Source organism: Megalops cyprinoides, chromosome 9 (assembly GCF_013368585.1).
Source record: "Megalops cyprinoides isolate fMegCyp1 chromosome 9, fMegCyp1.pri, whole genome shotgun sequence".
Taxonomy (NCBI): Eukaryota; Metazoa; Chordata; class Actinopteri; order Elopiformes; family Megalopidae; genus Megalops; species Megalops cyprinoides.
In genome coordinates this window covers 1,745,706-2,031,974 of record NC_050591.1, presented here as the reverse complement: position 1 = coordinate 2,031,974, position 286,269 = coordinate 1,745,706, and the positions used below count along the sequence as shown (strand labels likewise).

The 286,269-nt window shown below is 43.1% G+C and overlaps 8 protein-coding genes across 13 annotated transcripts; 2 read left to right on the top strand and 6 right to left on the bottom strand.

Annotated features, from left to right (window-relative positions):
- Window positions 1-2,099: 2,099 nt before the first annotated feature.
- Window positions 2,100-6,408, bottom strand: LOC118783498 (toll-interleukin 1 receptor (TIR) domain containing adaptor protein). 2 transcript variants are annotated; one of them, XM_036537394.1, is made up of 4 exons: window positions 6,314-6,408; window positions 5,943-5,987; window positions 3,164-3,703; window positions 2,100-2,829 (listed from the first exon to the last, which is right to left on the bottom strand). In XM_036537394.1, exons 1-4 carry the CDS (start codon window positions 6,378-6,380, stop codon window positions 2,540-2,542), a joined length of 942 nt encoding a protein of 313 aa, XP_036393287.1. In that variant the 5' UTR covers window positions 6,381-6,408; the 3' UTR covers window positions 2,100-2,539. The 2 variants fall into 2 exon arrangements, with proteins under 2 accessions (XP_036393287.1, XP_036393288.1); XM_036537395.1 differs by lacking the exon at window positions 5,943-5,987.
- A 1,487-nt stretch (window positions 6,409-7,895) lies between these two features.
- srpra (SRP receptor subunit alpha) lies at window positions 7,896-21,357 on the top strand. 2 transcript variants are annotated; one of them, XM_036537004.1, is made up of 15 exons: window positions 7,896-8,005; window positions 8,105-8,234; window positions 11,642-11,725; window positions 11,931-12,094; window positions 12,496-12,656; window positions 14,421-14,577; window positions 15,981-16,113; window positions 16,600-16,718; window positions 17,025-17,143; window positions 17,665-17,751; window positions 18,203-18,375; window positions 19,161-19,374; window positions 19,630-19,793; window positions 20,109-20,207; window positions 20,463-21,357. In XM_036537004.1, the coding sequence occupies exons 2-15, from the start codon at window positions 8,112-8,114 to the stop codon at window positions 20,589-20,591; spliced, it is 1,926 nt and encodes a 641-aa protein (XP_036392897.1). In that variant the 5' UTR covers window positions 7,896-8,005; window positions 8,105-8,111; the 3' UTR covers window positions 20,592-21,357. The 2 variants fall into 2 exon arrangements, with proteins under 2 accessions (XP_036392897.1, XP_036392898.1); XM_036537005.1 differs by lacking the exon at window positions 7,896-8,005 and having other exon boundaries at window positions 8,012-8,234.
- A 3,842-nt stretch (window positions 21,358-25,199) lies between these two features.
- LOC118783513 (protein FAM118B-like) lies at window positions 25,200-54,489 on the bottom strand. The gene is made up of 7 exons (XM_036537422.1): window positions 54,156-54,489; window positions 50,737-50,826; window positions 50,213-50,465; window positions 28,793-29,020; window positions 27,684-27,812; window positions 26,915-27,212; window positions 25,200-26,334 (listed from the first exon to the last, which is right to left on the bottom strand). The coding sequence occupies exons 2-7, from the start codon at window positions 50,817-50,819 to the stop codon at window positions 26,261-26,263; spliced, it is 1,065 nt and encodes a 354-aa protein (XP_036393315.1). The 5' UTR covers window positions 50,820-50,826; window positions 54,156-54,489; the 3' UTR covers window positions 25,200-26,260.
- Window positions 54,490-57,817: 3,328 nt separating this feature from the next.
- On the bottom strand, window positions 57,818-74,065 carry LOC118782883 (dolichyl-diphosphooligosaccharide--protein glycosyltransferase subunit STT3A-like). Its single transcript, XM_036536497.1, has 15 exons — window positions 74,008-74,065; window positions 72,286-72,407; window positions 71,528-71,673; window positions 70,522-70,612; window positions 70,333-70,439; window positions 67,726-67,890; window positions 64,344-64,524; window positions 63,738-63,893; window positions 63,161-63,252; window positions 61,299-61,454; window positions 60,527-60,715; window positions 60,044-60,155; window positions 59,441-59,629; window positions 58,587-58,702; window positions 57,818-57,930 (listed from the first exon to the last, which is right to left on the bottom strand). The coding sequence occupies exons 3-15, from the start codon at window positions 71,666-71,668 to the stop codon at window positions 57,892-57,894; spliced, it is 1,734 nt and encodes a 577-aa protein (XP_036392390.1). The 5' UTR covers window positions 71,669-71,673; window positions 72,286-72,407; window positions 74,008-74,065; the 3' UTR covers window positions 57,818-57,891.
- A 665-nt stretch (window positions 74,066-74,730) lies between these two features.
- Window positions 74,731-83,682, bottom strand: LOC118783441 (etoposide-induced protein 2.4 homolog). 2 transcript variants are annotated; one of them, XM_036537315.1, is made up of 11 exons: window positions 83,550-83,681; window positions 82,266-82,387; window positions 81,189-81,334; window positions 80,742-80,802; window positions 80,117-80,183; window positions 79,710-79,834; window positions 78,682-78,801; window positions 78,370-78,481; window positions 77,646-77,757; window positions 77,380-77,454; window positions 74,733-76,857 (listed from the first exon to the last, which is right to left on the bottom strand). In XM_036537315.1, exons 2-11 carry the CDS (start codon window positions 82,320-82,322, stop codon window positions 76,716-76,718), a joined length of 1,017 nt encoding a protein of 338 aa, XP_036393208.1. In that variant the 5' UTR covers window positions 82,323-82,387; window positions 83,550-83,681; the 3' UTR covers window positions 74,733-76,715. The 2 variants fall into 2 exon arrangements, with proteins under 2 accessions (XP_036393209.1, XP_036393208.1); XM_036537316.1 differs by lacking the exon at window positions 77,380-77,454 and having other exon boundaries at window positions 74,731-76,857; window positions 83,550-83,682.
- Window positions 83,683-108,642: 24,960 nt separating this feature from the next.
- glb1l2 (galactosidase beta 1 like 2) lies at window positions 108,643-136,450 on the bottom strand. Its single transcript, XM_036536493.1, has 18 exons — window positions 136,266-136,450; window positions 136,106-136,174; window positions 131,718-131,813; window positions 130,874-130,982; window positions 130,147-130,239; window positions 129,559-129,640; window positions 128,565-128,629; window positions 127,598-127,682; window positions 127,377-127,514; window positions 126,982-127,062; window positions 116,746-116,852; window positions 116,257-116,403; window positions 115,901-115,972; window positions 115,431-115,509; window positions 114,599-114,686; window positions 111,161-111,272; window positions 109,130-109,246; window positions 108,643-108,759 (listed from the first exon to the last, which is right to left on the bottom strand). Exons 1-18 carry the CDS (start codon window positions 136,448-136,450, stop codon window positions 108,649-108,651), a joined length of 1,836 nt encoding a protein of 611 aa, XP_036392386.1. The 3' UTR covers window positions 108,643-108,648.
- Window positions 136,451-147,738: 11,288 nt separating this feature from the next.
- Window positions 147,739-181,625, top strand: LOC118782876 (beta-galactosidase-1-like protein 2). The gene is made up of 18 exons (XM_036536484.1): window positions 147,739-147,923; window positions 148,015-148,083; window positions 156,399-156,494; window positions 159,625-159,733; window positions 159,955-160,047; window positions 160,298-160,379; window positions 160,834-160,898; window positions 161,367-161,451; window positions 162,540-162,677; window positions 164,841-164,921; window positions 170,632-170,738; window positions 171,084-171,237; window positions 173,815-173,876; window positions 174,292-174,370; window positions 175,189-175,276; window positions 176,776-176,887; window positions 177,041-177,157; window positions 181,602-181,625. Exons 1-18 carry the CDS (start codon window positions 147,739-147,741, stop codon window positions 181,623-181,625), a joined length of 1,746 nt encoding a protein of 581 aa, XP_036392377.1.
- A 3,428-nt stretch (window positions 181,626-185,053) lies between these two features.
- On the bottom strand, window positions 185,054-275,491 carry LOC118783387 (galactosylgalactosylxylosylprotein 3-beta-glucuronosyltransferase 1-like). 3 transcript variants are annotated; one of them, XM_036537238.1, is made up of 9 exons: window positions 275,011-275,491; window positions 219,545-219,717; window positions 197,187-197,332; window positions 196,320-196,462; window positions 193,806-193,877; window positions 193,211-193,719; window positions 187,591-187,887; window positions 185,734-185,837; window positions 185,054-185,201 (listed from the first exon to the last, which is right to left on the bottom strand). In XM_036537238.1, the coding sequence occupies exons 4-8, from the start codon at window positions 196,429-196,431 to the stop codon at window positions 185,751-185,753; spliced, it is 1,077 nt and encodes a 358-aa protein (XP_036393131.1). In that variant the 5' UTR covers window positions 196,432-196,462; window positions 197,187-197,332; window positions 219,545-219,717; window positions 275,011-275,491; the 3' UTR covers window positions 185,054-185,201; window positions 185,734-185,750. The 3 variants fall into 3 exon arrangements, with proteins under 3 accessions (XP_036393131.1, XP_036393132.1, XP_036393133.1); XM_036537239.1 differs by lacking the exon at window positions 193,806-193,877; XM_036537240.1 differs by lacking the exons at window positions 185,054-185,201; window positions 185,734-185,837 and adding an exon at window positions 193,007-193,056 and having other exon boundaries at window positions 187,610-187,887.
- Between the last annotated feature and the right edge of the window lie 10,778 nt (window positions 275,492-286,269).

The window sequence follows — 286,269 nt, the reverse complement described above, 5'->3', positions numbered from 1 at the left end:
GGAATATTAGCTGTTGATAACAGTCTCGAATATACAAAGAACTATTAGCATGATGTCCACTAATTCACTGTTGCTATGGACTTTGTTAGAAAAGTCAATGAAAGCGAGAGCTCTTAAATCCTAGAAGATTCCATTGTAATCTGGACAATTGTCAAACCACCACTGCTTTAATCAGGGAAATATCCTGGCTGGTTTGCTTCACCTCAGCTTGCTTACCTAGCTTTTCCTCATCCATTCAGAAACATCGATCAAAAATAAACTACACATAATCCATCTACTGTATAACCATTGAATAAAAACATAATGGAACCATGGAGCGGTCAGATGGCCATTATTGATGTGGATCAAGTCAGTCTGTAAGGCCCCACACACATAGACACACACTCACACATACCTCCCTCTCAAAAATATCATGGATTACTGCCTCTCACCTCTGCTGCTTACCTCTCACTCTCTTGCCATATCTTAACAGAAGTGTCGTCTGACATGGTGACGTAGTTTAATCTCTTGTAGAGCCTCATTACAGAAGGATAGTGGACCATCAGCGTTAAACTCATGCCTGTCTCAGAACAAGATAAGCATTCAGGTCTCCCTGTGTAATGTCATCCTAATGGAAGAAGCACAGCTCCATCCCTGAAATGTCACTGCAGCAACAAAAGCCTCTTAGAGCATCTGTGCCTCTCCAAGATTAGTTCTACTTTCAATGGTGCCACAAAGCTGGCCTGCTACAACTTACACAAAGAGGGCCTTTGTGAAACGCCACAGAGAGAGCTTAATTTAAAATGCCCACTAATCTTTTTAGTCCATAGCAGGGATCACATTATTAAAATAGGTTTTGGAGTGTGATAAATATTTTTTAAGGTTCACACAGTCTTCTGAGACATGTGACCTCAAACTTGCTGTGTGGCACTCTTATCCATGTAACTTCCTGTTATGGCAAAACTGGCAGGATTGTCAGTGCACACCAAAACATATTGCACTATACAGCAATATATATATATATATATATATATGTATATATATATATATATGCAAACTATACAGCCTGCATTTCAAAACAAACTACTACATGTATTCTTTAAATCAATCCTTTCAAAAAGATATGGCGACTGACAGTCCACGTCAGCTTGCTTTGGTGGGAGGTCAACGAATGTGCACCATCTGCAAGTGGGAATCATGACTTCCTGAATGCCACCTCTGAGGCACACAACCTCAAAATCCTGGCGGAAGGGTTTAGCGGTTGAGACCTTTCCACTTCCTGAGCTGAAGTATCCAAGAGCAGGTAACTTCTTTGTGACCCATGGCAGAGATTGGAGCTAGTTATTCAAGCAGGTGATATGATGTAGCCGATTCAAAGCCTTCGGCCTGAGGTTGTTTTCATGTGGAGACAAACTGTTTAATATAATAACAAATACCATAACCATATAGCTACCATGACAAAGAAAAAATGACCAGAAGGTAGACCCTTCCTTCAAGCATGCAGTGAAACACACACCTGCGCTTGTATACTTATACCTCTGGACTTGCCCTTGCAAAATGCATGCTTGCTCTTGCATACTTGCACTTCTGTACTTGCACTTGGAAAATGCACACTTGCCCTTGCATACTTTCACTTCTTTGCTTGCACTCACAAAATTCTCACTTGAATTTGCACTTTTTGCATACTTGCTGTATTCACATTTTTACAAAACTGAAGATGAAAGAGGGTGTGACATGGTACTATGGAGCATTTTTACGTAACACAGATGCACAGCAGACAGATGTATCATTTCCTGGATTTTGAAACTTGCTGCCACACCCTGTGCAGTGGTAAAACTAACAGTTAATCTGCCTTGCATCTGCTGTGTCTATCTCAATAAATTGTGAAAAAAAGTTTGTTACAGCGTGAACCTGCATGTTATTAAAGGCTCTCACTGCCATTTTAATTTGACAAGAAAACCTGTCCATATTGAAGAAAAAGTAGAAGACATTCAGCTGAAATAATTGTTGTGCATGTTTTCAATTATTTATTTGAAATCCTAAATAACAAATAAATATATGTGAATGTAATGAAACATTATACTTTGAAATGAAAACAAGGACAAATGATATTCCCATAACAATTGCTCTATGTGCAGTCATAAAAACAAGCAAGAACAGACACTTAACTGGTCATGACTGTTTCTGGCAGTCTGATTAAGGCCTTTTCTCAACCTAGTGGTATAGGGCATTAAAACCTACCCTTACTTTGAGGGAGCCAACCAGCTAGTCAACAACAAGTCAGTCATTATGATTACTATGATCCTTTACTGAGATTATGCGGGATACTCTGGTTTCTGTGTATACAGGAATATTTTCAGTGGTCGTACTTCATGGTGCATGTAAACAGCTTATTTGGAATATAGTATAATTACCAGGGTGAGGAGCATTATTAGAAATAATGGGTGTGCTGACTTAGAGACACAACTGTTCAAGTGTTGCTCCTTCCTAGTCAACAGTCATTGGCTACAAGCAAAGCAAATGAAATAACAAAAGCAAATGACACACTCTGTTTCTTTCGCTATACAGTTGAGTCCATTAGCATGCTAATGCTTAGGCTCTCATTAGTGCCCCCTGCTGGTTGTTTGGTGTGACTCTGCTCCAGCCCATGAAGTTCAGGGTGAGGAAAATGCTCAGGCCCTGTGATTAGCTGTGCATGCGTTGAGTTATAGTCCCCTCTGCCTGAAGGCAGAGACTCTAAAATCTCAGGGGCTGGTGGCATCTGTCCAGAGGAATCGAGGATCCCATCTGAGTCCACATGATCTGGGCCACTTTCAACTGCACTGACACTCCTACACATATCCTCCAAGTCTGCAAAAAGGGGAGAGCAAGAAAGGCAATTACCCTCAGGTCATGCTGGCTACTACATATACATGGAGATGAGTGTTCAGACATGTAAGTATTTGAGTTAAGTCTCTACAGTACATCAATTGCTTAGTAGACAACACCACTCAGAGCGACTCAAACAGCATTCATATTGATGTTACCTATTCATGCAGCTGGACATTTTGCTGAAGCAATATTTTTTAAGGACCTTGATCAAGGGTAGAACAACAGTGGCCTGTCTGGGAATTAAACTGGCAACCTTTAGGTTATGATCTCCTGCTAGTGATTACTATGGTGCCCTGCGGTGGCCTCTACTCACAGTTCAGCACTGTCTTGTAGACAAGCTCATAGCCACGCTCAGGGTCGCCTGTGAGGTTGATGTAGTAGTAGAAGCGCAGCTCCGCTGGGTACTCGGACTGTGACACATGCAGCACGAGGGGAATGATCCGGTTGGACATGGGTGCCTCGGCAAGGGCCTGGTGCATCTGGTACCGGCACCAAGGGTCCAGCAGGAAGTGCGGAGTGATAAGCAGGGCCCAGCAGTGGCTGCTCCGCACTGCCTCACACAGCTCCGTGGGCACGGCGCCCCCTGGAGCTGAATCACGGAGCTGCAGAAAGCAGCGCAGCCCGTGGGGGCGGGCCTCAAGGTGGGACACCAGGAGCTGGGCAACCGCGGCATCCTCAGTGCTGTGGCACACGCACACATCAAAGGCACGGCACCAGCGAGCCGCAGCACTCAGGAGTGGCTGTGGAGGTGGGGAGTGGGAGGAGGTGGAGGAGGCAGAGACAGCTCGGTTCTCCAATGAGCTGGAATTCAAAGGGTCTCTTTTCCGCCTCTCACGTAGGCGACGGAGCCACCCTGAAAGGGAAGGGAAACAAGTGTTAGCAAAGAGCCGCCTTAGTAACACTACCATCCAATCTGATTTTCCTTCAGACAAAAGTCTTATTTTACCACCGTCTTCAGTTGGTAAATGTATCATGCATCATGTACTATCACACAATGCACCAGTCGGAACAACTGCTAAGTACTAATACTACTGTTATTAAACTAATTTTGTAATTATTGTAATTATTGTATTGTAAATTTGTAATTATTGGCATGGTTTTCTACTGTGTGTAGTTTGCCTAGAGAACCAGACTACTGTTTTCATATTAAAGGATCTGAAATCTATTGACGAGATTGAGCTAAATAGCCTTGCTTTTTAGTTTTTACATCATAATAAATAAATTGAAAAGTTCAAACAGATAACAAACACACGGGTCATTTAATTAAAGCAGGAATTAGCTATTAATGGATAACCCACTCATACATTCTTATTTAAAGGGAAAAAGCAATTACAATCAGGTTCAAAGCAGTTATTATTAAACAAAGGTAACTTCTCTGTCTCCCCTATTTGTAATTCACCAGCTAGCACTAACCTAATGCAAATACACCCAAATAAAAAGTGTAAGTAATGTTGATAGCTAGTACAATATAAGGTTTGATTTAATACAAAATTCAGATTAATGCAGGCAGGTTATACTATATTTTGGAAGATGAAACATTGAGTTAACTGCAGCTAAGCACTTACAATCAAAATGGTACTTGAGTGACTACCATTTCAAGGGATGCTTGGTCTTAGTCAATGAACACTGAAAACTATTGGGCTTATGCATTCAATCTAGGTATGTGTTAGTCACTCAAAGGTAAGGGACAGTTGATTATTGTTCTTTGCTCAACTGTGAACTGTTTAATTAAGAAGTTATTATTAATGGAAACCATGCCACCTGCTGGTGATTGAGGTGTAAGTCAATAAAGTGAACTCTGGAGAACAAATAGCAGCATTTGTTCTAATTGGCTGAATTTTCACTGCACTCTAGTAGTGGGGGGTGCGGCTGCATGACCCTTAAAATGGGTGGAACAACTGTCATCAGTAACCAACTGATTTGAACCAATCTTCAAAAAGAGAAAAGTCTTTTCTTTGGTTACGATACACCAGTGATTGACAGCAAACGGTTCACAAATCACACTAATTAAATTATATTTTTCGAAACCAAACAAAATATCCATATATTTATTTTTACAGTGCCTATTTTGTGTAAGAAGCTAGTCTGCTGTCTTTCCAATAAACTATTGTCCATGTCTAGAATTCCTCTTATCCAATGCAGAATCACAGTATAATTGGTTCACTGCATTTTATTATCTTCTATAGTATATATTGTGGATTGGAATATGAACTGATTGATTAGCGAGGTTAAAATGTATTATTTTAAGGCCTTTTCTGACTTTCTGCAACCTTGTTTGAAATCAACAATTGCGCATTAGGCTCATCTGACCACAACAACCTGTGAACTCATGCAGGAGTGCTGAAGTGAGATGAATGCACTCCTCTGAGAACACTCACATGCAGCCAATGACTGCTTTTCACGCTACAGGCTCCCACACCACTGTGGTGGCCTGTGTAACTGGTAGTGTGAAAAGCAGCCATTGGCTGCTTACTCAAATTTTGTTTGCCTAAAGCACCATTTTTTTCAGTAAAGCTATATGGCAATACATTTGGCTCCATGTATGCGATTTTACCAGTATATCATGATGCCTTGTACTGTATACAGACATCTGACTATTTTTTTTAATTGAAAAAAAAAAAAAAAATTGCTGTTGTTTTATAGACGACGGCAGTTGGAATGGTGTGAATGATTCTGATCAGGTTTTAGCAGAGGATTACACAATTGTATAGCTTCTTTTGACAAATCACTCTTTAATAAAATATATTAATCACACTACATTTTCAGGGCTCAATAGAGACTCCTGTGGGCAGAAACGGAAAATGTTAGTATTGTCGTATAATTTAATTTTTACATCGGCTTTATTCCAAATGAACTGATTTAACTGAACTTAAATCCGAGATCCATAATTTTCACATCGAGATACTAAAATGTTTATGTTAAATCCAGCAACAAATACATGAAAGCATGGCACTGCAGACATAAACTTCCTCTAGTCTTCCTCTAGAGAAAGTCTTCAGTTTACAGGAAACTAGTCTGCTAGCTACGCATTAAAGCGATATTTTTTATGAACGCAGACTGCGATTAAACATCACATGAAATGAACAACATACCATACATATTGCGTACGTCATTCCTCCACGTATTGTGTTTTGCCCCTAGAAAACAAAGTAAACGGCAACTCATCCAACCGCGGCTTAAAGTAGAAGTCGTGTTCGATAGATAAAAAGGATAGTCTGTCTTCTATACTTTTATCTATCGATTTACTGGTACATGGTACAATTCGAAATAGAAAAACAATCCGCATGTGACTGCAGCTGTGCGATACACGTCACAGAACTGATTTTCTCGGCAGTGCTTTCTTTACTTCAGATTTAATCATCATTTCTTTAAATATCACGTGAACCGGTGTGATTTCAACCTGTTACCGCGTATGCATGTAGAATACTTTAAATACTTTAGAAAGACAAAGAGGTGCACTCACGTATGAGACAGCTACTGCAATCAATGAGATGAAAATAGTTTGGGGAACTCGATTTGTTACAGTACATTGCACCAGGAAGGAAGTACCCTATTATTATGCATCCCAACAGCTCTTGTGTGCTTCTGCGTCAAAGGTATATTTTTAAAACTTTGCCAACAATTTAATCAGCATTAAACATTATTCAAAAACATATTTAAACCGCATAATGAACAAGTTTAACTCTGGTACAGTCTTTAAAAATCTTTATTACATTGCGTTCAAGTTATTTGAAGTGACTATGCTTCTTCCATGTAACAATCTATGGAGGGCTGTCGTAAAATGCAAATGAGAGACGAAAAAAGGGAACAGGAAGCTGACTAATTCTACCACGTGGCAATTGGTAACGAAAGCCCTGCAACGAAATATTAGTTTCTACAAAGAAAAAACAAATTTTTCTATGTACACTTTACGCAAAGATATTTTACATAACATTCTACAATGTGCTCGTCCCATGGAAAGGTTGGCTCAATAGAGAACCATTCCCCATTCATTTTAGTCATAGAGATTTTTTAAAACGCACTTTTAAAGTACTTCTAGTGATTTATGGCTTACCATCGATATCTGGATTGTATGTTGTGATCCCAACTTGCGAGTTATATTGTTTATTTTAATTGTTTCGCGCTAAATTTTACATATTTTTTTAAATCTCATATGCTAGTACAACCACGGGCTAAAAACTACACGCCCCATGAAACCACAAAGCTTTCTCATTCCCGCTCTTCGGCCTTGATAGCTAGAATGTGGCTAATCATCGCTATAGCAGCTAACTTGCAAGCTCGTCTTTAGAAGTCATCGCTATCAGCAATAGCAAGCTCATCGTTAGCAGCAATGGTGTTGCTTAGCCATATTCTCCTCTTCTTTAAGTCTGAGACCCGAACCATTATAAATCAGGGTATGTGGAGAAATTCCGTTGTTTTGAGGGCCATGTCACCGGTTTGGTCAGGGAGAGCATGAGAGATAAGACCTACAGGGTATCAGTGAGTGTAGACCAGTGTAACGTTAGGTAGCATAGCTAACCAGCTAGCAAGCAATGTCAGGTTACCACATCATCAGCCATCGAGCTTGCTAAATGGACTGATTGTTAGCCCACGATTTTGAGTGATGAAAAACGCCCGAAGCCTGAGACATATCTACAGAGTCAGAAACACCTTGAGCAAAAAGATAATTCTGCTTACACGTGTAGATTCGGGCACTCGACTTGAGCGAAAATGCACATTCAATTAGCTACATTTGATAGACGTCTCTCTGATTGTGTGCTTACAGAGATAACCTTGACGGTTTACATAATGTAAAGCTATGCCATGGGGCATTTTGGAAACCTGAAAAATTTGCAGTCGTTCACATTTGTACGGTGGCTGCAGTCCGGAACAAAGCATTGAACCATTTTATAACGATCACGGTTGTTTGTCAGCTAGCTAACTACCAACTGTCGTCGTCTTTGCTACTGTGTCTCTCTGCATGGCTCTGTGCCCGCTGACTGGTTTCTCTCATGTCATGTGACTGGGGTGTTTACTCTGCGGAAGGAAACGTCATTTCCCAGCCCTGCAACCGACGTGTCCTAGCGTTGCTGTACATGATTGGGGGGAGTATTGGCATTCTCGATCTAATTCGGTTTGATGTAACGTCCCTCTGGAACTGATAGCAACTTTGAAGGTTCGTTAGTTTATTTATTTATTGTTTATATTTTACCATATTACATTTTTATTGTTTTTTTTGTTCCAAAGTATTAACAATATAAAGTCGACTCCGTAGTGGCAAAATGCTGGATTTCTTCGCCATCTTCAGCAAGGGGGGCATCGTACTGTGGTGCTTCCAGGGAGCCGGAGTGACTGAGTCCTTCACCGGGCCCGTCAATGCTCTTATCCGCTCCGTGATCCTGCAGGTAAGAGCTCGCTAGGGTCACACATGCGTCACATAAATGCGTGGCAACGGCCCCCTGTTTGTGGCTGTTTTAAGGGCACCTAGTAGCTAGCTCGCTAGATTATAACCCCGTTTCGATCTCGATAAAAGCATGCCGATATAAATATTATCTAGGTATCTAAGGTACCTAGGTAGGTAAATATTGTTTTATTGTCTATAGCTAACATACAGTTAACGCTGGTATAGCTAGCTGCCTTACGACCTAATTGTTTTAAGCAACCAATGCTATTGCGAAGTTCAGAAATGGATAACTAGCTAACGAGTAGGCTACAGGTAGTGTCATACTGTTGTCAGCAAGAAGCGAATGACTCATCTAATTAGCTATAGCCACGTCCCTGATATTTTATAATGTTTTAGTTGCAACGGTTAGGATTTGCGTAATCAGCTGAGTCTTTGGAGGTATAGGACGCCAGCTGCTTAACTGTCTTTGACTTCAGGTGGTTGCAACAAGGTAACAATCATATCATCAGCTAACCACGTGCTCAGCTGTGATTAATTTTTTTTGGCAGATACTATTTGCACCCAGTTGTCCATAGTCAACAACGCTATTTACACCCGGGTACACCTAGCCAATATGGCTATTTACACCCATTTTTCGTTTTACCAAAATAAATCTCTGTAAAACATGCTGGTTTATGGTTTGAACTAGTAAGTTGATATAACCAGCTAAATAATCAAAAATCAAATGAAAGCACACCTTAAACTAGCCAAACTAGCTGGTAATGTTAATCCGCTTTAAGATGGTAGTGTTAACTGTCTACATGTTTTTACAGTAAGGAATAGAACTACATGGCAAACAGTAGAGTATTTCTACAAACTGTAGGATATGTAAAAAATATGACATATCCAAGCCCATTTGTCCAAATAATGCTAACATTTATCATGATTACAATGTGGCTATCTTTCTAGTCTAAATGGTGTGTTCAACTGAGCTGGTGTTTTTACCGGTTAAGTATTATTTGCATGTAACGTTAAACTGCGTTGTGTCTACCGCGCAGTTCAGCCCTGCATCCTGCCCAGGCTCGAACCCACAACTCACAGCAGCTCGGATTGGGAGGCGAGTGTAACAGCAACTGAGCTCCAGGCTGCTAGCTTTCTTGCTAGCACGTCTCTTGAATCAATTTCAATTATACAGACATTGGGAAAATAGCCTGGAAAAGTGTATGTTTTTTGTTTACTGTAACCTACCTTGTATTGTTCGCACGTCCCTCAAAGTTTGACACAGGTCCGCAAAAGTATTGGAGCCACATACCAGCATCTACATAATGAAGTGATGTGAAACCAGGCATGCAATGTTAGGCTTTTCTGGAGCTGGGTGTAAATAGAATAGCCTTCATTCCGCTATTAATACTGTTTTTTTTTTCTCAATTGCGTTAACGCATTTACTGAAACACTGTCTCCATTCTCAAACAGTGACTATAAACTCCACAACATTATAATTGTCTTAATAAAATATACATTTTACCTGCAAAGGCCTTTGCATTTAGCATATGTTTCAAAAGCAAATAAATCAGTCAATACAACAGTGTCACACAATGGAAGGCTCTCTGTACAAGTGTGTCAAACTTGAGTGAATGTTCCTTTACCTCATAACTTGTGATAAAGTGGTGATCAAAGAGTTGGTGTGGTAATATTCTGTAAACATAAAGTGTTGCTGTCTGTAATGATGATGCAACACACACAATTCCCATCACAAATGTTTTATTTATTGGAATAACAACTTTCCCATGTGTGTTTAAGGCAAATACATAAAGCAAATAATGTAACTATATATTACAGTCAATAATGCTACACTGTACAAAGTAAATGGGGAAAAAGGCAACTGTTCCAAACTGTAGCAGGATAAAAGAAAAAAACAAAAAAGACAATTTCACTAAAAGGTGAAGTAACACTGGCTATCCAGTGTGTCCTCTCTGTTTGTCACATATTTTCATCCACATCTGATATTGTCTCTTGGAATACAAACTACCACATCATTTTGACCTCATCAGCTCTATTCCCTCAACAGACTTACCATTAAGCCAAAAATTATTCATACGCATGCCAAATATTGATTTAGAGTGAATTTTTATATGACCAATAGGTTTCATCTGGCTGGAAATGACATAAACAAGTGACAAAAGACGGTAAAACATTGTGTTAGAGATGTTAATGATACATTTTAACTATTTCTATGTTTTTTTACGTTTTTACTAAAAATACCATGTTCAAAATTGAATTTATCACAAAACTTTGAGAGAATGGGGTGTGGTAGGAAGCCAAAAGTGACCCCTGCGCTGGCAAGAATGCCAGTGCAAGAGGCCAGGAAGAATCCAAGGATCGCCACCAAGGCCATCCTGATGAATCCGAGCAATCCTGGTACCAACATCTCAAGGCAGATACTCCAGTGGACACTGCACAAGGCTGGTCTCCATGGACACCGACCAAGGAGGACTCCCCTTCTCCAAGACAGGCACACAAAGCTCGCCTAGCCTTTGCAAAAGCTGGACAAAGAAGAAAGCTTTTTGTCATCAATTCTGTGGTTGGATGAGATGAAAATGGAGTTGTTTGGATGTGGAGACATGCAAAAAGCTTGTTAGCAATTACAAGAACCGTTTGATTGCTGTTGTCACTGATTACTGAGAAAGGGTATGAATAATTTTGGACACGGCATTTTTCATAAAAAAGTAAAAAAAAAAAAAAAAAAAAAAACATAGAAATAGTTACATTTTTTTTGTTTATATCTTTAGCACAATGTCTTACCGTCTTTTGTCTCATGCCTATGTCATTTCCAGCCAGAAGAAAACTATTGGTCAAATAAAAATTCCCTATAAATCAAAATTTGGCATGGGTATGAATACTTTTTGGCTTAACTCTAAATATTATGTAGCACCTCCAAAAATGCCAAAATGAGGCATATATTTTCAAATTTTCAACAACATGCAACTCCTGCAACCCCAAAGTGTTGACGTTTTGATTGTTGATTTAACCATTTTGTAAGAAAGACATTAAACAAGGGATGTATGGATAAATGAGCATGGGAATGATAGCATTCAAGTAAAAAAAAAACAATATAATCTGTTGTAGTTAATAAGGCTTACTTGATTGAGGTTTTGCCTGTTTCAGAGATGTGTGCTTACGGTTTTGTGAAAATGTGCTTTGCATTTTATATGCAAGCAATGAGAAATGATACATTGTTTTTAGGGAATGCATTACTGTTGAAGGACTTCCACTCATTGTTTTGAGAATGTATGTGGTGTTTCAGGAATTTGTTTAAGCAAATAAGAAAAACTAATACTTGATGATAGGATTTAATATATGGAAGTGAATGGATCTGAAATACAGTACAATGTGTTTGTTTTTTTTTTTTCTTTCATTTTGTGTTTCTAGGAACGTAGTGGAATTAACTCCTACACCCATAATGCCCTCAGCCTGAAATACAAACTGGACAACGAGTTTGAGCTGGTGTTTGTGGTAAGTCAAGGCACATGTGAGATATTTATGAATGATTGAGAGTAACGTTTCTGGAATGATAAATCGGATACTGATTTTGTCTTTAGATAACCGGTCGTTACCTTGTTAGAAAAACATCCAGAATAAAACCAATGGCTAGTCTCCTCAGTGTGTATAGACTGTGTTATGTTTAAAACTGGTCATTTGTTTTGGTTACTTGGTGCAGGTGGGCTTTCAAAAGATCCTAACGCTGAAGTACATTGACAAATTTATAGACGACGTGCAGCTGCATTTCAGGGATCGCTACAAGAATGAACTGGAACAGCGGGGCGCCTTAAAACTCCTCAACAGCACATTTGAGTTTGAGGATGACTTCCGCCAGCTCCTTCGGTATGCCCATCTGCTTGCCTTCCTAGCTGGGTGCCATTGAGGTCATGCACAACTGGCTCATGACATTCACTCAAAGTTAACAACAACACAAACCCTCCCTAAAGATTTCATGGAGTTTGTTGTATTGGGTCTCTAACTGCTGCCACAGATCCTGGTTCCACTTTCATATGGCTGCAGTTATCATCCTAGTCTTTCTTTGTACCCTAAAGTCTCTTATATTAAAATGCTAAAAGATTAAAACATTAAGCCAAATCTGCCTGCTATCATAACCCAGATACTATCAGCAGTTGTGTCTGTAAAGCAGTGAAGTTCTGAATAAGGAGTATGTGTATGACGGTGAGGTCACGCAGCCTGTATGTAGGTCTCATTCATAACAATGATGATATTCTCCCCTTTGGCAGCAAGGCGGAGGAGAGCAGCCGTGCCCGTGGACCCGTCTCCATGAAGACCTTCGAGGAGTCCCAGAAGTCCCAGAAAACGGTGAAGTCCATGATCGAGACTAGGGGCGGAGACAAGAGCAAGGAGCACAGTGGCAAGAAGAACAAGAATGCCAAAAAAGAGGGTGAGTCAGCCCATTAAGAGCACATCAGTGAGAAGAGTAACGATACACTTCCACTGCAGCGAATTTCGCTTCACTCTCATTCAGGGGGTGAAATTTGCTCTGACTGGGTGAAATCGGAGCGAATTCCCCGAAGCAAGCGAGATTTATGCAAATGAGAACCATGTAAGAACCAATCAGTTCAGCATGTGATGTCTTTGGTATGTGACGTTCTCTAGAGAGGCGGGAGTAACAAAAAACAGTCTGACCAAGATGGCAGAGGCTAAAGGCTACGTGTAGCCTGATAACATGTATATGATTAAAAGATGTATGGGCAACCATTTGTGTCTACATCAACACGAGTTGTTGTTTATATGTTACATTAACTTAGCTGAGACAAACCTACAGACCCCTGTAGATCTTCATTTAAACACTCTAAGCTAGGTGACAGGCTAATCGCTAACGTTTTCAGACACCATGTATACACTGTGCAAGAAAATTAATTAATGTTAATTAATGTTTAAGAAAATTTATGTTTTAAAGCTGGAGGTAGGCTATAGCAAAAGCACATACGTGAATTTAATTCACGGTGTTGTTGTACAAAATACCGATGTGCACAACATAATTTAATTGGCTTCCCAACAGGTCCAGATATTTAACCTGCTAGATATTTTTCGGACGTCTGAGGCATCGGTGAGTCGTTCGGATGGTGTCTTTGAACAATTCACATATAGCGATCGAGAGCTGATTTGCGAGCCCCGAGCAAACGCCAATTTGCCTTGTTGGCTTTTCTCGGTGATCTCCAAAAACTGTTGGCGAGTGGAAAATCAGGGCTAAAATAGTGTAGTGTGAACGTGGTCTTAAAATTTATGTTTTAAAGCGGGAGTTAGGCTATAGCGGGTGGTAGCAAAAGCACATACGTGAATTTTTTTTACGGTGTTGTACAAACATAATTTAATTGGCTTAATAAAATCATTGTATTCAGAACATGAACGGCAAAAAAAACGGGAGGTAATGAAATTGGTGGAGAGCATACATGCGCAATGTCTATGCCATTTCATCACAGTTGACTTCACAAGCTAGCTGAATCGCTTGCTACAGTAAGTAGTAAGCTGACTTGCTGGCTACAATAGCTTGCTAGCTACAGTAGCTAGCTTGCCAGCCAGCTATGTCACCACACCACAACTATACTTGCTACTAACAGGATAGCCAAAACGCTTGCTGTTTTTGCGACCACGCCCCCAGAGTGAAAAATAGTTAGGCGAAATTCGCAAGGTTTTTCTCTGTGTGGAAGCCTAGCATAAGCCTGTCAGCCATAATGGGGACCAGCTGACATTTACTGTTTGAAGGGAAGCTCCAGAATGGTTGAAAGTTGAACAGGATGAAGGGGTACATAAAAGTCACATCAAAGCACCTCACAGTGCCCTGTTTTCAGGCCTTGATCTCATCAGTCTGCCCTTTCAAGGTATTGTGGTTTGCGTGGTTTGGTCGCCATTGAAACCGCAACTGACCAGGTCAGTTTTCTTGAAATTTGCTTCTTAAATGAGGTCGGTTATAGAAATTCGGGTTACGCAGGTGTAGAGCAAGTGAAAAGCTGTACAGATCAACGTCATCTCTGTCAGTCACTCTTTCTCCCTTTCATTTAGTTATTTATTTTTTGGTCCTCCTTTGTTCATTGTTTGGGGTTTCTTGTATTGTTTATTTGTGATAATGTTCATGGAGTGTTGTGGTTTACTATTTTAAATAAAGGAGGCTTAAAAGTCTCTCTTGCTCTCTCTCTCTCTCTAGCTCTGCCCGCAGAATTGGCCGGGGATGTGCCCAAGGCAGGCACCTCAGCTGTCATGACAAACTCAGCAGAGAATGGTGTGCAGGGCCTGACGGAGGAGGAGATCCAGAAAAATCGTGAGAAGTTCTTCCGCAAGCACTTTGGTGCTGATAAACCCAGGTATGCAGAGGGGAGAGAGGTGTACATTGGCACTTTATCTTGTTATTTATTTTGGAGTTTAGTGTATATAATATATACACACATACAGGTAACTGCCAAAATAAAGGAAACTCCAAAATAAATTGTCTTAACAGGGTGCTGGGCCACCATGAGTCGTCAGAACAGCTTCAGTGCACCTTGGCATAGATTATGCAAGTGTCTGGAACAGTATAGGAGAGATGCGACACCATACTTCGATAAGAAATTCCATCATTTGGTGTTTTGTTGATGGTGGTGCAAAGCAGTGCTTCAGAATATCCCTTAAGTGTTCAGTTGGGTTAAGATGACTGTAACATGTGGTTATTGCTTTCATGCTTGTTAAACCATTCAGTGACCACTTGTGTCCTGTGGATGGAGTATTGATATCCCATCAGGATAAAAATGCTTCACCATAGGATGCAGCATTTCACTCAGAATGGCTTAGTTTTAATTAGCTGTAATGGGTTGAGTAGACCTAAACCTTGTGAGCAGAATGCAGTCCATACAATAATGGAGCCACCAGAAGCCATCACCATGAGAAACAGGCACCTGGGTCTGTACGTTTTTTTGCGGTTTGCCACACATGATCTTGTCCGTTTGTTGAGAACAGTGATGGATGTCTCATCCGAGCATTTTTTTTCACTGCTAAGCAGACCACATCCAAAGTTAGACCACTTTACTTGGAAACATGCATTTTTAGGTGTAATCAGGGGCTTATGCACTCCAACCCCACCATAATATCCCTCTCTGTGAAGTTCTCAACAGATAGTTCTTGATGAAGTTGCCTGCTCACTCCTTAGATTGATATTTGCAGTCAACTGCTTCAGAGTTGCTCACTTGTTTTGCCTTGCATCTTGAACACAGCACACAGACATCACAGTTGAGGAGCATGTGCTTTTCACCACAGTTGCCCCTAGTTGATGATGTCTTTCCATCAGACTTCCATGCCAACATCACCTTAGTCACTGTTCCTTGTGAAACATCAGCAGACATTGAGCAGTCTTCATCACTGAAGCTTCTGCCAGACATGCCCCAGCGATCATCCCTCTTTCAAAGTCACTGATATCTCTCCTTCTAGCCATGGTAGCCCAAATAATGGGAGGTCCTCCCAGCGTTTTCATACATGACACTGAGCAAGATGGGATGTTAATTGCTCAATTAACTGAGGAACCACATCTGTGTGGAAGGTGTTTCCTTTAGTTTTGCAGTTACCTGTTCGTATGTATGTACGCATGCACGCAGGTACGTGCACACAGACAAATCATTTATCCTCCTCTGAGGTTCATGTGACTAAGCAGTAAAAGTCATCCAGATGTGAATATTAAACTCCATATTCTGTGGTTCTGTGGTTGTGCCTTTGATACCCTTTTGACCACTCCTTACAGTAAATCCCCCAAGCCCCAGAAACCACGGGAGAAGAAGAAGTCAGAGAAGGGAAACAATTTTGTGAAGTTGGACTACAGTGATGGGTCTAAAGAGTCTAAAGAGACTGTGGCTTCAGACAATCTGCCAGAACCGGTATGCACAAACGTGTGTGTGTGCTGTGATGTGTGTGTGTGTGTGTGTGTATGTGTATGTGTATGTGTACGTGTATGTGTATATGTGTGTGTGTGTGTATGGGGGTGGAGGGATGGATGTGCATGTGTATATACAGTATGTGGGTGCATTCTTTCATCTAATGCACAACAAAAGGTGGAGGGTGGTGAAGCGGTTTCTACTTGAGAGCAGCTTGTCATATTTTCAACAGCACCACAAGCTCTGCAAATTGCTGCTTCTGCCCGTGCTCTCCTAAACCCACTGCACAGCTGCACTCCACTCAAACGTGTGCCATTTTCTGATTCACAAGCCTTTCTCTCCCAACTTTTTTAAGAAGGGTTTGCTGAGTCTTAAGTCTTGTGTTCTGGGAGTGTCCTGCTGGAGTGCGGCAGCTCTTGGTCAGTACTCTGATGGCTCAAAGGTCAAAGGTCAGGGGTCAGGACCTCACTTTTCTCTCTGGCCCGTCAGAGTTTGCAGCTTGACTCGATGAAGGGTGACCTGCGCAGTGTGGACTGTGAGTCGAGCACAGAGGAAGAGGAAGACGAGGGAGAGGAGAGGGCGGTTGTGGCCAACCCTAGCAAAGAGAGGTAATAATCTGCTCCATGCCCCACACTTACAGCTGCAAGGTTTTCTTGTTAGCTTAGCTGATACTAGACTTGGCAGACTGGTTAGCTTAGCTGTTACCTTTATTCAGGATGAATCATTAGAATTGCAGTTGACATAGTACCCATTTATACAGTTGGATATCCACTGTAGTGATTCACTTTCCCCAGCTGGGAATTGGGCCCATCACTTCCTGGTCACAACTCTGCTTTCTGTGCACTGAACAAAAGTACTCTTTCTACCAGAGCGTAATGGTGCCCCCTTGTGTCCTTGTTATCCTGTGCTCACAGCTCCAAGAAGGGAGCGTTAGGGGGCATGTTTGGGATGCTGAGGGGACTGGTGGGCTCCAAGAGCCTGTCTAAGGACGACATGGCGCCAGTATTGGACAAGATGAAGGAACACCTCATCGGTATGGCCACGTCCTTCCCATTGCCCCACCCCAGCCATGTACTGTGCAGTACTGCGCTGCACCTCCCAGCCTTTAATGCCTTTTGCAGCAGCAGCCTTTTAATCACACAGCTCCACAGCACTGAGTGGTTTGAACTGAAACCTGCATAATGACAGCGTATTAAATTAACATTAACAAAAATAGCAACAGTATTTTGTTTCACGCATGCATAATGGATCTGCCGTTTGTCATAACTGAAGGGCAGAAAGTCCTTACTTTATCTATTTTGCTCATAGCTAATTCAGCTGTTAAATGAATGTAAAGTTTACTTGAAAAAGTCGGTGTGCCCCAGGCATTGTATACCAGGAAGAGTATCAAGTTGGAGGTACCAGCAGCACCTTGTAAAACTGTCTTATATATCTTTGTGGCAGCCAACAAAATGCTTTCCCTGAGTGTCATTAACTCAAAGAGCACCGTGATTGTGGTGTTTTACAAAGGTAACGGTCTGAAGTCCTTTGTCATGTGTCGGGTTGTCTCCTCAGCTAAGAATGTAGCGGCCGACATTGCCTCCCAGCTCTGCGACTCTGTGGCCAAAAAACTGGAGGGCAGAGTCATGGGAACCTTCACCAGTGAGTAACACACATATGCACACAGACACACACGCAAACAGGCAACAGCCAACTCCACAAATTAGCAAAGGGAGAGTGAGGCTTCATGAGTCCTGATGTGGGTGGAGCTAACATTTACACATTGTGGTAGTAGGCTTTGTTTGAATCCTGTAACAAAGCTGTGACAGTAGTAGGCCTCATTTAAATACTGTTACAATGCCATGGTGGGGGATGTCCTCATTTAAAATCCTCTATGGTGCCATAGTTGTACTAGGCCTCGTTTGAATCCTGTCATGAAGCCGTGGTGCACATGGGCCTCGTTTGAAGCTTGTAATGAAGCCATGGTGCTGATGAGCCTTGGTTGAAGCTGGTTTTGAAGCCGTGATGCTGGTGGGCCTCGGCTGAAGCTGGTTATGAAGCCATGATGGTGGTGGACCTCATTTGAAGCTGTTCCTGTGCATCCCTCCCCTAGCTGTGGCCTCCACTGTGAAGCAAGCTCTGCAGGAGTCTCTGGTGCAGATCCTGCAGCCCAAGAGGCGTGTGGACATCCTCCGGGATGTCCTGGAGGCGCGCAGCCAGTGCCGGCCTTTTGTCATCACCTTCTGTGGGGTCAACGGCGTCGGCAAATCCACCAACCTGGCCAAGGTAGGCTCACGGTTTCGGTCACAGTCATCTCACTGGGGTCCCACTCCAGTTTTCTGTTGCATCAGCTTTTCCTTTACAAGGGTCAGGGTGCCTTTTACATGTTGTGCATTTGTAGAACTAGATGTCTCACACTTTTTTACCATTTGTGATAAATGTTAAATACCTTTCTAAGCAATATCATCTCAAACAGTGTCATTAGTTTTTCAAACCGGCAACTGTCCACTTTTAATATATGCCAGTCTATAGGATGAAAATAAAAGGGCCATAATGAGATATTACAAACATAATAATTACTACAGCTTTCATAGATTTAAATAGATACATATGTAGTAGATTATACATAATTTCACTTGACGATATGTGTGCTTCATGAAAATGATATTCAAGCATATTTGGGGAATTTTTGTGCATAAAACTTATATAAAAAAAATTCTCTTGTTTTCCATTTGTTGATATTTCCAATGGATGGAAATATCAACAAATTTCACTGAATACAAAGAAATGGCAAATATGTGCTTTAATGAATATTGAGTAAACAGGTGTAGAAAATGAGGTGATATCAGTCAGGTTCATCTGTGTAAAGAAATGCATCACTTGCATTTTCTATCCATACTTTAACATGGATTTCTTTGCCTAAAGGGGTTACTGTTTTTGACAAATGCAGTAATGAGGAGCAGAAAATGGATGGGGCGTACGTGTTCAGAGGGCGAGGGTTGTTTGGCATGGGCATTGTCAGAGGGATCCCTGCAGGTGCGAGTGCTCAGGTCCACTCTCTCTGCCGGCAGATCTCCTTCTGGCTGATGGAGAATGGCTTCTCAGTGCTGATTGCTGCCTGCGATACCTTCCGGGCCGGCGCAGTGGAGCAGCTGCGGACCCATGAGCGCCGCCTCAGCTCGCTGCACCCCCCCGAGAAGCATGGCGGCCACCTCTCCATCCAGCTTTATGAGAAGGGCTATGGCAAGGACGCTGCCGGCATTGCAATGGAGGCCATTGCCTATGGTAACCCATCCTACCGTGCAGTGGTTCAGTAATTGCGCTGCTGTCATCACAGCAAGTTGCAGAGGCTTAAAGACACACTGTGAATTTAGCAGAAGCTCTCTCAGGAAGAGAGCGCCCCACCAAGTGCTCCCAGTACTTTCCAGAAGGACTCACAAGTTTCTGGTTGGCAGTCCAATACCCAGTAGTCATTTTGCCAGTGGGCATTACTCCATAGGGTCAATGGAATGACTCCTTTTCTGCCCCCCCCCCCCCCAGCTCGTAACCAGGGCTTTGATGTGGTGTTGGTGGACACTGCTGGACGCATGCAGGACAACGCTCCCCTGATGACAGCGTTGGCCAAACTGATTGCAGTCAACCAGCCTGACCTGGTCCTGTTTGTGGGGGAAGCCCTGGTCGGGAATGAGGCAGTCGACCAGTTGGTGAGCATTTTTCAAGATCGTCCTACAGAGCGTACTTTTGACATGTCATTGCATGAAGGATGAATTTAAATTATATTTAATAATTTATATATAATTTATATTTTATAATTAAAAAGTTTTGATCACTACATGCGGTTGATTCTTCTTTCTTATAAGCGGAGGGCAATGTTACAGTGTGCATAACGACTCCCATCAGATGAAGGTGCCACCCAGGCAGTTACAGGCACGCCATTTTTAGGTAGCTTTATTGTACAGCTGCATAGTTTACAAAGTCTCTTGATTTGAGTGAACCCCGAGGTATTCCATTGTCTGCAGGTGAAATTTAACCAGGCCCTGGCCGACCACTCCATTTCTGACAAGCCTCGCCTCATTGATGGCATCGTCCTCACAAAGTTCGACACCATTGACGACAAGGTACATGCAACATCCCAGACATGTCCTTGGCATGCTCTGATGCCAAAATTAGAAATGCTTCATTTTGTGTGGAGAGTGGGGCTTAATTGTAAAGGAATCTCTTGGACATGTATTGTTGGTCAAAATGTTGCTAGCTGCAGTATGGATTTCAGAAGTCAGTTATGACCCAGTGACATAGGCAGAAAAGTTGTGCCATGTGCTCAGTTTTGTGTGAGAGTGACCACTACCCGCTTCCCTTGTGCCCCCCTCCCTCAGGTTGGCGCTGCCATCTCCATGACCTACATCACAGGGCAGCCCATTGTCTTTGTGGGCACCGGGCAGACATACAACGACCTGCGCAGCCTGAACGCCCGAGCTGTGGTGAGTGCGCTTATGAAGGCCTGAGGTGCCACCGACCCACCAGCGCCAGCGCTTCTCCAGTTCCAGCCCCGTTACAAGCGGCTGCTGCCCCCAGCACGCCTCATTGCACCAACCAAACATTCACAGGCTTTTCCCAGAAGTATCACCTGTGGCCAGCAGGGGGAGGGGAGCCCGAACTTCCAGCAGGTGAAAAACAGTGGTTTGCTTTCTACACCTTCGATAAAACCCCAGTGCCAACCCTCACTTACCTCATTATTGCTTCACCAACATATGAGAGGCACAGAGGAGATATTTTGTCAAATCTTCCCATTTTTTAAAATCAGGGATGCAGACATTTTCAACTCTCTCTAAACCAGGTTGCCCCCCACATATCCCCCCTTACTGTTCTGGCTTTTACAGCCCCCAGGAATTAATGTGACAAACCCACCACTTGCACCACAACTTCCAGCGTTCGTTCTTTTTAACCCTTCTCATCCAAGATTTACAAGGCAGAGCCTCCATGCTATAGCACTTAGTCTTACTGCTCTTGCTAGAAGAGAAAAGAGAAACTGAGCCCCCCCGAAAGCCTGCTGACCACAGTGCCTATCCATGTACAGTCTCCTAGAGCAGTGATGCATACAGTCAATCATCTCGGACAAGCTCGTCTTTCACTACTCAGCAGTGTTCTCTCGCATGTTGGAAGCCCTGCCGTGAGAATAATACGACCCTTGACCTTTCCACCACAGAGACTCAAGCCTTAGCCCCAGCAGTTCCTGTTTCATATGGGGAGGTTTGGGGATGGCTTATTGTTTTTATTTTTAACATCCTTTTTTCCAGCTCTGAGTTTTAGGATGCCCCATGCTGTCAGTCTAGGCAGCACAATTTGATTTCCCTTTTTTCTTTTTATTCCTGTTGTTCTTTTTTTTCTTCTGCCCCCCAAAGGTATAATTTGGAAAAGCTAATTAAAGGTCCTCAACTCCTTTTAATTCTGCAGTAGTGCAAGAAGAGTGCTGAGAGGTATATAGAGTACAGACATGTCATAATTTGAGAATGTAATACATTTCTTAAATAAAGCTGCTATGATATCCTGCTGGAGGTTCTTGGTTCGTTTTATTCTGTTCACCCTAATGTTGCAGTGACTTCACTGTATCAAGATGCGGTGCTTTGGATTCAACTTTCTCTTAAGAAAAAGCATACTTTCTCCACAACCGTCCAACAGGGCAAAACTGTCAGGCACAATATTAATATCAAACATGTTAATAATGTTTGAAGTATGACTTTAATATGAATAATGTAAGCAGAGACCTAAAAGGCATCCCTTTCAGATGCCTCATTTGTGCTGAGTATTGAGTGTACTTGAGTATAATGTTGCAGACATCACACTATCTGCTATTCATGACCTGCTTTGAGAAGACGCTTTCCAGTTAAGACAGTGATTCAAAACATGTAATAATTGGTCTTACAAGTGAGTGTAAACAGGATTCAGTGCGGTATGATTCTGTACATGGCGTATTAAAAAGGGGCACATCCCTTTGTCTATCCCCTTGTTCATCTCATTTTCTACACACCACCCCCACCTCTCACAGACCTTTGTTTACAGACCAGTTCAAACCTGCTACTCCCCCTTATCAGCAACACCCTGCAAGGACAGCCCCCAGGTCACCATTTGCTCTCTGATCTGTCCCTATCCATTGGCCACCAGTGGGAAGAAGTTTAGACAATATAAAAGTTGTGGGGACCTTCCCCACTTCAGTGCTGTACCAATTTGGGGATAACCAAACTCCTGGGGACAGGTTGTGTTGTTGTGTGTGTCTGTGTCAATGTAAGTGTCTTGCCTGTTGTAAAACTGGCTATAGTACAATTGTCTGCTGAGAAAGGGGGTTGATATGCTTCCTTGTTGAATGTATATTACATGTGCACTCTAATTACCATTGTATTCGTCTGTTATTTGTACCGAAACAAAGTGTTTATTTTTAGAAGACAACGCGTTAGCATCGCTCATTGTTTTTAAAATAGACTACACTGTTGCAGAGCAAATGGCAGACGAAATGGTTATTCTACCATCAGCCCAGCTAGCTGGTGTCATGGATTCCTTTACATGCATGCGGTGCAATGTAATAATGGTACACATATGGGACCTCATGCGGTCACAGACAGAACCGTGTCCCACTGTTAGCCTTGTCGAATTAATTACATCAGTGATTGTATTTATCTAATTATTTTTCCTGCTCATTTCCCATTTCCTTGCAGGACACCACACACACACACACGTCCCTTAAATAAAGCTCTGAACTGGAACCCTGACTCCTGTGTTCTGACCAACACACCACTGCAACAGCTCTCCTGAACCTAGTGCACGGGTGAATCTGCCCCTCAGTTTCTTTCTTTTTTTTTTTTTTAACATATTTTATTGTAATTTGCAAAACATAAAACAAACAAATGACAGCACATAGCACTACAGTATATCATGAGTTTTTTGGGAAGGAAAAAAAACATTTGGCAATTTACAAAGTATAAATTCAAATTATACAAGTGCTGTGACAATTATACACTTTTCGGCCAATGGGTGTTACAAAAGGGAGAGAAACGAATACATAGAGAAAATTACAAAAAAATCTATAGGTTACTGAGCCTGCACTACAACACTACCTCACCCATCCTGGGGGGCAAATGGAGGTTGCCAAACAAACTTTGGATGCCCACTACATACAAGGTCAGCAATGTTATCTGGGAGGTAGTTGAGAAACGGCTGCCATAGTCTGTCAAAAGTTGCCTCATTCCCTTTCAGAGTTGAGCTCAATTGTTCCATAGGTATAACTTTGAATATCTCTCCAAGCTACTGGTTTATAGTAGGAGGTCTGGGCTTACTCCACTGGAATAGTATGCATCTCCTTGCCAGTAAAAGAAGCTTGTTCAAAAGTCTATGCTGTGTCGTTGTCACAGGGAAACCTTTGTCTAAAGCATTCAACAGAAACATTCTTGGTTCTATTTTTATATCCTCTTTGAAAATTTTACTGAGTTCCCTTGACATATTTTCCCAGTATGAAGATACTGTATTAGAGGACACTGCCAAAAACAATGAAAGTAGGATCCCACCTCCTTTCTACATTTAACACAAAGAGGAGGGATCTTTGGATCGACAGTGTTAAGAAACTGAGGTGTGCACTGTAACCTATGAAGGATCCTATACTGACTCTCTGTTAGCCTATTGCACAAGAGGGTTTTCCCTATGGACTTAACAGCATCAGACCATGATCATCCCCCAGCTCAGATTCCAGGTCTCTCTCTCATATACCTTTAATTTTATCTGTACTGAATGAATTACGGGACTGTAATTTTATCATAGACATGAGATAAGAGGTTCTTATTGCTCTGATGCTGTAACAACAATGTATCTATGGTGTCAGCCTCAATCAGGTCACCCCCCCCCCGGTAATGATACAATAGTCTCAAGAACTTCCTCTTCTGTAACAGGGTGGCATAGGATACCTCTGCTCTCATCAGTCAGGGTGGGTAGGTTTGAACGGTCCAGAGATCTTAGTGTATCCTCAATGGTATTATGGCATTCTGAAGAATATAAATTCTGGTAAAAATCTTTCATAAATTCTGACCATATGTTTAGTTTAAATTGTTTCACCCCCTGCTGAGAAGGAATTAGAGATGCACCGATCCACTTTTTTTTCAGTTCCGATGTGATTCTGATACCTGAATCTGGATATCTGCCGATACCAATACTGATACCAGAGCTCTTTTTTCTTGAATATTATTATCATTATTATTATTATTATTGTTGTTGTTGTTGGTGGTATTAAGGTTACATAAGGCTGTAGTACACCACACAGCATTTCTTATTAAAAGAGCAAAAAATATACAAAAATGCATTAAATTTAAATGTGTTCCAAAGCAATTTATTTGAACTCTAGTTTAAGTAGGCTTCACATACAAACAGGTGTAGGAGTGCAAATTGCTATGGGAACTCCTTTAATGTTTTGAAAAACTTGAACAAATCAAGAGCACAGCAATGCAATATCAACTACTAGTAGGCTATGCACGAACCATTTGGAGTTGCCAAACTGGCAACTCCAAGGCAATCCACTGCTTTTATTACATTACTGGCATTGTCTCTTAAAATGACATGGACTTTCCTCTTCTCAATTTTCCATGCATTTAACATCTCCCCCGTTGCTGTAGTGATGGACTCTCCTGTGTGTGAGCCATGAAACTGCTTAGCCTGCAGCACTGCTTTTTGCAAAGTAAAACTTGAGTCTATCCACTGTGCTGTCAGACTTAGACAACACAGAAACTGCCACCTGAAGGTAGTGCAGTCATTCATTTGCACAGTAGGAAAATGTTGTGGAAAAGATGGCAAATAGGAAATTGATAAATAGAAAGACTGAATATGAAAGTCATGCACTGATTGTGATGTATCATGAAAAACCAAATGATTAATCAATCGCATTACTGCATTACAGAACCCCCAGTTCAGACCTTCACTTTCAGGACTAAATGACACATCATACATGGAATATCAAACATTTTATTTTCAAATATAAATACCTAGACAAAGACACAAAATGACAGCTGCAGTAATTAAAGTACAAAAAGCTTACAAATACTTTGTACAAGTATGTTTTCAGCACATGACTGGCCATTAGGCTGCAACAGATTATACTTTGTTTTCCTATGTTGAAAACCACTTTGTTAAGCTGTTCAGATGTCAATGCCCTGACATTTGAGCGGGAAAACACCAGATTGAGTGCTTTAAATATCAGTTGTGTATCTGTTTCTAAGCATTTCAAGTGTGGCTCTGCTCCCCTGAATGTGAATGCCAGAGAGGTTATTCCTGCTTTCAAGTGAGAAATGAGCATTTTGCAAGAAGGTCTTACTGGTAAGTGAAATAGGTTTTTTTGCATTTCACAGTGAATGTGGAGTTGAAGAAAATCTCAAGAACAGTCCATTATTGACCATCGTTGTCACTGGAGACATCCTGCTTTTCTCCATTTGTTGCCCCCTTGGATGCAGGTTCGAAGAGGGAGGGGTAGAATGCTGACCTCTCACACCTGATCATTTCCTTAATCTGTGGGGTGGGGTGCGGGGGGCAGAGGCCTTTGAGCTCCTGGCCATCGCTGTTGTGTCTGGCATTAACCCCTGATCCCCCAGCCCACATTCCAGACTGCCGCTTCCAGGCATAGCGAGGCTGTCCCTCTTTTCTAGAGGAGACTGTCCCATGTTAACATTCAGCTTGGTGCACCTTTCCCTTTGGCCACAGGCCCAATACAGACCAAATAGAAGCACAGACTAACAATTTACAGACAATTTACAGAGTTCAGAGTTAGGAGCTGGGATCCTGGTGGATCTCTCCTGGCTTGGTATCTGAGATTCTACGTGACCAGACCTGAGTAAGGGGGGGATGAACTCTACAGCGGAGACCCTCAGGTTAGCAAACTGCTGCAGGGCAAAGACAGACTGCTTTTTTGTGTCTGTGAAGAGTATCAGTCTGATAGAGAGAGACAACTACATCAGCACATATGAAACAAAGACTGATAGCTCTATCTGGACACAACACTGCGCCACGGAGCAGTGAGGAGCGAGTCTGCACATACAGTGCCTGTACTTTTCTGAAGTAAGGGGTACTACCTTCTAAAGTCATGCAAGGACACAGAAGGGGATGTATGTGGAGCCAGGACTGACTGAGGGCAAAGGGGAGCACACCCCTATCCTTGGAGGAGGCTTTTCTGCGAGTTAAAACCATTCTGGCTGGTATCCTCCTCGTCCTGCACAGGTGACCCTGGAAGAATGGAGAGGTTTCCATTACTTTGCGACCGCATCCTTTTTTCCTGCGTTCACAATGGAGCCGAGCCAAGTTGAAGATGCACAAATGAAAAGTGCACTACATTTTAAAGGGAAATCCTTTCCTGAAGCCTCCTGTCACATGGTTTTTGCCATCTGTCAGCAATCCAAGAATATCTGTGAAGGGAACCCAGGCCCTACAGCACTGGCTAAAGCTGGGCTGAATCAGCAGAGCCAACCCTACAGTAACAAGAGCTGACCCTATGTACCAAAGGAGCCAGCTCCAGTTGCCCTGGCAATGGGGCACAGCTGTCTGCTCCATAGCCACAGCAAGAGCCTCCCGTATCTCACTCAGTCACACTGGCCTGTTCACACACCAGTGTCTGTTGATGTGTATCGGCATATGTGTCTGTGCATGAATGTGGGGGTGTTAGTATGTGTGGACATGTGTGTCAGTGTGTGTGACTTTGAGGGTGTGTGTGAGGGTATATGTGAATGTAAGTGTGAGAGTGTGAGAGTATGAGTGTGAGAGTATTAGTGTGTGTGCAGCATGTGAGGCGAGCGGCTCTCTCCCTTACCATAGCCGTTGGTGACCACATCGCGGGTACAGATCTCGTTGGCCAGCCGCTCAAAGTACTCGGGTAGGTCGGCGTACTCATTGCCATAGGAGATAACCTTGATGCCCTTGTCCAGCATGTTGTCACGCAGCTTCTTGAACTCGCCCACGTCCTCGCGCCGCACCAGCATGAAGTGCTCCAGGTCCGACTTGTGCTTGACCGCCTCCAGGAACAGTGCCTGGAAGGTAGTGTCATCCACCGTGCGTCCACAGCCCAGGAACACAAATGACTTGGTCTCATACAGTTTCTGGATCTCCCTCTGCAGAACAGGCACACACACACACACACACACACACACACACGTGCACACACGCGCACACACATACACATACACATACACACACACACACACAGGTGCAGGCACGCGCACACATGCGCGTGTACATGCGTCAGGTGTCGTCTTTACTCACATTACTGTAACAAGGACCAAGGGCTATAGCTTAGCAAATACTTCAAGCTTAAAATCAATTTTAACCATTTCTGGACAAAAAAAGTTATTGTTGAAAACAGAACCCCAGTTTGGCACATCCAACCAATCACTTTCCTCGAGTTTGATTTCCTTATTGCACCACCCTGGGAGCTTTTCTAATTACACACTTTCAGCAGGTACTTTATTTTGTATGTTTGTGAAAGGTTTCAAAGTAGCATTATGGGTAAGTTCTTCAGCACCGGTCAAAGGACAGTGAGATGAAGTTGCGAAGACCAAAGGTGGCCACCTGGCTGAACGCACCATGACCTCAGTGTTCCTCAGAACGTTCTGGTAGCCTGCAGGGTGCAGCACGATGCCGCTGGGGTTGGTGTAGACGCCGTGGATGTGTAACACACTCAGCCGTCTCTTCTCCTGGGCCCACTCCAGCACCTGCACACATACACACACAAGCCCACATACAGATGTACGAAAGCAAACAGCAACACACACACACACACACACAGAGGGACATGTTTCACAGGCCATCACTCCTGGTCTGGTTCACACCAGTTGGGGACAACCTCCTGCTGGATTAGGCTGTTTTTATAGCCACAGATGGGCCAGGTGTGTAAATACTACCTCTTAGGGCTGTTTGGGAGCTGTTTACAGAAGATCCCGATGCTCAATGATGAGGGGAAAAACAGTCTGCTTCAGGCCAAATGGCATGGCTGTTACATCACACCTGAAGCTTCATTTCAAAAAACACTGAAGTGCTGATCCAAAGTGCAGAACATGCCTCTTGTGTGTGAGGAGCAGGAAAGCTGTCAGCGCTATAACTGCTGATCCAAGGTTCTTTTAACAACCAAGTAAAGAACCGCCTTTTACCCTGAATGCTGAAGGCAACTGAGAACTAACACTATTAGTAATGGACCAAATAAGCATACCACAGGCGGAATGAAATCAAGTCTTGGATCCAACCGCAAACCATGTGTTACAGTACACCCCTGGGATGAACTAACAGCTGCTTCAACAGGGCGGATCTCACCTGCACCTTTATATGATCCAGATACACTTCTGCATCTACCCCTTCAGCTCTTAAAACGAGCACAATCACCTCCGTAATCATTTCATAAGACTTTATCCTCTTATCACAAGAAGCTCTTCTTGCTTGTGCACTTTTCAAAGTATTGTTTTTTCATCTTCTAAATAAATAAATAACAGAAATTAAACACACACACACACATATTATATATATAACATAATCTTATGTTATATATTATGTTATATAATCATATTATATATATAACATTACAATGTAATTATTATCATCAATAAGTGTAATAATAATGCCAGTAAGCACTGCAGAGGCAGGCATCTATGCTAAGAGTAACAGCAATAATAAGGCACAGTTGGGAGGCGGTGTTCAGCACCTTCTTTTCGTCGGTCAGGTCGAGCGACTCCAGCTTGGTGCCCTGGTGGGCAGCATAGATCTCCAGCAGGTTGTCAAAGTTGGTGGTGAGGACCAAGGCACCGCTCTCCATCAGCTGCAGGACAGAGCGCAGCAGGTGCTTGCCTGCATGCTCCATCTTGCACTCCAGGTCGTCAAACACTTCGTACAGGCAGTCCTTGAAGAAGGTGGAGCGGACATTGCCCGTGCGCTGGGGGGGGCAGAAACACATCATTTTAACAAGAATCGCAGGCTTCCATCCCCATCTAAAATCCCACCTTTTCACAACATGCCTGACACCTCCCTCCTATCACTGATGTGTACCAGTTGCCGTAAAACTGACTGCGATTTAAATGTAAAAGATAAAAGCCTGGTGGCACCTCAAGCTTTTGCAGTGACATTAGTTAAGTTCTTTGACAGCACTTAATCCCATTGTGGCAATGATTCCCACAATGCTGCCACATTTCAAGGACAGCACTAATGTTAGTACCTGTGCAGCTAATTGCCTAACCCTACTGAATGGACTTTTGTATGTCACTCTGGATAAGAGATTCTGCCAAATGACCAAATGTAAATGTTTACAGTGTGTGCTTGGGACAGACAACCAAGCACATCCTCTACAGTTCATTATCAATTCCTTAATGATTTTTTCAAGAATAAGGAGGACTACTGAGGGCAGTGTGACAAAAAGCTTTCAACTGTCCCCAAAAAGTCTAAAGTGGTTCAGAAATGTTTGTTAATTGTATGAAATTTTTTTAAGATGTGAAACAAATCTTAATGGCGTTTCCAATTATATATATATATATATATTCATTTTCATTGTCCAGTTGTGAATCTGATTGTTGTAGGCCAGCCATTAACCCTTTCACGCATATGGTCACGGTGTGATCTGCAGTTTACCGCATACAGTGTGATTAGAACACTAGATTGAAAAAATTCTAGCAAATCTTAGCTTTGAGGAAACAGCGATTTAATGTTAAAAAGTATATCAAATGCGGTGGTGAAAACCATGAGAAGCATAATAACGCTGATGAAAATTAGCGGTCTACCGATTTTCTGGTCGTTAGATAATCAGGGCCGATATTTGCAAATTTTTGATTATCGGCCATCGGTATATTTTTATCTAAAGTCCGGATATATATATATATATATATATATATATATATATATATATTTCTTTTCACACCGGAAAAAAACATGCTAAAAGCATTCAAATATCGGCCTCAAATATTGGTTGTCATCCTCTGTCATCCTCGGCCTTGAAAAAACCATATCGGTCGACCCCTAATGAAAATATAACAAACCATGTAACGTAACACACGCGCTACATAGCACAAAATAAGTTATGTGCGAAAGGGTTAATTAGTGAGCCACACCTGCCGGGGTGCAGCATGGGGCTCATTTCAGTAGTTTGGCTGTGGCTTGGTAGAAATACGTGACTCTGATTCAGAATGTGCCAGAGGAGGCTCGTCCATTGAGGAAAGGGAGGACCATCCTCCCTAAAATTTAAGAGAAAATAAAATTCCAAGAGAAAAATAAATACAAATACAGATTAATCTGTTAAAATACTGATAATATTACTATTTTAACATTTCAAGGTCACAAAAATCGTTGCCCTGTGTCAAAATACCACAATTGCAAATTACTGTACGGAGGTCTGACCTCCCCAAGCCTCACATTGATGTCCATTATAAATGGTTGTTACCCCAGCGGCTTGTGAGTCCTGGCTTTTAACGTGAGGGTGAATGGCAGTAAAGCCCGATTTATGCTTCTGCATCGAATTGACGGCGTACCCCCACAGAGCCCTCTGCGTCGCCGCATACCCCTCTGCCGTTGCCTGACGTGCAAAAAATTGTAACTTCGTGTCGAGGCGATGCAGACCGTAAGGGCTGTGATTGGTCCACTCAGTACATCATTTCCGGCATTTAGCTTTTCCGGTTTCTCCCTCTCGCTATACTGCCATTTTTAAAGTGCTCGTATCGGAGTTGTTTTCTGCGCGATAACCATGGATCAAGTTGAGGAGAGTACAACAATCAATGAGTTTCGTGATTGACCCTTCAGAAACCACACATCCCCTAGCGTTATGGCGGTGAATTGCACAGCGATGCAGAGCAACGCATTCAACCCCAAAGCAGAACTTCGAAGGGTTCACGACGGCGTCGAAGCAACGGCAGGGGTACGACGAAGCATAAACCAAGCATAAGGGAGGACGAACCTTCCTTTGGGCAGGTCTAGCCAGAGGCTCTGGATTTAGTGCCTAACATCAATGAACCAATCAGCGGAGCTGACTGCGCTGGTGAATACCCAATCAGAGTTTTGAGGGAGGGGGTTATCAATGATATCATGCAAGAATCTTGTCTTGTGTCATTAGTCATACTGCAAGGATAAGAATTGTCATGTTTAGTTGAGAAGTTTTTTCTGGTGGAAGCTAGCTTTGTTGGTTTCTAATAAAACCACAATGGAAACAGCAGACGTTGTCCATGTTTCATTAAATACACTATTTCACTTGTTGGACTACAGTGAGAAGGTTAGGGTCAAAGCAGCAGGGAGACCAGTTCCAAAAAGGGAGATTAAGGTCAGTTTGTTCAATACCACATGGTATGCGAAATACCCATGGCTCACTGGCAGCCTAACAAAAAGCTGTCTGTATTGCTGGCTTTGCCTGCTAATGGGGAAATCTCAAACATGGTATGTTCAGGGATTTAGTGTTATAAAGAATTTGGATAGGGCAACAAAACGCCACGATAAATGTAAAGACCACATTGGTACTGCAGTTAAATTGAAATTGCTGGGCAGGATGCCAAATGATCAAGTTGTGGATGAGCATGTACGGTTGCAAACAGCGCAGCACAGTGCAAAAGTGCATCATAATATAGATACTCTGAAGTGCCTGGATGATGCCACTGCTTATCTGGTAATGCAAGAGTTGGCATTCAGGGGGCATATCGAGGGGGCCAGTTCAGACAACAAGGGAAACTATAGAGAGCTAGCAGAGGTGATTGAACGATATGACGATTTACTTGCAGAGCATTTGCAGTCTTCATTGGTGTTTACCGGCACGTCTAAAACCATCCAAAACGATTTGATTTCTGCAATAGCCACCTCAATTAAAAGCAAAATCGAGCAGGAATTAGACGCGGCTCCATTGTTCTCTTGGCAGATTGATGAAACCACAGACATAAGCTGTCATTCACAGCTCTCAGTCATCGTCAGATATGTAGACCATCAGGGAAATATTCAGGGACGTTTTCTGTGTTTTTTTGATGTGTCAAGTGGGCAAGATGCGCAGTCGTTATTCAAGTTTGTATGTTCTTTTTCAAATGAATGCCCATGTACCCTCAGTAATTAAATAAAAGCTTAAACCTGGCACGTCCCGTTCACTCAAAGACTACAATTTATCAGTTTCAATCAGTATAACAATCAGTTATTAAATTCTAGCAATTTGGCTTTAGGTATATTTTTATTGGCAACTAGTTTTCGTGTCATCTTCAAATTCATTTTTATAGTATATGGTCATGTGAAGGACAGAACACAACTGCAGTCGTGTTAGGTAAAGTACACAATTGTCCTGTTGAGCAAATATGCATTTCTATGAAGCCCATTGCCATGGCAGCTGAAGTACAGGGAAAGCCAGTTATAGAGCTGCCTGGTCTTCAGTGCTGGCCCTTTTGTGTCTGTGCATGGTTAACCGCGTTACTCTGAGCTGAGAGCTCCACCACATCCTGGCAGCCACTCATGGAAAGCAGTGGAGGAGGGCCACTATGAATAGCTTGGAAAGCGCACCCAGGGCGAGCTTAGTGCCACCGATTGCCTGTGTCACACTGGAGATTATGTCTAATTGGTTAACAGAAGGTCCATTTCCACAGGAAGGAAGTTATCTCCCAAAACACTCGCCCCTTTATTTCCCTCCATCCATGCAAGCAACGGTGTGATCCTTTTGGCTGAGTGGGGGTGTAAACCCGAACTGAACGTGGGTAACATTCCCCAAGTCTAAATCATGGATCTGACCCACAGCAACCAGCCGCCAGAGAAGTGCCTGGCTACACCCGCCTCTATGATGAGGCATGGCTTTCTTCCTGTTCTTCCTGTCTGGTATCAAGAAGATGTTTTGGATTATGTCTGGATGTTGCAGGAAGATTTGTCATTACAACCGGGATTAAAAGGGGTGTGACCTTACAGGGTGACAAGAAGACACACTAAAGTTAGAGTCCAAAGGAAGAATGTGATGTGAGTGTGTGTGTGTGAATGTGATGCTCAAGATGGCGGCGCGTACGGACGCAGCGGCTCAAGGCTCTCTACTACAGCGCACTCTTTTGTGTTTTTACTCGTTGCTTGTCTTGTTTTGTCACGGAAACTTAACCTACAGTCGTCAGGAATTGATAGGCATTGGACTTCAGCTTAACACTGAAGTCACAAGTGCCTTCACACGGACTCATAACATCCCACTGGAGTTAGCGAGACCGCCGGGAGCTCCGTGGATCGTTGCTGGGCCCAGCAGGCAACGGAGGCAGCGCAGAGAGAGGAAGCAAAAGCGGGGATGCAGAGCCGGACTGCTAGCTCAACTAAGGAAGCAACCGCACAATCCTCCGCTACCATCTATTTTCCTCACAAACGCCAGATCCCTCGCAAGCAAAATGGATGAGTTACAGTCACAGATAGCCTACAACTGCCTCATCCGTGAGTATTGTCTGTTGATTGTGATGGAATCCTGGCTGCACTCGCAAATCCCAGACGCTACGGTGGAGCTAGGTAAACGCTCCATGCCCCACGCCCCACGACCGGAACAAAGCCTCCGGTAAGAGCAAAGGGGGGGGACTCTGTGTTTACGTGCTTGAGGGCTGGTGTTCTAACAGCAAAATAATAGACAGCCACTGCTCACCGGACCTAGAGGCCATGTCTGTCCAGTGCAGACCGTTCTATCTGCCACGGGAGCTAACTGTAGTCATCGTTACCGCTGTCTATATCCCGCCGGATGCTAACGTTAGCACGGCGCTCGGACATCTTCAACACATCGTTAACAAACAACAGAGGACTCATCCCGACGGCGTCCACATAATGGCCAGGGATTTCAACCAAGCATGCTTAAAGACTGTGCTCCCCAAACTCCACCAGCATGTCAAGTGTTCTACTAGGGGAGAAAATACACTTGATCGTGTCTATACTAACATTAAGCATGCTTACAGAGCGACGCCCCTCCCCCACCTAGGACAATCCGACCATCTCTCTCTGCTCCTCATTCCGGCCTACACCCCCCTCCGAAAACAAACAAAACCGAGCACACAAACCATCAGAACCTGGCCTGAAAATGCTCTCTCTCAGCTACAGGACTGTTTTGCTTGTACAGAATGAGGCATCTTTGAACAGCAGGACCTAGAGGCATACACAGAGACTGTGCTTTTCTACATAAAGAGCTGCGTAGAAAATGTCACAGTGGACAAACGCATCCGGGTTTTTCCAAACAGGAAACTCTGGATGACGAATGAAGTCCAGACTCTGATCAGAGCTCGTAACTCTGCCTTCAGAACAGGAGACAGGTCACTGTACAGCATTACCAGAAACAACCTGAGAAGAGGCATCCAACATGCCAAGGAGGTCTACAGGAGGAAGATGGAGGGCTACCTCATGGACAACAACCCTCGGCAGATGTGGAGGGGCATCCAGGCCATAACCAACTACAAAGGCCAGAGCCCAACGACCACCGGCAGAAGCAGCACGCTGGCAGAGGAGCTGAACAGCTTCTTTGCCCGCTTTGAGACCACCACACACCTGCACTCACTGCAACCCCACAACTCCAGCACCCCCCCTCTCTCTCTCCAGGAGCATGAGGTGAGGACACTGAGAGCAGTGAACCCCAGGAAAGCTGCTGGACCTGACGGCATCCCGGGGACTGTGGTCAAGGCATGCGCAGACCAGCTGGCAGGGATCCTCACCAAGCTGTTCAACCTCTCCCTGACGCATGCCACTGTCCCTTCATGTCTGAAGGCCGCCACCATCATCCTCATTCCTAAAAAACCTGCCATAGACAGTCTCAGTGACTACAGACCCATAGCCCTCACGTCTGTAGTCATGAAGTGTTTTGAGCGGCTAGTCTCTCAGCACATCAGAGACTGCCTCCCTCCCTCCTTCGACCCCCACCAGTTCGCTTATAGAGCGAACCAATCTACAGAGGATGCCATCGCCATAACACTTCACAGAGCGCTGAGTCATCTGGAGAACCGGAAGAGCTATGTGAGGATGCTCTTCGTGGATTACAGCTCAGCGTTTAACACAATCATCCCGGACATATTAGTTACCAAACTGTTCAAACTGCAGGTCCCCCTCCCCACCTGCACCTGGATCAAACATTTTCTCACAAACCGCCCACACCGCCCACCTCTGTCAGACTTGGCCCCCACCTCTCCTCCACGCTCATACTCAGCACTGGTTCTCCTCAGGGCTGCGTGCTGAGCCCCCTACTGTACGCCCTGTACACTTACGACTGCGCTCCGTCCCACCCAACCAACGCCATCATTAAGTTTGCGGACGACACCACCGTGGTTGGGCTCATCTCCGATGGGGATGAGATGGCATACAGGGCTGAGATAGGGAAACTGTCTGTGTGGTGCTCAGAAAATAACCTGTCACTGAATGTCCTTAAAACAAAAGAACTTATCATGGACTTCAGGAAACACAGACAAGTCCACGCCCCTCTCCTCATAAATGGAGAACGTGTGGAAACTGTCACCACCTTCAGGTTTCTGCAGGTCTCTGCAGATCTCTCCTGGACATCCAACACCAAGGCCTTAGCGAAGAAGGCTCAGCAGCGGCTGCACTTCCTGCGTGTCCTCAGGAAGAACAACCTGGAGAAGAAGCTGCTGCTGGCCTTCTATCACTCCTCTGTGGAGAGCATATTAACATACTCTCTGGGGATGTGGTACGCAGGCTCCACAGCTGAGGACAGGAAGGCTGTGCGGAGGGTTAACACCGCCCAAAAAATTATCGGCTGCCCTCTGCCCTCCCTGGATGACATATCCAGATCCCGCTGCCTCAGTAAAATTAAGGCCATCACAGGAGACCCCTCACATCCCGCCTATCACCTGTTTGACCTGTTGCCCTCCGGACGGCGCTTCAGGTCAATCAAGTCCCACACCACCAGACTAACAAATAGCTTCTTCCCCTGGGCCATACGGACTGCTAACAAACACTGACACCCCCCCCAACCCTCTACCTCAATACAACTGTGCAATTCCACTGTGCACTTTAAGTAGTTTTTAAAAAGGCCATATTAATGCACAAGTTTTTCTTTATATTTCTTTTCATTTACAACGTGTCTTCTTTTTAAATTTGTAAATTTGTATTTTACTGTATTTATTGTATTTTATTGTATATTTTGTATATATATATATATATATTTTTTTTTTTTCCTATGTCGTGTGCCTTATTTGTATTGTGTTTACATAAATGTTCCTCAGTGCGCTGCTGTTGCAGACCACCCACAATTTCGTTGCACCCCCACCGTGCAATGACAATAAAGTCTATTCTGATTCTGATTCTGAAGAAGCATACCATGAAAAAAACACACATTGGAAGGATTAATAATAATAATAATAGTTTGACTTTATTGTCCACAAATGTGGAAATTTGTCTTTGGCTCCACAGGTAGTTGTTAAAAATACAGACACAATAAATACAATAAAACACAGTTAATAAAGAGTACACATACACGAAACAGACAGCAGTATAAATAAATATGGATTCCATATGAGTAGCCTATTGTGAGTTAAGCAGTGTTACTGCACTTGGTATGAATGCTCTATTTCATTCAAATGTTTTTTTTTTGGTTTTGTTTTGTGGGGTAACTTTACCATGAAAGAAAAATTCAGTAGGTTGTTAAAATCCTTTCCTTAACTGCTGTAAATATCTGCCTGGAAAAAAGCTCTCATCTCCCTATGAATAAGACCACAAACCAAGATAAACCTACTCCAGACTGTCCAACTGTCATGCAATGCCCAGAATCCATTGCTTTACCTCTCCACAATTGTGTCAAATGGCATTATGCAAATTTCTCTTTTGTTGCTGCTGCTCAAAATCATTTCTTTAGTTATAAATCAAGCGTCTATTCATAACAGATGGGGGAATATCAGTGTCAGAACCTAAGAAAACATGCTATTTGATTTTTTTTCCAGTTTCACTGGTTTTAAAGCTAACCAATCCACCCAACTGCCTTTAAAAAACTGCAGAGAATGTTAGATTCCTTATAAAGAAATAGGACGAAGAGATGCCTCATTCGATATTTAAAATCTTTGTTATCATGTATAAGTGCCATTACTTTACAGTGCAATAGGTACATACAGCAAATGAACATGCTGGAACATTTCAGGGAAGGTCTATAAATTAGGAGTGCCTGTTCAGGATGACAGCCTGGAACGCATCCCTGCCCTTCACCTGGGTATATTCTGAATGTGTCTGCAGGGCTAAGGGAACACACCCTCGTTTTCTGCAGATCATCCTTGGCATGAATAGATTTAGGTCACAAACATTCCTCCCAGCTCTGTTTTCCTGTGGTGAGGCTTAACTCCACAGAGTGGTGTGGAATTCGGTGGAGATTAGCCTCGTTATTTCACATTACTTTGTCTAGAAAAGGATTGGGACAGCCAGCTTGTAGAGGACATTGCAACTTTGAGATCTGCTTTTGGCCAAGTCAGGGGAAAAAAGCAACCTTTAGAACAGTTTAAGCCTTTGTAAACTTACTGCAACACACCACCATGTCCCTTCAAACAGCAAATCAAGATTTTGACTGTCTATTTCTATATGGATGGTAATATTGTGCAAAGCACAAAAGTTCACTCTGAGTTCATGTCCCTTTCTACCACAATCACAGAGTCACAGAGGAATTATGAGGAAACCGCATGAGCAAAAAGTCTACAGAATGACAAATTCTCTGCATGTTGCTTCATATTTTGCTCCTGCTGCAAGCTCTTCACAGCAAAACATCCTGCCATATTACATGAAGCTCTGAGTTAGTCTGTGAAGCTGTTGCAAGTTTCTGATAAAAACAAGGGTTGTGTAGTGTAAGCAATGACAATGAAAATGGAACATGAAGAGATAAAGATTATGTCTTTAAATGTTAATGGGTTAGGAAACCCAGTCAAGAGGGCTAAAGTAATGACCAAAGTAAAAAAGGAAAGAGCACAAATCAGTTTCTTACAAGAAACTCACCTATCACAAAATGAGCATGAGAAATTGATCCAAAAAAGATCCAAAAAGATTTGGATTCAGAAATACATATTACAGCTCACATACTAATACGCGCCACAGAGGAACAGCAATTCTAATATCTAACTCAACCAAATTCAAATGCCATAAGGAAATAAAAGATAAAGAGGGTCAATATGTTATAGTAAAAGGGACAATTGACCAGAATATGGTTACACTGGTGAATGTTTATGCACCTCCTGACAGTGATCGACTACTTCAAATCCCTGTTTGATATTATTGCCTTAGAAACTGAGGGCATATGCATATGTGGTGGAGATCTTAATGTGATATTGGACTATGATCTCGATACAACTAGTAATAACAGAAATAAGAAACATATGATAAAATTGGTGAACAATGCATGGGAGGATGGGCTTTTTTGATGTTTGGAGGGATCTTCATCCTCTAGAAAAAGACTATAGTCACTACTCAGCCATGCACTCTGTCTACTCAAGAATAGATTATTTTTTTATGCAGACAGAGTTCAGGGATAGAATTCTAGGTTGTCAAATCGGTGTGGCTGATGTGTCTGACCAAAGTCCTACATACTGAACTGTTTATCTAAAAGGCAGAAAGAGAGATTCACTGTGGAGAATGAATGTGGGAATGTTAAATAACGAGTCCATAGTTGAACAAATTAAAACTGATATTCAAAGCTATCAAGAGGAAAATAATAATGGTGAAATTGATCCACCCATACTGTGGGACGCTTTAAAGGCCGTCATACGAGGCAAATTAATAGCAATCACAAGTAACCTTAAAAAAGCTAAAACAGTACAATATCAGACTCTTCTCTCTGAATTAAGGATAATGGAACAAAAGCACAAAGAAAAGATGGATCAAAAAACACAACAACAATTAAAAGAGGTAAGCAATAAAATAAATGTATTACTACAGCAAGAAGAGGAGAAAAAAGCAAAATACCTAAAACAATCTTATTATGAATCAGGTCCAAAAGCAGCTAAATTATCGGCACGAAAATTGCGTAAGCAACAAGCAGAAAGAGCTGTCTATAAACTACATGACCCAAAATCAAATCAGCTTACAACCAAAAGAAATTGAAAATATTTTCAGGAATTACTATAAAGAACTCTATACCCAAACATCTGTTACAAAGAGGACACTAAAACATTTCTAGACTCATTGGATTTACCCTCTAATTGGTACAATGCAAAATGAGCATATAACAACAGTGATAACTACAGAAGAAATCCAGAAAGCAGATGGAAAATTAAAAACAAACAAGGCACCTGGTAGTGATGGACTTCCATCTGAGTGGTATAAGAAATTTGGAAAAGAACTGTCCCCGCTTCTCCTCACTACCTTCAATTGGATTTTGATAGAAGGTATTATTCCCCCATCATGGAAAGAATCAATAATTACAGTAATTCCCAAAGCACAAAAGGATAAGAAATATTGTGAAAATCTTAGGCCAATCTCAATTCTAAATGTTGATTATATGCTCTACACCTCTATTTTATCCAATAGACTACAAACACTGGAGGAATTTGGCTTTACAAAGACACTGGAGAAATTTGGCTTTACAAAGAAAACAGTACAGTGTATTAAGTCTATTTACAACAAACCTACAGCTAGGTTAAAAGTTAATGGCTCCTTATCAGAGAGATTCACATTAAAGAAAGGAACCAGACAGGGATGCTGCTTAAGTCCCATCCTATTTGCCATATATATTGAACCCTTGGCTCAAATGATCAGACAAGATTGTTCATTAACTGGAATAGAAATTAATGACCAAAAACATATAATAAGCCTCTTTGCAGATGATCTACTGATCATGATCTACTTACATGACCCAGTGAATTCCTTTATGAAACTAATGCAAACTCTGGAAGAATTCAATCACTATTCTGGTTATAAACTGAATATATCAAAAACGCAATCTCTCATATTTTACAGTACGCCAACACAGAAACTTAAAGAATTCAAACTGGACTAGGAAGCAAAATCTCTTAAATACCTGGGGGTAAACATGATGAAAAACCTGTCAAAATTATATCACAACAATTACAAAAATATGGACAATAATATAAGGAAGGATATTGAAAGATGAAGAAGGGGCCTCAGTGATAGGATAAATGCAGTGAAAATGAATATCTTGCATAGATTGTTGTATTTATTCCAGTGGAAATACCGCAAACCCAGCTTATTAAATGCTCATATAAAGCTCATATCAAGATTTATATGGGAGGGTAAAAGACCTATAGTACGTTTTACCACTCGCCAACTAACTAAAGATAAAGGGGGTATGGCACTTCCGAGTCTAAAGGAATACTTTTATGCAGCACAGATACGTCCACTTTTGTGCTGGTGTAATGCTGGCTATGTAGCCCGATGGAAAGATATAGAAATAAATACCTATAGCTTCCCAATTCAAACATACATCGAACATAGACCCAGTAACATTTTTCACCCTAGATATATGGCACTCTGTTGTTAGACAGCTGAGCTTGGGCTTTTAAAATGGATTGCTTTAGATGGAGGATTTACTCCGGGAAAGAATAACATAACAATAACATGACAACATAACAAACATACACATCTTTTGGAGTAGTAAGAAGCTACAGCCTTTCTGGGAAGGTGTACATTCAGTTTTATGTCAGGTTTTGGGTTACGGAATCCCACAATCGTGTACTGTCCTATACCTTGGAAACATGGAAGGAATTGTGTCTAAAGAAGATCAATATTTGGGCAAGACACTTCTTGCAGCTAGTAAAGACTATCACTAAGAATTGGCTTAAAACAGATACACCAGACTGTAAGCAATGGCCGTCTATTATTAAAGAGATCCAAGGGATGGAAAGGCTTACATATAGGTTAAAAATGAAAGAAGGACTCTTTGAAAGAGACTGGGGAAAGTGGCTGCAATACAAAATAAATAAAGGAGACCTAAGAAGAAATTAAGGAGAAATTAAGGAGACCTACATAGAATACTGAAGTTCTCCCCTTTACAGGCTCTGTTTAAATTTTCTTATATTGTTCCATTTTTTATTACATTTTTTTTTATTATATGTAATTTCAATTGCATTTGTTTTTTCTTCTTTTTTTTTAAACAATATGTTTATTGATTTTTCTTCTTTAACAAGACATGTATAAGCAGAAATATTACACGAAAGACATGAAACGATAGCAACAAACAGCAACAGAGCAAACATAAGTCAAACAAACAACAATAACCACATCAAAAGTAAACAACAAAAAATAAATTAATTAATTAAGAAACATCTAAGACAAAACAGGAGTATTACAAAAGCGTAGAAGAGACAAAATGACATTTTACAATGCACTGATCCAGTATGATAGCGCGCCTTTGGGACATAGTTCAGATAAAACACAGCGCCCTAAGCCATTCAAGTATCGCTCACCACCACCCCATGTGCTCACAAGGCGTAGAACACTACCCAGAGTTCTCTTCATGTGTCAATATTTCACCCACATCACTCTGCTCAACAAAATCCAAAAATGGACCCCAAACTTTTCAAAAGCGTCTTGTTTACCCTTAACCATATATGTTATTTTTTTCCATTGTTAGGCAAGATGACATTTCCCTTAGCCATTGGGCAATATTAGGTCTGTTCACACTTTTCCAGGAAAGAGCTATCAAGCATTTTGCTTGCAACAAGCTCATAAGTGTTTGTACTTTGTTCTTTAGATAAGGATTAATTGGGTACAGCCCCAGGATAAACACTTTGGGATGGAGAGGCAAATTTACTGATATAATTTGGGATATCATCTGTGAAACCTCCTTCCAAAAATCTTTAATTTTTTCACAGTCCCACAGACAATGAAACAGAGTCCCTTTAGCATGATTGCACTTGTAGCATAAATCTGAATTTGTACTATTAAATGTATTTAACTTAGCAGGGGTTACATATATTCGCATCAACCAATTATATTGCAAAAGTTTGAGCCAGTGTATTCACAGTTTGTGTCTGAGCCTTACTACAGATAGTACTCCATTTGTCCAAAGGTATGTCCTCCCAAATATCTTCCTTCCAAGACTTCAGTTTGTACACAGAGGATTCGGTTGAGCCAGACTCTAGCATATTGTATAGAGCTAAAATTCTACCCTTAGCATTGCAATGGGTTGAGATCATCTTTTCTAAAGTGGACAGAGGGGGTTCTGTTGGGTTTTGTTTCTGGGCAGCTGTGAGGAAGCTCCTTAGCTGTAAATATTAAAAAAAAAAGATTCCTGGGAATATCATATTTTGCTATAAATTCTTCGAATGACATAAAACTACCTAAGTCTCAAACTTTCCTTAGACCCTTGCAGGCCCATAGTTGGAAACCCAGATCATCTCTCCCAGGAGTGAAACTTTGGTTTCCCCAGATAGGGCTAAAACATGACAAAAAATGCATTTCACCAAGGAATTCCCGTACCTTATACAAAACGTTGATTGTATTTAAAACAAAGGGATTATCTGTATGTTTTTTTTTAGTTTCTTGATATCAGCTGAGTAAATGTAGAGGTTGAGGGGTAATTTGGGTACAACTGAAGACATTTCAATCTCCATACACGAAGGGAAAGATTCGGAGGTGAAATAGTACATAGCAGTACGAAGCTGAGCTGCCCAGTAGTACCACTGGATATTACGCAAATGAAGCCCCCCTCTGTCATACGGTAGGTACAGTAAGGACAAGCGAACTCTGGGACGTCTGTTATTCCAGATAAAAGTTGTGAACAACTTTTCAAGATTTATAAAGAAGGATGGTGGCAGCAGCAGGGGAATGTCTTGAAATAGATGCAACAGTTTTGGGAGGACATTCATTTTCAGAATGTTAATCTGGCCAATTAAAGATATAGGTAAAGATGACCATCTGTATATCGAATGGGTTATTGAATCTACGACTGGGTCATAGTTAGTTGAGACTATGCGGTCAATCTCTGGTACAATGCGAATGCCGAGATATATAAAGCATTCCATTGCATTAAAAATAGAAATCAAAGGCGTAGGTCTATGTCTTACCTCCTCCCTTAGCATCATAATTGATGATTTTGCATTATTTATTTTGTATCCCCAAAATCTTTAATTAGGGCCAGGAGTGCGGGTATCGACTTGCACAAATCTGTAAGAAATAAAATTACATCGTCTGCATAGAGGGCAATTCGACGGTCCATTTGACCTATTCTGATACCTGAAATATTGGGGGTGTGACCTAACAGCTATAGCTAGAGGCTCAATGCCAAGGATAAACAGGAGCGGAGAAAGAGGGCAGCCCCCAGCCTGGACTCAATCGCCTGATTACTCGCCTGCCTGGTTCCTGACCCTGTCTGCTCCAATTCCCCGACTTTGGATTTGCCCCCGGACTGCTTCTTTGGTTTTGAACCCTGCCTGTCTTTGGTCTTACCTTACCTTACGTTTTCAATAAATGCCCGGGACCTGAAAATCGTGTGGTCCGCGTTTGTGTCCCAGTCACCCCCGTGACAGAAAGAACTAGTCAGACAGCCCGCCGGGCATCCCGGAGCCGATGCAAGTCGACTGCACTCGACTGTCCCCCGCGGAGCGTCAGCGGAGGATCAGCACCCAGTCCTGCTTGTACTGCGGGCAGCCGGGCCATTTTGTGGCAACCTGCCTGGCAAAAGCCAGTACTCACCCATAGCGAGGGGAGTACAAGTGAGCATCACCCCCTTAAGCCATTCCCCTCAGACCCGCCCTTTGTTTTCAGCCACCCTGCTTGTCGGAGGTCAGGCCCACGCAGTCTCCGTCCTGATCAATTCGGGGTCCGATGGCAGTTTCATCGACGCCGACCTGGCAGCCTGGCTACACCTGCCCTGCATCCCACTGCACTCGCTGTTGGAGGCCTACACTATCACCGGGGCCCCTCTGATCCACGTTACCCACGCCACTCCCCCGGTGAACTTCCTCGTCTCGGGCAACCACCATGAGGAGATCGTGCTGAACGTCATCGGCTCCCCGCAAGCCGCCATGGTCCTGGGTCACCCCTGGCTAGCTCGGCACAACCCCCACATCGATTGGGAGGGTAACCGGATCCTGGGCTGGAGCCCTTTTTGCCATTCCCACTTCCTCCGGGAAGCTGTGGCCCCTGTATCGCCGGTTGCCCCTGCTCCAGAGGATTTCCCAGACCTGTCGGCTCTGCTGCCAGAATACATGGACCTGAAGCTGGTTTTTAGCAATTCCCGCACCACCTCGTTACCTCCACATCGCCCTTATGACTGCGCCATCGACCTCCTGCCTGGCCTGTCCCCGCCGAGGGGGTGCCTGTTTTCCCTGTCTCCGCCAGAGACGGAGGCCATGAATAAATACACCCGGGAATCCCTCGCGGCCGGTATCATTCGCTCTTCCTCCTCGCCTGCAGGAGCCGGATTTTTGTTCGTGGGGAAGAAGGACGGCTCCCTCCGTCCCTGCATAGATTATTGGGGCCTCAATGCCATCACGGTAAAGAACCGCTACCCCCTGCCGCTTCTGTCTTCTGCCTTTGAGTCGCTACAGGGGACCACCATCTTCACGAGACTCGATCTCCGTAACGCCTACCACCTGGTCAGGATTCGTGAAGGGGAGGAGTGGAAGACGGCGTTCAACACCCCATCTGGTCACTATAAGCACCTGGTCATGCCGTTCGGGTTAACGAATTCACCAGCCGTGTTTCAGTCCCTGGTCAATGACGTCCTTTGGGACATGCTGAACTGGTTCGTGTTCGTCTACCTGGACGACATCTTGATCTACTCCCGCTCCCTGCCTGAACACGTACAGCACGTCCGCGGCATCCTCCAGCGTCTGCACGAGAACCACCTGTATGTGAAGGCACAGAAGTGCGCCTTCCATCAGAGCACCACTTCCTTCCTGGGCTTCGTCATCACGGCGGGAAGCATCTGGATGGACCGGCAGAAGGTTCGAGCAGTGGAGGAGTGGCCTCGCCCCACCTCCCGCAGGGAGCTGCAGCGATTCCTTGGATTCGCTAATTTCTACCACCGCTTCATCCGCAACTACGGCACGGTAGTGGCTCCCCTCACCGCTCTTACGTCCATCAACCGGGTGTTCACCTGGTCTCCGGCCGCCGAGGAGGCGTTCCACGACCTGAAAGCTCGGTTCACCTCGGCGCCTGTCCTGACCCAGCCGTGGGGGCTGTCCTGTCCCAGCTCTTGCCTGCTGACAACAAGCTCCACCCCTGCGCCTATTTCTCCCACCGCCTCACACCCACCGAGTGTAACTACGACATCGGCGACCGGGAGCTACTGGCCATCAAACTGGCACTCGAGGAGTGGAGGCACTGGCTGGAGGGGGCGAGTGTTCTGTTCCTGGTATGGACTGACCACAAAAACCTTGAGTACGTCAGGTCGGCTAAGCGCCTGAATCCCCAACAAGCCCGCTGGTCCCTGTTTTTCTTCCGCTTCAATTTCACTCTGTCCTACCATCTGCGCTCTAAAAATGGTAAGCCTGACACCTTCTCACGCCAGTATGCTCTGGCCGAGGAGACCCAGAAGCCCAGCACCTTCCTGCCAGCGCGGTGCGTCATCACAGCAGCACTTTAGGATGTCGAGACCGCCGTCCGCTCTCCAGACCCCAGCAGGTCCCAGCTCTTGTCCCCCTAATCGCCTCTTTGTTCCCCAGTTCGTTCGTTCCCAGGTCCTGCAGTGGGGGCATTGGCTGGCGGTTTTGGTGGCCCAACATGACGGAGGACGTCCGGAGCTTCACCGCCACCTGCTCGGTCTGCGCCCAGAACAAAGCCTCCACCCGACCTCCCGCCGGTCTGCTGCAACCCCGGCCTGTTCCCAGACAGCCCTGGCCCCACATCGCCCTGGACTTCGTTACCGGCCTGCCCCCATCCGACGGTAACACCACCATCCTCACCATTGTAGACCAGTTTTCCAAAGCCGTGCACTTCATCCCCTTACCCAAACTGCCTTCTGCTAGGGAGACCGCTCAGCTGCTCGTTATCCATGTGTGCCGGCTGCACGGTCTCCCCTCCAATGTGGTGTCCGGTCGAGGGCCCAAATTCACCTCTAACTTTTGGAGGGCTTTTTGCAGGTTACTGGGCGCCACTGTCAGTCTGTCCTCCAGTTTTCACCCCCAGTCCAACGGCCAGACAGAGCGGGCAAACCAACAGCTGGAGATGGGGCTACGATGCCTGATGTCTCGGGAGCCGTCGGCGTGGAGCCAGCACCTTCCCTGGGTGGAATACGCCATCACCTCCCTTCCCTCTGCGTCCACGGGGCTATCGCCCTTCCACTGCAGTCTTGGTTACCAACCTCCCCTGTTCCCGGCCCAAGAGGAGGAGGTCGGTGTCCCCTCGGTAGCGGCGTTTGTCCGATGCTGCTGCCGCACCTGGAAACACGCCCGACTCGCGCTGCTCCGCTCCTCGGCTCGGGCTAAGCGGTTTGCCGACCGCCACCGCTCCAGAGCCCCTTGCTACCGCCAGGGCCAGCGAGTGTGGCTCTCCACCCAGGACATTCCTCTCAAAGTGGACTCCCGCAAGCAGGCTCCCCGATTCATCGGTCCCTTTCCCATTGCCAAGGTTATCAGTCCTGTGGCAGTCCGAATTAAGCTCCCACTCTCTCTTTGCCGCGTTCACCCCACCTTTCACGTCTCCAAGATCAAGCCTGTCGTCCGCAGCCCTCTCTGCCCTGCTCCACGTGCTCCTCCGCCGCCCCGCCTGATCGACAGATCGGAGGCACACACTGTGCGCCGCCTGCTTAAAGTTCGGCGTCGGGGGTGCAGCCTCCAATATCTGGTGGACTGGGAGGGCTACGGTCCCGAGGAGAGGCGCTGGGTCCCTGCCAGGGACATCCTGGATCCTGCCCTCATCCGGGACTTCCACTGCCGGCACCCTGGCGAACCCGTTGTGACGCCTGGGGGTGTCCGTCGGGGGGGGGGGTTACTGTCAGGGCTCTGCCCCCTTAGCTGTGGTGTTTTGTTTTTCCCTGTCCATGTGCTTTTTGTTTTCCTTGTGTTCCAGCCCCTCCCCGCTCCCCGCCTGGTCTCCGCCCGCCAGATTGCCCCATTACCTTCACCTGCCTACCTGCCCACCTGCATCCCATCTCCTTGTCACCCCAGCCCTACATCTTCCCTGTGTGTCTCTGCCTTGTTGCTAGTTCATTTCAGTGTTTCGACTTGTTTTGTCCCTGCCGTAGTTTGTTCCTGTGTTTTGCCGTTTTCATTTTCCTGCCTGCATCCCGACCAATCCCTGCCTGCCGCCCTGACTCAATCGCCTGATTACTCGCCTGCCTGGTTCCTGACCCTGTCTGCTCCAATTCCCCGACTTTGGATTTGCCCCCGGACTGCTTCTCTGTGTTTTGAACCCTGCCTGTCTTTGGTCTTACGAACTGCCTGCCGTTTTCAATAAACGCCCGGGACCTGAAAATCACGCAGTCCGCGTTTGTGTCCCAGTCACCCCCTTGACACCCTGCCGAGAACCTCTGCAGATGTCAAAAGGTTTATATACCATATTAGTAGTAAGAATCTCTGCAGTGGGATTTGAATATAATATCTTTATCCATTTACAAAATCCAAGTATTTTTTGACTTGGTGAAATTTATGAAAATTTATGAAGGCTTCCCATCTAGTACCAGCTGAAGTCCAATGTATTCTGTAAAACTTGGATCTTGCAGCCATTTAGGTTGAAAACGCCATTTAGGTGGATCACCTACTAATTTAGTGTTGGAATATGTAAGAGATGCTGGAACATGGTCAGAGATGACAATGCTATCATAGACGCAATCTACAATTTTAGAGTGTAATGCTGCTGAGATCAAAAAATAGTCGATTCGGGAATAGGTCCCGTGAGTGCTAGAATAACAGCAGATATATATATATATATATATATATATATATATATATATATATATATATATATATAGGAGAGATATTCGAACCTGAGGTGTGATCTTTAACAGGATGTAAAGTGCAATTAAAGTCTTCTGCAACAATATAACTACCTGGAAGTGAGGAAAGGTTTAAGAACAGATTGTTGAAGAATTTAGAGTCATCTTCGTTGGGACCATACACATTAATTAGATTTAACTGCTCAGACAGCAGGGTACCCCGTATATATATATATATCTGCCGGCAGGGTCACAAAATGTTTGCGATAAATGATAATTCACAATTAATAAATAACTATATATATTGAAATTGATAAAGACAGAATGTTTCATGCTTCAAATCCCTGTTTAGAGAAAACCAAAAGCAACTGTTCGGATTTACTGTCCAAAAAATAAGACAAAGATTAACTTTACATTGTTATTGCCGCTTCTTCAGCACTGCTCCGCTTCCACACCTCTGCCTAGCTTCTCCAGAAATTGCTCCACCTCGGCTGGAGTTTCAAAAATGTAGGATCGATCGCCGTGGGAGACCCTCAGACGTGCTGGGAAGATGGTTCCATACTGAATAGTCTTAGCCCGTAGCCACTGCTTGACACTGTCGAAGCGTTTCTGCTGCTTATGGATTTCCACGGGGAGGTCTGGGAAGAACATAACTTGCCAATTCTTTTAAAATACTCTCCCTTTCTCCCTGGCTGTGTTCATCACACGCAACTTGTCTTGATAGTTTAAGGACTTCATTATCAAAGCCCTCGGGGGTGCGTTAGGATTGGATCTTGGGCCAGAAATGATCCGATGAGCTCTCTCAATGATCAGGGGAGAGCGGAGTGGCTCCATCTCCGGAGCCTCAGGAAGCCACCGCTCTAAGAATGAGCAAGCATCGCTCATTTGGATCATCGGATCATTTGAATCATTTTGGAGAATTTTGGATCATCATTTGAAAGTCACGCCCTGGCCTGTGCATGCACACTCAGTCCACTGTGGCTGCAGACTGCAGACTGCAAAGGGACATGCCTGCTCTGCCAGGCACCCATGTTTTCTGCTCCACGCGGTGACCTCACTCTGCTAAGTGTGGCTTTCCCTTCTCAAGCCTGGGAAGACCGGAGGAATCCTGTCACCTTGGAGCGCAGTCGGTGGAGACATGAGGCCACAGGCGGCCCACAGTTGGGTGTTTGTTGTCATAGAGGGAACAGGCCGATCTGCAGAGACAAAGCGTGCCAGACCACCGTGACGCCGCGGCGACACATGGCTAAAGCGGAGAGCGTATGAAGCGGAGGTCACACAGATGCAGCCCAAACTGTGGGATGCTCGTGTGGGAAAACATTTCCAGGACTTTTTTCCCACTCCATCAACACTTGTTCCTTGTTTGCATGTTCATGCCTGAACAACTTGGAAAAATATCTGTATGCGCTAGAATAAAACATTCAAAACAGGTCAGGTGGGTCATACTGACGAATTAGTGAAATCTAGTGCATACACAAGTGACACAAAGAGAAAAGACCATTCGAATTGCAAAGAGTGAATGTTTATCGACCACACCTGAGGATGACATGTGGCTCTGTTCTGTACAGCATGGACTTCAGCAGCAACATGATGTTGTGCTAGTTGTAAACTGAAAAAATTCAGCATTCTCCCTCTGCAGTACACAGGTCATTCCTTTCACTTCTCAATCTTACTGTTGGCCTTCTAATAACCTCCTGTTTTTCCCCACCACCCACGATTTTCCTGCACAGAAAATTGTATCTGTAGGCTTTCGATTCTTTGTGGTTTTTGTAATTGTATTTTATTTTTTCACATCTTTCATGCTTGTGTGGATTTTCCTTTTTTGGTTGGCACAGGCTGGCAAACCTGCAATTAAGACTAGCGTAGCACAGGCTGGGATTAGCCTGATGCACTTAAGGACCCGGTACATGCTGGGTAAAACAAAGAATGCTAACACTGACAGGTATACCCATGGTGGAGGGACCACCCAACGACCATGGTGCACTCTCTGACAGCCTAATGAGTGTGTACTGTTGTGCTGAGCGATATTTCCATCAGGGCATGTGGAGATTAATTGAGAGTTTTGTTCACATGGAGCATCAGGTCTGCCTTCTGCACTGCTCCATCTGAACAGCATAACTGCAGCTGCACTCCCTCAGAATGGCCTGCTTTAGTGCAGCTACCCTGACTGTTTGGCTTAAAAACATCAACCCCAAGGATGAGAGCACAACCCCCCCCCCACCACCACCACCACCACCCCCCCCACCCCATCCCACCCTTGTGATACACTGATTAAACGGATTTAATATTAAAAGAGAAGTCTGAAAGGTTATGATTACAATTTTAGGTAGTGAAGGGAAACTAGGGTCAGGGACTAAGGCTGCTCACCGGAGACAGCTTCTGGATGAGGTCATGGGCCACATGCACCAGATTCTTGTCCTCCTGCAGGCTCTTCTGGAAACGCCTGCTCTCCTCCTCCTCCAGGAGGTCGAAGTCATTTGCAGCATCCAGTAGGGCCTGAATCAGGCCCTTCCAGGACCTGAGGGCAGGGACCTGAGGTGCCACGGCTGAGCTCACTCCTGTTCCAATCACCAGAACCAGCTCTGGGGCCCGCTTGGTCTTCAGGCTTGGGAGCAGCTTCCTGTCGGCCAGATGGCAAGTCAGAGACTCACCGCTCTACCCACTCACAACGACCTCTGAAATTCTGAAAGGCTTTGTTTAATAATAAACAACTGCTTCTGAAGGCAATGAGTGAGAAATATGCAACAATACCACAAACTAGAACTAATAATTAGCTTTTAGCCAGGTTTCACAAACTGAACATTAACAGAAGTCCCATGCAAGCATGGATTAATGTAATGAGACTCGGGTGGATGAAAAAACCAGCAAAAAAAAAAATGTAAATAGTCTACCTGGGTTTTTTGGCATTTGAGTCGACATTGTCGGTATTAGGGGCGGGCCTCTTCTCCGTCTTGACGGTCACCACTGAGGCCATCCGACTCCTGAAACGTGGCCACAGTCAGCCATCCCTGTCCCACACCGCCATGCATCATGACTATTAGTATTTTGCAGTACAAGTGATTGCAGTGAGAAACCACGTTAACATACACGGCCCCGCATGTAAAACACCGGTACCCAATTAACTAGTACAGTGGATCCGGGCAGATTAGGGTTGTATATTTTCTTCATACATGGAGTCTGGGTGATCTGCAGGTCCCCATTCGCTGAACTACCCTTTTCTCATTAACGAGTCCATTGAGATGAATACAATTTGAGACATCAGTTTCAGGAGTTACACGGTAAGACTTCGGTTGAACATGTTAATCTTAATTAGTGTTTTGGCTACAAACGGTCTCTATTTGAGATAGACACACACGTTTGTTGGGCCACTGACAGGCTTGGGGAGTAATGGAATACGTGTAACGGCGTTACGTAATTAGGATACAAAAAAAGGTAACTGTGTTCCGTTACAGTTACAGAAAAAAAGATGTAATCAGATTAAAGATATATTTAGTAAAAATGGGGATTATTAGCAGGATTACAATTTTAAAATACATTTCAAAATAAAGAACGATATACTACCATGCACATGTGCACACATTACAACACTTGATTACAACACCACTCTGGTCTCCAGTGAAACCATATAGCCAATCTTACAGTTGCCAATTCATTATCATAGCCTCTAGTGAAAAAAATGCTCTCACTGGGTGGAAATTTCGCCATTAGTTTGTCTTTAAAGCAGAAAAGGGGAACAACATCACAGTACAGTGCAAGTTATGCCTTACAGCCAGGGACGTTTCTAACTATTGAAAAGATCCGGGGCTAAGTCAAGTTTGCCTGGGGCTTGCCTTTTTTTTTTTGAAGGGAGATCGGCATCGGTAGGTTGGAGAGGATATGATCGGACCTAACGACGCCACTGCTTACAGCTGTGAAAATGCTGTCATCATCCAAGGACTCGACATCTAATTTAAAGAAACATATATAGGTAAGACCAACCGCTAACGTTAACTACACAGAAATCCAGTTAGCTAAAAGTTAACATTAGTTAGCTAGCTAACCTGTCAATACTACTACTACTACTGAAAAATATTTTGGGACTGTAGGTGGTGATGCTGGTGACGGGATGGTGTGTGGGTAAAAACACAAAGCCCAGACTGGAAAAAGCTTAACGTTAAGTTGCTAGCAAGCTAGCAAACGGTACTTAAGATTAGAAGTCAATATCTTGGCTTTCAGTACGAATGTTAAAATCAACTATTTGTTCAGAAGAGACATGATGAAGCTGTATTGGTTTGATAGTTAGTAAAGTGCGTGAAAGCCAAATTAGCTAGCAGGCTACTTGCACATTCAACTAAAAAATAGGCCTACAAATACCACCTTACAAAGACAAATCTAGATAGCTAGCTACAAGACAAACAAAACAACAATAAGCATAACTAGCTAGCTACTATCACATTCACACATAACACACAACAAACACATAGCTAGCTAGCTACAATAAAAAAACAATGTAGAAAGCTAGATCGCTTGCTAGCTAATTTGGCTTTCACGCACTTTCCTTAACTGTCATATTACTAATAGCTATCAAACTAATACAGCCTCATCACGTCTCTTCTGACCAAATAGTTCATTTTACCTCAGACACTGCAAGCAACCTGTTCTGACAACTTTAGTACTGTTAGCTAGCTACCAACCAAATTAACATAGTTAGTAAAAGCGCATAGTTACCGCTATTAATCTAAACACACATTCGCGCATAACAAAGAAAGGAATACCTGGACAAACAATTAATAAACCTAGAAACGAATATAAAACATTATATTAGGCTAAACAATTTCACCAGCACACCCAATCCAATCCTAAAGTAACGGAAAGTAATCAAGTTACGTTACTTTAATATTGTGATACTTGGATTAGGTTACTGATTAAAATTTTAACAGGTAATTAGTAATTGTATACATTTTCAAAGTAACCCTCCCAACCCTGGCCACTGACACATCTCTGTATGGTTACGGAACCGGTCCTGAGTCGCTTCCTCTTGATCGGTAAGGTAGCTAAAGTTTGTAGTGTATTACTGCATATAATATTGTGTAATATTGAATTTAATTTCATCATCAAAGAGACAATTCATGAGATGAGGGGGCTGTAGTATTCAGTTTGGAAATATATATTTTTTATTTTACCTTTATTTTACTAGGAAATCCCACTGAGATCAAAAATCTCTTTTACAAGAGAGACTAAATAAATAATTTAATTAAGTCTACTCTGCCTACAGTCTAGTTGCTGTGCTGCAGACGACAATTTACAATTCAGTTTTGGCCTATTAGACAAGGCTGAAGTTTACTAGCGTTCTACCAGATTAAGTGAATGGAAAATGCAGCCGTCGCTGGTTCACCTAGCTAGGAGACAAACCTTTAAAGGCAAATGTTGATTCTGTTGTGCGATTCTTCGTTTATGGTGGCAATTCTGCCAAGGGAAGTCCACATAGTTCCCGCAGATCCTAGTTGCTATAGATGTTTGAGTCCTCGAAAACTGCCCGACCGCCTGTAAATATCTGTTTATTGAAGAACCTATTTTATGCAGGTAGGAGTAGCGAGCAAACACTTACCAGTCGCCAATATCTGAATAACATTAGAATACACAATACAGTTAGGCTATCTATCGATTGCCGTAGGCTATATAAAGGTACTAAATGAAACAACAAATACCGTTACCACTAGCCACTTATTTCGCGGAATTTCGAAAATCTGAATTGCATTTACATTTCCACACAAACTTTGCTGGGCTTTTCTTACATAAAAACGCGACGGCAATCTGTGTACAATTGCGATGCAGTAAACATGATATCAGATGGCCAGCTAGCTTTGTCAGTTCCGATCTGAAAAGAGCGCAGTTTGTAAGTTACGAACTGATAAAAATGACCGCGCTATAGCTACAACATGGATTCTATTAATTTACAGATAACAAGATAGCAAACAGGCTGCGTTGGCCAACGAACTTAACTACCACTTGTTAGCTACACCAGAAAAACGCAAAACAGTCCATACAAATAAAAAACAAACAAACAAAAAGATACAGAATATATATTAGTCTAGCTATCTCGTCTACCTAGATGCCGTAAGGTAACCTGTCCATGTAAAGTAACTAGGCATCATAGTTAGACTAGCTAGCTAGATAACTATTGGCCATTTCAAACCACAATAATATTTGCTAGCTAGCCAGATATCTAGAATATAATATTAATTATACTAACCAAATTTAGCTGTCTACTTGCTGTAAATTTCCGGGCTGCGGATTTGTTGTCACTAGGCAGCTAGCAACGTTTACTTACCCCGACTGTATTTCCAATAATAGTTAACGTACAGCGAGATGTTCTATCCGTTGAAACTTCTCTGTCCCCCTTGCAGAACCCTTTGTTTATAGCTCGCTAATGATTATAAATATTTACGCGCTTCGCCTGTCATTATGAAGTTTTCAAAAAGTGCAAAACTTTCCTGTAACGATAGCTAAGTAGCTACATTCAGACTGCATCTGAGATTACAGAGCCCGTTATCCAGCGAGAGTGCGTACTCTGCGCACTGTCCTAGCGCGGTACAGCAAAGGTCCGCCCTTTATCTCTTAGTGGAGGAGTTCACAGGCTCTGATGATTTAATATTTAATAACATAAGGAGAATCTTAAATTTGAAGCAATTTGGGTTCAGGCTGTTGCTACTGTACATAGACCTCGATTCGCTGGCAGCAACAGTGGCTTCTGTATTGGAAACACCGCCTGCTGCTATTCTTGCTTAACCCCCTCGCTCACCAAGTGTATTCTGCGAGAGTGGATATGAATGGGAAATAGCGTGATAGGAAGCAATGCAGCAAGCTAACATTAGTTTACAACGTGCTTTTAAACTCTCATCTTTATAAATATGGGTCAAATTGGCCAGTCCTGTGCTGTTACCGGTCACACACAAAAAACGTAATGTCTTGTCCATAGTCATATGAACAGTATGCGTCAGTGATAGGATGTCTACTGCTAGCTATCTTACCAGGTTTTTTCATCGAGAAAATGTCGTTTAATTATTTGTGGTAAATCGAGATGACATGTTCGTTTCACTTTATGATTTGTTTCGGCAGATTTTAAATGTATGTGCTTGCTATATCGTCATACCACTGATCGTACGTATTGTTTGGACAAGTTGATGGTGTAGTCAGGCTGGCTTTCGTATGGGAAAGGGAATGGCTTGCATAATCCATCTTTATTTTTAGTCTTCCTGTCAGATCGAATGTCAGCTCACATGTTTTAGAGCAGTATTTCTCAGTCCTGGTCCTGGAGGGCCATAGTGTCTGCAGGGCTACTTTACCTGGTCCTACAGGGCTGCAGTGTCTACAGGGTAACTCAAACTGTGGATTCATTTACTCTGTCTAGGCCCTTAACTGCCTGTTTCAACTAATCAGTTGAACAACTGATTCTGAGTCCTGACCCAGTTCTTAGTATTGGTTCTTTATCATACAAAACTGAGGAATTATATCCAAAGGTACTCATTTTCAGGTATGTAATCACAGAGGGAAATAAGACTGTATTTACCATAGACATCTGCTCTGGTTTGCTTTGATGAGGAAGCCATTACCCTGACCAAAAGAAATTGACAACACGGATTGGCTTCAGTTAAATTTTTCTTAGTGACTCTAGGCATTGCAAAGCCAGTGCCACATCAAATGCGTTTAAATGGGGCAGAATTATGAATTTGTAGTTTAGCATTTTTAGCCACATTCAGAATTATAAATACATTTTAAAGGAATAAAAAGAAACCAAGAAAGTTTACACATTTTCCACGGTAACCTCTTCTTATGAGCTTCAGCTTGTTGCAACAGAAAGTATGGCATTTTGAGCATTGATTGGGTTTGAGGCTTCAAAAGCCCCATAATGGACGGGGCTGTCATGTTATTAGAAATTCTTTAACTTGAATCAATCATGTTGTTTTGGTGGCAGCAAGGACTCTTGATTGGTTAACACAAGTTAATCAAAGCACATAGTAGCCGCACCCACTGAAGGATTCACAACGCATATGGGTTGAGCAATTATTCTGATGAGTCACCCAAGAGGATGTTGACCCCAGACATAAGGAGAGAGTACACCCTCACATGTAGTAAAGGGTCTGTGTTTAAGGTAAAAATGGCAGGTGTTTTTACCAATGGTCTTCCTGCAAGGGAATAATTCAAATTAACACCAAGATCACCTGAGTATCAAGAAAAGACCAGCAGAATGACTTGACAATAGGTAGTGCTGCACCTCATGTTTAAAACCATAGAAATACTTAAGAAGTGACTAAGGTCTTCTATGCTTTTAAAATCATTTGATTAGTTACAGGCAGTTCCATCTCAGCAAACAAGTCATTTTCATCATGCAACTGAATAGCCATTTGTTGTGCCTACCATTAACTTTCTGGTAAGATGCCTTTTTATATTTGGTTGTATGGATCTGCATGTGTTAAATTGAGCATGTCTAAATCATTTATTGGCCCTACCATGGAGACTCTGGTGCTCCACTGATGTTTTGTCATAGTAGCTTTTTTTCTAAAGAACAAATGGCACAAACTGGGATTCAGCTGTGATGGATGGGATTTATTGGCTTGGAGCTGTTTAGATATGTACTTTGAATGAGCACCACTTAGTGAAAAGGAAAGAGAGGGGAAAACATTTTTGTGCAAAGATTGTGCAAAGCATGAAACCAGTAACACAGTATCATGTCTGAAAGAACTATGCAGTAATAGCATATAACCCTTAAAATTGAAGTGTCAATTTGGCTTGTCTGTACGTGGTTACTAGGATCCCCTTTGTATAAACCTATATGCCACTTTGCTACTTTATACTTACCTTCTAAGTTGCTCTGGATAGGAGCGTCTGCTAAACGATGATAATACAATGTAATGTAATGATAAATTTCTACAGCAGTGTTCTCAATTTCAAAATACTTCACAAAGAGTAAACAGAAGTGCTGAATATGAGTGAGGGAAATAACCATTACAGCTGTTAAATAAATGGCAGTACTTGCTGTCTGAACTTATAAGCACCCTCTGATGGGTAGCAGTAAGAGTGTCATTGTAGAATTGTAGAAAATATACCCAGACATGAATGTGCCACAGCAACAGATATGCATCAGCAGTGGAATCAGCCATATAGATCCATTATGCTCCACTCTCGCCTCACAATAAACATGGAAATTCCCTAAGGGAAGTTCCTGAGTCCGAGAATGTCAATCAGGGGCAAGCAAACCTGATCCTGGAGTGGCCAGAGACATTTCTGGTTTTCATTCTGTCCTGGCTCTTAATTGCATGCTACAACTGCTACATTTATCATTACATTTATCATTCTGCTACATGAATACAAGTGACTGAGTGCTGGAAGTACACACCATTCCACCATTCACACCATTCAGACCGAACTACCTGCGTTAACACAAATGATTCAAATGAAGTAAGCAAGAGCTCAACTGGAGCATAAATCAGAAACATCTCTGGTAATCTGGGACCAAGGTTCCTTTAGATGTCCAAAGTAGATGACAATTAAGAACTTCCTTGTTTTTCCGTAACCTGTTGAACTGACATATATGTGAGGTAGCAAATTGTAAGTGGAGTTACACAGGAGAGGCAAAGCTCATTCCAAGTATTGACAAACTCAACACATTTCTCAGCCTTATATATCTGAAATACACAAAGAAAAACCTCAAACCACAAAAACTTAATCATATACCCCATTTTTTCCCTTTGTTTATTTGATCGCTTAGCCAAAACTCAGAGCCCACGGCTGACAAGTTAGTCACCCAGACACCAATTGCAGGCATCACTCATTGACACTGGTTTAGACGTTTTGGACACTTTACATTCCAGATGAGATGCCACACGTAAATAATTTTCTTTTTCCTTAAAAAAAACAAAACAAATCTCTTTCTACAAATTCCAAAAGTAATGGAAAAAAATATTTGCATTCATTATTATCACGAGTGTCGTCATCTCTGGATCACAGGGGAGGGCTTTCAGTGCTGTGTTGTGAAAAGGTGTGTAGAGGTGGCAGAGGAGGCAGGCCTACGTCCTGGAAAGGCCACGGTTATCCAGGTCTTTCACCTGTGGAGAAGTGGACAGCCAATGAGAGAAACACAAAGACCTGGAATGACCTGACAGCAGGAATGGCTCCACCTGCTAGGTTGCAGGTTCAATTCTAAGTAGGGGAATTGCTGTTCATGTTTTTAACTTGAATTGCTTAAGAAATTATCCAGCCATACAAATGAAAAAATGTTAAGTCACCCTGGAGAAGGGTGTATGCCAAATGAATAATGTAATAAATCTCAGGGTCATTTAAAACTATTACAAAACGGATGAATGTACTGATGTTTTGTCTTTGGTGCCAGATACCTGCTATGACATGGCCTTGTGATGTCACCTTGCTCTTTAAATGGCCCTGGATTAGAGTGTCTGTCAGATAAAGAGTAATCTGATACTATATATGGGTTTACAGACGGGCAGCTGGGACCGTGCTGCGTGGCCACAGATATTCTATATATTGACCAGACATCAACTAAGTGTGCTCCATGTTGGAAGTTCTGTCTCTGCCATCGTTGAAGCTATAAGTGTTCTGATTTCCTGGATTGTTATGGTTATTGTTGAAGGGGCCTGATCCGAAATGAAACATCTACAGCTTGCACTGGAACCTCCAAGACAGGGTACATCCTGTGTTCTGACTGTCTTCTGTATCTGTTGTGCGGCTTTCTTGGGCTCCTCACCTTATATATCCTGACCAGCCAGTGCTCCGTGGTGTAGGCCTCCTTGAGGACATCCAGCTCAAAGTCCTTGTTCCCGATTTCAGCGTTCCTCACCCTGTCGTACCCAGGGGGGCGCTCTATGGGGGGGGGTGTAATCATACTCAGTTCCAAAGAGTGCTATCCAGTCACACCTATGTCTGGTGATGGGAGAGTGAGGCCTCATGGGCCTCAAAATAGGTGGAGCTATCATGTTCGCATCCATGACACAATGATAGTTTTCTTATGAAAAGTAAAGTTTTTTGATTGGTTCATGAGTCTGTGACTAGCAGCATGTGTCAGCTCCACCCATTATGGGGTTTGTGAAGCCTCACTCTCCCACTACTACATGCTTTTAGCAGACACTCTTATCCAGAGCAACTTCCAGCACAACAGAACGTAAGGGTATCCATTAAAGTTGAAAAGACCAGAGGGGAGTAACTTGACTATGTTTAAGGAGATTGTAGACAAGTCATGCCGCTGCATTCTGGATTAGTTGCAGGGGTCTGACTGCACAGGCAGGTAGGTAAGCAAGTGCTACCAATGCTACATGCAGTGCTGTATTGTAGATTTTTTTCCACCATTTCCACCGACTTAAGCCATTCAAAATGTTTCTCTATGAAGCTTAATCTCTTTTGATTGTTTCAGTCAATGATCAACAGCACATGGCATCTAAACCCATTAAACCCCAGCTCTCTCATTACAGACTATATAACCTCAGGCCAGACTTCAATATATGCTGCATGTCTCCGTGGTAACACTGAGAGGTCACATGATGCCATAAGCCACTGAGATCCTTCGTTCAGGGACGAGCTTGAGAGGCGGGCAGAGTCACTCACTGGCCTCAGTGTAGACCTGGCCAAAGCGGTAGTAGCACATCTTGTACATGAGGCAGTTGAGCAGGACTGGTGAGCCCTCGTGGTCCACGCGGAACTCCCCGGTGGGGGTGTAGTAGTCGTGCTCCTTGATGTGCCTCCCGGTGTCCGTGCTGCCCCCAATACGCACCATCCACAGGAACTTGTTGATGTCTAAGCGAAAAAGTGCATGTTAGCAGACCATACAAGGCCACTCATACGATACATGACATATTATAAACAACATTTTCCAAAGGCGGCCTTGCAAATGTTCAAAGACGACATAAAAGATTAATGCATGTGATATAGGGACAAGGAACAAACTTTGTAATCCAAAAGTTATTTGTTCGATTCCCCAGTGGGGCACAACTGTTGTACCCTTGGACAAGGTATTTAACCCAAATTACCTCAATAAATATCCAGCTGGATAGATGGATTACATGTAAAAACTTTAAGATATGCAAATCGCTCTAGATAAGAATGTCTGCTTAGAAACTGCGGTGGAATATAATACAATTAATGTTCAAAGACATTCACACAAAAGATCACTGGAGGTCCACTGCAAGCATAAATGGCTGCTTACCTGGCCCACTCTGGATATGTGCGTGTTGTTCCACGTGTTGTTGTCCACCAATATGGTTCGGTTGGCCATGGCTGTTATCTGGTACCCGTAATCCCACCACGACATCACCTTGGCATCCTGTGAAGCCATGGGAAGCAAGTTACAGGTCATGGCTAATCACCGAGCGCACGCACACATGCACACAATAACAATTCACTTGAAACTTCTTAAAGTTTCTTAAATACAGGACAACTCTACTAAGCTCTGCTTAAATCCTAGTACAACTGTCCTAAGCATTGCTTTTATTTACTGATTGACTAAATGCCACAAGAACTGCCTGAGAAAAAAAAAAAACTCCTCATGAGGTAAATAAGTCATATCAAGTACTTAAAGTGACTCCTAAAGACTATCACAGAGGAAACAGTTATGCTTTTTGGACAGGAAGTGATACATCTGCTGACAGGAAGTACCCTGTCTACTACCAGGAAGCGAACCCTCCCCTGACTGACCTCTGGGGTGTTGTGCTGCAGCCAGTAGTAGGCCTCTCGGAAGTCGTCGAAGATGATGCGGCTGCCATCACCACCCCGGGCAGAGAGCACAATGGAAGGGGAGGAGTAGGCTTCACTTGTCACCCAGGTGGAGTTGAAGGTGTAAGTGATGAGGAAGAAAGCCATGACCAGGATCATCCCACTGACCACCTGAATGCAGGGAGGGCATTGGTCAGAGTGAATGACTGACATCACAACAAATGCTTGTTAATGGTGCAGAAAAAACAGGTAGCCAACCTGGCTGGATCAGGAAACAGACTGTCATTGTAAAAGAGCCACAGTACATGTACCTGTACATGTGATTACAACAACATAACACAAATTTAATAACATATTTATTTATTAAGCTAAGAACAGACAAATGTTTATTATCCATTTTTTCCACACTAGGTAGGTAACAGAATGGCTATTGCAGTATTTGCTAGCTTTATGTTTCTGATGAGTTGAGAGGGTTAACCTGAACATTCCTTGGTCACACAGGTTTAATAGCATTTCACATATTTCATGGAACCCATAACATTTTAAATAATAACATTAACATTATGAATCCAAAAGTATGTTTTTGTTTTGTTTTTACTTCCCCCTCACATCAGAGGCCCAAAATTAGGTGTTTGAAGCCTGCAAAATGGCACTCTAGCTGCAGTATAATACAAGCGGAGCCACCTGGTGGCCTCACAAAATATGGACTCGTAAATAAGCTTTTGCCATCTTGTTTGCCATCTGGCTTTTTTACCTCGTTCTTGATGGGGTAGGTGGAGCCCTCCTGCTTCTTGGATTTCTTATCAGTCTGGCTGACATCCAGATTTTTCATGTAGGTGGTGAGCACATGGGACACCCCAATTCCTGACAGGATGCACATAACTGGGGCCAGGACCAGCATGAGACGAACCTGCAGAGGCCAACTGCAAGGTTACTAACAGAGCCATGGCAGTAAACTGATACCAACTTAACCACAAACTACAGGACTTTGAGGCAGTACTCACTCCAGCTCAACCATTACCAGGGCTTAAAGCAACAAATTTTTCTGAGCCTGAATTTTTTGGGGGGGGGGGGGTCAAAATGGGACACACATACATTTAGCATTACCACAACAGCTTTAGTTCAAAACTGTAAAAAAAAAGCATCAATATAATTTTGTATTACCTTGCTCAAATTAAAAGTGCTTTCTTTTTTTCTTAAATGCTATTAAAAATGAAAAGTGCAACTTCAGTAAAAGTTGGTCGAGTAGCAAGATGCTTGTGTTACAACTTTGTCCAAGTCATCATCATAGAATAGGATCAATACATTGAAAATTCTGTACATGTTGCGGTTTGTGGACTCATCAACTTTTGTGAAACATCTGTTTTGACAGCTTGTGCGCTAAGCATTGCCTAATGTGACAGGCAACGTCGTGAGTGGATAGGTAGCTGGCCTGTGTATTTGACACGCTAAGTTTGGAGAGCGCAGTTCTGTCCTGTGATGTTTTGCACAGGTCATCCAGTGCTGGCGCAATCCTGAAAGACAGGTCATGGTCCTCAATAAATGCGGACTTTATGATTGCACACGCAGTTGGATGGATGAAGTGGCAGCAGCTACAGTGGCCACAGCTCCCGGCAACGCTGACGTACAACAGCTGCTTTGTGTGAGGGAGTTATCTGTATCATGCTGAGACAATACCTTTTGCCGCTTGTCCCATACTGTATTTTTTTCCAACACACGGTGCAAAGCAGCTCCAGGGCTCGTTTAATTTGTGACAACATACGCCGAATGTTTGTCCGTCATTACCGTTTTCATCTAACCAATCCTATCGCCATTTATTTTTCACCCCCTGTTCTACTGTGCTTGTGTTCACCTCACAGACAGTTGAAACTAGTTGTCGATTGGATAAGAACAGCGTTCTCGTGTCAGTAACAGGCCTAGCCTAAACAGGTTACCATTGGTTAAAACTAATCTGAAAAAACACCACATCAGTGATTGTTTTTAATAAAATTGCGTTCCGGTTTGGTAATATCAGAGCCCGTATACGCTAGTCATAATTTATTGCCTGATCTAAAATCTCTGAGATCTTTAACCCATGCATTACTGAGATGAGAACTGAGAATTACTCTACGTTCTGCCTATGTGGCCATATGGTGGTAAGGAATGCCCTATAGAAATGTAATGGCACAGCTGCTCACTTTGAAAATCTAGGCATCATGACCAAGAGTCAAGGCAAGTGTCAGGCTAGTCTCTGTGGATGGAAAAATGGGTGGAGCTGTCCATGTGCCATCCTCTATTGAGAGGAGTCTTCATTGGTTTACAAAAGTCAGTGATGTAAAGCATATGGTAGCTCTGTCTATTATGGGGCTGATGAAGCCTCACCCTCCCATGACCACAGGAAATGGAATTTTGCTTCCTTTTTACCATGATAGGAGAGGAGTTGAATGTTTCTGCCAACTGTCAATATATCATATGAATCTCGCTTCAAAATGCTCCAGAGAAACTCCACCCAAAAATGTGTGATTATGTGATGTTTTCTTCGCATGATCACAGAACCGCCAAATTTTGATAAATAGCACATGCACTTGCACAGCAAGAGTGCACAAGGGCATGGTGTGAAAGCAGCAGTGAGCTTACCATGACAGCCGAGAAGTACATGCTGGTAACACCATACATGATAATGAATATCCGAGCATCAGACAGGTTGTTGAAGCAGTAGTACAGCCCCACTGTTATGACACAGAAACGAGGACACTTCAGTCTGTGTGAAGCATCAGTGGATCTCAACCCTGGATCTGCTGAATCACTGGCTATGCAAGCTTACATTAGAACCAATTAGTTCAGTTTTATTACCTTTTAGGAACATCATACAATACTAATTCAGATTTGACATTTACTGACAGTCTATATGAATGTATAAAACATGTATTGTTGGAGATGTTTGTACTACTACAATTGTTATTCTTGTAACCATTTTGATCAGAATCTTCTGTTTACATTTAGAGACAATTATTAAGTGAGTTGTCACCCTTGCAATGTAGCTTTTGCCACATCCTTGTGCTTTCTGTGACTTGGCAGAGTGAGCCAATCAGTGTTCAGCATTCGAGGACAATGTGACTTAATTGGTTAAGTTTGTGAATGACTGACAGATGGCACCTCCACACTTTAAGCCCTCCTCCCTCACTGGTGTACCGTGGTAATGGGCGCTCTTCACCTGGGAACATGAAGACCAGGAGCTGCAGGTCGAAGTAGTAGGAGGACCAGGTGGTGGGCTGGTGCTCTGACACAGAGGCGATGATTGGGATGTTGTTCTTGGCGTAGGAGGGGTCCAGCAGGGAGTAGAATCGACCCGTCCAGGGAGAGATTTTTCCTGCAAAACACACATACTCACTCTTACCATTCCAGGTAATTAAATACAGCTGGTAAAACAGAAGGATTCACATTTGAAACATGTCTCTTTCTCTGCTCTGGTAAAATCAAGTCAAAAGTCCAAGTTCATTCTAATTTTAGCATCATGAAACAGTGTAATGTTTCAAGCCCTTTTGCCCTGGACAGGACATCAGTGTTACAGACTGTCATTAAGCCCTCAATTTATACCTGCACAATGTAGGGACTTGACATTGTGCATCAGTTTTAAAGTCTGGCATGACAAGGAGCAAAGCCAACAACCCTCTGGTTTCAGGCTCGATAACCAGACTACAGTGCACAGTGCAGACTACTAAAACTGAGCATGTGTTCAGGCAGGCTCTCAGGATGGCAACCCCAGAAAACCAGGCAGCCATCATCGCTGTTTCTGTGTCAGTGAAAGTGTACTACCTACCAGTCAGCATGAGCACTGCGCCCACGGACAGCAGGGCGAAGCCCACCAGGGAGATGACGCTCTTGAAGAGGACCTCAAACTGCTGGGCATTGAGCTTGCTGCGCAGGTAGTCCACAAAGGCGTGGATCTGGCACAGGCCAAACACGCCGAAGGCTGCCATATGCTCGGAGGACTGGACGGGCTGCCAGGCACAGGAAGGGGGGTGGTTAAATGGACTGCAGAGCTGGGTCTTGTCAAACAGGCAATAGTGAGTGGGGCTGTGGTTTCATGGCTCAACCAAAAATGGGTGGTCATCATAACCAAAGGCAGTTGGGCACATTTATGTCTCAATCTTACTGAACTGTGGCCAGTGGTTAGGAATTGTTTATGACTGCATTTCATCAATGGTTTACCGATAACCCCATTATCTTGTTAATTGATGTGATCAATTAATTAACTAATTTAATTAAATAAATATATTGCTGTGTAGCAGGAGATGTCTGCTGTAGTGTTGGTAGTTTATGCTATTACAGCAAGCATGCATTAAAGTTGAGCTGGATCACTGTAAAGATCCTGGCATTCTGTTTCTTGTACTTTTTTCTACTGTGTGGTGGAAAAGCTCATAAAATAAACAGATAAATAAGGAAAAAAAAAACACATAGGTGTTGGTACACTACTTGTGTTGAACATCTCTGCCTCACAGTAAAGCTCACAGGCTTTGTGGGGGTGTCATTTTCCTTATCTACAATCACCAGTCTTTTTCTCTTCACCCTGTTCAACCAGGGTGAGTCAGCTGAGCAAAAACAATGAGGGGATTTGCTACAGAAGTCATCAGAGTTGGCCTTTGGACTTACAGTGCCCTCCAAAAGTATGTTAATAGTAGAGTTGAATTTGATATTTTTGCTACTTTGGGCATTTGCATTTGAGAAAAAATGACTATGAGACCCAAGTAGAGACTAGCTTTTAACTTTTATTTCATGCTATTTACATGCACATATGCTTTTATCATTTTATACAAAATGTCATTTATATGTTTAGTAATGTTTTTCAGATGTGCAAAAGTAAGTTAACAGATGAATTTCAAAACAAATCAAAGTGATAAGGTCTAATATTTGGTTGCACAGCCCTTTGATGCAATGACTGCATCAAGTCTACAACCCATTGACATTACTAAACATGTGGTAGTTTCTTTGGAAATGCTTTTCCAGGCCTTCACTGCAGCTTCTTTCAGTTGATATTTGTTACGGGGGCTCTCTGTCTTCGATCTCCTCTTCAGCAAGTAAAATTCATGCTCAATTGGATTTAGATCTAGTTACTGACTTGGCCAGTGTAAAACCTTCCATTTTTTGTCCCTGATAAAAGCTTTGGTTGCACGGGCAGTGTGTTTGGGGTCATTGTCTTGTTGCAGATAAAGCGCCCGCCAATGAGATTGGAGGAATTGCTTTGTATATAGCCAGACAAAATCTGTCTGTACACTGCTGCCATCATCTGTTACATCATCAATAAAGATGAGTGAGCCAGTTCCAGAAGTAGCCATGCATGCCCAGGTCATGACATTGCCTCCTCCATTTTACAGATGAGGTGGAATGGTTTGGATCACGGGTAGTTCCTTTCTTTCTCCACACTTTTGGCTTTCCATCACTTTGGTGAAGGTTTATTTTTTATCTCATCTGTCCTTAAAACTTTGCTCCAGAACTCTTCTGAGTCATCTCTATTTTTTGGCAAATTCTAATCTAGCCATACGATTCTTGCCGCTAATAAGAGGCTTGCATCTTGCACTATACCCTCTATAATTCTGCTGTTGATGTCTTCTGTGAACAGTGGATTGGGATTCTTTCACACCTGCACTCTGTAGACTGGCGGTGATGTCACTGACTGTTTTAGGGTTTTTCTTCACTGTTCTTAGGATTTTTCTGTCATCAGCTGTAGTTTTCTTTCGGCGACCTACTCTGTTTATTTTGAAGTCCACCAGTGGTTTCTTTTCTCCCAGAATTTTCCAAACTGCTGTACTTGATATAGCCACTGCCTGTGCTATGGTTCTTAATGACTTTTTTGTTCTCTCTTCTTACAGATTAGCTGTTTTTCTGCCATAGTCAGTTCTCTGGTTTTCATGTTGGTTTATGCCTTCTTGCTCCAAATGCAATCTCCACAGATGAAAAGATGAAATCAAGGCTAGACACCCACTACCCTTTTATGTGTGAACAATCCATACAAAACGAAACACCTGAGCTTATCTTACTTTTGCACACCTGAAAATGGGGGCACTCAACACAAAAACAGCCATTCCTCTAAAATGGTAAAATGTATGTGCATGTGAAGACCATTAAATAAAAGTTGATAGTTTCTACTTTTATTTCACATTCATCTTTTCATTTCAAATCTGAACACCTTAAGTTAATGGCAGAAATCACACATTCCATTCTAGCATTAACATTCTTTTGGAGGGCACTGTAAGTCATTATACTGACACTCATTTCCCTGCTCTAGTGAAATGAGTCATTACACTGACTCATTTCCCTGCTCTAGTGAACTCCCCAATGCCCTCAAATGATTACAATTGATTTTTTACATTAGTAAAAGGAACAGGCAGTTTATGTTCTCCATAACAGGACCACCCACTCTCAGAACCCTGTTCAACCTATGTTCAGAACCCTGATGTAAAACACCACCATAAAAACAAAGAGGTTTTGACCCCAAAAGAAGAGAGATTGATGCATCTCCTCTCAGAACTTTCACAACAGGAAACAATACATACATACACACATGTACATACCTCCTCTGTACTGCCATTAAAAAGGTCATGACTTGTCAGCACTGAACACAAAGACGCTTCTTTGCTTTGGGTTGTGCAATAAGGAGCCTGTCTACCATTGGACGCAAGTGCTAGACTGCCCCGCCTTAAACCACTCCCACCACCGCTTCTCTGCCCTGCACTTGAAGGCTTGTGCTGTTTCTAGGCTGTTGTCTTATGCAGGCACTTGACCAGTGGACTCAAACAATTCTTAATTCACCAACGGTTAATTTTAACTGACTTCAACTTCCCTTCCCAGTTCAAGCAGTGTTATTGCTGTTAGAAATACCCATAATTGTTAAAAAATTAGACGTAGTTTACTTCCAATTGTGTAATGTGTATTAAATGAATGTGAACTTTCCTAGAATAGAGCAGGGCTTTGAAAAGAGCCCCATGATTGTATTTAGCTGGATGTACAAAGGACATACAGAGCAAGCAGACCTTACAGGGTTAATGTATAAGAGCCCAGTGGGTCCAACCAAATGCACTCCCTGAGTTTTCATTCTCTCATACAGCAAAACAGGGAAGGGGGGAGGCAGGTTGGGCCACTTTAGGCGGGGGGTTTTGTCCAGGGATGAAGCAGGTATGGTGTAGGTAGAGGGAGGTGCTCACCTGGAAGCCCACAAAGGAGATCTGCATGGACAAGATGGTGCCTAGGCAGTAGACGGTGCAGTAGGCCACGTAAATGCGGTGCGAGAAGCGGCCAGTATGCATGAGCACCAGCACATGTAACGGGATCAGGTTGATCAGGAATACGTAGCCACCCCATGATGACACCTGCCGGACAGCATACAGCCTACATCAGACCCCCAACCAATGGCAGCACACCCCACCAGCCAATCACCTAAGCCCCTGCAACAACACCTTGCAGGCTATGTGGGGTAGCACTCAGGGGGGTGGTCAGGTAACCAGAGGGCATTGGGTTCTATTCCCAAGTGAGCCATGCTGCACTGTTACATTAAATCAGTTGTGTAGCAGATGCTCTTTTCCAGAGTACCTTGCACAGCTTACAATTTCAGATGTTGTCTATGTTTACATAGCTGGATATTTACTGAGGAAACAGGCTGAGTACCTCTCCCAGGGGTGCTACAGCAACAGGAATTGAACTGGCCATCAAACTGGCAACTTTTGGGTTAGACTCCCTGTTCTTCATCACTATAGCATACTGATGCGTAGTTGATTGACATTTGTAAACTGAGCCGAGTCAGACATCATACAGCTGTGTACATGAATAATATAATCCACTTGATTTGCACTAAATAAGTTAGGGTCGACCAATGTGGTTTTTTCAAGGCCGATATGATAATGATTATCCGTGACAAAAAGGACGATAACTGATATTTCAGGCCGATATTTGAAAGCTTTTAACATGTTTTTTTTCTGGTGTGAAAAGAAATAGGCTGTGGCAACATGGACTTAATTACAAACCCTCTTTACTTAGTCATATGTTTTCAGGCATAAAGTTAAATAAAGAGCAAAAAGACCAAATGAAAATTATTTCTCAAAGATAAAAATAAACTGAAAATTGCAATAACTAAAATGACCACATTTGGCATTACAGATTATCTGTGAGGGTCACATTTGAGCTGCAGTGTGTATGCGAGGGTGTGCATGTTCGAATGAGACGGTGTACGAGAGAGAGACAGGGCCTACTAAAAAGGAGCTAATATTGACATTGTGGGTAAATTTCTCGGTGGTTATCTTATTTTGGGTATGCAGCAGATGCCTATCGCTATTTCAAAAGCATTCAATTATCGGACGAACGATGGCAATCATTAATATATTACACCTTAAAACTCGCCTGTGCATCCACGCTTTTCCTGAAGCTGCAGGGAGATTCTAGGAGCCCATTTGCTCATAAGTCATTGATGTGAAAAATGGACAGCTCATACAAAAGTAGCATACCGTGTGGAAGGACTGTGACAAAGTTAGCGAAAATACTGTGAAGTGCAAACTGTGTGCTGCAAATTTTTATTTTAATAACTCGACTTCCATGATGATGATGATGAGGCCAAATGAACAAAACAAAGCGGCAAACGGGTATTTTCAGCTTTGACGTGACATTCCGACATACAGTGCAACCGCAAGTGAGCTAAAGTTGAATTTTCGTGAACGGTTGCTTAAATGACGACTGTAATTCAGCAGGGCTGTGCTTTAGGGTAAATTTCTTTGAATATTTCATTTGAAAGAATAAATATACATTACTATTTGTTAAAAGTGCAGTGTCAAACTGTTGCAACTTATAGCATAAGTGCACCAATTAGTCCTTATTACAAGTCCTTATTTCTTTTATATTCCAAGCTTGTTTTTTAGCTTAAGCTTAGACTACTTATACAGCTTCAAAAAGGTCCAATTAGCCTAGTGCAATTTGGAGGGAATTTCGTGGAATGTTAGCCATACCAGTAGCAGTTTTTCTGACAGAGGAGATGCATCGGGATAGTACATGCATTGCTTTTAAAAGTTTTTTTTTTATATATATATATATATATATATATATATATATATTAGGAAATTACACCGATGACCAATCAAAAATTTGCAAATATCGGCCCCGATTATCTAACGACCAGATAATTGGTCGACCCCTATAAATAAGGCCATCTGCTACAGGGGGACAAAGGCCATGGCAGACGCGCAACACAATCAGCTAGGTCTCAACAAAGCCAGGTAGATGTTAGTGGCAATGTGGAGACCATACTGTTCATGCGCATTTACTCTGTTCTTCACTGCTACAGCAGCACAGGGATTGCACATATAGCTGAGAGGGGCAACTGCTTGGTACTCAGGAATGACCACTGTACAGAGCTTCTGGACCCTCCTCCCACAGTTGCACTCAATACCAATCACAATTCTGCATCTCTGATCATGCAGCTGTTAATTATTTTCAATAGAAAGAAGCTGTTTACAGTTGTGCCTTATATAGCCTACATATAAGTCAACTTAAGTACACTTTGTGTACATTTACTGGTATTGGCCCCATGAACAAATTCTGAGCAGCTGCTTGGGTTACCTCTACCTCTTAACAAAACAATTAACCGCAGGTACATAATGAATGACATCAAGTCATGACTAACAGCATCGTTAATTTGCTGGGGAAACTGAGTGTCTCACTCTAGTCAGATGTTGAGCCACAAACCTGAAAAACTGGGATCCTCTTTATAATTCTACTCTGTGCCTGGTGTTGTGATTTTCAGAGCCCTGCCCACAAACACCACTCACCATGTAGAAGTACGCAAGGGCGCACATGGACGACCAGTAGATGGAGCCTGTCATCACCGCCTTGATCCACATATAGTAGGTGAGCAGCATGCAGAAGATGGCAATGCCTGCATGGAGAGGGTTGGGGTGGTCAGGAGCGGTGGGTGCTGCCGCATAGCCACACAGGGGCAGGATGCTTCGTTACCATACCTTCGTTGTCGTAAGAACCTGCAACGGAGCGCGATATGTACCCGGGGACCACTGCGATTATAGCTGCAGCAAGAAGGCCTGCACCAGCGTCCTGTGACAGACACACAGAGAGGCCTCAGATACGCTGAATTACTGACTCATATGGGCTTACAAGACACTACAATACAGCAGTACATTCTTCAGCACTTTCACAATTCTAAAAGTGTACTTTCATATTTTTTTTACATCACACACAACATACATTTTCATATAGTAAAACCCATTACAGATCACAGATATAATGCGTTCTGACATTACATTAAATTACATTACATAACATGCATTTAGCAGACGCTCTTATAGAGAGCGACTTTCATCACAATAGAACATAAGGGTATCCATTCAATTTAAACAAGCAACAGTGTCAGACCAGGCTCATAATACTCCCAGACCAGTGAGCGTGAACATAAGACTATTCAAGCCTTACCACAAGTAAACTTGTGCACTCTGACAACAGCCAAGAATACTAGGGTACAACAGGTCCTAGAACACAAATTCATGATACATCATAATGCAAGAAGTAGCAGGTATTAGGGGGTAGGGATAGAAGTGAAACAGATGCAGTCTGAAGAGGTGGGTCTTCAGTCTGTGTTGCAAGATGGCTAGTGATTCCAATGTCCTAACCCCATCGGGAGTTCATTCCACCACTGAGGGACCAGTACAGACAGGGATCGCAACTGAGAAGAGCGACCCTATTGGGTTGTGAGAGTCAGCTGCCCTATGGATGCAGAGCACAGTGATCTTGAAGAAACATAGGGTTTGAAGTCATAGACATGAGGGGGCTGTCCCATTCACTGTCCTGTATACCAGCATCGAGGTTCTGAACTGGATACGAGTAACAACAGGAAGCCAATGAAGTGAGGTGAGGAGGGGAGTAACTTGACTACGTTTAGGGAGATTGTAGACAAGTTGTGCAGCTGCATTTTCGATTGCACAAGAATGGAATGACTCAAGGTGCTAGCCTCACCTTGAGCTCCTTGGTGAGGTGGTAGGTGACAATGGCAGTGAAGGAGGAGAAGAGGGGTGCCAGGAAGACACACACATTGCGAATGTCTATGGTGATGTGGAAGAAGTGCAGCACATGGTAGAGCGCCGCCGAGGTGATCATCAGGCCTGGAGGGTGAGGGGGGAGATAGGCATGACCTCTTAATCACACTTCCTTCATTCCAAACCACAGATGTCAATACTCATGTGAGAGAGTCATCCCTATACTATAAGTTCCACCTTAGATACCCATTATCAGGTAAAGCCAGATCTATACAACATTCCATAACAGTACAGATATCCATATTTTTGTAGAACAGGTGGCAGTCAGCTCCTACACTATGCTCCTTAACATGCATAGCATTCACACATGGCAGGAAACAAATATCAACTGGATACATTTCACAGCCCCACTTTCGCTCTTGTTCCCTGGCTTGCTCACTCACACTCTCTCACACACACGCACACATCTATCACCGCCCCTCAGAAAACATCTAGGAATCTCTAAATAAAAATAATTTCTCTGAATGAAAAAGCTACGGAGCATGGGAGCATACACCTTGGTGTATTTATTTCAGTCACTGAGCTGATATGCTAGGCTACAGACACCAGTTATGTGAATCTGTCCATTTAAAGAAGTGTATCAACACTGGTGAGATTCCCTTTAAGAAGCCCTTGTCTTAAGGCGTGGAAGGAGCTGTGAAACCCCGTGGTAACCCTGGGTGATACCTGGGTTCATACCTGGGTATATCGTGCCACCAATGATCCTACCCAGTGGGTACCATGTCCGGTCGTCGAACCAGTTGTGGAACTTGTAGAAACCTTCCTCGGCCAAGAAACGGGTGGTGCGGTAGTTGAAGTACCTTGAAACAAACAAACATCTAGCTCAGCCACAAAAACACCATTCCTTGGCTCAATTTTACCTCCGCATGAGACTTCACAAACATCACCTCCACCATGACACCAAATCAGGCTGCAAACCAGAAGAGCAAGGTGGAGAACATAAGAATAACCCTGGTCTAACCCTGGGCACCTGGAAGAGAAAAACACCGCTTGTTTGCTGAATATAGCTGACACAAGCTTCCAGGTAATACAGGGTAATACCTTGACTCAATATTTCATGAGAAGGTGTGCTTCAAACCAGGTGAGTTAAATCATAAACTAGAGGGAGTCTGTGACAATCCTGAGCAGCTATGAGACATCCATGTTGTGCCTTCTGACAAGTTGCAGAACATCTCCCTCAGGCTCTGCAGAAAAGTGCTGCCGTGCAGGATTACTTCACCTTTGTTAGCGCTGCTGGGCATGGAGGTTGCCTAGGAAAAGTGTTTGTGAATTGGAAGCGATCGCTTTATGAAGACCAAGTTTCAGCGGACCATGGTAAGACACTCGGTCGCTTTGAATGTCCCATTTTTCTGGAGTGGGTAGAATTCATTAGGAGTTTTGCGATTCCCGCCTCAATAAGTCGCAATATATACCACCGGTGTAATTTACGAGATCCTTCTGGGTTATTCAGTTCGTTGTTAAAATATTGTTGGGAGTCCAATCAAGATACTGCCGACATTTATACATTTTCGCTGATATACCACGTATTAAAATATATTTTTCATTTGAGCCCGTTTAGTAGCTAGTTAGGTGTATGCATGTCTCTGAATCCCAAAAACCAGAGACTGACAAACGGACCTTAAAAATGGGTTTGTGCATCGGGGTCTCACGTAGGCGTAATGGCCAGTCAATCACTATAGTCACGACGGTCGGAAACTGTCCTGATTCCCAAACAGCGAAGCATCAGCAGTAAGCAACAGACTTTAGCTTTAGCAATAAGACCGGTCACGGGGAATTTAAAACTTTACCTACTTTAGCTACCAACACAAAGCAACACGTATAGCCTACTTTACTTGTTCCAGCAAACTAGCTAAATGAATAGCTAACATCAGCTAGGAGGCTAGCAATCAGGACCGAAAACTTTTCAGTTAAAGCAGGGGTGTCCAAACCTCTCCTGGAGGGCCACTTGTCCTGCATGATTTAGATCTCTCCCTGCTCCAACACAGCTGATTCAAATGATCAGTTTGTTATTCAGCAGCTTCAGGAGTTCATAACGAGTTGATCATTTGAATTAGCTGTGTTGGAGCAGGGAGAGATCTAAAACATGCAGGACAAGTGGCCCTCCAGGAGAGGTTTGGACACCCCTGAGTTAAAGGATGCGATGGCCAAATAAAAATAAATCCTAAAACAGAATTCAGAATTACAGTTAAATGAATTAATTTCTTAGATGTCTGATGAGGAAGTTTTCCAGCTGACGTGAATACACCGTTAGCCTAGTTAGTTAGCTAGCAAGCTTCTCATAACAGGATGTCGTGACAAGTTTTTTCACGTCTAACTGGAGTTGTGTTTGGGTCGGTACGAATGCTGTACCAGTATCGTGATGATTGCTGTTGCATGAAACGAATATATCAGGCACTGTACCTTCTTTCTGCAGCCAAACTCGCACTCCAAGATCCGGCTTCATGCACACACTTTTCCCTCACAATACCCTGGACGCAGCTAGAGCCCGCCCAATCAGACTGGAACAAACACCGATTGGCCATTTCCAGGTTCTCAGGACGCTAGTCATTTTATTATTGGTCAGAGAGCCCGCCAATCTAAACCAATGTAGCCGAGAAATTGAAGACATTAAAGTTTCTTGCGGCGTTTCAAGAGTGACGTGTCGTAGCTTTTCAACGAGGAGCATAAGGCCAACAGCGACCTCACTACTTTGGAGGAGAAATATTCTTATATCTAAATTCCTACCAACAATTACATATATGAAAAATATAAGTCTGGGCATCATTGGAAACAGCTTCAAACAAGCAAGGGCGTAGTTTTGGTCTCAACATTGGTAGGGACACAACAACCGAGGGGACATTGGAATTATGTAATATGACTTCACTCCAAAGATAATGCGAACGAGTTTGCTATTGGTAGGCATCCATATGCAAAATTACACCCTTGTAAACAAGACATTATTTTTACTCATCTACAGTGAAATGCTTCATAAGACCTGGCATAAATATATTTTCAGAAAACATGGTTAGCACACAACCCTCAAAACATCCCTATGGTGTAGCACTCTATCCAAGCTACATCTGAGTCAAAGTGATGTTAATTACATAAAGCCAGCACACTGTATGACATAATTTTATTTAAAGAAAGCAGAATGCTTTTACAAACCTCACAATAATTAAGTTGCATACCATATGCTTTCCTTACATCATTAAATTCTTGTTATTAAGATCCGATATCAAGGGTGATTCAGTCAGGACTTAAGAGAAATGTTCACAAACCACGTGTGGCTTATGAGCAACACGCAAACACATTTCCTGTAAGCATTTAAAATGGGGCTAATACAGAGATGTCCAGTTATGTACCATCTTTGAATGAAGAATGCAGTACTTGCAAGTCTGTCAGTCATGGCCTTGAAACAAGTCTAATTATGATAGACTGGAGCCTGGAGGAATCTGTCATGATGGTAGTTCCAATATTCTACGGTGCATTTCAGTGTATGGTCGATCCATACAGGAAGCTGAGCAAGCAATCTGCAAGTGTCTAGACTTTTCTTCTTCTTTTCTTCCAGTACCAAGAAACAACTGACTTCATCTACAACCTAATTGTTCTTCACTACTCTAGTGATCGCCCTTCAGATTATGCTAAAAAAGGCTTCAGAACTTTGGTAATATCCAGTATATACACACAGTAATGCAGCTAAGGATGAATATGGGATGTTGGGTCACCAACATGGCGACATGTAAAGCCATCAGGGCATACACAGGGCCAGAAGGCAACTGATGCATGCCTTCATACGGAAGTATGATGATTGAATTGCAAAAAAATAAAAATATAATACACATTCATCTCCTTCCTGGGTGGAATACATTCTAATGAGACATATACATACACATATGCATATACATACAGCTTAAATGCTGAACTGTATTGCCTGTTAAAAGGAAAGCTGTAAACATGTGAGGGTGTTGCCTTTCTCTTTCCATGGCAACCTCCTCTGATAAAGGAGGCCTCATATGACATGCCTGGGCCAATAAACACAGTGGGACAGTCTCTGTGAAGAGAATAGCAACAGGCCATCAACAAGACACGATTCTGTTGACATATTTTTTCAGGTACATACAGATCAGACCACCGGGGCTAAACATACAAAAACACATCTCTCCCAAAACTCAGTTCAAAAAACTTCTTCCTTTTGTTTTCTTACACAAAGTCAAGTTCACCCTCTAAAATTGTAGGTCCACTTCAGTGGATTATTCCCTATATTCATAAAGAAGCTTGCAGGTTAAAAAAAAAGTGCCATTTGACTTTGGAAATTTACAGAGGGGGCAAAATGTCTGCCTAGTTCATAGAATCAGACTTGGTTAGAGACATTTCTTGAAACACAAACAGTAATGTTTTTGCTGTGATATGAGATTTATAGAGCTGGGCTGTAAGAGGTAGGGAACAGGTGGTGCCCATGTAAGAGACACTGGCCATGAAGTGAAGTGCGGCTTTGGAAAACAGGTTCAGAAACACTGGCTTGGATGCACCTCTCCGTGAAGGAAACCTGCCGATCTGGTGACCATGCCCATCTTATGGAAACAGTCCTATGGAACAGCCATGGCAGGCATGAAAGGATATTGTGACGCCAGCCAGACTGTATAACATCTGATCGTTGCCTTGGTTTGAGTTCATTCTGTTTGTTCATTCAGTGTTCTTATTCTTATATTTTGCACCTGATGCTTACTTTGCATGAGCACTGACTATGGACCAAAAAGGTCTTAATGCATATGTGTGTCTGTGATTGAAAATGACATCCAAACCGCAGAAAAAAATGGCACATAATCAGCATGAAAACTTCACACAAATATCCGAGAAGCCAAAAAAAGTAAAAGTAAAAACATCTAGGTCTGAGGCACATGGCAATCCAATCCAACACTTTCACATCATTCACATTAAAAATAAGACTCATCAGTTCATTTAACAGTACTGAAAAGGGCATCATGAAACCGTCATGTAATAAACCCCTCCCCACCCAAACCCCTAAAGGATCCACATGGCAATTAAGATTCCAGTTCCAGGACCCTGGCCCCGATTCCCTGCTGATGTGTGCACTGATGTGGTGAAGCTCACTGCACAGGCAGGGGGTGCTAGTGAGCTGGGGAGGCATGGGGGGAGGGCAGTCTCTCAGACGAGGTGGAGGACGTTAGGGAGGACTGCAGGTGCACTGTCTTGTGGAACAGCTGGTTACTGAGGAGAACCACCAGCGAGAAGAGACGCAGCTGGAAATGGCTGTGGCATAGAAGGAGACAGAATTGAAGGGAGGGAGAGAGGAAGAGAGTACAGGAGGGAGAAACAGTGGAGGAGGGAGGGAGAGCATGGGGGAGAGAGAGAGGGAAAGGGAAAGAGTAGGGGAGAGGGAGGGAAAGGGAAAAGGGAGAGAGAGGGAAGGGAAAGAGTGGAGGACAGAGGGAGAAAGGAGTGAAGGAGAGAGGGAGGGAGAGAGAGAGTAGAAGAAACAGGGAGGGAGAGGGAAAGAGTAGAGGACAGAGGTAGTGAAGGAGAGAGAAGGGCAAAGTTGGGAGGGAGAGAGAGAGAGAGGTAAGGGGATGAAGAGGGAGAGAACAGAAAAAAGACCCAGATAATATTACACTCCTGTCTCTGAGGATCCACAGTCATAATAAACCCAGAATTAGAAGCAAAACTTCTCAAGGGTTGTTTTTTAAGATCAGATTACCAAAGTCATTTGCGCATTTAAAAAATCCAAAAAGCATGACAATGACATGAAGCAATTCATAAGAAAGCAACACTCACTAAGGTTTTACTGGAGTCTTGGCCTCGTTGGCACTGATGATGAAGAGTGGGAACAGAATGGAGAAGAGGCAGCCACTAGAGAATAAATCACACACACACACACACACACACACACACACATATATATATATATGCAGGCACGCACATGCACACACACGCACACACATACATAGGTTAAAACAGGACAAGTGCGGTTTGATGCAGCTTTGCCATACAGCACCATGCTCTGATGAGATGATGCAGATGGGTCATGTGACCTGTCCTACCTGATGATGTAGGACGATGGAAGCGAGGTCAGCAGGGCCATGGGAAGGCCGAAACCAAAGTAGTAGGGCCAGTTCCTCTCGATGTTGGACAGGCGCTGGTGCATCTCTATGCCTGTGGGGAGGTGGGGTGTGTGGGATTGTGGGCCAGAGGAAATTGTGACAAGTATGAAATGAACATGGAGGGCTTCATGTACATCCCTTACTGACAGTCACAGCCACTTAGGTTTATATTCCATTTCCTGTTTACAGCAGGTGCCCTCATCCTGTGACATCCTGTGGAGTGACTCACGTTACTCCACTCAAGACCTAAACAGAAGTGGTCGGGTTTGTACATACAACTTTGTACAACCACAGATACTGTATTATGACTACATATTCAGCTACATATTCAGCATTCCTTCCGTACTTTGTCTAGAAGGTTTCAGTTGGTAACAGGAGGTTCCCCTGCTGTCTGTGTTCCTATGCAGACAATGAATGTCCTGTTTTAGTGCACGCCCCTTAAAGAACATTCATAATAATAACCCAGCAAATCAGAACACTTGTAGCCATAACAATGGTGGAGACAGAATTTTCAATGTGACATGCACCAAGATGACGATATCGTTTATGTATAAAGAATCTGTGGTACAAGCCCGTTGTAATACTACTGAATGATGTTACAATACAGGAAGGTGCCTCTGGGTAAATGGAGCGCCATGGAACGATGGTTCTTCAGCGTGCTCACCGTGGTTAAACCAGCGGTACTCAAAGCAGTAAAGGGAGTAGAGCAGGGACATGTGCAGGAGGCTGACAAGCTGCCCGATGGCATCGATGGGAAAGAGACTGACAACCAAACCCTACAAAAAGAAACCATGAGTTAATTTGGACTGACTCTGAATGCCTCTCAGAACGCAGCTGTAGATGAACGCGTCTTCTGAAAAAACATCACAATTACGGTGTCATCACTGAAGGTTGCAGGAATGAACCAATGAAAAAATAAAGCAGTAAACTAAAAACAGCCAGGTTCAGCTACCAATGAGGCAGGAGCCAAGTTTACCTGAATGAGGAAGAGAGCCTGCAGCAGCAGGTTGAAGAGCATGTCCGCAATGATCTTGCTGACGCTGGGGAAGGGCTGGGCCTTGCACCCCGACACCTCAAATGCCAGGTCAGCGATATCCTGCAGTAGACAGGGGGGACCCCATCACTCACCCATATCCCGCTCTATGGCACACCAGCTCACTTTGCTGCTTGGGTTGGCTTTGCTCTCTGGGGTAACAAGCATAAGTTCAAATGTGCCTAGGATACATCTGTGGGAAAAGCAAACCTGCTGAAAGTCTTTGGCTGGACGTACCGAGCATGTGTGAATCTGTGTGGCCTGCTCAACCGGTGTGCAAAGTATGGTCATCCAAACACACTCCCCTAGGTTCATTTTTAAATATTTCTCAACCTTCCTCCAGTCCATTCAACATGTATTTTAATGCGCCAGGTCAACTACATGTGATTGTTCAGTCCCATGCCCTTTAAAGTTGCTGCTAACTACACATGTGAAACAAGCGTGTGCTGACTTGACCATAACGTGCATTGTCTTCTGAGAGATAGCGTAGTACATGCACTGATCTATTTAAGAGTTTGCCACAGGAAGTACCCACAGGAGGCATAAGAAGTAGTTCAGTCTCAGTACGGTGTAACCCCAACGATAACTGTTGCTATGGTCACTGTACTTCCCATATACATTGCAAATAGCAAATTCCTTTTTCTTTTGTATTGGTATCTCCCAAAAGGGTGTTATGGTATACACCGAAAATGCTGGGAACTTGCTTTGTGTGTGGCAGTGCGATCACTGGTTACTGCACACGTAACCAGTAATACTGAAGAGATAAGAAACTATTTTGAGCAAAAGAAGAAAAATATATACTTTTACAATTCTCAGACAGAAAGGTGTACACAACTGTCAATGTATACCTTGTATTATGAGACAATGTCACAACATGAAGCATGGCTAATTCAGGACATGCACTGATCTGAATACCAGAGCAAACCTCCTAATATGCAAGCATCCTAACAGTTCTGTTCTGAATGACTGACCTGGAACCAGATGGCATTGACGATCTTACTGAGCACAAAGAGTGGCAGCACCCAGAGTGCTCCGAACACAGATGTCAAAATGAACTCCAGCCACGCCCACACATCGCCATGGAGGGAAGGATCACCTGACAGGAAACAGCGTTTGAATGACAGGTCCAGCTCAGCTTGTTTAGTGAAAAAGGATGCTGGCAATGGAGGAGGGGCTTTGTGAGACCTGGACTGGGTGCAGCTACCACATGTCAGCAGTGACTTGATGACATGAGCCAATCATACCATTTTGCTTTTGACAGAAAAGTCTTTTGACTGGTTTGAACAGCACAAGATACCTCCACCCAGTGTTCAAGTAGTCCCACTCACCATCACAAATATCCGCCCCCTCCCATAGACCACCCACTGGGCACACCTACCAATAACCCTCGCCGTTAGGGTCTGGAGCAGTGGAATAAACACCCGGTAGAACAGAAAGAGACTGAGCTGCAAAGCACAAAAAAAAACACAGAGCCAGGAAATCATAGATATGCTGTCCATGTTTTGTTTGAGTTTGTGAATTCCCAGACATGTTTTTGAGGGAAGAATTCTGTACCAAAGGCATAATTATTAATTATGCATCAATTCAGCAAGCTAAAACACACGTAGGGTGGATCTGTTGGAAAATGAAACCTGCTTTAAGTCTTCAGTTGGATGTGCTGAGCATCTGTAAATCTGCAAGGGATGCTCAACTTGTGTGTTCAACTCAGCCTTTGGCTGGATAGTGTGTATTTTGTTTATAGCGTTTTCAAAATCTCAGAAACAGGAACATGCTATCTGAATAAGTGGAGTGCATTCTGTGCCACGGACTGCAAATTCCCAGTCTGTTCCCACAAGGTTTGATAAACTGACTGCATACAGGCAAGCTGGCAGGCCCTGGGTGCAGTCTGAAATGTAAAACAATCCTGTGTGTGTATTTCCACTTTTAGAATCTGAAGCGCTGGTATTCATATCAAAGATGGGCCAGTAAAGGTCACCCGTGCTTTCGTTAGAGGAATGCCTCACCCAGAACACACCGCCGTTCCATGCACAGCACTGGAAGATCCTGCTTACCAGCCTGGACTCGCTGGAAGAGAGGGAGAAAGAAAGACACATCAGAACAGCAGCACTTTTACGCTACAAGAGGAAGAGGCCAGACAAGCCCACAGGCTCAGTACACTGGCCTCTCTTTAAATGGCTTGGGTGATGGACACTTTGCACATGCACTCTTTTTGGTTTTGTTCCTTTGATTTGACACACACAGCTGACATCACTACGCAGCAAGAGATAGCCCCCCCCCCCCCTTTCCAGTAAGCATAACACTATACTTAACCACATTCTGCAAGGGAATGGCTCTGATAGATTGCATATGAATTTGAGGCCTGGGCAAAACCAGCTGTTAACTCTGGCAGGAAGAGGCATGATGTTTTTGGAAGCATGCGGTGCTGTCCACTGGGACAGCATACCCTGTACCTCTCCACTTTGCGCTCCTCACTCTGCGCCCGCCTCTGTGCCAGCACCCCCCCGGCCCGCCTCCGCCTCTGCTCCTCCCTCTTCTGTTGGATGCGGGCGTCCAGTTTGGAGACGGTCCTGATTCCCAAAATGGAGTCCTTAATCCCCTGTTGAAGTGCAGGCACAAACAGAACCATACTGAACCGGACCATGCATCATCAACCCAACGCTGGGCAGTTTCAGTGGCATTACAGATCATAGAATTTCCTGTGCATAAGTGAGTGCACAATCACAGCTGCCTGCCTATTACAGCATACATCCCTAGCTTAGCTGCATTAGTGACAGGGGTACATGCAAACACAAATCAGTGCTGTGTGCCTGTGGCCGTTCTCATTTGAGACTATTCCAGAGCCGACTTGTCTAGAAACAAGGAGCGATAAAGCTCAAGGCAAAAACGCAAGATAAGCACTGAGTTTGACCAGTAGTATGTGGTTCAATGCCAGTCAATGATTATAGCCTATTGACAGTGAATCATTTAAAAGATAGCCATTAGATTCCATTAACGTTCCACATATTCAAATCAGTGAAACTCTGAAACTCAGCCATAACTGCAAACTTCATTGTCTAGCTTTGTTTTCAAAGCTACAATGAAGTAGCCTTTCCCACTGCATGCAGGGAAAAATGTGTTATACAACAGCACCAAGGGCCACTCTGTGTAAAGTTACCAGCAGTTTACCTTCCGATTATCATTTAACCTGAGCCTAGCAGGTGTTTGGATATCAGAATATCAAAGGATTCCCCTGGAACAGTGCTTATTTGTCAAAGTCAATGGTCTCTCTCAGGGTGACCCACCCATTCTTCTTTGGGCTGTAGTTGGGGGGCGGGGAGATGGTGTTGCTGTTGAACCCTTAAATTAGGTATTTAACCTGAATTACTTGAGTAAATCAAAAAGTACATGAATATATATCCATTTTCTGGATAAGGGCATCTGCTATGCAGTAACACATAATCAATTCTTGGTACGCCTCATAAATTTTCCATCTGTATACAACCACCCCTGAAAGCAGATTACAGAGGAGCAAGGAGGACTGCACTCACCATCGCAGCATCATGGAGGAAGGTTCTGACACTGTCCGTCATTTCCCACCCATTCATCAGGTTATCAACTGCTGAAGGAGGGGGGTTTCAGGTCTTGGAAAATGCTCATTGTGGCCGGCAACCTAGAAGAATACAATAATACCTCAGGGGTGGTGCAAAATCATAAACAGATAATTCAGGGTGTGCCACATGGTTAGCAAGGTCCTAATGTGTATAGTTCGTCCCAGATACATGCCATGATCACTTACAGCTCAGCAATTGTAAATATGCTTTGTGCAATAAACTGTTTCAAGCTATGCATAGTGATGTTGAGTAGTGATGAATATTTATCAGAAATGAGAATGAGAAATGAGGCTAGTGACGCAAAGACACCGAGACAATGTCGTTAATTAAAACACTGTGGTGTCTACAGCGTGAGTGCGACTCATAACTCTCAATATATGGGTGTCACGACTGTTTATTTCACAAAGACTGTCTACCTAACTTAGAGGAGAAAATGGAGGAGAAGCTGTCAGCTTCTCTATTGTATGACTAACGTCGTATTATGTTTAAATTAAAATAAACCAAAACTTGTCCGCAAAAATCGCCCACAATTATCCAGACAAATTCAGAAAAATCGATTATAGCCAGCTATCTAAATTAATCTGTCATGGTTCAAAAGTGTGAAAGGGCACCCTCGCCATCTAGACACCCATATCGTTCTGTTATTTATCTAACCTCATTTGGACACAAGCAGTAGCTACCTCTGTTATGTACAAAACACGTCAGATACTAAACATCTCAAACAAAATATGTACTGTTGCCGCTGCACTGCTGTCAGGGAAGTTGTCAATCACAGACATCTGATTTAACACCTTAGGAACCCAGCAAGGAAGCTGGTTAGCTAGTTAACTGGATACCTAGCTAACTCAGTTATCCCACGCTGACAGTGACTGCTGGCTTACACAGTTAGCAAGTTAACTATATTTACTCTGCGTATGAGATCTTTCATTGACAATTTACTGTATGTCTACTAAGGGCGGTTCGGTACTATTATGTAGTTAGTTGTTTAATTCGGGATGAAGCCCGCTGCATTAGCAAGATGGCTATGTAGTCTCATAAGCTAGCTAAAGTAGATAGCTACCTAGCTACCGTTACCTAATACAGTTTGCTAACAAGGTCGCTATCCAAATAAACAATCTAGCTAATTAACTGGTAGCAGCTCCCTTCTCTCTGAGCTAAACAGCATCATTTTCAAACAGATTTATTTCGCAAAGTTGTTCACTGTCCCACCGCCCGTCTTACCTTGGGTAACTTCTTCCCTTAAGCCTGTTATCGTCTTTTAGGCTCTTTTTAATCACTCCTTTATACACATACAGCCATTATTACCCAGGCAGCTCCCTGACCCTTTTCAGTAAGGTTATATCATTACGCACGCTCCTCCTAGCGTGAAGGATTGTGGGAGATGTAGTGATGTTGGCTGCATCCTAATACTCAGTATGCACTAACGTCGGTTAAGAACGTACTACCCGACCGTTACTGTAGTAAGTACTATTGAGTATGCGAGCGAGTAGTAAGGACAGAAGGGTCTGGCCAGAGCCGTACATGGCTCTGGGTCTGGCTGCAGACCATGGGGCGAGTGGAGCGCCACTTTCGAACAGGAAGTACGTCACCTCCACTTGAGATAATAATAAGGAAGTAGTTGAATCGAAACGGTAGACGAAGCTTTTACTGTATGAGACCAAGGTATCGAAAGTATTTTTGTATTTTTCCCCAGCAATTTGCACTACTTACATTAAAACATCACAATACGTTTAACGTACGTATTTTGACTTTGTTCATGTTTCTTCCCGCATACAGTTCAGCTACCCAACGTAACATTCCATACATTTTAGAGAGTAAACATATTAACAACACACTTGTTCATTCATTCGTTCATTCATTAATTTATTCATATGTTTATTCCTTTCTTATCTTTAGAAATATAAACACCACTGAAGTAATAGAACAACAACAATAGAACAATTGAAAAGGACAAGAAAACAGAACGGGTTTGAGGGATGAAAGGGAGTCAGTTATTGTTCAAGGCCTCCTTCGTCTAAATAGCAGTCCCAGCTGCAGTATCCAGGGTGGTCATCTGAAGAGTAAAACCCCCATAGGACTCCCCGCTGACCGTTTCCCCGGTAGCCAGCCCCACAGTCTTTGTAAAGCCTGCTACACTGTAGGCGACTGCACCTGGAAATGGTGTAGGGCTTCCTGTAGGTCTCTTTGTGCTTCACTGAAAGAGTGTTCCACTTCACTACACCTGTTCAGTTTAGTGTCAAAACACAATTATGACAGAGCATGAATTCACAAAATTCAGACAATAACTGAACAAATCTCTAACTAGGCTTATCTTCCTCTGTCAAAAGTCAGTTTTTTGCACAACTACACTTACAATAGTCCAAGGAGTAGTGAAACTTTTCATGTTAGAGAGGGGAAAGGAGGAGAGTGAGAAACGTAGCCTAATTGTTGTACCCACAAAAACAAGTACCTAATATTGTAATTAAAAGACCTACTGCGTACCACTTCTACATTTACCGGGAAGTGGAGGTGACGTACTTCCTGTTCGAGAGTGGAGCTCCACTCGCCCCATGGTCTGTGTCATTACCCGATCCGTTCCTGCTGCCCGATCCGTTCTGCACATGCGCGGACATGCGTACTCGGAAACAAAACGTATTCCGATCAGTGCTTGCGGACTCGGAAACAACGTATTTCTGCCCGATTTGTACCACGCATGTGTGAACATTTTACGGTGTTGAAGCACTTGACGGCCGTGTCGCTGCCCGATCCGTACCTGCTCCTCGATCTGTATTGCACATGTGCAAAATCAGCGCATGCGCAGATTTTAACCTCTTTTACGACACTGCCCGATCCGTTTCACGCAAGCAGGATTTTTTGACGTTGCTTTAATTTTAAGCGGGAGTAGTTGGTATCGGTTGGTCAAATTGGCTTATGTGTCTCAGCAGGAGTGGGTGTCGATTGGTCAAATTGGCTGTATGTGTATGCTGTACAAATATGTCTAATAGTGAGTTCTGCGCAGCCCTCCTGGCGATATCTAGAGAACCGGAAAATACCAACATCACTATTAGACAAGGTTCGGCGAAAGAAAGTCACCCGGGTGGCTGCTAACTACGTCCTAAAAGGTAGGCTAACTAACGTTAGCCAGTTATCGCTAGCTAAGTTAGCTAATGTTAGTCAAAACAGGATTTGAAGTTAATGTTCCGGCCCCCCAGCTACTGTGGCTAAGTTATCAATAGTTGATTTCTAAAGTTATCATTTGCACCAGCCAGTCTTTCGGCCCAAAGTGTAACCGCACCACCACCATTTTTTTCTAGTTGGCTAGTGTTAATGTAAAGCCATGGAAGCAAGTCAGTGAAACATCTTTTTTTCTCTCTCCCAACAGACAATCAGTTATTCTATACTGGCCCCAGCAGACAGTACATGAGGCTGGTTGTTCTGTCTGATGAACAAAAGCGGGCAGTACTGGAAGAGTGCCACAACAATCCTGGCACAGGCAATCACAATGGTGTGAGGGGCACCAGAGACAGACCAAATCGTTCTACAATTTACTCTTTATTCAACTTCAGATTTCACATCTTATCAGTCTTGCCTTTTCAATATGCATGACATTTCATTTCTGTTTTAAACAATGAATCTCTACATCAGGTCAAATGTTGTCATCACTGTCAACTGAACGACCCAATTAAGACAGTGGCACCAGTTTTGCATCCAATCAAGGTAGGGCCTACTGGCTAATACACAATTGCTATGAAAAGACTTATGCAAGGTAATGTGCTAATAGCACATATGTCCACAGGTGAAAGAGGCATGGGAAGTGGTGGGAATGGACCTTATTGGCCCTGTAAGGGAGACCGCCAAAAAGAACCAATATGTTCTCACTATGACCGACCTGTACACAAAATGGGTCGTTACAGAGGCTTTGCAAACCAAGTCTGCAAGTGAGGTGTCGACGACATTGATATCCAAACTGTATTTGTTTGGAATGGTCTGTAAAATAATTTCGGACCAAGGGAAAGAATTCGTGAATAAGATATGTGTTCAGAGTACGACTTTGAGACAGTATATTTCACTTCCTACACTACCCCCTGCATGTAGGTATATTATGGCCTTGCAAATTAAATGCACTCTGTAAAAATTATGACATGTCAGTTTTAGGTTGCTTATCTTGCCTCATTTCTGAGACTGACTGATATAGGGTATGATGCAATGTTATGTCTTAATTACTGACAGCTTAATAGCAGAATCTTCAAGGCGCTGAATATTAAATATGCAGTGTCCAGTGCATACCATCCCCAAACCAATGGCCAAGTAAGTATGTTATCACATACATCCATTTGTTTCAGCGTGCTAGGACACCAACAGACTAAAAATATTACTGAGGAAGGCAGAGTTTTGGGAGTCTGCCTGGACCCAGTGAGTGAAGAACTTACACCAGTAAAACAGGAGTATGATCTGATATTGGTGAAAGAAACAGCAGGTGTTAAATAGGCAAACAAATCAAGAGAAAACAGAAAACAGCTGGTGCTAGAAAAGTAATCAGGAAAGGGGTGGCCGATCAGCAGATAGTCAGGGACGTGAGGCGGTGAAAAACAGAAGCACATGGCCACAAAAACAAAACCCATGTGCAGCCACCCGTGTAAACAAAACCAGTTCATCATGCAGCAAATCAGTCCATAGTCCTGGCACTGTACCACACAGCAGCACGGTCAGAGTAGCTTTCTTATTATTTTAGAGTAGAGTAGCTTAGAGTAGCTTTCTTATTATTTTTATTCTTTAATATATATTTTTTTAACTTCATTACAATTGCATCACAATCAATAATGGATCTTTTATGTATAGGCTACTCGTGTGCTTTGTATGTATGTACCCAGTTGTCACAGAAATCTCTACAACACAAAAAGGGATAGGTCATCGTTGTTCATACAGTCAGTCTTTTCTGTGCTTGGAATGTGTGTTTAGTCATTTCATTATGTATTTTTATGGTGGAGGTCGAGCGCACCAACCAAAATGTAAAGCGTGCCCTCAGGAAGTATGTCAACGAGGAACACGATGATTGGGACATGCATCTGCAGGCCATTGTACATGGGGTCAACACTGCAAAGTAGGTGGTTTTTTTTTAATGGAAACCATTAATTGATAACACATTTTAGTGGGATAGCTTTTAGTTGGTGGCGTGTAGCATTTCATTTTCAGAAACTGAAATTTTCTAACATTACCTTAACTTGTTGTATAGTGAGTGAAATGTTTATGTATTTTAAAAGTCAAATCTTCATGCATTTCAAAAACTTTCCTAATAATTAGACATCTACAAAGTACAGTCCGTACTATCTTCTCTTCCACAGACATCCCCGTCTCCCAGAGGTGATGAATGCGTGTCCCACGGGAGAAACGTTCGAAGTACAGGACCCGGAGGATGAGCTGGATAGGAGACTGACTCACATTAAAGCTCTAAATGGGACTGTTGTAGAAGACACCAGCAATTGCATGCGTTGTAGTATACTAAGTTCTATGTACTGATCTTTTAGGTTCTCAGCAACATCAAGAGGGCACAGAGTCAGCAGAAAAAATGCTACTCAGAAAGGAAACAAAAGCAGGTGAGACAGTGTTCCTTGGAGGCTGGTGATGAGGTGCTGATTGGTGAGGACCCCAAGAAACGCAGAGTGGGAGACACTCTCCAGAACAGGCATCGCGGACCGTTTATCCTTACCGCAGTGTCAACTAAAGGTGTGGCAACTGTGAGGAAGGGTGATGGCAAACTCCAGACACTGAATGTGTCACGACTGAGGCCATGCTATTGGTGCAAAGGTTAGATTAATCACATTTATGTCAATGTGTTCTGTGGAGGTATATGTAGTATTTAAGCAAGTAACAAAATAAAACCGCTTTATGTTGTCTAAGGTCATGGCAAAACACAAGCGGGGAACCCTGGGGACCATGGTTATGCATCAAGTGACTGGTTGACAGAACACCAGTATGCTAGCCGTGGTCCACTGTGGTCCAACAATTTGGGGCTTCTCCAGAATGAACTGGTGAGTGCCAGTTCCATACAGTGACTTGTCATGTACAGTATGTTGGCCTGCTTTAAGGACACAATGCATGATTACTCAAGTGTTGTCATCATCACAGGTATACTTTATTTCATTCTTAGCTGAACTATGTGCTGGATACAAAACGTCCAGCACAAGAACTGATTGTGCGGGATGGCCCCATCTGCCTCACAAGGGAGGACTTCTGGAGCTTAGGCTTAAATCAGAACATGGAAAGCAATGTAAGTTGATATTTGCTACAGCTTGGAGGGATTTTTTTTGTTTGGTTTTTTTTTTTGTTGGTATTTTGTATTTTCATTGGGTGGCTTCATAGCTTATCGAATTTTGTAATCCTTTGCATTCTGTATTTGTAGATTGGGAATGCTTGTTTCAAGATTATAGAGGAAGCTGCCCAGAGACATGTATGTCAGTAATACTTTCCCATACAATATTAATTTTTGAATTTCATATACTTTTGGATTCAGACATTTTAAAACACTGACTTAAAATAGCAATTAGGGAATGGATGTTCACATCATGAATCTGTACACGGTTCCCACTTGGAAGATGGGTGAGATCTGGTTGCCGGTGAGTTTCTTGAGTACAGTACCTTAATATGTTACATAGATACAGCAAACTCAATAACACACTATTAAAAATGCAAAGTGGTAGGAATTTATGGATGTCCAAACCGTTTCCAGGAACACATGGGCTTCCCTGGCTACTGGTGTTGTAATCTATCATCTGCAACACAAATGTAAACAATGTGTATTGTGTTTTTCGGACTAGTTGCAGAAGGCATTTTTCCTGGGGCTTGGATTGAGAAGACTGGCACAGACTTCAATGTAACTGTATTTAAAATGTTATAATTTCGCATCTAAATTTAATGCACAGCCTCATAGAATACTGTATCTATCATCACATTGTCCTAGATGTGACATTCAGTTGTCAGCACCATATTTGAATAACTGTGACTTTCTCTCCAGTCATTTCCCCTACAGGCAGCAGATAGCAATTGCTGCAGGATCTTCATGCTCATGGTAAACTTATGCAATTTCCACACAATGTTTTCCTGTTGTCTAAAGTCACTGTAATCATTACCTTTCTCTCTATTTCACAGTACGCCCTCTGCATCTGCACTGGCGCTCCATTTGACTTCTCAGAAGTTGAATTGAAATTCACGCAACCTAGTTAAACACAAAAATTGCATTGCAGTTCACCTACATTACATGTGTATTACAGAGTGACATTCCATCCATTCGCAAGTGGTGGTGTGTTCAGCTCATGGAGAGATTCTCCATTGAAGGGTAGGATAACTTTTAAACAGGAAAACATTGGTCCGCTTCATGATGACACTATATTGAAAGTACCATACTAGACCCAGACCTGCGTGAAGTTGGCACCCCAAGTATTTAAAAAGTTTGAAATGGTATCACTGTTCGTTTGTGCTATGTTTGTACCGGTTTGTGCCGTAAATATTTTCATTTGTGCTGCTATAGATTTTTATATATAAATATATATTTAGTATATATATTTATATAAATAGATATTTAGATATAACAAATTATATTGTATGTGCTGTGACGTCACCCAGCACCCCAAGCTTCTCCGAATTGCTCCAAAATGGTCTCGTTTGTTTGTGCTACGTTTGTGCCGTAAAAATTTTCGTTTGTGCTGCTATGGTTTTTTAGATATAAACATAGCCGCTGCTATGTTTTCATTTTTTAAAGACATAGGCTAAACATTTTACTTTATGGACTGTGATATTGGAATATTTCCAAATAGCGCTGCAACGTAAGTTTACTGGGATCCCATGCAATGTTATTGCTCTTGGCATTGAAGCGCTCTGTGTAGGCCTATCAGGAAATTAATGTAATGCCAAAGTTTTAGGAGTTTTTAGGAGCACCAGCATAACATTTAGGCGCACCACTTAAATCGACATGCAACACAACAGATTCATATTTTTTTTTTCATCTTAACTGTATTACTGATAAATTGTTTGGTAATAAATAGACAATTTACAGAAATACCAATGTGTTGTTTTATTTTAAAGGAAAAAGTCACAAAGTGAAGTAGTGATTTAAGAGAAAAAGTTAAATTGTGCTTTTTTAAACATAAACACCAAATGATAAATTCACAAATGTAAACACAGGGCTCCAGACTAACTTTCACTTTCTCAGTTGGTCGCACCAGCACATGATTTGGTCGCACCTTTTTTTTGGTGCAGCATGGTATTAATCAATGACCTTGCACTGTGGTGGAGAATGTGAGGCCTTATGTGAGGCCTAAAGCACTAGTATGCACTAAAGCACTGTTATTAATGAAAGGCATTATATTAAGTACTACAATAATAAGCATTACATGATATTGTTGATTTACTACATAAGCACTACAATTAATAAGCATTTAATGATAGTATTGATTAAAGTGCCGCTATTGGAAAAGCATTACCGTTATTAATATGCTGTGATTCTGTGTGATTATGGGTTTGGGAAAGGCCAGGGGCTATTCTAGGTTATAAGTATTTGAAAGCTATTACAGGACAGTTGATGTCAGGATATGCAACCTTGAAGAAGGAACACTGCCTTCAGCATTGTCCCTCCTTGGACGTCACCCCAGAACCTTTGTGCGCTATGTTGTTGTTTCATAGTCATGCCATCCTCTCCTATTGGTTCATAGTCTACGCTTATTGTATCTTCTCTCCCTTCACTTCTCCTATTGGTTCATAGTCTACGCTTATTGTATCTTCTCTCCCTTCACTTCTATTGGTTCATAGTCTATGCTTATTGTATCTTCTCTCCCTTCACTTCTCCTATTGGTTCATGGTCTACGCTTATTGTATCTTCTCTCCCTTCACTTCTCCTATTGGTTTACGGTCTACGCTTATTGTATCTTTTTCCTCTGACTCATAGTCATGCCACCTTCGCTTATTGTATCTCCTCCCCTTGACATGCCCCTACAGCGTGTCAGCCTGTTTTTGCCCCTTTTAACATACGCATCCCATTTTAGTTTTATATTGTCTTTTATGAGTCATACAGCTAGAAAATAACAGCTGATTGCCTGCATTGGCCTAGCTGACATCTACTGACAAATGCTTGCAAACTGTATGTGGATTTACTGCAGTTTGTCATAGTTGCCCGTCATAGTAGTGCTGAGCTAACGGCCCCCTTTTGCAGGGTTTAGTTCTTCTTTGTCTTGTTCCCGTGGCCCATCTCCTGGGCCGTGTCCAGACGGGGCCTAGTTCTTACATTAACCCTTTCTTTTAAGGCCTAACCTTGTAGCTTATGGCACGTAGATATCTGTTTGCCTTCTTACAGTTTGCAGCACCGCTGTCTGGCTAACTGAGTTAACCCTTTTTATTATTTAAACGAGGGCCTGGAAATAATGGTGATATTCCAGGCATATATGCTTAAAAATAAAATGAACTCTGTATTATTTAATTATGTTTAAAAATCATATAGGCGTGGAGTGGAATTAATGGGAAATTTCAGAGGTGTTATGTTTAAGAATAATATACAATTGATGACTATGGTGTTTATGGGATTTTCTAGGCGGGGTAAATGTAACAGTTTAAAAAATTAAATAATGGTGTATCAAATGGAAGATGGGGTGATCTTGAAGGAGGAGCCTGGGAGGAGTTGGAAGTTGGGGTCTGAGATAGGAGGAGTGAGAAAATGCATAAAGGATGGATGCAGGTTGAGGGAAGGGCAGAATGCTTGGGGATATGCTTGCGAATGCATTGTAACCTGTTGCTCCGCGGACCAACCCGGTTTGCTGTATATGACTGATCACCATATGCAATAAACCAAAACCTTAATTACATCAGACTCTGTAAGAACTCTTATTTATTTCCAGAAGGCACCGAAGTGTGGAGGAAGGCCCTTGGTCCCTCTGGCCCAAACCCGGAGGATAGGCACCACAGCGCGCTGATGAATAGTTGTCTTAATTTGCATACCCTAGTTTTGCATTGATGTTAAGATTGACAGTGACTCGAGACTTGATATTTGCAAAATATTTTATTCTGAACATTGTTTCCCTCGTACCGCAACCACGGGTACTGCGTTAGCCATTGTGGTTGAAAGCAGTACTTTTTCTCCTTCACTGGCTCAGTCGGTCTCTACCTGCCTGCACCTGCACTCTCATCATCAGTTGTGTCTGAGTCGGGACCTATCGCTGGCTCTGTCTCTCCACCAGTCTCCTCCTCTAGCCCCTCATTTTTTTTAACCCCTTCGCACTTACGGTCACACCGGTGTGATTAGCCGTTTAGCACGTATGCTAAAACCGGTGCGATTAGAACACTGGACGGGAAAAATTCTAGCTAATTCTAGCTTTGAGGAAACAGCGATTTAACATTGAAAAATAATAGCAAATGCGGCGGTGAAAACTATGAGAAGCTTAATAACGCTAATGAAAACATAATGAACCATGCAAGGTTACACGTGCTGCATGGCATAAAATAAGTTACGTGCGAAAGGATTAAAATAATCATCTTTAGACCTCTTCATCTTTGCAATAGGATAACAGCTAAATGGATCGTTTCGCACGTTTCATCATCAGTGCGTGTGTACAGGCAGGGAGAGTGCAGGTAGGGAGACACCGACTAAGCCAGTGAAGAAGAAGTAGTACTTTCAACCACAATGGCTAACGCAGTTACCGTGCGGGAAGGGTACCAAAATGATCATCATGCACTCGCACGAATGCGACCACGTGAAATTTTAACTTGCACACTCTCAAAAAATGTTCGCATATGCGGGCATATTTGCAAGTCGCACTGGTGCGCCTAGTTATAAAATTTAGTCACACTGTCTCCAAAAATGGTCGCGGTCTGGAGCCCTGTAATGTTTATATCTAAAAAACCATAGCAGCACAAACGAAAATTTTTACGGCACAAACGTAGCACAAACGAACAGTAATACCATTTCGAACTTAAATACTTGGGGTGCCAACTTCACGCAGGTTAGAACCTGTGATGTTTTGTGTTGTATGTTATGTTTGTATGTTTATCAATAATTTTGTGTTACATATGTTTATCTGTCAATAAATTTTTTAAAAAAGTACCATACTTTGATTATTCAAAAGGCATGGACAGCGCTTTGCCTTTTGGACAGAGGAGGCAAAGGCACTGATGGCTGGGACACTAGAGCCTCTTCTTAGGCTCCCCCACAGACATACCTGCAGCAACCCACTGAAGGTATGGCCAACACTCACCTGACAGCCATCTTCAGTTTTCCTTCCAGCATTTTGTTGCTGCATGTATTGATTAGCTTGTCTGTCTGTTGTTGTTGTTACTCATGTATGGTAATAGCATACCAACGGCTGATGCTATATGTTATAGGGTAATCCCAATCTCAGGTATTTTTCTTTGTCGAAGGAGGAGCCCAAAATCATAAAGGACCTCCACCTGGCTGTACAGTGGGTCCGCAGCAACACGGGGGTGTTCACAGGAGAGGTAAAAGAGCCAGCTTTCCTGAAAATGGATCAAGGGGACCAGCAGAAGGCCTTGAGGGTGGTGCTGGAGGGAGAGGACTTTGAAGCTAAGGACCTCTTCATGTTTGTATTTGAAAACATGGAGGACATGGAGGTTTTCCTCACAGCATGTCATGATCAGCAAGGCCTGAATGTCAACTGTATATGTGAAGTGTAGGCTGGACGCTGGAAAGGTGCCCCACACACTCTCACACCCTCACCTTCCCTTTTGGCTGGACGCTGGAAAGGTGCCCCAGAGGATGATGACGACTTCTTCATCTTCACAGAGGATGCGGATGTTTTCCAGAGGCCAACTCAGAGCATGGCAGAGCTGGAGTCATTACATTACTTTGAGGTTCAAAGGAGGGACTTGGCATCTTTGGAGCAATATCCCCTTGTAGCAAAGGGTGAGAGTAGTCACCCCAACCAGTCTTGAACCTGGGTCTACGGGGTACCAAACATGCAACTTTGACCGCGACGTGGTCAAATCTGACATATGCAACCAGTCAAGAGATCAGATATTCTGACCTGCCTGTTACATCCCAGATCCCCACATATCCCTGTGATCACCCAGATGAATGTTAGTTTTACAGTAACCAACAGTTTAATGTTTAACTAACAGTTTGTTAATGACTCATAATTGTATCATAATTTAGTTACTTGGTGTTTGGTAATGAAGGGCTTACTTTGCATCAGCAACACTGACTCAATGACAAACAAGTCCTTCCTAAGCAGACAACTGATAGAAACTACCTGCTATGGATAAAGGTGCTAAGTAATTAATCATTCGATTGTTAATCATAAATAAAATAATAAATTATGTTTCAGGCAGTCATTCATGCAATGGTAGGCAAATGCATGAATGATCCTACTAAACAGCTACTTCAATTAGGATACAATCATTTAATAATCAATTATTTAGTTATCAACCATTGGACACCCATTTGGAAGTTGAAAACAAACATTTTAGCAATTAGTCAACTCAGTAACGGTCACTTTCATCTAGTTCGTTCGAAACATCGGTTTTTGGCCCACATTCAACATTGGCCCACATTCAAGCTTGATACGAGCATCGTTGGTATGTCTTACATCTATTAGATATTTTACCTAAATATATTTTCGGTTATTTTATGTATAACATAATATTCGAGTTAAGTTACAGTTCGTTTGTATTACTGAAAGTCAGGCACAGACGCAGTGGTTGCTAATGTTATTTACTGAAGTGTGTTAATAATCATTACGACTGTCTTAGTGTGTTTAGTTTCACCCTATCTGCGATAGGTAGAGGGAGTTACACTCCCCGTCAATTTACATAAAGGGTTGTAGAGAGGACTGAACAAGCTCGTATCAATGTTTCAAACGAACTAGATGAAAGTGACCGTTACTGAGTTTTCTTGAATTGTTACCAATGGCAACAATTGTAGCTCTTTGCCGCGGGGAAAAAGAACTATAACATGGATAACTTAATACATACAGAGAACAACACAATAAGCATTATGACAAATCTTAACACTGTGCTAATTGGGTAGCTAATTAGTACGACAAATGATAACGCTGTGAACATTTCATTTTGTCAGATAATGAAGAAATCTATATTATAACGCTGCTTTAAGGTAAGGTTTATTCCCGTTTTGACTATATACAGGCATTTCTCATCAGTTTGGTAAAAGCTAGCTATGTTTGAGTTAGCTAGCTAGCTGATTTAACGTACGTAACGTTAGCTAACTCACTATTGGGCTGTGTTCCAAGGTGATGGCTCTTCGTAACATGTTGGTTTATGCGAGTGTTAAACAGTTACATAACTTGGTTAATATCTTGTAATGTAAAGGTATAGCCAGCGTGTAGTGCAGTGCAATGGGTAACTCAAGTGAGTATGATATTTTTGAATACTTCTCTTGTATCTTTTGTAACAGAAATTTCATGAGACAGAGGGCTGAGACTGGGGAGAAGCTGGGTGGCTTGACGAGCGGCAGCATCTCAACAGCAACTCAGGAAGATGGCTCAAGCTGTGGTGTATTTACCATGATGGCAAGTATCATTTATTAAAGGCATATCAGACTGTATATTCAAGACAGACTCATCGCAGCAGGGAAGTAATTTCTTGTTTGTTTGTTATACTCAACTCCTGTTAAATTTATTTCTTGTTAAAGACAGTCGTCTGTGCTTTCTTTGAAATTGCTAGATGAACTGGTGGTTTACAATATGTAGTAAGGGTGCAGGCTTCACTTATATATAGTGTTTGGTGCATAAATACTTAATAAATGCAAATTAGGGCACACACTACTTGGCCTGTTACCCTGAACTCATGTCTAATTCATATTCAGTGTTTAGCAGCACATAATGGTTATTTGTTGTTATGTCAGAGAGGGACAAGTGAGGTGAGGTCTTTTGAAAAGAAAGCTTCTACCTCATTTCCTTATGGGTCAAGCTCAGACACATGTCTTTTGAAACTTCCATCAGCCCTTTTTCTAGCTGCATTAGTGTTGAACCCATTGATTTACCTCTGTTGACTAAGTTGTTGTTTTCGTTAGTGTAAAGCCTTGGAATAACATCGCTTGTGAGTATTATTGTTCATCTACATAATTTAGCTGTGTGTTTGTGCGTGCATACATACACTCAGTGTTTTCATTAATTTTACAATGCTGTGTAATATAAGCAGCATGTCACACCATGCTTTTATGAAAACGCAAGCAGGGTTCATTGAAGCTTTGCCCAAACTATTCAGAGTGTAGCATGCCTTTGCTGTGCAATGTTCTATAGCCTACATTAAGATGCATAACATATCTGACATTAACAAAAATACATCTTACACTAGAGATAATAATGTATCCCTAATCCTTGGGTGCAAATAGCATCTATCTTGTTTTTACCTGTCTTATGTGATACTACAAATAGTCTTACTGTGAGCCAGTACTATTTACACCAGGGTGCAAACAGACACTATTGCTGTGTACACCTGGGTGCAAATAGCATATAATTCTACTTACACCGGATACGTGTAAATAGCACACATTCCTACCTACACCAGGGTGTAAATAGCACACATTGCTATATACACTAGGGTGTAAATAGTATATCATTGCTACTTACAACTGGGTAGAAATAGCATCTGCCTATTTGTATTTGTCAGCGGAATGTGATAGTAGCTAGCCAGTTATATTTATTGTTTTGTTTGTATTGTAGCTAGCTAGCTAGATTTGTCTTTGTAAGGTAGTATTTGTACTTTCCAGTTGAATGTGCAAGTAGCTAGCTAGCTAATTTAGCTTTCAAGCACTTTGCTAACTATCAAACGTTAATGTTAACTTTAGCTAACTGGATTTCTGTGTAGTTAACACCGGTGGTTGGTCTTACCTATATTTGTTTCTTAAAATTATATGTCGAGTCCTTGGATGATGACAGCATTTTCACAGCTGTAAGGCATAACTTGCACTGTACTGTGATGTTGTTCCCCTTTTCTGCTTTAAAGACAAACTAATGGCGAAATTTCCACCCACTGAGAGCATTCTTTTCACTAGAGGCCATGGTAATGAATTGGCAACTGTAAGAATGCCTATGGTTTCACTGGAGACCAGAGTGGTGTTGTGAGACTTGTGAAGTGTTGTAATGTGTGCGCATGTGCATGGTAGTATATCGTTCTTTATTTTAAGATGTATTTTAAAATTGTAATCCTGCTAATAATCCCCATTTTTACTAAATGTATCGGTAATCTGATTGTCTTTTTTTCTGTAACTGTAATGGAATACAGTTACCTTTTTTGTATCCTAATTGCGTAACACCATTACATGTATTCCGTTACTCCCCAAGCCTGTCTAGGAGTAGAGGGGTGGGAATATTAATCAATAAAAGGATACCTTTTAAGTTAGTCTCACAGCATGTAGATAAATATGGCAGGTTTCTAATAGTAAAATGTGCATTATTTGGGGAGCTTTATACCCTCATAAATATTTACAAACCTCCAAATCTGATATTATCTTTTTTGAGTAAAATACAGATTGTACTAGACAACCCACCAATAGGAGTGATTATACTAGGGGAAGACCTGAACAATATATTTAGTTCAAATGACAGCTCAACAAAAACTAGGAAACTAAATCCTCCTATAAAGCTCCTGAATTTTCTTACTGTAAATGACTTGCAGGATATATGGAGAAGCTTACACCCTAACACAATAGATTATACATATTTTTCACACTCTCAAAACCGCTACAGCCAAATAGATTTCCTATTCATATCAAAGAAAGATCTTGAAAGGGTACTATCAAGTAAAATTAATGATATTATAATATCAGATCATGCTATAGTCACATGCATTATGTCCCCAAAAGAAAATACAACATCCTATAGGATGTGGAGAATGAATAGGAAATATTTAATGGATACCGATTTTCTGAAGCATATAAATAATCACATTGATTTATTTATAGAAACTAATGGAAATGTTGGGGAACCTCAAGACAGACCTGGCATCGATATAATTTGGGACACTTTTAAGGCAAATATAAGAGGAATTACGTTAGGATTCGCAGCAAAAAGGAAAATGGAACTTGATACTGAAATTAATAAAGTGAAGAATGAAATAAATATATTACAGAAAGCACATAAAACAGAAGTAAATAGTTAAACTTTTAGGGAATTACAAGAAGCAAAATTAAAATTGCACTGTCTGTTACTTAGAAAGGCAGATGACCTCAAGTACAACTCTAATAAAATAAATTATATAGTTGCAAATAAATCAGGTAAACATTTGACCTCTCTAATCAAAAAAGTCCTAAAAAGAAAACCCATAACTCTGAAAAATGCAACGTTAGATAAAACTTTTAGCAACTCAGACCATCAAAGAATTCAGACTGTTTTATGAGAACCTGTTCATCAGAAATCAAAGGTCAAGACCCCCTCCCCTTTTTAAACTCAGTTAAACTGAAACCCTTGTCACCAGAGCAAAAAGAGGAATTAAATAAGGATATTACTAGTACAGAAATTCAGCAAGCAATTAAAAACTTCCCTTTAAAGAAAGCTCCTGGAATGGACGGCCTTCCATTTGAATTTTATACAACATTCTGGACAAAAATAAACCCTCTCTTTACAGAAGTGGTAAACTTGGCTCAAAAAACCCACAGCCTCCCTCAAAATATGTACCAAGCAATTATTTCTGTTATACCAAAACCAGGTGAAAATTGTGAAAGACCTTCTGATTACAGGCCAATTAGTTTAATCAGCTGTGATTAAAAAAATTACTAAAATTATGAATAATAGACTGTTACAAATTTTACCAAGTATAATTCATCATGATCAAGCTGGAATTATATATCATAGAGATTCAAGAACTAACACTAGAACTTGTATTTCCCTGATACAGTATGCAAAGAAGAGTAATAAAGATTTGACACTAATGGCAGTTGATGCAGAAAAGGCCTTTGACAGATTTGAGTGGTCTTATTTATTTAAAGTTCTAGAGGTTTATGATTTTCCAGTAAACTTTATAAATTTGGTTAAAACAGTCTACAAGTCTCCAAAAGCTTATGTTTATACAAACAGACTACTGTCTGAACCTTTCCCCTTTAGGTAGAGGTACAGCACAGGGTTGCCCCTTATCACCCTCCTTATTTGCATTAGCAATTGAACCCTTGGCTCAAAAAATTAGGCAAACAGAAATATGTGGTATCAAGATAGGTAAGAAACAGTATAAGTTAAGCTTGTTTGCAGACAATCTTTTACTTTATCTAAGTAAGGGCGGACATCTCTATCCCCCATGTAATGGCAGTTATAACTGAATTTTCAAAGGTTTCAGGTTATAAAATGAATATAGGGAAAACAGAGGTGAAGACAATAAATAAGGGTAAAAATAACTTAGAAAGTTTGAAACAATTTAAGTTACAGAAAAGAAATATTAAGTTTCTTGGTTATATCAGTGTTGACAAGACTCAGCTGTATAAAGATAACTTTCTTCCATTATTGAAAGAACACAAAAATGATATTGAAAAATGGCGTGATCTGAGGATTAATATAATAGGAAGAATAAACCTTTTTAAGATGATGTGGCTACCAAAATTTCTGTTCAAATTTCAGACTATACCTATTACACCACCAAGATCTTTTTTTAAAGTGGTGAGTTCACTTCTTTCTTCATTTATTTGGTCAAATAAAGCACACAGATTGAAGAGAAAACATCTACATTATCCACGAGAGGAAGGAGGCCTTAACCTTCCAAATTTAGAAATCTATTACGTAGCTGCACAGTTGTTTTACATAGATCGGATAATCAATAATACCAATGAAGAACCATGGATTGATATTGAAAATAACCAGTTACATTGCAATAGTTTATTACTAGCCCTTTTTTCCAGGGGAAAAATTAAATCTACAAGCTTTATTATCAATAGCACACTAAATGCTTGGGGAAAAAAATTAAGAAAGTTTTAGGTCAAGAAATAGGCATTCCTAGACATATACAAATTTGGAATAACCCATCAATAAAAATTCAAAAATCTCAATTGCACTGGGATATGTGGATACAATGTGGAATTCAGAAATTATCAGACATCACAAGCCACAATTCAGTACTCTCATTTCAGGAATTAAAGAGTAAACACAAGTTAAAAGACACAGAATTATTTAGGTATATGCAACTGAAAAACTGGATTACACAAAACTTTTAGTCAAAGGGACAAAAAGAGGCAACTGACAGGCTCTACATATAATATTCTGATAAAAACTGAAAAGCAGTGATAATTTATTACAAAATATATACAACAAGTGGAACAAAGATTTAGGAGTATACGTTAAACAAAAGTGGAAGGAATGCTTGCTGTTTACATATAAAATTATTACCAATAAAAATTTATGTTTAATTCAGTTTAAATTAATGACAAGAATATATTATAGTAGAGACAAAATTCACAAATTTGATACTAGCTTATCTGATTGATGTTTAAAATGTAATCTATATAGTGATTCACTCCTACATGCCTTTTGGTACTGTGAAAAGATTAAAAAGACATGGAAAAATATTGAGAGGTGGTTATCAAGGACTACTAATAGAAAAATTACATTTTCACCAAAGGTATGGGGGGGGGGGTGGGGGGGGGGGGACTAGGAAAGATGGGATTGTTGGGGAGGGATATGGAGGTTAATGCAATTTGCAGGTGTGTGTGTCGGAGGGTGTGGGGAGAATTGCCCTGCCCGGGGGCAAAGATGCCACCACTGTGGGAAAATAAATCACTTTGCTTGAGTCTATCGCTCTGCCCCAGCTGCCCCTTCAGTGCTGCCAGGGCCCTCTCCTGCTACACCAGCGCCCGTCACCATACACTCAGTAAGCTCTACCTCTCCGGCATTTAAAACCTGCACAGTGGAGCTGGGAAATATGTGCATTCCATTGCTGCTGGACATAGGGGCTGCAGTGTCTCTACTGAATCTCCCTACTGTCAAACAGTTTTTTCCACACTTGCCCCTCAATCCACCCTCCACCGCCCTGTGTGGATGCAGTTCCAAAATTGAGCTTGTGGGCTCTATCTGCCTAACAGTCCACTACAGCGCCAAAACCTTGCCCACTTCACCTTCCAAGTGGCGCACCATGGCACCAACCTCCTGGGGCTGGATCTGTTTACCAGCCTTGGTTTCACACTCCCGGACACCACCGGGTCAGCCATCCTCACAGTTGGCTCACCGTGGCAGCAAACCTGGCCTGCCTTGTTTGATGGACTAGGCTGCCTCTCAGCTTTCAACCATCAGCCCCTCCTTGACCTCTCGATGCGCCCAGTGTTCAGCCACTCCACCATATTCCCCTGGCGCTCTGTGAGGACCTCACCACTAAACTGCAGAGCCTGCTGGAGGTGGGCATCATACAGCCTGTCAATGCGGCCCCATAGATGTCCAATTTGGTGATTGCCAGGAAGAAGTCGAGGGGCCTACGTGTGTGTGTTGACCTCACGGCAGTGAACAGAGCAATAATCCCAGACAAATACCACCTACCCAAGGCAGAGGAACTCACCACCCAGTTCCACGGGCCCACGATGTTCACAAAGCTGGACCTCCATCAGGGGTATCTGCAGGTTTCTCTCCATCCTGATAGCCAGGACCTCACAGCATTCGTCACCCACACGGGGGTGTTCTGTTACACTACAGTCCCTTTCGGACTCAGTTCTGCCCCTAGTTGCTTCCAGAAGATCATGTCTTCCATCTTTGCTGGGATGCCTGGGGTGGTGATTTACCTGGACGATATTGTCTTGCATGGCCTCACAGCCGCCAGCCACGATGACCGTCTCCGCAGGGTGTGCGATGCACTCACCAGCCATCACCTCACACTTGCAGAGAAATGTCTTTTCCGCACCCATCATCGAATTTGTGGGGTTTCGCTTGACTGCAGAGGGCCTCACCCGTCTCGAGTCAAACGTAGAGGCCATACAGCGCATCCCTGAGCCTACCACTGCAGCTCAGGCGGCCTCGTTCTTGGGAATGACGGCCTATTACCTTTGCTTTCTGCCCCAATACCCACTTTTCGCCAGCTGCTGAAGAAGGATGCACTTTGGGCCTGGACGCGGTCTTGTTCAGAGGATTTCCAGCTCCTGAAGTTCCAACTCACCTCACCACCAGTGCTGGCCCATTTCAACATCTCTAGCCCCACATACAGTATGTCACCTGCAACGCCTCCAGCACAGCACTGGAAGCAGTGCTGTCTCAGCTGCATGACGGCACAGAACGAGCCATTACGTTTGCCTCCCAAGCCCTCAGCCCAGCGGAGCAAAGATACTCTCTGAGTGAACGGGACGCCCTTGCCTGTATCTGGGCTTGTGAGAGATGGCACATATACCTGTACGGGTGGGCGTTCACACTGCGGACAGACCACCAGGCCCTCATAGCCCTTCTCGCAACTTCGGGCACAGGGTACAGGCGACTTCGGATTCACCGCTGGTCGGAGTGGCTCCAACAGTACAATTTCACACTGCAGTTCACTCCAGGACGTGAAAATGTGGTGGCAGACCTGATCTCCTGTGCCAGTCTGCGCCTGCCTGCAGACCCTTGCTCCGATAGCTGCGAACCAGACCTCATCCAAATGCTACATTCCCAGCTGCAGGCCACAGTCTCCCTCCAGGAGCTTCAGCTTGCCTTGGAGCAGGCCCCGGTGTTGTCTCAGCTCCGCACCTTCATTCGCACAGGTTGGCCCTTGCAGGTTCCCAGCGCACTAGCCCCTTTCCACCATGTTAAAGACGAGCTCACATGCTGGAATGATGTCTGTGTGGCCCGCAGACCCTGCACTGTTGTCCCCAGGTGTCTCCAGGCACATGTCCTGGGACTGGCACACGACAGGCACTTAGGCATTGTACGTGTCAAAGAGAGGTGCCGTGATCTGGTGTGGTGGCCAGGAATAGACAGACATCAAAGCCCTAGTCAGAGAGTGCACAGCCTATCTGGTTAGCGGGAAGACGGGGGCCCCTGCCCCCCCATACCACTGCAGCCCCTGGACTGACCAGCTAAGCCCTGCAGTTGGACATCTGTGGGGAGCTCCACGGTGCTTCCTCATTGTTGTCTACGACTTGCATTCCAAATGGTGGCCACCGGCTCCGTCACAACCTGAACTGTCACAGACTTTCTGGAGTCTCTTTTCGCCCACTGGGGCCTGCCCGCAGCCATCACCACAGATAATGGGCCACAGTTTCTGTCTGCCGAGTTCTTGGCCTTCCTTGGCGTGCGGGGCATCTGCCATATCCGCACAGCAGAGCTGGCACCAGCAGAAAACGAATCAGGGGGTAATTGAAATGCAGTGAGGGGGCGGTGACTTAACCCAAAAAATTACGCACGCTGCACACAGCCATACGATCGTTTAACAAGTGCATTATTACACCACACACACACACACACACACACACACACACACACACACACTCACAGATCAACAAACCTCAGGAAACACGTACCATCCACACACCATCGCATGATAGCGACTCAGGTTGATTTCAATAGAGCCAACAATGTTTACCGTTTAAAGCAAGTGAGCACTTCAGGCAACAACCACCAGGTCAAGTCACCCATACAACACTCTGGAGAAGCCTCTGCTAATAAACACATTCAACTAGAAATTGAGAATCAGTTTCTACTGAAGAACAGAATCTAACACAGGCAGTGCAACGTAGTAGGCACATATTGTCCTGTAGGCTGGCTATTATGAAACTGACAGAACTATTAGTGACATAAACAATAGGCTAACACAATAGGCCTACCCAACAAATATAAGTATCCCTCGACCAACCTAGCACTCCAAAACATGAAAAGAATATTCAATCCTACCTTATTTCAGTACAGTTGAAGCCATGGGGCATTTCTAACTATTGAAAAAATCAGGGGCAAAGTCCCCTTACGCCCCCCCTGTGGCGCCGAGCCTGCCGCACAGCCCTTTACCACCCCCAGGCAAACGAGGAGTGGAGAGACTGAACCAAACTCTGAAAAATGGCATCCGGGCACACTTGGCTGAGGGGTGTTCATTCTCATCCGCACTCCTTAGCACTCTCTTACACAACAGGGCCTCACAGCACTCTGCGACCTGTAGCTCCCCAGCATTTCTTATGACAGGATGAGAGCTGCAGCTTCCCCTGGACAGACTGCGAGCCCCAGTAACACCACACCCTCCAACACGTGAGCATGGCAAAGTCTCGGAGCGCCAACACACCGAAGGTGAAGGCTCCTGGAATCTCCGTAGGGGACTGGGTCCGGATCTCCCGGCCCCATTGTGAGCATAAACTCCTCTCCTTCTGGCCCTCACCCATGTAGGTCGCAGACCGGCTGAGCCCAGCCACATTCTGCCTCTCACATGGGTCACAGTGGCATGCCAGCCGCCAAAGAAAAGTGACACCACAGTCCACCACCTCCAGCACTGACCTGTGCACTGACCTCTCACCTCTCACTGACCTGCAGAGGACTGGAACCTTCCAGACATGCCACCAGCACCCCAGGCTGAGCAACCACGGGAAGTTCAGGGAGTTCCACCTCCATGGCCTGTTCAAGTTCGGTCCTGGCTGGGCTACCTCGGGGACAACGTCGCTTACTTTTAGCGTATAACCAGCTACTGTTGTTCTGCAACCTTGAAGGACTGCAATGTTATAATTACTAGTTACTAATACTAGTAGTAACTAATTACTAATTAGTTCTCTTTTTTTTTCCTTTTCTTCGGGGTTGGGGGTGGGGGGTGTTACGTCCACTGTCACAATTGACAGTGCTGCCATTATTCTACTGTTTTACAACAGTGTCAATGTACCTGTCACGTTTTGCTTTACGTTGCCTTTAACAGTTTATGGCATGCAGCCTGATGGCCACAGTCGGCTATTGTGAAGTAAAGAGAGCAGTCGCATGTTAAGCCAGTTTGTAGCCTCCGTCATTCCCATACACAACAGTGTAAAGGGCCAAGCTCCAACACAGTTTTTCCCATTTTGAAAAAAGGGCGTTGAGGCAGTAAATGCAATTTGGTGGACTCGCCCCCATTGGTAGTTCCCATTTAGTTGTAAAGGTTCATAACATGTTTTTGTGAAAACCCATAATTTGCATTAAAATGCACGCTTGAACAGAAGGGTATAAATATACAGTGGAATATATTCCTAAATTAAATGACTAAGAAGTTGAAAATTTAAAACTTTAACGTGTACCACTTGCTTATACACGTCCAGGTACTTTTTCAGTCGTGAAAGTAGTCATACTTTTATGAAAAAAGGTCGGAGGCAAGGGAGGTCAAAAAGTTAGTTTAATGTTTCACTATTTTCTTATGTAAATGTTTTTTGTTCATAATTAAAATACGTAAATATGCAGCATAATTGCGTGGGTTTATGTTGATATGGCATAATAGCGCCAACTACCAAAAAACTTAATATCCCAGTTTGTTCTTGTCGGCCCATGCAAGCTTCTATTTTTATCCTGTCACTCAGCAGGCAGGACAACGTATAAGATGTGAGTACATGTAACATTACAGTTACATCATTGTCATCCAACAGAAAGAGACGAGACTGGGCCCTGCAGAATTCAGAGGTTGGACTGCTGCCAGTTTTTATTCTGAACTATTCCATGATTTCTGTAATTCCAGTTTTGCAGAAGCCCATATAATCTGAGATGAAGACCGAGAGGCAGAGGTAGAGCCAGGCGCTCTACACTCTAATATTACTGGACTTCAGACTGACGGCTTAGTGAGTTTGGTTCTGCCAGTTCACACAGATCTTAGTGATACCAGGAAAGTGACTACAGGGCCCTGCATACCATATATTGCAACTCAAAACTGGAGACTCCTTGAAAGCACATTTCTGTTAGTCATATGTACATGCAGCATTTGTCTCTGGAAGAAATATTTATGTACTGGACTGTTCTCCCCAGTTACAGAGGCTCAGACCACTAGATTTGCATTCTTCTCACTGATGACTGTATGATTGTTCTCATGTCTTCTTCCTCCTCCTCCTCCCTCTCCCTTACTGTGGTTTGGGTCTTTATACTTCTGTCCCCCTCGTCATTAAATCTTTTGCTTTCCATGATTTGTTCAGCTCTGTGTAATTTGGTGTAAAGATGTAAAGGAGAGTGACTCTGCTGTCCTTAATATTCAGACCAGCCCATATGAACAATGAAAAGAATTCTGAAGAGGACAGCTTTATGACCCCAACTACAGTGGCACTGCTCTTGGTAAGAATGATCTTTTTACTCTGTTTTTTCAGGCTTCTCCTCCCTGTCCATGGCCAATTATTGTATCCAGTTTTCTTGGAACATATTTAATGAAAATTACTTTATTTCAGGATAGAACTGGGATGAGACCACTCAGTCCCCGCTCACTGTCCCAACAATCGCAGTCTCAACAGCAGTAACCACTTGTGCAATTATTGTGGTAATTATTGGTAATACATTGGCTGTGTCCCAATACTAAGTCAGCTGCCTGCTGCCTGCACCCTTAGAAGTGAGCTCCCTTATAAGGTAGCGTCCTAATGGTAAAGGAACCTCAAAAGTCAACAGAATTGGGACACACTTTGAAGGCAAGATGACGTCATAATTCGTTTGCGTCCCTTCAGAAAAAATTAGTTCAACGTTTGTGTAACTAAATAACTAGCCACTAGATCAGTTACTTTTTTTTCAATTGAATCAGATTATCATGTTGAGCATTTCAGTAGCTGTAAAAGACTTCACCCTTGTGTCGATGGACAACCAAACTACCGCTACGTTAGCTAGATAGCTAGCTTGTTCTATTGGAAAGTAATGCGATTACTAGAAAGCTAGCTAGCTAGTTCACAGAAAGCTCACAGAGGCTTAAAAACATTACTACATTATTCCAGTGTATTACGTAATTACAATATATTTTTTTAGACATAACCACAACAAATTATTGAGTTCACTGTATACAGCATTTATAATGAGTTCCTCTGCTACCACCGCATCTACCGCTGTGGTGTTTTCAGCCGCCATTAATTTAATGGAAGTTGAGAAGCTTGAGGTAACCACAAAGACTTATGGGATACCATACCTGGCAAAGGATACATCGGACGCTGCCTTCAAATTTAACTGAAATAAGGCACTTTAGAAGGTTGCATTTTATGATGACTTAGGTTTGGGACATGCCTACAAGGGGCAAGTGTGCAAAATTGTGAAAATAGTGAAAATACTCCCTTCAAATGCTGCATTCTAAGGCAGCTGACTTCGTACTGGGACACAGCCACTATCTCACACATACACACTCTTGTTCTGGTCCTCTCTCCATGTGTCTATTTCTTTGTCTCTATCCTTCTGCTCTCAAAAAAGTTACATTTAAGATTGTGTTCACTCAATCGGCTCACCACACTGTGACATCTTGTACATGAGCACAGAGGCATTGAAGCATGATGAATCCTCCAACACACTCGCATGAAGTGCACAACAGTGGAGCAAATGCACAGAGGATATGCAGATGTCAACTGAAGTCATCTGAGTAACTTGCAGGTGTCTGACGAGTTGCTAGAGGATACCGATGAGCGGTAGGAGGAGGACCGATGTAACCCACCACACCTTTTGTTAGTGGTTTCTTGTCCACCAACAACACAGGCCAACTTCAGTCTTTGCCCGTAGGTTAATTCAATCATTCAATCAATCAATCAAGTTTTACTTGTTATAGTACATTTTTACAATCAAAATAACCAAAAAGTGCATCAGTTCATCTCAGCACTTCATCGGAATAGTTCTATTTTATGGCCAGTGATGTGGACAGGGGATGGATTAAAAGGAAGAGTCATTTACCACAGGAATGTATTGGTTAGGGTAAACCGGGGAAAACTTGTATGCAGCATGCACCTAGTAAATGACTATAGAATAACGATTTGTAAATGGCAGGGATGGTCATGATAACAACATTAACTCTGGGATGGGGTTCCAGAGTAGACCAGTGGCCAAGGCATTCACTTTGGGTGCAGGCTTAGCTGTACTGTCAAGGTTCAACCCCAGCTGTGCAATCAGCCCCCAGTGGCGGAGCCCACAGTGAAAGAACAAACTGGCTTCATTCCACTGGGGAGGGGTGGGTATGTTGACAAGAGGTACCCGTCTCACTACTTTCTGGCACTCTGAGACTCGCCAGGCACCTGCAAGTTTCATAGAAGATGTCAGTGGAGCCATGCCTATCCTCCAGTTGGCACTTAGCACACTGTAGTGTGCTATGCAATTTGCAGTGTGCAAAGCCACATCAGCATCTTGAACATTTGCATTATAAATTATCTGTATTCTTGCAGGAAGTTGTACAGAAACAAAGCAACAACAGAGACAGAGTGTTTCTTTGTAATGACTTAATTGAACTGCTTTACACCAGATAGAAATAAGATCAGAGCCATGAAGATGGATATCCTTCATTCAGTTCTCTGAGGGTTTAATTTAATTTACAGTAGATTACAGAGAGGACGTCTATACACATTGATGGTCTTTCCCAGCTCAGGAGAGTCAGAGAATTGGATTCTGCCACCAGCTTCCTGTTCCTCAAATATAGTGACCTGCAAAGATTATGCAGATTTATGCAGATTAAATTAGACATTGTATTGGCAAATACCCTTATCCAATTAAATTTACATATCAGCAGTTTTCACACATTATCTGTTTATACAACTGGACACTTACTGGAGAAATTTAGCTTAGGTTACCTTGCATAAGAGCAGGAACCTTATGGGATTCAAACATTGCTTTTGCAAGCTGAGATACCTAAGGCACCGTGCCACGGTGCACCATGTCTTTTTAAGGGTTAATGTTACACTTTTAGTTATTTCACGTCCACTGATAGTATAAAAGGACCACAGGAGGCCAATTTCTGTAATGAGTGTATGTTCTCTCTGTGTGAATTGGGGGCAGAACGAGCCCAGGGAATACCTGATTAATTCCCTGGTGGAGCCAGGGCCCTGGGAGGTAGAGGGTCTGCTGGGGTCCAATGGACCAGTGGCGTCCGAGATTCTGTCCATTTATAAAGACCACTCCTTTACCCCAGCCCTGCACATGCAACAAATGACACACTGTCGTTATGGCGACAGCTGGTTGCATTGTGAGTCACAGTCTCCTGTCATTATCAACTAGAGTTTGTTAAAAGGCTAAAGGTTCCATGTACTGTCTTTCCTTCTTCTTGCTACTGAGCAAGGGCACTGGCAGCAAGTGTCAACACCTTCCTTACATTATGACTCTGAAGATGATTAGTGTTGTCCACAGGTTTAATAATGTTAGAAGTTGTGAAACTACAAATAAAAACATAAATCTCAAATTACTGGAATGTACTCATTCATAGTCCTTTACATGAATAAGTTGTTTGCTGCAGCACTAAATAACATGAAAGCTAGCTACTAGCAGTGCATAGTAACAGTTAACCTGCCATTACAGAGCACATGTGTCATTCCTCCTGATGTTCTAATTAACTAGGGTGACCATACGTCCTCTTTTTTCCGGACATGTCCTCTTTTTGGGACCTAAAAAATGCATCCCAAAAAGAGGGCATGTCCAGGAAAAAGCGGAATTTGGTCACCCTAAATTAACTGAACAATATGGTGACTAAACGGCATAAACTTAACAAATATCTAAATATAAGTATAGATAAGTATCAAACTAAGAATATATATACAGAGTACAGATGATGCCAAGAAAGACAAAAGATGAAAGCAGATGTAAATGAATTGTGGAGAAGTCCATCAACATGTCATCTCAATGTAAATAAACATACTTCCTGGACCGTGTTTCAGAAAGCAGGTTGGATGTTTTATCATTCCCTGATGATTATCTGTTTGAGTGTTTCCATTTTTCTGCACAATCGATCTTTTATCTGAACAATATTCTCAGCCCTCATATCGTTCATATGACACATCGTTTACATGCTCTCAGTTCGGAACAAATTCTTTGTGTTGCACTTCGTTTTTTTGCCAACAGGGGTTTTCTGTATAACATTGGTGACGCTGAGCATATTTGCTGTTTAATATGCTGTTTAATTAGGCTAAACAACATCACAATTGCTTGTAATGAAATTATACCTCAACGGTTTGAACTATATTTTTATATTTCATCTTCAGTTGCTGCCAAGTAGGTTTTGTGCCTGTTGGGTTGCAAATGCATAAACATTAAACATTCACATATTAAACACAACGCACACACACGCATACATATATATATACACACACACACACATTATAATATATGAATAAGTGGAACACTCAAGATAAAACATTCACTTGGTCAGCAATTTTCTGCTGCTAGTATACTATATACTATACTATATATACTCATATTCTGTATACGCATTCATTAATGCTTTTTATCTCCTCATGCACGTACTTTACTCAGGGTTAACTTCACTCAGAGTTGACTGAACTACTTGTTATCGCCTGTTCTGAAACCGAAACTCAGAGTTTGTTAAACCTGCTTTTTGAAACAGGCCCCTGGTTGCTTAACTTCTTGGGTCATGACACCTGAAACTGTAAACAGACTGTATTACTAGAATCCACCATTAGGTAGCAGAAAAGTACTAAATGTTATGACTGTAACAGCACAGTCCAGGTTTATTTTCTGTACAAGCATTCAAAACACTGTACTGAGCCAGTTAATCTCTTCATTTAGACTATTTAAGCACTTCTGCCAGTTCAGAGAGTGTAATTTGTTCAGAGATCTGGAAAACCCAGACATATGGAAAAAGGTCACTGGATAGCTGAAATTAAACAACAAAATGGTTAATTTCACATTCTCTAAGGACATTTTCATCTCTAGAATAAGACTGAGATCCACTAAGCAAAGGTATTGATTATGCTGACTATTAAATCTTGGTTCCCTGAAAATTACAGAGCATCATGGGACACGTATGCACTCCACTGCTCTGTACTTGGATATGTAAAACTTGTCTACCCCTGCTTCTCAGTGCAGGTCTCTCACCGGCAGCTTGAGGAAGGTGTCTTTAGGATAGCCGTCCACCACCAGCTGGCCCTGAAAGAACCCTGGGAAGGTGGGTGCGTGGGGGAGGGACTTCCAGCGCTCTCTAGCAAGTCTGAAACATGGAGACAGTCACTCAGAATACCACTAGGGGACAGAATTGTACTTTCATTCCTTAATATCACAAAGAAAATTTGTTAAATAATACATTCTCAGCCTCTTGATCAATCTAAACAATCAGTCAATCAGATTTAATTTGAAATAATGTTTTCAACAAAACTCCATAGAATGTATTTCATAGAACTGATGTAAGCTGTAGCACATAAGACACAACAAGAAAGCCAATACTGCTTTGGCAACAGCAGGCATCACTTAGAGTGACAGGAGTAGAAGCACTAAGATATCATCGAACTATGCTTAATCTAACACAGAGAGACATCCCGATATAATGCTTGTTCTTATATGAGATGAGGAACTGCATAAACAGTTTCTCTTTGAATGGATGCTGAGCTGGATGGAGGGAAACCCTGAAGTACAGCAGTTCTGTCTCCTCTCAAACACACTTAAGCCTGTTTCAGACATGCACTGGACACCGGAACGTATCCGGCCCTTACCCGGAGGAGCTATATGCGAGAACGCAAATGTCCGAATCAGTCGGACCGGACATTTGACGGACTTTGTTCTGCCAGCTCCCTAGTACAAAGTCCATCTCACGTCGGAGTGAGCCCATGTGTGAATAGAGCAGGCAACGTCCTGGAGAATCCACCGCGAGCAAGTGGGCATGTTGATGATGTTTCTATCTTTCTATCACACGACTGACGCGAAACCAGAAGAATACAAACATCTGCCTCGTACTCTTTTCCGCGTGCCTGTACATTGCTTTCCACTGTTTCGTTGACATTGCGGATAAGTCCAAATACATGCTGTTTTGAGTCCAATGATCATTAAAGAGATAGTTAGCTACAGCTATACTGCCAAAACTTGTCTCTTAGGACAATTAATAACGTTGGTTAGTAGTTTATTATCTGGTTAGTAGCTAGCTAAGCTGTATAGTGATGTAGTGATAGATATAGTGAGATAGTTGAATTGGTGACCTAACATTACATAGCGAACAACAAAAACTTACCTTATTGTTATAATAAATGTATAATTAATAATAAATTATGTGTACCGGTAGCACCATTTGGATGGCTATGTGTGATTTTTTTTTTATAGGCTACCCAAAACTACAATAGCTATGTTCGCCTTCTCCTCCTCCATGCCACATTTTGTACTCCTACCACCAAAAGGTAAGACAATGAAAAGAAAAAAAACTGAAAATACTTCAACTCACGAATACTTTAGGTGATCTTGTCAATACTTTTCATTCGTGAGAATGCAAGTGGCATCTAACTGGAAAATACCTCGAGGAAATCTGGACGTTTCTAAACTGATTTCAAGCGACAATGTAACATACTACAAATGTAATTATTAATGGTCGCATACTGGGTACTACACTGAAAAATAGCATGCAATATACAGTATATACTTGTGTAGTACACAGTATGCAGTAGGCGGTTTTGAATACAGCCACTGCGATTTCTGCAGCGTAGTTTTTGCATCATGTCCTTTCTCCTGCACACTCTACCCAGGCGCCGCCCCTCACCTAAACCCAATGGTGGACAGTAACAAAGTAAATGTAAATCGTTACTGTACTTAAGTAGCTTTTTCGCGTATCTGTACTTTAGTAAAGTATTTCCGTTTGGGGAGACTTTTTACTTTCACTTCACTACATTTCAAAGTCAAATATACTTTTTACTCTACTACATTGTGCAAAATCAGTCGTTCCTTTTTATTTATGAGTGGATAAAACTTAGGTCAAACTGAAGCACGCAGCAAGCACACCAATCAGGGTACAGCGCGCGCTTTGTGTTGAACTTGTTTACACTCCATGGTTTGACCTGTTGGTTGCCCCTGTTGGCAGTAGCTGCCTAGCGCGAACATACGGTTCAACATCAGTGCAACAGCATAAGCCATTTTAATTCTGGTGGTCATTTTCTTTAATGGGTAATCTAAGAGTAGCTTGCAGCATTTGTTTCATTGGGTATGTTAAAATATATCCAACATGTTTACCATTAAGATTGTATGCATGGCTAGTTAGCTAAGTAGGCTAAGCTGATTAGTAACACACTGCAACCCAAAGCGGCAGTAGCAACACAGGCTGGAGCTAGTTTTCCATTTGTCAGCTAAGTTAACTGTTTCACCGAAGTTTGTTGTATTTGAAGGTTTTCTGCCGAGTGCTCTGATATTGTGAAATGATAATCACTTGATAGTAACACTTAACGTTGGAAAATAAAATCTATTTTGAACGTCGCTTTGGATAAAAGCGTCTGCTAAATAAATAAATGTAAATGTAAATGTAGTTTTACTTGCAGGGCTAAAACAGTTGGCTGTTCCTTATGAACTGAGATCGCTATTTTAAAAAGTTCAGCTCTCAAAGACTGATCTAAGCCTATGCTGAAAATAGCCTACTCTTTAGCCTACATCTTTGACACGCTTAAAGCACATGAAATGTTTGTTTTATTTGTCAAGGAGAGGGAGATTTACTCTCTGAATATGAAGTTAATGTTTTGAATGTTTTCTTTTTGTTGCGAAAGTTCCGTAAATCTGATTTTGCCAGTTTTTGCACAGACATACAGATGCAATATAGTGATAGAAAACTCATGTGAACCTGTGCTTAAAGCAAGTTTCTATTAAATTTAAACTTGTCACAAATAAATCTTAAACCGGAACTGCTTGCTCTCAAATTCTCTTATTTCATTTGGTTATAAAGGAAATTATTTGGTGTCAATGTTTCTTGTGCTTATGATAATTTTTGTAGACATCAGTGTCTGACTAATTAATGTCATTCTATTAACAGATTGGAGTGCCAAGGACATTGGAGTCTTCATGTAAACTGAGTTGATTAAGCAATAGTCTTGTTGCAAAAATGATACTAGGACATTATGACCACAATAAACAATAGTACTTTTACTTTTGATACTTAAGTACATTTGAAGGCAAATACTTTTGTACTTTTACTTAAGCGAAAGTTTAAAGGGAGCACTTTCACTGGAGTAATATTTTACCTTGGGTATCTCTACTTTAACTCAAGTACATGGTTTGTGTACTTAGTCCACCACTGCCTAAACCAAACCAAAGAGTATTTCCTGTAGGTGAGAACGCGTCTGTCACAGACAATTTCCTGTTGTGTGCTACATGTGTGAAAGGGCAATTCTGGCCAATTTCCGGACCTGATTCTCCGCACTTTGTCCGGAGTTCATATGTGAAAACGGCTTTACACAAGCTGTTCATCTCTCATTTGTCCTGTGTAGAGAGCAAGTGTAAAAACAGCCAGTGTAAAAATGTGCAGTGTAAAAACAGCTGACAGAAACCATGGACAAATATCAAAAATGGACAAACCTATCTATGAAGTCCACCTTCATATCCAGGCAGTAAATGGTGAAGTCTTTTAGTGGGGTGTTATTCAATACAATCTCTCCTACCAGACCTAAAACACACAAAAGCAACATATTAATTTGAAGACAATGAAAATATGAGTCTGTAATTCAATTATAAATTTATGGTACGTGTAAGAGTTAACCAACAGGCTCATTCCAAAAACATAAATTTGAGATCCAGGTATTTTCAGTCACCTTGCTGAACCTCTGAGTGCTTGCTGAGGTATCAATATGGAGCTAAGCTGATCATAAAATATTCTACATTTTAAAAACCAGCTATGGTTTAACATGATATGAATAACAGTGTGAGATTATGCTGCCATTTTATATTATTTTGGCTATATCCAGAATTATATAAAGCATTGACTTTTTATGAAGAAAATTCAGCTTCTTCATTTATGTGAGCTTGGTAACCAAACACTAACATATCTTGTCATGACATTGACCTTAGCACATTATTTACTGCATAAATGAATGATTTGTTAGAGCTGGCTTACAGAAGCACTCTTTCAGCTGCCTTCAACAGGTGCTCCTCATTCTGTGCTTTCAGGGTTTACTGAATCTTCACCATCACCCCTTGCGGTGACGTGGTGATGCGGTTACCGTGTATGAAGCGTTGGTTCTTGTTTTAGCAAAAAAAACAAAACAAAAAAAAACCCGGGTAGCCTCAGAAAGACCAGCACACGACTGGATGACTTCCATGCCTCATCACTGAATAACACTATCTGCAACTACAGCTTCTCCTGGCTCTGCTTGTGCAACGATATGAGAGATGGGAGTAGTTTCTACTACACCTTTCTGCTGTTTGTCCAAAGCTGTCCCATAGTTCACTCTTCCACAGTTTTCCACCAGTAAACTCAATATTCGCTCTCCCTACAGTACAAAATAATGAAATCAAACACATTGAAGTGAAATTCATTTGAGTGACTCATTTTCTCAGTGAGAACTCCATGTAGAGAGTGGATATGAATGTAGCCATTTGAACTGGAACTGTAAAACTCTGGATCAATGGTGAGAGTATTCTTTCACACAACTGTGTTTCCAATACCTGTTACGTTGGTCATCAGGGTGTTGCTCTACCCCCTCTGACTCCCACCTTTGTTAGCAGAACATTTGCGTGGAAACTCTGCTAAATCAGTGCTCCTCTTTAACAATCACATTTATCAGAGGGCCCAGAGATGTTCACATCTAACGTGGTGCTGAATACTAACGGCCCTGTTTCAAAGGTGCTCAGACTGTGTCCAAAAACACAAAAGTACAGAACCTTCCCATCAGGCACCGTAAGCTCCTGGGTCTTATAGTGAAGAACTCCAATGTAAACTCGATCTAAAAACACCTGGAACACAACAGAAGCTTTAATTAGTGACATAACAACACACCATTATGACCTATTATTTTAAAACAAAGATATAATTTATACAGCTGGATGTTGAGTACATTTAACACAAGAACAACACCACCAGTACTACACCCTGGTTTCAGACCTGAAACCCCTTGCTTACAGAGCCAGTTGCTGAACCACTGTCTCACGCTGTGCCTGTTTCTTTCCCCTGATGGCTTCAGAAAGTGTTTGGTCATGAGGTCTCTGCTCATCAATGGTCCTGGACCGATCAGACTCACCAGGGCGCAGTCACGCACGTTATTCATGGAGTTCAGAGTTCCACCGCTGGTGACCATGGTCTCATAGAGGGTGTAACCGTAGGACTGCCCATTGCCATTGTTGACAGGTAGATTCTCCATGTTGAGCGGGCTGGCAGATTTAAAAGGCTGGAGGAGGGGACAGAGCAGCCGTTCAGTCTTATCCCTCCTCTGTGAGGGCCTCTTGCTCTCTCACTCTGCTCCTCAGCTGGCCTGGGACCAGTCTGAACAGAGCAGCACTGTCACTGAGACTAGTGACTCAGCTGGACAGATAAAGATGGCAACTTCTCTGAAAAAGGGGAAAACTCAGGTGCCTTTTACAGAGAGACTGAGCTGAAACGTGTTCTGTGACCCTCAGAGATTGATCTTGGAACACATGTTCTGGAACACATCAGAGAGGGAGGCCATGCTTTCTCTGGGTGTGACTGTGATCCAGGGTCAGCTGCTAAGGGCTAAAGCTCCTTCACACACCTCCTCAATTAGCTTCAGGGTGTCCCACAAGGGGAGGTGCTGATAAACCACCACCGCATCATATTCTTTCCTCCAAGAGGGGGCAGGCTTTGCAGGGAGCTTCTCACCTGAAATGATAAAGACAGGTGAGTTTCCATATAACCTGCACTCACAGTTCATATAAAAACTGCATTTTATACATTTACAGGATGCTCCTTCGGGTTCATATAAGTCCTCAATACATGTTCAGTTTCCATCAAAATATTGTGAAGACTTAATTCAGCAAATTAAAGTCTTAATTTAAACCACTTAAGCAGTGGTTTCCACAGTTGCTTCACCTTCTATTATTGTATACTTTCTAAATGTTCATTTATTTGTTGTTTGCTTATGAAGCCAAAGTTAAATCTTCACTACAGGTAGACAATAAAGTTATTCTGTTCTATTCTGGTGTCCTCAGTTCAGAAAGTGTGCCTCAAAGAAATAAAGACAGCTGAAAAAGTTGGCATATGCACAAAGTCTCCAGATAGCTGAATTCAGACAACAGAATGGTGAATTTCTTCTCAATTTCTGAATTGCTTCTCTCCATGGATATTTCCATGCCCAGGTTAAGACTGAGGTGCCCTGTCCACACTGTTAAACCACTGTAAAGGAGGAAATGCTTCAGCTTCATTCCCTAATGATCCAGAGAGAGGAGGCGGAGAGTGGTGAAACTCGACTGATGTCACCCATGCAACTGCTTGATGAGTCACAGGGGTGCATGAGAGCAGTCAGGCAAGCACAACCTGCCCAAACTACCCATCCCCATCCCTGTGTGGAACAAAGCCAATTAGAATACCATGGCAAGTGGAATTCCTCATTTCAAATGCAGGTCAAAGGGGCCAGTCTGTGCTCAAACAGAACACCTTACTGACTGAGCCACTGAGCCAAACTTTTTAGCAAGAAATGTCTCTCTTACATTAATAACTGCTTTTGATTGACCTGGTGTCACGCCCTCCCTGAGCAGGGATGTTGCAAGCCTGTCAGCCTTGGCGGTCTACCTTCCTACAGATACGCCAGGCAATGTCGTTGTCTTAAGGGGTTATCACGCTATCCCCGAAACCTCTCAGGGCGGCGTGCAGCTAGTACACATTCGGCTTGCTTAAATACAACAGAAAGAAATATAAGATTGACGTTACCTACAGTTTCGGACACGGACGCCAAAGCTTTGCCCTTTCCGTGGCCAGCTCGCACCAGTCGCCCCGCGACGGACAGCCCGGCCTTGGTGTAGCGAAGAGAGAGTAGCGTTCGCTGGCTTTCTTGCGTTTGCGTCGTTCAGTTTTAATATCTAAAAGGTCCTAGTTCACTTCTGTTGTGCTATGCTTGTTAGCGTTCTTCGGTTGGTCGCCTTCCCAGGACTTAACATATAGAAAAGGAAATCGCGCAAAAAAAACGTTGCGGTAGAGTGGTCGGTCATAAATTGCGGTAGGGTATTCAGTTTTCCCGCGGGAGGCCAGCTTCAGCAGTCCACATTGGTCCACAGTGGCAGCCACACCGGTGCATGCGCAACCCCACCGGAAATAGCCTCATTCCACGTATCGCCCCGGGTGATAGGGTCAAACCACTCATTAATTAAGCAACGCCAACCCTCTTTTCGTATTGTACCAAGCAAGCCGAAGTGTTTTAGGGACCCACTAATACTAACAAGGAAATTTACTCAAATAAATCTGACAAACAGGTATCAATAGTAATAACAGGCTCATCTGGGGACTAATAAGATCTCCTGGCACTCTCAAGGGTCATTTCAGATCTCACAGGAAATGGCCTGTCCGTAACAGTACCCCCCCCCCCCCATAAGCCAAAAATTATCAAAAAAAAAAAACAACTATAAATTTTTTTTTTTTCTTTTTTTTTTTTCATTTTTGGTAAAATGTAGGATGGACATTTCCATCTACCACCACTTTGAGGAACAAACACAGCACATCTAAGTAATAAAACTACATCTAAACAGTCATTGAAAATCAAGAAAAGTTTGCAGACACCAAATCTGCACATAGGCCCATAGCAGCAAAACCCCAGGCCAACACTGCACCTATTGAGCACCTAGCGGTGACTCACATCAACCAGAGCGGCTAGAAAACCCTAGAGAGGCTGCCATCTCAACTCATATTCCACTCCTGGAGAGAGCGTCCGCAATAACATTATCTCTACCAGCAATATGTTTCACCTCCAGACCATATGGCTGTAAGATCAAACTCCATCTAAAGACTTCGAGCTCTGAAACTTGGCAATGAATGTGAGTGGATTATGATCGGAATAGACCACCACATCACCCGCTACACTGGACACATACACCTCAAAATGTTGTACCGCCAGTACCAAAGCCAAAGCCTCCTTCTCAATAGTGGAGTAGTTTCGCTGGTGGTGATTCAAATTTTTTGAAAAGTAAGCCACTGGCCTCTCGACACCATCGCTTCCCGCCTGAAGAAGGACACCACCTACTCCTACATCAGAGGCATCCACCGCAAGGCAGAAAGGCTGGGAGAAATCTGGCGCCGCTAGTACTGGTTCACATGAGAGTATGGCCTTCACAGCGTCCAAAGCTGACTGACACTCGGGGGACCACACCCACTTGACCCCCTTCTGCAACAAGTCAGTGAGCGGAGCGGTCACGGTAGCAAAACTAGGAACAAACTTACGGTAAAACCCACACATCCCTAAAATTCTCATTAGTTGTCGGCGATTCTGTGGAGCTGGAAAATCCAAGATAGCCTTAACCTTTGCTGACCGTGGGAGTACCTCACCACGCCCCACCCGGTGGCCTAGGTACGTAACCTGACCCTGCCCAAACTCGCACTTGGGTAGATTTACCACCAAAGAGGCCTCAGCAAGACGGGTAAAGAGCGCTCGAATATGCTCGACATGGCTCTCCCATGAGTCGCTAAACACAACCACATCATCAATATAGGTGACCACGTGGTCCAGGCCCCTGGTCACCTGATTCATTAACCTCTGAAAGGAGGCAGGGGCATTTTTCATGCCAAATGGCAAGACCCGGCATGCATACAAGGCATTGTGGGTAGTGAAAGCAGACACCTCCTTAGCACGTTCAGTAAGGGGCACCTGCCAGTAGCCCTTAAGGAGGTCAAATTTGGACACCCACTGAGCCCTACCAATACGGTCGATACAGTCCTCCATTCGAGGAATGGGATACGCATCTGTACGTGTTACAGCGTTGACCTTTCTGTAGTCAATACACAGATGAGGCCACCTTCCTTCTTTACCAAAACAACTGGGGAGCTCCATTCACTCACTGTGGGCTCAACAGCACCAATCTCGCGCATGTAGTCTAGCTCCTGCTGCACCAAAACACGCTTGTGGGGGGCCAGGCGATACGCATGCTGTTTTATTGGGGTGGCCATCCCAGTGTCAACGTCGTGAATTGCCAACTTTGTCAACCCCGGTGTGTCTTTGAACAGCTCCGGGTAAGACTCAACCAAACCCACAACATTCTCTGCTTGGGACACGGTCAAATGAGTTAACTGATTCCGGAGGTCTCGCCGAGCCTCAGTGTTCTGAAGGCGAGCACTAATTGGCTCACGAGGAATGAAGCCTGCCTCCATATCACTATCTTCCACACCCTGTACCCTGTTAAAACACACTGGAGCCACAGTCTCCCGTCCCACAAATAGTTTGAGCAAATTCACGTGACACAGTCGCGTCTTCACATGGCGATCAGGAGTGCTGATGACATAACTACAGGGTCCAGCCTGCCTTACAACTGAATAAGGCCCTTCGAATCGTACACCCAGTTTTCCACCCCCTGCTGGCAACAGGACTAACACCCGGTCCCCAGCTGCAAAGCTGCGTGGCTGGGCTCGCTTGTCATATTGATGTTTCATTTTGACCTTTGACCCCGCAAGCTTCTGCTGGGCAATCTCGCAAGCAGCCTGGAGCCGGTCAGTAAAATGTGCAACATATGTAAGGGGATCCTCCGGAACACTTTCACCCACTAATCGTTCCTTCAGTAAGCGCAAGGGCCCACGCACCTCATGACCATAAACTAACTGAAAAGGTGTAAAGCCGATGGATTCGTTTACGCTATCCCTAACCGCAAACATTAGGAAAGGCATTGTAGTATCCCATTCCCCCGGGAATTGATCACTATACGCCCGCACCATCTCTTTCAGGGTCCGATGGAAGCGCTCAATGGCTCCTTGAGACTGTGGGTGATAAGCTGATGATGTAACTTGCTTAATGCCTAGCTGATTCATAACGCCCTGAAAAACAGTAGAAGTAAAGTTCGACCCACGATCGGACTGAATTTCCCGAGGAAGGCCATATCTGGAAAAAAACTGCATGAGAGTTTCAATTACCGTCTGAGCCCGGATGTTCCTGAGTGGGACTGCTTCAGGAAATCGGGTAGTAACATCTAGAATCGTTACGAGATACTCATTGCCCTTCTTAGTCTTCGGCAGGGGCCCCACACAGTCAACCATCACTCTTGTGAAGGGGGCAGAGAAAAGGGGGAGCGGCTTAAGAGGCACAGGTGGTGGCATATGCTGAGCCTTACCTGCACGCTGACAGGGTTCACATGACCTGCAATACTCAAGTACACTCTTCCTCATGCCTGGCCACCAAAAATGGCGTCTGATTCGTTCAAATGTTCGATTCACACCAACATGACCAGCCATGGGTCCAGCATGACCCATTTTAAGCACACCCTCTCGATATCCGCAAGGCAACACCACCTGATGCAACACATTCCACTCCTCGGCAGGCTCCCTTGGTGGCCGCCAACACCTCATAAGGACATCATCCCGCAAATAATAGCCCTCGGACAACACAGCACCGCCATCTGGTTCCTCCACCAGACGGAAACACGGAGCCAAATCAGGGTCCACTAACTGGGCCTGCACCAGGGCCTCCCGACCCAGGCGGGGATCCTCCTGTGTTTGCTTTAGGTGGGCCATAAAAGTATCAGACAAATCCACCTGATCATCTGGTTCCTCACAAGGAGTGGGACAAGCACGGGCCTTTGCTTGAGCACGCGTCACCACACATGCAGTGAATACTTCAGGGAACTCTCTAGCCAACTTTTCAGTATCCACAACATTGCAGGCTTCAGGTGAAAGAACTGGAGGTTCTGTAACTCTATCACCAGCCAGGTCATTACCTAACAGCAACGACACACCTTGTACTGGGAGAGAGTCAATAACAGCCACCTTCACAGGACCATTGACTAACTCTGACTGCAAGTAGACCTCTCTCAACGGATAGGGCCCAAACTCCCCCCCCAAGCCAGCCAGAAGTACAACTGGACTCCCCGGTGCTGGGGGTGGCAAATCAAGAACACCAGCAGCCAGCAGAGACTGACTCGCTCCTGTGTCTCTCAAAACCTGTATAGGAACTTCAGGGCTACTACAGGTCAAAGCTACAGACCCTAGGAAACAAAACGGGTACAACCTACCAAAGGCTCTTTTGTGATGCCACCAGGCACCTGATCGTCAGCTCCAAGCCCCTGTGTCCTAGCTGATACCAGAGCAACAACTTGGTCACGGTTTGCTCTGTCTCTGAGGGCTGGGCAATTACTTCGAATATGCCCTGGCCGCCGACACTTGTGACAAATCATGTCCTGGCGGGAACCAGGTCCCCCACGACCATTCCCAAAAGAACGCTCAGGGAGCCGCTGGCCACTGACTCCCTGGTGGGCATTACTTCGGGGGGCCCTACCCCCATCAGAACCTCCGCCCTGGCCAGGCTGGTCACTACCAAGCCGCTTCACCTCAGGCCTAGAACTCCCAAAAAACTTCCGCCTATCCTGACCCCTATCATGGTGTCCCCGCCCAATTCCACCATAATGGATAACCTCCCAAGTGTCTGCAAGCTCAGCCGCCTCCTTCACAGTTTGAACACCACGGTCAGCAATATAAACATCTATATCACGTGACACGCAGCTTCTAAATTGCTCCATCAGAATGAGCTCTGTCAGGGCCTCCACTGTATCAGCCTTACAGGCAGTTAGCCAACGCGACATAAGGATCTGCTGCCTACGGTACAAGTCAAGGTGAGACTCACCACCCTTACGCCGGTGGGACCGAAACTTCAGACGGTATTCATCGGGAACACTGCCATAGGCGGCTAGCACAGCCTCCTTCACGGCATCATAATTGAGGGCGAGAGAGCCGTCTAACACAGCAAATGCATGTTGTGCCTTACCAATGAGGGCCCGCTGCACCAGCAGCGGCCATTTTGAACGCAGCCAAGCTAACTCAGTTGCCACTCGCTCGAAGGCTTCAAAGAACACATCAACCTCTTCCTCATTAAACTGAGGCAGGAGCTTCTCAGCAGAACTGAGGTTAAAACTGGGTTCAGTCAGCACACCCTTTTCCCTAGCTACTCTCTCAACCTCCAATCTCATCTTCTCCAACTCAAACTTCTGCTCACTCTCCCTCCTCTCAAGTTCAAACTGGCGCTCACGCTCCTCCTTTGCTAACCTCTCCTTTCGCTCCTTCTCTTCTTTCTGCTCTGCCCACAGATCCTCCAAACTGAACAACTCCTTCACTAGTGCAACCAACTCCTTTTTGGTCATAATGGACAGCACCTCCATGCCATCCCGCTCAGCCAGTGCGGCTAGTTGTGCCCTAGTATAACTCCTAAACTGAGCAACAGTGGGCAGCTCAAACTCACTAACAGGGGATGTACTCCTCCCACTCATTGTACCACCGCTAGACATGGCACTACTTCTCTATATAACACTGCCCACAACACCAAACTAGTTACAGCAACAGCCGGAACACAAAGCACTAGAAAAATATATCAAGAATACAGTTTATATTAGATAAGCACATGTGCCAATTGCAATCACCACCAGAGGGCATTCACCTCAAAAAGAAAACAGGAACCACGTGTGCATCCTCTAAATCACCAGGTTCACAAACAGGGGGAAGACCAGCTCTTCAAGCAGGCTATACACACCCCAGGGCAGGTTCTGGAGTGCCACCCACAGAACACTGTCACACCGCTCTTACAGAGCGTACCACGTGGCTACAACAACTGGCACAGGCATACAATTATCACCAAAACAGTTTGCAAACTACCACATCATCTCACTAGTTAGAAAAAAAAGAAACGTTTAGCCAAGTTATACCTAGCCTAACATAAGCTACGGCTAGTCTACAATATTACCTTTAACTAAACTAAGCTAAGCTTTACCCAACCTAGCTACCCCACCGGACTCACAATTCTTTGCTGCTCGGAGCGGTACAGCAGGACTAATTCGCGCTTGGGTCTACGCACCCATACTAAACTAACTACCTACCCTTGCAATGCGCGGCCCTTTAACAGGCTCAAACAGCCCCGTGTACGTTACCCAGCACAAAGAATTGCTTATCCGAAACTAACTAGGGCACTACAAATCCAACTAGATTTTAATAATGATTTTGCCGACGAACCTTATAAGTACAGCGAACGAACACAAACACGCCAGTTATAATAATAAATCCGAATGTAGCTAGATAACGCGGTACGTAATTCAGCATCCCGAGACGAGCCCCCAATCTGTCACGCCCTCCCTGAGCAGGGATGCTGCAAGCCTGTCAGCCTTGGCGGTCTACCTTCCTACAGATACGCCAGGCAATGTCGTTGTCTTAAGGGGTTATCACGCTATCCCCGAAACCTCTCAGGGCGGCGTGCAGCTAGTACACATTCGGCTTGCTTAAATACAACAGAAAGAAATATAAGATTGACGTTACCTACAGTTTCGGACACGGACGCCAAAGCTTTGCCCTTTCCGTGGCCAGCTCGCACCAGTCGCCCCGCGACGGACAGCCCGGCCTTGGTGTAGCGAAGAGAGAGTAGCGTTCGCTGGCTTTCTTGCCTTTGCGTCGTTCAGTTTTAATATCTAAAAGGTCCTAGTTCACTTCTGTTGTGCTATGCTTGTTAGCGTTCTTCGGTTGGTCGCCTTCCCAGGACTTAACATATAGAAAAGGAAATCGCGCAAAAAAACGTTGCGGTAGAGTGGTCGGTCATAAATTGCGGTAGGGTATTCAGTTTTCCCGCGGGAGGCCAGCTTCAGCAGTCCACATTGGTCCACAGTGGCAGCCACACCGGTGCATGCGCAACCCCACCGGAAATAGCCTCATTCCACGTATCGCCCCGGGTGATAGGGTCAAACCACTCATTAATTAAGCAACGCCAACCCTCTTTTCATATTGTACCAAGCAAGCCGAAGTGTTTTAGGGACCCACTAATACTAACAAGGAAATTTACTCAAATAAATCTGACAAACAGGTATCAATAGTAATAACAGGCTCATCTGGGGACTAATAAGATCTCCTGGCACTCTCAAGGGTCATTTCAGATCTCACAGGAAATGGCCTGTCCGTAACACCTGGGAACAAAACGAAATGAATAAAATTATAAAAAGAGATCAGAAATGGCACCTCATTTTGTTTATTCAAACAGCTTAAAGCAGTTCACCTTATAATGATCAAAATTGAAGATTCCTGGTATAAATCATAAAAGTTTGAAAATTAGCCCAGGGAAAGCATTGATGGCCAAAGCTGATTCTGAAATCCTTTGAATGTCCAAACAAACACCTTCCATAGATTACATTTACCTCAGACTACCACCACTTGAAGCCATTCATGACAGACTGTGGGAACTGTAAGGCAAATCAGTCATTCTATGTTTTAAGTGAATATTTCAGCACTGATTAAGTTGCATTAAACTGTCAGGAGTTGTGTAAAATACTGCGGTCATTGTTACTGAACTATCCAGCTGTGGCAAGTGCCCCTACTGTGCATTAGTAATCAATATTTAATCAGATGCAGTTTTTAGAGTCAGCAAGGCAGCTACATGCATGTAGTATTATTATAATGCTATTGTTACGTTATTTCTCTGCTTTGCAGATTCCATTTAACAGAGAGCTCTCATCCCACACATACATCTGCTGCAGCCGATTTCCACTAGAACAGCAGAGGAAGACGTCTGTGCTGATGTCAGTGGCCCTTTCAATAAATACTACTGTCATATATTTTTTTTAATTAACTGGCCATGTTTGCATACATTCATTAGATTATGCCAATTTTCGATTCCCATCACGTAGAAACTCAGCTTATTTTAAAGAACTGTTGATCACAGCAACTAACAGCTGGAATGAGTTACATGGAAGCTGAAATTATTTAATGAACCCCCTGGGCATTAAGTGCTAAAATGTTGGGCTAAGCTGTAAGCAGAAAGTAGTCTCAACTCAACAACTCAAACAATTTAATGTCGTCTCAGCTTTGCACAAAGTAGTTGACTGAATACATGACCCTTTGCTACTGCCAAGATATGATTAAAGTATAGCTACTGAATTTTACAATTAGCTGAAAGAAGTGTTGACCCTAAAAAGCATGAAATAATAGATCACCTCCTGTTTGCTGGCAGCCAGTTTATTGGCTTTATAACAATGGGTTTCCAGGCTGCTGGGACATTTTCAGCACCCCAAAATCCTTTTAATGGTATCTTAAGAACCCTCGGCTCATAAATACATGTGGTTAGTATCAGGGTTGGGAGGGTTATTTTGAAAATGTATTCCGCTACAATTACTAATTTCCTGTTAAAAAATGTAATCAGTAACCTAATCCAAGTATCACAATATTAAAGTAACGTAATTTGATTACTTTCCGTTACTTTAGAATTGGATTGGGTGTGCTGGTGAAATTGTTTAGCCTAGTATAATGTTTTATGTTCGTTGTTAGGTTTATTAATTGTTTGTCCAAGTATTCCTTCCTTTGTTATGCGCGAATGTGTGTTTAGATTAATAGCGGTAACTATGCGCATTTACTAACTATAAAGTTCATTTGGTTGGTAGCTAGTTACTAGCTAGCTAACAGTACTGAAGTTGTCAGAACAGGTTGCTTGCAGTGTCTGAGGTAAAATGAACTATTTGGTCAGAAGAGACGTGATGAGGCTGTATTAGTTTGATAGCTAGGTAGATAGCTATTAGTAACATGACAGTTGAGTAAAGTGTGGGAAAGCCAAATTAGCTAGCAAGCTATCTAGCTTTCTATACTGTTTTTTTCCATTGTAGCTAGCTAGCTATGTGTTTGTTTGCAAGGTGATATTTGTACTTGTCAGCAGAATGTGATAGTAGCTAGTAGCTAGTACCTACCCCTAAGCCCTGCTTCCAGGGGCATCAAGGCACCTATGGGCTGGGTGAAGCAGCTCATACAGCAATCAGATTGGATAAGAGGAAGCACAGAAGCAGATGGGAGACTTTTATGTGGTACTCACTGTGATAGTGGCTGAGCAAATCCCTCAGGAGGTGGTACTTCGGGGTGTAATCCCCTGCCTCTGATAAAGGTGCGTCATAATCTGAAAGACACATCACTCACAGAAATGCCCAAGTCTTTGAGATAGAATTTGAACCAAATGAATGAACTATTCATGCAATTAAGACCTGTTCCGTCCTCCTCACAGATGAGACATGCTGTAATTTGTCTAATGGAGGTACAGTCCGGGGGGTGGGGTCACATCTCTGTAGCCAATCTCCATTGCTTACAGGGATGACGCATGTTAGACAGTTTGGCAGTCAGACAACCTGAATTTCACCTTGTTCAATCAGAATAGAAAACGTCTGGTGGAAAAATACAACATGGGTTAATGAGATGACATACTAGTAGACATACCGTAGCTGCTAACCTGGGGCTTGTATGTGCCCACATCCATGGCTCCATTCATGAACCCAAAGCTAGTCCCACCATGAAACATATAGAGGTTGATGGACATGCCCTGCCTCAGGATGGCTGTCACCTCGGTGACCATGTCTGTGTGAAAAGGAGGCGTACAGTCACATGGTACATGCCAACATGGTTTCCTTCACCTCACATGGAATATGACAGCACCTTACCCTCTGCGCAAAATACATGGTGATGTCCACCCCAGACGTCAAACCAGCCAGACCAGTACTCCATAACCATCTTAGGCTGCTGAGGCTGCCATCCCAGTCAAAACACAGAGAGACAAAGAGTTTCTCTCATTTAAATCCCATCTTTGTGCAGTGTAAAACGAATAAACCAAGATACTGTGACCCACAGCCATTCTTCTTTTTAGGGCCCTGATTGAGCCCCATCTGAAAAGAATCTGTGTATGCTGGCTCTGATTGGGTGAGAGCTGTATGCAGTGAAGAAACCGGGGTTGTATTCTGCGCTTATTGTTGACTCCTTAGGGTTTATTGCTTGTGTTGTACTCACTTGTAAGTTGCTTTGGATCAAAAACGTCTGCCAAATGAATAAATGTAAATGTAAAATGTAAATGCAAGGTCAGATCTGTGCCACATTTGCACAGACCCACTAATCATTAAATCACCTGGATGGCTTATCTTGTCCACTGAGCTCTCAATATTAATCTGTTGGTTGATCCACATGCTATAAGGAGCAGTGACTACAACCCAGATCTGAGCTCTACAGGTTGTTTTCTATGGTGAGTCATCGACTTGTATGTGGATTAAGTTGTGCAGTGGGCACAAGGCAGGGGAAGAACTATCCAGTAGATATGAAGATCTGTGAATTTGCACAGAATCTGAGCAGTAACTAAACAGCACAATGCCCTGTAATAAGACCTTTGCTTCATGAGGCTTTCCACACATTTAAATTTGGACTGAGTTTAATGTGCCCACTAGAGGACAGTAGACCAGCAAGTCCCACTGAATGAAGACAACAGCCAACGTCCAGAATGTCAACTCAAATGGAGTCACACGACGAGGCAGTAATCCATTGTGAAAAGGCTTTAGATGCAGAACTCTCCTTTTAAAACATTCAGGCTTGGCTAATTTGAATAGGAACTGTGTTAGTGAGCAGGGACACAGTCAGGAGTACCTGGATGTCAGCTAGATACTTTACTGCTCCTCGTGTCAGTTTCTGTAGGTTGATGGTCCTGATGGCTTTAAGCAAGGAAGTTTAAAAGGAAGACAAAAGGTTAGAAGGAAGAAAGGAAGAACACACCCTGTAAAAGTAATGCCTGTGTAATGACATCATTTACTCAGGTCCCTCCGACACCTATTTCTGCTTCCATCACATAAGGTCATTTTACATTTACAAGTTTGCAGAATTTGCAGCTAGTTAGCATGTTGGCTAACCAAAGTTATCTGAAAACTTGCTCAATTTAGTGATTGGTAAATATTTAGCTAGCTTAGCTACATTTACTAATTCTCAAATTACGTTATACTGGTATTTCTAGACAAAACGAGCAAGCTAACAAATCACATTCTTACCTAATGCTATACAGGGACACACAGATAACATTAGCTAGCTAGCCTGAAGACTTATTTATTTGATTGATGCCTGTAAGTTACATGCTAGCTAATAACCTCAAATGCTATCAATTAAAAAAAAAACAATTGTGAACTGATATTTTACACAGGCAGACCGAATTCCACCTATCTTTACAAGTGTACACATTTGAAACATATTGTGATGGAAGCAGAAATTGGAAACATAGAACAAGAACTCAGCACAAGCACGGACACCAATGCCATGAATGACATTTACTAAATAGTGGTAACAGGTATTTAATTTAAATTGATTATTCGCTTAGTAAATGCCTTGATCAATGGTGAATTACTTAGCATTACATGCGTAACTTTTATACATAGACACAAATGAACAGTCACTCATATGACGCAAGTTCAGAACCACACTCAAGAGACAGTGTCCCATCTGGAATTTGAACCTGCAATCGGACAGAGATCCCATTTCTTAAGCACCACAGGATGACTATGAACACATTGATACTATTAAAAGTGTATACTTTATGGCACCTCTAGGGCCTGTCAAAAGGTGTATGAGAAATTTGAACTTTAAACCAGGGTACCTCCTTTCACGCCCCCACACTTTAACCCTCCAAGGTTGTCAGATGTCAGAAGCAGCTCATGGATCCCCCTGGACAGCAGGGCCTATCAGAGGAGAGAACACACTAACATTAAGTTGACATTATTGCAAGAAAAGCATTCTGGGAAATGAAAAATCAATTCAGTCAAGGAATGCACAATAACAATCACTAACTGGCTTTCAGGTGTCAAAGTTGCTGCCACTTTCTGGGGATGGCTATCATTTCTATTGAACAATGTATGTGTGTGCATGTGTGTGTCTGTGTGTGCCCATGCATGCGTGCATGTGTGTGCGTGTGCGTGTGTGTTTCTCTGAGAAGGGTAACATTCACAGCAAAACAGTTGTCAGTGCAAATACTGTAAAATCACTCACCTGGTCTACCTTATGACAATTCCCTATGACAGACACTAATACATTGTTACTATAACTTATCTCAGATAGCTGTGTGCTGACAGCATTATGAGCCTGTATAATACTGTATTATCAAGTCAGACAGGTCAGAAAATTCACATGCAAACAAGACCTTATAAAGAGGTAAACCATTCAGTAGACATTCACAGACCCCCCCTACCTCTTTGGTAAAAGGCATGTACTTGTCATCCTTTGCATAAGAACCGTATTCATTCTCCACTTGAACTGCAATGATGGGGCCTCCTTTCATGTACTGCAACAAGGCAAATAAAGAAACAACTTGGCTTCCATGACAGTGAAGAGTGTGATATTAAGATCTTACCATAACAGGAGGTCAAGAGAACCACGCTAATGAGATCCATTAAGGAATCAACAAACAATACCAAAACTGGAGAGTTCACCCTCAGCCCAACTCCAAACTCCTGCTGACAAAGACTCCCACAATGCATCTGAAGGCCAGATTGGACTGGGCAGTGATTAGATCTTTCACTTTAGTGACCAGGTGCAAATGCATACTGATCAATTATGAAGAAGTTTTCAGTCCATCACAGAAGTCTCCATTCTCTCAGGATTGAATAGAGTGTAACATTTATACTGAGATGCTTTTGGGTTGCAAGATGGCCACCCTGGTCCTGAGGAGTCCTGTGTGTCTTGGCCGAATGAGACTGACCAAAACACATACCTGCTCTTGGTCACTGAGAGTTACCCAGAAATGTTTCATTATGTTTTCATGTAATGGTTAGTATATTAGTTTAATTATACATCTTAATTCACCCAACAGGCAATGCTTGAAGACGGACAGCAACTAGGGATTTGCGTAACAAAAGCACCAAACTCAAATATACACGTTAAGAAATTGCAGCTAAAACTGATTTCAGCACAGTCACCTGCAGAGGTGCGACTCTTGGGATGAGTTTGTCAAAGAAGGAGCCAACAGCATCAGTGAAGCCCGGGTAGGTTGTTCTCAGCTTCATGTTACTGTCACGCAGAAGCCAGCTGTACAGATATTAGAATAAGAACACTTCAAAGGGTCACTTCCCTGAAGCAGATTTCACCACTAATGGCTTAGTTTAGCCAAACTAATGATATGCTGTGATCCATAAAAGAATCAAATAACACAAAGTCAACACAAATAGCAGTTATTATTCAGCATAATTTCAGAAAAAAACAGAGCCACATAATGGAACATGTGTTATTTAATGAGTAAGTCAAAGTGTGTGAAGTAAATGTAGCGCACACATATATCTGGATAAATACTAAGGCCATTAAAGTATTCATACCTGCAACCTACTTTTTGTTAAATGCTTTTTCCACTTCATTGTTACCTTGTTTTTGGAATCCCCCATTAGGCTAGTCTCACCGTGACAACCTTTGCACTCACATAGGAGCGCTGAAATGTGATGAACACAATCCTCCGATAAACTCACACTCAGCCAACAGCTATTTTTGACACTACAGGTCAGACACAGTGGAGTGGGTGCTCATTGCAGGATAGGTGCTACTCATTCAAGCAAGTTGCATGCACCTGATAAATAGCAGGGTGCCTGAGAGAAGAGGCACACTGCTATTCATCAGGATGAAATCATTTTGCTCTGCTGTTGCAGAATCCTGGCTATTGTTGGGAAATGACACAACTGGTTCCTAACCTAGGCTGACTCAAAAGCCTTGTCAACTGTGCCACGAAGGGTGCAGTTTAGTTCTATATGCCACATCTGGAGAGAGGGGACCCACCTAGGGAGCCCGCCAAGGTCCCACTCAGAGCAGATGTAGGGTCCCGGACGGAGGATGACCCAGAGGCCCACCTCTGCAGCCAGGCGGAGGTACACCCTGAGGGACAAGTAGAAAGGAGAGATCAGACCTGATGGTCATGGCTAAACATGAGGACAGGACACCACCCAACCCAAAGGTTAAACAGCTAGGGAGTCCAGATTCTCCCTGTTCCTCAAACTTTCCCCCTTGGCCAGATGGCTACAGTAAAAACAGTGTTTACACATTTTTCACATAACCGTGCATATAAAATTAAAGCAAGTGTGCACACATTGCTGAAACCACTACAACAGACTAATCAATATCTGGAATAAAAACATATGCTCAGGAACAAAACAAAAGGCAAAGACTTATGTTAATGTGGAATATAATGAGTGCACACATGTTCAGTCACTGAACTAAATAAAAGAAGGTGACGTGTGGTTTTGGCAGCTATCTGGAGCAGTTAAACCCAAAGGCTCAACAGCAAAAGAGCCTGAATTCTCCCTGCTCCTCACCCTTTCCCCTGTGAACGAGGCCAGTGTGGAATTCAGTCAGAGCAGAGGGAACCCTTTGCATGAACTCCACAAATTAAACTAGCAAATTCCTCACAGAGACACTACAAGGGTGGACCTGACACACCTCGACTCCAGTCTGCATGTGGAAGCATGTAGGAATGAGGCAATGGCACATTACACCATCCAGTAAATGTGGTTAGGTGTAAAATTTGTAACTAGACAAATTTGGGTTCAAGTAGCAGACAATACCATGACCTTAACCTGAAATGCCCCACTTAAAATCAAGCCATCACAATGGGCAAAGCATAAAGTTTAAACCATGCTTAGATGCTAAGATGGCACTCCCCTGTGTAAGACATCACGGGGCTCTCCGAGTCAAGTTTTACCTAATTTTCTATTTATTGCTGTCTCTCCTTTCCTGTCATGTGCGGTATGTAAGGGGTCACGTTAAGTATGATCGGGCGACTTTAATACAACTAGCCGAACTGGGTCACAGAGGAGATTTTAACCTTAGTGTGCTCGACCAAAGGCCGCCACGGAAATGCAGCAGGTGTTACGCATATGGAGTGTGAGATGACTCCACAGGTGACATATTTTTAATAGGTGGATTCTGAAAGAATGAATGAACAAATATTTGTGGGTCTGCTGATTTTTTACTTCAGTTCATGTCAACTGCCAACTGAAGAACACAACACAAATGACAGTGTAACAGTATCAACATTGTATCAAAATCATAAAAGTATTAAAATCTCTCACAGAATACAACAGATATTTCCATTTAAAATCCATAGGCTAATGGAATCACAATAAAGATGAAATACAGGTTGTGTACATTCCCCCCTCTGCCAACAAGGACAATGCACTCAGAGAACTGCACAACATGATCAGTGGACATGAGAATACCTATCCGGACGCTGCTCTTGTTGTTTCGGGGGATTTTAATCACTGTAATCTCCGGAAAAATATACCCAAGCTCCACCAGTTTGTGAATTTCCCTACCAGAGGAAACAATATTTTGGACTATTGCTACAGTAACATAAGGAATGCATAATGTCATCCCCAAACCCCATTTCGGTAAGTCTGACCACTTGGCAATCCTGTTACAGCCCACCTACACCACAAGGCTGAAAGCTAATCCAGTCACAGTTAGGACTGCTACGCAGGGATTGAATTACACTGAGGCCCGGGATGGCCCGGCCCCCTTAGTTCTTGCCAGGGAATCCCTAGTTCCATTTGAAATCAAAGTTTGGGGGTGGTGGGGGGGCATTTAATTCTTTCCTCGTATTCGTCAATTCTATAACTGGTGTGACAAATTGCCAACTCATTGGGTGCAATTTTCAGCCACACTGCAAGGGGCACTGTTTCTGCTCAGCAGCTACTCTCTGGCGGTAGCAGGATCACGCTCACACATACGTTTACTGTTGTTTGTTCCCGCGAGCTACTAGCTAGCAGTTGAAAAAAATCCTGTGACAAGCTCACGTGAATCGCCTGCCCCAATACCAAGCTTTAGACGCTAAATTATTAATAACAGTAAGTAAGTAAGGGAAGTAAAAAAAAATGTCAAAACAAAAACAAATTGACTTAACCATGTTTAGTTTTACCAAACGTGTAATGCACAACGAAGAAGCTGAAGTCGAAGCAGAGAGGGAGACGCAGGTTAGCAGCCAATTAGCAAGCATGACTGAAACTGGCGGGACAGCCAGCAAACTATTAATATATTTCTTCGTTGTGCTTTACACGTTTGGTAAAACCAAACATGGTTAAGTCAGTTTGCTTTTGTTTTGACATTTTTTTAATTTGTCTCTCTGTTATTAAGGCCTCTTAAGAAACTGTCGTGTTTACACAAGACGTGAATTTTGTGATAATCGATGCTACGATGTATTTTTGTGTGGCAGTGGTGACGGTCAGCGAATGTCAATGTTGTCTATTATTTCTGTGCTTAATAATTGTGATGCGCAGAACTAATAGTGAAAATGAATTAAATGAAGTAAGAGGTGTGCACACCTTGACTTGTAACTTTTTTTTTTTTTTTTTTAATGCTGAACGGATGTTTCAGGCAGATCCTTTCTTCAGCCCGCTTTTCTGGCAGTCATGTCAACACATTGTTTCCTTTATGTTCAGCACTAATAGTGATAGTAATCTTTCTATGCATTTGGGTGGATTTTCTTATTGTTTGTGGTAATGGTGTGTGGCATTTTTCAATAGACGTGGCTGACAGTGAGACGTTTATGGCCTATTACGTAGCCTACAGTATTTGCTCTGATGATTTGCTCTCATTTCCGTATCATCTCTCCATTTATGCATCCGGGTGAATTTAGTAATAATTACATGTAATAAGTAATAAGATCCCTGTGTGTTATTATGGTGTGTGGCAGAGGTTCATCTATGATGTGGCAGTGCTTATGGCAATGTATACCTAGGCTGTATTGCGATGCATAGTTGTTGCCTGCGTAATTGCTGTGAGGTTACACAGTATTGTGTACCGAGTGCCATCCATAAGGTGGGGCCCCCCGGCAGCTGCAGGGTAATTCGAACACTGCTGTTAAGATATGGACTGACAGAGTGCATTGGCAGACTTGCAGGGCTGCCTAGAGGCTACAGACATGAACATTTTCAAGGAGGCCACAAATAATATTCACAATTACACAGAGACTGTTAGTAGCTATATTAACTGGTGCCCTTCCATCTGTGTCCCCTCCCGTACTATTTGTGTTTTTCCCAATCAAAAGCCCTGGTTCAATGCGGATATACGTATGAAGATGAAGAAACGGTGTGCAGCTTTAAAGTCAGGGGACATCATGGGGTATAAGCGGGCCCGACATGAGCTACAAAATTCCATCAGAGCTGCAAAAAGGGCATACTCCCAAAAACTTGAGAGCTGCTACCTAGAAAACAACACACGTAGTATGTGGCAGGGAATTCAATCTGTCACCAACTACAGGAGAAGCACGAATGGGACTGAGACCTGAGACACCACCCTACCAGACAACCTCAACAGTTTCTATGCCAGATTCAACAGACTGAACAGAGACATCCCCTCAAAATCCCCCTGTAACCCTGAGGAGACTGCACTTCAGGTGACACATACACAGGTTCTTAGGGCTTTGAAGCGGGTAAATCCCCACAAGGCAGCAGGACCCCATGGGGTGTGCACAGACATTTTTAACTCCTCTCTCACACAGGAAACAGTCCCATGGTCCTTCAAGTCCTCTGTTATAGTACCGGTCCCTAAAAAACCAAATACAGAGTCTTCCCCAGTCCATTGATTTGTCTTGGTTTGTGCAAATGGCAATAAAATCTCTTGAATCTTGAAGGTTTAGACCACGCTGCTCTGTATACAGGCATCTGCAAAGCAAATCCATAATGCTGACGTAATGCTGATAATGTGGTGCTGTGATCAGTGATTCATACATGGTGGGGTTCATTAAGTCTCACTCTTCCATCAGGAAGGGTAGGAAAAGTTGTTGCTGTTGTTCTGTGAGTTGGGCTGTGCTGTAGCTATCAGAAGACCAACATTTCTGATAAGGGAACCAAACACAAGACAGTGTTACTAGCTAATCGATTCTACTTCACACTTCTTTGTGAGATGTGTGAAACACCTTCCATAATGCTAACAGTTCAATCCAAATGAGTTTTGCTGCTGCTGTGATAGTACTACTAGCTAATTAACACTGGCTTGTTTATTGACCCTCCTGTGTTGAGGGAAGATGGCAAATTAACCTGAGTATATCATGCCCGTTTCCATGACACCCCATCTCAATGACCCGATCTGCGGTCGGTGCGTGTAGACAGAAGAATAGGGAAAACTGTGTTCTCTGTGCTGCTGAAATGAACAAATACAGAGGGCACTCTTACTCTAAATCCAGCTGGCCTTGAAAAGTGAACAATCCTCTCTCCGGCTCATGCAGGTTCCATGGCACGTACCTAAAAAATAAATCAGAATCGGAGACACTCTATACTGCGTTTCCAATTTGAGCAGCAGAGCTAGTCTTTGACAGGCACCTTCTACACCTACGTGGTGAGAGTGTTGAGCCCGCAGGCCTTCATCTTCAGGAGGCGGTCCTTCCAATGAGCTCTGGGGATACGGAAGTAATGGGCAGAGCCTCCCAGGATGCGGAATGCCTCTCCCTCCAAAGTGAACTGGGAGGAGTTTGCGCTCAGCCCCTCCCTCCTGGTCTGCTTCCTCACTCCTGGCTGCATGCTGGTAGAACACAGCACAAAACAGAAAATCACAGGGATATAAGTGGGCAGGGAGACAGATCTCACATAGGAGAAATGGAACTCAGATTTGCTGAATGGAGCAAGCATTAGAATGGAGCAAGCATTAGAGCAGTGAGAAAATGACCTTTTAAGGCAATTCTCACAATTCTGTCTTCACATATATAGAATTGTGAGAATCTGAGATAAAATTCAATCAAATTACTGCTCCTGTTCCTAGACTAGGAGAATGGTTGAAATGCTAACAGCTACTGCACATTTGTTTAGTTTGCAAAATGCAAATGTTACCTAAGCTGTCTTCATCTCACTCTCTAATCAGATCAATGCATTTTTATTAAGTCCAAAGAGGCTGGAGTTGAATTACTCTGGAACCCTTTGGACCACTGCAGGTATATGATTGAATTGTTGTCAGACTGTCTGGTGCTTTTGTCGATAATTGTGTGTATGATAAAAGCAATCACTCATGTATGTTTATATTTGAGCACTGGCATTCAGGTCGTTCATATAGCCTATCTATGGTCTGGTTGCTCCTGTAAAACATAATTAGGATATTTTGTCATGACAGGTTTGTAAGTCACTTTGGATTAGTGCATCAGGCCAAAGGAATAAATATTATAAATATTTAAAAAATGACAGGTTGTGAAGAAGCCGTGCAGATACTTTTCCCGTTATAAGTGGTTTTTGTGTAAAATGCACAAGAATAAATGTAATAGGTAAATGAGACAAGATGAAACTGGAAAGTTGTGAAGATGCCTTCACAATTAAACAATTTGCCAATTAGCCTATGGTTTACCATGAACCACTGTAGAAAAGGACCACATTCCTTAGTCCCTGCTTGTGCAAACAACCTCCACCTCTCACAGACCCTTTGTTTACACCTCAGTTGTAACCTGCCCAAACCCGTCCTGCTGCTCCCCTTATCAGCAGGACCCCCACAGAGAACCTGAGGCACAGGTGCACCCCCAAGGACAGCCCCCAGGTCACCATTTGCCCTCTCACCTGTCCGTATCCTTTGGCCACCAATAGGAACCCCAACAGGGCCAAGGACACAGCACAGTATAAAAGTAGTGGTGACCTCTCCCACCTGAGTACTGCACTAACTACTGTGGGGTCACTGGGGTGAAGAACTGGGGACACTAAACCCTTGGGGACAGGTAGTTGTGTTCAGAGCGGTAGAAGAAACAGAGTGGTGACACTCCCATAGGGGACCATTGTAAAAAATGGCGGACATTGACATTCACGGCATAGAACCACGTTCATTTCCATTGCTTGCCAAGCACTTTCAGCGGTAAGTTGACAAATCAATAGTTATGACCAAAGGTAGCTTAGCCAGCTATCGAGGCTAACATTCCCATTTCACTGATGAGTTTCAGTCAAATCACTTTTAGTTATTGATGTAGAGTAACGTTACATCTTAAGTTGTTCTGGTTATCAATGGGTTTACGATTACAGTTAGCTGCACTGCTACCATGTTAGTATACCTGATTAAAATTAATGTGACTATATTTGGTTAATGATATTAGCAAGTTAGCTCGCTCGCCATCTGTTGTTTGCCAGTTAATTTGTGGTGAACATCACACACGGTGAGAGGCTGCCCTGAGACAACAAGTGGTCATTGCATTTTATTCACTCGGTGTACAGTCTTTGTGAGTGAGTAGGGCTTATTTACTCTGATATTTACTTTGACCCAGTATGACTCAAAAAGGCACTCAGGTTATACTATGAGGGAAGAGATGTGGTTCCATCCATAAAGTATTTTTTATTCACAAAGTTAATGATCAAAGATAGAAAACAATGAGATAAAATGGGAAAGTTATAAAAATACCATTCAAGCACTTATTAATAAATGCAACATACACACACTAAACCAAAGAGATTATAGTATTTTTATATAGTATTCTTATAGTATTTCAAAGTATTTTCTTATAAATACCAATACCACAAGCAACTTGTATGTGTCATGATTTCTCTTTATTCTCACTGTACTTGAGAGGTGGGGCATTCCTGTCTCAGGCAGTAGTATTGACATGGTCCAAGTCCAAGTCCCCTCTTTGGGCTTCGAGACGCTGTCAGAGCTGGGCATTCAGAGGGTGATCATTTAGACTGTGCTCCTAACAGCAACAACACCTTCCTCCCTGGCTCTCTGTCATTTTTTTGTTCACACACGCATGCATCTTTACACACACTTACACACACTCCACCATTTTGTCTTGTCCTGCTGTTTCCCCTTACATTGCCAACATTGAAACCATTTAATAAATTCTTTTAATTAATTAATTAATTTATTTAAAACCTAAATTTGTGTCAGCCTCCCTTTTTACGTTGTGGTCTCACCAGCCGGGCTGTAACGTGTTACAATTGTTTTCTTGAATGCAGTTTGTTGCCTTGTATATTTTGCACTATTGATCAAACTTGCTTATTTATTTATTTTTTTTATTTTGCCCACCACCACCCCCCCTCATTGGAGGACCTCTTTATTAAGCTCAAGAAGAAAGGCAACAGGCTCAATAATATTACTGAATTACAGCAAGTAGATGAAGGTGAAGACACAAAGAGAAAAAAAGGATAATAGAATAAAATAAAGAAAAAGAAAACAGAAAACAGAAAAATAAATAAATAAATAAAATTAAATACAATATTTATCAATAGTCTTATGTCTCACCACTAGCAAGTAAACGTCCTCCACCCAAAACCAATGGTCAGTATTCCAACCTCTTCTCTAGTTACCGCCCCCACCCCCCCATCCTACCTTCCCCCCTCCCCATTATTTTTCTTTCCCCTTATCCTTTTTATTATTACTATTATAATTATTATATCTATCTATATGTACAAAACAAAACATACATTTAAGGACAAAAGGAACCAAAAAAGGAAAGAAATACATTAATCATTACTTTTTTGATTTCCTTCTTTCATTATGCCCTAGTCCCCTCCCCTTCACTTCACAGACCATCATTATCCAACCCCCCTTACAGGGACAACTCAACCATATTTCCTGTAGCTGTTCACTTCTTTACTACTTGACATATTTGGTTATCTATCCTAACTCTTTCCCTCCAAAAATAAAACTGATGTAAATAACTGATAAACTGATTAAGTCATCACTCTGCCACTCCACATACCAAATTGACATTAACATATATGCAGTAAATGTAAAGGCAGTTAAAAAATACACACAAATGGTTTAATATTTACCGTTTAATACCGCATTCGCTGCTGTCTATCCCATAGGAGAACTTGACAGCGCGGCGTTTGTTTGGAACTATTGAAGGTGTACGTGAACCACATGATCACATGGCGGCGAGATCAATCAGTGTCGCAACTCTCTCTTTCAACGGCTCTGGTTGTGTTGTTGTGCGCATCTGTGTCTACATGGACACAGCACACATACTCCACACCATGCAAATCCCTCAATACAATTCTGAACCCAAAATCTGACTCCTCTGTCCTGACCGACACACCACTGCGACAGCAACCTTAGCCTGAACCAAGTTCACGAGTGAAACTGCCCCCTCAGTTCCTCCGAGCTGGATCATGTTTTCAAGCACATGCATACATTCTCATGCTTCGGGGTGAACTGGTTGAAAAAAAGCTTCTTACTGCAAGAGTTTATATACATGAAAAATGCACAGGGTCCTGCACACAAACGCATTCATACACATACAATCAAAAAAACAAAAAAACAGGAAGGAAAAGTATCCATGGTGAAGACAGCATCTTCACACAAGCCAAATTAAAAATACTGATTGTTGTTTTTGCTGTTTCAGTTGGGCATTTCATTTTCCAAATTGCAGCTGTAGAAATTTACAACTTAGAACTTTCAATGTAACGGATTAAGGATGATTGATGCTGGCTATTCTGTTAGATTGCTAAATCCCTCAGAGTATGCCCACCAACCCTGCTGAACAATCAATACACTCCCCTTTCTAAAGACTTTCCATTTCATTACAGAAAATGAAATTCATTAATGATATATCAATGACATTACCATATCACTGATATTACCACAAAGGCCATATGTTAGAGGTAGTTACAATGCTTTTGGCCATGTGAAATTGTGTGACATAAACATCGTACATTATATTTAAACTTGTTTACATATAAACCCTGTCTAGGATACATTCGTAATCATCTACAACGGTTTGTGATAACATATATATTAAATAAAAAATTTTAACACATATTTTCACATAATGTAACCATATATTAATATAATACAGCACAGATTTATCACATTAGCAAAGATGACAAGATTTTATTTTCACAATCTACAACCCTCATATACTGGACATGCCCTGTTATTCTTTATTTAAAACTGATGAGAACAGGTATAATTTCATCCAAAAGATTTTCTTGTACTTTCTCTTCTCTAAAGAATTTACTACAATATATGCAAAAGTCTATACTTTCCATTAATATATTTTAAAAAAACAGATTTGAAAGCTGAGTAACACTGTGGAATGTATCTGTGTATGCATGTGTATATGTATTCATTCATTTATATTTTATCAGTTTAATAATTGTATATTTATATTTGGCTTTGACAATACTGTACACTTGTCTTGCTAAATAAAGCTTATTTATTTGAATTTGAATTTGGTAGCAAAGAAATGATGTCACAGTCTGTCTCCTCAACTTCTTGCAGAATATCATAACACACTGGTTCATGATTGTGTGATCCATTGTGATGTCATAATGTCATGCTATCATTACGGCACTATGGACCACGTTTTATATATATACATATTGTTACAATCCCTAGGAATATGACTTGATACGGAAACATGCTACACTATGCGATGCAGCAATAGGAATGGGGTAAAAACTAAATTATGACATAACGCTATTTTTTGAATTAATGGAATTTTTAAAAATTCCACTTTGACCACTACACACATGCCCTGAGGAAAATCTGCTGAGGATGGATAATCAAAAGCTTTATGACTACTACCAGGCAGGGAAGAGCATCCTGTGTCTTTCGCTGCAGGATGTGAAGAGGGTGAACTGGGAGATGGAGCAGTCCGTTCTGCTGAAGATGAGGACATTCCAGCTGCTGCAGAACAACATTGTTCCCCTCACTCCCTCCCAGAGGTTCAGGGCCTTTCCTGGTACACATAAGAGGAGCAAGCTTCCATCCAAACACTCCTCGAGGGGGTCCCCACTCCTGGCTACAGCCGGCGGGAAGCAGAGAAAGGAGACGGACATCAGCGCCGACCCTTTGAGGGTGGTGGGGACCTCAGCAGGGCTCTGCCCGTGGCTGTCTCCTCAAAAGTCACTCCTGATCAACCAGTTGAGGCGGAAATCCACAGACATCTCCTTCCCGCCACCCTCGACTCAAGATGGGAGCTCCAGCCGACAGGACGGAATGATACGCAACCCAGCAGGTGACCCCACGGCCGCCGTGGAAACATCACGCATCCCCACCGACTCTACTGCTTTGCCCCTGGCCCCGCCTACAGTCACACCTCCGAGAGACAGTCCCCCAGGACCTGCCCTCACCCTCTCTGATACACCACTATAACTCTGAATAAAACTGAAAATAGTGGAATCAGTGGCTGTGAATTAATTTACTTTTTTCAATCTGGCCATGGAAATTGGGGGTCACCATCCTCCGGAATTAACCAGTATGATTTTTTATTATTCATTCTGTTATTATAAACAACTACATTTGTATCAGTTTTTACTATACTATTTATTTGGCAGATTTCGCAGTTATCCAGATTGAAGGCATAGCAAGACACATCAAATGCACATCACAGCACTACCAAGAATAACAAGAACATCAGTACAGAACAGCCCTCAACACAATGAATGAGACAGCAAGCTAAGAAACTGCTAAAATATAAATTTAAATTTTATTTAAATTATTTAAGCATACACACAGTGCCTAGCAATCACACCTAAGAGCAACATACCTACATCATACTAACAACCACATGGTCAGGGTTGGGAGGGTTACTTTAAAAATGTATTCCGATACAATTACTAATTACCTGTTAAAAATATAATCAGTAACCTAATCCAAGTATCACAATATTAAAGTAACGTAACTTGATTACTTTCCGTTACTTTTGGATTTGATTGGATGTCCTGGTGAAATTGTTTAGCCTAATATAATGTTTTATGTTCGTTTTTAGGTTTATTAATTGTTTGTTCAGGTATTCCTGCCTTTGCTATGTGCGAATGCGCGTTTAGATTAATAGCAGTAACCAGGGTGCGAAATACGATTCACACTTAAGACCCCCTGAAAGCCTCAACAGCTTGCACTTTGTCAGACTTGCAATTGTCACTAAAATTGTCTTTTAACCCTTAAAGCCCGACAGACGCATCCTGCGTCCAAATTCACATCCCTTCTTCTGGGTTGAATGCTAAGTATTCGTCGCTAACGATGCTTGTCTATGCGACTAAATGTTGGCGAGAAAAATAATTTTGAATTTACATCAAATTTAATCACAGTTACAATCTATACAGCTCTGCGTCCATCTCCACACCCATTACTCTTGTTTGAATTAGCCTACTCGTGAACTCGTCATTGTAGAGATATGGAACACATATCACAAGAAAGGGCGGAACCGGAGCTTTGTAATGATGCTAGTCACATATTTGTAGGCTTACATACCTATGTAATCACGTTATGAAGACAGATAAAACTTGGTAAAAGATAAAAAAGACAAAGCATTGTCGAGTAATCCAGTTTTGAAATCACAGCAAATTTCTGCATTGTCTCCAACATAGGGCTGACATTATTTTTCGTACAAAGTGGGATGTAAACACAAAATAATGTATTTGCTTTTCATTGCAATGAGACAAAAGCCATTTCTCAGCGCCCTCCCGTTTTGTTGTTTCTTCTGGGAAACTCCCGTAATTTCCATGGCAAACTTTACTATGATTAATAGTCATACACGGATCCATAAGTTTTGCATGTTTGTCTGGCGTTACCCAAGTTGCCAGATCGTCTATGAAACACAATCTACACACTACATACAATTATTTACTATCCAACGCCCCCGCCGAAAAAACCTCCCGTATTTTGAAACCTAAATGTTGGCAGGTAGGCTATGGGTAGGGGACCCCCCGATTGCCAACGGGTATTGCGCACACTGGCGGTAACTATGCGAATTTACTAACTATAATGTTAATTTGGTAGTTAGCTAGCCAGCTAACACTAAAGTTGTTAGAACAGGTTGCTTGCAGTGTCTGTGGTAAAATTAACTATTTGGTCAGAAGTGACGTGATGAGGCTGTATTAGTTTGATAGCTAGCTAGATAGCTATTAGTAATATGACAGTTGAGGAAAGTGCGTGAAAGCCAAATTAGCTAGCAAGCTACCTACTGTTTTTTTTCTATTGTAGCTAGCTAGCTATGTGTTTGTTTGCAATGTGATATTTGTATTTGTCAGCGCAATGTGATAGTAACTAGCTAGTTACGTTTATTGTTTTGTTTGTATTGTAGCTTGCTAGCTAGATTTGTCTTTGTAAGGTGGTATTTGTACTTTTCAGTTGAATGTGCAAGCAGCTAGCTAGCTAATTTAGCTTGCAAGCACTTTACTATCAAATGTTAACGTTAACTTTAGCTAACTGGATTTCTGTGTAGTTAACATTAGCGGCTGGTCTTACCTATAATTTGTTATTAGGCTATATGTCGAATTGGATGATGACAGCATTTTCACAGCTGTAAGGCATAACTTGCACTGTACTGTGATGTTGTTCCCCTTTTCTGCTTTAAAGACAAACTAATGGCGAAATTTCCACCCAGTGAGAGCATTCTTTTCACTAGAGGCCATGATAATGAATTGGCAACTGTAAGATTGCCTATGGTTTCATTGGTGACCAGAGTGGTGTTGTGAGACTCGTTAAGTGTTGTAATGTGTGCGCATGTGCATGGTAATATATCTTTCTTTATTTTAAAATGTATTTTAAAATTGTAATCCTGCTAATAATCCCAATTTTTACTAAATATATCGGTAATCTGATTGTCCTTTTTTCTGTAACTGTAACAGAATACAGTTACCTTTTTTGTATCCTAATACAACGCCATTGCATGTATTCCGATACTCCCCAAGCCTGCACATGGTGTAATAATGATCTAGAAGATCAACATTAGCATGACATAGCATTCACACAGTGTCAAACAAAAATCTATAATGGCGTCATTATGTTCTCTCATACTACCACACTGCTAGCGTTGCATTTTAAAGAACTGCACACAACACCTTTACAGCATGCAGACTACAGAGGCATTATATCAATGTGTTTAGTCTTTTGAAAACAACATGTCCAAGACCAAGAGAGGCACACAACAGAGCAAGGAGTTCAGAGACATTTATATTAACTTCCATTGTAGGCAAGCTACCTCTTCTTCACAGTGACAAACATGGTACTTATTTAATGAGTCTGGTTCAGTGTTCAGTGTTTCCTCAAAAATTTCTCAAGCACTTACCCCTTGGCGTCCCTATTTTGAACAAGGTTTACAAATGTGGCAGACGCAGTTGAACATCCTATTATGCAATGCTGTTTAAGGTCTATGGCGTTATCAGGATGCAGCTGCCAGTCTGAATGAAGCGGGAACAATACAGCATACTCTAGAACAACAGGCTGGGTGCACAAGCATAAATGGGACAAGCGACGCACTATGCACCACAATACCTTTCCATTTTCAATAGGTGCCACTGACAAAATGCCTTTAAATTACAGAACAACTTTCACAGACACAAAAAGGGCTGAAAAAGGCCACAGAAATAATCAATCTTTGAAAGCTCTGAAATTAACATACTGGTAAAGACAGATTTACACTGACATATCAACATTGCTAATGACAAGGGGGGGGGGGGGGGGGGGGGAATTTAGAGTTGTAATACACTATACACTGTCTAACAAAATCATGTGAGGTTTATCATTTGAAGTTTAACAGATTTCAGTGGTAAACATAAAAGTTACATTATACAAATGGTCATTAAGTACATTGGTATGTTAAGCAATAAAACTATATTTGTTCTAACCACAGTATCTGAGCCTCTTAACTATTTCAACCACTTTTCAACGGTCATCTCGACTGCTGATCAATTCCGTACGTGCTTACTACGTCATAGGTGGTAGCTTCTATAATCAATGGTCTTACGTGTATTTCCGATCAAAGGGATACAACATGACACGCCTGTTCACAATTTCACGACAAGTCAATGAAAAGAAAAGAACGTTAATTTGTTTACCTGTCCTTGAAGAAAAAGATGAAAAACTGTGGCAACACTGGCTGAGCTCGTTCCAACAAAGACTGGATTAACTGTGGGGACAGAAGGCATTGATAGGTTGCTTTCATAGCAGTAAAATACTTGTATTTTAGGAAATTACAAATGTATAAATGCTTTAATTTGCATTGTTTTCTAAAAGGGAGTGCATTTGATTTTTGAACGCGTGACAGTGAACATCCATTTAAATAATTTCAAACAATACAATCCATAGGTTTTAATAGTCATCTTAAAGGACCTAGACACTGATAACCATAACTAGTTACAAACACAAAACAACAGTAAAACACACGCGTAAGTTAAAAAAAAAAACGTTATTATTGTTGATATTATCGCTATGGCCATCGTCATCACAAAATCGAATGCGAGAATGTTAGACAGTACTTTGCATACTGTAACTCCGTCAACTGTTTTCACGGTCTATACTAGCGATGTGTTGATCGCGAACAAGTCCGCTCTATGAGCCGGCTCCTTTACGTGAACGATAGGAGCCGGCTTCCGTCTGAGAGCCGATTTCTTTCCTTTTTTTGTTAATTAACACAAAACAGAATAATAGGATGATCTTTTCGCCACACTGCTCGGCCACAGGCACTCCACGCACTGACTGAATGTTAGAATTGTAACATACATTTATGCACGAGGACCAGATGAACTGTATTTAGTGTTTGTAGCGAAACGCTAATATACAACGTTCAATATAAATAAAACGTTCAATACACGTGTGTAATAGTGTTTGATGTTTTTATTCCAAACTTAATGCAAAATAATGGTTTTCTGGAAATGATTAGGTTTAGTATAATACAATTTATATACAATTGTGTCATCAGTATCAAATAAGCCTTGCTCAAACAATTAGCATTAAAAACAAGTTCTGCGTTTGACTCGAAAGCTTTCAGCCGTGACGCTCTAGTTACATATCTAAATTTTGCCCCTACCGCCAACTGACTCTCGCCCTAGTTACGCCTGTATGCGTTTCTGATTTACATTCCGGTTTACCAGACGAGAATTATGTTTTTCCCAGTGGATCAGTCGAAAAAAAAAAACTTTTTCCCCCACCGATTATCCCCTACACTTCCAAACACATCTAAATGATTTCATCTTCTGCATAACAATTTACTTAAGCAATCAGTTTGCCGTTGACGAAATCATTTAATCTTACATAAGATCCAAGACAGCATTTCATTGATACATGTATGTATTAATTAAAATTAGATCGCGTTACTATTACACATACGTAAACGTATCCTGCTACATTGTTCCTTTGACTTCCAATTGTGATCAGGCTGTAGAAGGTTAGGTATATATTCAGCACGCACGTCTTACCAAATAACGTAGCCAAATAACTAGTTAGCTACATTGTTTAGTACACAGTGTACTCAAAAGTTCACATAACTGTTGAGGTAACATTAGCTCGCTTGTGAAGTTGCAGAACTAGACATCTAAATTATAGTTTGCTAACTCGCTAACAAATTATAAAAACATAATAAAAATGTATTCATAATACAAGCTGACGTTCAGTTTTGGTTCTGCCAACCATTTGTTGGTGTAATATCTGTTTAGAAATGCTCCTTTTCAGCCTCTACATTCGTCAAAATCAAATGTCAACTCTCTCAGCTGTTTAGGAATACCCTGGATTTTGCCCTTTTACCTTCCTTTAGCTAGCTTCCAGTCAGCAGGAGTTGTGTAGGACAGAGTATAGCTATCTAATTGGTTTATACAAATGCCAGTCCCTGTGAGAAGGTATGCCACTATAATATAATTGGTAACTGCTGCAATCTGATTTAATTAGGATTAGGGGATGTAATTTGGCAGTGTACACCCCTATTAGAGTAGCAGTTGTCACGGGCAAAAATATGTATCAGAAACTACTTAATTGACCACATTTTCACTTTAGGAACATTTAAACTTCCTTTATGGAATGCCTTGTCCTAATTTCCACTGATTTGAAAATCCACATATAAGGGATATTTTGTATCCAACCTGGCAATGGTGCATTATTTGTTACTCCTCTGCTGTGTTCTACCAGCATGCAGCCAGGAGTGAGGAAGCAGACCAAGAGGGAAGGGCTGAGCGCAAACTCCTCCCAGTTCACTTTGGAGGGAGAGGCATTCCGCATCCTGGGAGGCTCTGCCCATTACTTCCGTATCCCCAGAGCTCATTGGAAGGACCGCCTCCTGAAGATGAAGGCCTGCGGGCTCAACACTCTCACCACGTAGGTGTAGAAGGTGCCTGTCAAAGACTAGCTCTGCTGCTCAAATTGGAAACGCAGTATAGAGTGTCTCCGATTCTGATTTATTTTTTAGGTACGTGCCATGGAACCTGCATGAGCCGGAGAGAGGATTGTTCACTTTTCAAGGCCAGCTGGATTTAGAGTAAGAGTGCCCTCTGTATTTGTTCATTTCAGCAGCACAGAGAACACAGTTTTCCCTATTCTTCTGTCTACACGCACCGACCGCAGATCGGGTCATTGAGATGGGGTGTCATGGAAACGGGCATGATATACTCAGGTTAATTTGCCATCTTCCCTCAACACAGGAGGGTCAATAAACAAGCCACAGTGTTAATTAGCTAGTAGTAGTATCACAGCAGCAGCAAAACTCATTTGGATTGAACTGTTAGCATTATGGAAGGTGTTTCACACATCTCACAAAGAAGTGTGAAGTAGAATCGATTAGCTAGTAACACTGTCTTGTGTTTGGTTCCCTTATCAGAAATGTTGGTCTTCTGATAGCTACAGCACAGCCCAACTCACAGAACAACAGCAACAACTTTTCCTACCCTTCCTGATGGAAGAGTGAGACTTAATGAACCCCACCATGTATGAATCACTGATCACAGCACCACATTATCAGCATTACGTCAGCATTATGGATTTGCTTTGCAGATGCCTGTATACAGAGCAGCGTGGTCTAAACCTTCAAGATTCAAGAGATTTTATTGCCATTTGCACAAACCAAGACAAATCAATGGACTGGGGAAGACTCTGTATGACAGAGACCCGGAGAGTGAGAGGGTGTGAGGTAGTTGAGTACTAAAACCCAGTCTGTAAGGTGCAAGAGTATTGTGAGGTGTTAAGTGTCCATGGTGTGAGTAAGGTGGGGGGTGTGGTATTTCCTTCCCGCCTTAATGTCCTTAGCAATCATTCTGACAGTGGCTGGAAAAAGGCTGTTGTGGAAGCGTGCCTTGTGAGTGGTGATGCTCTTTGGCCTGTGGTGTCTTAGGTTGTATCCTGAGTTCTTCCACCTGAGCAGAGAGTGAGCTGGATGGTGTCGATCACTGAGGATGCTCCGTGCTTTTCTCCTACAGCACTGTGTGTAGAGTGTGTCCATGGAGGGGAGGTCAGAGCCGATGATTCTCTCTGCAGTTTTGATGACTCGTTGAAGAGATTTCATCTCAGCCTGGGTGGTGTTTCCAAGCCACAAAGTGATGCCGCTGGTGAAGAAGTAGCAGCCTGAAGAAGTAAAGGCGCTGCTGTGCTTTCTTCACTGTTGTCACAGTGTTTATGACCCAGCTCAGTTTTTTTGACATGTGAAGGCCTAGAAACTTGTGACTGTTCAGCCCGCTCCACCTCAGTCCCCTTGATGGTGAGAGGCTGCAGGGGGGGCTACAGTGATTAAAATCCCCCGAAACAACAAGAGCAGCGTCCGGATAGGTATTCTCATGTCCACTGATCATGTTGTGCAGCTCTCTTACTGAAGTCCAGAAGGAGTTCTTTGGTTTTCTCTATGTTAAGAACAAGGTCATTGTCCTCTCCAAAGACAATGATTTTGTTTACCTGTTCCCTGTATGATGACTCATCCCTCACCCTTGATGAGACTGAGGATGGTCGTGTCACCTGCATAATTAATAATGTTGTTGTTCTGGGTGGAAACACAGTCATAAGTGTACAGGGCATAGAGTTTGGGGCTGAGGCAGCAGCCCTGGGGGGTTCCTGTGCTGATTGTGAGCTTGGCAGAGACCTTATTTCCCATTCTCACCACCTATGGTCTGTCTGTAAGGAAATCCAAAATCCAGTTACAGGTGGGTGTTGGCACTCCAAGGTCTGCCAACTTCACAGTCAGCTTCATTGGCCGGATCGTGTTGAAAGCAGAGCTGTAATCCAGAAAGGGCATACGTGCAAATGTTCTGTTAGTGTCCAAGTGTTCCAGTGTAGAGTGAAGCGTCAGGGCCACCGCATCATCCACTGATCTGTTCGGGTGGTAGGCAAACTGTAGGGGGTCCACCATGTCTGGAACCACAGAGTTTATGGATTGGAGAACCAGCTTCTCCAGGCACTTCATGGTGACCTGTATAAGTGCCACCGACCTAAAGTCATTCAGTTGGGATACGTTTGGTTTTTTAGGGACCGGTACTATAACAGAGGACTTGAAGGACCATGGGACTGTTTCCTGTGTGAGAGAGGAGTTAAAAATGTCTGTGCACACCCCATGGGGTCCTGCTGCCTTGTGGGGATTTACCCGCTTCAAAGCCCTAAGAACCTGTGTATGTGTCACCTGAAGTGCAGTCTCCTCAGGGTTACAGGGGGATTTTGAGGGGATGTCTCTGTTCAGTCTGTTGAATCTGGCATAGAAACTGTTGAGGTTGTCTGGTAGGGTGGTGTCTCGGGTCTCAGTCCCATTCGTGCTTCTCCTGTAGTTGGTGACAGATTGAATTCCCTGCCACATACTACGTGTGTTGTTTTCTAGGTAGCAGCTCTCAAGTTTTTGGGAGTATGCCCTTTTTGCAGCTCTGATGGAATTTTGTAGCTCATGTCGGGCCCGCTTATACCCCATGATGTCCCCTGACTTTAAAGCTGCACACCGTTTCCTCATCTTCATACGTATATCCGCATTGAACCAGGGCTTTTGATTGGGAAAAACACAAATAGTACGGGAGGGGACACAGATGGAAGGGCACCAGTTAATATAGCTACTAACAGTCTCTGTGTAATTGTGAATATTATTTGTGGCCTCCTTGAAAATGTTCATGTCTGTAGCCTCTAGGCAGCCCTGCAAGTCTGCCAATGCACTCTGTCAGTCCATATCTTAACAGCAGTGTTCGAATTACCCTGCAGCTGCCGGGGGGCCCCACCTTATGGATGGCACTCGGTACACAATACTGTGTAACCTCACAGCAATTACGCAGGCAACAACTACGCATCGCAATACAGCCTAGGTATACATTGCCATAAGCACTGCCACATCATAGATGAACCTCTGCCACACACCATAATAACACACAGGGATCTTATTACTTATTACATGTAATTATTACTAAATTCACCCGGATGCATAAATGGAGAGATGATACGGAAATGAGAGCAAATCATCAGAGCAAATACTGTAGGCTACGTAATAGGCCATAAACGTCTCACTGTCAGCCACGTCTATTGAAAAATGCCACACACCATTACCACAAACAATAAGAAAATCCACCCAAATGCATAGAAAGATTACTATCACTATTAGTGCTGAACATAAAGGAAACAATGTGTTGACATGACTGCCAGAAAAGCGGGCTAAAGAAAGGATCTGCCTGAAACATCCGTGCAGCATTAAAAAAAAAAAAAAAAAAGTTACAAGTCAAGGTGTGCACACCTCTTACTTCATTTAATTCATTTTCACTATTAGTTCTGCGCATCACAATTATTAAGCACAGAAATAATAGACAACATTGACATTCGCTGACCGTCACCACTGCCACACAAAAATACATCGTAGCATCGATTATCACAAAATTCACGTCTTGTGTAAACACGACAGTTTCTTAAGAGGCCTTAATAACAGAGAGACAAATTAAAAAAATGTCAAAACAAAAGCAAACTGACTTAACCATGTTTGGTTTTACCAAACGTGTAAAGCACAACAAAGAAATATATTAATAGTTTGCTGGCTGTCCCGCCAGTTTCAGTCATGCTAGCTAATTGGCTGCTAACCTGCGTCTCCCTCTCTGCTTCGACTTCAGCTTCTTCGTTGTGCATTACACGTTTGGTAAAACTAAACATGGTTAAGTCAATTTGTTTTTGTTTTGACATTTTTTTTTTACTTCCCTTACTTACTTACTGTTATTAATAATTTAGCGTCTAAAGCTTGGTATTGGGGCAGGCGATTCACATGAGCTTGTCACAGGATTTTTTTCAACTGCTAGCTAGTAGCTCGCGGGAACAAACAACAGTAAACGTATGTGTGAGCGTGATCCTGCTACCGCCAGAGAGTAGCTGCTGAGCAGAGACAGTGCCCCTTGCAGTGTGGCTGAAAATTGCACCCAATGAGTTGGCAATTTGTCACACCAGTTATAGAATTGACGAATACGAGGAAAGAATTAAATGCCCCCCCCCCCCCCCCACCCCCAAGCTTTGATTTCAAATGGAACTAGGGATTCCCTGGCAAGAACTAAGGGGGCCGGGCCATCCCGGGCCTCAGTGTAATTCAATCCCTGCGTAGCAGTCCTAACTGTGACTGGATTAGCTTTCAGCCTTGTGGTGTAGGTGGGCTGTAACAGGATTGCCAAGTGGTCAGACTTACCGAAATGGGGTTTGGGGATGACATTATGCATTCCTTATGTTACTGTAGCAATAGTCCAAAATATTGTTTCCTCTGGTAGGGAAATTCACAAACTGGTGGAGCTTGGGTATATTTTTCCGGAGATTACAGTGATTAAAATCCCCCGAAACAACAAGAGCAGCGTCCAGATAGGTATTCTCATGTCCACTGATCATGTTGTGCAGTTCTCTGAGTGCATTGTCCTCGTTGGCAGAGGGGGGAATGTACACAACACTCAGTATAATCAGTGGCAGAGCCAGAGGGGTGCCCAGTGCCACCCCGATATCTGATTGGCCACCGGGTGCCACCCTAAAATTTCATTCACTACCACTGGCAGTTTGATGCTGATTGGCATCTCATTTCACCTCTTGTTGAAAGTAGCATTTAATATTTCCACAGATCATGAGAGACTGACAACTATGGCAGACCTGCGGTGAAAGCACTGTTTTTAAATAAGTTTTAAGGTTTAGCATCGGGTTTAGGTTTCCTAATGTTTTCTAATGTGGGGTAACTTGTACAGTTGTCAGTGTTCAGCAAGTTAACATTTAGCAATTTGAAATCCATTAACTCAGATTTTCGTAGGCTACTTGAACTCAAAACGAACAATTGTTATTATCAATCTGTTAACGTTACTCAAAAGAATACCACAATTTGCAGATAGCCTGTTTGCTGACCTAAAGGTGTAAGTAATTATAGCTACTTACTGCAGAGTAGGGCTAGCCATGATCTAACTAGTAACTTAGGCTGGTAAATGATTTTAAGGTACAGTTATTATAATGGGGATTTGTAATTAAGATTGAGATTGGAATAAAATGTGGGTAATTGGATGCTTAGATGTAACCATAGACTGTCTTATTTTTGCATAGGGTCAATTAAAACAATGAAAAGAAAGGGAGATATCAGACTTCTTTTTAAAGAAGAACAAACAGGCAGATCAGGTGCAAACAGACCCAAACTCTTGCATCACCACTGGACCCCAGAGCATTTCTGCTTGATAATATTTTGTGCAGGCATATCTTGTGTTTTCAATCACAGAAAAAAAAATAGTTCAATCATATTGTATTGGATCAGAGAGGTCTGTACAAGCTGGTCATACCTGGTATATCAAATTTCAGTGTGTTCTTTTTGTAAATTTACTTCCATAAATAAACTATGCAAATTATGTCACACACAAATGCTCTCATCTCCTTGAGCTTTATTATCTGAAAATATTTTGGATGTGCAACACTCATAGACCCAGATTATATATTCATGATTATATATTCAAAACAAAGTGACCCAAGTCTCTCCAGTATGTGAGTACAGTACAGTGTGAGAGTGTGTGTGTGTGTGTGTGTGTGTGTGTGTGTGTGTGTGTGTGTGTGTGTGAGAAAGAAATTCTCGCAGTTCTATTCTAGTGAAGTAACCCTAGTGGACCACACCATCTGCCACATTGAAGAATTCCAGGTTAAGTGAATTATCACCTCTATCTCTAATCAGCAATCATAGGATTCATTCATGCTCCTTAGATGCCAGGTTAGGGTTACACACTAATTTTCTGTCATGGTCTATGGACCCCCTGAAGTAGCCTTGGCCACCCCCTGGCCACCCCATGTATAACACTCTAGTTCCGCCACTGAGTATAATGCACTGCACTTTTCTGGGTAAGTAAAATGCCTGCACTTTAAAGTAATATATTCCACATCCCTGGAACAGGACTGGGATATTACCTTAGTGTCGGTACACGAGGACTGTTTGACGAGAATCGCTGTTCCTCCCCCTCGGGTTTTGCCGCACTCCGCAGTATTTCGGCCGGCTCTGAAGACCGTGTTAGCCTGCCGGTGTTATGGACGCATCGGGGGTCCTCCGTCTGAGCCACGTTTCACAGAAACATAGCACAGAAGAGTCCTGAATATACCTCTGTGTAGCCATCCGATTAAGGAGGTCATCCATTTTATTTTCCAGAGACGTGACGTTGGCAAAAAGTATGGCCGGGAGGATTAGCCTTCCTCTGGTAACGAGGTGTCGGAGTCTCCGCTCGGCGCCTCCCTGCCTGCTGCATTTCCGTGGTGGCCTTAGGTTGCCGGGAAAGCTCCCTGCTGCTGCCTGGCCCAACATCACTCCAGCATGGCGATGTAATCCTGGGACGAGTCGAGCACACTAAAGTTAAAATCTCCTCTGTGACCCAGTTCGGCTAGTTGTATTAAAGTCGCCCGATCATACTTAACGTGACCCCTTACATACTCCACATGACAGGAAAGGAGAGACAGCAATAAATAGAAAATTAGGTAAAACTTGACTCGGAGAGCCCCGCAATGTCTTACACAGGGGAGTGCCATCTTAGCATCTAAGCATGGTCTAAACTTTATGCTTTGCCCATTGTGATGGCTTGATTTTTAGTGGGGCAAGGTCATGGTATTGTCTGCTACTTGAACCCACATTTGTCTAGTTTTACACCTAACCACATTTACTGGATGGTGTAATGTGCCATTGCCTCATTCCTACATGCTGCCACATGCAGACTGGAGTCGAGGTGTGTCAAGCCCACCCTTGTAGTGTCTCTGTGAGGAATTTGCAAGTTTAATTTGTGGAATTCATGCAAAGGGTTCCCTCTGCTCTGACTGAATTCCACACTGGCCTCGTTCACAGGGGAAAGGGTGAGGAGCAGGGAGAATTCAGGCTCTTTTGCTGTTGAGCCTTTGGGCTTATCTGCTCCAGGTAGCAGCCAAAAGCACGTCACCTTCTCGTATTTAGTTCAGTAATGACATTGTATTCAAATACATATACTTTAATATGGAGTTGATCCCCCTTTTGCAGCTATAACAGCTTCCACTCTTCTTGGAAGGCTTTCCACAAGATTTTGGAGTGTTTCTGTGGGAATTTCTGCCCATTCATTCTGTAGAGCATTTGTAAGGTCAGGCACTGATGTTGGACGAGAAGGCTTGGCTCGCAATCTCCGCTCCAGTTCATGCCGAACTCAACAAACCATGTCTTTATATTCCTTGCTTTGTGCAATAGGGCACAGTCATGTTGGAATAGAAATGGGCCTTCCCCAAACTGTTGCCACAAAGTTGGAAGCATAGCATTGTCCAAAATGTCTTGGTATGCTGAAGCATTAAGATTGCCCTTCACTGGAGATAAGGGGCCTAGCCCAAACCCTTAAAAACAGCCCCATACCATTATCCCTCCTCCACTACACTTCACAGTTGCCACAATGCAGTCAGGCAGGTAACGTTCTCCCGGCATCCGCCAAACCCAGACTCGCCCATCTGACTGCCAAACAGAGAAGCGTGATTCGTCACTCCACAGAACACGTTTCCACTGCTCCACAGTCCAGAGTCGGTGTGCTTTACACCACTCCATCCGACGCTTGGCATTGGACTTGGCGATGTGAGGCTTGCATGCAGCTGCTCGGACATGGAAACCCATTCCATGAAGCTCCCGCCGCATAGTTTTTGTGCTTACATTAATGCCAGTAGAAGTTCAGAACTCTTCAGCTATGGAATCAGCAGAGCGTTGGCGACTTTCACGCACCATGCACCTTAGCAGTTGTTGACCCCACTCTGTGATTTTACGTGGTCTTTCGCTTCGTGGCCGAGTTGCTGTTGTTCCTAAACGCTTCCACTTTCTAATAATATCACTTACAGTTGACTGTGGAATATCCAGCAGGGATGAAATTTCACAAACTGACTTATTGCAAAGGTGGCATCCTATCACAGCACCACGCTTGAAGTCACTGAGCTCTTCAGAACAACTCATTTTTTATCACAAATGTTTGAAAATGGAGACTGCATGGCTAGGTGCTTGATTTTATACACCTGTGGCAACGGGTCTGATTGAAACACTGAATTCAATAATTAACAGGTGTGGCCAAATACTTTTGTCCATATAGTGTAAGTCTTTGCCTTTTGTATTGTTCCTGAGCATATGTTTTTATTCCAGATATTGATTAGTCTGCTGTAGTGGTTTCAGCAATGTGTGCACACTTGCTTTAATTTTATATGCACGGTTATGTGAAAAATGTGTAAACACTGTTTTTACTGTAGCCATCTGGCCAAGGGGGAAAGTTTGAGGAACAGGGAGAATCTGGACTCCCTAGCTGTTTAACCTTTGGGTTGGGTGGTGTCCTGTCCTCATGTTTAGCCATGACCATCAGGTCTGATCTCTCCTTTCTACTTGTCCCTCAGGGTGTACCTCCGCCTGGCTGCAGAGGTGGGCCTCTGGGTCATCCTCCGTCCGGGACCCTACATTTGCTCCGAGTGGGACCTTGGCGGGCTCCCCAGGTGTGTTCGATCTCTTTCACCTGCCCGCCAGTAAGCCAGCATGTCCTTGCTTTTCACCTAGTCATTCTAGTGGACTCTCCAGTAGAAATCTGTAGCACCTAGCAATAATAACTTGGCAACAGCTGAGCTCAGGGTTGTCCTTGTGTTTTCTTGAATCTACCTTACATGGGTGTAGCAAGTATTAGTTAAACCCCTACCTGTATAGACCAGTGCTCTAGATTCGGAGGGAGGTGGTAATGATTAGATTGACACAAGCTGAAAGATGATTAGCCGGCTCTACTATGAATGTAAAATTATGTTATTAAATTGTCACATACAAACACTGACCTACAATATGGATACATTCACATACAACAATATGTTGTTACTATGTACAGTGCAACAAGGTTGTTTTTTCAATATCTTTTCTTTGGTTTGGGTGCACCCGTAAAATAAAAAAGAAAGTTTTTTAGATAAAGATAAAGAATTTAAAAGAAAAAAAAAAGATAAAGGCCTTCTCAGTCCTACCGCGGTTTGCAATAGTATAAAGGAAAAATCTTCCCAGCGGTCATCCGGGCCTTGGCTGTTTTCTTCTGTGTGCAGTTAAATTCTTCCAGGGTGGCTCGCCATCTCATGTCGGAAAATCTTCACAATTAAACCTCCAAATCCCTTGCATGAGCCAAAATAATTAAAAAAGACCTGACCTGTGCATATAAAACAGGCAGTGATTTGTTTGTTACATTAAAACATACATAACTATCATGTATATTATCCTTAAATTCTATTTTTGTAATTTGTTTCAAGTCGTTTCCATTGCAAGATAGGGTTCAAAGGTTCTAACAGTCTCACATTCATTAAGCTTAACACTGAATAAAATACTATTTTTTTTTCTTTCCCGGTAATCCAATTCACTGTATGTTACCATTGTTGTCTACTGCAAACACAGGTAAATATTTGAAATACTCACAACATTACATTAATTAAATAACTAATAAAATGTCTCTCTCTCCCTCCATATATTAGAATTCACTGTACTAACTGCACAGCTTTAGAATGAAATACGTATGCGCTGCTTCAGAACTAAATGTGCATGCGCCAGTTTTTAATACGAAAAGAGTATCACACATTCAATTGAAAATAATTGTAATATCAATTGATAAACATTCTAATGACAAACATATAAACATTCACCACGTTTCACAACTTAACCATCATACTTGGACAATTTACGTCAGCTAGCTTTTAGCTGCGGCAGGGCAATGGTCTCTGATTCAGTGTCACTGCTGCTAGCACTTAGCTTCCACTCGCGGTTTAAACAGTACTGAAAAACTCAGCAAATAAAATAAAACACAGTTTAATTTCTTTCAGGTCAGTTTGATAAAATAAACTGTCAGATAACTAAGCGTAAACCATTGTCTAATTTTAATTTATATTAGCGAAACCAATTCAGCAGTATCTAATAGTATGTAGCATCCTAGCATTTATACGCGAATTACACAATAAAACTTACCAAATAAAATCTTTTCACAGTTCAGTTCAACCTATTAGTCAGTCAAATTTGTGAAGTGGGGTGGGTTTCTGAGGTAAACTGAGGCTAATTTTTAATTTAACTGGTAGTTAAATTTAATATCAGCTTTCTCCGGGTACAAAATCATAAGTTGCTCTCTCTCTCTCTTCAGGGAAAAGCAGTCTGAGCAGTTCATACCGCGCGCTCTCACTAAGCTGATAATTGAGGCGGGGCTTCCTGCCCAAGCTCCCGTTTCATTGGCGAGCATGAGACTGGTATAACTCCCATTATTAACCCTTTAGGGCAGTGTTTGTCAAACCTCTCCTGAAGTACCACTTGTACTGCATGTTTTAGATCTCCCCCTGCTCCAACACACCTGATTCAAATGATCAGTTTGTTATTAAGCAGCTTCAGGAGTTCATAACGAGTTGATCATTTGAATCAGCTGTGTTGGAGCAGGGACAGCAGGACAAGTGGTACTCCAGGAGAGGTCTGAGAAATGCTGCTTTAGGGGGTTATATGGGGAAGGATTAAGAATGATTGCTTCACTACCTCACATAGTTAGAGCTGAGCTCAAGTATACAAAGTATACAAAGGGGTTCCAGCACAAGAAATGTTAAGTCCTTTGTCTAAAAAGAAGTGGCCCAGTGAAAAAGTGAATGAGGGACAGCTTAGCATATGCCCTAATGGCTGCAACCAGTAAGCTGTTGCCTTACATTACATTACATTTTTTCATTTAGCAGATGCTCTTATCCAGAGTGACTTCTGATGTGCAAATACAAAGTGCATTTAACAAAACGGTTTGAAACATTGTGCAAAACAAAGACATGTACGTGATTCAGCACGTAATGGAAATGAAATATTTATATTATTATATGAATGAAGAACTACAAAAAACTACCTACAAGAAAACTGATATAGAAAATGACATAAAAGAGAAGTAAGATCATAGTAGGGTACGGGAAATAAGGTTGAATAGGTGGGCATTCAGTCTGTGATAGAATCTGGCTAGTGATTCAGCTATGATAGGTCGATTCAATTTGTTGCCTGTAATTGTTGCGTCATGTGTACAGTGCACATTCATCAATCTCTCCCCCTAGGTCATTCTCAATGATCTGTCTGATTACACTGGTGGCTGTCATTGATGTTTGGGGATCTCTCCACCCCCTGCGCTTATCCACAGTTTCAATGTGTATAGTGGCAAGACTTGCTGGCCACCACTCCTTCTAAGGTCTTGCTGAGGTGGAAATTCCTGAAAAAAATGTCATCAGGAGAGTTACGAGAGTACAGACACTTGATCTGGGAAGAAAGAATGGCTTTTTTTGTCCATGTTGCATCAGCAGGGTAATGTGGAAAATAAGCAGGCACATCCTTTCTCCTGATAAACAACAACACAAAGCTAATTAGAGCTGGGCAGAGCACTGCCACTTTTGCTTTTTGACTTTTTTTTTTTGGGGGGGGGGGGGGGGGGGGGGATTACTCATAGAAAAATTCTACCTCATTGACAGGGTTTGTTATGTTTCATTGAAAGTTGGATCCCAGTTTTTAATCAGTTTGGCCATTAAGCCATTGGTGGTGGAATCTGCCTCAGGGAAGTGACCCTTGGCTGATCTTTGAAACACTCTTGCTCTGATGTCTGTCCAGCTGGCTCCTGCGTGACAGTAACATGAAGCTGACAACAACCTACCCAGGCTTTGCTGATGCTGTTGGTTCCTTCTTTGACAAACTCATCCTAAGAGTCGCATCTCTACAGGTGATTGTGTTGAAATCAGTTTTATCTCTAAAAGTCAAGATTTGCTGCTGTTGTGCAAGTTCTCAGTTGCCAATTCCCTTCAGCCAGTGACCACAGGTCCAGTTAGAGAGCATAACTGAACCAATGACATAATTAAGTCTTGTAATTTTCACAGAATCACTCCCCTAACCACAGTTGTGCAGTCATGGAAGCCACTCATTTCTTAATTTGCCTCATTGCAGTACATGAAAGGGGGCCCCATCATTGCAGTTCAAGTGGAGAATGAATATGGTTCTTATGCAAAGGATGACAAATACATGCCCTTTATCAAAGAGGTAGGGGGGTCTTTGTGTCAATTTCTTTCTGAAAGGTATACAACTCATGGGGCTGTAAGGTTTGTGCATTGATTTGGTCTTGCTTTTGCAGCAGTTCTCAATTACTTGGTAGAGCCGATAGGAGGCTGGTTTGTGATTTGTTTTCTCCTGCTCTAATGTGAGAAGCGCACACATAGGCATAGACGAACACACACACAGACACACACACACAGTCACTGGCTCCCGCAATAATCCTCTTCCCCGTTGGCAGGCTCTACTGTCCAGAGGGATCACTGAGCTCCTGCTGACGTCTGACAACCGTGAAGGGTTAAAGCACGGGGGAGTGAATGGAGGTGTTGTGTGGCACAGGGCAGGCATCCCACAAACAGCATGGGCACACGGGACATTCATTGGCCCTGGGTCTGGTTTCACCTAAATTCAGAATAATAACTGGCTGTCTGCCGGGATTCACATAGTCTCAGGGGGACTGTGATTCTTTTCCAGACCAACTCCTCACCCGGGGAGGCAGAGCAATGTCTTTTCTTTGGTTTTTGTTTTTTGGTTTGGTTATCACATGCATTAAAATGAAAGCCCACTGTAAGCTTCTCTTGCAGAACAGCAGAAAATGGAGGTGTGCTGATTTATATCCTTAGTGATTAGTGCTGTTTCAGTCTACACAAAGTTTTTTTACTTTTACCTTTACTGCATTTTACACACTGTCCATTTATATAGCTAAATGTTTAGTGATACAATCAATAATGGCAAAATACCTTTCTCAAACTTGCATGTTCTCCTCCTTTTTTGAAGTTCTAAAGACCATCAACTTTCAGAAACTGAATCCTCAAGCCATACAGTATCTAGATGCTGTACAGGTGAGTCTGAATGTTATGTTCCTCAGTTTAAGAAGGAAATTATTATTGCACTACTAGTGCAGTAGTGCAAATTTACAAAAAGTAGTGCCCCATCTCTGGCACCTGCAGGTGCATTCACCTTGATCAGGCTCCACTAAAAACCTGCACATTAAAAAATAACCCATGCATGAATACATTTGTTCCCACCTTAGCTCTACCTGTTATCCAGTGAAATCATCGCTGAAATCACTTTAAAGTGGAATTCAAAATTACATTTAGAGTATTAATTTTAGGCTTAGGATCTAGCTTTTGAATCTTTAGTTTATCTTTATTTTTTTAATCTTTAGTTTTTGAGTCTTTAGTTTATCGTACTTAGGTGTCCTTACACTGTCATGAGAATGCTGTTGAGCCAATCGAATGTGGCGATCCAAGCTGTGTCATAAAGGGAGAAACTCTCCTTGTGTGTGTGTGTGTGTTTATTTATCATAGCCACGAAGACCTAAGCTAGTAATGGAGTATTGGGCTGGATGGTTTGATCTGTGGGGGGACCTACACCACATCTTTGCTGCAGAGGGTAAGGCACTCGGCTCCGATTCGCAGATGCTGCTTTAAAGCCTGGCTTACACTTTTCATGAATGTGCCATGACATCACCACACAATGCAAGAAAGATGCTCGGTGCTCACAGAATAATGCACCATCTGGATGTTAGATGGCAGTAGTTAAAAACAATGTGATTTGACCTTCATTTGATCATAGCACTGGGTACTTGATAATGGTTTGCTAAGATTATGGTTTGATATGATCAAGTACAGTATCCTTAAGTTGGTTAATCAGTGCAAAAACATTGTTTGCAAGTAACAGTGATATGAAATATTTACATATTGGACATGAACATGGCAAAGATGCAATTATCTGGCAATCAAGGTCAAAAGCAAAGCAGTTAAATCTTCAGACCTTGGCAGAGGAAATCTTTTGTATCAGTGTTGTTCACAAAAAAATTCATGCTGTTCTTGGAATGATTCTACTTTCTTTGTAACATGTATGCAAAAGAAAAGAAAAAGGAAAAACTGAAGGTAATGATTGATTCATCCAGTGTCACAGTATACTGATATGCTTCATATAAATTATCAAAAGCACCCTGTTTTAGAGCATTTTTAGCACACTGCTAAATATATAAATAAATGCAGAAAAATGTTTTGGCCAGTTTTGGGTAAACATTTTCATTTTTTCTTTTCATTTTGAGGTTTAAGGTGACACTTCAGAATTGATGTGTTGGCAAACTGTAGCATGCCTCTCCTAGCCCCTGCAGGGAGTGTGTCATGTAGGTTAAAGTTTGGGTTAGCTTGCTGAAGTGGACAGACGGGTCTCTGTGAAGCTGGCAGCTCATGAGCCTGCAGTCCAAGTGCTTTGTTTTAGTGGGGAAAAACATGGGATGTTATCTGAGCAAGCATCTGAGATTAACATCTGTAGATACCTCACACCATCAAAGCTGAGGGCACAAATGCCCTGGCTATGTAATTATTGACTTTTGAACACAATGTTTGAACCTGGAGCCAACTGGTCAGAACCTCTGTGTTTTCCCTGACGACAGATTGCATGGTACTGTAAGATAAGCAGGGATTCAGTCTGTTTTTCTTCTTTCTTCTTTTCTTTTTTGGCAGACATGATTGCCACGGTGACAGAGATTCTGAAGCAGGGCATGTCCATAAACCTCTACATGTTCCATGGTGGGACGAATTTTGGCTTCATGAGTGGGGCTCTGGCAACCCCCTCTCTGAGAGCGATGGTCACAAGCTATGGTAGGTCTTATTCAAACTTCTATCCAACTTCAGTGGACATGTGTTACTGAAAACCACATTAATGCCTACATTAATGGCTGTGTTAAGTATTAATACTTAATGTGAATTGTACAGTAGGTAAAAAATGCTTTTGGTGTGGATAGTGCACTTTGGTAAGATGATGTGACAATGTTAAATGGAATGTTAACTTTCTGACCTTCCAGTCTTCATGTAATCTGTTTATGTTTGATTTCCTGTGTTGGGAATTTTCTCCCTTCGTGGAATCAAGTTGGGACCGGCGAAGTAACACACTGATGACTGCTTTTCAATTGAAAAGATTTATTTCGATGCGCAAAGGGAGACTCGCATGGGTGCAGAGACAATGCGTTCCGACCGAATCTCGACATAACGGCCACAAGTGAGGGTTTAAGTACCTTGCCCGTGGTATACCAAATGGCAGGTGTGAACATTCCTGTGGAGAAGTGCATATCACACCTGGATGTCCTGGGGACACCCACTGGGTCAGCTGCCGGGGACATCCCTTTGAACCCTATATGTGGCCGGCTGTCTCTAACAGTCAGAGGGCTATTACAGAGTGTGTGTGGGAATGTAAATACAAAATGTAGTTCAAACGAAATGCAATTTAAATAGAATGGAACTGGTTCAAACTGGTTCACCTAATCACCTGTTATCTGTTTCTGTATTATAAGCCCTGCTAAGGTTTCTCTCTCTCCTTGCACATGTATATTACCTAAGCATGTTTTTGTTTCATCACATTCATTCATCATGTGTGCAAACTAAATAAATTAAAAAATTAAATTAAATTCACATTGTAGCTGAAATTCACAAAGTGGGCAGCAGGTGCTACTCTCAGTCTTTTGTTGTCTGAGGCTTCAGGCTTCCAACAAAGATATTTCAAAGGGCCCCCATAGCTGTCTGTGTAGCTGTGGAACACCACTGTTATTCAGTGGTTCAACTCAACCTGTCTAAGACAGAGCTCCTGGTCATCCCAGCCAGGCTGTCCTTTCACCACGACATCACTGTACAGCTTAGCTCAATGACACTAACTCAATCCAGGTCTGCAAAGAACCTGGGGGTAGTGTTTGATGACCAGCTAAACTTTGGGGACCACATTGCGACAACAGCCAGATCATGCAGATTTGTGTTGTACAACATCCGGAAAATCAGGCCCTACCTATCTCAGTATGCTGCTTAGCTCCTTGTCTAGGCTCTTGTCATCTCAAGACTGGACTACTGCAATGCTCTCTTGGCTGGAGTGCATGCACCATTGAGCCTCTGCAGGTGTATACAGATGCTCCTTGACTTACGATGGGGTTTCGCCCCGATAAACCCATCACAAGTTGAAAATATCAAGTCGAAAATGCATTTAATACATCTAACCTACCGAACATCATAGCTTAGCCTAGCCTACCTTAAACGTGCTCAGAACACATACAGTAGCCTACAGATGGGCAAAATTATCTAACACAAAGCCTATTTTATAATAAAGTGGTGAATATCTCATGTAATTTATTTAATAGTGTACTGAAAGTGAACACAAAACACAATATCCAAAAAACGCTGGCAACACAGTACACTGTAGAGTATCGGTTGTTTACCCTCGTGATCGCGTGGCTGACTGGGAGCTGCGGCTTACTGCTGCTGCCCAGCATCCCGCGAGAGTATTGTACCGCATATCACTAGCCCGGGAAAAGATAAAAATTCAAAATTTGAAGTACGGTTTCTACTGAATGCGTATCGCTTTCACACATCATAAAGTCGAAAAATCGTAAGTCAAACCATCATAAGTCAGAGAGCATCTGTATAATATATATGTGAAATATATGTAAGTAATCCGTGTTGAGAATGTGTGCTCTTTAATAGTGAGGAGAGAATGATTCTTCATGGGCTCCATAATGGGTGGGACTGTCATCTGCAGTTATTTGTGTGAACCAATGAAGAGACTTTGGTCTCTGCTTTAAAGCAGTTTGATGAACCTTTGAGCTGCTGATGCATGATGGAACTGCCCATTCTGGGGTTCATGAAGCCACATCTTCCTATTGCTTGAGTTTGGGTTGGGAGTTGTGAAGCAGAGTCAGTGTAACAGTGTGGAGTAACCACAGGAAGCCAAGCAGAGGCCAGCACACCTCATTCTCTCTGCTCTGAGAGCCCTGTGTTTTTCAGATTATGACGCACCTTTATCAGAGGTGGGGGATTACACCCCAAAGTACCACCTCCTGAGGGATTTGCTCAGCCACTATCACAGTGAGTGCCACATAAAAGTCTCCCATCTGCTTCTGTGCTTCCTCTTATCCAATATGATCAGTGTGTGAGCTGCTTCACCCAGCCCGATGCCAGTGGGGGCAGGGCTTAGGGGTGGGGGTGGGGTAGTTGATTGTGTTTATATGGTGGGGGGTATCTTACGTTTGAATGACATGCACCAAAACCGAAAAATACAATCTCATACTCATGTGTGCTTAATTTATGATAAAAAATATATGTTTAGAGACAATAATGCATTTTTACCCAAGAAATATGTGATCACTGCAGGCAGTAACCCAAAGATTGAAGATTTGACCCCCAAGTTCATTAAATGATTTCATCTTCCATGTATCTCATTCCAGCTGTTAGCTGCTGTGAGCAGAAAACAATTACGGCCAGACTTATCCAAAGAGACTTACATAGCTCACAGTTGTCTTATATTATCCATTTATACAGGTGGATATTTACTGAGGCAATTCAGTTTAAGTACCTTACCCAAGAGAACAATAGTAGTGCCCCACTGGGGAATTGAATAAGCATAGTTTTGGTTACAGTCTACCTGATGTGAATCGGACATCAGCATAATCTAATGAGTAGGGAATATTGTGCGTTAAGATGGCCAGTTAATTAAAAAATACACTGTATGGACAAAAGTATTTGGCCACACCTGTTTTTCAGGGTTTGGGCTAGGCCCCTTATCTCCAGTGAAGGGCAATCTTAATGCTTCAGCATGCCAAGACATTTTGGACAATGCTATGCTTCCAACTTTGTGGCAACAGTTTGGGGAAGGCCCGTTTCTATTCCAACATGACTGTGCCCCAGTGCACAAAGCAAGGACTATAAAGACATGGTTTGATGAGTTGGGTGTGGAAGAACTTGACTGGCCCACACAGAGTCCTGACCTCAACCCCATCGAGCACGTTTGGCATGAACTGGAACGGAGATTGCGAGCCAGGCTTTCTCGTCAGTGCCTGACCTCATAAATGCTCTACAGAATGAATTGGCACAAATTCCCACAGAAACGCTCCAAAATCTTGTGGAAAGCCTTCCAAGAAGAGTGGAAGCTGTTATAGCTGCAAAAGGGGGGCCAACTCCATATTAAAGTATATGTATTTGAATACAATGTCATTACAGTCCCTGTTGGTGTAATGGTCAGGCGTCCGAATACTTTTGTCCATATAGTGTATATGACAGTAGTATTTATTGAAAGGGCCACTGACATCAGCACAGACGGTTTCCTGTGCTGTTCTAGTGGAAGTCAACTGCAGTGGCTGTAGGTGTGAAATGAGAGCTCTCTTTTAAATGGCATCTGCACAGCAGAGAAATAACGTAACAATAGCATTATAATAATAGTACATACATGTAGCTGCCTTGCTGACTCTAAAAACTGCATCTGATTAAATATTGATTACTGATGCACAGCAGGGGCACTTGCCACAGCTGGATAGTGACTGCTCTCATGCACCTCTGTGACTCATCAGGCAGTTGCGTGGGTGACATCAGTTGAGTTTCACTGCTCTCTGCCTCCTCTCTCAGGATCATTATGAAGGGAATGGGAATGAAGCTGAAGCATTTTCTGCTTTACAGTGGGTTAACAGTGTGGACAGGAGACCCCAGTCTTAACCTGGGCATGGAAATATCCACGGAGAGAAGCAGAAGAAATTCACCATTCTGTTGTCTGAATTCAGTTATTTGGAGACTTTGTGTGTGTGCATCATTGAAGGTTGTGTTTCTTCTTCATCAGAGCAGGATCTAGGTAATACTTTTCTTTTTAATTTGCTTAGAGTAGCCGTGCATTCTGTTTACTCTGTTTACTCTGTTGTTTGGTTAGGATTCTTTGTCAATTTATAACCATGTGTCTTGTTTGGTAGGCTGTATTACTTGGTAGTCTTAGTTACTGTAGGGTTAGCTGTTGAGTTGCTAATTTGCGTTTGTTTGTTAGTTTGGTCGTTTTTTGCCACGGTCGTTTTCGGGTTTGTTCTGGTTCCTGAAGGGGCGGAGCTGTAGCCAGCCTGTAAGCCACGAGTGTTGTGAGCCGCAAGGTTCTTTAGTAGTGTTTCCACTAAGCGGCAGCTGGAGTGGTCTCGTCTTACTTGTCTCGTCGTACGAAGACTTAGTCAGACTAAGACAAGGGAGTCTACCTGCAGGAGTCCACCGAGAAAGGATGAGGAGGGGCACTACTGCTGTCTGCTCGCTAGCTACCCTGTGGTTGATTTTTCTCTTTCTTCGTGCTCCAGTTGTGTTGTTTTTCTGGTTCATTCTGGTCCATTTGTATATCTACCTGAGTTTGTGCTACTAACACCTGTTGTTCTGCATCGTCTTGTCCCTCTCCCACACATACACCAATCATGTGCCATCTACCCATTCTTGTCCAAATCTCCCGTCCCAATCTTCACAGGTGGCAATCTATGCAACCTCGCAGTCGTAACCTGACTAACCTGTCTTCATCCACCTCATTCTACTGATATTACTGTTGTCATTTCTGGTGGCCTCTGGAACTGCCAGTCAGCAGTACAGAAGGCCGACTTCATCTCTGCTCAGGCTTCCATGCTGTCCCTGCACTTCTTAGCCCTCACTGAGACATGGATCACACCGGAGAACACCGCCACCCCCACTGCCCGCTCCTCTGCCTTCACCTTCTCCCACACCCCCAGACCCTCGGGGAGGGGTGGAGGAACTGGTTTCCTGATCTCCCCCTTGTGGAGTTTCTGTGTCACATCCCTCCCCTCCATCTCCCCCACCTCTTTTGAATTTCACACTGTTACTGTTTCTTCCCCTTGTAAACTTCACTTGACTGTTCTCTATTGTCCACCAGGCCCTCTGCAGTCGTTTCTAGATGAACTGGACACCCTCCTCATCTCCTTCCCTGAGGATGGCACTCCCACCCTGCTGCTTGGGGACTTCAATCTTCTCTTCAATCTACTTAGTCTGCTAGTGTCAGCTTGACGCAACCTTTGTACCCTCTCCCCAAATGCCTTCTCTTCTGCTCTTCTCTCCCTTCTTCTGAATCCTTCTCACTTCTCTCTGTTGAGGAGCAATCCTCTACTGTTCTCTCTGTGCTGTCCTCCTCCCTGGACACCCTCTGTCCTCCTGTTACCAGACCAGCTCGTCTGTCCCCCCCAGTCCCTGGCTGACTGACTGCATTTGTGCAGACAGAGCCAAACTTTGTGCAGCTGAAAGGAGATGGCGGAAATCAAAATCTCCAGATGACCTATCCCATTTCCACTCTCTTCTCATTTTTTTCTCATCTACCCTATCCTCTGCTAAGTCTGCCTTCGTCCACTCCAGAATCCACTCTGCCTCCTCTGACCCTCACAAACTCTTCTCTACATTCTCCTCCCTCCTCTCCCCTCCTCCTCCCTCATCCCTTTCTGCTGATGACTTTGTTTGCTTTTTCAAGAAGAAGGTAAAAGACATCTGCGACTCTTTCCCCTCGTCTCCTCCCATTTCTGCACCCGCTGTCACTCCCACTACCTTCTCCTCCTTCTCCCCCCTAACTGACTCTGATGTTCTACAACTAATAAAATCCCACCATCCCACTACCTGTCCTCTTGATCCTACCCCTTCTCCTCTCTTTCAATCCATCTCTGAGGACATTCTTCCCTTTCTTTCTTCCTTAATCAACAGCTCCCTGTCTACTGGTGTAGTTCCCTCTGCTCTGAAGAGGGCACGGGTCATGCCACTGCTAAAGAAACCCACTTTAAATCCAGCTGATGTCAGAAGCTACTGTCCACTATCTCTTCTACCATTTCTCTCCAAAACCCTCAAACGCGCAGTCTATAACTAACTTTCTCCCTGTCTCCTCCAGAATAACCTCCTGGACCCGAACCAGTCCACTGAGACCGACCTCCTCGCTGTCACAGAAACGCTTCACTTGGCCAGAGCAAAGTCACTCAGCTCGGTCCTCATACTACTTGACCTCTCTGGAGCGTTCAACACTGTGAACCACCAGATTCTTCTCTCGTCCCTTGCTGGGATGGGCCTCTCAGGATCTGTGCTCACATGCTTTGAATCCTACCTGTCTGACCATTCCTATCAGGTATCTTGGAGGGAATCAGTCTCCTGCCCCCGTCCTTTCCAGACCGGGGTCCCACAAGGTTCCGTACTTGGCCCACTCTTTTTCTCCCTTTACACTAAATCACTTGGACAGGTTATTTCTGCCCATAGTCTTTTCTACCACTGCTACGCAGATGACACACATTTGTTCTTCTCTTTCCCCCCCTCTGACTCTTAGGTCCAGCCACGCATTGCAGCCTGCCTAGCCAACATTGCCTCCTGGATGTCCACTAACCATCTTAAGCTCAATCTGGAGAAGACTGAGCTTCTCTTTTTTCCAGCTAAGAGCTCCCCAACAATCAACGCTCCGGTCACCATTGAGGGTTCTGTGGTGACCCCCTCCAGGTCAGCCAAAAACCTGGGCATGACCCTGATCGACCAGCTAAACTTCTCAAACCACATTGCGGTGGTCACCCGGTCACTACTGCAACACATTATTGGCTGGCTTACTGGCCTGCGCTATCAGGTGGCTTCAGCTGGTTCAGAATGCTGCTGCACACCTGGTATTCAACCTCCCAAAACACTCTCATGTCACTCCGCTACTCACTGCACTTCACTGGCTTCCGGTAGCAGCCCGCATCCAGTTTAAGACACTGGTGCTGGCTTACCAGGCCACAAGAGGCTCTGCCCTGTCCTACCTTCAGTCTCTGATCACTCCAACCAGATCTGTCCGCTCAACCTCCTCTGGGCAGCTGGTGGTCCCCTCACTTCGGGAACCTGGCAGCCATTCCACTCGGCCACATCTTTTTTCTGCCCTCGTTCTGCGGTGGTGGAATGACCTTCCTCACCCAATCAGAACTGCGTAATCACTCACCATCTTCCGCTGGAGCCTGAAAAGCCACCTTTTCAGAATTCACCTGTACTAACCTTGTCTCTGTGTTGCAGGTTTTGTTTCAAAGTCAATGTCAAAGTCAAATTCAACTTTATTGTCAATTCTCCAATATGCACAGGACATACAGAGGATTGAAATTGCGTTTCTCTCAGGCCCACGGTAACAATACAACAGTAACACAGATGTAACACAGTGACACTGAGAGACAAGAACAAGAATTTTCACAGATATACAATAAACACAATAACACAATAACACAGACATAAATAAAAATGTGTGACATTTGTGACAGGACAAGCTACAAATATTGTTTGCAGATTTCTGTTTTATTGTTGCAGGATATACAGGAGCATGGTACTGTAAATAATTAATTTGCATCCCTACTTTTCCTACTTTTGCTTATGAGATAGTAAGCTAACCTGATTGATGCATTTTAAGTCGCTTTGGTTTAAAAGCTTCTGCGAAATACCAAATTGTAAATTGTGCGTATTCTGAACTGAGGACACCAGAATAGAACAGAATAACTTTATTGTCTACCTGTAGTGAAGATTTGTCTTTGGCTTCACAAGCAAACAACAAATTGATGAACATTTAGAAAGTATACAATAATAGAAGGTGAAGCAACTGTGGAAACCACTGCTTAAGTGGTTTAAATTAAGACTTTAATTTGCTGAATTAAGTCTTCACAATATTTTGATGGAAACTGAACATGTATTGAGGCCTTATATGAACCCGAAGGAGCATCCTGTAAATGTATAAAATGCAGTTTTTATATGAACTGTGAATGCAGGTTATATGGAAACTCACCTGTCTTTATCATTTCAGGTGAGAAGCTCCCTGAGAGGCCTACCCCCTATTGGAGGAAGGAATATGATGCAGTGGTGGTTTATCAGCACCTCCCCTTGTGGGACACCCTGAAGCTAATTGAGGAGGTGTGTGAAGGAGCTTTAGCCCTTAGCAGCTGACCCTGGATCACAGTCACACCCAGAGAAAGCATGGCCTCCCTCTCTGATGTGTTCCAGAACATGTGTTCCAAGATCAATCTCTAAGGGTCACAGAACACGTTTCAGCTCAGTCTCTCTGTAAAAGGCACCTGAGTTTTCTCCTTTTTCAGAGAAGTTGCCATCTTTATCTGTCAAGCTGAGTCACTTCTAGTCTCAGTGACAGTGCTGCTCTGATCAGACTGGTCCCAGGTCAGCTGAGGAGCAGAGTGAGAGAGCAAGAGGCCCTCACAGGGGAGGGATAAGGCTGAACGGCTGCTCTGTCCCCTCCTCCAGCCTTTTAAATCTGCCAGCCCGCTCAACATGGAGAATCTACCTGTCAACAATGGGCAGTCCTACGGTTACACCCTCTATGAGACCATGGTCACCAGCGGTGGAACTCTGAACTCCATGAATAACGTGCGTGACTGCGCCCTGGTGAGTCTGATCGGTCCAGGACCATTGATGAGCAGAGAGCTCATGACCAAACACTTTCTGAAGCCACCAGGGGAAAGAAACAGGCACAGTGTGAGACAGTGGTTCAGCAACTGGCTCTGTAAGCAAGGGGTTTCAGGTCTGAAACCAGGATGGAGTACTGGTGGTGTTGTTCTTGTGTTAAATGCACTCAACGTCCAGCTGTGTCAGTGCTCCCGCCCCCTAGCTATTGTGTTTTGTTTTTCCCTGTCCATGTGCTTTTGTTTTCCTTGTGTTCTAGCCCTGCCCCACTCTCCGCCCTGTCTCCGCCCACCCGATCATCCCCTCCTGCCTGCTTACACACCTGCTTCCCATCTCCTCATCAGCCCAGCCCTATATCTACCCTGCTTGTCTCTGTCTTGTTGCCAGTTCGTTGCAGTGTGCCTTTACCTGTCTCGTTCCTGCCGTGTTTTCTGCCTGATCGCTATTCCCCGAATCGACCCTGCCTGCTCTTTGACCTTGCTCCTGCCTGCTGTCCTGCCTGATCTTGCTGACTACCTGGTTTGACCCTGCCTGTCCCCGGCTTTGATTCCTGTCTGTGTTTGGACTGCCTTCCTGGTATTTTGACCCTGCCTGTTTTGGACTGCCTGCGTGTTCTGCGATTTCGTTAATAAACGCCTGGACTCTGGAGTTCTTGTGGTCCGCGCCTGAGTCCTTGCCTGTGCCCTGTCAGTACGAACTGGCCATCCCGGTGCCCGACGTACTGCGGCGTTCATTAGCCAACGGTTTTGGTGGCCCACCATGAACGATGACGTCCGGACCTTCGTCTCTGCCTGCTCAGTCTGCGCCCGGAACAAGACGTCCACCTTGCCGCCCGCTGGCCTGCTACAACCCCTGCCAATTCCCAGACGACCCTGGTCCCACATCGCCCTGGATTTTGTCACTGGCTTGCCCTTGTCTGACGGTAACACCGCCATCCTCACTGTCATAGATCGCTTTTCCAAGTCAGTACATCTCATTCCACTGCCCAAGTTACCCTCTGCCAAGGAAACAGCCCAGCTGCTCATTCACCATGTTTTCCGTTTGCATGGACTACCCACTGACGTGGTGTCCGACCGGGGGCCCCAATTCACCTCTCATTTCTGGAGAGCTTTTTGCAGGCTACTGGGTGCCACGGTCAGCCTGTCATCTGGGTTTCACCCCCAGTCTAACGGCCAGACCGAGCGGGCCAACCAGCAGCTAGAAGTGGTACTGCGTTGCCTCACGTCTCAGGAGCCCACGGCGTGGAGCCAGCAGCTACCCTGGGTGGAGTACGCCATCAACTCCCTGCCCTCTGCATCCACAGGGCTGTCCCCCTTCCAGTGCTGTGTGGGCTACCAACCTCCCCTATTCCCGGCCCAAGAGGAGGAGGTGGGGGTCCCCTCGGTGATGGCGTTTGTCCAGCGCTGCCGTCGCACCTGGAGACGTGCACGTACCGCACTGCTCCGCTCCTCAGCTCGAGTCAAGCGGTTTGCTGACCGCCATCGCTCCAAGGCACCCCGCTATCGCCAAGGTCAGCGAGTGTGGCTCTCCACCCGGGACCTTCCCCTCAAGGTGGACTCCCGCAAGCTGGCTCCCCGCTTCATCGGCCCCTTTCCCATCGCCAAGGTGATCAGCCCCGTGGCGGTCCGGCTGAAGCTCCCGCTCTCCCTTCGCCGCATCCACCCTACCTTCCACGTCTCCAGGATCAAACCCGTCGTCCGCAGCCCTCTCTGCCCGGCTCCCCGGGCTCCTCCGCCTCCCCGCCTGATTGATGGAGCACAGGCCTACACTGTACGCCGTCTACTGGGGGTTCGGCGTCGGGGGCGCGGTCTCCAGTACCTGGTGGACTGGGAGGGCTACGGACCTGAGGAGAGATGCTGGGTCCCAGCCAGGGACATCCTGGACCCTGGCTTGATCCGAGATTTCCACCGCCGGAACCCGGGCTCGCCTGCTGTGACGCCTGGTGGCGTCCGTAGGGGGGGGGGTACTGTCAGTGCTCCCGCCCCCTAGCTATTGTGTTTTGTTTTTCCCTGTCCATGTGCTTTTGTTTTCCTTGTGTTCTAGCCCTGCCCCACTCTCCGCCCTGTCTCCGCCCACCCGATCATCCCCTCCTGCCTGCTTACACACCTGCTTCCCATCTCCTCATCAGCCCAGCCCTATATCTACCCTGCTTGTCTCTGTCTTGTTGCCAGTTCGTTGCAGTGTGCCTTTACCTGTCTCGTTCCTGCCGTGTTTTCTGCCTGATCGCTATTCCCCGAATCGACCCTGCCTGCTCTTTGACCTTGCTCCTGCCTGCTGTCCTGCCTGATCTTGCTGACTACCTGGTTTGACCCTGCCTGTCCCCGGCTTTGATTCCTGTCTGTGTTTGGACTGCCTTCCTGGTATTTTGACCCTGCCTGTTTTGGACTGCCTGCGTGTTCTGCGATTTCGTTAATAAACGCCTGGACTCTGGAGTTCTTGTGGTCCGCGCCTGAGTCCTTGCCTGTGCCCTGTCAAGCTGTATAAATGATATCTTTGTTTTAAAATAATAGGTCATAATGATGTGTTATTATGTCACTAATTAAAGCTTCTGTTGTGTTTCGGGTGTTTTTAGATCGAGTTTACATTGGAGTTCTTGACTATAAGACCCAGGAGCTTGCAGTGCCTGATGGGAAGGTTCTGTACTTTTGTGTTTTTGGACACAGTTTGAGCACCTTTGAAACAGGGTTGTTAGTATTCAGCACCACGTTAGATGTGAACATCTCTGGGCCCACTGATAAATGTGATTGTTAAAGAGGAGCACGGATTTAGCCAACAGTTTCCACGCAAATGTTCTGCTAACAAAGGTGAAAGTGATAGAGGGTAGAGCAACATCCTCATGACTAACTGTGCAGTTATTGCAATCAAACCTGTGTGGCTTATCGAAAAGTTACAAGAAATTTCAATCTTTCACAATTGATCCAGAGCTTTATAGCTCCAGTCCAAATGGCTGCACTCACCTCCACTCTCTACAGTGAATTCTGGCTGAGAAAATGAGTCGCCCAAATGAATTTCACTTCATTGTGTTTGATTTCCTCATTTTGTGCTGTAGGGTGAGAGATCACTCCGTTTACTGGTGGAAAATTGTGGAAAAGTGAACTATGGCAAAGCCTTGGATGAACAACGCAAAGGTAGAGAGTACAAATCAAACCTATTCTTGCTGACACACCCCCCCGTGCAAAAGGCCAGGCCAAGGGTTTTGTTGTGCATAACCCAGGTCTTCTTTGTTCACTGCAAATACACCTACTGCAGTAATGACCTTGGAGATGGCATATTTTTGTATGTATATGATTCACCAAGCTGTGGAGCACAATGATTGTTTTGCAAGGACGATATTTGTGAAATGTGAAATTTACATTCTATTGTAAATATACAGCACTGGCACCATCACTGGGGATCGGATTTGAATGCATATCTCTGCATTGAATAGTTGATCACCCTAGAGGAGGTCATTGAAGTAAGGCTTAAACATTTTGAATAAATGATATAAATGGTAGGAAAATACTGTCTTACACAACTGAAATCATGTTACACTGATTTGGTTTTGAAGGCCAATACATAATATAAAAACTATATGAAAAATAGACTTAAGATTATGCCCATTTCTGTATTAAGAGCGCTGAACACTTTTCAGAAGCACAGAAGACAAATCACAGTGAGTGACAATATTAAAACAATGAGATCATAAGCGTGTCCAAGGTACGCTAGTTTGTGCGTGGAGATGTCCTGAAGTGCCATCTTCCTATTATGTAGGACAGGCGAAAACAGGAAATGCATGGATTCAAAATCTGTCGGGGGAATTTGGAGTGAGCTTGTTTTATCTTTGTCTTATTCTCGAACATACTGAATTCCCAGACATCTGTATTCTGTCATCTGTTGGGCCTTAGTTTGAGATAAGACACTTGCTGGCGTTCTCTTCGTATGTTTTTTTCTTTTTTGTGTGTTTTAGGTCTGGTAGGAGACATCGTATTGAATAATAGCCTGCTAAAAGACTTCACCATGTACTGCCTGGATATGAAGCCTCGTTTTATAAATAGGTTTGCAAGTTTAATTTTTGTCTTTCTCTCATGTGTCTTGACCTGCTTGTAGTGTCAACAATGGCAAAGGGCAGTCCTACGTAACGCCATTACATGTATTCCGTTACTCCCCAACCCTGTTTAGCATTATGCTGGATCTAGGGCTGCCCTTTAATAGTCGACTAAACGTTGGTCGATGAAGAGTCTTAGTCGACCAAGTTTTCATTGGTCGGTTAGTCGCAGAAAAAAGCCCCTCAAACTCCATTCGGAAGCTGTGCCTTGTTGTTAAAAAGTTATCAGATGGGCAGGAAATCATCCAAAGTGTGGGATCATTTCCAGCAGGTAAAGGATGACCCCAAGAAGGTGACATGCAAACTCTGCGTGCAAAGATTCGCCTATCATTCGTCTACCTTAAACAACTACCTTAAACTTATCATCTGAAACATGTAGGGGAAAGCCGGTACGAAAGTAACATGTGACGAAAGTAACACAGCGATTTTCTCCGAGCCCATAAAAGTCTGATATGCCTGACTGTATCAGCATGTACAGCATGCAACACTTACCAGAACCCCGAAAAATCGTGTGTATACATCATACTTTTGCAGAGTTATACCCGAGAAGCTGTTTTCGATCACGGAAAGTAAATTCACTCAAGCGGTCATTTTTTTTAACGACAAGTTGTGTCTGTTGTTTCATGGATCATAGTCATGATCATTTGACAGATTAATTAGTACTTTAACACATACTGAAGTTTGCATTGTCAGAGTTTTTCAGTTTAGAAGCAAGTCAGGTTTAACTGTCAGGAGTCATTGTCAGGACGATTACAACAGTTGTTTCTTTCGTCCCTCTACAGTAACAACGATACTTATTAGGCTATATTATTATACCGAAGTCGTTCCACATTTGTACAAAATAGCACCTGGTATTGATAGAACACACATGTGAGTTGTTGATCACAGCGAAAATTTGTTTCTGTCTGTAACATTATCTTTTTTCATTAGCGTAATTAAGCTTCTCATTGTTTTCAGTTAGCATTTGCTATATTTTTAATGTTAAATTGCTGTTTCCTCAAAACTAAAATTAGCTAGATTTTTTCAATCTAGTGCTCTAATCGCACCGGTTTTGGCATACTCGCTAAACGGCTAATCACACCGGTGTGACCGTACGTGCGAAAGGGTTAAAGGCTCATTATTACGGTTTTGTATTTCTCTGTAACATAGCACACTGTTAACAATGTTTCTTATAACATTCTTTCTCAGCCGTGGAACTCAAACCATTGTCTGATGCCCCCAAAAATAATCAATATATAGGCTATTTAAATAATTAAATTAATATCATAAATGTGTGACGACTAGTCGACTAATAGCTTGAGCTAACGACTACTAGTCGACTAGGAAAATCTTTAGCTGGGGGCAGCCCTAGCTGGATCTATTTGGAATTCTCTGTTCCATGCCTTAAATAACATTGAAATGACAATGCTTCTGGTATTGGTATTCTGATTAACTGTCTGCATGTTTCAGACTTGCTGGAGAGCACTGGAAGTCCCTCTCCCATAAGCCCACCTACCCAGGATTCTTCCAGGGCCAGCTGGTGGTGGATGGCTATCCTAGAGACTCCTTCCTCAAGTTGCCGGTAAGAGATCTGTGCTGAGACACAGGGTACAAGAATGCATGTATTTCTCATGATGCTGTCTGCTTTAACTGCGGTTACCAACGACCAGTCATCAGGACTCACTGTAAACCAGCTGTTGCTGTGACAACAGTAAGATGTCAGTTGTATCTGCAGGGCTGGGGTAAAGGAGTTGTTTTTATAAACGAGCAGAATCTTGGACGCCACTGGTCCATTGGACCCCAGCAGACCCTCTACCTCCCAGGACCCTGGCTAAACAAAGGAGTAAATCAGGTACCCATAGCCCATTGCTTTGTGAATTCCTGTGGCTGTTCTGCTGTTTCTGGTGGCACAGCTGATAATGTTGAGATTGTTCCTGTTCACATAATTTCTGGTAAAGTTACCTTAACTGACCGCTCCGTAGAAAAGCAAAGTGATCTTACTCTTGACGTGTAGCTTTGGTTGACATCAGGGGAACCCAGGGGGGACGTTCCCACATATTTCCTCACTGTTAGTATAATAATTCACTTCGTCTTAATAACAAATCATTTGTAAAAGAACAAAATGTCACATTATGACATGTCTCCATTTACCACCAAGTGTAACGCCAAGCAGTTTGGTCTCTGTTTGATGTCTCATTTTTTTTATTCTATTTCCATTTTTGTATCTGTGGTTGCCTTTTTGTCATGCACTTAGTGACTCGCCTGTGTAAACAGCCCTGTATCACGTAAAGCTGCATGGTTGCAGTTATTCCTTGCCAGGAATATTCCTCTAGAATCCTCTACTCATAATGCAAGGTGTACTACTCTCTACCACTACTAAGAAAAATACTACCCTGTTGCTTAGCTGCTTGGTTCTCCATCTTGACTTTGCTTTAACCCCATACTGCAACCTCCAAGTGGGACTGGTCATTTTTGAAAATATCACTAGAAAACTTTATAAAGTTCCATAACTGTACACTAAGAATAACAACAACATAATCTTCAAATAAATGAATGCATACTATATAATTAAGCTCAATAAAATTTTTAACAGAGACTGAGCATTTTAGAAAACATCATTGAATAAGTATGAAGCAGTCCCATAACCATATAATCCATATATAAACAGAATGCTGCAGTGCCAGAATCTACAGAGTAACAGTTACAGCTTCCTGATGAGGGAGTGAAAAGGCACTTAAACTGCACCCCTAATATTTGATTCTAAATGATCACGTTAGTGGTGATGTAGGTTTCTTGGCTTTGAGGACATGGTTCCCAGCATTCAATTGTGAAATGGAAGTACACATCATAAAACAAACTGTTGAACAGACATCCCCTTTAACAATGATCAAGTCACCATGAGTACATTTTGTAATGTTGCATTTTTCTTGTCATCTTTAACAGTCAAATAAGTTGAGAGATGGCATAGTCTGCTATCCGGCACTTGTGCAGCATAAATGAGAACTTGGCAAAAAGGTTACACCCGCATCCCTCAGGAACCCACATGGACGATTCATATTGAATATGAGACTTGGCACGTTCCAGTACTGGCAGCTGCATACTGTGAGCGGTGCTCCCCCTGCTAGAGGTGAAAATAATATATATGTGTGCAATGTGGGTTTCTTAGCTTTTTTACATTTTTTGTATGAAGTCTAACCATCTCAAAGATGGGAAAAGCAAAGGTTTACAGCCAAATTTGCCACAGAAGCAGGACAGTGTAAGGGCTACAAGCTAGTAGTAACAGATTCAGGCATATTATTTGTGTTCCATCTGGACTAAATTACTTGGAAAACTTGGATACATGTGGGCACCTTGTAAAGAGACTAAGGTTGATTATTTTGTACAGTTTACATTAATTCAGTCTTCTTTAACATAGGATATAGAATTCTAATGCAAAACTCTGAACACTTAAATGAACATGACTGTTAATAGCTTGTTTCCCCTCATCAGAACATGGGTTAAAACACTTCTTTGTGCTGCAATTAAGATGGCCAAGGGTCTGGTTTAGTCATAAAGTAGACATGTGTAGTTGTAATTTGAAAAATGTAAAATGTAATATCTACAAAATCTTTGAATAAATACATTTTGTTGTTTTGTAGCACTTTAATGCACAATGGAACATTGATAACATTTTATTATTATACATGATGGCCATTAACCTTGCCATAAGCACGCATACATAATATGGCAATGATGACTGATGTAAGGTTATCAAGCATGTAATGTCAAGAAATATGACACTCTTGACAAAATGTCCTATTACAAGCAGATGTCACAAACTGGTTAGAATATTTATCCTTGCTTGTAGCAAGGATCATGATGCATTCTGTAGCGCTTATTAAGGTGTTTTGAAGAGGTGGCAGTGTAGCATAGTGGTGAGAAGGGCTCATAACTGATAGTTTGCTGGTTCAGTTCCCTGCTGGGGCGCTGCTGCTGTACCTGTGGGCACTTAACCCCAGATGGTCTCAGTAAATATCCATCTGTATAAATGGATAACGGAAAAATTGTAACCCATGTAAGTCACTCTGGATGAGAACATCTGTTAAATGAAAATATGGTAATGAATGCTACAGGAGAACCAGTTCAAGCACTATGGCTTTATTTTTCACAATAAAACATTTTTTGTGTAACAGCTTGCTATATACGACCCATACCTGGTCAGTACTGCTACTTTTTAGTAGTGATTCTGTAAAGCAATTGTGTGACTGATAAGCTGTTCATTCAAAGCAATCACATGTCACTTCAACCCAAGAAATAAATGTCTCATTCTCTGATCATTGCATTCCAGTTGTAGCTCATTGGATGGATTCTTCCACAAAGGTCTTTATAAAGATAGCATTTCGCAAGAGTGGTTTCCCAGCCGACTGGGGTTTGACATACCTTTACAGCGGCTCATCATTTTGTTAAAGAAATACGTAGTTGCAAGGGTGTTTAGAATATGTTTTTGCACCCTTGTAACAAATTAATCTGATTTATTTTAAATAAAATTCATTTGTTCTTCATTTAGTGATTTTAGAGTCTAAACATCAACTAATTATAATGGAGAGTGCTGAGGATTGGGAAGTGCTACTAATATTAAATGTATACTGCTGTACACCAGTGGAACAACTTCTGTTTTAAAAATGAAACAGCTTTAGGAATGGCTAATATATAAAAGGTGAGCTACAAACTTCTGGATAAAGTTGTCTGGAAAGTCAAAAATGTAAATATGACAAAATACACTGCATATATTAAGAAATGATTAGCACTTTCATATGTTCAATTGTATGCATGTACTATAGAACTGTTTAGTCAGATATATTTGTTGGTACGGAATATGCAGAGAATATGTTTATATATCACATCCTATATCATATGTATTTGAATCTATGTTACATGTAGCTTCCTTATTCCTTGTGATATATTTTTGTTTTGTCGTTTGTTCCTCAGTCTTATTCATTCTTTATTTACAAAGAACCTTAAAACAAAGAAAGCGGACAAGTCCTTGACGTTTGTATCTTTGTTTATTGGTTTTCAACATTTTATATAGATTTTTTCCTCCAAAATGTCTCTAAAATGGAGTCTTGACAGAAAATGAATACCCTTTAGTAGAATTCCATGCAGAAAATGCTGTTCCTTCTAGAAAGGTGAGGGGTAGGTGTGCGTGTGCGTGTGTGTCTGCATGCGCATTGAGCGTCAGTGGCCTACAGGTAAACAGAACAATAAAAAGGTGGTTTATTGTGGGGTGCGGGTATGGGGGAACAGTGAAAAGCTTTACTATCCACATTGGGGTTGAAGCCCATTGTGATTGTAGACTTACCAAACTAACACGCGGGGCTAAGAAATGTGGGTACACCTTATTTGTTTCAGAAAACTCCCAACAAACACAACATTTGTCTGCAAGTATGAGACCCCATTACGCATACATAGATAGAAACCCTGGAAAAGGTTACAGGAGACGTGCTTAAGAGTGTCACAACTGAGTGCTGTGATCACCCCTTTCATCTCGTGTGCTGGTGGCCATGAATAATGCATGGGCATGCTTTCCCTCCTGCTCTGCCCAAGTTTAGAGGAGGTTAATAGCCACACTTGCCTCTGAAGAGGGAGATTATGAGAGGAAGAGGTGTCAGAGCATGACTCAGAGGCTTCCTGCTCCTACCCAGCCCCCAGGATAATGATCAAAGCAAGTATATTCAGGTTTTAAGGTCTTAAATGCAAGCAGTGGAATTCTCCTGTTCGTTTGAGATACGCCTTTATCCTACATATTCACGTAACAGCTGAAGTGCAAACAAACTCAAATGCATCGCTTTCAAGCAAGGTGTTCGCGCCAAATGATCTTGCCTCACTTTGCATCCCCACAGCACAGATGTCAAAGCCTGATGTATTCATTTAGTTACAGGGGGGTTGTAGAAATCTTCCCATGTCCTCAGCTTAGTCTGTTCTTCCTGCCGTCTGATCTGGTGCCATGAACTGAAAAGTGTGGAAATGTGAAGCAGTGTCTCTTAGCGGTGAGCAAGAGGACCGACCAAAACAAAGTGAAGCGGAGAGAACTCGCTGTCCCGTGTTTCTGGGCTGGAATATTTGCTTCTTATATTCTTCGCAACAGAAAAGGTTAGGTGTTTTTAGGAGACTATAAAGCCAGAGGAAGTGGCCTACGCATGGTGACACCTGTGTGTCTGTAGACAGTCGTGGCCAGACATCTTTTGCGTGCTCCCTGGGAAGTGATGTGGACAGAGAAACATGAGTCACACTGTGACTGTTGCCCATGTCTCACACAGAGAATCACAGACTGTGGAGTGTGACGAACAGGTGTGTACTCCTCTGTCTGACAAGATGGAGCGCGATGATAACGTGATTATTGACTGTGCTCACAGTAAATAATAAGCTAATAGAACCTCCTGGCATGCCCACTTAAGGGATATTGATTTACTTTTTAAATCTGGGCTGAATTTGACACAGAAAAGGAATTTACACAATAAATAAATAAATACGGTAATAAAAATAAACAGATTAATCTCCTGTGGCGTTTCAGTACCATAGATCACAAGACGTATATTCATTCCAGTAAGGCTCCAGAAGTGCCAAGGGAAGACAAGACGAGGACCTCAAATGGAGTATTTTTGTTCATTCTTATGGGAGATTTTTGATTTTTTTACCCCCAAATGTATTTCTTTTGAAAAATGACTATTATTGTGTTTTGGCCACATCCGAGGTGTGCCATCAAATCTCACGCGCTACTGTCACGTGTCTCCAGAATTTCTCTTGAACAGAGGGGGGCACTGTTGTACCATGTCCCTATTTTTGACGCATTTCCGCGTTTCTCTCTGATATTTAGCAAAAGAAATCGGAACGGGATCTATGGCACTGAAACGGATGCTTGTCCCGCTCTTGCGAACAACTGTCTCTCCGTGCGGCTGGAGTGTGTTGGCGAGGACCGCGCGTAATAGAGAGGGCCCACAGCATGATCACGTGACCAGATCAGACCTGCTGGATGAAGAATGCGAGTGGAGAGAGGATATGAGCCACTATGATGCCCAACACCCTTGTGCGATTTTAGACGAAGGGATTTCAGAATTGTTCACAAGTTCAGTTCGAAATACTGCTTAGGTTTTGAGAACTGCTTAGCATTGCACACAGGTGAAGAACAAACCTGCAAGGCAAGACTGAGAAAAAGTGTGTACAAAAATAACTGCATCTCCCTTTGTCATCCTTCTGACCTGAGATCAGTGCTAGAATAGAGCTGATATTTATAATAATACATTTGAATAAAATTACTGTAAATGCACTTAAATAAAGTAATGTACCCTTGATGAATGCTCTGAAAGATATATGCTCATAGTGAATTAACTGTGGGGAAAAACAATTGGATATATTTGCAAAGGCTGTTTTTTAGGTGGTAACTGATGTACAGTAGGTAAGGCTCCAACACTCACAAAAATGAATGAATTACTTATTATCAATCAGATGTAGCACTCCAGTTAATGTTATTGCAAACAGACATCAATGTCAAATGAGGCCAGTGAGAGAGAAGTAGGCGAGGAAGTGATTTTGTGACAGCTGCACTGCTAGAATAGTACTTTATAAGACTAAATCCTGTGTGTATTCTTTTTGTGGGTACTGGGGGCAAGCCTGTTCAGTGTACATGCTTTTGTAAATATCTAATTTGATAATAGAGACTTAAACTTGTTAATTATACATAATGTTCCAGTAGCTACCTTTACATAATTAATAGTTCATTCACAGTTACAAACCTGCCTTATAAAGGGTTAATGAGTTGTCCATTAAGTGCAATCAAAGTTCTACTGAAGTGCATTTGGTGGATCAATTGTGCTGTCACATTTCATATTTCACACCATTACTTTGATCAGCAGGCAGTTACTTTTTGTATATTTGCCACAGATGTTTCTTTTCCTTTCAGATCTAAAGTGAAATACATGCATGAATTCTGCGCCTGGTGATGTGTGCCTGGTGGGAGATCTGTTGTGGGATTTTCGTTTTTTGTTTCCTTGTACTTGTTGTCGTACCCCTTCACCCCCACCCCTTCACTGGCTCATTAGGAACTGTCACAAAGTGTGTAACAGAACTGACGGGCAACCCCAGATGAAGGCATCTCAGGCGTGACGGAACAGTGAGCCGCTGTCATAGTGTTGACAAATAGCCCAAGCACGTGCAGCGGTGACACTGTCTAGTATGGCCTCCATTATTCAGCCAAATGGAATCTTGCACAGTGGTGCTCAAAGCACATTGATATTGTGCAGGGAAGAACTAGTCCGGTTGATGGAGAGTGGAAATTGACAGGTGACAGGGAGAGTTTGGCCTTTTGAAGGCCAAACTTCATCACTTTTGAAGTGACATGCAATTTGCCTTAGAAAAACTTCAAGAGCACTGTCCTTCCCTCCTTTCCTCATACATGTCATATCTTTCATTGCTGTGGTGCCTATAGATACAGATTGGTGCGCGATACCGTTTGTGATATGTAGTGAAATTCTTTTGGTCTGCCTTACAGACGTGCTATGCTAACACTAGCTTTTTTCAAAAAGCAAACATCCAAGATTTTAATACTTATTATGTCCTTATTCACCTGAGCAAAATCTTGCTTAAATGCCCCCTTTGTGGTAAAACAAATAAAAAGACATGAGTTAATGTTACATTTGTGATGTCCTAGGTTTCATATCCTTTAACATAAAGGTACTGGAATCTGAAGCAAATTGTTATTTTTAAGACATTTTACTTTTACATAAATAGAGTAGTTCTATAGCTCCTTAAATTTACATACTAAGAATGTTTTGTAGTGAAGGCTCTGATTGTTCTGCTGTCATATCACCTGTGTCTGTCTATGACTATCCTTAGTGACATTTCACCCAAAGATCTTAAGTGCTTTATTTTGGAATCTCACTCTACAGTGTCTCTTAGGTCTTACTTATTGCGCTCTCTGAACTGTTGGAAGGGGTTTCAATTTGGGTAATGGGTGGGCAGCATCAGTACACACTTAATGACATTTCTGTCAAAATGACAGAGTATTACAAGGAGATTTGGAACTTGAAATCTGGGCAGGAGTCAGTAGTATTGGACTAGCAGTGTGATGCATGTAAACATAAAAAATAAAAAGCAGGCATAATGTAAAAAATGTAAAAATAAGACATTCCTTCCCTTTAGTTCTTTGTGATATTTGCTGAAACATATGCAGACTGCCCCCTGGTTCTGATTTTCTTCTGTTGTTCTGATTGGCTGCTGGACTGGGGTGGCTGTTTGAGTGATTGGGCGTTGTTGAGTGTTACTGAATTTCCACCAAGGGTTGGAGTGTCTCGTCCTTCATGGCTGACATGACACAGCAGTCGCCTTCTCCTTTGTGGGGGCTGCCCCCGAAATGGCTCCAAGGTCAGGACACAGATCCAATTTGCCCATGAACCATTGTCAACTGGGGACACTGATTGACCCTCTCCTTTGTCCCATTCCATCAGCTGTCCCTGCTGGTGGCTTTGTGTTACCTCTCCTGATTGGACATGGTGATGTTGTGCCATGTGGATGCTCAGACCATCCTCAGTCCTTTGTCCTTTTGCAACTCACCCTAGCATCACTGTTGTTCATTTTCTCTAAAATGGTTGAATATTGCCAACTTGTTCTTTTCTGTGCTTTAACATCTTATGCATTTCTATTGTTTGTTTCCCCCCGTTGTTAAGAGTGTTTGCATGTTTGTGGTGTTACATCTGCATGTTTGGATTCGGGGGGGGGGGGGGGGCTCTCCAAATGCTGTGGAAACATTGCCAAGGGGGCTTCTAACATAAGAGACAAAAGTAGGACACCATCAGTCATGTCCACTCCTGTGTGCTCTTGTCAGGTGATGGCGGCCGGTGCAGGGTTCAACCAAATGCAGCTACCTGAGCAACAAAGAGGAAAAAATTAGATCTCACAAAATTCAGAAGTCAAGATCGCTTCCTGATTAGAGACATAAATTAGTCTTGAAACATGCCTATTTAAATGAGAAATAGCTCTTGGATAAAATCATTAGCGTTCATTTCGATCAATATTCTATGTATGTGTAATGCCATTGCTCTCATGTCCAAGGCTGTCTCAAGACTGGGATTCCAGCTAATTTAAGTTTCCCAGTGTACATACAACATTCAATAGCTTCTCTTGAAATCCAATTTACATTAATGCAAGCAGTGAAATGTGCAGTTAAGCCAGTAAATTAAGTCATGATTTTCAGTGTTTGCATAAACACACTCATTGGCTGTGTTTTGAATGCTATTCCAGCTCTTATCTTGAGGAAATGGAGCACAGCTCCTAAAGCAGCAGCAAGGTGTAGCCAGATGTTTAACAATGGCTGCTCCAATTTGTCTTGTGATACATCTGAGGATGTGTGAAAGTCTGTTGATTGTCCATGCCATTGGTAACAGGTAAACGATTTACCAGGGCCAAAAACCACATCAGATCTCCACGTTGGGATCTGTGAATCCTTTCTTTCCTTCATTAACTAGAATAGGCTTTTCTGCCCTGGTGTGCCATACTAGAATCTGTGGAGGAACAAAAGCCAAAAATGAGTATTGCCCGTGAACATCTCCGACTCCTGTGCAACCTACATTCAGTCCAATATTGATACACTTTTAACTTAACTTTAAAAACCAAAATCAAGAACTGTTTCAACCTTTTCATGCCTTGCACAACACAATCATTCCCCAAAACAAGCAATAAATGTTTATGAAAAAAAAATGCAATAATGCCACCAGCTTTAAGGGTAATGTAATTTCAAGATGAGGAAAGCAAGAGGCCAGATGAGAATCATCTAAGCGTGTGTCTTACTTAAAACCAAAGAGACTGATGTTAGGTAAACCCAGCTGCTCTCTTAAGAAAGAACAGCGACTCGAGCGGGAAGTACAAACCCCAACAACCACCCCACACCGAAAAAAAAATCTTTAAAGAGGCAATAATGTGAGCTTGACAGAAATGCTCATTGTCAATCCTTGTTGTCAAGGCAACCATTCCTCTGCCAGGGGGTCGTATGGACAAACATTCAAGTCTTACACCCACTAGGTTGCCAGGAGAGATGAACATATTTAATAAAGTTCTTATTAAAAAAAAGGTGAAGCAGCATGTAGGGTTTCTTTTCGCCTGCATATTCTTCTCGGAGCGGTGCTGTGATCACCCCTTTCATCTTGGGTGCTGGTGGCCATGAATAATGCATGGGCATGCTTTTCCTCCTGCTCTGCCCAAGTTTAGAGGAGGTTAATAGTCACACTTGCCTCTGAAGAGGGAGATTATGAGAGGAAGAGGTGTCAGAGCATGACTCAGAGGCTTCCTGCTCCTACCCAGCTCCCAGTGCCCCTCAGGTCCTCAGCACACCCCCTCCCTCACCTGCGTCTCCTCAGAGCACCTCACTGCTGTCACCCCAGTAGCCCGCTTACCTTCTCCCACCCACTCTTGAGCACAATAACACACGGTCACCTTTTCACAAGTCAAGTCCTCAACTGATAGAATTTTAATGACAGAAAATCTCCTCCAGTTGATGGACTGGTTGGAGACCAGTCAGAGACTTAGGGGAAACAACACAGTCTGAAGTCACTCTGTGGGGAAAGGGGTTTACCTGACGTCTGCATTATGGAGAGGGCATCAAGCCTTTTCACGTCAACCTTTCTGGCCTACAACATGTTGAGACTGTATTGTTCTTTAAAGGGCTCAACCCATTGATTTATCCATTTTTTTTTTGCAACCTGAAATAAAATAAGTGATTTACTTTCCATTTTTTCATTTTGGACTGGATCTACATGCATGAGTTTGCATTTTGTGTATGTGAGGGCTTAAAATGTCTTACCTGTACTTGAGTTGAGGTGATAAGGTATGCAGATAAGGTATGGGTATTTTCTCCCAAAAATGCTGCTCTCATGACTCTTTGCTGCTATTTACTCTTTATGATGATCTTGGTATGTGTTAAACCCACATGTTTAATAATATATTATGTATTAATTACTGTCCTCAAATGTATGCCCTGGTGTGTTTTAGGATACTGCAATCATATGAAGCAATGAATAATTGAATGATTCATATAAGCACCTGTGCAGATCATGTGTATAAACAAGTTGGGAGACTTTATCCTTAACTTAGAGCAAGCAAACGAGAAATATCTGTCAAGCAAGTGTTACATTTATGGAATTTGAACACAGTATTTTATTCACTTATTCCATTAAGTGCCCGCCAAACTCATGCTCATATGGAATTGTCAGAGAGTAAGTCATTCAATAAACTGTAAAGCCTGCTCTTTTAAGTGGCTACCTTAGTGCAATTTGCTGCTTTGGGCTCCAGGTCATTGAGAGTGACCAGCTCTCGCAGGAGACTGCTCTCCTGGTAGCCGCCCTTCACACCACGCAGCTTAAAGTAGGCCTGGGGCTTGAAGAGGATGAGGCGGAGGTTGACGGCGAAGCCTGCCATGTCAATGGCAAAGGGCCGGTGGGGGTCAAACACCGTCTTCCAGCCGTACACCTTGCCAGCGGCGTTGACCTTCGGTGACTCATAGCGTAGGCCACCCACGAAGGCCACAGGCCAGACAGACACCTTCCGGGTTGACCGCATCTGGAGGGGAGAATGAACAACACGGTCAGAGCAGCAGGTCTCACAGCATGGTAGAGACGTATATTGCCCCTTCATTTCTGTGGTCCCCATGTGCCCAAAAAAAGAATGATGTCTGTGTGTGCATGTGTGTTTGTGCATGCATGTGAGGTTTTTTGGATTGAGGATGACACCTAAATGACTGCTGCAGCATCACACTCACCACCTTGCCAGTCATAACCATACAATGTGTAACACCCAACCAATCTGCATGAACCTCAGCATGCAATTAACATGTGAGGAGGGCAGCCAATCACATTGTAAGACTTGTGGAAGCTTCCCACCCCTCATTCACATCTTGATAGTCTCTCAGTCCCAGGGAAAGACCCTTGCCCTCTCTGAGGACCTCAATACTGCCCCTCCACCAGCTCCAGCGGCCTGCTGGATGAAGGAAAACTAATGAGCAGAGGATGAGCCACTGGTACAATTACCCCTGCTTAACGGCATGGCATTAGCGCTGCTGTTTTACTGGCACAGACTGCCCTTCCTATCAGGGGGACAGGGAACACCACCTGGCCTTTGTTGACATACTTAAACTCCACTGAGACAGTGAAGACCCATCACCAGCCATCCACTCAAGGAAATTGGTTTGGATGTGTTTAGTGAAGATTTGGTCATTGTGACTTGCCTCCACAACAAACCACAATTAAGCGGAGATCACTACTACTTGTGTAGGCCTTACAGCTCAAATGGAGTGGCTCCCTGGTGTGTTTAATGGAGCTGTATAGGCTGTGGGAGCGTCCAGTGAACCCCTGAGTCATGGCTGATTCCATTCCTGGTCAGGGAGCATGGAAGAAGGAGGTGCTTTGCTACTGCCAACCGCCTAGGCCAAAATCACTTGTCACCTCTCCTGACTGAAACAATCCATCGTCCGTTTGAGGTGATGATCCCGGGCATCTATCACAATTCACGGAGCACAGGATTTCATCCTCTTGATTTACGGAGTGGTATGTTTATGAGGGAACCTCTTGGAGCCATTTGCCAGAATTATCCTCCCTACTCTGTCCATTCTAATTAAATCAGTGATCGGGTTCCTGAACCCTAATGTGCTTATAGCAAGGGGGCTAAGCGCTGGGCCACTGTGAAGTGAATTAAACTAAATTAGACTTCTCCACTACTTTCTGTGAATGCCCGTGTGGCTGGCATTGGAGAACACCAAAACCGCTGGCCCAGTTTCAACAGGCATTCCAAGTGGCCACATTGAAGTTGAAGCTCTGTGTTGAAAAAATATCCCTTTATCAAGAAAACGCAGTGTTTGCAGAGGGACAGCTATGAACACCTTGTGCCTAAAATCCTTTCACAGTCAATGTTAATCTTCTAGTGGCTAAGGTGTATTTAGCCTTTTGTCCTCTTTCAGCTTTATTGGCATAATGTGTACTGAATCCTGCCTGAAATGAGAAATATCTGTCTACCTAATGTACCTAATTACCTAAATTGTTGGCTTCTATATTGGGGAAAGACAGTCTGGCTGAAACAGATTTGTGTCAACTTTACTTCATTAGCCAAGCCAGCAGGTGTGCACACTACAATTTAGGCTTCACTTAGTTACAGATGTGCTGTGGTATAGCTTCCTGATGTTTCTATTAAGACACTCCCACTGTCACCCACTGTTCACTGCACAGAGACGCTCACCTAGACAGGTTAACCTTTTTCCTGTGTTAGTAGAACAAACAACAACTCCAAGGTATTAAGAAGAAACACAAAACTTCACATTAAGAAGTTTTGAAAGTGTAGGTGTTTAAGGGAGTTCAGCGAGGGTCTCAGTCTACACACCAAAAACACAGCTTGCTGTTTTCACCATTAATCCTGGGCAGAGAGTTAATTTCACAAATGGTTATTTTCTGATCATTTGGTCTTATTTTATGATTTGAAGATCAGAAAGCATATTCCAATTTTCATACAAATTTAACAAATGTTGTGTCTATAAATTCAATAAATAATAAAGCACAAACCAGTTCAGCGAAGCTGGTCAGCAATTGTTTCACTGTCTTGTAGCATTTATTACAGTCAAGTTATTAACCACCTGATCCAACTAATTAGTGTTAATTGGACTTAACTGGAACTCAGGAAACTGCACTAGTTCAGTCTTCTAAAAGTGAAACTGAATCCTGGTAGATATGCACTCTTCAGGACTGCAGCTTTGTAACCCAAATGTTGCCTTTATCCTCAGAAAACCCTAATCATTCATTTGATTAATTTTTTTTTCCCCATTTAAATAAGTCTACCGTATAGGGTGCAGCTGACTGGCTGTCATAATTATTAATTGCCTTCAAAAGAGCCTGTGCCAGCACTGATGCCTTCAAAATTATTTTGAAAAGGAGGCACAACACTGCTTTGGTGGCAAACCAAACATCATAATTACGGTTTTTGTCAGGATCGGAGATCGGGACACAAACGCGGTCCGCAGGGTATACGGATCCAAGCGTATAATCGGAATCGGCAGGCAGCTCGTAGTATAGGGACAGGCAGGGTTCGAAAACACGGGGAAGCAGTCCGGGGGCAGATCCAGAATCGGGAGTCAGGGCAGGCAGAGTCAGGAACCAGGCAGGCGAATGGCGTCAAACAGATCCGAATCGGCAGGCAGAAAACGAAGTCAGGAATCAGGCAGGAACGACGACAGCAAACAAATCACGGGAATAAATGCGTGGACGAGACAGGAAAAATCACTGAAACGAACTAGCAACAAGACAGAGACACGCAGGGAAGATATAGGGCTGGGGGTAACGAGGCAGTGGGATGCAGGTGAGCAGGCACGCAGGTGCGGGTAATGAGGAGATCAGGTGGGCGTGGACCAGGCAGGGAGCGGGGCGGGGCTGGAACACAAGGGAAACAGAAGCACAGGTACGGGGAAAAACAAACACCGCGGCTTAAGGGGGCGGAGCCCTGACAGTTTTACCATTTTACTGTTTCTGGTCCATAGAGCTGCCTGCTGTAACCAATTTATCAGACAGGAGAAAAAGGTTGCAAAACTTTTATGAGCGAGATTATCTGAGTTTTGAAATTAGCAAATGGTTGCCTTTGTCAAATATTTTTTGCCTTGAGTGATGAAACAAACACCACAAATAATGTCAGTTCCAGCTACGTTTTGCTACTTCACGCCCAGCAGTGAATCAGTAAACCTGCTACAGCAGCCACACCAGGGGAAATTGTTGGAGACAGGGATGTTGTTATTTTTACCAAGTTACTACTCAGCACTGGACCCTAAAATAGAATAAAAACAGAAGACCAGCCTGGAAATATAAATAGATAACCCCTGTATAAGCTTTCAGTTCAAAATGGTGACACAGCCATTCTTTAAAAATACATTCTGAATTATTTATCTCTCTCTGCTGTTGTTTTTCTTCTTTACAGTGAGAGATGTATACTTTATGGTTGTTTTAATTTGCTTGCCTCAGGGAGATAATAGAGCGGTGCATTTATCTGTTAGTGCTGACGTTTGAGCACAACATGGCTTTGGCTCGAAACTGATGGTCCTGACGCTTGTAAGGGTATTTGCTGGGGGAAGGGAGAATGCTGCTGGGAATGAATGCTGGGAATTCTGGGAAGTGAGGTAATGTAACACAAATGTGCTGTAATTGGCTTTGCCACGTTATGTACGTAAAATAGTATTTGAGGAGTTGGACAACAGCTTTTATTTGCAGACTTTGATAGCATGTGGTAGTGTAGGGCTGGGCGGTATAGCCATACAGATATATCGTATAGCTATTTTTAGCGCAATAACAGCTATCCCCGGTATGCGGCGTTAGGTTTCTTCCCATATTGTTTTCGCTTTAGTCATACCTGATGCGAGAGCACACCTCCAAAGTTGAAAGATGAAATGCTTCCGGGGCAGAAAAATTTCACTCGTGTCTATATGTTGGTTAACTTACCTATTAGCTTTGAAAAACACGTATGTTTTCACTCTTTATCTTTGTAGCCATGTGTTTCTATCTACCACGTGGAAGCAGCATAGTGCTGTTGATATCAACATTGAATAGATACGAGCAGTGGCAGCGGGTGAGCTGGACACAGGGGAAACCCGAACACTACCTTTAAATCTATCATTACTTTCAATCTGTCCCTTTATCCTCATTGATTTACAATAAAACAAATAATTCACAGAATAATTGACACCAATTAGAATAAATGATTATGCTCGTGAAACACCGCAGATTGTCTGAAATTTGTGTGCTATTGCGAAAGCTACAGCATGAGATTGTTTAATCAACAAGGATGGCAATTTGAATAATTAAGTGGCAAGTAATCCCAAAGCTTTCTCTTAAATGTTTCACATTATAGCTTTCAAAATACATAGATCTACAGTATAAAGCATGATAATTAAGCTAAGGTTCTTTGTAACCTTTGTAACCTTATCTAGCTATAAAAATAAAACAAAAATTCTTGAGAGTAACACCATTACAAGCTAACGTCACACCTATATTCATTTCCAAATTTGGCTTTGAAATGTTTGAACCATTGCCTACATAAGCTGTTTTTTAATCAATGGTGTTGTGTGAAACATTAGCTAGCCTGCTAATATGAAAGAAATAGCCTAGCTTTCATCATGGACAGAGTACACATATTTAACATGTTTCATACAATTGCTTTTACTCCAGACACTGTACCGGGTTACTGTTTTGAAAGTTTCTTACAGATAATGGCATAACGATCATTACTTTGTCTTAACGAACGGTATGCTGCCAGTTCACACACAAGCCACCTGCTGCTGCCAACGTGCATAAATTCCAATTTCTGCTGTCAGTGGAAGTGCTGATGATGCAAGGGGCTGCGCTCACACTCTCTTGCACAACTCTCACACACAGCAGACACTAAATAACAATCCTAAACTGAATTAAGCATGTATTCATCTAGGAGGAGAAGTTCTCAACCACATTACTTTCTGATTTTTTGAGTGAGTGTCTTGATGGCATCAGCTGGAAGGAGTGCCAGGCTGCAGCACATGAAAAATTATTATGTATGAAACTGCCAATCAGATTTATTTACTTATTAATCGAAGGTGCCGGAACACCGTTCTGGATCGTTCCAGCCCACTTTAACCCCTGCTAGTCAGTACCTATACACAGTTGTATAAATGGATACATACAGGAATGTGAACACCGGTGTTTCACATCTGTCCATGATGAACAGGATTCCCTGCAATGGAATGCCAGGTTTAGCACTTAGTTTCATCACTCTTTCGTCATCTCTAGATGTGGCATTTCCATAGTGACATGTGAAGAATCATGCCAGGAGAATTCCTGACCCTGGTGGTCTGACTTCATGAGGACAGCAGCAGGACAGGACTGACCTCCTCAAACAACTCCAGGCTATAGGTGTTGTCATCGTCAGCGAAGTAGACAATCCCCGGCTGGGTGCTGTTGAGGCTGAAAGTCTCGCGAAGCCAGCGCAAGGCCAGGTTCCTCTGCATGGTGCCCCGGGGGATGCGCGGGTCCCGGGTGTCCCCCCGCAGCTTGTAGTTCCGGGGTGTCTCCACATTCAGGTGGGTGTAGTTGAGGCCCATCTCATGGAGCAGCCGGCTGACCAGTGGGGTGCGCCGCTGGGAGTCCTCCACCAGTATCCAGTGGAGATTGGGGACGTGGAGAAAGGTGTTGGCCAGCCGGGTCAGCTCCGCCTTCTGGACGGGCCGACTGTAGGTGGGTGTGACCACGTGGATGGTGGGCAGCACATCGGACCAGGGTGGGGGCCTGGTGTACACGTATTCGGTCCTCACCACCTCCACTATGTCCTTGTCTGAAGAGCAATACTCCTTAGAGTCAGAGCCCTGCCCCGGGTCACGATGGCCCTCAGCCGTGTCATCTAGGGCAGAGAAAGACAATTAAGGCATTAGCAAGCCCTGGGGCTGCTCTGTATTACTATCAGCTTACGATCCGAGAGGTAAGTACCTGTGGGGCGGTGCCGACGAACTGCCAGCCTCTCGGGTATGATAAAGATCTCTTTTACTAGGTGGTGACAGGCTGCAAAAGGTAAAAAGCAGGTACTGTGATTGGACAACATATCCATGGGGTAGTACTTCCCTCTGCTTTCCTGTTTAGGAAGTGAAAGAGGCAGCACTTTTGGGCTTTGTTTTTAGGGATGGTGGGTTTACACAGTTTGACCAAGACAATGGTTTGCCCACAACCTTAAGTGACAAAGGTCTTTTTTATTATTGATGAGTTGGCTGCCATTGAAACTGAAGAAAAAACTCATGTATCTGAATGAAATCTAATACTGGATACTCAGGTATTGCTGTGATACTCAGAAACGAGGACAAAGTGCCACGGTGATTGGATCAAACCCCCAGCTAAATTTGGGAATTAACCTGACAGTGTGTTGGACCATATGTCCCACTGCTTCAGAAAGGCTGAGAACATTGAATGTGGAGCAATTCATAAATTTTTCAAGTTGCTAATATTCCCTGGCTTTGTGCTCCTGCTAATGGTGTTTTTTACGATTACATCATTAAAGTGCACTTCCCACTCTAAACAATAAAGTGATTCTCACCCTCCACACAGATCCGCATAATCTTTGAGAGACTAGCTGTTTGGCATTTCCTGCCAGAATGTATGACTTTGCATAGAAACACTACCCAGAAAAGCCCTTAAGTTATATTGTGAAAATGGATGTCTATTGGTCCTCAGATTGTACCAAAATAATGTGCGTATGTCCCGTTCCCATCGCTTGGCAGGTTAGCATATTCTGATGGATTTTGCCTTTTTTTACAACAAGGGGATGCTTTGCAAGCATTAATTCTGCAATTTGAATATGAAAAACCATAAAATGGGTATCACATAAATTGTCTACGCGCAGATGTTTCAATGAAGCCACACTTCTGTGTCATCCGTAAATGATCTGATTGTTTCAGACACTCATCAGAAGGCATCAAAAATATGTCTTGTTTTCTTTTGATTGGAGAAGTCTGCTTTGGATGAACTGCTTAATAGATTGGTAAAATGATTCTCAAAGCTGCTGAGGACATTTTGCTAAAAGTGCTGCAGCAGGCAGGACCCGGTAGGGCACTAGGACCCAGTGAATACCACTTCTAGTGTTATGCTCACTTTTGTTGGGTATTTAGCATGATGTAGTCATTGCATTCAAAACCAGCTAAGATAAAGTTGGAGAGTGAAGCCGCGATTGCTTGTGTGTTGCTCATGTGCAAAGATATTTGCAGTGAGATATTTGAAAGTTTGTGTACGACTCTGTGCTTCAATACGTTGAATACTAAAGAACAGCCTTTTTACAAGTTATATTGCTGGAGCGACCTAAAGTTAACAGGGTGGTGACATCACATGAGTTCCCACCTCTAGTTAAGGAGCCTGTGACTCAGCCACTGTTTTTCCCAGAGTAGTTTAATTTTTGTTTTTCTTGTATCTCTCTTTATTTTATCTGTGTTCCTCTGTGATATTGTTGTATACAGTGTATATGGTGTGTGTACTGTTGGGCACTGGTGCCCTGGGGGCAACTAGCTGCCAGGAGGGGGTGCTATAATTTCTTTTCCTGCTATATCTTGTTTTGTGCAAGTTTGTCTTCCCTTTTTTATAAAATTCATACTGTGCAATAAGAGGCCATGGGCATTGTGCAATAGGTGGTACCAAGGGAACTGTTTGCTGTGAACTCTGATTGGGGTGTAGCACTTGTATTTTATACTTTTATCATGGTCTATTTATTGGTGTGGGGTTTATCTTTGTGAAGTGTGCTATTAGCCTTGATACAGACTATTGTCTCAATAGCCTTAGAGCCTCTTGCCGTGTTAACACAGAATCAGCTTTTACTAATTTATCGACTTCGCTACCCCATAGCCCTCTATATTTTAACCTGCGTTGTACGTCATGTTTTTAATACTTGCATAATCAATAAAGCCTTGTATGATTTTGTACATCAGCAGCCACCTATATTCTTTCAGTAGAATAGCTTGTGCAGGGCCAATTGCCAAACATCAGGGTTCTTCCTTCCCTTCATCAGTGAAGTGGCGTAGTCCACTACTAGGAGATCTTTAGAAGTTCCAGTTAGACATAGTGAGGATGACGCTTGCGCCTCCCGCAAGTCACAGTAGTTTGAATTGTTTTTCAGAGCACAAGTTGGAGATGACTCACAAAAATACAAACAGTGAGTGAAAATATGTCAGTTTAGGCTGCTAGTCAAATTACAAGAGCAATTGCAACATATTTCATGATCAGACTACAGCTTGAGTACCACTAGGGTATCCTGAAAACACTATTGATGATTAAACATTCTGCTTAGCAGATATGGAGCAGATACTTGGATTATGATAAGTGCTGGGGTTCACAGTTTAAATTTGCTTCAGTAGCTGTGACCTAGAATGAGCATCTGTTGGAGCAGAACAAAAAGTGGGCTGATTTTTTGCAGCACAGTGAGGGACCATGGAAAATCTCCCTGAGGGGAGCAAATGTGGTCCTTACCCTTTCGGATGGCCAGCAGGGGAGCGATTGCACTTTGGTGCCAAACGGTGATGAGCAGTGTCCAAGGCAACACAATCAACACGACGGCAAGGATGTCTCTTCGCTTCGGCATGTCCGGTGTTGGTTTTATACCTCGTCATTACCTGCAAAGACAAAACAACAGAGGGGTGAAGGTGCACCCATGATCCCCCTTTCCAATGTATTACTTTTTACAGGGTCATTGTGGGTAATGGTGAAAGGGGGAGGGGATCCTTACCGAGCACATTTTTGTGTTGCTTTGTATTGATTCTGTCTCTTGTTCCCAAGCTTTAGCCCTTGATTTATACGCTAGCTCTTAGGCAGAGCAGCTGCATTTTGTAGTGTGGCTGTGTCTTTTGGAATTTCAGCCTATTAAGGAAGGGTCCTATCCCAAAAACTGGGTCAGTGACAATTTTGAGCTTTTCTTTCTGCCTCATTGGAGAGTAAGCTGAGGAAGCACAAGCTCATAGTGTAGACTCAAGACAGAGAATCTAACTGGGTGTCCATTCTCTTGTTTAAACTAATTTATGTCTTGGATGTGTCAAGATCTGTTTATGGAGCAAAATACAGATTTTTAAAATTTTTTCTTTTCTTTTTTGTCATGCATTTTCATGAGAAGATATATATGTTTTGTGTTTGTGGAGAATCTGAGTGAAGAGATCAGAGGTGCTTATGCAACTCATACCCAATCTGATTATACAAAGGTAACAAATGCCTGTTGCCATCTTTGACCTGGCGCTGCCATGAGGAACACACTAGTGCAAGTGCAAGTGTTAAATCCCCCTGTGAAAGGTTTCACGGGTCATGGGAAATGTGCAAAAAGCCTGTGGCTCCTGCAACTGAACTCACCCACAGTTATAACTCGTTCATGGCAATGCCAAGGATAAGCACTGCACAGGTCTGCCCAGCATGGGAGCATGTGTCGAGGTGAGGGCATCCAGCACGTCCAGATCGGCCACACCCCTTGACACGACGAAGCCCTGTCTCTTGAGGATCTGCAAGACATTGAGTGGGAGCCTAATCTCAGGTTGGGTGTAACCCCTGGCAGTCAGCTCTTTCAGAGTACATTCATCTGACATGATGATGTCTCAATCATGGGACACAGGGAAAAATTTATACACCACAACTGCATCTGGACTGCAACAAGAGCAAGCAGCTGAGTTCCAGATAGGGGCCAAAGATACTTTAAAGCACCTCTATGGTCATGGTAATGCCACAAACAGATCGCAGAGGTTGTAGTGAACACACGAGGTCCATATGTTAATTGGTGGTGCAGGGAATACTCTATTTGGCCTCAAAGTTGCCATAGTGGTGTGAAGCCAGGCACTCTGCTTACTTACTGCTCCTATTGGGAATTATAACTGAAACATGTGCATTGGTAGAGCTCTGCTTCCCCACTTTCAGTGTTTGGATCTCACTCTTACACAGCAGCAGATTGGATTTTTTTCAGTCTCCCAAACACGTGTACGCAGGGAGATGAATGTACATTCGGTGGTGCTGTTTGCCAGCTGTCTGGTTTAAATGGAGATTCATGTCATTGTGCGTTGTGAAACAATCAGTTCTCACAGGCATCCAAAAGCATCCAAACGAATGGCCCAGGTGAAGCTGGTGCTGTGCTGAGGTGGTCCATTTGTGCACAGCACCTCTATATAAAATACTGGTGGCCTGCAGATGCTATAATACAGTATATTTTTGGAGGCTCTGTGAAGGAGGATCAAATGAGGAATTGAAAGGAACAAGTTTTTTGTTCTAAAGCAGCTGCAGCAGGGATGTGTTATTTTTGCTGATGACTTAGTAATTCACTAAGGAGCATGTTTTTGTAATTCATGCAATATTTCAGGCAGGAACGGTTCTGCACATACAATTTCCAGACCTGCCACACAGTGAAGACTGCTTGTGTATAATTTGTAAATAGCAGTCTGAAAACCCTTAGTGTTATGTGTGGATGCATGGTATATTACTGAATTGCTATCCTGATAAAAAAAGATGTGTGCTTGAGTGGATGGCAATGTTAGCACTTACTACAAGAAGACGTTGCTTACTGTCTTATCAACTCGCACCTCGTTTTTTTTTTTTTTTGGAAGATCAAAATTGGACAATACATAGAGGGTCACCACGCAGTGATCCAGCATGCTTTCAAACCTTTTCCTCCCGCTAATTTTTCAAAAGGCACTACAAAATGGATACAGATACAGATACAGAAACAATGTAATGAAGTCTTCATTTTGCAAGATCAAAATTGGATAATTCATAAAAGGTCACCATGCAGTGACTTACAGTACTGCATTTTCAAGCCTTTTCCTCCCTCTCCTTTTTCAAAGGGCACTACAAAACAGATACAGATACAGAAACAATGTAATGAAGTCTTCATTAAAAGGATAAACCCTGAAATGAAGGCTTTGTATGATGTTAAAGGATGGCAGTCCTAATTATCTCACTGGTCCCTCTTATGTAATAGTTTGAAATTAGAGAAACAATGTGGCATTTTTTAGATCACTTAGATCACTCTCGCAATCACTGCTTCACTAGACTAACCTCAAGGCTTTGTTGCTGATCTATAACATTTTCATGGAATGCTAAAAGGAAAGAAAACAAAGTAGTTGAAAGTGTTCCCCCCACCACAATACTAATGAAGTCAAACAAGGCGTGACAGACACACCTGCTAGAGGCAGCACTGCAGGAGTTTGAGGTGAACCTTGGGCCAAAGCTTGTGAGAAGAAGCCATACATTAAATTCAATGACACACAATCCAGTTTCTGTTACTTCCTCACAAGTCAGCTGAACCACCATTGGCTACTTCCAGAAGTGGGGCATAACTCTGTGCCCACTGATGATAATGAACATAATGAACTCTGCCCTGTTGCCTGCTTCTTGGTGCCAGGCAGATGCTGCTCCAGTCTCTAGCCAGTGTGAATTTTGGAGTGTTGTGGCTGAATACTTTGCAGATTAAAACTAGGCTTCGGCACACTCTTTCTTTCAGAAATAAATGTCCTCAAACGTAACCCATCTGGAATTGAATGTGTTGCTCTAATTAACACAGTGGATGCAATGGCATCTTAAACCCAGGTTATGTCCTAAGAAAGGTGCCAATCATTACAATCGTTAACCTTGCTGTACACTGGATGCAAATCCACATTTGTGCCGCTCCACAGTTGCTACAGTGGAAAACAACATGCACTGTGAAAATACATTTTAAATCTTCTCAGTGGCTGCTACGTATTTGGGTGAAGTATTTTGATTCCCAGCTTTTCTTTTGACGTTGCAACACAGAATAAAAAACTGTGTAAAGTGTGTATAAATGTTTGAAAGAAACCATGTGGAAACCATGATGACTCACCTACAGCTATTGATACAGACCTCGTATGGACACAGTGCATCCAGCTGGGTCCTGCAGCAAATACCATGGCCTGGACCTGCAGCTGTGGAAAACCAAACCCCACCCCCCTCGACCAAGCCTCCCAGTCCCCTCCCCCGTTTTCTGATTGGTTGAGTGCTGCCTAGCTAGAGCTGCACTTTTGCCTAATGCAGGGCATGTCCATTGTATTTTTTAATTGGTGGTGCAATTGGTGACAATTCACTTCAATAATTGGTGGCACAATAATTGGTATCTTATAACTGTCTCTGAGATCAGCTAGGGGTATACATTTTCTGTTTGATATAGAGGTCCTGCAACCAGTGTCAGGGTCAGGCTTGTGGCCATGGGAAACCCCACTGCATTAAGCCCTGCCCACCTGAATCCCCTCCCAGGTCTGAATCTTCATCAACAAGCACTGAAGCCAAAGAGCATCCCAGCCGTGCAGCCCCTTTCCCTGCCCCTCTTCACCCATGAGCCATAACAAGGTGGAGACATTAATGGGAGAGATGCATTTTAACCTGGCCTGTCACCTTGGCCCCCAAACCTCCTTCTCTCTGGTGGCTTCTTAAATAGGCTCTGAGAGAAGCTGGCAGAGCCTGTGCAGCCAGCTTGTGGAGCTGAGTTTTCAGCCAGGAATGCACGTGTCAGCTACAAGGCGCTGCTTCTCTGCGAGAGTGAATGTAAGGAAAACTTAGGAAACCAGTTTCAACAATGGATTTTTTGCAGAACATATATATTCAGATTGTGTTGGCATCATTTTGAAATATGCCTCTGATGAGTCTCCCATAACTGATGAAGGCATGTTTTGAGCCCTTTGTTTTGGATTGCTGTGATATGATTGTTAATCAGAGACAAATAACACACCAAATGCATCCTTCCCATATACAATTATAAGCTCTTTAATTTTCATTGCTTGCAGTTAATGGTCTCTTACTAGCCATCTCTGTGTAGGCTCCAGTCCAACTGATAAATTGGTCATGACAACAAAACCCTGGATTCAGTTAAAACCACCCGGTCACCTTAAGGGCAGGTGCTATTCAACACAAAAATATCTCAAAATCCTCTTATTGCACTTAATTTTCTGACACAGTTTACAAGAAAGTAACCCCAATTTTGGTTGAATAGCACTTTCCATGTGGTTTCAACTGAATCTAGTGGCTAGGCTCATAACAATGCAGGATAGAACATGAAATATAAATCTGTGTCCAGACACAGTGGTGGCCGGATGGGGCCCAGAGAAGACCTGGAAAGGGGGAGCACAGCGTGCGTTTGCCTTCATTACTGCTAATTGCCTTCTGCATCATTTTTAGCAATCAGCTACTCAACTAGAGCTACGCTCTGCCATCTGCCTAATATGCAGCTCACACATTGTCCAGTTTCATGCTATTAATAACTTCATCTGTCTGTCTGAGTGCACTTTTCTGATTTGATTTAGAAGGCAAAGGCTTTTTTATTTTCAGGAAAAAATTAAGTAAGCCATTTGCACTGTGCGATTTCCTTGATTGATGGCGAAGCAGCCCATCTGGGCCAAGCTGCTTCGTTGTTGATTAAAGATTTGAATTCTTGGGCCCAACGCTTGGGTTATTCCATGCGCATGACAGCAGAGTGGACGCAGTTCACACACACACACACACACACACATGCACGCATGCACGCACGCACACACACACACACACACACACACGTACACACAAGCACACACAAACACACGTACCATTTTCCCATCTTATTTATTTACATTTGTCCACATTTGAAGAGAGGGGGCCAAAGAATTTTGTCTGGAATGGATGGTGGGACAGCCAGCCAGGGCGGGAAGGGATGGAAACCCCTGAGGGTTTAATAGCCTCCCGGATGCTGTGTAGGACTGCACTTGTGATCACAGTGCTATGTTTTGCATTGAAAGCATGTTTGAATGTAGCCAGCAATGTGTTTTTCATGCTAGTCTCTTAGATGCACTTTATACTTGCACCTCATACGTCACTCTGGATAAAAACGTGTGCTAAGTGATGATAATGTAATGTAATGTAATGTGTTGGTGAGAATGGGGATAGCAGGGCAGTGGGGGTCAGTGTGAGGTTGATTAATGTCAGCATGTTTATTTCAGATAATGACAATGGTAGGAAGGCATCACATTTCACCTGTTGCATTAAGAATTTTTCACTTCATCAGCATCCTGATTCCAACATGACAAACAGTACCCCTAATTTTAGCGCCAATCTGATAGAAGACAGATTGGTTTGGCTCACATCTATTCAATGTTTCAAGATTCCTTCAAAAACAATTGTGTTAATATTACCGTTAGGCCTCTTAAATGAACAAGGAAAATTGCTCTGAGCTGTATTTCATACATGGGTCTGTTTTTATCAAACCATTTAACTACTTTAATGTTGTTTTTATGATAGTTTTATGCTTTCAAATGCAGAACCTTAGCTGGAGGGATGTCACATCTCTGGACAGGGTGGCTTGAATGTAGTCACCTATTTGGGGAGACACGCCTCTGGTGTCTGCAGACAGCACCTATGGCTACACCCCTGCATAGCTCAAGGGTACAAAACATGTTTTTTCATGTCCTTTTCTGATTCCTGTGACATCACAGACCAGAACAATCAATGACATACAGTATCTAATGGATTCAGCTGGGAGTCCTAGAATCTGGCCTATTGTCAATGGGTTGTGCTTGACATGTAATGTCTTGCCAGGTTAGAGATTGCTGGCTTTGAACACCCTAGGCGCAATATTCAGCAGGTTCAATCACCTGTTCCCAAACACATCTCCACGTGTTTGCACCAATCAAAATCACTCAAGTGTATCATGATCATGACCAATCAATTAACCAAACTGAGACCAAAAAATGCGTTCAAATATCCCAACTCCATATGCTTTACCTTTCTAACACACATGCAAAGGTAACAGGTCTGAGTGATACAGTTAATACTCAGTATTCTAGTGCTATTGACACTAACACGTTTTACAACATTGATGATAGTCTGAATGTTTAGAACACTCTAAATTATTTGTTCCAATGGGCTGAGTACAGTGTTGATTAGTGATCAATAAGAAGACAGATCACAATATTTTAGTAAAAATGAAATACAGAAGGAAAACAAGTTTATTAATGGAGCTACCCCTGCCCTAAAAACAAAACTGTAAAACCAGCACAAGCTCACCAGCTGCTGTCGGGTGTGGCCTGAATGACAATTAGGGCTTATACTTCTCTCCTACAAGAACGCATGCTTCAGTGGCTGTTCTGTCCTAGTGACATCAGGAACTAGAGGATGGGCTGGTCTCTAATGAGATAGAGTGGATGGAACTCACTGAATCCACAGAAATGGCATTTTCAATGGCCATGGTCCCCAATTATAGGTGTGTACTGTGGGGAAAAAAGCTATAATTATGAATTTGATCAGCAATAATGAATCCAGGGGGAGCCCGTCCAAAGTGGGAGAAGCGTGTATTTCTTTTTTTTTTTTTTTATAAAAAAATAAAGAACATGGAAATGAGTGACTGGACAGAGAGAAAGAGAAAGAGGGAGAGAGAGATGTAGATTATATATATATATATATATATATATATATATATATACTGTATATACATACTGTTTTCTTATCTGCAATATGCACAAAGTGCAGTTACCTCTCATGGCCACATGGTGCCACCTTTAATGTTAATGCACATTTGATATGGTTTTCAAGCTAGCGGGAACAAACAACAACAAAAACAAGTGAACAGTGCTTTAAAAAACAAACTTGTCCACTACACTTTATACAATGTTAGCCTTTTGTGAAGCCAAATGTTAAGTGACACTGGTAGGTGAGTCAATGGCAATGTTAGAAAGTAGTATGCTAGCGTTAGCTACTGTTACCAAGGTTACGGTAGCTGGCTAGCTAGCTGTTGGTCAGCTAATATTACCCAAGCAAGCATAGCTACTAATTTCTCACATCAATGATACAAATGTCAAACGTAACATTGACATAAGAAATTAGTAGCTCGCTAAACAGCTAAGAAATACATAGCTGGCTGGCAACAAGGAAAAACATTTGAAAAATAAAACTGGTTTTTCTTCTTCTTCTTTTTAGGCAGACTAGATGCTACACTAGCTCTGATTAAAAAAAAAAAAAATCATGAAGTTTTAGTTGGTCTTATTCGTCATGATAATCCCACGCCCAGCCCCTGACATAGCAGTTCTTTGTTCTAGACCAGCAAAGTGTTGGTGCCACCCTCAAACCAGTTTTCCTGGCTGAGAGCCGGTTCTTTGGCTGTCGAAACGCGAAGAACTGGTTCAAGATTAGGCACCGGCTCCAAACCGGCCCTTGAACTGCCTTGGTGGAAAAGGGGCAAATGAGAAGCCATGATAGTGGCCCCCTTCAAGGGTTGCTTAGGAGGGAAACATCCACATGCCAAATCTTCCTTCCTTTTTATACAGTATATCAGGGTATGCTTTATGCAGTGTTCATCAATGGTGTGTAAGGATGGATTATGTGGGTCACAAGCATTTTCCAATATTAACCCTTTCGCACGTAACTTATTTTTATGCTATGTAGTGTGCGTGTTATGTTACATGGTTTGTTATGTTTTCATTAGCGTTATTAAGCTTCTCATAGTTTTCAGTTAGCATTTGCTATATTTTTTATGTTAAATCGCTGTTTCCTCAAAGCTAAAATTAGCTAGAATTTTTCCGCACCGGTTTTAGCATACATACTAAACAGTTAATCACACCGGTGTGACCGTCCGCGCGAAAGAGTTAGTGGCTCATAATGAGTACAGTGTGCATTTTACATATATGAAGTTGCAATGATTAATTACAAAGTTTATATGAAATATAAAGGCAATCATTAGATTATGACTTTATTATCTTGACAGTTGTTAGTAATTATTATTAGTAGTAGTTATTAGCAATGAGAATCTATATAGATTGTAACATAAATGTATTTCAACTACTGATGTATCCTACATGACTATATTCCCTTGATGAAGATCTTAAAAAAACTCTCTTTAAGCATCATGAATCAAATCCTTAATAGCTGATGAAAATCTGTGTTTCATGTGGTGTCTCATTTCAGAGTAGCATTAAAGTGCCTGACAAGCACTTCTATAAATGTAATTAAATGTAATGTTAAATGCCTTCTGAGTGCACATAGCATAAGTACGTCACAAGTATGTCCTATTTATTTTCTAATTACATTAAGTAAATAGGTGGACTGTTGACATCCCAGATATTGTCTTTGGTGCGATCCCATGCAGGCTTTGACCCTGCAACTGAAAGGCAGCCTTCAGGAAGCATTTGATGTGTGGCTGAGTCTTTCCTAACTGCGTATTGTGTACTGTGATGTGTATTCATGAGTCCTGTGCACAATATGTGATTTTACTCATTTTCAGAAACACAGGTGAATGACATATTTCACTTTATATTTATTTATTATTACTTTATATGTATTATTTGACATATTTATTATTTATTATGCATTTGTTAACCACTAATAAACAAAAACACAATGCAAGTCTTTGTCCATTAGTGTATTTGTCCTTTATGTACCTTGGTACTAGCTGATTGGTGTAATGCTGTCTCTATGAAACCAGGCTAGTGTCTGCTGTAAGCTCAAGCTTCATCAAAACAACATCACCTTTTGCTGGGCAAAACCCGGTATTAAATGTTTATATTCATGATGCTAACTTGGCATATTACAGACAAAAATGAAAACAAATTATCTCCCAGTGCTTAAAATAAGGTACATGCCTCAGTTTAGGGAAGAAGATGCAGTAACATGTGTGCGGGGGCACTGGAAGTACCACTCATTCAGCTTCCCATCAATCATGGTGGTAACTCCGTGCTCAGCATTTTCTTGACCTCTGTGCGCAAGATCATTACATTATTGAAATGTGTTATGGTCTTCAGGGGAAGCAACCCCGATGCCTGCAAGACAGACCACAAGGACAACCAAATGCGCTCCATCACAATCTGTCAACTCAACTGACCAGCCCTTCAAGGAGAAAAGTAATATTCAGCAAAGACTTTTATGAGAAGGATTAGATCAAGAGCAGCTGTCCAACACTGTCCTAGTTTTGTCCTTTGATTGGTCATGTCTGCAGATAATGTGAATTTGTTTTGTGTGTGTGTGTATGTGTGTAATATCCCCAGATGACATGCTGTTTGTGTATTCATCCTCCCCTCCACTAAAACAATCATAATATGTAGAGGAAATCTTTTTTAGGGGTCCAAGCATGTAGTGCTGGAACCCTATTATGTTTGTTCTGGTTTTTATCATTATTAGGGGTCCAAGCACGTAGTGCTGGAACCCTATTATGTTTGTTATGATTTTTATTATTATTAGGGGTCCAAGAGCTACCAAACTTTTTGGTTCCTATGGTCACCCACTACTAAAACAATTACCCCGATTGGCCAGATGGTGGCGCTATAGGAAGCAACAACGCGTTTTGCCTCTCTCTAGTGGCTCCGTAGCTTTGTAAAAAAAGTATGGAAGTGAATAACATTTTGCTATCATTGTTGTAGGTGTAGAAGTTCTGAAGTAGCTGACGGGCTAATGGCAATTTGCCTTTAGCTCAACTGGTAACGACGCTGGCTTTAAGGGGTTGGCAACAAGCAGTGAGAAACTCGCTCGCTCGCTGACTCCCGTTAACATCTAATACACAACGCAGTAAGAGACCACCCGTTACATAGGCCTAAAGTCATCCTTACATTATCCAATGTTCAAAATTTATTGCGTGATATTCGTTTCGAGAACGATAAAATAACGCATGAACACACGAACATGCACTACGGTAAACAAAGAACAACAACGGTGTGCTTTTGGTGTTTCCTGAAGTTTCGCAAAATAGACCAATACTTCCGTGTTGTCACATAGAGGGCTGGTGGCAGAAAGTGGCTTTGACTCCCATAGACTTACATGCAAAATTTATGACTTTCTCAATGTTATTAAATAACTTCACCATGTAATATATATATATTGGACTGAGGAGCTCCGACTACTGTGGACCTATAACAAATACGGGTCTTACACCTGCATTACCCTTCAGTTGTAGACTTACTGTGTCTAAAGATATAAGATAAAAATGCCCACATACTTGGTTGTGAGAAGTCCTATCCATACCATACATAATCACATCAAGGAAACTGCTGTGGCTTCAACCATTTACCAGACATGCATCTACAGGCCCATGTATTAAGACAAGCGAAGACACAAACCTGAATTTGATCAGTTTTGTATTTTTGAGCGTATTTTTGGATTTTTGTACAGATTATCATTCAAGAATTTTATCTGGACTGTGCAAAACAACAGTTTAACATATATTATTTTCTCATTCTTTAGAATAAAACAGCTGTTTTTTTTAAGAAAAACAATATATATAAAAACTACATTTGATGGACTCTGATAAGCTTCTTGAATCCCTTTCTGCGTGTTCTAATGGGTGATTATTGTTTCAAATGATGAAACAGGTTCGTGGTGTTGCCTGTCTTTGATGGCACGTGTCTTCAGCAAAGTTTGCAGTGCATGCTGCTCTGATTTTTTGTTGGATTGTAAATGGCCAAAATATCTCTACTGAAGCTGAGTGATCTTTCTTGTCGATGATGTCTTCATCCTTCGAGCTGGTCATGGTCAGTACTTTTTCTTCGGTGTTGCTCATTTCGCTTATTTTGCTTCTTCCGCTCCAACTAAAAGCCTGTCAGCCAATCTGTCTGTAAACAATACCACATGCTGGCCTGCATTTATACCTCTCACCGTGCAACCTAACTTGCGCAATGCATAGCCCTACCTCTATTCCTGCGACATGATTGGCAGTTCGTCATTTCTGTGAATGCTATCGAAGCATGGAAAGTAATTAAATTGAACATTTGTTATATTTCTATCGAGGAAAATTATATCGTGATAATTACTGTTGTACATTGAGACAGAAGACTTCCGGTAGAAATGAATGTCATTGTGTTTAATGATTTGCTGTTGTGATTTTTGATTTGCTGTAGTGATTTTTTATTTGCCGTTGTGATTTTTGATTTGCTGTTATGTTTTTTGATTTGCGGTCTGATGTTTATTTTGCTGTTGTGTTTTTTATTTGCGGTTGTGATTTTTGATTTGCTGTTGTGTTTTGCACTTCAGGGCAACCGTACTTTTGGGTATTTAGAACACTTACAGTCAATGGTGTGTTAAAACATTTCCTTTTTGTCAGCTCATGCAATACTTTAATCCCGTTTAGCTGATGTCATGCTTCTTAGGGTACCACTCTAGCTCTTTAACTCCTTGTCAAAAGAGACACGTTGTTGAACATTAAACCATGTCAAACCAATTATTTGTACTGTTGTTCCAGATGAGAAATATAGCTCTGAAATGTAGCCCAGTCTACACACGCAAGCATTTTTTGGCATTTGAGAGCAACTGATACATGGACGTGTCCTTGTAGCGAAGGGCAAGAGCAGTCACTCCACCTGGCCTCAAATCCAGGTCTACGGGGTACCAACCATGCGACTTTGACCGTGTGCCAAAGAGCCAGGCTTGTTGGTATGGCAGTCAGAGCGCATACTCAACTGTAGTGATGGCACTCCATCACAGTCCTTAATCGAGTGCCAAACCAAGGGGGGGAGTTGCATGTTTGAATGGGCCAGCTTCCAGGTGCATCACACAACTCAGGTCTTGAATGTGTCACAGTGGTGTCTCCCTGGGTCCATGGGAGCTCTGGGGACTCTGCACATGGGATTCTGCTTTTCTTATCCTTATCTGTCACGGGCGATTTTTCTCAAACGCATTGGGTCACATTCAAAAAAGCACACAGGAGCAAGAGAAATATACAAATAAATAGATAAAGAGCAGTGATGCTTGCCAGCCCATGTTGAAGCAGCAGTAAGTCTGCAGCTGCTGAGACAACAGAGCGCTGCCCACATTGTAGAGAAGTCTGACCTTACAGAGGACGTTGCTGGCTCCCGAGTGCACCCCTGTGCTTACCACCAAAACGGAGGCCAGACATCAAACATGTGCAAGGGGACGTGATACTCCCCAGTGTGGGTGCTCATTGGGCACTTTGATGCATCTGAGAAGGGATCTATACGCTGCTCAGCCCAAATGCCCACAGATTCTTTTTTTTTACAAATGAGGGTTCCATGCTTTTTTTCCCTTCATGTCCTTCATGACCAGCACAGCACAGTACATCACAAAAAAATCCCTGCACAGCACAACACAAAAAATACCAGCACAGCACAATGGCAGAAATAAAACAGCGTGTGGCCTGTCGCTTCGGGCAGCCAGTCAGAGAGCCACAGTCTTGGACCAATTCATCCAACACCCCAGGGAGGGATGGCGGAAGGGAAGGAGAGGGTGGGGAGGATGCTAATGAACACCTTTGGGGACATGGCATTACACACGAAAATGGCTCCAATTAAGTCATATGGGCTGTAAATTTCTACTGTGGCAGGACGAGCATTTTTATTTTAATGAAGAGGTTGCAGTTGTGAAAAAGGTTTCCTCAATCTTACCCCATCATCTTGGGGGTGAGGGGGCTTGGGCGTGTAAACACAGCCTCATAAACCATGCAGTGATTGACCTTTTAATGAAGGCGCTCTGATTATTCATTTGATGTAGTGTCCAGAAATTTGTAGATGTCCAGAAAACAGGTAGAGAGAAAATAATTCAGATTTTCTTTTGTTGCTCATGTACAGTTCTAATTTGGTGAATAATGTTTTAGTGTGAATGTTAATGTTAATAATGTTAAACTTAAGAAAAAAAACAACAACCTGGTTTTAAGTTAACAATAATTCCTAAATAATGACACCGTTTTAATTTGGTACTTTTGTTTCCTATGTAAGATCTGATGTCCGTTGACTAACCTTTTGAAGCTATGTCAGAATTAACTGGCACAGAATTAAGTGTTTGAGTCACTGTTTTCAAACAGTTCAATCAGGCACTTGAAACAACATGACACGCATGCACACATGCACATGTACAGAGACACGCACACATACACATGCACACACTACCTTAGACACAGACTAAAATTTCTCTTTCGCTTTGTGCTGCATATTTGAGTATGGTGGTGATGGGCATGCATTTGCAGAGCTGGGGTGGATGGTACACCAGCTCTATTAGAGGGAAATCAAACAAAAATGACTAACTCCTGCAAACTGCTTCTTATGTAAATCACAAATTTGTTTAATTAGCACACTGGCCAACCTTCCAGTCAAAGACACCTTCGCTGGCAAATCCATTAATTCTTCATTTCATGAGAACAGAGAAGTGAGACAATTCAGGAAGAAGGAAAGTGTGGAATCAATTAGACAGTGTCAAGCACAAAGTGCATCCAGGGAAATGACACAAAATGTTACATAAACAAGGAAACTACACACAAATAAGAGCTTGTGTCAAACACAAAAGGCTGAGATCACTAAGGCATATCTGACCCAAGACACACAAGTACAATACAATATACCTGACAGAAGTGTACCATTTCAATACAATACCAATGCATACCCAGGGTTAATGTTAATGTAATGGTATGAAAAAGTAACAAAGAGTAAAAAATACTCCTCCAGTGGCCTTAAATGAATACCAACAGATAGACTCCCATGTCTTTGTATGACTGGGTCTTTGTATGACTAGACTAGGACTAGAGGATCGAGAGCTGTGCTTAGAGCTGTACAATAGACACACTAGAATAGGCCTGTTTTGCTATGTGCAAAACAGGCCTACTCTGGGCAGTGCATGTACATAGGAGATGCTGGGTTGACCAGCTGTGGCCATATCTGGGACTTAAACCTGCAAACATTCATTTCTCTGCAATGATTTTTGTAAGAGTATGGTATGGCAGACAGCTGTTGCTTACAAATTGTGTCAAATCAGAGTTACATCATAAGTAGAGATGAAATGGTATGAAAATTTAATATCACAATTATAGTGACCAAAATTATCACGGTTATCAGTATTATCGCGGTATTGTTAAAATGTGCTGAAAATGTTCAAAAAGTACTGATATACAAACTGAAATCATTTCACCAAATTTTATATTGAAAACCACAAATAAAATTAGCAGCACTATGCACTTTTTGTTTGCATAAACATTAAAATAATAACATAGCCAATACAAACATATGTAAACATATGAAAACCATATCAAATGTGCATTAACATTAAAGGTGGCACCATGTGGCCATGAGAGGTAACTGCACTTTGTGCATGTTGCAGATAAGAAAACAGTATTTAATGTGAGTTTTTCCAAAGCGGAGGTGTACAATAAGGTGCCTCACTGCAGCTGCTCATCTCCTCATCTCATGAGGAGTTTGGGAAACTTGAACCTTAGGTGCGAATGATCCTTGTTTACCTACAAGGCAAAAGATGAGACCAATGTATATTACATGTGGACAGATCAGTGAGATTTTTTAAAATGCGTATTCATCTTCCTCCTTGCTACATCTATACTGGAGATATTATATTTTTTGTCATAATCAGACATTGCCAATTATCAGTTTTATTGTTGTTGGATTGGGGAAAAATAGTCCAGGAGATCAATTTTGGTCCAGTGTTTTCAACAGCTGCCCTATTTGTGAAAGCACAGGGGACTGGGCTCCTCCACTGATATTTTCTGCAATAGCAAAGCTGTTTCTTTTTCCTGCAGAGGAGTTGAAAATTATTCCTGGGCCAGAATTTTACAGAAACACTTATTACCGATGAAATACCAATGAATTGCTAAAATATGCCTGGATCAGATCTTTTCCCCAGGGCTAGGACAGAATGACTGCAGTCTGGAGTATATCCTTCAGCTGTGCTGGAGCCCTGACTGCTTTGATGCTCTTAATTCTTAAATGTGGACCGCATGCGGAGGTACACCTCACAAGCTAGTGGTAAGGTCGTAGTGGAGGGGTACTAGGGGTACCTGGGAAAAAGGCTACATAACCCCTTGGTTTTAACATGTTCTAATCACAGCACAGCTGCCGGGGGCAGAAAGAACACATACCTGGCAGTAGTTTTTCAGTGAAGTACAACAGCTGCTTGCATCAAAGAGCAAGCCGCTTTAGTGCTCATAATTACTGGAATCCAATCAAATTCATCAGGATGTGCAAGCCTCCAAAAAAAAGGAAAAAAACAAAACCAAGAAACAGAGATCGAATGAAACAGTGGCTCAGCAAAACTTCAGTTAGACTGCAGAATCCCAGAAGGAAGCTAGCTCAGCTTTAAGCCACTTTGCAGTGTATCCCATTTTGATTTGGAAGTGCACCTCTTCCACAGACGCAACAGCTGTTAGTCTTGTATTGTACTTGTGAGGTACCTTAGAGAAGGCTGGGTGTCGGCCGATCGCAGAACCATATGCTTGTGTGTTGTGTTATTCTTCCCCAATCTCCTAGAGCAATGCCCAAGTTGGGTGCCCTGAATTGGGGGTCTCCATTTGGTGGCAGCACGGGGACTGTGCCAAGAGTTATGGAGGAAAACAGCGGAGTAGAGGTAAGGCTTTGGACAACAGATGTTCCTGTTGTTCCAGTCTGTTTTTGTGAGGGGCCAATCAGAAGTCCTCATGCAACTTTAGAGCTGGATGCTGTAACCAGTGGAAGTTGTTTTTCAACATGGCTGAACATCATGTTGATGTGTGACAAACAAGTCTGTATATGGTGCGAATAAATGAACATACATGTCATAAAGTAAAGATTTACATTCTGTTCTTCAGTACATGTGTACATTTGATAAAGCTTTAAGTAAACTGCATCTTCATAAGGCTTACATAACCTATTCATAGGCACTAACACTGACAGAACAGTCACATAAAATTTAACTTGATCATGGATTATTTCATGCTTCACAGCCCAAATATTATCTATTTGGATTTTCAAAAGGCATTTGACAAAGTACCACATGAGAGGCTCATAGTGAAAATGAAATCTGCAGGGATTACAGGAGCTATCACTGAGTGGGTTCGAAGGTGGTTATCTAATAGAAAGCAGACTGTAACTGTGGTAGGTATTGTATCAGAGCAGGGTCCTGTACGAAGTGGAGTCCCGCAGGGATCGGTGTTGGGGCCTTTGCTATTCCTTATATACATAAATGATCTTGATGCAGAGGTTAGCAGTAAAATAGTAAAATTTGCAGATGATACGAAACTAGAGGGTCTAGCCAACAGTATAGAATCAACTAAGGTAATACAGGAAGACCTAAACAGCATCCAAAAGTGGGCAGATACCTGGCAGATGACATTCAATTTAACTAAATGTAAAATCTTGCATGTGGGAAATAAGAACCTTAGACAAGACTACTTCATGGGGGGAAAAAAAACTAGAATGTGCTCAATTTGAAAAAGACTTGGGAGTAATAGTTGACCCAAGCTTAACAGGATCTAGGCAGTGTGCTGTTGCAGTAAAAAGGCCAACAGGATGTTGGGATATATAGCCAAAAATATTGATTATAAATCTAAAGAGGTTATATTGAAATTATACAATGCTTTAGTCAGACCTCACTTGGAATGTTGTGTACAGTTCTGGGCACCGCACTATAAAAAAGATATTGAGGCTCTTGAAAAAGTTCAAAGAAGGGCAACTAAATTAGTTCCTGGCATGAAATATAAAAGCTATGAATAAAGACTCAAGTTACTTAAACTATTTAGACTTAGCAAGAGGAGACTTAGGGGTGATCTAATAGAGGTTTTTAAATTTATAAAAGGACTCAATAAGGTTAACTATAACTGATTTTTTAGGGTAAGTTCAGCTGTTCTCTTTCTTTAGCAGACCTCTCACTCTAAACACTGCTTTCTAGCTACAGGCACCTACTGATTTGTTCCTAATGCTGTACAGGGTATACCAGCAATGTTTTTACACATTTGTGCACAGGGGCCTTGCAATCTTAAGGAAAGAGGTGCCATTTAAAGACAATAGAACAATGGAGCACCTTGATACCACAATGGCCCATCATATAAGTCCCTGGTGAACATACCACAGACCTACATAAAATTCATTTGTCTTCACCAGTGGCTGGTGGGAGATGGATACACTAACACTACAAATGTACTTTTGTTTGTTTGTAATTTTCCTTTGAACACATGGTGGAGAGTGGCTCGCCCTGATACATCTGCTTTGATGTTTCTCTGTGTTTCTTTCTCCAACCCTCTTGCTCACTTGAATTAGAGAACTCCCCCTGCACCCCTATCCACTTTCCCCTGCGGCTGTGGTTACGTAAGCAAGGATTGGCGTGCATGATTTGAGCCGAGGTGCTGACCACCTGCACTTGAGTTTTTTTGTGTGTGAAAGGAGGCTGCAGAAAGCCTTCTTCTTGCTGGAGGCTTTTTTGTCATGACAGAAACACAATATTCCTCCTCCCGCGAGATGTCGCCAACACCCACAGGCAATCCCAGCAACCCCTCGTCTCCACTCCAAGGGGGACTGGCACTAATAATATCATGCCTTGGGCTCACAGGTGCTTGAAATAAGTGGATCTGTCACATCATTTAGCCCCTGTCGGACACGTAATCTTGCTCCAACACTCAAATTTTGGTGGAGACATTGGGTGGGGGGGTTGGGAGTGTAGATATTGCCTTGTATGAATAGCTCATGACTCAACCACTGCGCACAGGCGTACACGCACATTCCTACCTACAGACATTAGGGATGCATGGCTGTGACTTTAATACTGTCATGAAAAAAGCACAAAGACAGAGCAGTGGAAAAACAGCAGCAGAACCTCAGCACAGTGGGGCGAAGCAGGACGCAGAGAATGGGAAGTCCACAGGTACCCGTCTCAGCACAGACCCCTGCCCTGGCAAGGGGAGGTGTCAGAATGAATATACCTTAAACAGTGGCGACTTCCAGCAGACGCCAGGGGAGGCCAGGCATCCTCAGAATTAAGTAAGTAAGTAAGTAAAATTTATTTGTATAGCACTTTTCACAGACATAGGTCACAAAGTGCTTTACATGAGCATTATACAACATAAAAGAGAGAAAACATAGAAGATGAAATGACCCCCCGAGCTACTACATACATACACAATACATAATACAAATACAAGTACACAATAAAATACACAATAAATACATAAAATGTACAATACACAATAAAATACACAATAAATATATAAATACATAAAATGCAGACCTGGTGCATACAGACTACCCAAACGCCTGTCTACACAGATGTGTCTTAAGCTGCCTTTTAAAAGAATCCACGGAATCAGCAGGGTGTGGGCAGAGCATTCCACAGTTTCAATGCAACGGCCTAAAAAACTCAATCGCCACGGGTCTTTAGACGTATATATATAAATTGAGATGTGAAAATCTCTATAACAATAACAACATGTGAAATAAATTTTTATGAAACTTTTACGCAATTACATATTCCAATTTTGATTATGTAGCCTACCTTATATTTTACGGTGATTATGGTGACAGAATAGCTTTTTAATGTCATATTGTTGTACGTTTCTCGCTTTAGGCTTGCATGTACATTTCATGCCACTGAGGCAAAGCCAGACTTGGTTCAGGCCCACTTGACATCCTCTCACATTTTTTTTTTAGAAAAATTAGTCTTCACCGTTGAGTGTTGTACCGCTCTGACTGGACTGTGAAAGAGAAAAAAAATGCCCAGTGGGTGTGTAGAGGAAGCCCATGAATGTTTGGCATAACAGGCGGGCGAGGGATGTCAACCTGCCGCAGTCTTCTGACCAATCAGATCAGAAATGCAAATCATGACCATCTGACATGAGCAACTAATAAACTGAATTTCAACCAGAGAGTGAGTAGTTGGTCAGGAAGCATTGTAGTGGTAAGATATGGATGTCGACCTGGATTTTTTTTGAAAAATGATTTTGTTAGGTTGCCATTTGAGCAACAACTTGGGAAAGGGAGGCCGACGCCAGATGTTGCTATAGTGCAAAATCCAGCAATAAATTAAGAACTTTTTCTACTCAACACTATGCTAAGACTGCATGGTTAACTGTTAGCACGACACTCAAGAAGAGGCTATACTGTCGGCCATGCGTGCTGTTTGAGAAGACAGCTGCATGTGCTAGCAATCCGTGGGTTACCACAGGGTTTGCGGATTTAGCTAATTTGGCTAGAGCAATTGACAGACACGAGAAATCGAAGTCCCACATTACATCTAGTCTTAAATTAAAGCTATTCGGCAAAGTAAGGATTGACCAGTCCCTCGATCAAGCAGTTGCCGTAAGCGTCCAAAAGCACAATAGCCAGGAAACTAAAAACTGTGAGATAATGAAGAGGCTAATCAGTGTGGTGTTGTACTTGGGAAAGCAAGAACTGGCATTTCATGGGCATGATGAATCTGCACTTAGTCTGAACAGCGGTAATTTCATTGAGCTAGTAAAAGCTATGACAGAGTTTGACCAACAGCTTGCTTCCCATTTACAAACGTCGACGCTGGTGTTCACAGGAATGTCCAGCACCATCCAAAATGAACTCATGTCTTGCATCGCTGATGTGGTACAAAGTGAAGTTGATACTGACATCAGCCTGGCCCCTTTCATTGCGGTGCAGATGGATGAGACCTCTGACATATCCTGCAAAAGTCAACTGAGTATCATTAGCCGGTACATCAAAATGGCCTTGTGTGTGATCGTTTTTTTGGTTTTAGTGATGTGAGTGTGGACCGAGATGCAGAGGCTATCACCGCCATTCTGATGAATGAGTTTGACAAGTATAATCCCGCTATCAAACTCATTTGTCAGACATTCGATGGGGCAAGCTGCATGAGTGGACAAGGAGGTGGGGTTCAGGCCCTCGTGAAAACAAAGTGTCCTCACGCGCAGTTCATTCATTGCTATGCCCATAAACTGAATTTAGTACTCGCTCAGGGAACACTATCCAGCCCGCTAAAGTGTTTTTTGCTTCACTCGATTGCTTTCAAAACTTCTTTGTGCGATTGTGCAAACGAACAGCTTTGCTCACCAATGCTGATCACACTCTCTGAGTTCCAGCCGGCAGTGCAACCCGCTGGAATTTTAAGAGTTGTGCACTGCATACAATCAGTGAAGGTCGTGAATCACTGCTCACAGTTTTCAACCATATTATATCCAAGCCTGGCTGGGACAAGGATGTGATAGCTCATAGCATGGCTCTTCAAAGGACCGTGAATAGTTTTGATTTCACGTTTCTCCTTGGTGTGTTGAGACATATCTTTGGATTAACTGAACCTCTTTTTCAAATTCTCCAAACCAAGTCTCTTGATTTAGGGTATGCGGTCAAACGGGTGGATGGGGTTCGTGCTACTCTAGTGGGCATTAGAACTGACGAGCGATTTCAGGCAATTTATGACCATGCCACTGAGATTGTCGGGTCTCCGAGAGACAGGAACAAAAGACGTCGTGACTGGGAGGGCTTTGAACAAGGGTTAGGCCAAAGTGGTGATGGGAGTGACAAGCCCCCTGTTGATTCGTATCACCACCTCTACTTTGAAATCCTTGACAGTGTCTCAGTCCACCTAACACACAGATTTTCCGACATGAAAAGTCTGAGCTTTTTCCATGTCCTTGACCATGGGTCGTTCAGCAACTTTGCAAAACGGGATGGGTTTGCTGACAGTGAACTGGGCCAACTGTTTCAGACGTATCCGTTCTTTGATCAGCAGAAGCTGCGAAACAAACTGCAAGTCATTTATGATGATGGCTCTTTCCACAAGCCACCAGGTGACTTGTTGCAATGCATTATAAAGGATGACCTGTTGACAACACTGCCAGAAGTAAGCAGACGTTGTCAGCTCCTTCTTATAATACCAGTCACCAGGACTTCAGCAGAAAGGTCCTTCTCCTGCTTAAAGAGGGCTAAAACATATCTCCGGAACACTTGTGGTCAGGATAGGTGTTCTAATCTATGCAAAATATCTATGGAGTCTTCGGTCATTCAGACACTCAAGTCCAGTGATCAGTTCTATGATCATGTCATAGATCGTTTCGCCTCATTGAAAGAGAGGAGGATGCCACTGTTGTACAAATAGGCTAGGCTGGCGCTGTATATATGTGTATATATATATATATATATATATATATATATATATATATATATATATATATATATATATATATATGTAACCGGCAGAATGGAATCACCATTGCAGCCACCATAGTGCTTGTTTGCGGTCACGCCCCCTTCTGTGCTGCTGCGGAAGTTAGCCATGCAAACAATTTTTTTTTTTTTGGAGTTTCTGCTTGAGTTGTATTATGTTGGATCTATTTTTGATTTGGTTTTTGTTTCTTTCCCTTGAGTAGGTGCTGAGGTTCTCCTGCGGGGGAGGCTAGGCACTCGGTGGTGAGGTCCCGTCACTGCATGGTTTGCTTATAGGTTGCACTGTAGTTCACAGAAGGTACACCTTTGTTTTTTCTTTGAAGCACTTGTGTGAGTATTTCACTTCTGGACACACACTACTGTAGTCTGCCTCCCCGTGGCTGACCGAGGCCCTCTCCACATTGGTATTTTAATGTACTCTTTTAATAAAGTAAAATTTGAACTTGTACTGTAGCAAGAACAAATAAAACTGTTTTGTAATTTGGAAACAGCGTCTCTGTCCTCTCTCAGTGAGCGAACCTGTGTGTCTAGCATGTCCTCCTAGGATTGATTGGACTGGTGTTGACCCCTGTGTATATTTCCCTGGGTAGCAGCCCCAGGGTGGCGTAGTTGGTGCCCCCCTGGTCATACTTTTAATCCCCCCCCCCCCCTTGTACATGCCACACGCATATATATATATATATATATATATATATATATATGTATATGTATATATTTTTTTAATTCAATCATCCGATGTTCATAAAATAAATTGTTACTGCGACTACTGTGTTATGAAGAGGTAGCCTCGTTCCCAATGTTCAGATTGTGTTGTACATAGCTTAAGTAACTGGCCAGGCATAACATCTCATTTTGGAGTTGACAGATAAATCATTTATAATTTTATAATTTTATTTTCGTTTGCCAGCATAGCCTAAAACCTTGAATGGCTCTCAATTCCCGTCTTATTCATTTATACCGTCAGTGCTACCCAGCATGCATTGCAACATTTGTTACCTGGATTATATCATTCTTAGTTTGGGTTTTGAAACACATTTTCTTTGTTTCATAATGAGTGAAGACTTGACTCTTTTTCGACAATGAAACTCACAATATTAAACACGTAATTATCATACTGCTATCTGATTAGCCACACCGTTACTGTGAAACGTATCACCGTAGCTTAATATTTACACCACACTACTGTTAAGTGTACGTTTTTATCATGGCAAATATGGTTGGGCTTCCCCTATTATAATCCTGACGTGCTGCCAGTGACCTTAAATGGCATGTGTGGTGAATCATGAGTGTTGTGTTCTAGCAATAACCCTTACATCTTACTGTTTCTTTGGAATTGGACACAAGAACTGGAACAGACTGGCAAACTAAAACAAAGTTGCTTTGTAAGCCTTTTGCATTTTTCTTTCTCAATTGCTGTCAAGGGAAAGTGCAGGTGTGGAGTATTTCTGCGTTTGTTTGTCACTACATATGAATTGACAAATCTCTTTATTTTGATGTCTGTTAGTAAAAGGATTCATAAGAAATAACCCTATAAAACAGTAAAGGCAGCCAGGATGGTCTTCAGTCCTGTATTTCATCTAAATGCTATCTATCTCACAGTTTAATGTCTTATTTTCTCTTCCAACACGGGCAGACACCCTCAGCTAGCAACTGGGTATGATTGAAAATTAAATCAAGTATGTTGGAGCAATGCAGAAAATTGTGTTCAGTCCCCACACAGCATGTCTGGGACCCTATGAAAGACACAGGGCTTATTTTGGCTATGCCTTGTAGTCAGCTCCCAGCCACTCACAGCAGAGGGAGTAGACAGAGAGGAGAGTCTATTCAATATCAAAACACACAACGCCAGCAGGGCTTGGTACTCACAAGCTCTCTTTTGCCCTTAGAGTTGTGAGGGAGCAATCCAGGCCTCTGCCCACCAGTCGGCAATGGTGGTGAAGAAGGGGGTACTGGGTAGAAGCGTGGAGGAGTCTGAGACAGGCAGGGAAACCTTTGACACATCCAGCCCATACACCACGTTGCGTTCTTGGACCCAGGGCCTGTGGGGACAAAAGGAGACATTCGTAAGGGGGAATGGCCTCTCTCCTTCACAGACAGACAGCCAGATTGCCAGGTGCAAAAGAGGTACAGACAGGGAGCCCCATTTATACCAGAAGCAAAAGGGGTATGGACAGGGATCCCCATTTATAGAGACCCAGGCCCCTTTTTTGAATCAGTACTCTCCTCCGAAGGCATCATCTCCATGCAAGAGTGAAACAATGTGCAGCATGTCATTCCTTTGGAGTCAGATCATTGATGAGATTTGCTTAGCACAGCAGTGCTGCTTCCTTCAGAGGAATGGGACAGCAGTTAACATTCATTTGACACCTGAGCTGACACACTAAACCTTCCCTGCTGGAGGATAAATTCTCATTCCCTTTGATGTTGCAAAACAGAGATGCAGACCTTGCATCTCTGAGTGAAGCCACCCGTTTTACCTACCCAAAATTACCAAAAAATGAAAAAAAAAAAAAACAGAAACAAATACAAAAAACGGCATGGTGTTGTGTTCACTAATAATCATCCTAAAAAATTGTCTGTGGTTCATATTTTTACTTTAGGCATATGCATCACTGAGTTAAATTACATTAAAAACATTTTGCATGAAAATAAGACGGGAATCAGTATTTCACAAAAAATCAGACGGAACAAGAATAGTGCTTGCATTCATAATCCCTCACCCCATGTCTAATATTTCTGAGAAGATATGAGAAGTGTTCTAAAGCCATTTAATCCATTTTAGTGGAGTATCTGTGTCTCTGGATACGTTGGATTCCAGTTTGATTATTATGATCTTATTGTGTGCTGAAATATTTAATATCTTGTTTCAGCCAGACTCACTCTAAAAATTATTCCACAGGAACAAAGTTTTTTTTCTATTTCATATTGTATAAAATGGATCACAGTTATTACATTTTAAGAACATTATTTTCACACTGAAGATAACAGCATTATTATGTTCACATAGCATTTTCATAATGATATTTATTTACCAAGGTTACACTTGTCAATAGCCTAAATTCCTGCTGCTGGCCATATTTAATTTGAGTAGAGAACCTTGTGTAAGGGTGGAGCTACTCTGCCCTGCCCACAATTTGAACCTGCTATCCCTATGGAAATGAGCTGAGTTCCTTAAACACTACTCCGCCCACAGTCATTCGTTTATTGCCACTGTTGACACAAAAAAATGACAATTACTTTGCTGTGCCCATGGGTGATTTCAATAGATTTGGGTAAACTGTGATGGTTATGATGTGCCCCCACCCAAATCATAACCATGTCACCGAGGTGGGGCACTGGTGACATGGTGATATGCTAAACCAACAAATTAAATCTTTAATGTTTACACTGGTAAGAATTCCTATCATTCCAGAACCCAATTCATAATCATTTGCCCCAAAGACTCAAAGTAATTTGTCCACTGTTTTTAATCGCTTGGATTCAGCCACATTGTGGTCATACATTCCTTTAACTACTACAGCCTTCCTATTCTAGTGAGAAAAAACAGTCTTGTATAATGGTAATATGAAGACTGCTTTGAGTAACGCATTTATCTGCTTCAGCTGGAACTGGCAGCCCTAGAGGAGTGCTGCCAGGTCTCTGTCTGCAAATTGTTATGACACAAAAATCTATTGTACAAGAGAGTGACTGCAAATTTCAGTCACAGAAGAAAAACTGTCATCTTAATTAAGCTGTGGATTGAGAGCATGCAGACAGATAACATTTTTAATTTCATTTTTAGCCATAATTAAATTTTGAACCACAAACTGGTATAATGTAATTGTTTTTTTTTGTGAAATTAAACACCTTTCAGTCACTGTTTAGTCTTGTTGATTCAATCAGCACTGAATGCTGTAATTGGAGAACACCTTCATTGAGAACACTTCCAGAATTCTTCTTTGTTCAGAGATCAGTTAGTAGCCTATAGACAAATGCCATTGTGTCCCACAGAACAGCAGAATAGAACAGTGACATCAAACATCTTAACAGTCTGTGTAACATGACACAACACTTCAATAGAAGCTCGTGCGTCGACCTGAGTTTCGACAATTTGGGGGCGGAAACCAAGGGAAGCACTGGCCCTCTTATGATTGGTCACTTTCAACTCAATCATACCCACATGACCTTCTTGTACCTTGATTGACAGCTTCCGTTAACTGAACGACAGGCAGACAGTAGTGTGTTTGGCCAGAGGCTTGTTATTTCAAACAACTGAGTCCTGACAACAAGTTCGGAGTTGAAGACACAGTGGACGGAACAATGGCGGCAACACCTGAAGATTTACACGTAAGTGATACTGATAGATGGCTTCGTCTAACAACCCAGCAATTAACGGAAGCTGTCAATCAAGGGGGTCGTGTGGGTGTAATTACGTTGAAAGTGACCAATCATAAGAGGGCTAGTGCCTCCCTTGGTTTCTGCCCCCAATTTGTCAAAACTCAGGTCGATTCGCGCGAGCAGAATTCAACTTCGCGCCAGCAGAGTTAACCCGCGCAAGCGCTTATGCCCCCAGCGCTCGCCAAGCAGAAATTCTCTCGCGCGTGGTGGCTGCTTTGTGCGCGAGAATGTTTTCTGCGCTAGCAACTTTTGACATAAATCTGACGCCATACCATCCTCATCTGCAGCCAGTGAACTCACTCTTATGAACAACCAAGTGCTGTAAAGTAGTCGTTCCAATTCCTGGGAAACATTTAGTATATCTATGCTGTACAACGATCTTAGACATCGAGAAGAGCTATGGGAATTCAATTAACACATCCCTGAGGATCCAATCATAACGTAAATTCCACCGATTCAGCTCTGTTTAACTCAAGTATCAAATTGCATGCAACAGCTACAGTATCAAGATGTACATTAACAGAAAATAATCATCACTAATTTTCGCAAAAGAGAATATAAGATGTGCATGGTATCCACGATAATGGTTTATGGGCAGGGAGACGTAATATTCTGCTGTGCTGATCTAGTGAGGCGTATACTGTATTATTCATTTCGCTCAGTTTAGTTGGAATGCAATTATTTATTCGCTCGTAGCGGCGAGAATAAAAATCAGATAGTAAAACAGACGACTAAAAAGGGAATCAAGTCGCAACAGAATTCTGAGGATGAACTTCCGAAGTTTCTAAATATAGAGGTTTCCATATGGCGTCTCAACGGTACGGTCAGCCGAACCTCCAACGCCTGTGCTGTTTCTCACGTATTTGTATTACTGATAACTACTGTACGCCTATGCATTCTTCGCAGTCTTTCGTACCAACCTGATCTCATGATGAAAACGTCACCACAATGTTCTTCCAGTGCCCCAGAAAGGTGCCCATATAAATGTATCTTGCTTTCAGCTATAATGCACTCTCACTGGTAATCTGTTACAAACATGAGTTTGGGGACAACAGTTCAGCAAGTCAGGAATGTCATTCACTACTCCATACCACTACATTTTCAGTGACGATAGCATTCATTTTGCGTGGCACATAATTGGACAATGACATATAAGATATGACAATAATATCTGATATGCATTCTAACTATTCTTTGTGTGAATGATAACGGAAGGTTGGTGGGACAGTGAATGCAGTAGGTCATCTCTCCTCACACATCGACTTCCTCAACATCTTTCCATACTTCTTAAATCCAGTACTAAGGTACTAAATTGCTATCAATACTAATGCCACTGGCTAAGCAGTAATAATAATGATAATAGTAATAATGATGAGAAAAAGAAGATGACACATTGCCCTGGGGTTATTACACTCTTAACAAATGGACCCTGGTGTAGTGTGAAAATAATGTAGTATGTCTGAGAAAATGAACCCAGGGAAAGTGAGTGGATAGACAAGCCAAACATTTACAGATCAGATTTGCTAGAGTCACTCATAGGGGCTCGGTGAGTTCACCCATCTAAAAACCTTTTGTGGGGTTTAATGTTAAATAATTTTTTCCCCAAAATGTCCAATAAATTCCAGAAGGGAACACAAAAAATGTGAAGAAACTGATATTGTGATTTGAATTTAGAGCTGATCACCAAGAGTTTTATGAGTCTTTGAGGCAATCTCAATGGTTATAGCACTGAGGGAGAACCAGACTGAAATATGAATGAATTTAAGGGTGAATTGAATGGGTATTTCTTTTCTGTGAGATTGAATTTACAGAATGGTTGAGTTCAGGATTGTTATATATTTGAACACTCAAATGCTGAGTAAATGCATATTCACTTTTTTCATAAGTGCCAAAAATGAATAATTCAGACTGAGCAAATTTAGAAATTCATCCTGTGATGCTCCAGTGTTCACTTGGTGTTTGTGTGAGATGTGCTGCCTCAGTGCTTTCAAACAGGAAAGAGGCCACTGGCCAATGGACCCCCTGTCTCTGTGACAGATTTGGGCAGTTGACGGTAACTTGACTGTTGTGAGTTTGAGGTCCGCTGTCAATCTCCCCAGGCTACAGTCCAGGGCCACCAGACTGGCAGTACGACCAAGATGGCTGACAGCCTGTGGGAACCTGCTTCAAACCTGGGACTGCATTTTAAAGTTTAATCAAACTGAAGATGGCCACCCAGGCTGAGCAGAAAGGAAATTTAATTAAAGTTTATCAAGCAATTAGAATGAGATCCATTGTTGGCTTCACTGGCAGCCTAAATTGAAAGGTCAGTATGACTAAACAGGATGAAATTACGTTATCGAATGTGTCAAGGCTATCATTAACTAATAATGAAACAAGACATTATGGGGGTGAGTGGCAATTTGAAACTTATACATCAATGAAGATTGTATTCAATTAAACATTCTTGTTGTGTAATTAGGGACATGATAATCTTTATGTTACTTCAGTGATTAGAATTTCCATAAAATCAAAATGTGCAGGTTTGTGAAGGTTTGATGTGGTTATAGCTGTACGTCCCATCTGCCACCCAGGGCTTGGTCATGGCTCCCTGCTCCTCCAGTGATGAACTTTTTCAACAGGGCTGGCCAATCCCATGATAACCTGTTCAGTACTCCAAGGTTTCACAGAGCAGCAGATATCTGCAGGGTAGGGATCCATTAGAAGAGCTGTGTGCTGCTAAGGGGGCCTTTCGATCACTCCCTCAGCTGAACGGCACTTATGAATAAGAGCTTGACTGTGTGTGTGTATATGTGCGCGTGCAAGTTTCTGTGTGTGTATTTTTCTCCGTTTGCATGCTGCATAGTCTGATCTCAACAAAGACAACAGCCCCAATGTGTCCTGTTTGTCATGAAAATTCATTCTGTTCCAAAGTGGCATTGTCAACTTTGAGTAACTACAACATTACAACTGAGACGGGTTGATTAAGGAAACAGACACTCACACACAGAGACACACATGACATGAACAAAATATTTAATGTTATTAATTATTATTATTATTATATAAAACAGAATTAATGTAAAATGTTTCTCAAGTTTCAAATGGAACACAGGTGATGTTCACTAGCCCTGTGGCTCAGCTAATCAGAAAATTGTGTTATTGCACGTTTCACGGCCGCAGTTCCCTAGATAACACCCCTGCACCTCCCCCACCCTGCCTCATATGCTGCTGTTCTCTCCACAACAATTAAAGGTGTAACTGAATGGATTAATCTGCGGCTGGCCATGACAAAGACCCCTGCAATGATCCGGATTAGAGTGGCCCCTATTAAACCTCCCCAGCTGTGAGGACACTGATAGCAGCCAAACCCATGGATTAGACCCAGCAGTTGGCCCTTAGGGTTTTGCAGGGGTTCGATCTCTCTCTCTTACTGTGACTGTCCATTCACACCGGGAGTGGCGAGAGCGTCAAAATTCGCTCAGGCCGCCCTGCCGACAACGCTGTCGAAGAAGTGGACGCTCTGACGTAGATGAAATAGGCGGCTACAAGTTCCTTTGGAATGCTTGGGCTTGCAAACGCTATTTAAGGGGGCCGTAAAGCAAACAAACGTGTCGACCGGTATCCTTGTGCCAACTGACCACAAGTAGTGTAGTTAACCTCATGGAATCTTTTAAATGTTAAGGTAAGAAATCGATCAATGAAGGAAAGAAATAAACAATTATAATTCCATGTTTGGTAACAAAATAAGCTAATGAAATAAACTAATTAAAAGCCATTTGTGTGGTGTGATTTTTGTATTGATGCTAAAGGCTAAGTGAAATTTCAACATGCAGTTTACAGGACACGTTTACTAGCCTTGGTCAAGTTAACATTAACGTTAATTTGTGTGTAGCCTACATTAATTAAATAAACCTCTCCTCCATTGTGCTTGGGAACTAATGTTTGGTGGGAACAAAAGTTTACACCGTTGTGTTCTTTAGAATTCTCTAGAGCGGAGCACTTCTATTCCGGTTGCCGCCGAACCGTGTCACAGCTCATTACCATAAAGTTGCCCAGACTTCAACTTTATTCTGACGCTCACACCGCCCAAGACGCGCTGCCAACGGTCATGCTGCTGCTTGCCGCCGAGAGACGCTGGCTCACATAGAAAATGAATGACTTCCGGTTGCTTTGACGCTCTCGCCGCTCCCGTTGTGAACGTACGGTGACTCTTCCTCTCCTCTTTCCTCTTCTGCTTTCTCACTCTGTCTTTCCCTCTCCTTTCCTGCTCACTTTTTCTCTGTCTGACTCTCCACATCTCTCTCTCTGTTTGCCTCTCACTCTCTCTCCTTCTCTTCTCCTCTGCTCCCTCTTTTCAGCTGCCATCCCCCAGGGAAAGTTGTGTTCCGACAGGGATTTTGAGGAATGACAGGAAGAGGTTGTGGCTGGGTCGCCCATCCTGTCCCCAAAGCCTGTAAAACGACACAGCACTCTGCACAAAAATCCTATCCAAGGTAGAACAGGAATAACATGGCCAAAGGTGGAATTTAATTTACACGGAGGGATGCTTTTCTGTCATTGCCATGGCCACTGCTACCAATGACTTTAGATTTTGATGTACAAAAATGGGGACAGGACTTCATAAGCAAAGCAGTGATACGCTGATAGTGAAGAATGATCATTTTAGGAGTGCTGATCTAGGTGATGCCTCTCGATGACACCTCTTATGTCTTGTTTGCGGATTGACCTCCAAGTGCATCCCAGAGTGCTGCACTCTCACAAAATGTCTATCTACCACATTCAGTCCCACACTTTTAGTGGCTAGCAGGCCTTCAGTGTGAGCAGCTGTCTGGATTGGGCATGGTGAGACCACGCTGTGCCACACTGCCATCACAGCTCACCAGTTCCAGGATACATGACAGCCTCTGCTTGCTGAGTATGGTGACTCCAGGCCCCTGGGCAGCTCATGGGGCCCTAAGAGTTTTCTTTGGGACTTTTCCCGTCCCAGCTAGCTGTCGTTCGGACACTCTCAAGGGAGGCTGTTGTGTGTGGCCATTTCAAAAATGCCCTGCTGCTGTGCCTGGGCATTGCCTGAGGAAACCTATGGGGCCATGATGAACCTGCTTGCATGACCTTACACACATGGCGTTTTTCCACAGACAGTGAATTGCCTTTTAAAAATTATTTCTGCTGGCTGCACCAGTTGCAACATAAATCCTCCACCATCTACTATGGGAGAATAATGAACTGCTGTTAAACCCCACTTGCAGGGGGGCTCTTTGCACAAGGACCTTAGGGTGAGAGGGAAATGAAACTTTGAAAGATAGACTTTGAAAGAAACTTGGAGCATGGCAAACTTTGAACTAAGAAACTATATGTCGCTTTGAGCCCACATTTTATTTCTGTGGGTGCACATGCAACAATAATGCAAAGTGTAATACTGATTATTACATAATTATGATAAACACACATGGAGAAATAGCCATACTCGTGAACATAAACCTCAGCGTGTATTGAGGTGTATTATCGCTCTGACACAGAAATATGGACAATCTGCACAATAGAAAAACCCATAAGCAGAAAAGAAGTGCCTCTATCTCTCTGAGGTAATCTGTGAGTTTGGAACATGCAGGGCTCCCACAGGGGCTCCGTCAGAAGCATCACAGCCTCCTAGTGTTCCAATAGTCTGCATAATTAAACCCACTCAGGGAAACAGGAGCTGGTAATAATTGAAAAAAGAGACCTGAATAATATGCTGAGAAACATAAAAACAAGTGCTATGCACCCTCATTGGACCAGAGCTTTGCTTAAGACGTGGTCCAAACCCTTACATTCATCTGATAGAGTCATGCCTTATTGCTTGGCTGTGTTAGGAGGCAGTTCTGTGGAACGGCACGGCGTTTGATCTGGAGACAAGCAATATGTATTAGAATACAAAGCAATGCTGTTACATCCCACCGGAGCCAAAAGGCGCCTCTTGATGATAACAGTCTGTGAAACACGGAGTTCCCCATGACCATATATGGACCTCACTTACAAATAACACGGGGTTCCCCATGACCATATATGGACCTCACTTCCGAAGTTTGAACCCTACGGAGCCAATTAGGTAACGAAGTTCAGGATAGACCCAATTAGAGAGGGAGCTGTTTAGCAATGCACAACTCCACAGGATTGTAACTCATATGTAAATGTATCTACTGTAACTGTATAAAAAAAGAATTACATCCTATACCTGTTGAACTTCTGCTCCATGCTGTTGTTCCCACGGTCGGCTGTGTAAATAAACCTTCCTGACGTTGCTATGAACATCGGATCTGCTTCTTTATCGGTTTTGGTATTTGGGACATTTACCAACAGCTGCCACAGGCACGTACCACTAAGTTGAGTAGGAATAGTGTAGTGTGTGTGTGTGTGTGTTTGTGTGTGTGTATCTGGGCATGGGGCATCCATGTTAATCTCAAACTTTTAAAGAATCTAGGAAAGAACTAAAGGATGATCTACAAAGGGGCTGTTGAGGCAGAGCTGCACATCCCTATAAGTCTAACAAGATCTCCTAGTAGGAAGCAAAGATGGCAAACAAGGGACCCTAAAGTGTGTAAATTTATATACTTATTTTTTCACAGGTGACACAGCACAAAAACAGAAGCTGTTCCCACACTGGCCCTGAAATCAGAACGTGCATCTCTGACACGCCCATGCTCACCAGAGGTGAGCTACTGTAGCTTCCTCTTGTCAGCGCTGAGACCCCGGGACGCACATGTGCTATGCTCTGTCACTGTCCTTTCAGGCAGCAGCATTCCTCAGCATCCATTCGGGGTTTTGACCTTTACTGCTCATACCCCTGTGGCCCGCCATGCCGGCCCTCACCCATGGCTGGCATATCACATGTGGTGCCGCATAATAGGTGAGAAGGTCACCGGTGGTGTCCTGTGTGTTCATTCTTCATCTGACAGTCAAGCTGACAGAGTCGTTTCGATGGAACATGCAGATGATACTCAGTCCTTTATCTTTTTCCTCAACCTCTTGTCTTTTTTCAGTCTATCTTCTCTCTCTCTCACTCACTCTCTCACACACACACACACACACACACACACACCTCCTTATTCCCTCAAATCCATGCGTGTTTGTTAAAAACAGTGGCAAAATCATTTATCAAAAATACAAAAAGTAGCAAAATAAACAATATTTTGAAAAAAGGGTAATGCAAAGAAAATGTCAATCACAAATAACAACAGCTATCCCTTTGATAGCCTCCCATTTTTGTCTCTCTGTACCTTCTCTCCTTCACTGTCTTGTTCAACCTCCATCTCTCCCCTCCATCTTTCTCTACCTCTCTCTATATACACTCATAGGACAATGAAATATACTGAGAAATACATTGTTATGCCATTGCAAGTACAATTAAAATATTATAATGCAAAGCAATAATATAGTGCAATATACCAAAACAGCAATCATTTGTATTTTTCAATATATTTACTGAGCTAAAAGGTATACTCTCTAAAATATATTCTCAATATTATTTTTTTTTGTATGAGCATATGTAATACATGAAAAGAGGAGAAACAAAAAGGAACATAATGGCTACAAATCTAAACCAATGAACATATACTGTCTCTCCTCTCTTTCTCTCTTCCTCTTGCTCCGTCTCTTTGTTGCTCACCCCTCCTCTTTTCTTTCTCTCTTTTCCTTTCACTCAACCCTGTGTTCCTCTCTTCCCCTTGCTCTCTATCTTTCTATCTCCCCCACCTTTCTCTATCGTTACCCCTCTTCCTTACAGCAGTCAGCTAAGAGTGGCTTCCTGCCACAGCACTAATTGTACTTAAGGCCATTCACTGTGCTGCTAATCCCAGTTTCACTCAGGCTACACAGTGCAACTCTACCAAGACAAGCCCCTGTCAATTTGGGGAAATTAAAGTCTTTTCCTCTCTCTGTTCCTTGATCCTCATTAAAACACCTTTTGAGAGAAAGGATCCCATCAGACAGATGCCCGTTTCAGTTTGGGGCCTGAGAGCACATCTGCACTTTAATTTAGCAGAGATTTAGCACAGCTGCCACCAAGCTGGGGTGAGAAATGAACCTGTTTAGCAGGATGCTCCACTGATGGAAGCCAGCAACAGATGCTAATGGAGGATGGCAGAATCTGGGGAAAAAAAAAGTTTCTTTCACACAAGTTCGTGCTTTCTAAAACTCCATATCAGAGATCTGCTCTCAGATAACAGCTAGAATTCAGGCCACCAGTTCTGGAAAAAAATGTGTTCAAATATTTTGACTTGTTTTGCAGGTCTCATTTCACTGACTGCTGCTACATTCATAAATGCTACTACGTTTACCACTGTTTTCTGTTCAATGGGAGGCTGTTGTGTGTGGAAGTGTAGGGAGTTTGTCAGTATGAGTGTGTATGTGTGTGTGTGTGTAGGTGTGTGTCCATGGGAGAGGATGGGGACTGTATGTGGGCACTCTCATGTGTATGTGTGATCATGTGCTTGCTCGTGCATATGTACACGAGAGTTGATGTGAGCGGCACATTTGCCTTGCTAACAAACAAAAACTCCTTTGGAATGGGATGGGGAAAAGAACTTGACACCTGAACTCCTTCCTCCACCCCTCAAGAATCCCCCCCTCCTGAGTGTGATTTGAAACCTTGCATTTGGCCTCCCTTGCACTCATTGACCCCCTAATATACAGTACCTGGTTAGCCACAGCACAAAGACTAATTGTCACTGTGAGCAGGACTTTCTCACCTGGCTGCTGGTGTGTGTGGCAGGGGACAGAAATTCATACCTTGAATGTCTTCCTACTGCTTCTCCCCCAAGGCGTTTGAAGTACTGTGGCAAGAGCCGCCACTGCTTCAAGGGTACAGAGAGGTGAGGTATCATCTCCAAGTAGGAGCTGCAGTGTAAATCCTGTAAATATATTCTCTAAAAAATATATACTGCATCTCGCCCCCTGAATGTGTTTGTGTGTGCCTGTGGGTTGCATGTACATACATGTACATGTGCCTCAAAAATACACAAAACAAGGTTTTAAAAAACACATGTAAGGACAAATTAATGTGCAATACGAGGACTGGAATATACAAACTAGAGCATAAGAACTGTGTCCTCAAACAGACCTTGCTCTCAGCTGAGAACTGTCTCATTGTGGAACTGTACACATCCTGTCCCCGTACTGTCGCTATATTTGCTGTATGCACTTTTTTAAGTCGCTTTGGATAAAAGTGTCTGCTAAACAAATAAATGTAAATGTAAATGTAAATAAGAAAAATGAAGATTTTTTTTTAAATAATGATAAATGCAATGTGAATATCGAGCAGATCTGTGCGGCTCTTAAATCCTTGAGCATCCCTCAAAACTTAGTTGCGAGTGCATGCAATGATTAACGGAGCGTGATTAAAAGGAAGCGCTGATGAGGTCTCCATGGCCAAACAAAGGAGAGCTGTCTATTGGGCTCAATAAATCTGCAAAGCACCTCCAGCACTCAGAAAAAAATCTATAACATAAGCAAACATCAAACCAAACATGATCTGTAAACCAGACCTCATAAAACAAACAAGGGGATGCCGGATAAAAAAGGGGGAGTGATCAGTGCAAGCCCTTGTTTGTGCTCCACGAGATTATGTGGTTTTTATAGATTTGCCTGATTTTCAGCACAGAAGGTGTGAGCTACCAGTGAACAATGGTTATGAATATTTAAAGAGATGTGGCCTAACCATTGGGTGCTGGGGATATATTCCAGTTTGCAACAGCGATATTTGCTGTTGTTTCCCCACCAATCAAAAAGAAAGAACGTGAGAGGTTGCACATAGGCTCAAAATCCTCCATTTTACATTCAGTTCAACAAAACCATTCAGTGACAGAAATGTGCATGATTGAATCCAGGATGGGACTCTGCAAAGTAAGTAACATGAACTGTTTCAGAAAATGCCCAGCTGAATGACTAGATAACGATGGATTAATTAAAAGCTTTGCAAGCTGCAGAAAGTAACTAAGCATGCAGATTATGCAAAGAAATTAATCATTATAATCATTATCAGCACATTAACTGAGAGATGGGAAAGCAAGTCTTCACAAACCGCAAAATAGGTGGCACTGGTCACATGTCACAGATAATTCACTGATTTGAAATGTTGGGGTTTTTCTGAAAAAGAGAAAAGTCTTTTGATTGGCTCATACAAGTCAGTGATTGACAGCACAGGATAGCTCCGCTCATTATGGGGTTTGTGAAACTTCACTCTTTCATCATTGATATGCACGACTGCTAGATCAGGAGGAACTGTGATGCATTTAGATGTGCAAGGGAAGAATTCAGTTCGGACCTCAAAAGGCAGAGTCAAAAGGCACCGAGCCTCACCTCAAAATCTATCTTTCTGAGGGATCCTGCAATGAAACAGACTGGGATCCAGATGCAGTTACGGGGTTTTAATGACAGAATCCAAGAACATGGTCGGGGACAAAACAGGTCAGCAACAGGAATCAGAAGCACACCAATCCAGAATCCAAAAAAACACAAGCAAGGTCCAGTGAACAGGCAACAGGTCAAAACACAGGAATAGCACAAACAAATGGCAGCAAGCAGGCTCAGTAAAGTCACAAGAGAACAATACCTCACAATGAGGCAAACTGAACTGAGTCCTTAAATAGCCAGGGCTTGATGATGAATGGGTTACAGGTGTGCTTGAGTGGGAGTGGTTGAGCCAGGCTGAACTGGGCGTGGCTGGTCTGGCTGAGTAGGTTGAGCTGGGCATGGCTGAGCTGGCTGAGCTGGGCGTGGCTGAGCTGGCTGACTGGGAGCAGGTGTGACAGCTCCCTTATATCTTCACCTGCAACCCAACTCTAACTTCACATCTCAACTCACTTTGCCTTCCATCAGCACAGCTGGAAATTCTCTATGATTATTAAGTGTGCACTGTAAGCTTTGACAGGAAAAAACGCCCACAAATAACTGAAAAATATTACAGGGTGAAACACAAAGCATCCCAGAAAGGAAGGGTTTTACTTGGCTGCTGCCAGAGCCTTTTGCAGAGTGTTCCTTTTTTGTGAAAGCGGTGGAGAGCGTGAGGAGAAGGTCGAGCTTTCAGGAGAAAATGCTTCATTCTTAACCAGTGGAGACAAAGCTGCTGCCAGCATGAAGGCCGGTTATTAGGAGAGAGGGAGGAGAATGCTAAGCAATAGAGCTGTGACCTGGTTACATCCTGTGGGGCCTACAACCCGTTCTGCATCACTGCATGTTGTGTCTTAGTGTGGAGTAATGTACAAGAAAGGGACTTTTGATAGAAGTCAGTCTCTGTTCCTCTTGCCGCCAGACAGGAGTTTATTTTTAAACATCCCACTGCTAAAAATGGACCAGATGACAGCAGTGCTCACTTAATAACTGTTTTGCAAATGTCTTTAAGAGCAAAAGACAAAGGTGGTTGCATTTTTATAAGATTTTTACTCCATAATGCTTTTGCTGAGTGTGTGCCCCTCTGTGAATTAATAAACTGCCTTTATATAAAGCTGTTGTTACTGTTATATCCTCTGACTATCTCCTTTTCTCAGCATTTACAAGCTGTGGTCTGTAAACAATATTTCCAGATATCATAACTATGTAAGTCATGTACTGTTTGTAGAGCTTCATACATACCCATTAAATGTGCAATCACCTACAAACCCTATAAACTGAACAGCAAAGACAGTTAAAGCTTGTGATTCTTTTCTATAGGCTTTTCAACATGCTATTCTTGAAACATATTCCTCTACAATTCCTCTAACGATTCCTTTTACTGACACAGACAACAAGCCCTCTTTTATAAGATGGACCGCAAGCACCTTTCTCAGTCAGACACCAAGGTCTGTGGGGGTTGAATTTTACAGCTGGATTGTTCTTCCTCACTCAAGATACAGATTGATCTGCATCATCGCACATCTCCACAGGGCACTACAGCTGCTGCTGCAAACATTTTAGGTGCCTACTGGGACATCTTGACGCCCTCGCTTCCAGTGCATGCAGTGTGCTCAATCAGCAGAAGGGCTGGGTGTTTGAAATGTGTGGGCTATGCATAGTACAGGAGGGCAGTCACTGACTGTCAATCACTGACTCCTACATGCAAAATACTTGCCCCCCCCCCCCCCCCCCCCCCACTGTGAAACATTTTGAATCGTCCAGGTCAGTCAGTCAATAATGGTACAGGGTAGTTCCACCTGCTGTGGGTTTTACAAAATCTCACTGTCCAATCACTATGTGGGTAGGGGAACAGACCGCTGTGGTATACGCTCATGAAGCAGTTACAGAGTCCCCCCCGGCCCTCACTGTCACAGTTCAGGTGATCATTTGCCACCGGCCTTGAATAAATGTCTGTCTTTGACAAATGAAAATGGCCACCTCTCTACACTCAACACTCCATTTATCGTGGGCTTAAGGAGGGTGAAATCTCCCAGCAGTGCCTGCAGCTGCTTCCTCCGTCACTCACAGTCAGCCTGCTCCCCCCACCCCCTAACCTGGTGGAGCGTGTAGGCTTCGCCCCTGGAGTCAATGTTGTGTGTATGCTAGAATCCCACTTCCTGTCGCACCTTTGCAAGTTTATGCCACCAGCTGTAAAGGTGATTTCGAATAAACCCTAGCAAACTTACATGAGGCATGAAAATCCCATTCATAAAAGAATTGATTACAGGTATGATAGCTCATTTATTTATACTTCTCAGGAGGAATATCAGCCTTAACTGAACTGCAAATTCAGTGACTAATTGATGAGGTGGCAGCTGTTTTGCAGTTGGTGACCTTTCACTAAGTGGTTCCTAGCACCTCTTCATTACAGTTATAACCCTTGCTATAAGTATTTGTAAACATTGTGACCAGCTTAGAACAACTGACAACAATTTTGATGTCTTAAGCATGTACTGATAAGCGTCATAACATTAGTGATATTAAATGTCACAACATGCATCACATGATATGCTAATTACCAGTGAACCAAAATGCACCCTTAACCTATTTCATAAGCGTCTCAGCCAGTCTTAGGGGCATTTTCATTTTTGGTTCCCTCTTTTCCCTGTTTCTCTTTCACTCTGACAGAAGCTTGACAGCTGGATTTTGCCAAGCAGAAAGAACTGAAAATCAAGCTATACATTTGCATGTATTCCTACACACCAACCAGCCACTGTGATAAACATGTAGAAGTTTTGTGGTGATTCTGACATAAATCTTACATTTCAATGAATAAATGAATGATCTTCATTATCCCCAGGGTTGGGGAGTAATGGAATACATGTAATGGCATTATGTATTTAAAATACAAAATATGAGTAACTGTATTCCGTTACAGTTACCATTTAAATTGATGGTAATCAAATTACAGTTACATTTTAAAAATATTTAGATTACTCCCATATGCCCCTCACGAAAAAAAAAAGAAAGAAAAAAGCGCGCAGCCTGCCTGACTCACAAGACAGTAGAATGGAGAGTGAGACAGAAAGCAACCAGCACAACATGTTTATGTCATGGAAATACCTTTCAAATTTGGCAAAGGTCGCAACATGACAGTACAATGCAAGCTGTGTTTGCCAGCAACCAAACTACTATCCGCGTCATAAGAGTCAACCTCTAACCTGAAGAAGCTGTGGTGGAAAATTTTTGACTAAGTGTATACCCCATATGTACATCATAAGCATTGCCACTTTCACCCCACCAGAGAAAAGCAGAGCTTGACGTGGTATGATCGAGCTTGTTACATGGTGGAGATAAATTATTGCCAGCAAACATCATAAACATTGCCAATAGATGTCAGTTTTTGATTTTAACTACAGTTATTGACATATTAACTGAAGTTATTGATATATCAGCCATTTACTTTATCTTTATTATGCATGTGGAGGTCTGGTAGTGTATAAGGAAACCAGATGGTTTAATATGTTAAAATAAATAATAAAATAATAACAAATTAAAAAATTATATATATATAGATAATAAAAATTATCCTGTTTACCTGATTTCCGCCTTGGTCGCAAGTATTGGAGTTTTATCCGCGTTTCTCTGCTTCCTTTGTTTATCTTTTACTCTTGTTATATTGGCTACTTATGATTTTGCAGGTTCTTTTATGGTGGATCTCCCCTGGAAGCTACCTTTTTACAGATCATTGCTGGTATGTGCACCTATTTGCCTTGCGATGTTCCCTTATGTTGCATGTAGTAAACTGAGTGTTTTGTTATAGGTAACCGCAGTTAGTAGCCGAGTTAGCGCAATAGGCTCTCCCCTTCCCTGAGCAAGTAGACGCCACCTGATCGGTATGTAGCGTATTATGGCGCTAGTTTTTACTCACTTTATCATCCTTGTTTTTAACCCTGACATTTTTATCATGGCCGGGGTTAGTGTCTAGTAACGACTGGGGAACTACGAGTGCTACTGTGGCTCCCGCTGCAAGAACGCTGCTGCTTTGCCTACAGCTAACGTCCACTATAGCTGGCTTCGCTTTTAGCTGCTTGTGTTTCAGACCGTTGGTTTGAAATCCTTTTCCCTTCGTGGTGTTAGTTGCTTGCTACCCCTGTGAGTCTGTTGCAGTTGCATGCATGTGAGGGTGCATTGCGAGTGGGGTTTATTCCTTTTAATTATCTCCTCCCCTCTCTAATTCATAAATTGCCTGTTTGACCATCTCGTGCAATTGATATCATTCTGTGTAGTGTTGCCTGTTTTTTTTTTTTTTCTTTTTTTGTATTTAATTTCATCTCTGGCAGGAGGCCATTTTACTACAGCTGCTGATAGCCAGTGTCATTGTTTCAGCCCTTGGCCTACGCCAGTCTATTTGGTTTTCTTTTCTTTTATTTTGTGTTGCACCACTGGCAGGAGGCCTTTTCTGTAGCTGCTGATAACCAGTGTTTATGGTTTCAGCATTTGGTCAACTGCAGTTTCGGTGCGCTGGTTGTTACGTGTTTAGGTGTGTTGCCCCACTCATGGTATATATTCTTTCCCTGTTTTGCAGAAGCTGAGAGCCTAAAGTGGGGGGCGTGCTGGTTTCTTCTGGTTGCGGTATCCCCCTTTCCTGTGTGCCGTCTTCACCTGTACATCGTTGGTTTGACCCTTCACCATTGTGTGTGGATGTGTGTGCATGTGTGATTTGGGGTGGCTTTTCTTTGGGATACCTCCCTTCCCCTAGCTAGCCTGCCCCTCCACCGGTAAGCCTCAGCTCTCAGTATTATCCCTGTCCCTCTGTGATCTAGGTGTGGATTGTGTAACTGAAGGCCTTTTTTTTTTTTTTATTACTGTTTGTTTTTGCTGTTAATAAAAGATCATTCATGGATGGAACCACGTCTCCTGCTTATTAGTATACGGACCTGAGTGCCTTTTGGGTTAATGGGACTGATTTTAGGCAAATTTCCTTGGGTGAAATTCCCAGGGTGGTGTAGTCGGATCCTTTACACGGGTTAGTGCCCTATAATACAACCACTTGCCACATAAGGTGTCAGGGCTCCGCCCCCTTAAGCCGCAGTGTTTTTGTTTTCCCTGTCCTTGTGCTTTTGTTTTCCTTGTGTTCCTGCCCCGCCCGGCTCCCCGCCGGGTCCCCGCCCACCTGATTCCCTTATTGCCTGCACCTGCCTGCCTGCTCACCTGCCTCCCATCTCCTCGTTACCTCAGCCCTATATCTTCCCTACGTGTCTCTGTCTCGTTGCTAGTTCGTTGCAGTGAGTTTGTCCTGTCTCGTCCCCGCTCTAGTAACCTGAAGCCTGATCGCTGTTTTGGAATCCTGCCTGTCTTTTCGACTTCGTCCTTCGCCTGCCGTTTTGGTCCCGTCTGCCTGTTCTGCCCCCCCTGGTTACCGACTCTGCCTGCACCGACTCCCGATCCTGGATCTGCCCCCGGACTGCCTTCCCGTGTTTTTGAACCCTGCCTGCCCCTGTACTACGAACTGCCTAACGATTTTCATTAAACGCTTGGTTTCGTTTACCCGGTGGTCCGCGCTTGTGTCCCGATCCCCGTTCCTGACAGAACGAACTAGCCAAATGGACCCAGCGGACCTACCTCAGCTGAGGACGGCCCTAGAGCTCCAGGGTGCTCTATTGGGCGGACACCAGAACCAGCTGGATTCCATCGGCCGGTCCCTGGAGGGTTTCGCCACCAGCCTCGCTGAGGTCTCTGCGCGGCTGCACCAATTGCAGCTCGGCCAGGAGAGCCGACCTTTTCCGCCAGCGGCTGTCTACCCACCGGCTCCGCCAGCGCCTCCCGGCCGGGAGCCTCGGCTGCCACCCCCCGAGTCGTACGCGGGGGACCCGGGAACCTGCCGCTCGTTTCTCTCGCAGTGTTCCCTGATATTCGAGCTGCAACCCTCCACCTTCCCCACAGACCGGGCGAGGATCGCCTACGTCATTACCTTGCTGACCGGACGAGCGAGGGAGTGGGGTACTGCTGTCTGGGACGCCGGCGCTCCCTTCTGCAACTCATACGCCGGATTCGCCGATGAGATGAGAAGGGTGTTTGACCGTTCCAGGCAGGGCCGCGAGGCAGCAAGAGAAATGCTGCAGATTCGCCAGGGACGTCGCTCGGTGTCGGACTACGCGATTGACTTCCGCACCCTGGCTGCCACCAGCGGGTGGAACGCGGAGGCCCAGTTGGACGCCTTCCTTCACGGTCTCGCGGAGTCCATCAAGGACGAGCTGGCTACTCGGGAGCTGCCGGCCAGCTTCGAGGCCTTGGTGGACCTGGCCATCCGCGTAGACCAGCGCCTTTCACAGAGACGCAGGGAGAGAGCGTCCAGCAGCCTGCCCGGTTCCGTCCGTGAACAACCCCTCCCGATGCCGGCCAGAAGCCCTGCACCACCATCCCCGGGAACCTCCGAACCGATGCAGGTCGACCGCACCCGCCTGTCTCCCGCGGAGCGACAACGGCGAATCAGCACCCAGTCCTGCCTATACTGCGGGCAGCCCGGCCATTTTGTGGCGAACTGCCCGGCCAAGGGCCAGCGGTCACCCGCAGCGGGGGGATTGCAGGTGAGTGTAACCCCCCTGCGTTACTCCCCCCAGACCCTTCCTCTATTTTCAGCCACCCTGCTCGTCGGAGGTCAGAGCCACGCTGTCTCCGTCCTGATTGACTCCGGGGCGGATGGCAGTTTTATCGACGCCAACCTGGCAACCCAGCTGCGCCTGCCCCGCGTTCCCCTGCACTCGCCGTTGGAAGCCCACGCGATCACCGGGGCTCCCCTGGTTCGCGTGACCCACGCCACTCCCCCGGTCGACTTCCTCGTCTCGGGCAACCACCGCGAGGAGATTGTTCTCAACGTCATCCGCTCCCCGCAAGCCGCCGTGGTCCTGGGTCGCCCCTGGTTGGCACGACACAACCCCCACATCGACTGGGAGGGCAACCGAATCCTGGGCTGGAGCCCCTTTTGCCACTCCCACTGCCTTCGGGATGCCGTTACCCCGGTGTCGTCAATCGCTTCCGCTCCCGAGGACTTCCCGGACCTGTCGGCGCTGCCGCCCGAATACATGGACCTGAAACTTGTCTTCAGCAAGTCCCACGCCACCTCGTTGCCTCCTCATCGCCCGTATGATTGCGCCATCGACCTGCTGCCCGGCTCGTCCCCCCCTCGGGGGCGACTGTTTTCTTTATCGCCACCAGAGACCGAGGCCATGAATAAATACATCCGGGAGTCTCTCGCGGCCGGTCTCATTCGCCCCTCCTCCTCTCCTGCGGGGGCCGGATTCTTCTTTGTAGGGAAGAAGGACGGCTCCCTCCGTCCCTGCATCGATTACCGGGGCCTCAACGCCATCACCATCAAGAACCGCTACCCCCTGCCTCTTCTGTCGTCTGCCTTCGAGTCGCTACAGGGCGCCACCGTCTTCACGAGACTCGACCTCCGTAATGCCTACCACCTGGTCAGGATCCGCGAGGGGGACGAGTGGAAGACGGCGTTCAACACCCCCTCGGGGCACAATGAATATCTGGTCATGCCGTTCGGTCTGACGAATTCCCCAGCCGTGTTCCAGTCCTTGGTGAACGACGTCCTCCGAGATATGCTCAACCAGTTCGTGTTCGTGTACCTCGACGATATCCTGATCTTCTCTCGCTCCCTGCCTGAGCATGTACAGCACGTCCGCCGCGTTCTGCAGCGCCTGCTCGAAAATCACCTGTACGTGAAAGCGGAGAAGTGCGCCTTCCATCAGCACACCACTTCCTTCCTGGGTTTCGTGATCACGGCTGGAAGTATCCGCATGGACCGGCAGAAGGTCCGCGCCGTCGAGGAGTGGCCTCGCCCCACCTCCCGCAGGGAGCTGCAGCGATTCCTGGGTTTCGCGAATTTCTACCGTCGCTTCATTCGCAACTACGGCACGGTAGCGGCTCCCCTCACCGCCCTGACATCTGTCAGCAGAGCGTTCACCTGGGCTCCGGCTGCCGAGGAGGCATTCCGCAACTTGAAGGCTCGTTTCACCTCGGCGCCTGTCCTCACCCAGCCCGATCCCGCTCGTCAGTACGTGGTGGAGGTGGATGCTTCGGACGTGGGAGTGGGGGCGATCCTGTCTCAGCGATCGTCCGCCGACAACAAGCTCCACCCCTGCGCCTACTTTTCTCACCGCCTTACGCCCACCGAGCGTAACTACGACATCGGCGACCGGGAGCTGCTAGCCATCAAGCTGGCGCTCGAGGAGTGGAGGCACTGGCTGGAGGGGGCGAGTGTTCCATTCTTGGTGTGGACTGATCACAAGAACCTCGAGTACGTCCGATCAGCCAAACGCCTCAATCCCCGACAAGCCCGCTGGTCTCTCTTCTTCTCCCGTTTTAATTTCACACTGTCATATCGACCAGGCTCTAAGAACGGTAAACCTGACGCCCTCTCGCGCCAGCACGCCCCTGCCGAGGACTCCCAGGAACCCAGCACAGTCCTGCCTGCCCGATGCGTTGTCGCAGCGGCGCTGTGGGACGTCGAGACCGCCGTCCGCACCGCCCTCCAGAACGAACCGGGCCCCAGCTCCTGTCCCCCTAACCGCCTGTTTGTTCCCCAGTCTGTCCGTTCGCAGGTTCTGCAGTGGGGGCATTCATCGAGGCTCGCGGGCCACCCCGGAGCCCGGCGCACAGCGGCGTTCATCGGCCAGCGGTTTTGGTGGCCCACAATGACGGAGGACATCCGGAAGTTCACCGCCGCCTGCTCGGTCTGCGCCCAGAGCAAGCCACCCGACCCCCCGCCGGTCTGCTGCAACCCTTGCCTGTTCCCAGACGGCCCTGGTCCCACATCGCCCTGGACTTCGTCACCGGTCTACCACCATCGGACGGTAACACCGCTATCCTCACCGTCGTGGACCGGTTTTCTAAAGCTGTGCACTTCGTCCCCTTATCCAAACTGCCCTCCGCCAGGGAGACCGCTCAGCTACTCATCAGCCAGGTATTCCGGCTGCACGGTCTACCCTCTGACGTGGTGTCCGACCGAGGACCCCAATTTACGTCCAACTTTTGGAAGGCATTTTGCAGGTTACTGGGGGCCACCGTCAGTCTGTCTTCTGGTTTTCACCCCCAGTCCAACGGCCAGACCGAGCGGGCCAACCAGCAGCTGGAGACGGTGCTACGGTGTTTGACGTCTCGGGAGCCGTCGGCGTGGAGCCAGCACCTTCCCTGGGTCGAATACGCCGTCAACTCCCTCCCCTCTGCTTCCACGGGGCTGTCGCCCTTCCAGTGCTGTGTGGGCTATCAACCTCCCCTATTCCCAGCCCAGGAGGAGGAGGTGGGGGTCCCCTCAGCAACGGCGTTTGTGCAGCGCTGCCGTCGCACCTGGAGACGCGCGCGCACCACTCTGCTCCGCTCCTCGGCTCGGGCTAAGCGGTTTGCTGACCGCCACCGCTCCCAGGCACCCCGCTATCGCCAGGGTCAGCGGGTGTGGCTCTCCACTCGGGACCTCCCCCTCAAGGTAGACTCCCGCAAGCTGGCTCCCCGCTTCATCGGTCCTTTTCCCATCGTCAAGGTGATCAGCCCCACGGCGGTCCGGCTTAAGCTCCCGCTCTCTCTTCGCCGTGTACACCCCACCTTCCACGTCTCCAAGGTTAAGCCCGTCGCCCGCAGTCCTCTCTGCCCTGTTCCCCGGGCTCCTCCGCCGCCCCGCCTGATCGACGGAGCAGTGGCTCACACCGTGCGCCGCCTGCTTAAGGTTCGGCGTCGGGGGCGCGGTCGGCAGTATCTGGTGGACTGGGAGGGTTACGGTCCCGAGGAGAGGAGCTGGGTTCCTGCTAGGGACATCCTGGACCCGTCCCTGATCCGGGACTTCCACCGCCGCCACCCTGGCGAACCCGCTGTGACGCCCGGTGGCGTCCGTAGGGGGGGGGGGGTACTGTCAGGGCTCCGCCCCCTTAAGCCGCAGTGTTTTTGTTTTCCCTGTCCTTGTGCTTTTGTTTTCCTTGTGTTCCTGCCCCGCCCGGCTCCCCGCCGGGTCCCCGCCCACCTGATTCCCTTATTGCCTGCACCTGCCTGCCTGCTCACCTGCCTCCCATCTCCTCGTTACCTCAGCCCTATATCTTCCCTACGTGTCTCTGTCTCGTTGCTAGTTCGTTGCAGTGAGTTTGTCCTGTCTCGTCCCCGCTCTAGTAACCTGAAGCCTGATCGCTGTTTTGGAATCCTGCCTGTCTTTTCGACTTCGTCCTTCGCCTGCCGTTTTGGTCCCGTCTGCCTGTTCTGCCCCCCCTGGTTACCGACTCTGCCTGCACCGACTCCCGATCCTGGATCTGCCCCCGGACTGCCTTCCCGTGTTTTTGAACCCTGCCTGCCCCTGTACTACGAACTGCCTAACGATTTTCATTAAACGCTTGGTTTCGTTTACCCGGTGGTCCGCGCTTGTGTCCCGATCCCCGTTCCTGACATAAGGTTTGTTATCAGGGCCTGGCTAGACGCTGCCTGAGCCCTGCTTGGAGGATGGACCTTGAGTGTAAGATGAAAGAGTTGGACTCTGTAAAGGGGGGGCTGCTGAACAGGGATTCTTCATGGAATATAGCCAAGGCAGAACAGGTTAAGCGGGGACAGTTATCTTTGTACATATAATTGGGTATGTGTGGCCTCGGCAATATTGGAGGGCAGCCGAAGCAGGATTGATATGCTTTAATTATTTTTTTTTATATACTAGATATGTGCGACCTTGGAGATAATGGTGTACAGCCGAGGCAGAATAATTAAGGAGGGGGTCTGAGCCTAAGCTCCACAACAAGAGGAGCTAAGGGTAAAAGCATAAAAGATGCATTTGGTGGTTTTTCAGACTGCTTGGGGTTATGACTGATGACACTACTGCTCCGTGCGGACCAGCCCGGTTTACTGTATGTGATTTGCGCACATACAATACACCAATTGCATCAGACTCTGAAGATTTTCTGTACTTATTCTCTGCGATTATTTTATAACATTGTTTAATTCATTATTGTTACATGACAAGTGTGGAGGGAGCCTCCAGTCTATTCGGCCCAGGCTGGAAGGGGTTTTTCCCACCAAAAAACATCTTGAAGTAAGTTCTCTCTTTCATTATTTAAGCTAATATTGATCACTAGCTAGCTATCTTGCATAGTTTGGCTGCACTGGATTAGCTATTCAGCTAGCTAGTAGGCTAGTAGGTATAGTATTAAAGCTGTCTAGCTAATGAGTAGATACAGTGACAAAACAAGTGAAATTTCACATGTTCAAAACTGCAATTACTCCAACAATTTCACACTATGCATATTATACATTAAATTGTTAAACTACTCCTTTCTCACTCATAATGTATTTAGGATGGCATGTGCCTTTTCTAACTCATGTTTTCATGAACTTTTTGAATTAACATTTACAATTCTGAAGAAAATGCGATGAAATGCCCATAGACTTAACATAGGGGTGCCAAAATGTTAGCCACAACAATGCTAAGTGAACATTCTAAAAATAACCGTTCAGAACCTTAGTCGGATGAACATTCTTTAAAAAAAACCCTTAAGATTAAGTTCTTTGGATTCCATCTTGCTCATAAAATGCTTTAGGCTGTGTTCACACGTAGCATCTTTTCTGAAGCTGTCAGGGCCTGTTTTACATAATAAAGAAAAAAACGCCCTATGTCAAGCGCCTTTTTGACAGCTGACCAATCAAAAGCAGAGTAGTGACATCTGTCGTTTCCCATAACAACCACCAAAAATGGAGAAGGTAGCGGTGAAGTTAATTGATAGCATCTTAGCAAAACTAGCCTGTTAGCTAAAGTTAGCTCTGCAACAATGTATAGCCACCTAGATTGCTAACAATGTATGTTATCTACTCAAATGGTGTCTCGCCACAGAATAAGTACCAAAGCCTCACGTATTTACCATGTTAAGTCACGCAGCCAGTTGTCTCCTTCTCTCCATTTTGTATCGTGAAAATGTTGCAGTAGCTGTTGTTATGGCAACAAAAGACATTCTCAACTGCTTTTTGGAACAAACGCTGTCAGCCTATTTTTCTACCTGAAAAAATGCTCTGGCTAGCTTTTTTCTTCAAAAAAAAAAAAAGACGCTACCTGTGAACACAGCCTTAAATATTTTTTTCCCATGTGAAATGTTATAATTAAAAAATATAGACTGTGTTTTATTTATTGCAGTAAAAAAATCACTCAAGTTTAGCTATTTAGATTTTGACATCACTTGGACATAATTCGTGAGAATCACCCAACCAGTATATGCCACATTCACACTTTTACTTACATACTTTTAAAAATTAAAAACAGTGTTCAGAAAGTAATCCAAAGTATTCAGATTACGTTACTTACCTTGAGTAATCTAACAGATACTTTACAAATTACATTTTAGGGCAAGTATTCTGTAATCTGTAGTGGAATACATATTAAAAGCAACCCTCCTAACCCTGATTATCCCTCAGCATAAGCACACATAGTATGTGAATTTGAACCCCAGTATTGTTTTGCTTGACAATACCTTAAAAATCATTAAAACTGATCAAACTCCTGGTGCAGGTAAATGAGTCATATTTGAATCACCCCCTCCACACCAATCCTCAAAGCCAAACGATGACTAATCTTTCTGACTGCAAGGTCATTCCATTTGAAAGACTTAGCCCTATTTTAACAGAGTGGTGTGTGTTCCTAGCATTTACAACTCAGGCACATGAAAACACATCACAAGTTTAGTCTTTGCGTCCTTTATGTTGAAGCCCTTGGTTTAATCTTTTGACTCAGCAATAGCTGCCTGGCCCTAGAAGGAAAGACATGTTTGAAATTTTGAGCCTGAGAGGCCGACTCCAACAAACTGCCAGTGTGTCTTTTTCAGAGGACTGAGCCATTTGCTGTGATCAAAGCTGATAGGACAAAGAGGATGATCTTTTCTTCTCCATTATTGTTCCTAATGGTTGTTTTGCTAGCACATATATTATCACTTCTCTCATTCCAGGGCTGAGTCTATCTGTGCCATTTTCCATGTTAAGATATCTTCCCTCTGACCCCTCTGTGCAACTAATTTTAGCTGTGTTCAGATGGAAACACTTATTATATTACAGTTATGTGACTTTAATGTAATTTCAGTTTTCTAAATATATATTCTACATATTTCAGTATTCTATATATGTAGTCTATATCTTGATAACATATTAGCAAGTTCATGTGTGATCACTCGCCTAGTTAAAGATGTAAGATTGCATATATCTCTCACTGCTCAGTATGGGTGATCTTGTGCTCTATTATTATACCACAGTCTATTATACCTGCAATGCTTTATCCTAAGGTGCTGAGCAATGACTTCAGAGTTTCAGCATGCCGTAATTTTCTAAGGTGTATAAAATGGAAAGCCGATGTGAGATGCATCACCTATTTCTGAGAAATCCAGTGAAAATACTCTTACTTAAAACTCAATGTGAATGGAAAAAGCCCACAGTTATCCGGGTTTCTCCATCTGTTCTTTCTGTGTTTGATTTTAAATCTGTCCCTGACAAGCCACATTGTTTAATTCTTCCCTTACCTTCCACTTTTCCACAGAAAAGAGTTCCATTACTAAAATCACTTCTGTGGGAGCAATAGAAGGCCACACAAATGGCTCTCCTACAGAGGCCCAATTAGTAGCTCTGTATATTTTTTTTCATGGCCTGGACAATGATATGGGCATGGGGTAGGGGGGATTAGTAAGGCTATCATTAAGGCTGCGGTACGGCAACTCGTTAACTGACAGTGGTAATGACCTCCAGCAATAAAACAAGAGGAATATTACCACAGAAGTCTTTAAGTGATCTCAATGATCTTGAACTGATGTGCGCTATACTGCTCCAGCAATTCAATCACTTATGGGGGCCCTTTTTTAATGATAGCTGATCCCCTGTGAGAGGTTTGATCCAAATGACAGTTCTCTCTCCTTCTAGACGCACACCAATGATGGAATAATTCATGCAACCATCATGGTTATCTTCTGCCATCCATGTCTGTGTATTTTGGAGTTCTTGATTTTTAATCACATGCTTTTGAGGCTGTATTCAGAACAATCAATGCCTAACTCCTGTGGGGCCAGCGCTGTCATATGGCGATTGGATAAATGTGTTGATTCAGATTAAATTGGGGATTATTATCTCATTGTGGGTACAACAACAACAGACGGCAGGAAAGTGAAATTGTTACAACGCATATTATCAGACAAAATTGCGTTCCAAAGACAGCGTGCAGTGGTGGTAGAATCTTATAGAATATGTTGTGTGCCTGAGCAGTCAGCTACAGATGTAGGTGTGTAGCTCCGATATTGCTAAGTCTGGGCAATGTTGTTAGTTGATGATGACTGGGAACCTGCGGTGACAACACGCGATTGGCTGTACCTTGTTGGGGTAGAGTGGGCTTTAACTGGGCAGGGTTCCGGATGTCAGCACCATGTTGGTGCCTCTTAGTGGCTTGCTAAGGGCCTGTAGTTTTCCAACTGTTTTCGCAGAAAGACTCTTTCAGTTTGTGCTAGCTTTCCTGTAGCGCACTGTGTGGCTTATAGGTATGAAAAATGGGAGGAGACTTCCTGTGTGGGTGGAGGAGGAATACAGTGGAGCACAGTTAATAGATGGTTCTGAGAAAAGGTGGAAAAAAGAATCTCAGCACAATGAGTCACAATAAAAGGGGAATCATTTCTCCTTAGAGTTTTACTACTCTACTTCATTGTACAGGGCTCTCTCATCTCTCCAAAGCAATGGGCTGATGGTTCAGTGTGTGGATATACAACTTGCGTGCTGGCATTTTCTTCTGAAATACTCCAAAATACCTTTTCCCTAAATGTACTCCTTCCTTTCAGAATGTACTTCCTTCCGGTGACACAGAGCAAACCCACAGACCTTTTCTTAGCTCCAGTGACATCATCAGCAGCTGGGTGGGCAGGGTTCAGCTCTGGGCTAACTAAGGATGCATCCTCATCAGTTATTTCCTGCACATTGTACAACACAGTAAATTGTGGATTTTAATGGTTTGATGTCCTTTTAAACATCTTTTAAGTACCTTTAAAATTGCTCCCCAATGCCCCTACTAGTTTTGAAATGTAGAAATAAATGAAAATGTTATGTTCTGAGCTCTAGGATACCTTGCCAAAGATTAGTTAATCTGTTTTTCTTTTTTCAATGTTTGGCAGTCGGCAGTCAATAGGCACCTACTGAATTCAGTGGCCTTCAGTTGTGCTATAATGTGTATTGATGCAAGCTGTCTTCACCAAACGGGTGTAAGAATGCTTTGGACTACATAAATTTTTTTTTTGCATTTGTGAGCAGGTCTCTCTGATCAGATTTAATTTAGCTATTTATTACCTGTAAACCCCTCTTTGTGGATCAGCTTAATTTAAATGGCTTAGCTCTCTGCTCGTGGCTTAGACCCAGTCTCATCATTCCCTGTGTTTTTTTAGTTCAGGTTAAAAAATGCAGAAAATGTAGCATTAGCATTTAATAGTATTTAATGCAACTTTAAGCCCTTCAGAGGGGATATTTAGCAGGTTGCCTGCTCATGTCTGACCTGGAACTCAAACCAACTTATATACCAAGTGAAGACAGGGACTGGGCCATGGAAACAGGTTTCATACAACCGAGCAACATGAGTGAGAAAAGGATGCAATTGGTCTGTAGAGATAATGTATACAAAGAACACACATGACTGGCTCATAACTGAAAGTGGGGAAGTGCTGTCTGCTGTTGTACCCTTGGACATGGTACTTGTACAAATATACCGTACATGGAATATATAATATACATAATATAGAGAGGGTTGGCAAAATAAAATGAAAAAGCACTTGTACCTGAAGTGACTAAATCTACGCATGTGTTTCACATTGACATCCAAACTAATTACCAATATGTGTATGTGGATGTTTTAAAATCAACACGTTTATATGAGTTTCTAAATCATCATGAGAGATTGGATTTTGAAAGAGGTGAAACAGTTAATGCCTGAACTGCTGGTGTATCTGGCAGAAACGGTGACATAATTCAAGAGTCAACAGATAGACACAATGTTGAAAATCATGATGGCAAATGCTAAACAAAGAAGAAAAACTGCATCAAGAAACACAGGAACAGTAGTTATAAGTTACAGCTCATCAACAGAAACACGGACATTTGACCACTTGACAGGATAGTTGCTAAAAACCATTAAACAACAGCCTTAAAAACGACCACAGAGCTGAATCTACACCTTGGTGACCTAGTCTAAAAAAAACTGTACATTTTGAGCTTTACCAAGCTGATACTTATCGTAGGGCCGCCATTCAGAAACTGCTTGTAACCAAGGTCAATGTGTAACAAGGTATAACCTAGTGTAATGAGCACAAAAACAGACTGGTTAGCGGTGGAAAAAGGTTATATGGTCTGGTGAGTTGTCTTATACCATTTTTTATTACATCTGGATGGGTTTATGTTTGGAGAAAGCCAAAGAAATCCTTCAACCCATATCGTCTGTTATCAACTGTTAAATGTGGTAGATCTGTTATAATATGGGCAACCATCTCATGAGAGTCATTGCATCTGATTATTGCTCTGCATGGAAGAATAAGAGCCATAAGAGCCAAGTAATATGAATCCATGTTCTCCTAAATTGCCAGATCTAATCATCAGTAAATTTTCTGGGAAGTACTGTGTTATGTTTATAGGAATTACTTTTCTGTTATGGTGTATTGGGTCTATTTTATGTTGCGAACCACTATTGCATAGGATCAGTTAGTAGGCTATGTATTGAAACGGTGATTCTTTGTGAGATGCACTGATGTATTGAATGATCCGAGACACAGTAAAGTTACAGAAAACTGTATTTGCTGTCCAGTGTTGTTGTGTAAGTGTACAAACACAGCAGAATTGGTGACGAGAGTAAAATCATCGGAAACGAATTCGGTGTGTAATGGACATGGCAGACGACTGCAAGCACACCGCACTGCTCTCAACCGTGGAATAGCTAGCAATCTGTTTGCCTTTTCCTGCCTGGTGAGCCTATGCCACATGGACTAGCTTGTTAGCTGCAATTGGAGGACGAAACAGGCATTGTGAAAACGAACAGTAAGTAACGTAAAGGAATCACAAAGAATGGTGGTTACCCATCAAAATGGAAAACATGTACGGCTGTGTTGGACAGATAACTGCTTTTGATAGTACGGTGTAAGAATGGGGAATGTACATAGAATGACTCGAACAGTACTGCTTTGGTAACGGGATCGGTGATGATAGAAAAGTAGCTGTGTGGTTGAGCGTGATGGGACCAAAGATGTACTGTCAGTACTCTGCCCCCTAGCTGTGGTGTTTTTGTTTTTTCCCTGTCCATGTGCTTTTGTTTGTTTTTCCTTGTGTTCCAGCCCTGCCCTGCTCTCCACCCTGTTTCCGCCCACCTGATCATCTCCACCTGCCTGCCTGTGCACCTGTTTCCCATCCCCTCATCGGCCCAGCCCTATTTCTACCCTGCTTGTTTCTGTCTTGTTTGCTAGTTCATTGCAGTGTGTTATTACCTCTTTTGTTCCTGCCGTTTGTTTCTGCCTGTTTGCCTTCCCGTGTTTTGACCTCGCCTGTGCTCCGACCTGGTTCCTGCCTGCTGCCCTGCCCCGATCACTTGATAGCCTGTCTGCCTGGTCCCCGCCCCTGCCTGCTTCGGTTTCCTGATCCCTGGATTTCCCTACGGACTGCCTTCCTGGACTCAACCCTGCCTGGTTTTTGTGTTTGCGATTTTGCCTGACGATTCTAATAAACCCGCCTGGAACCCAAAGCTCCCGTGGTCTGCGACTGAGTCCTTGCCTGAGTCATTACACGTACAATCTCCTGTGCAGTTTAACCGCACCGACAAAACCAACACAGAAAACCTTTAAAGATATTGAGGACTTGTTATAAAACCACTTCAGTCCCAATCCACTGGTTATAGCCGAATGATTCAGATTCCATAAGCATAACCAGCACGACAAAGAATCGATATCAGACTACCTTGCTGAGCTAAGGAGTCTTCTGAAACACCGTGAATTTGGTGTGGCATTGTCTGATGCCCACAGGGATAGGCTGGTGTGCAGGCTGAATATTGAAGGCATACTGAAGTGACTCCTTACAGCCGTAGAGATAGCAGTATCAATGGAAACCGCAGTGAAAGATGCGCAGGAATCATGAAAGAAATCCACTGTTGAATGCACTGTAAATAAATTCACAACAAAACGTTCAGGGAAAGCACCTGCATGCTTTAGGTGTGGAAAAAGGTCACACGATCTGACGGAATGTTGGTTTAAACATAAAAGGACTTATCCAGAAAATGTGTAAAATGAAACAGAATGAGAAAAAGTGGAGACCCAAGAAAAAGGATGAAAGAGTGAATGAAATTAATGAAACTGATTCAGGAGAATCTGATGAAGTTTTGGCTTACATACAACTTAACTCCATGAAAGAAAGCGATTGCAAAATGATATGGGTGAAATTAAAAATGGAGCTAGATACTGGGTCAGCCCTGTTAATCATATCGTTGGAAGATTACAAAGCAAAATTCAATATTGCAAAGCAACATAAAACTGAAACAGACTTCAGTCTTATTGAAAACATACACAGGGGAGAAGATTGTGCTAGTAGGCAAACTCAAAGTGAATGTGAAATATGAAAACAAAAGGCGAATACTGGATTTGTATGTACTGCAGAATGGTGGCATACCCTTATTTGGACAAGAATGGCTGCAAATTATCCAGCTTAACTGGCAGTCCATAAAGGAAGTGCAGCTGAAACACAGTGAATTGACACAGGAGAAGTTGAGTCTATTGAACTGCTCAGCACAGGTGTTTCAAGAGGGAATTGGAACCTTAAAACACTGGAAGGCACACATAGCAATCGAAGAGAATGTACAGCCCAAAGTCGCATGGTCAGCCTGGGCAACACCTATCGTGCCGATGGTCAAGAAAAATGGTGCACTACACATTTGTGGTGATTTTAAAGTGACAGTAAATCCTGTGTTCTATGCAGACCAGTATCCACTGCCACACACAGAAGATATCTTTACGTCATTGGCAGGTGGGCAGCGTTTTTCAAAGATTGACTTGGCCCAACCTTATTTGCAAATGGAGATGAAAGACTCCTTCAAAAAGTATCTCACAAGGGCCTTTTCCAGTACAATAGGCTTGTTTTTGGAGTTGTGTCGTCCCCTGCAGTGTCAAGATCATATAGATCAAGTCCTGCAAGGAATTCCAGGGACTCAGTGTTATTTGGACGATATCATCATCACAGGCAATGATGACATCTCCCATCTGGAAAATCTTGAAGCAGTCCTCACTAGACTGGCAGAGTTTGGACTGAGAGCAAATAGGAATAAATGCAAGTTCTTTAAAGACTCCATAGAGTACTGTGGTCACAGAATTAATAAGGAACCACATCACAGGCCAAGGAAGCTCAGCAACGCCTCTACTTCCTCCGCAAACTGAGGAGAGCCAGAGCCCCAGTTCCCATCATGTGCTCCTTCTACCGTGGCACCATTGAGAGCATCCTTACCAGCTGCATCACTGTGTGGTTTGGGAGCTGCACCACCGCCAACAGGAGAACCCTGCAGCATATAGTGGATGCAGCAGAAAAGATCTCTGGTGCCTCACTCCCCTCCCTCCTGGACATCTACAACACACGCCTAGCCCGTAAAGCACAGAGCATTGCTGCTGACCCCACTCATCCTTCGCATACGCTCTTCAGTCCCCTCCCATCGGGGAGGAGATTCAGAAGCCTCCAGGCCCATACCTCAAGGTTGAGGGACAGCTTCATCCACCAGGCTGTTAGGAAGTTGAACTCTCTTCCCTCCCTCAGCCATCTGCTCCAACACAGAACTGAACTTTGAACCCCCCCCATACTGAAGCCTGGACTATTCTCCACCCATTCCTACTCCCAACATTAATCACACACAAACCCACACAGATCTGCATAGTCACTTTACTTATATAACAGTCTACATCATATTCCTGGTATGTAGTGCTTACCTGTCAACAGTGCCCAATATATTTATATTTTTTATATTAATTTTTCATATTTATAAACCTACCATGTGCCTGGATGCCCTTGCTGTAAATATTTGTAGCTTGTTTTCTGTGAAAATTCTTGTTCTTGTCTCTCAGTGTCATTGTATTATGTCGAACTGTTGTATTGTCACCGTGGGCCTGAGAGAAATGCAATTTCAATCCTCTGCATGTCCTGTGCATATTGGAGAATTGACAATAAAGTTGACTTTGACTTTTGACTTTGAAGGTCTTCATAAAGCCCAGGATAAGACTGATGCAGTCCTGCAGGCGCCCAAGCCCTGCAATGTCAACCAGCTGCGTTCATTTCTTGGGCCCATCAATTATTATCACAAATTCCTTCCAAATCTAGTAACTGTGCTTCATCCTTTGAACTGCTTATTACAAGCGAAGAGCACCTGGAAGTGGACCAAAAACTGTGAACAGGCATTCAAGATGGCAAAACAGTTGATTACATTGGAAAAGGTATTGACACACTACAACCCAGACTTGCGACTACTCTTGTGATGCTTCTCCGTATGGCATCGGTGCTGTACTGTCTCACAAAATGTCCGATGGCTCAGAGTAGCTGATCGTTTGTGCTTCAAGGTCACTGAATTCGGCTGAAAAGAACTATGCACAAATTGACAGACAAGGCCTGAGCCTCATTTGAGGTGTGAAGAAGTTTAATCAGTACTTATATGGGAAACATTTTACCTTAATTACTGATCAGCAACCTTTAGTGGCTATCTTAAACCCTCGTAAGTCCAGCCCCACCATGGCAGTGGCACGTTTACAGCGATGGGCATTGTCTCTAGGTGCCCATAACTACACAATAGAGTTCAAAGGAACCAAACAACATGTGAATGCTGATGGACTCTCACACATGCCCTGTGAGTCAAAGGAAGGAGATGCATTGGCAGATCCAGCTGAGATGTTCCACCTGACACAAATGGAGTGCTTACCTGTCAACAGTGCCCAAATTAGAAAGGAGACTGGCTGAGACCCAACCATGACCAAGGTTTTTGAGCTAACAGTGAAAGGATGGCCTGTTCAGGGCAAAGTGAACTTACCTGAGTACTTCAGTTGACATTAGCAGCTATCAGTGTGTCAGGGATGCATAATGCGGGGGACCAGGATCATAGTCCCACTGAGGCTTCATCTGGCAGGAATTGATCACCAAAGACAGGAACTAGTTAAGTCACGCTCTGGATGTCAGCAAACTCAAAAGCAACCACAAGCGGCTCCACTTCACATGTGGGAGTGGCCAATCACTGTCTGGCAGAGAGTCCACATTGATTATGCGTAGAGTTGGGTATCGTTTCAATTTTATCGATTCAATTCCAATTCCGATTCCGCTTATCGAATCCGGTTCTTATTGAATCTTGGTTCCGATTCCAATATTTTTTGGAGAGAAAAAAAGAACAAATATTGCAAGAACAAAAATTAGCCTACCTTTATTCTTGGCACATTTAGGCTATAATCAGTAAACTGTCAACTCATCACTTCAAGGCTGTTTATCAAGTAACGATAATTTGAGACAACAAATTGTGATTTTTGTTGTTTATTCGACTGCGCCGACAAAAAAAGTTCCTTCAGGATTACATTTATATGTGTTGTCAAGTAACACATAAACAGTTTCTTGACTACAGGTTAGTTGGCTAGCTAGCTAGCTATCTACCTGCTTTTTATCATATACGAAAAGCTAGCTAGCTACTTTCAAACTTGACAGCAGGCTTACCAGTTACTTTTTATCATACACGTAAAGTTTAGTTATATGGTAGGCAAGCAAGCACTTTTAATCATAGCCCACTACAGGCTAGCAAGCTACTTTTTAGCATACTGGCTAGATATACGGTAGGCTTGCTAGCTAGCTATTGTTTATTATGCCCACAGTGGCGGTGGGTGAGCTTGAAGCAGGGGAAGCATGAATACTACCTTTAAAACTATCATTACTTTCAACCTGTTCCCCTTTGTCCTCCTTGATTAACAATAAAACAAATAATTCACAGAATAACTGACACCAATCGCGTAATTAGAAATTAATATGCTCGCAAAACACCGCAGATTGTCTGAAATTTATACGCTATTGCGAAAGCTACAGCATGAGGTTGTTTAATTAGCAAGGATGGCAATTTGAATAATTAAGTGGCAAGTAATCCCAAAGCTTTCTCTTAAATGTTTCACATTATAGCTTTCTTGTGTTACAAAATTCAAATTACAAACAAATTTAGTTAAATCGATTTAAATGACTGAGAATAAACTTTTAGGTTAGGTTGTGTGCAATGAACAATAATGTTTAGAACACAGACCTCACAAAAGCTGTGATGTGTCATGAGCATTTAATGTAATTTAAATTGATAAATTATTGTAATTATTGTGGCTGGGAGACCACAACACATCGAACACAGTGCATTCTTTCAGATTCACACCATGTTGAAGTAAATGCTTCATCATATTGGAGGTGCTTCCTCCCTTGCACAAAATATCCTTACTGCAGGTGTTGCATTTTGCTGTGTCGTTATCTTTTTCAGTGAAGCTAGGCCAAACTGTCGGTCCTTCCACGTGATGTCCTGCTTGTGTTGTTTTTGTCTTTTTGTCTGTCAGTGTGGGTGTGTCATTTGTTTGGTTTTTCTTACGTGAATGTGCTTTTGTTTTTGTTTTCAGCCCATTGCCCCACCTCCTGTCCCGCCTATCTGCCCTGCTGCCCCACACACCACCTGAAGCCCATCCTGCACACCTGATCCCTGTTGTCTCATCATCAGTCTGCGTATTTATACCCCTCTATCTGCTCTGTTTCTTTGCCAGTTTGTCACAGTGTTTCAGTCTGTTTCATTCCTGCCTATTTGTCTTTTGCTTGCTCTGGTTTTTTTTTTTTTTGACTCTCTGCCTGTTTCATTGGATTTTGACCCTTGCCTTGTGTTTTGGATTTTCTGCTTGTGGATTCTCTGGTTTTGACTTGGACTGTTCTGTTACCACGATTTTTGGATATCCTCAAATAAATGCCTGGTTTGTCATCCCGATCTGCGCCTGGGTCCTTCTACCTGAAAGCCTGACACAAACTGTCGAGCATTTGCTGCAGTCAGCCATGGCCCAGGATGTAAACAGAAGTGTCTCCTCTCATGTGCTTTGTTGACGTACTGTGTAACAAATGACGTGTCATTAGGTCCGTGTAGCAGGTCCTAGCAGGTAAGTTAAACTTTTATGGACTGTAAAATGCTCACTGCTTTTCACTCGGGAGCGCGACTGAAATATGCAAAAGTTAGGAACCGAAGTGCAGAATCGAAATGCACGTGTCTTATCGAATCCACCGTTCTTGGAAATTTGGAAATTCTTGATACCCAACCCTAATTACATGGGACCATTTCTTGATCAGATGTTCCTGGTGGTGGTTCCCCGTGGAGATCCTCCGTACCCTGTTTGCTTGTACAGGCTTACCAGAACAATTGGTTAGTGACAATGGCAGTCAGTTCACATCAGAAGTATTCCAGTCTTTCACCAGGAAAAATGGCATCCAGCACATTACTACTGCACCTTACCATCCTGACAAATGGCAAAGTTCCTGCTTGCTTACCGCAGCACTGACCATTGTACAACGGGTCAAGCTCCAGCTGTGATATTTATGGGAAGATGTCTGAGATTATGTTTGGACCTCCTAAAGCCTGGTCTATGTCGAGATGTGACTCAGAAGCAAAACACCTGAGCTGAAAGACAGCCTCCACGCATAGGTTATGAAGTTGGACAACAAGTTTTTGCCAGAGATTATCATAATTCCAATCAGAAATGGCAGTGTGGTGAAATTGTGTCTAAAATAGACCCTCTCAAAATTGTGTCTAAAATAGACCCTGTCATACACTGTGTAGGTTGGGCATAACATGATCTGGCACAGACATGTTGACCAATTGTTAAATGCAACAGTTCAAAATGCAGTCATAAAGAACAAGGCGGAAGCTGTAATTGTCTCAGAGAACTCTGAGGAGGATGCTTCCATAATGCCAGAGTTGCCTCATGTTGATGACAACCATGCCTCTGAGACTGTGGACCCAAATAGTTCTCAGGATGCTGTTCCAGACTCCAGTTTGAAAGAGAAAGGTTATCTTGAGAGAGTTCATCACCCACCTCAAAGGTTGGTCTTGTAATTGGAAAAAAAGTGTTATAGTTAAAAGAAAAGATCTCTACACTGTCATTGTTATGTGTTTATTCAATTTATTGACTGTTTGTTAACATGTGCTAAACTGTCATGTACAAAAGTAACAAAAAGGATACTGACAATTCATAGGCCATATGTTTACTGTTTGATTGTAATCCACATCAGTGCTGGGAGGGAGGAAATGTTATAGGAATTACTTTTCTGTTATGGTATATTGGGTCTATTTTATGTTGCAGACCACTATTGCATTGATCAGTTAGTAGGCTGCGCATTGATATAGTGATTCTTTGAGAGATGCACTGATGTATTGAATGAGCCAAGACACAGTAAAGTTACAGAAAACTGTACTTGCTGTCCAGTGTCGTTGTGTAAGTGTACAAACACAACATACTGGAACACTGAGTACAGAGTAGATTTCCACCTTTTTCCTTTTTTGAATGCAATAAATGGAGACTGATTTCCTTCCTTCCTTGCTGCTTCTATCCCACTAGTATGTAAAAAACCTTCATTCCAAGAAGGTTTGAAGCTGTTCTGAGGGAAAAGGGTAGCCCAGCTCCTCATCAGTTATTTTAGTACGTTTTCATATATGTTTACTCATTGTTTGTTTATTTTAACTTAAGATGCTTTTCAATTAGCCTGTAATGCCATGGCACATTCACAACACAAATGTGAAACTGTTGTGTTTCCCGGCTAGTGAAGTGGTGTTGGTGTTTTGCAAGCCTTGTGCTTTCTGTCTTTGAAGAGCATGGCTCTCTCTTCATAAACATGAACCCCAACAATGGAATGTCATTCTTGCTGTTGCAGTTCAACTGGAGTTCCAATCACTCCCTCCAGCAGAAAGGAAAGGGATTTCTTTCCCTTTCAGATCCATTTGCATTATGGAAGATTGCACTCCTCTCCAGAAGGGTTTCATCACAAGCAGGGAAAAAAACTTGGGAACAGAAATTGGTAAACTAAAAAATAACAATAATGTGCATCTCTTGCTAGTTTTAGGAATGTTGCTTTTTCTGAAGGATTGTCAGTGCTCCGCCTCCTTAGCTGTTGTGTTTTTGTTTTTTCCTTTGCCCATGTGCTTTTGTTTTCCTTGTGTTTTAGTCCTGCCCCGCTCCCCGCCCGGTCTCCGCCCGCCTGATTGCCTGCACACCTGCTTCCCATTCCCTCGTCTGCCCTGCCCTATATCTTCCCTGCTTTGCCCTGTCCTGTTGCTAGTTCGTCACAGTGTTTCCTGTGTTTCCAGTGTTCGCCTGTTTCGTCCCCGTGTTTGCATTTTGCTTCTGTCTGCCGGTTTCTCGCTTTTTGACCCTGCTTTTTCCCCAGACCTCGTTTTTGCCTGCCTCCTTGTCTCGTTCGCCTGATTGCCTGCCTGTCCGGTTCCCGACCTTGCCTGCTCCCGTTTCCCGATCCTCGCTCTGTCCACGGACTGTCTTCCGGTTTTCGACCCTGCCCGTTTTCTGATTAACGATTCTGCCTCACGATTCTGTCAAAGACGCTTGGAACCCGAAGCTCCCGTGGTCCGCGCCTGAGTCCCTGCCTGAGCCCTGACAAGGATGCTCTAGGCCACACAAACTGAGCTGAATCTTCTTCCACCCTCAGCACATCTGTCTGAATAAGTATGCTTTGTGCATATTTCTGGGTAGAGGAAAAAACTGATAATTTCTGAAAGGTCAGCCTGGCAGAGGAGATGTTCGAATGTTTCATCTTACTGTTTGCGTCAGGTTTTTTTTTTGCTGTTTGCTGTGACCTTCCATGATGGCACCTGCCTTGCAGCTCATGCTGCGAGAGGTCATGATGGAGATTTTACAATTCACCCCCTGATCCACTCTGGGATGGCATGCATCACATCATGCCTGCAAAAAACCTCAACTGTAACCTTAACCTCCAACCCCCACCCCAAAAGCATCCCACATCAACAGCTATGCTCAGTCTCAGTCACCATGGTGATGGGAGCACCTTGTCTCCATCCAGACAGTGGTCTACCCAGGCCCCTACCTCTTGCACTACCATACCCAGCCGCCTGGACATGCTTGACTTGCAGGGAGTCGGCGTTCGCCACCGATGGGCTCAGGTTTCTTCTGCTGTTTTCACACCGCCCTCAGCCCGTCACTGGTCAGGAATGATGTGGAGTGCCTCGCTTCTGCATCAGTTCACCAGTGTTGTTTTTCCTCCCCCCCCACAACCTGTTTGTGATTCTGGCTCACTGTCCGAGGTGCATGGAACAAGAGGCTGCTTTTTTCCGCTACTTTTCTGTCTCTGCCTTTTCAGAGAGGGCTGTGTCCCTCACTCACTCAGTGCCTGATACATGAACAGAACCTTCATTTCACCTTGAGATAACAGATTGTAGACAGCATATAACAGATAAGCATTCCTTAAACCCCTCCAGAGTGGCAAGGTTCTGTTCATGTTCCAGTTACATGTAGTTAGTAGTGAAGTGTGAGCTAATTGAGAGGGAATTAACGTCTTAAGGGATTTATGCCCCATATGCATTTGGTAAATGTTCCTAACAGGGCAGGAATATGTGAAAAAGAATAATGTCAAAAAGAAAAGTAAAAAAAGGCATTACAGGGCAGGAATATTAATGTGAAAAAGAAAAGTAAAAAAAAGGCATTCACCTTTTTATCAGATTATTCATCCTGTCTCAGTGTGTATTAACACCCATGGTAGTAAAACCAAAGACCAGTCTGTGGAGATGCACATGTGTCACTTGTTGCTCTGTGTGTTTTGTGTTTGTCATTCTGGCTTCAGAGTGATTCCATCAGTTTTTCCCACTGGTCACTAAGGGCAAGATGTTGGTGAACCAACACTGTGTTCCAGAGTTACGCTGTCTCCATGCCAGCCTTTTCTCGAATCCATTATTCACATCCTTTTTGGCAAGCTCTTTAGTGGGTTTCTGTAACAATGCGCCATCCTCAGTGGGGCATGTGGTATGCTTGGTAGTTTATTTCTGTTGCATCAGATTAATCCGTGAAATTTGTTGGTGAACAAAACATAGATGCAGAAGGATTTAAACTATGTGGGCAGGTTTGTGAGGGAGCAGACAACCCCCGACCATTCAGGATTTGGTCATTGCCAACTGGTTTCTCACACAGCAGAAAGTACTGAGATCATTATCGCAGCCAATGGTGGTCATGGTAATTCCTCTATCTACATCCAGTAAATTTAGCAGACTGTAGTGTTAGAACACAGCGCTGATATGTATGTAACCTTATCAAAATTGTGAGGATTACTTTAATAGGTGGGGTATCAGTGCACTTTATGAAATCAATATGCATTGCAGTTGCTTCCACTGCCTGCAAACATAGATAATTGCTCTCATTGATCATTGGGAAGCTATGTTACATATTATGTACTGCACACATGCCTTACAGTTTTGTTGTGCCATGGCAGTAGCAGTGGGGGTGGGCAGAGGCTGAGATGCTTCTCTCGAAGTTGGGGCATCTTGCTGTTGTTGGATGGGGTGAAGCTGGCTGGAACAGTCGTTCCCCCCACTTCCTGGCTGATGCAAGGAAGCGTGCTGAGGAAAGCGGATGGCGGTTCCTATTAGGTGCTATGATAGCCCTATGACAATGTGTTTTTTCTCTCTGCTCCCTCCTCTCCTTGCCCAAGGGCCTGGTAATCTGATACAGCTGTTCAAACCTCTGAATTTCTGGGGCCAGATCAAAGAAGCTGCCAATGTCACGGGTGGAGTGGGGCGGAGCTGCCCTTTGAGCCAAAGCAAATGGGAGCCTGTGCACACACGTGTGTGTCTGCGTCTGTCTATGTGTTTATGCGTGCGTGCCTGTGTGTACGTGTGTATGTGTGTGTGTCTGCATCTGTCTGTGTGCACGTGTTCATGTATGTCTGTGTGTCTGAGCATGCACCTCTGTGTGAATACACACATGCATGTTTGTGCATGTGTGTATCTGCACATATGTATGCATATGTACTCATGTATGCATGTATACATTTGTGTGTGTGTGTGTGTGTGTGTGTGTTAGCTATGACTGGTCTCCTGCTCTCAGTGACCTTCCTCTCACCCTCTGTGTCGTTCAGCACAGCCTCAACGATGGGAACGTGAAGAAATCCATTGAGTTCCCCTTTTTAGTCTTCCTCATAGTGACTCTCCCTTAATCAATATTTAATTTTTTCCAGTCTTGCCCTTGTCTTGCCAGTCTGAAACCGATATCTCTGTTGACACTGGTCCTAAGAGTTAACATCTAACTGGCAGAGCTGTTGCTGAAAGGTTAATTAGCATTACACATGTCTGAATCTGTGTAGTGCCGTGACTTCCAGCACTAGTCCCGCTTCCACAGTCTAGCATCAATAGACATGTGTGGGCTGCTCTCTACTCCAGTGCCTGTTGCCTTCGTTCTTGTACATGGGTTTGCCTTATTGCTTAGCTGTTGAAGCTGTTGAAGTAAATACATGGCAAAAAATGCCTGACTGGGGTGGCAGAGTACACGGTTTCAAGAAATTCCAGGAATGTGTCGCTAAAAACCTTCTGCTGGCTACTTATTTGACTAATGACTATGCCAACTAAAGATGCTATGATCTATATTTCATGACGTCTATGAACAGTTATAAATGTAAGAAATGTATCTCTTAGTAATCAATGTGTGTGACTTTGCATAAACACTATCATCTCAAAGCTGCCAACACTCCAGATTTTCAAGCTGTTTTCGCCTGTAGATGTTCACAAATTCTTGTGAATTCTTAGTAGATGTTGGGGTTTGGATGTTTATTAGCTGTAACATTCTATAAAGCATGCATGCGGCTTTACCAGCAGACTCCTGCATTGGCCTGCAGCTCGTCAAAAGGCTGATTGCTAGCCAATCGAGTTAATGGACAGGACTCCATAGAGGTCCAACCCCCATGTCTTTCCAGCGCACCTGCATTGTTTTGCTTTCCTGCGGGGCACAAGAGTGAAAGTGCGGACTCCTTCATGGATAGTGTTGATTGTCCCTTCCTGGTGATGACAGGTATATAATGTCACTTGCTTCCTGACCCCTCTTTGACACCAGGCAGACTGACAGATTCGTGACATTTGAGCAATTATCTTCAGCATGAACCAATAAGGTTACATCACCTCATACACAGGTGTCTCAATGATGGTTGGATATTTTTTAGCACAGAATATGTTCCACATGAGCAGAGTCAGACGGCCCTATACGCTCACTACGCAAGTTGCATAGGGCCCTGCAAATTACGCAAGGGCCCCGCCTCCCCCTCGTGTCAAAGCGGTGGGTGTCAGTGTTCACAACTTTGATACGGTGTAACACCATAAAAGTTAAGCTTGCAAGCTAGCAATGTAGGCTACTTACATTGTATTTATACTCAAATATCACAGCCAAAATTTTTGTTTGTAGCAGCCCCTCTAAAGATAAGACATTGAAAAGAAAAAACCTGAAAATACTTCAACTCACGAATACTTTTTACTGGTGAGAATGCTAGTGGCGTCTAACTGGAAAATACCACGAGGAAAACTATCCTTCTGGTCACGAAAAGTGGAAAAAAAACACGATGAGAGTGAATTGCGGGAACAGCAATCAGGTAAACTTGTGTTCTCTCCGTTCCAAGTTTGATGTCAGCAAATAACAGTAGCGTTAAGTTGATGTGCTAGCTTGCAGTGCATCTTTCTGTAGTCTGTCTGTCTTGGTAACCTAGCTGGGCAGTGCATCTCTTGGTCTGTCTATTATGTCTTGCTTGCTTGCCAGCCACTTCCAGGGCTGTGTTCTGTGACTTTGTGCCTGACAAAAGTGAGAGTGAAATACAACAATTTTTTTATGTTTGATAAACCCCAACGGGCAATGGTGTTTATAAACTGCAGCTCGGAAGATAACCGCGTCACGCGTGAACATGTGTTCATATGAGCGTGCATGAAATGAAACTCACACTTCCCAGCAGCAGCCTCTGTGGGGACCAGCTCACACAGCTGTATAGGTTTTATTTTACTATTTTAAGACATATAGCTGCAGCCATAGCCTATTGGCTTATGTTTACATTGTATAGCCAAAGCTAATCACACAGCTGTATAGGTTTTATTTTACTATTTAGAGTCATAAAGCTGCAGCCATAGCCTATTGGCTTATGTTTATATTGTATAGCCAAAGCTAATTGTATAATATTTTGAGGACTGGACTAATTACCAGGCAGCAGGGCCAAAGCTCAGTGTTATATTTTATTATTTTCTACATTTTATATGTTCTTATTTATGTTAATGTTAATATTCACTTATCTTAAGATTCTACAGAAAATATTCTATTCAATAAATATTGTTTGTTTATACCTCATTCTGTCCTGTATAGGTCTACTTATTCTTAGACCGACAGATGGAGCAAACTGTTTTAAAGGAGGGAGGATTGTAATGGGGTGTCTCTGGGGTGTCAGGTGTGACTGTGTGGTCAGGTCAGTTAGGAGGGCCCCTTAGCAGAATTTTGCTTAGGGCCCCAGGGAGGTCAGGACCGGCTCTGCACATGGGAGTGTGGTGGTAAGGAGGCACCTGGCAGAGAACTGAAGGACACTCAGCTGCGACTGCTTTTGGCTTTATTGCAGTCGACGGCTTACTGTCAACTTGACAAAAGCTACTCAGCTCTCACAAGCCCTAGCCAGAGCTTTACTGTGACAGTTGTGTCTGAAGAACTGGAAAAATGATAAAAAATGATAAAAAAGCTCTGTGGTGCTGAGCGCTACAGTATGACTCAGAACTTACTCAGGTGGCTTAGTGCCTCATAGAGGGTTTGGCCACTGTTATCCTGTTATAGGTGGCGTGCTGGAGCGAGAACTCTTTAATTGGTTAAGCAGAGTGTCGGAGTTTCGACCTGGTGCTCATTAACCACCAGGCAAGGGGGCTCGTGATGGCGGGATTAATCCAGCAGTTGCTCATTGCGGCTCAAAACTGAAATAATTCCAAAGTTCTCCTCTCCTGTCAGCGCCCCCAAGAGATGTATTGGAGAGTGAGCAAATTGGGGTGTCTTACCCAGACAGGGACGAGGATGCCGTGCTTGAAACACAGAGATGGAAGCAGGATTACCAGTTCATGGTGCTCAAGAAGAAACAGTTTTTGCAAACATCACGGATCTGCCTCATACCCTTGCACTGGTATGCCCTTTGCACATTCAACAAAATGCTGATACCAGGACTCCTACTTGAAACCTAATCAAATGAAACCTGAGCAAATGAAAAACTGCATGGGTGCTATTTGAATTTGTTTTTGTGCATGCAATGAAGGCGTTCATATTATTTGCCAATTATTGCCCATTATTGATTATTATTATTTGCCAGGTATATTGACCCTGTGTTTTACAAAAATCTTTGTAGGAGGCTTATATACCTTTGGCAAGTAATCTTCATTTGATTCAATAGTCATCATTTGACCAAAGAATGGCTTTTTGGGTTTAATGTACATGGGAATGATGGTTAACTGTTAAAAAGCACTTCAGTGGTCCCAGCCTTGAACAACCCGACAACCTTGCCCCCCCGGCAGGCTTCCTCCACAGCACTTGCGTTGTTGCTATACTTGATGAGTGCAGACCGGCAAGCCTGGCCACAGTTCAAACAATCATTCTTTAATAAATTTAGGTAATGAGATATTTGTGTTGGCAGAGAGCTCTCATGTCCAGTGCTGACAGATTCCCTCATTATCATAATGTAGGACCACAAAAATCACCCCAAACAGGGACTGCATGCAAGACCAGCTGGTCCTGTACACTTAAATAAACATTATTTGCACGATCACTGACTCTTAATGTGTTCATTAGAGGTGGACTTTGGTTGGCAAGGGCAGGCAGTGCTGAAGAGGTTAAGGAAACAGACATGCAATCAGAGCAGTTTAGGTTCAAGTCCTGATGCTGCAATACATGTGTACTAGGCGCTTAAAATGAATCACTTCTGTAAATATCCTGTAAACGTTAAAACAATCTCTGCTCGTAGCAGAATATGTTCAAAAATTTAACTGGCAGTGTTTGAGTTATCAGCCCTGCTCCTTACCATTCTGTGACACTTTTGCGATCTATCCGTTGGGCTACTCGGAGCAGGCTAGTGGCAATGTCACACGAGGAAATCAAAAGAGAAAAGTCACATTAGGCAAGGCAAGGGATGTCTCGTCACGGAGCAAACCAGAAATCAATACCTGAGGGAAATGTGGAGGGATGACTTTGCTGGGCCACATACATTTTTCATTTGGGACGAGGTGCGAGGAGTAATGAACAGGTCTGTGCGTGGAGAGGACCATCTTTCCAATTGCTCCTTTTTTAACGAGGAGTACGTCTTTTCAGCATAATTTTTTTATCAGCCTAGTTTTTATCTTTGAGTGGGTAAACATTTCTGTTAAATCTGTCCTGAGGAGGAATTTAAAAGAAACCCTCATGTGGCTCCTCCACATGAACTCTGCAGTTCCTCTCACCTTTGCAGCTTCATGAGTGTAATCCCATGTGCAGTCAGCTGCAGAGTACAGAATACTGGTAGATGCGCAGACATTGTTGGGGTGAGTTTCCAGCAAAGTTCTGCATTAGAAGCAACTCCTGTCCCCTCTGCCCCGGTGCTGTGATTTTTAATTGGAGGGTGCGATGAGGTTTGGATATCATCCCCCACTGCAGACTTTAAGACCAGTCATTGTGTCAAGACTGTGGGAACCAAGAGGCCATTGTGTGCCTTTGCATAACGATGAGCACTGTTGGCTTTCAGCAAAATTTGGGTATGTCTGGGCAAGGCTTTGTGAGGAACAATTCCTTCAGACACCATCCTCTTATTTGTTTTGGCTGTTCTAGATGATCCCCCATGTTGTCCTGATCTTTAAGCAATAATGCTTAAAGATACGTGTTCATGCGTACACTATGGCTTAATTGGAAGTCTATTACTAGCAGGGAAAACATGTCACTGATTTTGTACAAAGGAGGAACATTATGCTAAGGAAAAAGCAATTGTGTCTGTCGTTCAAATAAAATGACAGTAACGGCTCCCTCTGTGTTTCACGCTAAGCAGCAAACAATAGCACCTTACTTGCATCTAGTAAGACTGCACATAGGAGAGCCAGTTTGAAGAAAAATCAGGAGTGTTCCTGAAGCTGACAACTCTTGTAAACATGTCACAGCTGCAGACCGGCTCCACTTCTCTGAAGAAATACTCCATAGTGAATCCACTTGGGTTGTTTTCGTAACAATGATGGCTTGATGGTCTGAAAATAAAACATACTGGGCCACATGTATCAACGGTGCATACGCACTAAAATTGTGCTGAGCACTTTTCTACACATAAAACGGTATTTATGAAAAGATACTTCCCAGGAAAACATGCGTACCTCTGCGCATGGTCTCGAGGTGGCGTATGCATGAAATTTGTAATTTGCAGATTGGCTACACCAAGGGGAACTAAGGGTAATGCAAGTAAACGGGTCATGTGTCAATCACTGATGAGTGTTATCATGGCACGTGTGTCACACACTGGTCCTGTGTGCGCGTATTCATTTTTTGGCCTCTCTTTTAAAATCTGACCACTTCTTCACCTCCTCCACCGTAAGCACCTCTGGTGAAACTGCATGAAATGCTGCTAGTCTGGCCTCCAAAAAGGACATTTTTTCTCCTCTCCACCTCATCAACCATTAGCTCTATCTCCGTGTTTGAATAATTTCTTTTCTTACGTCCTGCCATTGATCCTCAACATCAATCTCTGCGTTTCACTCAGATTTACCTGGGATCTTTAATATGCTAATTCAACTGATTAAAGGTGTGCCTCGGTGCATATAAGAACAATTGTGGGAGTGGATGTAAAGCGCATTCATGTGCACATAATCTCACGCTAATTTGATTTACGCTCAGATTTATGAAGACAATTAGGCATACATGGTGTTTGATAACTCTGACCAAAATCCTCTATACACAAATCGTGGGATTGTGCGTACACATGGTCCTATGGCAAGTTGTACACAAAGATTGATACATATGGCCCACTGTGTTGTGGAACAGCTGTGGGATTATGTGGGTGCGTTGATTCAGGCCTCCATGACTCTGATTAACAGCTGAATAGGCTGTTGATTGTTGGGCTAATTTTGGCTGGACAGTGGATGAGATTGTTGATTTTGATTGATTGGTGGATCAGACTGATTATTAATTGAGAAATGGATCAAATTACATTGATTAGAAAACTACATCCTGTCCTTTCTGTTTCTCCTTTGTTGTCAAGGTGGAGAGCAAATGGTGAAGGATTACAAAATCTCAAGTGGAGTTAAAAGCCAGTTAGGACTGCATTATCAAAATGATCAGCAGTTTACTTCACACTCATCATTTAACATGTATATATCATTTAAGATGGGACTGAATCTTAAACCAAATTCACTGGAACTTCAGAAATATAGATTTTTGGACAGTAGTACCAGTGTTCCTGACTTTGTCCTGAATTTTTGATGTTTTTTGTCTTATTTTCACCCATTGGACCATTTCTAATCAGCACCATGCTTCTACTGAGTTTCTACACACATACGCACACACACACACACACACACACACACACACACACACTCACACACACACACACACACACAGGCACAAAAAGCACAGAGACACACACATATGGACATAGACATAGACATAGACACCAGGGTGAAAAACAGCCCTCCACAGACCACAAAACACCAGCAAAGGGCCATGCTTTTGTTTACCTGTAGCCTTCCTGCACTGACTCTCTGAGAAAGATGCACCAGCACCTGGGCACGCCAAGCTCTGCTTTAACACTCACCAATGGACCACCAATCTCAGAGGCACTGATAGTGACAGGCGTCACAGAGGAAAAGGAAAACAGACATTTTGCACCTGTCCTTTAAAAGGCTGGGGTTAGTGTCACTTTCCTTGTTACTCTCCTGGCTTTGAAAAAATGAGATAAGATGCTCTGTGGTATTGGGGAGTGAGACTTTGAGTTTCCTTTTTGTCTGTCTGAAAGCCCACTGTGTGGATCCACTCAGCACACATCCCTGTACATTAAATGGGCCACTCATTCTCCTGCTTACCTGCATGGCATGCTCTGACCCACAGTTTAAATGCAATTCCACTCAAGTCTGTTAATATGCATTTCCTCTGAGATTCATATAATAGCCGCTACACAATCAGCCGCATAATTTAAATAACAGTGATGCAGAGAGCTGAAGCCTTCAGGTGAGCTCTTAAGGAGATACATAATATGACATTAAGAAGCAATCACTCACTACGTTATTAATTCTAACCTTATAAACTGAGCGAGTTCCTTTTCTCATATCCAAGTCTTGCAGACTCAGAATGAAATTTACCCACCTCTTTAAAGTAAGGCAGCCTAGTGATTTAATTCCAGAGCGCGAGGTTTGGCTTGGCCATGCACTGGTCTTTTTAACTGTTAATTTAAGCCTTGAGCAAGAGCGGGTAAAAACAGTGGCGGCTCTGACAGCTCCTTCTATTTTAATACTTTTGACACAAAATCAATGATGAAAATTAGTGCCTTTTTTTCTCCAGCTAGGTGCACCTTGTCACGCACATGCATGGCCTTTAAAGGAGACCAAGTGGGCACTTTGGTGCATACCCACAAAGTGACTGAGCAGCAAGAGGACTGAGGCCACCAGGGTCACTTTAGTTTTGCTGATTCAATACTGGATCGGGCCTATCTGATCTGGACTGTGAAAAGAGGGGAATGCAAACCTGGGTGGAATTCGTGTCCATGTGGCAATGTATCATGGGTTTGAATTAAAGTAAAGACAGCAGGTGATGATACTTTATGTTCACAGAAGCATGACATAGGTACCTTCCTCTTAAGGATACTTCTTTGAATGAAATTGGTGTTAATTTTGGCGCAGACTGAGGTTAATGCCTCTCTACTGATGTTATTATTCCTCTGATACATTTTTAATGTGCCACACCATATTGGTTTTGTAAAGCAATGTGGTTGAGACTGTCTGCCAGCTAAATAAATTATTTTTTAAATTCAACTTAGCTATTTTACCAGATACAGTCAATTGAAAACCACTTCTCATTTAAAATTATGACCTAAAGGAGGGAATTATTAAGTCAAATAACCTGGGGGGTTATTAGATGACCAGATTGAAAGAGTCTAAAATAGGCATTTGGATAGAGCACGGGGGACCCCCTCACTCTTTGCTATAAGTGTCATGGGATCCTAAATGACCACAAAGAGTCAGGGCTTTGGTTTAATGTCTCATCTGTGACAGACTGATCAAGCAGTCGGGCCTCTTGGAAACTCAGTTAATGGAGCACAGCAGTGTTCCTCAATTTGTCAGCTTTTACTTCCCCCTGACTGCATTATTTGTACTGGAGCAACTGGCCCCCCTCCCATGCCCCCTCCCTCCCTACTCACAAAAACGGAATATTGCTGCTTCCTCTGACTAATTATGTGCAAACTTTACACGCCATTGTGCTGTCTCCACAGTGGCTGCCTCCCCATGGTTAAGTCAATCAATGGAGGGGTGTGACCACTTGACATGGCGGGGAGTACAAACAACAAATCTGGAGCTGAATTGACAATTCAATGGGTTACGGCGGTTCCTTTGTTTTTGGATGGAGGGTATCCCTCAGCTTGCACCCCCCTCTCTCAGGTGGTGTGGGACTGCACACACTGATGGCATCTGCTACATTCTTGTATGATGCCCACATAACAACACAGAGGAGTAGTGTGAGCCACATTATGGAGTTTGTATTAAGCCAGCTAATCATCCCTCACTTCCAACTGCTCCTCTACTTTCATCTCCCTATATTTTTACTCTACTACACCTATATGCAACTAATGAAGTATAGCTTAACTCTCTCTACCTGCTGCTGATCGAAAGATTTATGGTTGTCACTGGTTTTACTTGAATAATATGTCATCCATATTACCTTTTCATATTTGAAAAAAATCCATTTTTCATTTAGATTGAAGGTATTACAACACATGGTGAGTGAGAGAAAGCAAGAAAGATGATAACACATTGCCTGATAGCCTGATGGTATAACACACAATACAAGCAAGAGGATGACAGTATTTTCATATTGTGCCCTTTGAAATTCTTTTTGTTTTTTGTTTTAAATGTATTATAGTTGAGTATTTTCTATTGCAATGTTCTATTCTTTGGCATTATTTATTCTAGTGCATTAAATTTTCATATCAGCAAAGCACATTTCATTTGAATGTGACAGAAAGAGTGAGCAAGATCCTGGAACAGGAGATAAGGCAGAAAGCATGGCAAGAGAAATTAGGGAGTTGAGATGAGGAATTTTGGAAGGAGAGGCTTTGCAGAGGATGTGGAGGCACCCGCTGGTTCTCGGGTAAAGTTCAGCCTGTTGGGCAGTGACAGCAACACAAACCACAGGAACCAGCAGTCAGGCACCACCCTTCACCAGATGTATTTTATACTCCACAACCGTGTGGATTCAGCTTCAGGAAAACACATGCAGACTTGACACCCACGAACGGAGTGGTCATGGTCCTAAATGTGTACACCAGGGATAGTGAATTTGATTAGTTTTAGACATGAATACACATTATGCATGCACAATGAGACTTATATGGAATTTATGTCCTGGCGACGCTGCAAGCTCCTGTGTTGAGTCTTTGACAGACAGTGACAGTGCAGCCATTTGACAATGGTGAGGGTGACATTGCGGTCTGTCTCTGGGTGTGACCAACAAAGAGCGGAATGTGCTTTATGAGGGGTGACGTTATTGTTTTCAAAGGTCAACAGCTCTTTATCTGCTTGTATCCTTTCATGTTTCCTTTTTACATTTCATTCAGAGTGAAGCCCGTCCCAATATTAAAGTTAAAGTTATATGGTTTGTCTGGAGGTCCAGGGCTTCTGCCATAAGCTGTGAGTGTTACTCCAGAAAAATAAGCTTTTTTGGTGGCATCTGTGTTGTGGTTCTTTAACCCAATCCTGCTGTGATCATGTTAAAATCAACAATGAGGCTTCCAGGTCTTTGATGAGACTTTGCACTGACAGACACTCTAATGTATCAAAGAAAACCTTATGAGTGAATGCTTCGTAAGTAAGGAAGCAATTACACACTGTGATCTGATGAGAACCTTCCCTCTAATGGGGCATGTGAAGTGTATGTGCCGTCAAGGGCTCAAGGGCGATTTTTCAGCCTTTTGTCAGAAGTTTTGCTGCCATGGTTCTCTGCTTCACAATGATCACCTGAACCTCAGGCAAAGTTGACTGGGAGCAAGGCGTGACCTGGCCGGCCTCAGAGGGCCAGGGGCGGGCATGCTGTCTTTGTCATCTCTCTGGGGATGGTGTAGCCCCCCAACTGGTGGAATCTGGATCCCACTTGAACTCCCTGCTGCTCCCATAAGGAGAGCTTTGGCTCCCACCAATTGATTGTTGTGGGGGGAGAGCAGGCCACGGGGAGCCGAGGGGATCTCAGGGTTAGGGTTTGGAAATGGGTAAGAGTGGGGGGAAAGGGGAAAGGATGCGCTCAGTCTACATGCACTGTGCTGTCCCCAGGTAATGGAGACACCAGACAGAGGAGTTTAAAGGCCCATGTCAGAAGAAACAGAGACAGAGCTAGGATTTGTAAAGCACACTATCCCAGAACTGTAATACAGCCTCTGAGCCTCTGTTTGATTCTTCATCATGCGCTTGAGACATCACCTCAGCAGCATGCTTTTAGCGTAGATCTGCTGTGGTCTCTGCTAAACCTGCCCCCTCGACATCTGTAGGGGCTGAATTGCATTACGTCCTGATAGGCTATGGGCCCAAACTTAAGACAAATAAATGATGTAATATAATTACCTAACAAATAGTTTATTTATGATCCATTTATAGATACATACATATCTATCTATATCCATCTATAGAGCTAGATATTTTATAGCTAGGTATTTACAGCAGTCATTAAGGATGAGGGCCTTGTAAAAACATGCTGTGCTCCCATACTTAAAACTCAAGACTTTGATGTCTCCTCTAGGTGATGTCCAGACTAAGGTGAAAGAGGGGTGCAGGGTTATAGCGGGCCTACCACTCAAAAAAATACATGGACACCAGTGAGAGAAATTGGGATGTCAGTGATGAGGAGACTCAGCAGATGGCATTGTGGATTTCTGGTGAGGGCCTTATGCAAGTCCTTCAGTTCCCCCACCCACTGCGCCTCATTGATAAATCTTGCACAGAACATGAGTCAGGAACAGCAGTGGCTGCCTCTGTCTGGACCGTGGGTGATGGGGACGGGTTTTGATGTTTGCTGAGGATTTGTCATCAGAGAGCAGGAGGAGGGGCATGGAGAGGGAGGGGTAAGGAAAAGGGTAGTGAGAGTAGGTCATACTCTGCTACTTTCAACAGGACTGAAGGAATTTGTGTATTTTTTGTGTAGATGTGTGTGCATGTATGTTGGTACGCATAGGAACCCCTGTATATGCATTCTCATGTGCAACAGGACTCACGAGAAAGAAACATATATGACAATGTTCTGCCAGCTGTTCCCTCCACTACAGACACAAACACTCCATGGCATAACAGAAGAACCCAGACAATTCAGTGCAGTGAGATGCTACAGGTAGGCCACGTCTGCCAAAGCCAACACAATACGGAAACAAGCAGGAGTGAGCATATATTATCCTCCTGCTGTGAGCATACTGCCAAGCTGTAGTGGCAAGCCATACTTCAGAGCCTCTGGGAGTTTCCAAGATGCCAGTGCAAGGTACCATGGGAGTCTTTTGGCACCCTGACTGAGACTCTACTGGCATCTCTCTGGCCACAAAGTGACATTGAGTGGCGGTGGCAGGTGACACTCCTGGAGGTAAATGCCACCTCTGGCTGGCCCAAATTTGTCTGTGGGGAGAGGACCCCCCCCCCCCCCCCCTTTAAACAGTGTGTGATTTTCAAAGCCCCCACAATAACGTGTCACAGCTCCACTGAGGCAGATGAATGAGACCTGTCTCCAGGTTTTTGATTTCAGCTGTGAGAACAGCAGGACCTCTGTAGCATCTCCAATGCAATTCACCAATATGAAGAGGGACCATTGCATTTTTGCATCCTGGCATGACCCTAGTCTCAGATCAGATCAATGAATAATGCATGGCAAGATGGAGGAGGGAATGTGTGGTGACAACAGCATGAGACCATGGAACAATTGGCATTGTTAATATTCATGGGGATTTGCAGGCTAAAGCGTGGCCCAGAAATTGCGTTAGAGCACAGCACACTCAATTCAGTTGGAACAGTGTGTGAAGAGGGTGGCACAAGGTTTGCGGGTGTTGTTCAGCACTGGATCAGGCAAGGGGGATGTCTTGAAGCTGTAGTCTTCAAATGACTGTAAAAGGGCACATTCAAACCTACCTCAAACAGCATTGTGGTTTCAATTGGCTGCTCCAAGGGGGAGCATGGGTTGGGGGGGGGAACCTCTGTGCAGAGCTAATGTTCTTTTCACTGTTATGGGATGTTCTCTCTAGTGCATGGCTGAGGGTTCTTTTGCCATATTACGCCTGTAACACTAAACCCGAATATGTGCTCTTCTATGCTGGCCCATCTGTTCTGTGGCAGGCCTTTGGACATGCGTGGCCACCCACATACTTCATGGTTATGTGCTAGGTATCAGAGAGCTCCTCTGCGGGTGACTCTTGGCCCAGGATTGAATTACGGGCCCTGTCCTGCAAATGAGATCTCCCTGCTATTTGCTGACACAACCAACTCAGAGCGACTGTCTCAGCTTCATGTGGGGTAAGAAGAGCAGCCGGTCCTGTGAGAGAAGCCTGGGGCCCACCACAGGGACTGAATTTTGAGGCTGGTCCTGGGGACACATGTAAGCCCCAAGGTAAATTATTCAGATTATTATTCATACACAGGAAATCTGAATCTATGAAACTGTGTTGAGGTTACTGTACACTGTGTGTATGCGTGCACCTCAAGCTTGTGTGAGAGAGAGTTGAAGAAAAAAGACAAAGCATACAAAGTGTGAACAGATACATCAACCCTGTATTTAAGACCATTTAAATGGTGCTGTCACACACACACACACACACACACACAAAGTCTTTCCACTGAAACAGCCATTTGTGAGAGCAGATGTATGCTGGAGTCTATTAGGTCTGTTTTATTTATGCTGTTAATAAACAGCGTTAGTGGTTTTGCCTGACGTGTTTAAACCTTTTAAACATTAGTTTCATTTTGATTTTACTTTGCTGTTCACTCTGTAGCCAAAGTGCTGGAGTCAGAGCTTCCCGAGAGAGTGACACATACTGGCACACACAGAGTTCTGATGCCCAGGCCACTGCAGCCAGGACACACTGCATTTTCCCATGCGAGTTTGATGTGACTCCTAATTGCTTCAGAATACCACCCCAGGGAGAACCGAGACCTCAGTTCTACAATTCCTATGTTTAGCTGAAGAAAGCCAAGTAAAATTGATGCAGTCTGAAACATTCTGGTGTTGGATAAGGTTGGATGGGGGATGGGGGGGTGGGTGGTGAATGCAGTTTTGGTGAGGGTGGGTGGGTTCATGACCAGTTTGTTTATCTGGGCGCAAGCTCGTTACACACACTACATACACACACACACACACACACACACAGCTGAACATTGTTGTTGGCTATGCTTTTCTGGGGTCATTGTTCAAGGCATACATACATCCCGCTGCCTGGGTCAGGTGGCGAAAGCTGGGGGTGTTTATGCACTAAGCTGATAATGACCGCACGTTCATACCAAGGCACACTCTTGTCCAGGGAACAAAAATTTAGTAAGGGGCTCCCAGTGCCCCCCTAGCACCTGAAGCGGTGCAGTCCAAGTGTCCACCCTCCACCTGCCACGCCTGCCCCTGATCACAGCACCCTGGAACCCATCTGCTGGAGAAGCTCTCAGAAATGGGTCTTTGGTTTTACTTCTGTACCACAAAAAAAAACACTCTTTCTAGCCTGTTGTTGCTAAAGGAGATCCCCTCTGACAGTAAGAACATGCTCATGGCCCAATGCTAGTCAGAGCCAGTCCGTGGCCCTGCAAGTGCTTTTCTGTGTCAAAACTGACAAAGGGTAGAGAAATCACTGTGGTGGCAATCCTGATTCCTCGTATCAAATGCACACGCATGCATGAACACACACACACACACACACACACACACACGCACACTCTGTCTTTCTCATACTCAAACACACAGAGTGCACTCACACTGCAAATACGAACATTCCTTCCCTGCTCTCTGTCTCTAAGACAGGCTGAGTGTCCGAATCGTAATCCCCCCATCTTGTGTCTCAGCTACTTCTCCCATGAGCGCTCCATCGGACCACCTTTGTGTCCCTTCTCCCCCATCTCGGGGAGCGAAGCGAGACACACTTGCCTCTTGGCCGCTCTGCGCGGGATACACACACCGTGGCTCACATGGAGGAAAGAAAGCCTCTTCCCCTGCTGCTCCAATTTGAATCCACACTCCTCATGACTACAGATAGCCCCCCCTCCTGTGTACAGTTGCAGGCATGCTCCAGCCTCCTTTTTCCTTCATGGACCATTTCAAACATGAGACAGGCAAGCATGCACACAGAGCGTCATGAGAGAAGAAACTGCAGAAATGTCTCTTTACCTTAGCTGGAGACTTCTAACAGGCTGCTATCCCCCTTCATGCGCGGCGTGAGGGCTTCCTATTCAATCTCCCAAAAAATCCGCTTTTGTGTCCACTTGATTTCGCCTGCTGGATTTTCTCTCCCTGTCTTTTCCCCAACAGAGGCGGCCTTCTTCAGAGCATCCCTTTAGCTTATCCCGCTGTGGCAGCTGACACTTGTATTCAAGTTGTGAACATGGAAAAAAAAAGGGGTTGGGGGAGGTAGGTAGGAATCGGGAATTGGGAGTGGTGAAAAAAATCACTCCTGCCTTACGTCTCGCTCTCTCTCCTCCTTGCACTCACACACGCACAGCAACCCACACACACGGGCTAGAGGCTCAAAGAGAAACGGCAATTTCTCCTCTGTGCCTCTCTCCCTCTTTTCTCCCCTGCTTTGGCTGCTAAACAAAAGATGGGTGCCGTAACAGGGGAGTGGAGTGCCAAGCGTGGAGGGACATCTGTGAATGTGTTTATACGAGGTCTAAAGTAGCCTCTTAGCTGAGACAGAGACCCCCCTCCCCCACAGAGATGGGCTTGCTAATGGCATGTACCACTAAGGTGCAGAGCAGGGTGGGCATCTAGGAAACTGGAGATAGAAAGAGAGAGAGGAAAGAGAGAGGGGAGAGGAGAGGAGGGTGAGTCAAAGAGGGGGAAAGAGAGAGAGAGGTAGAGAGAGAGAAAGATATGCATGCTTTCCTTTTCTCTCCTTTCCTCTATCTCTCTGTCTTCAATCCCCCTAGCAAGGGGAGGAGTCTGCCTCTCTGCTGGTGGTTTGTGCCATTTCTCAGGGAATGATCTGGCTAGTTACATGGCTAATCCATCGCCGTGGTTCCTTCAAAAAGCAATTTGATATCCAGCATAAGTGGGTGCAGTTTCATTAAATATGCGTTCCTCTTTAACCCCCCCTCCGTGGAACCCCAGACATGTGTGAGCCCCTGTGATTTAAACGACTTCATATTTCCCACATTAGAGGGGGTGTGATGGGATGATCGCAGCAGCCAGGCAAAATGGAGCCAAACAACAAATGAAGTGGCAAGGGTGTTTTTATTGGTTCCCAGGTGTGCAGGTGAAGGTGATGGCTATGTACAGTGCAGGTGGCAAAAGTATCAAAATAAACAAAACAGAACTTAAGCAACAAAAATGCAACAAAAGACACAAAATAAATAAAATAACAAACAGGTAAACAAGACTATTTACACGGGTTTCCGGTACGCACTTTGACTCTGTCCAGTCTTACTCCCTTTCAACCGACCAACTAACCCCAAAATGAGGGCAAAGACTCCCTTATATACCCTCCAAGCTGGCTGGGACGATCCAACACAATTTCAATTCTTTTCAATCAAAAACTGGTAATATTGTGTCAGGGCTCCGCCCCCTTAAGCAGCTGTGTTTTTGTTTTTCCCCGTCCCTGTGCTTTTGTTTTCCTTGTGTTCCAGCCTCGGCCCGCTCCCTGCCTGGTCCCCGCCCACCTGATTTCCTCATTGCCTGCACCTGCCTGCCTACTCACCTGCATCCCATCTCCTCGTCACCCCAGCCCTATATCTTCCCTGCGTGTCTCTGTCTTGTTGCTAGTTCGTTTCAGTGTTTATTCCTGTCTCGTCCCTGCATTCATTTCCCTGATTGCTTGCTGTATTGCCGTTCCTGCCTGATTCCTGACTTCGATTTCTGCCTGCCACTTCGGATCTGTTTGACACCTCGCCATTGTCCCTGTACTACGAATAAACGCCTGGAACCGTAATACCCTGTGGTCCGCGTTTGTGTCCCGACCACCGATCCTGACATATTGTAATATATCACCAAAATAATTTACATGCTACAAACAGCATTTCAATTATAACACATATGCACCTTTTCCCGTTTACCCAAGTTTAGAAAATAAACATACATGAAAACTGGTGTTAGCTGAACTATACCACTCAATGTTTGTGTGCTTTCGAAAGCTCTGTAGTTTTTGTGCTTGCGAAAGCTACAACGTGAGATTGTTTAATTAACAAGGATGGCATTTATCGATTTAAATCAGGGGTTCTCAAACTTTTGCTGGGCTGGGCCCCCCTCCATGCTGATCAACTGTACTCGCCCCCCCCAACCCCCCCCCCCCCCCCGCCACCAACCATAGATAGATAGATTATTATTACATTATTAGTGATAGTAACCTACTACAAGATTATTATTATTATTAGTAGTAGTAGTATTAAGTAGGCTATTATTATTAATTATCATCATCATTATTAGGTAGGTAGGCTATTATTATTAGGCCTATAATCATCAGGCTATTTGTTAATACTAGTGGTAGGCTATTTTTTCTTTATTAGTATTATTAGTAGGTTATTAGTGGCTTGTGTTATCATCACCAAAGCTCGCAAGTCTGTTTTCAGTGTGAGATGTGAGCCTGCTTTGTTTTGCAGAGTTCTTACAATCTCGGCTCAATTTTAGATAAACACAGCCTCAGGCCATCCTCAATCTGTGCGTGATTGCAGTATTTGGTTTTGAGTGCAGTGAGTTTTGAAAAGCCTTTCTCACACAGATATGTTGATGCGAAAGGTAGGAGGACTTTTAATGCTACATTGGAAAGCTGGGGGTATTCCTGCATCAGTGTTACCCAGAAAGACGCAAGAGGGCAGGTGGTAAAGAGATGTTTCAGTCTGGTGTCACTCTTCAGTTCAACAAGCTATTCCTGCATTTTAAGTGACAGATCGTGTCCAATGCAGACAAATGGGTCCCGAACCCACGAAAATGAGCGGTAGTCCTCTTTGAAATATGATTCTAACTGCTGCTTTAGCGCAGACAGGTGATCTGCAGCTGATTGGAGGAGAGAGGAGAAATCACTTCCGCCTGCTTCCGTGATGAAGTCTGCCAGACTGGGAAACATGTCACAGTTTCCATCTCTGATGTGGCCATGCCAGAGGACAAGTTTTTGGACAAAAACATCCACTTTGTCTGCAAGGAGCAAGACGCTCGAATCTCGGCCTTGCAAAGACAAGTTTAAACTATTCAGGCGATCAAATATGTCGACCAAATACGACAAGGAGGCTAGCCACAGAGAGTCATCAAGGTGCTTAGCCAATTCAGATTTGCTTTCATTTAAAAAGAGTTTTACCTCTTCTTGCAGCTCATACAAGCGTTTTAACACTCTCCCTCTGGAAAGCCAGCGCACCTCTGTGTGTAAGAGCAGCTGTTTGTGGCCAGAACCCATTTTCTGACAGAGAACACCGAATAAGCGAGAGTTCAATGGACGTGATTTTATGTGATTTATGATCTGTACTGCTTGATGGAGAACTGTCTCAAAGGGCTTCGGCATTTTGCTGCATGTGCCTCGCGATGGATAATGCAATGAGTCCTTCTTGCAAGCGGAGCTACCTGTTGGAGGCGTGTCACTAAGCCACTCTCACGGCCTGTCATGGATCACGCACCATCTGTACAGATGGCCACACACTTGGACCAGCACAGGTCAGCCTCTTTGACAAACATGTCAAGAAGTTCAAGAATTGCCTCCCCAGTTGTGCGTTTGAAGAGGATGACAAAACAGAACATCCTCTTCAACTGCCTGCTCTTTTAGGAGTCAGCATCTGTGCCTGCCCAGCAACATCAGTAGACTCATCTACCTTTAATGCGCAGTAAGGACTCTGCTTAACATAGTATATGAGTTGCTCCTTCACATCATTAGCCATATCAGAAATTCTGTGAGCTACAGTGTCATTGGAAAGTGGAACGGCACTAAGTTTAGAGGCAGCGCTTTCCCCCAGCATAATCCGGCACATATCCTGTGCTGCTGGCAAAATCAGTGTCTCCGCAACTGTATGTGGCTTTCCGAGTTTTGCAATCCTATGGGAGACCACATAGGAAGCCTCGAGACACTGACTACACACGGTGGTATGTCTGCTCATTGTGGACTTCTGGGCATGAAGGGCATCGTGCTTTCTTTTAAAAAAATCCACAGGGTTATCTTTTAAGTCGGGATGCTTGGTGTCTAGGTGTCTTTTTAACTTGCACGGTTTCATGCTGTCATTAACAAGCACCTCCACACAAACCACACACTGAGAACGTTGTTCCAAAGTGCCAGTCACAGAAAACCCGAAGTGCAAATAACTCTCGTCATATTTGCGGACTTTCGTCTTTTTTGCAACTGGCTCTTCAGTAGGGGCATCTCTTCTATCTCAAATTACAAATTTGTCCATGGTGTTTGATCTTGATCTAAAGCCCCTTTCACACATGCACTGGACGCCGGAACGAGGAGCTGTATGTGAGAACGCAAATGTCCGAATCAGTCAGACCGGACATGTGAGGGACTTCGTTCTGCCAGCTCCCTAGTACAAAGTCCGCCTCATGTCGGAGTGAGCCTGTGTGTGAATAGAGCAGGTAACGTTCCGGAAAATCCACCGCGAGCAAGTGGGCGTGTTGATGACATTTCTATTATGTGACTAGCATGAAACCGGAAGAATACAAACATCTGCCTCATACTCTTTTTCGCGTGCCTGTACATAGCTTTCCACTGTTTCGTTGACATTGCAGATATGTCCAAATACATGCTATTTTGAGTCCAATGATCATATAGCTATACTGCCAAAACTTGTCTCTTACGATGATTAATAATGTTGGTTAGTAGTTTATTATCTGGTTAGTAGCTAGCTAAGCTGTAGCTAAGTAATAGTGATAGTACAATAGCTATGTTCGCCTTCTCCTCCTCCGTGCCACATTATGTACCCGTACCACCGAAAGGTAAGACATTGAAAAGAAAAAAAAAAACGAAAATATTTCAACTCGCGAATGCTTTTCGTGAACTCGTCAATACTTTTCACTGGTGAGAATGCAAATGAAAAATACTGGAAAATACCACGAGGAAATCTGGACGTTTCTAAACTCGCAATGATTTCAAGTGACAATGTAACATGCTACAAATGTAATTATTAATGGTCGCATACTGGGTACTACACTGAAAATAGCATGCACTCTACAGTATGTACTTGTGTAGTACGTAGTACGCAGTACACAGTATGCAGTACGCGGTTTCGAATACAGCCATTGCGATTTCTGCAGCGTACTTTTTGCGTCATGTCCTGCCTCCTGCATGCTCTGCCCAGGCGCCGTCCCTCACCTAAACCAAACCGGAGTATTTCCTGTAGGTGAGAACGCTACTGTCACGGACAATCTCCTATTGCGTGCTACATGTGTGAAAGGGCAATTCCGGCCAAGTTGCGGACCTGATTCTCCGCACTTTGTCCTGAATTCATATGTGAAAACGGTTTAAGACGTGTGTTTTTTACGAACGAACCACAGAGGCTATTCCTCGGTTATCAAAGGTCACCTTACGACAAAACAATGCAGGGAGCTCGGCTAAAATGAGCGGTTCACAAACTAGTCGTTAAATAATTTTTTATGTTTATTGTGATACAGTGTTGATTGTAATGACTGTGAAGAGAATGATGTTAAGGTTGTGATTGTGAAGCGAAAGAAAGAAGTAGAAGTAGCCTACCAAGAAGACAAAAGTAACGGGTAGTAAGAAGAGAAAGATGGTTAAGATTAGCTTGGAGAGATGGAAGGGAAGAAAATAAAGCTGAAATAGTCTTTTAAAAGACTTTTAAGATAAACTGCTGTTGCAGAGCTAGAGGGCTGCACGCAAGGGCAAAGCAAGGAGAAAGCCTCTAAAAAGGCTGTTATTGAAAGGTATTTTAAAAGCTATGGAAAAGCTACAAGATTAAAGGACGTTACTACGAACTCGACACAATTGCACAGTGGTGTTTCTTCCGATATCTGCGAATTCTTATGTACTTGGGGTGCCTGCTAAAGTTCGTTCTTTAACGAGTTCGTTCTGCCAAGTTCGGGTGGCAGTGTACCCTTGGGCAAGGTACTTAACCCATAATTGCCTCAGTAAATATCCAGCTGTATAAATGGATAACATTGTAAAGAACTGTAACCCATGTAAGTCGCTTTGGATAAAAGCGTCTGCTAAATGAATAAATGTAAATGTTCTTGAAATTTAAAATGATAACTTTCATTTGTCATTGGTTGGACTAAAGACGAAAATGTCTGTGATTTGTTGGGACAACTGTAATCCAACCCCTTGCATTGCGCCGCTGAGAGGTCCGGTCCGCTAATTTTAATTAATACATACATATATCAATGAAATGCTGTCTTGGATCTTATGTAAGATTAAATGATTTCGTCAACTGCAAACTGATTGCTAAAGTAAATTGTTATGCAGAAGATGAAATCATTTAGATGTGTTTGGAAGTGTAGGGAATAATCGGTGGGGGGAAAAGTTTTTTTTTCGACTGATCCACTGGGAAAAACATAAGTCTGGTAAACCGGAATGTAAATCAGAAACGCATACAGGCGTAACTAGGGCGAGAGTCAGCTGACGGTAGGGGCAAAATTTAGATATGTAGCTAGAGCGCCACGGCTGAAAGCTTTCGAGTCAAACGCAGAACTCGTTTTTAATGCTAATTGTTCGAGCAAGGCTTATTTGATACTGATGACGACTGGTAAATTATGTCGCCCTAACAACTTGCTAGCTGACTGGACACACAAACTCACAAACACATACAGACCGAGAACCTCATGCTGTAGCTTTCGCAATAGCGCACAAACTACAGACACTGCACTGTTTCCCGAGCATAATCATTTACTCTACGCATTGGTGTCAATTATTCTGTGAATTATTTGTTTTATTGTTAATCAAGGATGATAAAGGGAACAGGCTGAAAGTAATGATAGATTTAAAAGTAATGTTTCAGCCTCCCCTGTTTCCAGCTCGCCAGCCGCCACTGTTATAAATGAAGTGTACTCTGAGTGCATATCTATAAAAATACTCCTATGCAGTTTTCATGTTCTGAATCCCTCAGAACGAAGCAATCAAAGCTGATTAATGGTGCTGGTCATAGCAGCATGAACTCACCACACTGTTGTAGGTGGGGGCTGCTAACAGAAATGCAAATTTGCAAGTGTACCTTCATGCATTAGCATTTAACCGCAACAGCGTCAGTACACAACAATGCATAGGTTTATTGTTTTTCACTGAAGTTTGAGCATGGGCGTGGCAGCACACGAATGCTGTGATGCCTGTCCATCTAATATTCTCAGCTAAAGAATGAAGCAACAGCTGTTATGGCAATATTATACAAGCTGCTTCTAATAATTACCATGTTCCATTAATATAGATCTTTCACACATAATAAACCTGTGTTTATTATTATTATGTGCTTGTGTTTATGTGCATATGATGTACACCCTTATTATCCAAGTGTCTAATTTTAAAATCAGAATTTGTTTCCTGTAATTTTTCTCCTTCAACATTTTTGCTTCAAACAGCATATGGAATGAGTACCATCAGCAGATAAACTTAATAGAGATCATGCTGCAAATGAATGAATGAGCATTTAGACTGGCATACAGGACCAACAAGAACACAGGTACAGAACAAGCAGTAAATTCTATGAATTCAATATAAATTATGTTAGATAATTATAGAAGCAGTTGAGGGGATATGGCAATATATTTTACTGTAAAAAACTGACAGATATGCAGTTGTACAGTAGCTGTCTGTACAATACTGGGGACAGATATTGAAAGCAGCAGTTCGCCAGCTGATGAAAAAAGTGCTCAGATGATCTAACAGTTGTGTGTTACATTTCACCTACCTATGTGAGGCAGCACTTGGAGAAGGACACAGTCACAGTTTTGTGATTCCCGTAATGAGGTGATGTCTGGGCCCCTCCGACAAGGGCTGCTGGGTGCAAAAGATATCCCCAGTCGAAAGGGAAAAAGGCAAATCCAGAACAACTGCATTCCACACATGTAAAACTTAATTCAACCATAATAGTGTGGCTCAGATACCATGGCTAGAACAAATATAGTTTTATTGATTAACATACCAATGTACTTAATGACCATTTGTATAATGTAACTTTTATGTTTACCACTGAAGTCTGTTAAACTTCAAATGATAAACCTCACATGATTTTGTAAGACACAAATAGGGAAGTTCCTCGAAAAAGTACAAGCATTCTTGACTTCTATTCCAGAAAGAGCAAATAAATTCTCCCCTCCATTCGAGCAAAGTAAATTATGCAATTATCTTACACTTAATGTTATATTACAGTGTATTACAACTCTAAATCATTCCCCCCTTGTCATTAGCAATATTATGTCAGCATTGATTTGACATTAATACAGTTCAACAAGCAGCATATTTCCATTTAGTAACATCCATTGCTGAACATGCCATTTGTTTCATTTTAGTGTGGGGCTGTTGGTCTGTATAATTTATGATATTGCAGAAAAATAATAACATCCCTCTCAGAAGCTTTATATCAGATTACACTGATAACTTATGATTTCAGATGAACAATACAATCCTTTTTAACACTGTAAATCTGTCTTTATCAGTATGTTAATTTCAGAGCGGTCATTCACTAATTATTGAAAGATTGATTATTTCTGTGGCCTTTTTCAGCCCTTTTCATGTCTGTGAAAGTTGCTCTGTAATTAGAATGAATTTAAAGGCATTTTGTCCGTGGCACCTATTGAAAAAGGAATGGTATTGTGGTGCATAGTATATCGCTTGTCCCATTTATGTTTGTGCACCCAGCCTGTTGTTCTAGAGTATGCTGTATTGTTCCTGCTTCATTCAGACTGGCAGCTGCATTCTGATAACGCCATAGGCCTTAAACAGCATTGCATAATAGGATGTTCAACTGCGTCTGCACATTTGTAAACCTTGTTCAAAATAGGAACGCCAAGGGGTAAGTGCTTGAGAAAATTTTGAGGAAACACTGAACACTGAACCAGACTCATTAAATAAGTACCATGTTTGTCACTGTGAAGAAGAGGTAGCTTGCCTACAATGGAAGTTAATATAAATGTCTCTGAACTCCTTGCTCTGTTGTGTGCCTCTCTTGGTCTTGGACATGTTGTTTTCAAAAGACTAAACACATTGATATAATGCCTCTGTAGTCTGCATGCTGTAAAGGTGTTGTGTGCAGTTCTTTAAAATGCAACGCTAGCAGTGTGGTAGTATGAGAGAACATAATGACGCCATTATAGATCTTTGTTTGACACTGTGTGAATGCTATGTTATGCTAATGTTGATCTTATAGATCATTATTACACCATGTGCAGGCATGGGGAGTATCGGAATACATGTAATGGCGTTACGTAATTAGGAGGTAGCCTAACTGTATTCCGTTACAGTTACAGAAAAAAGACGTAATCAGATTACCGATACATTTAGTAAAAATGGGGATTATTAGCAAGATTACAATTTTAAAATACACTTTAAAATAAAGAACGATATACTACCATGCACATGCGCACATATTACAACACTTAACGAGTCTTACAACACCACTCTGGTCTCCAATGAAACCATAGGCAATCTTACAGTTGCCAATTCATTATCATGGTGTAGCGCTCCCCTCAGTAATCATGTGGATGAGGGCAGGGCTTTTGGGTTCTTCTAATATATTGATCAACTATTCTTAACCCTGATTAACTCAGTTTTAATTATTGTTTTGGATCTCTCTTTTTAAATTACACACATGAACTGTTTTTAACTAACCTATGCATTCACCTTTAAATTATATTTTTAATAAAGATTTTTAAACCCACCTGTGTCTATGTGTTTCAGAGAATTAAAGGTTTTTCCTTTTTTAAGGTAAGCAATAAAGTACACAACACAAGGTTTTAGGAAAATAGTTCTCAATTATTTACTTAAGAAATCAGTAATGAAATAAGAAAATGAAATAAAAATATGAATGTTCTTTTTTAAACCTTCAAAATAGAATGTCCCTCTTTTTCAAGGTAAACACTGTAAATAAATTGTCCCTCTTTTTTCACAGGTAGCCTTTAAATGAATTCTCCCTCTTTTCTAAGAACAATAATAAAGTAACTGAAAAAACCCTTTTTCCAGGAAAATACAGTAAATAAAATATCTTTTGTCTTTTCAAGAAAAACACTGTACCGTAAGTATATGCAAATACCAATAAACACTTTTAACCCTCAAATGGATTAATTCAAAACCTCAGTTTACCTTTCAAATTCACTTAAACACAATTATGTGGGCCCACACACCTTATACTAAAGCCGGCACTCTTATTAATTTATAGAAAATAACAACGGGTACCCCTTTAGTCATTCGGTGCAGGCCTGAGTTGGGAAGAGGATCCGCCCGGAGGAAACGAAGACCCGTCACTGCCGATGTCACGGTGCTCGCTCGTCGTGTGCAGCTCCACGCTCGCTATCCCACAGTCTCTGCCGTACCGGTAGCTTGCTGTTAGCTTTAGCAAAGTCACTGTGAGCTACTAGCTACTGAGTTAGCGGCTAGCTCCACGTCGTCTCCTTCTTATCTCGGATCGAGTAGTTCACTCAAACACACAGGAAAATCACCAATAAGTCCTTGAGAGAGTCCGGGTTGAACATCTCCACGAACCTGGTCACGAAGCTAGCTACCAAATTAACATTATAGTTTTCTTAGATGGGCTCGTTCTGCGTATAAAAAAATCAACTTATTTTAAGTGTTGAATATTCTTAAAACATAATCCAAAACAGCAACTCAAATTTCTTAGAACTAGTATAACTATGTGCATACCAATTTTCAGCCGTCCACATGCAACTGTTCACCAGAAATGTCATACTGAATACGCTGTGTCTTTCTCTGGTGTTTACAAGTGGAGCACGCCACCTCCGAATGATTACACATGCTTAGGATGCAAGATGATTTCGGAATTTGTCATAGGAAATTAATTTCCCATCAAAGCAACTACACAACACCGTTGAACAGTTTCCCTTTTGTCAGTAAGGTTGTTTATTTGCTTGTTCACGTCTTCGTAAAAACATGCATTCATTTCCATTGTAACTGGAACGTAATATTCTCGAAGTCTTAGCAACCACAAAATGTAAAGTTTTCAGATAACTAGTGTTATAGTGTAGTAGTACAAATCATTTGAAAATGAACTTGAACTTGGATCTTCACAAAGGGATTTTGATATATGGCAAACACAATATTAAAAATAAGGCCACAAACTCAAGGTTAGACTATTGCCTTGTCTCCACTGGTTAGGTCGCAGACTGAGTCTAGACCATCTCACAAAATGTGAGCATCTCTATTGTCATTCAAAACTGCCTGAAGAGGTCTGTAAGATCACTGACCCTGACAGCTTTTACTTTCTGAAACAAACCTGCCTAGGAGGTTGTGTCATTGACAACATACATAAGTCGGTGAGTGTCAGTGAATGTCATGCAAGTCAA

Coding starts and splice junctions, on each gene's coding strand:
- glb1l2 (XM_036536493.1), bottom strand. CDS start 136,450: ATGCAGCCAGGAGTGAGGAAGCAGACCAGGAGGGAGGGGCTGAGCGCA. Junction 136,175..136,265: donor GGGCTCAACACTCTCACCAC/GTAGGTGTAGAA, acceptor TTTATTTTTTAG/GTACGTGCCATGGAACCTGC. Junction 128,630..129,558: donor GTGTGGGGGCGTGAAAGGAG/GTACCCTGGTTT, acceptor CCTTGCTTAAAG/CCATCAGGACCATCAACCTA.
- LOC118782876 (XM_036536484.1), top strand. CDS start 147,739: ATGCAGCCAGGAGTGAGGAAGCAGACCAAGAGGGAAGGGCTGAGCGCA. Junction 159,734..159,954: donor TAAGAGTCGCATCTCTACAG/GTGATTGTGTTG, acceptor GCCTCATTGCAG/TACATGAAAGGGGGCCCCAT. Junction 160,380..160,833: donor GCACGGGGGAGTGAATGGAG/GTGTTGTGTGGC, acceptor CCTTTTTTGAAG/TTCTAAAGACCATCAACTTT.
- srpra (XM_036537004.1), top strand. CDS start 8,112: ATGCTGGATTTCTTCGCCATCTTCAGCAAGGGGGGCATCGTACTGTGG. Junction 12,095..12,495: donor GACTTCCGCCAGCTCCTTCG/GTATGCCCATCT, acceptor CCCCTTTGGCAG/CAAGGCGGAGGAGAGCAGCC. Junction 20,208..20,462: donor TCGACACCATTGACGACAAG/GTACATGCAACA, acceptor CCCCTCCCTCAG/GTTGGCGCTGCCATCTCCAT.
- LOC118783441 (XM_036537315.1), bottom strand. CDS start 82,322: ATGAATGGGTGGGAAATGACGGACAGTGTCAGAACCTTCCTCCATGAT. Junction 77,455..77,645: donor CCATCGTCCTACATCATCAG/GTAGGACAGGTC, acceptor TTTATTCTCTAG/TGGCTGCCTCTTCTCCATTC. Junction 76,858..77,379: donor AAGACTCCAGTAAAACCTTA/GTGAGTGTTGCT, acceptor TCTATGCCACAG/CCATTTCCAGCTGCGTCTCT.
- LOC118783513 (XM_036537422.1), bottom strand. CDS start 50,819: ATGGCCTCAGTGGTGACCGTCAAGACGGAGAAGAGGCCCGCCCCTAAT. Junction 27,213..27,683: donor TGAGGAACACTGAGGTCATG/GTGCGTTCAGCC, acceptor CCTGTTCTGCAG/AGGGAGATCCAGAAACTGTA. Junction 26,335..26,914: donor TGTGGTCACCAACGGCTATG/GTAAGGGAGAGA, acceptor CCATTCTTCCAG/GGTCACCTGTGCAGGACGAG.
- LOC118783498 (XM_036537394.1), bottom strand. CDS start 6,380: ATGTACTGTAACAAATCGAGTTCCCCAAACTATTTTCATCTCATTGAT. Junction 5,988..6,313: donor TTGCAGTAGCTGTCTCATAC/GTGAGTGCACCT, acceptor TTTGTTTTCTAG/GGGCAAAACACAATACGTGG. Junction 3,704..5,942: donor TGACGTACGCAATATGTATG/GTATGTTGTTCA, acceptor CTTCCCTTTCAG/GGTGGCTCCGTCGCCTACGT.
- LOC118782883 (XM_036536497.1), bottom strand. CDS start 71,668: ATGATCACCTCGGCGGCGCTCTACCATGTGCTGCACTTCTTCCACATC. Junction 63,253..63,737: donor CCTGGTCTTCATGTTCCCAG/GTGAAGAGCGCC, acceptor GTGTCATAACAG/TGGGGCTGTACTACTGCTTC. Junction 58,703..59,440: donor CCAGGTCTACACTGAGGCCA/GTGAGTGACTCT, acceptor CCCCCCCCATAG/AGCGCCCCCCTGGGTACGAC.
- LOC118783387 (XM_036537238.1), bottom strand. CDS start 196,431: ATGCCGAAGCGAAGAGACATCCTTGCCGTCGTGTTGATTGTGTTGCCT. Junction 193,720..193,805: donor TCGTCGGCACCGCCCCACAG/GTACTTACCTCT, acceptor TCTCTGCCCTAG/ATGACACGGCTGAGGGCCAT. Junction 187,888..193,210: donor GCCTGGAGTTGTTTGAGGAG/GTCAGTCCTGTC, acceptor TCTCCCCTCCAG/ATGCGGTCAACCCGGAAGGT.